This window comes from Balaenoptera borealis, assembly GCF_965194805.1.
Source record: "Balaenoptera borealis genome assembly, chromosome: 17".
NCBI lineage: Eukaryota > Metazoa > Chordata > Mammalia > Artiodactyla > Balaenopteridae > Balaenoptera > Balaenoptera borealis.
In genome coordinates, this window is record NC_138876.1 from 6168119 (window position 1) to 6411911 (window position 243793).

General features: G+C 44.1%; 1 protein-coding gene across 5 annotated transcripts; it reads right to left on the minus strand.

Annotated features, from left to right (window-relative positions):
* Nucleotides 1-77989: 77989 nt before the first annotated feature.
* KHDRBS3 (KH RNA binding domain containing, signal transduction associated 3) lies at nucleotides 77990-243183 on the minus strand. 5 transcript variants are annotated; one of them, XR_014236663.1, is made up of 11 exons: nucleotides 243051-243183; nucleotides 190127-190245; nucleotides 169964-170080; nucleotides 163394-163540; nucleotides 154969-155108; nucleotides 142559-142754; nucleotides 117000-117082; nucleotides 90541-90599; nucleotides 87113-87169; nucleotides 84905-84923; nucleotides 77990-78582 (listed from the first exon to the last, which is right to left on the minus strand). XR_014236663.1 is itself a non-coding variant. In XM_082364647.1 (10 exons), the coding sequence occupies exons 1-9, from the start codon at nucleotides 243136-243138 to the stop codon at nucleotides 87144-87146; spliced, it is 975 nt and encodes a 324-aa protein (XP_082220773.1). In that variant the 5' UTR covers nucleotides 243139-243183; the 3' UTR covers nucleotides 77990-78582; nucleotides 87113-87143. The 5 variants fall into 5 exon arrangements, 3 of the variants coding, with proteins under 3 accessions (XP_082220773.1, XP_082220772.1, XP_082220774.1); XR_014236664.1 differs by lacking the exon at nucleotides 84905-84923 and adding an exon at nucleotides 88574-88723; XM_082364647.1 differs by lacking the exon at nucleotides 84905-84923.
* Between the last annotated feature and the right edge of the window lie 610 nt (nucleotides 243184-243793).

Here is a 243793-nt window from a genome sequence, read left to right on the forward strand (position 1 = left end):
TTTATCTGGTGAGCTCTATTTCTAAATTTCATAAACTGTGAAAACTCTGACTTCCAACAGACACGTTAAAATAATCAGAGTCCACAAAAATGCCAAGAGATGCACAAATTCAGTTTCCACAGGCCTGCCCCAGCTCCAGCGGGATCCTGAGTCCTTGAAAGCACTTGGTATGCATTGAGTTGATCAAAAACCATCAGGGAAAACATATTTCATCTATGGCCATCATTTTTCTTTGGTACAGAGTGACTTTTTCACTCCTGACCAAAAAAAAAAAAAAAAAAGCAAAGCAAAGTCTTCATATCAAAGCCTTATTTTTTTTTCATTTACAAAAACTCAACCATGCCTGTCTATTAAAAATAGAATGTCTAAGGGCCTGAACTTACATCGTGCCAAGATCCCAAACTTTCTGCTGACTTCAAGGAGGGTTTCTGGGTTGGAATGAAAGCAGCAGAGGCCAAAAGAGGGCTAGGAAATCAAATCCCAAACCCAGGTCTTCAAAACCTTATTTTCTTATTCTCTCCCTACACTCCACAAAGTTTTGAGTTGAAATATCACACAGGAGGTATCAAAGGGCTTTATATGAGGTGCCATGTTGTCAGTGAAAGCGAGATAGTCAGCAGACATTTGAGGACCTATATTGTGCTGCACCAGCAGAGTCACAAAATATGACTTTCAAACTACCTTTCTAGACTCATGGCCCATCACTCCCCACATCTGCCCTCTACTCTGACCATCCAAAGTGCAATTTGCAGTCCAAATGCAAACATGGCATTGACCATAACATCTCCAAACCTTTGCCTATATTTTACCATCTCGTCCTTTGACGCCCAGCCTAAACATATGAGATCAGTCTGCGCACACTGAAATTATGTTTAAAAGTCTGCTTCTTCCATAATAATGGGAACTAACTCCACAAAGGCATCAGGCCTTATTGACTTTGTACTTCCTGTACCTATCAATTTCCTTGAAAAAGTAGATGGATAATAGGTGCTTCTTAAAGAACACACGGGCAAATGAAGAAAGGAGGAGTTAAACGCAGATTCTGCCATCAATGAAGAGTCTAGAAGGGGAAGTAGTAGCAGAATACTATTAACAGAAATCTTAAGCAAAGTGAAAAACATGATGAGAGATGCTCAAGAAAGCCTTTAGAAGCAGGAACTAGAGAGTAGCTACTGCTGGGGAAAAGGGGAGGTGTGGTCAGGGTAGGCTTCATGGAGGAAGTGGCATGTGAACCAAAACTTGGAGGATGTCTGGAGACTGAACCAATTAAGCCAAGCAGGGCACTTGTAAGAATTACAGGCAGCATAAGCAAAACACCAGGTCCACAGTGAGAGCTAAATAAATGGCAGCTAGTAATAATAATAATGATGATATTCTAGCTAGTCTCAAATGGGTATGTCAGTTGTTAGTGTTTCCATTTTATTTCTTTTATACTTTATCCTGACTGGAGTCTCAGGATGTATGAGTTTGCAATTGGTATGTCTTACCTATGAGGAAGTCATCATGTTAACGGCTTGTGCGCAGTCACGGAGGATATCGAGCTCCTGGTTCGTTCAGCCTTGAGCTCAGCGTTAGCTCCTAGAATTTGGCTGAACTGGCAAGGCCACTGCTTGTGCTCACAGTCTACTCTTTATAGTCAAGAGTCAGCTCAGAGTTTTGTTCTCCCACCTAGACGGCCCCAAGTGGGGGCAGGCATCGCTCCTTTCAACAAAATGCTCTCGCCCCTAAAGGAGGACACCAAGACTCACCTTGAGCTTTCATCTTGATGACCCTGATAATCAACAAACAGTGATGGAGGGCTCTTGCTCTTCAAATGAGATACATAACAGGGGTTCCACCTACTGCTAAAATGGTTATGGATTTTTTTCAACCCACGTATATTTCCATGTATTTACAAGGGACCCGTACCGTTCTCAGTTCTGAATGCAGTTGCAGTAACATGTACACAATTCCCCTAAATGCTTCCCGGCTCCTTCCTGCATTCCAGCCTCACGTGACACCCATGTGGTCCTGCTGACACACAGACCTCCTCAGGTCACTCCTCTGTTCCAAAGCCCTCAATGGCATCCTGTCCTCTGCTGCAATGGTTTTCAAAATGGGCTCCACCAAGTCTTAGAAATTCCTCAGTCAGCCTATGAATGACTTTTTTGAGGGAGTAAAACAGAGGGTACAGCAGAGATATGGACTCTGAAAATGGCAGGTTTGCAGTTTAAAACCAGTAGCCTACAGTTAAAAAAAAAAAAAAAGTCAACAAAACTCACTGAAGATCACTCAAGACCTTCCCAACCTCACTGCTCTTTCCTCACTGACCCGACCCGTGGCCATGCCCTATGTATGCACTTAACGCTTCCACAAACAACTCTGTATCTTAAATGCACTCGCCCAGACGCATGTTGGTAACATCTGGTAACATACATCCACCCTGCACCCTAACCCCATCCTCCCCAGGACACTCACATTCACCCTTTAACACCCAACTCAAATGCCTCGTCCTCTGTTCATCGTTCCTTAGCTCTCCCAGCAGAGATCAGATGCTCCCTCCTCTCGACCCTCCTGGTGACCTTTATACTCATACAATAAAGAGCCTCCTCTGAGTACTGATAGCTACTCTCCACGGTTGAATAGAGAAGCACAACAATCTTAACACAAAAATAATCATGATCAACTGTTGAAAAGAAAGCAGTTCTTGTTACAACACTCGAGTCTACTCCTACCATCACCTCTGTGTTCTTGTTGATTATGTCATGCCTGGCAAACGTTTCAGATGTTGTACAAACACTGTGGAAACGGTCTGCAAAATTAAATTGTAATTCTTACAAAGATATAGAAATCCATGAACTTAACAAAAGTGATACTGGAGAACTACTCAAAGCATAGGATACCCATTGACAAGTGACAATCTGAGAGACAGTTGTCAAGTAAAAAGATAAAATCTGCAGATAAGCAACAAGGATTTACTGTATAGCACAGGGAACTATAGTCAATATTTTGTAATAACCTATAATGGGAAAGAATCTGAAAAAGAATATATATATGTATAACTGAATCACTTTGCTGTATACCCCAAACTAACACAATACTGTAAATCAACTATACTTCAATTAAAAAAAAAAAGATAAAATATGCAACCTGAACAGGCAGTTCACAAGAGATTTATATGAGTATCGTAGGACTAAAAGTAGCCGTTGGTAAAACTGGTGAATCCCTTAGAAAATTGGACACTTTAAATTCATAAAGGTAAGCTAACTATTGTAACAAACAACCTCAAAATTCTCAGAGGGTTAACATGAATGCAAGTATGTTTCTCACTCAAGATGTGGTCTGATGTGGGTGGATTGGGGTGGGGTGGGGTGGGGTGGGATGGGATGGAATGGGAGGGAGGTTCTCCTCCAATCAGACTCCTTCCATCCATGTATATCTGCCATCTTCTTGACCAGAGGTTGTTAATCTTTTCCTGTAAAAACTAGACAGTAAATCTTTTCAGCTTGCAGGTCACCTGGTCTCTGTCACAACTACTTAACTCTGCCATTGTAGCACAAAAACAGCCATAGACAATGCATAAATGAATGGGTTTGGCTGTACTCCAACAAAAGGACATTTACAAAAATAAGCGGTGAGCCAGTTATGGCCTACCGGCTGTGGTTTGCCAAATTCTGTTCTAGACCTTCATCCTTCTCTTTATTCAAAACGTAGAGAGGAAAGAGAGAAGAAGGACAAGACACACCTCATGAGGTTATTAGTGCTTATACAGTCCATGCTAGAATATTAGCTCTACTAGAGATTTTTCCCGTTTTCACCACTGATCTAAATACACATTTGTAGGTGACTGACAAGTATCTATTAAGTGAAATTATTGAATGTATTTATTATAATACAATTTTGAAAAGCAAAATAAATATTTAACCATTCTGTGCATTCTAAAAATTAAAAATAGTAGCTAATGTTTACTGATTGTTTAATATATGCCATGCACTATTCTAAATCCATTATGTGTAATATGCCATTAAGTTTCTCACAACGACCCTAATAAGTTCCATTATTGCAAACTTTTTTTTTCCCCAGATGTGAGAACTAAGGCACAGGACGGTTATCATAGTTTTAATTATAACCTAACTATGATTCATTATAAGTAAAATGCACTCACTTTCAAAATTTTGAATTTTATGTTTCTAAATTAAAATATCACCATTTACTACGACATTTTCTTCTTTTAAAAGGAAAGTGTCCTAGGGTGTCTTTTTCTTGGTATTAATTATTCTCCCTTACTGAGTGCCTCCTGTGATGGTTTATAAGTGTGTCCATTATCAATTTATTGCCTCTCGACTGAAAGTTAATCCTTCAAAGTCAGTTCTGCAAAAAAATGGAGCTGGGCCCTTTAAACATTTTTTTCCATTGTGAACTTTGCCAACAGAGGGCGCTGAAGAGACCTAGCAGAGACCTAGTAATTCCTCAGCGGGCTCCTGCAGCAAGGTGGCTTCTGGCATCGCAGGGTTGTTCAGAGATGAGTTAAAAGAAAAAAAGGAATATAAACTACCTGGCACACAGTTCATGTATAAGTAATCTCGTGTCCCTTTCTTAATGAGTAATTATATCCGATTTCAATACTGTGGAGGATTAGCAACAGAATGTGGGGATGAAAGGGGCACAGAAATTTTTTTCTCTCCCTTCTGTTATTTTAGGAGGAAAAATACCACTGTCCCACAAAGCAAATATTTATTTTTTAAGATCATAAATTTACAGGTCAATGAACAAACATTCCCTATTTAGTCCTTTTGTTGGGAGAGCAAAAATAGAAACAGTATCATGTATCAGAGGCATGTATCCAGGTTTGTCCTGGAACCTTAGTTTACTAGACCTCCATTCATACCTGGGAAAGAAGATTCTGAGGTTGACTGTTTCTGTTTTTGTTTCATTTGTTTCTTTGTTTGTTTTTATTAGAGAACTGCTTTTATGGAATAAGAAAAACTAATGAGGTATTCAAAATATGTAACAATTATTTATCAAGCTTGCAAAGCAAATCATTTTTGATCATCAAAGTAACTACAAAAGTTAAGAGGTATTAATTTACACATTACATTGCAAAAACAGAGTTCAAAGAATTTATGAAATTTGCCCAGCAGCACAAAGATTAAAAGTGACGTATCCAGGATTTTAACCCTAGATGTGATTGGCCCAAAACATACCTTTTGCTCTGACATTGTCATACTTCTCTCAGAAACTATCAGTGACAATAACATTTGATAAAACGAGATTATAAACCCAGGTCTGCCTGAGTCCATAGCAAACACATTCTCCACTAGGAAAGGGCAAGGGGATAGGAGAGCGGGGTGGGCAGGAAGTCAGAACCAAGCACAGATATTTACCATGCACCAAGTCAAGAATTTTGGTAACGAGTGACAGAATTCTAATTCCAACTAGTTCAGCAAGTTGCAATAAAGAGAATTTATAGACTCATGCAACTGGCAAGTCCTGAAGGCAGCAAAGCTGCCTTCAGTCACAGCTCTGGATAAGGGCTCAGCAATGACAGTAGCTCTCCATCTTTCTGTCCACTCACGTCCATCTCTGGTTCCCTTTGTTAACTGAATTTTCTTCCTGTAGTCAAGCTTCCTCCACATAGCAGTCGAAACAGCCATCACCAGCCCCACGCCTACATGTTTACCACCCTTGATTCAAAAGAAAAAGACAACTTCTCATCTACTGCCAGTAATGGAAAATTCCAGGAAGGTCCCCAACTGGCTGAAAATCACTAGACTCTTCTAATAACTTGGAAGTGGGAGGTATCCCCAAAGTCACTTGGAGGGGGGAGGGGTACCCCAAACCATGAGATGTTGACAAGAAGTTGTCACCACCTCCCTAATACACACATGCATACAAGCCAGCATTACGACATAATTCTAATAGCCCCAAAATTGAATATTCTAAGTGAGAAAACATGGCACATTTTAATATACCACAACAGATAAAATCAGCTAAATCACAATCACATTGTTTTGTTGTAGAATAGACATCATAAATTTTTCATCAAATGAGAAATCAAATAAAATGAGAAATCAAATAAAATATAAAGTATTAACTCTATCTCATGGAGAGATCTATCATCTCTACATCAGATTGAGCCTCGCGAATCGCGATGCCTTGGCTTGTTGTGTGAGCTTGGATATTATAAAGCGTATGAAATATTGAGGCATCTTGATGTGATGATATTTTTGCCCAACCCCCAGAGGACTTTGCTCCTATCCTGGGAAGACTATATGCCTTTAATGCTGGAGGATTCTTACCTCACGTTAACTGGCACCTAAAAGGATATCCTAAGCTCGGGTAGGTATTGGTATACATTAAACCAACACTTCTGAAAGCATGTTCATATTCCGTGGGGCACATGCCCTCAGCTGATAAATTTTAAAAGGTTCCATGGCTAAAAGCATACCATAACCTTCTCTTAGATAATGATAATCTGAAATAGTAGATAAAACTCTCTGAGAACTGTAACAAAGAGGAACTATTTAGCTTTTCCTGAAACCATATCTCTTCATTTCGATTTCCCTACAGGCAAAGTCTGAGACATAGATTTGCACAAAGAGTTAGAAAGGTGATCACAGGAATCAGGATAGAAGGAACAGCGAGACGGGGAAGGAGGAAAAGGGAATAAATGCTACATTATGGAGGTGGTCACCACTATGGTTACCTGGGGGTTGGTCTCTGGAGGGTCCCTACATGGAATAGAGGGAAATGCCCTCAGAGTTTTCTCTCCAACTTCAGGAAGCTTGCAGTTAACCACCACTTCTGATCCTCTACTGGTTGAGGGCTGACCCCCAAAGCATTAACTCTCTTACACCCCTGGACACCTTCACACAGGCCAAGAAATCTGCTGCAGCTTAGGGGAAACCATGAGACAAAACCACAGAGGAATAGCAAGAGATGCTACTGCAGGGGCAGAAGGTAGGACCCCAGTGGGTATGGAACTGGGTACCAAGGCCGTGTTGGAATCAAAGGTGGAGAAGAGCACGTAACACAGGAGATGTTTTTTAATCTGCTTATGTATTATTTCTCAATATTTTTTGAGCATAGAATCCTTGCTGTATGAAACAACATTTTTTTTAAAAATGGGTTGTTTTTTTTTAATTAATTTATCCATTTTTTTAAATTTTTTTTATTTTTGGCTGTGTTGGGTCTTCGTCTCTGTGCGAGGGCCCTCCCCAGCCGTGGCGAGCGGGGGCCACTCTTCATCGCGGCGCGCGGGCCTCTCACCGCCGCGGCCTCTCCCGCTGCAGAGCACAGGCTCCAGACGCGCAGGCTCAGTAGCTGTGGCTCACGGGCCTAGTTGCTCCGCGGCATGTGGGATCTTCCCAGACCAGGGCTCGAACCCGTATCCCCCGCACTGGCAGGCAGACTCTCAACCACTGCGCCACCAGGGAAGCCCTGAAACAACTTTTAACATCACACACGATTTGGAAAATACTCAGTCCGTTATGCAGAAAAGAACCAATGAGGACAGACTTCCAGAAGAGCAGAGAAAGAACCTCTGAAGATCTACTCCTCCACAAAGACAACAAGAGCACTGGCAAAAGAAAAAAAAAAAAAAAAAAGAAAGGTCTAATCACATTTTTCAAAATTCTGGAAATTAATAAATATCTTGCAATAATCCAAGGAGCATTTATTCAAGAAGAAATAGCTGAATCTTGGTAAGAATCCGGAGTGTTGTGATGTTTTAACTTGCCCTATTTCCATCCCTTCCTTCCCAGCTCCATAGGGACCTTGAAAACTGGTTGCCTTGCAATCTTGATTGCTGGGCAAACAAGCAGCCTCACAGACACTGAAGGGTCTGGGGCTCTTCAGAAGTCCCATCCCCATCACACTGCACTATTTCTCTTGTCTGGCAACTCCCTGGAAAAGTCCCATTATTTGACCTGATTCAGAGCTCACACGATGAGAAAAGTTCTATCCCCAGGGTGTTTGTCAAAAACAATCAGTGGTCAAGAGGATGAGAAAACAAGCCACAGACTAGGGGAAAATATTTGTCAAAGACATATCTGATAAAAGACTGTTATCCAAAATATACAAAGAATACTTAAAACTCAACAGTAAAAAAAAATGAATAACCCAATTAAAAAATGGGCAAAAGATTTGAGCAGACACCTCATCAAAGAAGATATACAGATGGAAAATAAGCATATGAAAAGATGTTCAACATCATATGTCATTAGGGAACTGCAAATTAAAGCAACAGTGAGATGCCATTGCACACCCATTAGAATGGGCAAAATCCAGAGCACTGACAACATCAAATGTTGGTGAGGTTGTAGAGCAACAGGAACTCTCATTCACTGCTGCTAGGAAAGCACAATGCTAGTGCCACCTTGGAAGACAGTTTAGCAGTTTCTTACAAAACTAAACCTACTCTTACCATATCATCCAGCAATTGTGCTCCTCCTTCCTAGGGTTCCTGTTGCTCTACATCCTCAACTGCATTTGATGTTGTCAGTGCTCTGGATTTTGCCCATCCTAATGGGTGTGCAATGGCATCTCACTGTTGCTTTAATTTGCAGTTCCCTAATGACATACGATGTTGAGCATCCTTTCATATGCTTATTTTCCATCTGTATATCTTCTTTGATGAGGTGTCTGCTCAAATCTTTTGCCCATTTTTTAATCGGGTTATTCATTTTTTTTTTACTGTTGAGTTTTAAGTATTCTTTGTATATTTCGGATAACAGTCCTTTATCAGATATGTCTTTGGCAAATATTTTCCCCTAGTCTGTGGCTTGTTTTCTCATCCTCTTGACCACTGATTGTTTTTGACAAACACCCTGGGGATAGAACTTTTCTCATCGTGTGAGCTCTGAATCAGGTCAAATAATTGGGCTTTTCCAGGGAGTTGCCAGACAAGAGAAATAGTGCAGTGTGATGGGGATGGGACTTCTGAAGAGCCCCAGACCCTTCAGTGTCTGCGAGGCTGCTTGTTTGCCCAGCAATCAAGATTGCAAGGCAGCCGGTTTTCAAGGTCCCTATGGAGCTGGGAAGGAAGGGATGTTGAAAGGAGTTGAAAACTTATGGTCACACAAAAACCTGCACACATACGTTTAGAACAGCTTAATTCATAACTGCCAAAACCTAGAAGCAACTAAGATGTCCTTCAGCAGGTCAACAGATACATAAATTGTGGTCCATCAAGACAATGGAATACCATTCAGCACTAAAAAGAAATGAGCTATCAAGCCATGGAAAAACATGGAGTAACCTTAAATGCAATTACTAAGTGAAAGAAGCCAATCTGAAAAGGATATGGACTGTTATGATTCCAACTACATGACATTCTGGAATCAGCAAAATATAGAAACAATAAAAAAGATCGATGGTTGCCAGGGGTCAGGGAGGAGGGAAGGAGGAATAGACAGAGCCCTGAGGATTTTTAGGGCACTGAAACTATTCTGTATGCAACTACAGCGGTAGATGCATGTCGTTACATATTCGTGAAACTCCACAGAATGTCCACCACCCAGAGTGAGCCCCAATGTAAACTACGGACCTCGGGTGATTATGTTGCACCGGTGTAGACTTGTGGATTGGGACAGCATACCACTCGGGTGGGATGCTGATGATGAGGAAGGCTGTGTGTTTGTGGGGACTGGGGATATGCAGGGACTCTCTGTGCTTTTTGCTCAATTTTACTGTGTGCACCTCACACTGCTCTGAAAAAAAGTACACTTAAAAAATGAGTGGCAATTGTTTCATACTGTGATGCAACAGCTTGAGGTGGTGATACTATCTGGGGCAAAAAAGAGGCGAGCCAAAACCTGTGAAAGATCTGAGGAATGCGATGTTCACAGGGGACTCTGAAAAGCTGCAACACATCCCTGGGATCTCACGGGCCACACACACGTGCACGGGTGTGCACATTCCCAGGAAGGACCACTTCTGGCTCCCCTTGAGACTCTGTGCAAACAGGAAGTAATGATTGAGGCAGAGTTACAAACTGCCAGAGGAGCGAAAAGGTGTGCCAACACACTCACACAAACACAGCTCCTTGGCAAAGCAGGAGAGACTTATTGGTGCAAGGATTTGAGGAAATCTCTGTCCAATCTTCAACTGACCATGCAGCTAAGTGGGCACAGACCTCAGTGGCGGCACAGGACAGGAAACACAGGTGTTAGAAGATTAGTCCAGAAAAGTCACGAAATAAACAAGTAGCATCAATAACAGCAACAAAGAGTAACAACAATCAACCCTAGCAAGAGGGGAGTCACATTTCCAGAGTAGCCACATTATATTGTTGAAAATGTACAGCTTTCAACAAAAGTGATTTCACCTGCAAACAAAAATGTCCCATATACCCAGGAAAGAAAAGAGTCAAGAGGAACTGTCCATGAGGAAGCATGGACACGCTTGCTGGGTCTTTCCATCAGCTCTGTAGACCAGTTATCAGACTATGTTCCGTGTGCAGCGATGTAAAGCAGACCTGTGGCTGCTGGTGGATGGCGGGGTGGCGAGGAAGGATTACAAGGGAACGGGAAGACCCTCTGGAGGTGATGGGTGCATTCACTATGCCAATCGTGGTGATGGTTTCATGGGTGTGTACGTGTAACAGAGAGCTTACAAACTGTTCATGTGTACGGCTTACTGTCACTCTTACTTACTCCTACCCGGGGCTGGGTTGGGTGGATGCTACTGAGTTTTAAGTCAAGATTCTGAGGCCCCAAACGGATGAACCCAGGTGAAGCAGTCCCCTTCGCAGCCCTGAACGACCGTCCGCGCTCCCTCTCCCTTTGCTGCCCCGCACACAGTCCACGGCGGAACTGCGCAGGGAGCCACGCCCACTCTGGACCCCTCAGCCCCGAGCAGGTGAGTCTGAGGTTCTGATGCTCGGCTCCCTCCCCGCCGCGCGGAGACCCAGGTGCTTTGAGGGCTTTTCAGCTCCGCGGAGCTCCCGGCAGGCGGGGGCCGCACCCCGCCCCCTCCTTCCCTGCAGCCGCAACTCCAATCTGCCGCCTCAGAAGCCTGGAACTAAAAATATACCTCGGCCTGGCTCTGGACTCTGAAACTCTGCCCCCAGCAGCTTCTATTACTTTCCTTGCTTCCTCTTGAAAAGACAGGATTTGCCATTTTACAGTTCTGTAGAGGCCGGCAATGAGAAGACACTGGCAAAGCTGTCACCTGGAGGACCTGAATAAGATGTAAGGAAGGCTTCCTTTCCCGAGAGTGACTCCGGTCAGCAATGATGTTCTCTGCACCTGCGGTGAGCCAGGCCCTCGGTCAGGCTCTGGAAGGGAAGGAAGGGGGAGCAGGGAGCCTTCCTGCCTCCGGGGAATGTGTAAAGTCGTCTCTGAAAAAATATGTTGTTGAAAATGGAGGGCAAAAGTAGTGCTTTGATGGCCCAGAGCAGGAGTAGAATGCGTTCTGGCTTTGCAGTTAAAAGCAGCCACTTCCCGAAACCCTGAAGAATGACAGTAAGGGAATTCCGTAAATCAAAACCTATAAAGACAAGAGAGGTGAGAGAAGAGAGGACAGCCAGTGAGAGGGGCACACTAAATTTTAGACAATGGAAAGCAAGCATCTTAACCCTAAAGCTGCCCAGAAGGGCGCCAGCAGGAAACAAGCTGTGCTAGTTGGTCATCCAAATTCTAGCCCCCTCCTTGCTTGATAGAGAAGACAGTTTGGCTTGGAGCAGCAAAACACCCAACCCAAGGAATAGATCGTGACTGACCCCAGCCATCAGGATATCCGTGGTCTCTCGTTTCCCAGCCTCTCTCCTAGAGAAGTATGGCCATGTTCTGGTCTCTGAGGCTGAAGCAGATGTCTTCTGGGGCTGGTCCTGAGAATTGTTTGGCTTTCTTAGTAAAAAAAGATGTACACATCTCTCCCCTTCTTTCTGCCTGGAATGCGGCTGTGATGACTAGAGTTGCAACAGCTATTCTACAGCCCTGAGGGTAAGATCAAAAGGATTGCAGAGACACTGACCTGGCAACAACCGCCGACTTCAGATTTCTTGCCACATGATCCAGCATATATCCCACTCCTGGGCATATATCCAGAGAAAACTCTAATTCGAAAAGATACATGCACCCCGATGTTCATAGCAGTACTATTTACAATAGCCAAGACACGTACAACCTAAATGTACATCAGCAGATGTACATCAATGGATAAAGAAGATGTGGTGTATATATACAATGGAATATTACTCAGCCATAAAAAAGAATGAAATAATGCCATTTGCAGCAACAGGGATGGACCTAGAGATTGTCCTGCTGAGTGAAGTAAGTCAGACAGAGAAAGACAAATATATGATATCACTCATACATGGAATCTAAAACAATGATACAAATGAACTTACTTACAAAACAGAAACAGACTCACAGACATAGAAAACAAACTTATGGTTACCAAAGGTGATAGCAGTGGGAGGGGGAGAGATAAATTAGGAGTCTGGGATTAACATATACACACCACTACATATAAAATAGATAAGCAACAAGGACCTACTGTATAGCACAGGGAACTATATTCAATATCTTGTAATAACCTATAATGGAAAAGAATCTGAAAAAGAATGTATATATAACTGAATCACTTTGCTGTACACCTGAAACTAACACATTGTAAATTAACTCTACTTCAATTTTTTTTAATGGTTTAAAAAAAGAATTGGCAAGGTTAACATAAATGGCCAATAAATGATCAACCTAGTCAGTAAGTGAAGAGATAAAAACTAAAATAAGAAAATACCTTCAGCTATTATATCTGAAGGAATGGAAAAGAACGATAAAACTGAGGGTGAAACGGAAAAGAAATCAGCACTCTTATGGATTGTTGGTGGGTGTGTAAAAAGCACAACATTTCTGGAGACAAATTTGGCTACAGCCATAAAAACACTTTATTTTAAAAGTTAGCCCAGGGGGCTTCCCTGGTGGTGCAGTGGTTAAGAGTCTGCCTGCCAATGCAGGGGACAAGGGTTCGAGCCCAGGTCTGGGAAGATCCCACATGCTGCGGAGCAACTAAGACCGTGAGCCACAGCTACTGAGCCTGCGTGTCTGGAGCCTGTGCTCCGCAACGGGAGAGGCCACGACAGTGAGAGGCCCGCGCACCGCGATGAAGAGTGGCCCCCGCTCGCCGCAACTGGAGAAAGCCCTCGCACAGAAACGAAGACCCAACACAGCCGAAAATAAATATAAATAAATAAATAAATTTAAAAGTTAGCCCAGGAATTCTAGTTCTAGGAATGGATCATAAGGGAATCACTGGCTCGGCACAAAAGGATGTATGTGCAAAACCATCTGTTTCTGAATTGCTTGTGGTATAAAAATTGGAAACAAACATATAACCAGTTAAGAATTATAGAACACAAAAGGAGATTCATAATATACTACTGACAGAAAAAGCATGCTGTAAGTTCGTGATATGTGATTCCATTTTTGTTTTCAAAATTTTGCATTTTCTAACATATATACACGTACAAAAATTAATACAAAGTTATGTATATAATTAGAGAAAGTCTCAGAAAGTTCTGGAAAGTTACACACCCAAATGTTAACAATGGATATGTTTTGGCAGTGGTTCTTGCGAGAAAAATTTTAAGCCTTTTGTCTTCAAATATATCCCAAATTTCACTTTTATCCTTCTATAATCATGATGAATCTTGTTATATAATCAAAAATAATATTTTAAAAATGAAAAGAAGCATTACATTTAAAACACTTAGTACAGTGTTTAGGCTGTTAACGGGTGCTTATTAAATGGCTGTTACTCTTAACAGACATTTGAAGCAAGAACACAAAACAAAATTAAGTGATTCATCTTCAGCTCAAATGTATGAACTTGATCCTATTCCCTCCATTCTCTGATCAACTTAACTAGAACCTACTGAAGAAAATATGCATTTTAATGATCTTTGAATCTCATGTAGCCCAGTACCTGGCCCATAGTCAGTACTATGTAAACACAGCTGGGAAAATGAATAAGTGAATGAATATCCTCATAGAGAAAGAGGTCTTCACAGGAATCTAGAAAGCGAGGGGGAGAGAGATGGAGACTGTCCCGAGTACTACTCCAGGTGCTTTGTTTATGTGTCTCGTTTGATCTCACAGACCTTGATGTCATCACCTCCCTCTTAGAGATGAGGAAATGGGGCTCAAAGAGGTTAAGCCTCTTGCAGAAGTTCATACAGACAGCCAGTGGTGGTGAAGGACTGCCAGAAGCTCCGTCTGACTTTCAACATCTATTCTTCCCTCCACCCCCCAAGCTTGGTCTGCAAACGCATGCACTAGTGGGGGTTAAAAATCAGACTGGTCATCCAGACGCTACTGTCTTCACGGTATCAAGCAGTACAGGTGTGGGTCCTGATGGGTCAGAGGCTCGGTGATCAGGAAACGAGCCTGCAGAGACACAAACCCCTGGGTAATGGGATGCAGCGGCAGCCCTCCTCCACTGAAGAAACTGAGTGAATTTCCATCCAATCCCCTACTAAATTAGCCTTTTCCCCTCTCAGGAGACATAGCAATTGAAGAGACGAGGCAAAGAGAAGCAGTGGGCTTGGAAAGGTCAATGGTACTAAAATGCCCAGAATCTTCCCCCATTAATGCCCTAATTGTTTTTATCACCTAGTTTTCACTCAAACATCAAACTTAATCTCTGCCTTTCTCCTCCCCCAGGTCACAGATGTTTAATACTCCTAACCAAGACATAATGGACCTTTTTATGTCACTGTAATATTTAGTCTCTTTAAAACATGATTAGCTTCATCCGTTGTGCAACGCAGGGATGACTGGAAATTTTGGAGATGGGATTCCATTAGGCGGATATTATTACCAAGTCAAGCTGAAAGGGAAATTAAGCCAGGTGGCAAAGTTCAGTAGTGATAAACTGCACTGCCAGCCTGGTTGATTGTCTGTGAAACTCAGGTCGAAAAAAGTTGAGGATTGGGGTATTAAGGACTTTGAAAAGTTATGATTTTCTAATTTTGTGAAAGTCTGCTTCCCAAATGAATATATATTTTTTAATGTTCCAGTGTAGCAAGACCTTTTAAAGGATAACTTCAGTCTATGTTCTTCTAAATTGCAGTGCCCATCTTGAATGGCTCATTGGGCAAAAATAAGTTCACAAGTCAATGGGTAGGCAATTGCTCATAGAATATCATTGAAAAATGTAAAGTGCATTCTTATGTTTCTGTGCAAAAAAGCATGAGGATGCACCTACCATTTCTTTTTCTTTTTCTCATTTCTCAAAATAACATGTAGCCCCATGCTCACGAAAAAACACACTATCTTTAAAGCACCCCAACAGATCACGCAAGAAAAAACTAATAAAACTGAGCTGAACAAACTCCAGGGCTCTTTGTGGCAATTACTCCAATTCTAAACATTTCATCCCACACTTGTCACTTCAATTTTTACCTAGGAATTGACTCTTTATTTTTGCCTCCCAGTTTTCTATTCCATCAATGACTTGAAACTTCAAACACCCCCGGGAAGAAGAATTAGGATGGTATCTGACATTTCTTGTGAATTGTAAGTAATAGTAAAAGCTACAGAAACAGGGGGCACAGTTACAGAGAGGGGATCTGTGAAGCATTTTTATAATTATCAAGATACAAACACTGGCTTCTGATTTCTGTCAATTTACTAAAATAATAATAATTAAAATTCTAAAAACCATATTAGAAGGATGAATTCTAAAGACATAGCACCAATTAGATTCTGCCCTCCGACACAGGCCAAACCAACTATCTAAACCTGGCCAACTTCACTTCTTAAATATTTTTTATCCATCTGTTCTCTATCTCTGTCATGGCTACAAGAGATGAGCCCCTCATCAGCTCTCAGCTGGACCATTTCTACAGCAGCCCCTGAACTGGTCTCTCTGCCTCCACATTTGCCCCCAGCTCATTCGATGGCTTTATTGCCTTCAGCCCAGGGTCTTCACCATGACGTTCAAAACCCTCCTTGAGCTGGCCTTTTGCAGCCCTTTCCTCTATGTCTCCACTTCCAAGTGGGAAGCTTTCTTCTCGGCTCCAGAATTTCTACTGCTGCACAGGCACAGACCTGCAGCCTGGAAGGATGCAGGCGTACAGTTTCATCTGCAGGGAATCTGGCCTCCTGCAGATACAGAACCTTTGGTTCCCTGCTGACATGGTTTCTGAGAAAGCGGCAGAAGGGATGCGCTCGGAAACACGGAATGGACTAAACAAGGCAATTCATCGTCCACTGATAATCTTCTTCCTTCATGTATCACAATGTAATAAATAGCTTATGATACACAGCAGTGTATGTGTGTGTATATATATGCAATTATTGATTTCTAGATATTAATTTTGAATCACGCTATTTTATTAAATTACTTTTACTATTTTTATTCATTTTTGTTAATTGCCTTGAATTTTTCAGGTACATAATCATATATTTAACTATTGACTGTTTCACCTCCTCCTTCTAAGTTTGTACATATAATTTCTTTATCTTACTAACACGTCTGGTACGATGAGAAATTATGGGAGTGATGGCATCCTTGTCTTTTTCCTGAATTTAGTGGGAATGTTTCACATTCATCCTGAAAATGCCTTTGGGACAAAAGAAATACCATTTACCAAGTTAGGAAAATACCATGAATTCCTCTTTTATTAAGTTTTTTAAAGTTAGAAATGGATTTTCAGTGTTACCTAATGTCTACTCAGCAACTATGAAGATTATCATAAGTTGTTTTCCTTAGATATACCAATATGATGAATTAAACGTATTGCCTTATAACACACCACACTTGGTTACTAGAATAAATGCCATATTGTCATGCTGTGCTTCTTTTTTTTAATGTGCTGCTGAATTGTTTGTTAAAATTGTATTTAGGATTTTCTATTATCATGTATGTCACAATTCATTGCTGAAGGATTTAAGCACATCCCGTGTGACTCCATTAGGAAAGGATACTAGGAAGCTTGTTCCTGGTTTCCTCTGAATTTTCCCCGTGTACCCTTTTCTTTGACTGATTGGGCCTTATATCATTTTGCTGTGATAAATTACCCCGAGTGTTTTGGAGGTCCGGCTAAAGGGAGGTTGAGTTGGGGATATATTTAGTGGGGACTTGTTGATATTATTTATGTGATTTGCTGTCACTGCCATTTATAGTTGAGTTATTGCTAGCCATCCTGGTAGAGGAAGAACTTCTAGAAGTCTCCACCTCCCTCTGTGCCAAATTACCCTGCACGGTGACTTGAAGATTCAGGGTTTGACCCTGACAGGAATCTGTGCTCTATTCCCTGGCACTGGGTCTGTGTAGCTAGTGGGAGAGAAACAAGGTTTGAAATGTACACAGCCAGAAGCCAGAATTTTCCAAGGGCTGAAAATATCTCCAGTCATCAACTGTGAACAATTATAAGCTTGCTTCTCCTTGTCTCATCGAAACAGAGGTCCTCTCCTGTCAGCAATATGCTCAAATATGCTCAAAATCTCAGAAGTTACGATTATGAATGTACCGTATGCGTTTTTCTTTGAAACAAAATAGAATTTATCAGAATCCCTGTGTTTGTAGAGTGGAAACCAGTATCAGAACAATAAACAGAAGAACAATCACAGCAAGTGTGTCTGTGTGAGAAGCTCTGTGTTTCATGTATCCTAACATGTTGGATTGCTTCTAGCACAGCCAACACATTTTGTCCTGAGGAAGTCTGCTGGCTCCAGATTAAAGATAACGCAACATTGTCAGCGACACAGAAAAACAGCCTGAAGAAACAAGTGACAGTCTCCTACACATTCATCAGTATGTCAATGGATGAGGAGGAAGAAAAATTGGATTACGCTATTAAGTAGCTCAATACAAAGTTAAAAGGCAGTTTTTAAAAGCATTTGAATTGCTCTTGTGTATGCTTTAATTTCAGAATAATTGTATACATTTTAAGAAGTACTGATCAAAGCAAAATGAAAATTTGATGGGAAATATCTTAGTAGAAGTAAAAAAAAAAAAAAAAAAAAAATTAAACAAGCCAAGACTGGCAGAATCTTTATGTCAAAAACTCTATTGTTGTATCACAACAGGAATTAAAATTCTGATGGACAAAATGAGAAAGATGCAGAAAAGAATCCTGGTAACCAAAAGGATAAAATTAAAATGACAATTGAAAAGATAACAAAAACTGGAAAATCAGGACATTCCCAAAGAGAAAACAAAGTCAGGAGGGAGATGAAAATAAAAGCAAAGTAAGACACAAGTTGTACAAGTGACAAAACTGGCGTGAAGGTCAACAGTAGCTCCCCTTTGCTGAATTCATCAACTTCATTAACTTCTGTGATATTTCGTGACAGACTGTTACAGTGAGCGGTATTTTTATTCATATAGGTTTAACTAAAAATAACTTTTTTCTAATATCATGATCACAGTAATATGAAGCATCATATTACAAAGAAATACAAAGAATCCAACAGAACAAAAATGGACATAAAAATGTTTCTGAAACAAGTACTTAAAAAATTAACGACCAAACTTCTGAGATCTTGGCTATCCTACAGGATGTCCTATAGGTGTGTCCTGTATGGCTTGGTGCTGTTTTGGTTATAAATCATGTTCCATTAAGAGGGGTATTAAACATTTTGCTTTTTTCTTTGTTTATTCATTTTTTATATTCCACATTTGAGTGGGAAAAAAATAAGTGAACAAACCAAACCAAGCATAAACAAACACACAGATACAGAGAACAGAGTAGTGGTTACCAGAGGGGGAGGGGCTGGGGGAGGACCATATGGGTAGGGGGGTCAACTGTATGGTGAGAGATGGAAACTAAATTTTTGGTGGTGAACACATTCTAGGGTTTACAGGAGTAAAAAATATAATGCTGTACACATGAAATTTATATAATGTAATAAGTCAATGTAACTATTGAGACAATCAAAATTAATTAATAACATCCAGGCGGGGGAAAAAGAGAGCTATATTAAATAAACCACCCCCTAAATATTATACTACTCCATTATTGTAGGTCCTACTTGGGCTGTAACCAACACTGAGCTGTGGCTAGTACTGTGTCCTAGTCTTTTAACAAAAATCCTATGAGAAAATTTTAACTTTTTTGCGAACTGACAACTATCTATCGATGACTTCATTCAACCAAGGGAAACAAGTTTGGGACTACTGTAGCCCGCCCTTGAATGCTATTCATGGTCAGTCGCATGAAAACACGGCTACTATGGAGAACAAAGGACTCCACATGCGCTTTTAAAACATTTAAAAATGGCACAATGTGTGCAGTGAGCATGTCATTGCCTTAAACCTACTGAAGAGAAAGCTGCCTCCCCGGTGCTGAGGTTGTTGATGGCTTTGGTATTCTGCTACACTAAATGTTTTCTTTTCAGATTTGAATTGTAGATGTGTTATTTTATCCACACATGCCAACTTGGATTTTTCTTTAAAGATTTTAAGGGTGATAAAATGGCCTGGCCATTATAAAGCTATTCAAGTCTTGCACATGGACATAAAGACATTAAAAGGACTCTGACATACACTTTTGAAGACTCAGAAGATAAATCTGAGCACAAAGAAAATGTAAAAAAAAAGAATGTATTCAAAAAGTTGATAAGGCTTCAATACACCATTTCCACTACAATTTGAAAAGGCATTCTGGAATGTTTCAATAAAACAAATAAGAAATACAGGCTCCTGAACTGGATGTTTATGAACATCCAATTTATCATCTTTATTTGTTAAGGAGAGGAGAGGAAATTCAATTAAAAATTAATGGAAACAAAATGAAAAAATGAAGGAAGAAAACCAATAGAAGTTAATCTGACATTTAGGAGTAAATTATAACAAAAACTAAATGTGGTCATTCATTAGAAGACTGACTCTCATAGACATAATGCATAGGCTCTTAAATTGTTTAATATTTTGATCAACCTAAAGGAGTGGATCATCTGAATATACTGGGGAGATATTCAAATGCCTGGTTGATCTGAAACAAAATGCTGACATCAATAAGGTCATACAAAACTCAAAATATACCATTACAAGAGGAAATCACTGAACCTCAGTCATTCAAAGATGTTGCAGTATTTAGCTGTTACACAAGAAAACTTCAAATACCCTTATATGTTATAGCCCATCTAGGGAAGAAGTTAAATAGAGTTTTTCCTAAAATTGTTAACAATCCTAAAAACTTACATGACAGGACCAGCAGTGGATTGGGATACTGAAGAGAAATTTTCTAAATTATGAATAAAAACTATTTTAGTCTACCATGCTAGAAGAAAGACTGAATAAGCTTTCTATTCTCTCATTAAAAATTATTATGCAGTTGTCATCCTGTGAAGAGACAATAAAAGAATATGCACCCAAAATCTTAGGGAAAACTTGTTATAGATGTGTGCCTTCGAAGTTATTAGTATTTTTTCTTAATTTAGGTTAGATTTTGTGAGATTCCATTGAATTTTATAGATTTTCAATCTGCATAACTTATTTCTTTTCCAGCTCTAAATAAATATTTATTTTATGTCTAATTTTCTGTTCACAATCCTGTGGTATTTTTCTTAAAGAGAGCCCCTGTAGTTGTGCAATCTGCAGGCCTCACAAAATATTAAGAGCAGTAATAATATCTTGTATATAAAAACAAGACCTGAGGGCTTTCCTGGTGGCACAGTGGTCAACAATCCGCCTGCCAATGCAGAGGACACAGGTTCGAGCCCTCATCCCGGAAGATCCCACATGCCGCGGAGCAACTAAGCTCATGCGCCACAACTACTGAGCCTGCGCTCCAGAGCCCACGAGCCACAACTACTGAGCCCACGTGCCACAGCTACTGAAGCCTGCACACCTAGAGCCCGTGCTCTGCAACAAGAGAAGCCACCGCAATGAGAGGCCCATGCACCGCAACCAAGAGTAGCCCCCGCTTGCCACAACTAGAGAAAACCCGCACGCAGCAACAAAGACCCAATGCAGCCAAAAAAAAAACAAGACCTGAGGAGAGCATTAGTGAAGATGTAAATTTGGGGTAAAAATGTTGAGCCATTATTAAACTTTAATACCTTACAAAATGCCTCTCCCATTGCTCCACTGTTCAGAATCTCTCTCCTTCCCAAATAATTTGCAATCATTGACCTACACAGGTTCTGACAGATGCTAGGTGTTGGTCAATGGAAAAACAAGAAAAAGACAAACTGAATTCTCAGAGCTGGTTAACAAGAAAACACAATGATAAACTATGCTTTCTAATACAAGGACCACCAGAAAACACTGCATTGCTGGAGCAATGCCAAGATCTTTGTCCCATCATTCAGGACCCTGAAGAGTCTGACAAGAAGAACCACCCAGCTGAGCCCAGCCACAACTGCTGACCTATGGGAGTAAAAGCAAATGAAATATGTGTTGTCTGAAATCATTATATTATGGGGTGGTTTGTTACACAGCGAAGGCTGACACGCTAACAAAGCTGCCCATTTAAAAGACACCCAGCTATAATGTTTATCAAGTTCTGCCTTCTCTCCACCCTGAACATAACCCTGAGTCACCTAGCTGTTTTGAATGTGCTATCCCCTCTGTCTTAGATGCCTTTTTACTCTGCTTTGCTGATGAACTCAAACATTTAAAATCCTTGCTAATATTGCTCAGTCTGCAATTTCCTTTTGTGACCCAGATAGCTAGCCATCCTCTCTATCATGTGCCTCTAGCATATGTTATCATTCAAATATCATGTGGTCTTATTTATTTTGGTGTCTTTAGTAGCTGGCACAGTGGCAGGCATGTAATGTTTTCCAAGGGAACAAATGGCATTGTGATTAATAAAATGAGCTTTCACCTAAGAAAGACCTCACTTCACATCCCAGTTCTACCACTTACTAGCGGTGGGACCTTAGGAAATCATCTTGGCTGTGCAGAACAGAAAACCTAAATGATGTAGTAAATGAAACAGTAATTATTTTCCTCTCATTAAAATAAGCCTGGCGTAGGCAATCCCAGACTGGGCTGGTGGCTCCCTAGTAATCAAGGGCTCAGACTTATTCTATCATTTTTCCCAGTGCTCTTCACTTGTGATTTCCATTCTCAAGTTCCCCTCATGGTGCAAGAAGTCTGTAAGTGCTCCAGCTATCACATCCTTGTCCCAAGCAAGGAGGAAGAACAGGGAAAAGGATGCTGCTCTGAGCCAAATTATCTCCTTTTAAAGAGCTCCCCGCAAAAGCCTCAAGCAACAACTTCCTGCCACATCTCATTGGCCATTCTCATCAGCAAGAGAGAATGTAAAATACACTTTTATAATTTGACACATTGCCACATCCAGATATATATAGATATATAGATATATATGACTTCTGTCATTAAAGAAAGGAGAATGGATATTGAGTAGGAAACATGAAGTCTCTGTGACATTTTAAACCAATCAGTTCAATATTTTTGAGCCTAAATTTCCTCACATGTACAATGGGACTAAGACTCTTTCTAGGTGGCTGTGAGGATTTTGTGAGATACCTCATGTGAAGTATCTAGCAGAGTGTCTCTCCCATAGCAGATGCTCAGTAAGAGGTCCTAGCATAGACACCAGCTGAACCTGACCAAGTTATGATATGCTAAGCCTAAGCTGCCCCTAGGAGGGCACCAGAAAAGTGCAGGAGATGTGTTCCCAGCCTGCAAGGGACTCACCGTCCACTTGCAGAAAGAAGATGCACATCTAACAACAATCGACCAGCCACTGCCCCCACTCTGCCTTGTGTATATTTTAACAACTGTCAGATGAAATAATGGTTACTTATCCGTGTGGCTCAAGCACTAAACTGGGAGCTCCGTGAGGACAGGACCAGGTCTAGTTTCTCCACGGATCCCCAACAGGCTCACGTGCTAACGGAGTGAGTGGTTCAGGTAAGATGGGGTCAGGAAGTTCAGCAGGTGGTTGGCACACACTGAGGGCCTGTAACTTCATTAGATGAATGAATCAATGAATACGTCACGCATTATGGTTATGTATTATCTATCATCTGCATGAACAGCAGTGGGGAGAGTGACAGAGTCTGTGCCATGATCTAATCCCACCCCTCACTGACCATATGCACTGGGGTTCAAGCACCTTATTCTCATTTGCCTCAGTTTCCTCACTATGAGGTGAGACGTTAAGTCGGAGGATTCCCACGAGAATCAGACGCCATCACTGTTCCCTCTATGAAACAAGCCATAGTCAAGCACCACAGGGCACTCACCCCGGTGACACAGGGACAGGAAGGCACTGCCCACAGCAGTAAGTGGCCCCAAGCCCAGGGCAGGTCATCTTCGTGGAGGTGAGACGGGTGACCCTGGGAGCCACACACAGCACACCCTGAGGAAGGGGACACAGCCACAGCCAGTGGACAGGCCACGACTGGCCCAACGCTCAACAGGGCAGACTCAAAGCGCACAGAGAATAAGGAACACTGACCTTGGTCGCCCGCTAAGCCCCAGCCGGGTGCCAGTGTATTTCTCCTATATTGGTTCTCATCTCTTATCTTCCACCTGTCTCCCTGTGTGCTTCTCATCTACCCTGTTCACAGTGCATGGTGTTTTCCCATTATCTTGTTTCGCAGGGCCGCCCCGAATGTTCTAACCCGTGACCCCCGGTGACCCTGACTGGATAAGGTAGCGCGTGCGGGCCTCAGACTCCAGCCGCCTGCAAATGCTGCGGCCAGCAAGTGTGGCACAGCGGACACGCAGGAGGACAGCCACGTGTGTGCTCCCTGAGCTTTTCCATCAGCGCTGAAAGCAGGTCTAACAGTGACTGAATCTCAGCTCTGCCACTCACCTAGCTGTGTGAACGTGGACCACTTAACCTCCCCGATTCAATTTCCTCGTTTGAAAGATAGAGACAGCAACACCTACATCACAGAGTTTAAGAATTAAAACCAAGTTTTATGAGTACTTCTTATAGGCCCAGCATTGTTCTAAACATTTCTAATGTTTTAACTGTTTAATTCTTATAACATCAACTATTAGCACTCCCATTTTATGGATGGAGAAAGCAAGGCAGAAGAGAGGATCATGACCCTATGCATGAGAATGCACAGCCAGCAGTGACAAGCCAGGAGTTAACCCCAGACAGAAGGTGCCAGAGCCCACACTATTAACCCCTCTTCATACACCCCGGCCTTCTGTATCAGGACTCAGAGAGCTAAGGGTATGCAGAGAGCGTAGTATGTGTCTAGCACATAGTAAGTGCCCTAAAAATAGTGGTCATTATTCAATTCCCAGAGCACATGGAGAAAAAAAATTGCCTGGATTCAATTTGGGTAAATCTCCAGTTCATGGATGAGTGACATGAGAAAGAAGACCAAAGACTGTGATGACCCAGGGAGCTACCTTCTAGAGCACTGGTTCTCAACTAGGGGTGTTTTTCCACAGCAGGGGACATCTGGCTATGTCTGGGGACATTCTGGTTGTCACAACTGGGATGAGGACGCTCCTGGCAGCTAATATGTGTGAACCAGGTATTCTGCTAAACATCCTACAATGCACAGGACAGCCTCTCACATTCCCCCACTAAAAAAGAAAAAAAAAAAAAAAAAAGAATTATCCAGCCTCAAATGTCAATCATACCAAGGTTGAGGAACTCTGTCCTCAAGCACTGAGTCTGGACCATGCTCACTGACGGGGGCTAACTGCCCAGTACCCAGCCTCGCACCGAGTGCGTATGGATACGTAATTCCTCAGCGCTAAGATGCTGCCAATTGAACAATGTACAATCAGCTTAACAGACGTGGTTCAGGAGGAAAGGAAACAGCACCACACTGACTGTAAAATACACCACAAGTCAAAAATGTTCAAATGAGTGGGAGGTGGGGGAGATGTGCATCTTAGAAGTGAGTAAACAGAGACTATTTCTTATGTTTAAAAATAAACTAATCAAAGAAGAGACAATCTTTCCAATGTGGAAATGACCACCAAAATATAACCCAAGATACCTTCCGGGCCTTGCTCAGCCCCCAGAAAGACAACACACAGAGTACCAGGATGGCGAGAAAATGTTATCTTGAGCTTCAAGTGTTTTGTAGAGGGCTGGGTTGAGAAGGATTATGAGCCAATGTCTCAATTCAGCAGGATAGACATCCATGACTGATTAGTGATGTCTGTGCAGACATGGGAGGGGAAGCAATATTATGCATGACACCAACCTGCTGTCAAAAGAAATCTACTATAGTCAAACCTACTATAGTCAAAAGAACAGTGGATTTTGAATCACACTATCTGGATGTGAACCTCAGCTCAGCCACGGAAGAGCTACTCCTTGGGGAGATCCGTCTCCTTCTCTGAAACTCCATCTATTCTTGTATAAAATGTGTATAATACATCTTAGTTCTGTTACATGGTTGTTTTGATGAGCTCCATTGGGTATAATGAAAATGCTAGTTATCTGAGATTAAAATGAGGTAATCTATCCTGGTGCTTCTTAACCTGAAATTCGCAGGTACTATCTGGGAGCTATTCTATTTTCTGTATTTCAAAGTGTACACTGGATATCATTTTTGATACAGCCTCACAGGTCATTAGTTACTCAGTGCAGTGTGTTATATAGCAGTTTGTGAGACACGTCTATATTGTTGAGCTTACATGATTTGAAGGAGGAGTTTTAGGCCATCCTTTAGGCTCATTTATGTCCTTTTTTAATCTAGATATCAGGGCTGGGCATGCTTTATGTAATAGAAAATCGACTGCAAAATAAATTACTACTCTAATAAATGCCCTTTCCTGACTCATATTAGAGCCTTCCAGGGACAAAAGATATTCTGTCCACAGCTAAGGAGGATACACAAAGGAGCTATCATAACTAGTCTCCCCACAGGCCCTAGTTAGCCAGGTCTCCCAGTATTGACACTCTTGCATAATGCTTGCCACTTGACTCTAGACTGGTCCTTTTGCTTTAACAAATAGAATGTTTAGGAAGTGACTTTTCAGGCTGGGTCAGAAGAAAACTTGCAACTTCCTCCTTGATCTCTTGGTACATTCATTCTCATGGAGACTGGATTCCATATAAGCACTATGATAACCTTAATACTGCCATGATGTGAGAAAGCCCAAGCTAGCCAAGAGCAGCTACATGAAGAGAGAGACCAGCCAGCCCCCAGGAATTCTATACATCCAACCAAGGCACCAGACACTGGTGAAGACATCGCCTTGGTTGTCTAGCCCAGCTGAGTCTTCAAATGACTCCACCCACAGCTGCCATCTGACTTCAACCATATGGAAGACCAAGCAAGAACCACCCAGTGAAGACCTGTGAACCCACAGAACCTAGAGAGACGGTAATAAATTATCATCTTAAGTCACTAACTTTTGGGATAGTTTGTTACCCGGTGTTAGAGATCCGAACCAGGAGCCATCTTGGACGTGGCTGGTAGGAGAAAGACTGCCGTGGGAAACTACTTATCCTCTGCCCTGGAGTAGATCACATTCTGAGGTTCTGAGGGTCAGAACTTCAATATTTCTTTTTTTAATTTTTTCGGGGGGGGAGGGACACAATTCAACCCATAAAGCAGATATTTAGATTTTTTGTGGCTGGAGTATAATATCCATTAATTATACTTAACAGGCGATGAAGCTAGAAAGATAAGTATCTGTCTGATCCTGAAAGGCACTGCATGCCATGCTAAGGACTTTAGACTTTACAGTCAAAGAAACACAAAACAGCTTTAAGCAGAAAAGTCATGTGATCAGACCTGGCTTTGGAATAGACAACCGTGACTGTAGCAAAAAGTAGGATAATTCAGGGGCTTCCCTGGTGGCTCAGATGGTTGAGAATCTGCCTGCCAATGCAGGGGACACAGGTTCGAGCCCTGGTCTGGGAGGATCCCACATGCCGCGGAGCAACTAGGCCCGTGAGCCACAACTACTGAGCCTGCGCGTCTGGAGCCTGTGCTCCGCAACAAGAGAGGCCGCGATAGTGAGAGGCCCGCGCACCGCGATGAAGAGTGGCCCCCGCTTGCCGCAACTAGAGAAAGCCCTCGCACAGAAACGAAGACCCAACACAGCCAAAAATAAATAAATAAATAAAATAAAATTAAAAAACATTCAAAAAAAAAAAGTAGAATAATTCATAATAGGAAGCTGGGGTGGGTACCAAGCAAGAGGCTATTTCGAAAGTCAAGGTGAACCTCACACTGTACATAAAAATTAATTTGACATGGTTCATAAACCTAAACATGAAAGGTAAAGCAATGAAGCTTCTAGAAGAAAACATAAGAGAACATCTTCACGACCTTTGGGTAGGCAAAGATTTCTTAAACATGCCACAAAAAAAGCACTAGCCGTAAAAAAAAAAGATTGACAAATTGGACTTCATTAAAATGAAGAACTTCTGTTCATCAAAAGACACTGTTAAGAGAGTGATAAAACAAGCCATGGAGTGGAAAAAGATACTTGTCACACATATATATGAAAAAAGACTCATATTCAGAACATATAAATAATTCCTACAATGCAGAGACTTGTAACTCAATTTCTTTAAACGGACCAAACATACACATGCATGTGCGTGTGCACACGCACAAACACACACACACACACACACGAGTCTAAAGGCAAAAACAAAGTGTAGAAGATATGGAATAATTTCTACTCTCCCACATTGCTGGTGGTAGTGTAAACTGGTTCAACCACTTTAGCCAACTATTTGGCAAAATCAACTAAAGCTAAACATAGACATTCTATGACCTGGAAACTTGACTCTGGGCTTCGTCCCTAAGAGAAATGAAAACTTCTTTCCACCAAGACAGGCACAAGAATGTTCATAGCATTATTCATAATAACAAAAAGATGGAAGTTACTAAATGCCCATTAAGAGTAGAAGGGATAAATCATTTGTGATATAGAGATATAGACAGATTTTCTTCCTTAGCAGATGCTACAGACTGTTTGTGTCGCTCTGAAATTCATATGTTGAAATCTAAACCCCAATGTGATGGTATCAGGAGGTGGGGGTCTTCGAAGGGGTGATTAGGAAATGAGGGTGAAGTCCTCATAAATGGTATTAGTACCCTTTATAAAAGAGACCCCTTGCTCCCTCCACCATGTGAGGTTACAGCAAAAAGACAAAAACATGGCTATGAACTAGGAAGCTTCCCTTCACAAGACACTGAATCTGCTGGCACCTTGATCTTAGACTTCAAGTCCCCAAAACTCTGAGAAATACATTTCTCTTGTTTACAAGCCCCCCGGGTCTACCGTATTTTGTTAAAGCAACCCAAAAGAACAAAGACAGTGGAACCCTTCGTCATGACGAAAAAAAATCTACTTCTAAATACAATAAGTTGGATTTATCTCATGGACATAATGGTGAGAAGAAAAAAAAAAAAAGCTAGACACAAAAAAGTGCATTCTGATTCTATTTAGAAGTTCAAGAACAGGTGAAAGTAACCTTGATGTAAGTGATAAAGATAATTGAGCCTTTGGTTACCAACAAGAGGGCCCAAGGGAGCTGCAGGGGTGCTGGAAATCTATCTCGAGCTGGAGGTTCCACAGGTGTAGACATATGTAAAAATTCATTGGAGGTAGAGCCGGGGTTTGTGCACTTTGCTCATGCAGGTAATAGCTGAGTGAAGAAAAAGCAAGCCCAGGTGAGCCAGGATGGAAGTGCGAGGCGGGTGGGCAGCACTGGGGATGGAGAGGAAAGGCACCTGACACCTACTGGGGGCGGTGGTGACGCGTGGACATGAAACCCATTTCCCCTGCCTTCTCTAATCAAAGTCGTCTGCAAAAGACTTGCACGTCTTACAGGCCGCACGTAGCGTAAACCAGAAGATGCTTACCCGAGTGGTTTTGCGGGAACTTGGAGTCAGCTGCGTCTTGCCGGAACTGAGCTGGTTAAGATTGCATGGGACCACGCACCCTCCCACTGGGCATGCGCGAGTGCCTGCTGAGTGACCTTTTGACGTCAGAGGGCAGAAAACTCCACCCTCCGCTCGTGCCAAGCACCTCCATTTTTGAACGTGCAGAGGCCCGTGGCGTAGTTACGCCTGCGCAGAACGACGACTGCCTCACCTTCTTGCAATCCCCTCCCCCCACGCTCCCCACGCCCCCCACGCCCCTCACGCTCCCCACGCTCCCCACGCCCCACACGCTCCCCACGCCCCTCACGCTCCCCACGCCCCTCACGCTCCCCACGCCCCCCACGCCCCCCACGCTCCCCACGCTCCCCACGCTCCCCACGCCGGAACTTCCCTGCTGCGTTTGTCCTCAACCCATAAATACCTCAGCCCCTGGCCTGTGCGACGTGGGTTTCACATCTATCCTACTGTCTTTTTTGTCTCTCTGTCTTGGGAAAAGCTCTATTTTGGTTTGCTGCGCTTGGGGTTCAAGCTACCCTGGGTGGGTAACAGTGGGAGAAGCAAAAGCGGGAGCCAGCTGGGTGGAAAGCAGGGAAGATGAGAAACGATTCGTCTCATTAGTCCTGACTCTGTCTCCGGGAGCGAAGGGAGGGAACAGGGAATAACGCTCGGAGAGGCATGGAAGAAGCCAGAGCCTGACCTGGGCCCTCAGCGAGGGTCTGGGTTTTGTTGGTGGGAATCGGTGGGCAGACGAGGGGGCTGGTCCCCGGAAGGTGAAGACCACGCACAAGGGTCGCTGGAGGGGGTCGATTACAGCCCGACTTGCCCCTTGCGGGGAGCGTGTCCTTCTTGCTGGATAGAATTTTTCTAGGTTTTTGTGGTAAGGGTCGAATTTTTTTTAAGTCAGTGTTTTGGCAAATAAAGTGACAAGAGGCCCTAGAGTAGAGAACCTCTAGTCAACTCTTCCTCCTAGACAGGAAAACGTTGGGGGTGACTGTACGGGAAACGCACAATGCTGCAGCCTTTCAGGAGAAATGCTCTCCGAACCTGAAGCCCCACTTTATCACAGGTGTCAAAACGGACTCGGGCAGTACATAATGTATGATTCTGGGGTGGCAGTTGAGGGGAAGAAGCCTAAAAGATTGGTTTATTTTTCTTATTAATACTTATTGGCTAAGAAGCAGCTGTCCCCACTAGACCAGAATATGGGCTTAATTTGAAGCAGATGTAACTTGATTTGCATTTCTGAGCCCCCGTGGCTTGGTCCTCCGGGCTGCCTGGAGCAGAGGTAGGTGGGCAACGCCACCTTCTTCACTTCGCTGCCCCGTGGCGGTGGGGACTGAGAACACAGAAGCGGGTCCCTCTGATAGAGCTTGTCCACTGCAGGGACAAAGACGGGTGGAGTTGAGACTGATGCGGGCAGGAAATGAAAGCCCCCAGCACAGAGCTTGGAAGAAGCAGGGAGGCCACAGCCAGCCCAGGGGTGCAGAGGAAAGCCGCATGAGCTACAGGTTGGAGGGCGGGTAGGACCTAAGTGAAGTATGGGGGAAGGGTGCTCCAGGCAGAGGGAACAGCATGTGCAAAGGTCCAGCGGCATGAAGGACTGCATCTTTTCTGGGGGAGGTTCTCTCTCCCTTTAGGAACACTAAATGATAAAAACTAAAGATATCATTGATAACTGGTGTTGGGGGAAAAGGAAGCAGACAAGAAAAATTGGCAATAGCTCCTTTCTAGAGAGCAGAGTGCTGAGTCAGGAATGAGGATTTGGAAAACTGCCTGCAGGTGGGGGCCATCTGCAGCCTCCTAGTGATGGGCAAGGTATGTTGATGACACCTGGGCTTGAAATGAGGCAGGCAGACTGTAAGGCTCTGTGCCTCACCTACAGCAGCCTGCACAGAGCAGGGCACAAACCCCCTGCATGATCTCACTGCAGCCCAAGAGGTTGCCAGGGCGGGTGGTCCTATCACAGCTGGTCACAGGGGAGGAAAAGAGGGCCAGACAGGGAGGCACTGCCCAGGTTTCACTCCACGCAGAGTCTGGACTTGGACTCTAGCCTCCTGACTGCAAATCCGGCGCTTTCTCCACAACGTGACTTCTGTCCATCTCTGCTCCAATCCCGAGCATAAGCTCTGATTTTACAGAGATAGGGAAGGGCTAAGGAAAAGGAGGGTAGAGGAAGAAGGGGATGAGGAGAGGGCAGGGGTGAGGCAATCAGGAACTGGGCTCTCTCCCGCCCGGCTGGGCGAGTTTGGACCAGGGATGTAACATTTGTGAGACGTGTTCAAATCTGGAGAAAAGAGAATTACACCCACTTCATCAAGTGCTCATGAAGTTAAAAGGTTGCAATAAATACAACTGAGCACTTCTTATGTGCCAGGCACTGTGCTGGACACTCTTGCAATCTTACTCTCTAGAACATTCTGCAGAGCGAGTGTTATTACTTCCATTTTCTGGAAGAGGAGACTGGGGCCCGAGTGATACCGCAACTTGCCCAAAGCCAGTGGCACAGGGTTAATAATACTCTCCCCCTCTTTAAAGAAATAGAGAAAAACCAGTCCAGACAAAAACAGAAGGGGGAGAAGTCTGCATGCCCCCCACCAGACAAGCCCTGGCCCCTCGAATCCAGCAGTTAGAATCCACTCTCAAGTGTTTCCTTCTCGGTTTATGCTACTTTCCTTTGCCTTTTTAGTTTTTTTTTCTTTGCCAGGAGTCAAGATGGCTAGAGGGAAGCCTTCTGTTTTTAGGTGTGGTTTTTGAGAAGAGCTTTAAGGCTGTTTAAAAAAATCTTTTCTGGGAAAACTCACTCCCAGAGAAAAGTCTTTCCTCGGAACAAGAAAATTACAAGGGAGGTAACGGATTCTGATCTCATCAGCCTCCCCGAGAGGCTCATCAGCCGGCCTCACAGATGGCCTCTCATCCCCTAAGCCTCAATGAAAGCCCAGCCCAGCCCCAGGACACTGTGCTGTGGCTACCAGACTAATGGGATGTCTTTCCCCGCAGAGACCCATGCAGGAAGACCCCAAAAGAAGTACCGAAGGGAGAATTAGAGTCAGGCCTGGGGTGTTGCTGGAGAGAGGGGGACAGCCAGAGGACACCTGGAGGGATTCAAGGGGAGGAGGAGGGAAAGACGAGGGATGGAGGGTGTCTTCATGATGACACACACCCACAGCAGCGGGATAAATTGTGTCCCCAAAAGAAATAGGTCCAAGTCCCAACTCCCTACCTGTGCATTCACCTTATTTGAAAATAGAGTCTTTGCAGAAGTTTTTTTGAGATGAGATCATCCTGGATTTAAGGTGGGCCAGAAATCCAATGACTGATCCTTATAAGACAAAACACAGGGAGATTTGAGGCAGAGAGAGACACAGGGAGAATCCACGTGAAGTTAGTGGCAGTGATTGGAGTGATGTATCTACAAGCCAAGAACACCAAGGCTTGCCAGCGGCAACCGGAAGCCAGAGAGAGGCCTGGCAGGAGCCTCAGAGCATCCAGAAGGAGCCAAGCCTCTCGGCACCTTGATCTCAGACCGCTGGCCTCCAGAGCTGCGAGAGAATGAATTCTCTTGTTTTAAGACACCCAACTTTGTGGTAACTTGTTACATCTGCCCTAGGAAACTAATACACCCACCAAAGGGCCAGAGCCGCGTAGCTCCTAGATTTGTAGCTGGTTTCTGACTGGCGTCCCCAGGCCTCACAGTCAGGGGGGATGATGAGGCAGTTGGATCCTTTAGCAGTAAAGTTCCCTGGCTCATTGGCCCCATGTCTCTGTGTTACATGGGGCTGCAGGAGCCAATACTCTGGGTCATGTTCTACGCTAGCACAGACGTGCAAGGCCAGGCCGGGCCCTCCTGCTGGTGTTGGAGCAGAGCCCAGCTACACAGCCTCCCCTGCCCCTGCATGCAGGCTGCGGGCCTTCCATCCTGTCTCCAGGGCCGTCCCTCCCCGCAGGACTCGGCCCTGGTCCACAGCAGCGAGGAGAGCCCAGGCCTCAGGGCAAAAACCTCCATCCCCGCCCCCTTCCCCTGGCAAATTAGCTCCAGCAAGTCAAACACCTGAAGGGCTAAGAGCTCAAGGACTCAGCAAACAACCAGATGCTGACTCCCAGCTTCTGCTTACCTTCCCCTGGGTCCCAGCTGCACATGCTTTACCTTGTAGGGGCCTCACGAGTCCCTTGAAGTGGGCAGGCGCTGATGGGCCAGTATCAACGCAAGAGGTTCTCTTATTTTTTCTTTTTTTTTTTAACGTTCCATAAAGACAGTCTCCAGCAAAGCTGATGCCACCCAGTCTGTGCCCACGCTGGTCCCTCTGCCTGGAGCCTCCTCCCTCCGTGTTCACATGAGCCCCTCGACGTTAGCTCAGCCACTGCCTCCCCTCCCTCCGTGCCCTGCGCTGGTTTCAGCACCTCTTCTCCGTGCTTTCTGCTGGCAGAGGAGCCCAGCTCAGAGAGGCTGAGGCCCTTGGCTGAAGGCACACAGTCGAGAGTGGAGGGCAAGGACGGGAATCCACGGCCCGCGGGACAGGGTCCTGCCCTCACAGGGCTCGTGCTCTGGTGCCAAAGGAAAGGAGCGTAGACGAGTTCAGGCGACCCTTCAGACGGGCAGCCACGGCCCCAGCTCAGTTCAGAGTCCAGCCCTCCCGCCAGCTGTGCGTGAGCACGTCCTGGGGCGGCAGGTCACACCTGCCCACCCATCAGAGGGGCCGGGGCGGGAGCCCTGAGATGCCTAGAACAGGGGGCGGCAGGGTGAGGCCAGTGGACCCGGTCTGCTCGCTTGCGAATGAAGTTTGATTGGGACAGAGGCACACGCACTCACTGATGGCTTGACATTGCTTTCTTGCTCCAGTGGCTGAGCTGAGTAGATACCAGGAGATCTTCTGGCCCGGCTCACAAAGTTTGAAACACTTACTACCTGGCCCTTTACAGAAAACGGGTTGCAACCCCTGCTTTAAAGAGCAGACGCCCCCGTCCAGGTTGGGCTGCCCCCCGCTGCTCACACAGCCCGGGTGAGGGGACGCACTCAGCTTCCTCGAGGTAGGGCGGTAGGGCGGTCCAGCCCCGGGAGGAGGAAGAGAGCCACCCAGGTGTGTGCGTTTTGCTCTCTCCGGGATCAGGCAGAATGTGCTAGTGCCTGCAGGTGGAGGCTGTGGTTGGTTTTGCTCTGCATTTCGGTTTGTTGTTTGTTCTGCCTGTTTGTGTTACCGAGTCCAAGCTCACTCTGCTCGCCCCAGGACAGGCCAATGAGTCAGAGACGAGGTGTTGAGGCAGGGAAGAAGCCGGCAGGCAGGGAAGAAACCGGCAGACAGAGAAGACGACAGCCTAAACTCTCAAAATAACCGTCGTGTCAGGGTTTGGATGCCAGTTTCTTTTATAGCACAGAGAGGGGGAGGAGACGAGGAAGTAAAGTAAAAAGGCCATAAGTTTTGCAAATATCCCCCTGGAATGGCCAGCCTCGGGCAGGGGATGTGTTAATTTCTTCTTTCCTGCAGCCATCCACAGGTGCACAGGGTCCGGATGTTTCCCTAAACAAAGGCACTTTGGTTTAACATTCTGGCAGAGGGGCGGGGTTCCCTGAGGCAGGCCATTATGTATACACAGTATCCTTTTAGTGAACAAAAGCAACGGGAAGCAAGGGTTAAAGTAAAAGAAACAGATCCAGACTTCCTTGGTGGTTAAGAATCCGCCTGCCAATGCAGGGCACATGGGTTCGATCCCTGGTCCGGGAAGATCCCATATGCCGCGGAGCAACTAAGCCTGGGCGCCACAACTACTGATCCTGTGCTCTAGAGCCCGTGAGCCACAACTACTGAAGCTCGCACGCCTAGAGCCCGTGCTCTGCAACAAGAGAAGCCACTGCAATGAGAAGTCCATGCACTGCAACGAAGAGTAGCCCCTGCTCGCCACAATTAGAGAAAGCCTGCGTGCAGCAATGAAGATGCAATGCATCCAAAAAAAAATTAAATTAAGAAAACAAAACACGCCACTCCAGCCCTCCTTTCTGGCTCCCTGATGTGCGAGGGCTGAGCCCAAGGGGCAGAGCATTGGCAGGAGTTGGGACCACCTAGGCAGGTCACGAACTCTTGGAGTCAAGGAGGCTGTTCCTTGGAGATGATTCAGTCTGAACTCGGCCAAGGTGGTAGATACCAGATGTGAAGACGGTGGGATGCTCTCGGGGAGGGCTGCCTGTGTCCAAGCATAGCCCTCCTGTCTCACTGAGGGGCAGGGGTGGCCATGAGACACAGACTGCCTTGCTCCAAGCTGTGGGTCTGCTCGTGGCCCAGTCCCTGGTAGGGAGTAGCCAGAAAGTTTAGACCAAGCTTCCTCCTGCAGAAAGAACCCAGCCCACTGCGAGGAAATTCATCGCCAAAGTGGAGAGTCTGGAAACAACCAGGAACTGTAGGAGAGGAGGCTGCATAGGGGACGCGTGGGGGGACCAGGGCTGTGGGCCTGTGTCCAGGATGGGGTGCACGGCTCTCAGGCCAGGTCACCTCCTAGGACACTAGTTTCCTTTAGAGTCAGATCCAACCCATACCATCCAGAAGAGCCAGGTCACACTGACACAAAGAACAGGCGTCTGATGCTGTCACCACCTGCAACTGCTTTTCTCAGGAAGTGGGATAATGGCATCGCCTTGAGGCATCATGACCTCACAGTACAGTGAGATCATTCATTCATGTTATGGATTTATTGAGCACCTACTATGTGTCAGGACTATGTTCAGGATATGGTGATGGGCAAAGCAGACCCATGGAGCCCCCGAGGAGCTCATGGACTCATGAAACAAACATGCCTTTGACAAGGCAGCACCTACATGTAAAATCATACCATGAGAATAGCGTTGTCTTTTGATGTCCCCAAAAGTAGAGCTGAGACTAGGCCTTGGGTGCACAGACTTTATTTGGGATGTGATCCCAGGAAGCAGAAGGAGGGAGGGTGGGCAGGGAAAGAAAGGAGGAGAGGACACACACACGGATGCCTCTGGGAGGTCAGTGCAGACGAGCAGGGGCCAGTGCTCTTGGGACCCCTGAGAAGTAGGCAGAAACCCTCCTGGAGGTCAGCCAGAGAGACGTGGTGGGAGGGAGACCGGAGCACCGTCCACGGCTCCAGGGTGCCCCCTGCTATGAACTCGATCCCACTTCTCCAATGTGGCTGCTCTCGGGGGAGCCCTGGAGGAGAGAGACCGAGACCCCAGCCCTGGACTCAGCGCTGTGTGCCAAGACCCACCTGAGTTCTGTGAACTGACGCCCAGGCTGGCGGAGGGAGGTGGGGGAGGGCAAGGAGGATGTGACATGGGCCCCAGACGTGTCGCTGTAGGTGTTCTAAAGGCAAAAGCGGGAGACAGGGAGACCTGTCCAGCTGGGGGCAGACACGACGTGCCTGAGGAAGGGGCCAGCGGGACAGGCCCAGGAGGATCACAGGATGCAATGCAAGGATGGCTGGGGGAGGCGACAGGAGATGGGCTGGTGAGGGAGGGGGGCACGCGTGCACACTCCTGCAGAGAAGATTACAAGGAAGGGAAGAACAGGAATTCGTGATTTTTGTCTCTCAAAGCTCAGATCCTCAGGCTCTGGTCTGTCTTCCTCCCTCCCTGCCACCTTCCCTTCCCTCCTTATTTTCTTACCTTTCTCCTTCCCCCAGTGGCTTCCCCACACAAAATTAGTACTTGTGTGTTTTATAAAAGTTAACTAATGGCATGTTGTGCTGAGTACCATATCCGCTCTTTCCGAGGTGGTGTAGTCAATTCATGGGCAGCCCCCGCGGAGCCAGGAGGAAGGGCAGAGTCCAGACCTGACCCCCCGTGACCAGAGGGCTCTGCATGAGGCCCGGAGACCCACTTGGGGAGTGGGCGTCGCACGGGGGGTGGAGGGAGAATTCTGTCATGCTGGGTGATCTAGAATGAGATGACAGTCGTCTAGGTAAGAAGAGAGATTCTCCTGAAAATCGTGCCTCGTCCGTCAGGATTCCAGGGGTCTTCAGTAGTCTAGTCTCATGTCCATGTGTTTTTTATCTGTAAACATGTGAGTACTACAGATACAGATAGCTTCACATTCTGCTGACCCACAAGTCCAAAGTAAATCATTTTCTTAACATCTGTCACCAGAGAAGAAAACTATAGAGGGTGAAATATAAAAATATAAATATTTTTATACCCTACAGGCAGGCTGAAACTGAGGTTAGAACAAAGGAAAATGCAGCTCCTGTGTATAAAAAGCCAAAATAAATTAAAGCAATAAATCTGGAACAATGACAGAAGGCAATTTAATAAGCCTTTCCAACAAAAGCACATTTTGAACAAGAACACACATCACTACCACCACTGTCCCCATCACCACCATCCCCATGGCTTCAGGAAGCCAGAGGTGGAATGATGAGAAGCTGAGTGAGAACTCTGGGAGTTGATGTGGTACTTTTGGTTTTCCTGATGGCCTTATCCTAAGTCATGAAATAATGCATGGGTTGATTTTCTGACCTGTCAAATGCAGATAATAATGATTGCTTTGTGACTGTACCAAGGCAGTTAGAAAATTTGGAAGGAACCCCATTGGAAAAGCATAAATCCTCTATAAATACCAGTGTCTTCATCAGCATCTTAATCATTTTTATGAGAATTGAAGTCATAACAGCAATAATAATATATCAGTTAATACTTAACCAATTTCTCTCGGGACTATAAAACCCCACTTTATGGGTGAAGATAACAAGGCTCAAAAACATTCCAACTCGTCAGGGTCAGAGCTGCCATATACAGTTGCACAGGTTGCGCACTGCACAGCTCTAGGCTCTAGGGATGCCGTTTTTATTATCACAGTTTGGGACACTCTCAGCAAAGGGCAGTGAGAAGGCTTGAGCAACAGGCAACATTTGTTAATTCTCAAAAAGGTTTAGCAGAAGGGCTGGTCAGGAGTTCAGTTTAATTGTCTGACTCCAAGATGACATCTGAAACGTAAAAGAAAGTGTGATCTTTTTTCCAAACTAAATGGTGTAGAATCTCAACATAAAGCCTTCCTTGCCCCATTCCCTGCTGTCCCCAGCTAGGGCCACCCTTGTACTGCAGCCTGGATTCTGGGACTGGGGAGGAAGTTGTAGGTCCTCCCTGCCCACCATGCCACCGTGGATGGGGGCAACAACAGATGTCAGCAACAGCCATCTGGGGGGGAGGTTGGAAGATAGCCATGCATGAGACACCAAACCAGAGGGTCAGCAGTCGATAACAGCAGAGGGAGGTGGGGCAGTGTTGTGCCCTGAAGGAAAGTTTGAAGAGAACTGAAACCCAGGCCCCAGTCCCCAGTGCCCAAGCCATGCACCATGTGGTGAGAGGTGCACCTGCCCAACAGAAGGGCACCTTTGCTGGTTCACAAAAAGGCCTCCTGTAGGGAGCTGAGTACCCAAGGGGAAGGGAGGGGGAGGGAAGGAGGAAGGGAAGGCGAGGACAGGAGAGGGGAGAGGGGAGAGGTATCCTGTATTCATCTGACAAGCATGGCTTGGTGGTTAAGAGCTTGGGCCCTGTGGTCACACTGCCTGGGGCTAAATCCTGGCCCCAACACCTACCAAGCGCATGACCTTGACAGTTACCTCCACGACTTAGTTTCCTTCTCTGTAAAGTGGGATTGATAGCTCCTTGAGGCTTAAGTGAGTTAAGCCGGGGGCAGGGAGGGTGCTGGTAGATACCCTGCGTGCGCTCGGTGACTGTCCGCTATTGTGATGGGCGTGCGCTGGGCTCTGGGCACCCACGGATGAACCAGACAGATTGTGGGAGGCAGATTCATAAACAAAGATGCATCTCAGCTGGTTCCAGGGGCTGTGATCAAAGACCAGGAAGTCAGGTCAACCTGGGAGCCAGGCCCCTCAGGACAGAGCAGGTCCAAAGAACAGCAAGCTGACAATGAGGGTTGTGTTTAACTCCTGCACATTCAGGGGCAGAGACTTTACCAAGAGGAGACAGAATAAAACCCAGCTGCTCACCAAGATCTCCCCAACCCAGGCCCAAGGGAGCGTCTCCCGGTCAGCGCCCTGCCCCCCTCCACGTCCCCTGCTCCATCCAGCACAGCCCCACGGAGCACTGCACGCTACACCTCCTCTCCCCCTCACTCTGTGCCTGGAGGCTTTTGCCCACCCCCAGCTCCGCAGGGTTTTGAAAACAAAGAAACCAGCTCGAATCCTGGTTCCACCCTGTTCTAGTTGGTGAGCTACAGCATTTACTGGGAAGATTCTGTCCCAGCAGGTGGAGCAGGCCAGTCCTTACTGTACACACGAAAGGAGGGATGCTCAGCTAGGAGCCGGAAGGCACGGGCCTTCCTTCGCCTTAGTGGTCACTCAACACAGGCAAACCCCGTAACTTCACCAAGCCTCAGCTTCCTCGCCTGAAAAGCAAACAAGGGTAATGATGGTTAAATGAGAAAATAGAACACTACGAGGCACACAGCTAGTGCTCAATAAATACTGTTGTCATTGTTACACCTGTTGTATAAACAATGCACCCCTCCCCAAGGTATTTTTCCTCTCCTGGTTTGCTTCTCACGTGGTTATTTCACTTCTACAAACAAATTCTGAGCTCCGTTATATAGCAGACCCTGGGCTGTATTCGGGGTGAGGAAGAGTGTGGTCCTTGCCTTCAATATCTGTCTTAGGAGGGAAGCAAACTCATAAATAACCATAATTACCTCTCAGCTATTGCCCTAACAGTGCTGTGTAACAAGCACTCCCTAAACTCTGTGACTTACAGCAACAGTCACCTTCTCACACTGCTCAGTCCTGCAGCGTGGCCTACGGTGCTGTTTCTTTAGCCGATGTACCCTGTGCTCAGCTCCGCCACATGTCTCTCCTCCTCCCAGACCTGCAGCCACCCAGGGCATGCTCTTCTCTGCAGATCACAACCTCAAGAGGCAAGTCCAACCGCACAAGCACGTTTCAAGCCTCCATCTGAGATGCACTCACTAGCATCCCGTTGGCTAAAGAAATGCACACAGGCAAGCCCAAAGTCAAGGTGTAAGGATATACACTCACTAGCATCCCGTTGGCTAAAGAAATGCACACAGGCAAGCCCAAAGTCAAGGTGTAAGGATATACACTCACTAGCATCCCATTGGCTAAAGAAATGCACACAGGCAAGCCCAAAGTCAAGGTGTAAGGATATACACTCACTAGCATCCCATTGGCTAAAGAAATGCACACAGGCAAGCCCAAAGTCAAGGTGTAAGGATATACACTCACTAGCATCCCGTTGGCTAAAGAAATGCACACAGGCAAGCCCAAAGTCAAGGTGTAAGGATATACACTCACTAGCATCCCGTTGGCTAAAGAAATGCACACAGGCAAGCCCAAAGTCAAGGTGTAAGGATATACACTCACTAGCATCCCATTGGCTAAAGAAATGCACACAGGCAAGCCCAAAGTCAAGGTGTAAGGATATACACTCACTAGCATCCCATTGGCTAAAGAAATGCACACAGGCAAGCCCAAAGTCAAGGTGTAAGGATATACACTCACTAGCATCCCATTGGCTAAAGAAATGCACACAGGCAAGCCCAAAGTCAAGGTGTAAGGATATACACTCACTGCGTCCACACGGTTCTGGGCAGGGGGTGTGGATGTAGAATGCGCGGGTGCAAAGAACTGGGGCCAATCTCCACGGGAGCCTGGACTTCAGTTCATTCTGAACACAACGGAGGTGTGAAAGCAGAGGAATAAAGGCCCCAGGAAGATCAAGCTGGTTACAGAGAGAAGGCTGCCTTAGAGGAGAGAGGGACTCGAAGCGGAAAGACCTCTTACAACGGAGCCCCTGGGAGTTCCACAGCCTGACCCCTGCGAGTGACCGAGGGATGAATCTGAGAAACAGACCACACTCCCCAGTGCTGTGCGCCAGCCCCAGGCGTTTTCCAGTAAATGAAAATCACTCCCCTCCGTCACTTGATAGCTTGGGGAAGATCGGCCAGGAGGACAAAATGATTTTTCTAAGGCTCCATTAGCAAGGATCAGACAACCACCAGGACCAGCTTTTGCTTTCATGTCCACCAGCGTGGGCTGCCCACACTGCATTGCAAATTGTTGTCGCCCTTTGAGAAGTCTTAATTATCTGGATCCACTGGAAACCGTGTCAGTTATTTGAAACCAAGAGGTCGATAGCTGCAATCAATGCCGGGCCATTAAGGCACAGAGAGGTCGATAGAAACAGCCCCAGCTCCACACGCCAAACTCACGGTGCCCGAGGCACCTTCATTTTCTGAAATAATAACAGAAAACTCTTCAAGTCGGACAGTGTGGTCACTGACTCTCCCACGAGGCCGTCACCGCAGCTGTCAGGAGGATATAGAATTAGATTGAGATCTTTTATTTTAGGTGGTTGAAAAGTTTTCGCCTTTTTCCCCTTAGGAAACTGGTTATTTATTTTCAAATTGAGCCAGACCTGCCTAAGGAGGTTTCTTTCTTTCCTTCTCTCTCTTGTCTCCCCTGTGGTCCCACCTGATTCCAAAGGCCTCACTGGGCAGAGAAGAGCTGGGCTCCACTCATGATGCCGTCATGGCTTTGCCGGGTGACCCCCGTGTCCAGAGGCACACTTAGCGTCCCCCTTGGGTGTCCTAACTCGACTCAGACATGGCATGACCAAGCCTGTGTCTCTGCGTCTCCTCTATCTCAGAAAGTGGCATGTTGTGGGTGCCATCCACAATTAAAACAGGGGACTTCCCTGGTGGCGCAGTGGTTGAGTCTGCCTGCCAATGCAGGGGACACGGGTTCGAGCCCTGGTCTGGGAAGATCCCACATGCCGTGGAGCAACTAGGCCCGTGAGCCACAACTACTGAGCCTGCGCGTCTGGAGCCTGTGCTCCGCAACAAGAGAGGCCACGATAGTGAGAGGCCCGCGCACGGCGATGAAGAGTGGCCCCCGCTTGCCGCAACTGGAGGGAGCCCTCGCACAGAAACGAAGACCCAACACAGCCAAAATAAATAAATAAATTAATTAATTTTTTTAAAAATGTAACGTTCTTTTTTTAAAAAAAAAAAAAGAATCCGCCTGCCAATGCAGGGGATGCAGGTTCAAGCCCTGGTCCGGGAAGATCCCACATGCCGGAGCAACTAAGCCCGTGCACCACAACTACTGAGCCACATGCTGCAACTACTGAAGCCCGTGCACCTAGAGCCCGTGCTCTGCAACAAGAGAGGCCACCGCAGTGAGAAGCCCGCGCACCGCAACAAAGAGTAGCCCCTGCTCGCCGCAACTAGAGAAAGCCCGCATGCAGCAACGAAGACCCAAAGCAGCCATAAACAAAAAAAAATTTTTTTTTTAAACTGTTTGGTGCATAGTAGAAGCTCCACAAATAATTACTGAGTGAACAAATGAAGGACGCTGGGGAAGTTATATAATCTCCTGGAGGCCACTTTCCCACCAGTAAAGAAATGCAACTATTTCTTATCCCTAGGAGCAGTTTAATGATTGGCCCAAAATAGGTGAGAACTTTAGCACCATGCCTGGTACACCTGGGCCTGCTCCTTCTGCCAGTGGAGACAGGAGGCAGCCATCTGTGGGCCACGGGAAGAGCTGGGGCTGGGTGTTCCCAGAGCAAAGGGAGAGCAGGGAATTGAGAGGCCCAAAGTTTCTCGTGCAGGTTCAGAACCAGCCAAGGATCCTGTGGAGAGAGAAATGAGGTTCTCTCGTGGAAAAAAAGCCCCAGAAAAACACCAAGTTGCCAAGACTGAATGTAAGAGACCCACATGAGTAGCTAGTGATGTCAGAAAATAAGGGGACAGCACTGCGGCTGGTAGGGGGGTCACGAATCGCTTATTTGCTCCATACAACATGGCTGCGGGGTTCCGGCCACTACATCCTCATTCCAGGTAGCAGGAAGGGAAATGGGGAATGCAAGGAGCACTTCTAGAAGCCTGTCCATTGATTGAACTCAGTCCCATGGACAAACCCATCTGCAGGGGGCAGTGAGCAAGGTAACCTCTCAGCAGGTCAGGGCTCCCTCTAACAAAATGAGAGTTTTATTATTTTGTTGGCAGGGAGGAAGAGCAGAATAGACATGGGTATGGGACCAGTAGACTCTGCCCCAGGTGGCTTCTGCCCAGATAGCTGTCAACAACATGCTGGGGGGAAGGGGGGCTGAGCATCTGGGCCGCCCTGGGCCAGAGAGGACTCCAGGAGGGTCTGAGCTGCAGGCTGATGGAGGAGACAGGACTCACTGTCTGGCCCCCCTGGGTGGCCCATCTCCTTAAAACAGGGTGTAGGGAGTGGGAACCAAGAGACAGCATAGAGGCCAAGAGGAGAGAGGTCTGGGAGGCCTGGGTCCCAAACAAGGGAGCTGGGTTCAGGGTCAGGGCTCCAATCCCACAGCTGGGGTCTTGGATCTTGTGTGAGCCCCCAGGGGGCCGGGGTGTGGAGAGCAGCTGCATGGAATTACACTCCACTATTTTCAACAAAATGGAGTTCTTTCCATTTTATTAATTTTTTTTTAGTTCTTTCCATTTTAAAATAAACTAATCACAAGCACTGAAAAGTGATGTCAATGCTACTAAACACTAATTTTTAAGAATGGTGAAGAAGATGTGTTGTATATATACAGTGGAATATTACTCAGCCATAAAAAAGAATGAAATAATGCCGTCTGCAGCAATGTGGATGGACCTAGAGATTGTCATACTGAGTGAAGTGTCGTACTGAGTGAAGCAAGTCAGACACAGAAATAGCTGTGATATCGCTTACATGCGGAATCTAAAAAGAAATTATACAAATGAACGTATTTACAAAACAGAAACAGACTCACAGACTGAGAACGAACTTATGGTTACCGGGGTAGGGGGAAGGGTGGGGAAAGGGATAGTTGGGGAGTTTGGGATGGACATGTGCACACTGCTGTATTTAAAATGGATACCCAACAAGGTCCTACTGTAGAGCACAGGGAACTCTGCTCAATGTTACGTGGCAGCCTGGATGGGAGGGGAGTCTGGGGGAGAATGGATACTTGTATATGTATGGCTGAGCTGCTTTGCTGTGTACCTGAAACTATCATGGCGTTGTTAATCAGCTCTACTCCAATAAAAATAAATTTTTAAAAATGCAAGAACCGGCAACTCAGACACTGATACAACCAGCAACTCGGACACTGATACTCAGCGTCTGAGTATACAATTCAGACACTGATACACTGAACACCTCCCTTTTCCTCCTGATGGTCACTGAGTCCTGCTGGCCTGCCCTCCAAGCCTCAGTGCTCAGCCCCTCCTTCCATCCCCACAGCTCTGCCTCCATCTGACCCTCATCTCTTTGGTCCTGGACCATCTCCATCACCTCCTAACTGGTGTCCCTGTGTCACTCTTCCTTGCTCTCCAGGCCGTCCTCCACCAGCTGCCAGGAGGAATGATTCTAGAGCTGTGGTCCTGGGTGCTTGCTGCAAACACAGAACCTCAGGCCCCACTGTGGACCTACAGGACACCGTCTGAACTGTCACACTATCCCCCGGGGATTCTCACGTACAATAAGGTGTGAGAAGCCCTGTTGTAACCCACACCCCAACCGTGCCACGTCACCCTGGCGTCAAGGGCACCTTCACAAGATCCTGAAAGACACAGTGTTCCTGGCCCTCCCAGCTGCCTCTCCTGCAGCTCCCCTCCCTCCATGCACCCCTAGAACCTTCCACTCCAAATACAGCGAGCTACTTACCATCCCCCAGACACTATTGTTGTGTGTCCCCATGTCTGGCCCTTTCATTCATTAATTCAGCTATCATTCATTCACTCCTTCCACAAAGATACACCTTCCACAAAGATGCTCAGGGCAAGGGATTGGGGGGCGCTCATCCTTAGGGAGGTTAGTGTCTCCATAAGGAAGACAATAATGGGGAGGGCAGGCATTAAACATTAAGTGACTGATTATGCGACGATTAATTACGCCCATGTGAGGGCCTTGCCTGAGACGTTCTGGGTGATGGGAGCACACAACAGGGGTCTAACCTAGAAGGTGCCTCTAAGAGTATGAAGACAGGCCAGACAGAGGAAGCATGTGTTTGAGGCCACGAGAAGTCCAGAGCTCCCAGAGTGTGGAAGCAAAGAGGAGAGTGGCCCCAGGAGGCTCTCTGGATGGTCCTATGTGTCCTCAGAGGCCACGGTAAGGGATTGGCCAGATGGAGAGATGAAGTGTGCTTAAAGAGGCCCCATCGTCAGTTTTCCCATCTTTGGAGTGACCGGGCCAAGGTTTCTAAAGTGCCTCTCCCCAGGAAAATTTTGCAGTTCTACACTATTCACAGACGAGGCTCCAAATGCCTCGGAAGTTATCCCCGCTTTTCCTACGGTGACTACAAAATAGCAGCCATTGGGCTTCCCTGGTGGCGCAGTGGTTGAGAATCTGCCTGCCAATGCAGGTGACAGGGGTTCGAGCCCTGGTCTGGGAAGATCCCACATGCCGTGGAGCAACTAGGCCCATGAGCCACAACTACTGAGCCTGCGCGTCTGGAGCCTGTGCCCCGCAACAAGAGAGGCCGCGATAGTGAGAGGCCCGCGCACCGCGGTGAAGAGTGGCCCCTGCTTGCCGCAACTAGAGAAAGCCCTCGCACAGAAACGAAGACCCAACACAGCCAAAAATATAAATTAATTAATTAATTAATTAAAAAAAAATAGCAGCCATTGCTGCCTATCACTTGGGCAAAAATATGGCCACATGTATGAAATGGATTTACTACCAGAGAAAGGGGCATTAATCCAGCTGCAAATTTTCTCTGCTGCAACCCAAGGCAGTAAATTTCAGCTAGCCAGCAGCAGCTCTGATACAGCATGAAATACGGTGCTTGTGGGGTGTGTGTGTGTGTGTGTGTGTGTGTGTGTGTGTGTTTAACAAAGGGAACTCTTTTTCAGATTCTTAACTGACAATCACATTTTCCCATCTAAAAACCAGAGCAGATGATGAGATCATAAAAACGTGAGGCAAAAAAAATGCCTTTTCCCTGCCCTTATTGACTCTTCAACGCACAGAGTTCATTGAGTGAGGCTTCTTGTCTGCAGTCGGGACATTTCCTGTGTTTTTGCGTATCAAGAGGAAATTAAACCAGCCAGAATAATTCACTGAACACATAGTAAATGCAAATTGGCTTTTAAGAACAATAATAGCCAGTATTAATATTCCTTGTTATTATTGTCACTAACATTTATTGAAAGATCCCAGTACATGGTAATTATTCCAGAGCTCTCTCCTGTAGGTTCTGAAATAGCCAGGAGAGGCAGGCTGCTATTCTCCCTGTGCTTCTGTCGACGAGCACTATGATCAGGGAGGGTAAGGGTCTCTTCCAGGCTCGCACAGGTGGGTAACGAGCCAAATGTGAACCCAAGCGTGTATGCTTCCCACCACATCACAGAAATTAGACCCAGATCCCCGAGGTTGACACACTTCCTCATGCTCTAAAGTGGGAAGCCCCTCCACTCTCCCCAGCTGCACCTGCACCCCACCAATCCCCTATTTCCACGGGTCCCAGGGAAGATTTGATAAAGTCCCAAATCCCCAGCTACTCCCTTGGTCTGGTTATCTAAACTGGACCTTATGGCAAATTTCTCCCCAGAACAAAGTCCGTTTCAAAAGGCATTTTCCTGGCAATGTTTGATGCTAACAGGGTTTTTCCCAGATAGCTGTCGTTTTCAGCCCCAGTCTTGTTCAATTCATCAACATTTATTGAGCACCTACTGCATGCAATGATCTCAACCCTGGGGAGGCAATTATGTGGCTCGTACTCTAGCGAGAGGGAAGAGAGTGCACCAAGGCAGGGAGGAGCATTCACCCATCCCCAGCCAATGGCCCCATCAAGTGTACTTCCTTGGTGAGGCTTTCCCACGATGGGTGGAAGGGGGGTTGGCCAGCGAGTGCTGGGCACAGGAAGCTACTTGCATCCAATAGCCACCTTTCTCTCCCTCCTTCTTGACCAGCAAAACCTGCCTCTCAATGAGAGAGGTTCCAAAGGCAGGTCCTCAAGTTCTCAGGCTCCCTGGCCACTAAGAGTGGTCACGTGATCGATGCCAGCCAGCGAGAGTGGAGGGCAAACCTGTGGAGGCTTCTGAGAAACATTTCTCTCTGATAAGATACAGATGCACAAATAGAAAGCCTCAGCCCTGTCTTTTCTAATCTTGATTTTTTATTTGGCTATGTGAGGAGGTCAGAAATCCTGTGACATGAGGATGTCAAAATGCACTAAGGAGACAGAGTAGAAAGAAGGAAAGGACCTGGGTTCTTGACAGCATCCTTAAGCTGTCTCTGGTCTGTAAAAGGAAGATGTGTCTATAAGTGAAAGAATGGCAGCCTGAGCAACCTAGACGTCAAGGCAAAAATGGAGAACAGCCAAGTCAATAATAACCGTTTCTCTCCAAAAGAAAGCAAATGGATTTATCAGGGCAGAGACAATGGCCATAGAATGTAGCACCCAGTAACCCTTATGTCCTATCCCTGAATATTCTTTTTAAGATATATATATATTTTTAATGCTTTTCTTTTTTAAAAAAATTTATTTATTTATTTTTGGCTGCATTGGGTCTTCGTTGCTGTGCGTGGGCTTTCTCTAGTTGCAGCAAGCAGGGGCTACTCTTCGTTGCGGCGTGTGGGTTTCTCACTGTGATGACTTCTCTTGTTGTGGAGCACGGGCTCTAGAGCGCAGGCTTCGTAGTTGTGGCTCATGGGCTTAGTTGCTCCACGGCATGTGGGATCTTCCCAGACCAGGGCTCGAACCTGTGTCCCCTGCATTGGCAGGCGGATTCCCAACCACTGCGCCACCAAGGAAGCCCCCTGAGTTTTCTTTTAAAGTGTCCACAGTCAGCCCCAAACCAGGCCGGGGCAGGGTGCTGTGTAGGGTCTGAAAACAGATCCCAGGCTCTGGATCCCACATTCACTGAACCCTACCAAGATTCCCCAGCTGCTTCTAAGATTGAAAAAGAAAAAAAAAGAAAACCCAGCCCTGAAGAACTTTCCTTCAGCAGCAAGTCGGTCAGGATGGAATCAAACAATCCATCAAGGAGGAAATGAGGACACTCGAGTAGGGAATTGGAAATGAAGCTGAGACTGTACAAGAAAGTAGACGAAGTATGAAAAGAGGCTCTCCTTTTAATGCATTTATACATGAGAACATCAAAAATACCACATCTGAGAGGGCCTGCATTTCCATTTGCAGAAGGAACCTTGGGACTAAAAGTCTGGGTGGAAGGTAGCAATGGCATCGCTACTGGGCCACTTGGAGGCCCTTGGGTTTTCCGCTCTGTCCCATCCAGTGCATCCTCGGGGGTCGGGGGCAGGGGGTCAGGGGGGCAGCCAGAGGGCTGCTTCCAGAGCGCAGAGCTGACCTGTCCCTTTCAGACCAAAAGATGCCCATGAACTCTGCTGTCCCGAGGCCTGGGAATGGCTTCTTTCCACAGAGTCCTGAGCTCTCTGTGATCTGACCTTGGCCTCCTTCCCCTGCTGCCTGTTCCTGGCTCTGCTCCCTCAGTACTGACCCACTCACTTCCTCCCTCTGAGCCTTGACCCATGTTGTCCTTCCTTCATGCACCCAACAAGCATTTATTGAGTGCCTCCTGTGTACCTAGCATTAGAAAAAGTAACAGTATATAAGGATGCATTAGATACATTCCAAGCTTTGAAGAGTTGCTGAGCCCAGTGGGGAAGACAAATACATAAAGAGATCATCGAAAAGCAGTGTGCACAGGGCGACCTACCCGTGTGAGAGGGGAGCCTTGTGTGAGGTGTCAGAGCCCGAAAGGGGTGAGGAGGGCACCCTGGCATGGGGACGGCCAGCGTGGGGTAGAACCCAAACTGGGGGAAGAGGACAGCCTCATGGTGGGGCAGCTTGACAGGAGAAGTCAGAGCCTGGGGGAGGTGGTGGGAATGAATAGAGGAGATTTCACGTATAGGAGGGTTGATAAATAAATGAATATGTTAAGGAGGACAGAAGGAAGTCAGGTTTCTCACCACTGGACTTACAAATACAGGAAGAGTGAAAGCTAGAATAAACTCTCTGGGGTTGGATTGGAATTGGATGTCTTGTGGGATCTTAGTTCTTAGTTCCCCTACCAGGGACCGAACCCAGGCCCTCAGCAGTGAAAGCACTGAGTCCTACCCGCTGGACCGCCAGGGAATTCCCAACTCATGGATTTCAATACATACAGATAGAATTAGAAATAAACATCCATATAAATGTCTGATGCCACCAGCAGCCATACTCCATTAACACCAAGCACACCTCTCACCCAGCCCTTGGCTTCTAGATACCCTTGTCTTAAAGGAATCAGGCCTTCTTGAGCAATGGCTATTTACATATTTTGAATGTAATCTCCTCACAAAATTTGCTCGAAATTGGAAGTAAAGAAGCTCTGGACATCCCATCCTACCCAGACTTTCAAAATGATGGGACAAGTTGAAGCCACAAGTACGGCATCACTTCTGTGACATTCCCGTCAAAGGGGCCTGACCCAGCCTTGAGGGAACATCAGCCTGAAGTGAGGGATACTGACAAAATAACTGGCCTGACGTTTTCAAAGGTGTCAAGGCCATCAAAGTCAGGGAGAGATTCAGATCTGGGTCTGCCCCCGCCCCCCATTCCCGGGGGCCCTTGGAACCCCTTGGCCTGCCCTTCCTTCTCAGCAGGGTGCATGGGGAGCTCGGCTGTGGTTCCACACATCTCCCCAGAGCCCCTGAGAGGCAGAATTTCATATTACTGTGGGTCACCTCATCCCCTTCTCTTACAAGTTCACCATGGGAACAGGAGAAATTAAAGAGAGCAGCAAGGAAAATAATTACTGGGCTGAAAGACTTGATAATTGCCAAATGATTGAAGTTCGCAGAGAGCTGGAACTATGGAGACTAGCCAATTGATCTTCTTGACAAGAGTTAAGAAACGACAGCACTACCTGTAGCAATAATTGCAGAGTTTGCTAGTCCCAGGAGGGAGAAGCAAGGCCTACTTCCAAGAAAGTGATCTATATAGTTATGGAGATGTATCTATCGTGTCCCCACTCCCAGTCAGCAGCAGACCGGTGAGGAGATACAAGTCCAAGCTTGGGGTCAGGCTTTTGAGTTGTCACAGCATTCACTGGATGTGGAGCCCTGGACAAGTTCTTATTCTATCTGAGCCCCAGTCTTCTCTTCTATAAAATGGGTTTAACAATACAAATATCATAAGGTCGTGGAAGTGCTAAATCCTACGTAAGTTGATTATCACAGTGAGAGCTCGGTGAGGGCTGGCACCTGCTGCTGTGGCTGCATTTTGCACCTCTATCTCTTTACCTGATAAGCAGCGGTGATGAGGAGCAAAAACGAGGGCCAGTGAGTCCAGAGAGGAAAGAAAAGCCGACTCAACTCACAAAAGAAATCTTGCTTCCTCCAGGAAGACTTCCCAGGCTTCTCAGGGACAGGTCACTGATCCCTTCCCTCCAGGCTTGCTGCAACCAAGAAAGTCTGAGTCAGACCACACAGAACCACGCCTGCAACACAACATGAGGGGCTCCTCCAGCCCAGCACTGGTCAGGGACCCTCCCCTGGTGCCCATGCTCGCTCCAACTTGCTGTCTCTGCCTCCTGAGCCTGACTTTGGGCTTGCTCTCTGGACTACTAACAGTTATGGCTTCTCCAGGTTAGACTTTTGGCGCTCTCTGTCTCTTTTTGTGTCTCTGCTTCTGTCTGTCTGTCTCTCTGAGAGACCTCGCCTCTACTCCCTAGTGCTCACGACCCCCCAGCTTGAGTCCCCCAAGCTCAGTGGCGGAACAGTGGTGGGATTGGTGGGATTCTATACCCAGACCCCAGCCCCAGGCTGGTTCCCCTGGAAACCGCCCCTCCCCACCGCAGCGGCAGCTCCAGGGCTATCCTCAGCCCCCCTCCCTCTTCTCGGGCTGGGAAGCCGACTGGACCCAGGCCCATCAGAGCTGTTACCCAGGAGCTTCCAGCTACAGTGGACACTTCACCTGCCTCTGATGATGGAGGCCACGGGGTATGAAGCTCAGAAGCTGAAAGTGAACAGAATCCCCCATGTGAAGGAAGCTAACTTGCAGCAAATGAACATTAATCCAGCAACTGGGGGAAGCGGGGCTGGCGGGGCGGGGCTGGCGGGGCGGGGCTGGGCACCGCGCCCCTGTCTGAAGCAGGGTCGTTGCTGCCCGCACGGCCCCCCATCACCGCTGGACGGACGGGCAGGAGGCAGAGGCCGTGCTCCCTGGGGACGACAGGCCTGTGCCTGTGCTGTCCGGTGGCCCCGGCTGTCCCCCACTCTTCTGCAGGCCTCGTGTCGCCTCACCTCCTGGACGCTGGCTCTGCTGACCTTCAGGGCCTGAGACCCCACCCCCGGCACTTGGCAGGGAGCCTCAGGGTCAGCGGCCATCACAGCGGGGCTGTTTCCCGGGACCCACGCCCCCTCCCTTCCCTGATCCGAGTTCAGCCGCTGGACGGGCTCGGCGTCCTGCATCTCCCACCGGCCCCAGCTTATCGCCCCCGAGGGTGGCCCTCTGACCCCACTTCCAGACCTCCCTTCCCCAGCCCCTCCCACATCCACGAACACCCAAATTCCCACTTCAAATTCCTACGGGCAACTCTTGCTGAGCCCCCATCCCCGCCCTGGTGGACGACGCAGAGGTGGGAGGGAGCTTGACCCGATTCTGGTGGCTCCTGAGGCCCAGGTGAGGCCTCTTGTCTGTGGTCGTCCGGCCCCTCGATCCCAGCGCCCACTCTCGCCTCCCAAAAGCCTGTGTCTACACAGCAGTCGCCAGTGATCTCCTAAAGCCGAAGACCAACCATGACCCTCTTCGTTGCTTTCTCACCACCGTCGAGGAAGGTGCCTGACTCTTCCCATGGCTTTGAAGGCTGTCCATGCCATGGGCCCTGCTGCCACTCGGACCTGTCCTCCCTGCATTCCCTCATCTTCAGCCACAAGCCATCCTTCCCTTCCTGCTCTCCCCTCAGGCCCTGTGCTGGGGCAAACTTCCCGGCTGTTCAAGGGTCAGCTGCCGTCACACTTTGGTCTCAGCTGCAAAGCCCCTGCCCTGGTGCCCTCTGTGCGGAGGCCCTACCCATCCACTGGCCTGGGTTGGGGAAAAGGCAGCAGAACCTCCCAAGACGGCGCAGGGCTCCCTGCTGCCCCCCATGAGTTTCTGGTCAGTGCCTGCCCGAGGTGTGTTCCAGTCGCAGCTGGGACCAAACTCACAAGGCCAGGGGTAGCACTTTTGATTTCTGTTCTTAGATCCCTGAGGTCCTAGTAAGATGGGAAACACCGAAGGCTGGGTTTGCAAAGGACCTGAGGAACTCGGAGAACCACTGGTCCAAGCCTTTGTGTCTGAATGAAGAAAAGGAGGCAGAGGGGGGACACTGCCGACTTAAGTCCCCAGTGAGTGAGAGACAAAGCTGTCACGCATCCCTAAAACCTGCGGATGTGAAGGCAATAGCCAAGAGAGGAGTTCCCCCACCAGCCTGTCCTTTAATTCTCCGACATGTGTGCCCTGAGCTCAGAGGCGACAGGAGACGGAGGCCAGTTCTCATCGACTAGGTCACCTGTCCAGCAGAGCGCCCTCCCCAGAGCTCAGTGGCTGAAAGCATCAGTTTACTATTTTTCCTCATTCTTCCTCAGCAACCAAACACACACACACTGCAGGCCTCCTCCTCCGAGCCCGGGCCTGGGTTGGCACTTGGAACACAGAGGTCGGGGAGAAAGGGGTTCTGCTTCTGGGTTGATGGAGCAGCTCACGCCACTGCCTTCAGCTGAGAGCTTAGCTGGGGAGCCCTGGCTCTCCTCCACGTGGCCCAACTCTCTGTGTGCTGTCTCAACTCCTGTGGCCTCTGGGTGAACCCTTGCGTCCACCAGCCGATAGCCCGGACTTCGTAGAGCATGGCAACTGGATTCTGGGAGGGAGCCTTCCAAGAGGACAAGCCCCAACACGGAGGCAGATTTAAAGCCTTTGCTGGCATCACAGGGGCTAATGTGACCATTGGCCAAATCAAGTCATGTGGCCAAACTCAGAGTCAATGTCAGAGGGGCAGGGGATGCCAGGAAGTGGGGTTCCCTGGGGACACTCATGCACCTGTCTGCCACACTCATCCTCCCCACAGACAGACATGCGTCTTCCCCAGGAGAAGAAAAATGTAGGGCCGGCCAGTGGTGGAAAGTCTGACAGGAGATTCTAAATGAAGCTGGAATCCCAAAGCGCTAGAATGTGTTTCATATGTGTGAAACGGGGAAAAAGAAAAAGCACACACTGCAGAGAGACAGCAGGAAACTCTGCCCACTGCTACCTGCCTCAGCACGGGGTAGAGAAAAACCTCCCCTGAGGAGCCATAACCACCAACCAGCTCTCACACATATTTGCAGACCAAACTATTACTCTACCTGTAGTTCAAAGACCCTTTGTCTGCAAGGGCGGCCATAACAAAATACCACAGAGCAGCGGCTTATACAGTGGAAATTGTTTTCTCATGGTTCTGGAGGCTAGAAGCCCAACATCAAGGTTCCTGGAGGGTTGGTTTCTGGTGAGAGGTCTCTTCTCTCTGCCTCACATGGCCTTTCCTCTGTGTACACGTGGAGAGAGAGAGAGAGCTCTGGTGTCTCTTCCTGTTCTTATAAGGGCACCAGTCCTATTGGATTCGGGCTCCACACTTACGACCTCATTTAACCTTATCACCCTAAAGACCTTATCTCCAAATATAGTCGCACTGGGGGTTAGGGCCTCAACATATGAATTTGACGGGGACACAGTTTAGTCCATAACCAATCACAAGCTTAGAATTCATTTTAAAGTAAAGCAAATATGAATCATTTCTAGAAGAATGCAACTTCATTCCAGTACTGGAAGAATTTCTACAGATAAATATCCAAGGAACATGAATTCACAATTAAAAAAAAAAAAGATCTCAAAACACTTAAGGAAACAAAACACTGTGAATGTGGAACCAGACCCACAAATAATTAGGTACAGTATCATTTATACATTTACTGTTTAAAGGAATAAAAGAAACTATCCACAGGAATATGAGATGGTAAAATTGACAAGCAGATCTAAAAAGTAGTGCTTCTCTAAATTGAAAAAATAATAATTGAAATTTAAAACTCAGCAGGTCAAATCGCAGATTGACTACAGACGATGAGAGAATTCATGAACAGGAAGATAATTCTGAAGAAATTGCCTCAAAATGTAGCATAAAGAGACCAAGCTGAAAAATATAAAAGCAAGATTAAAAAAACAAGAAGACTCATGTGAAAAGGCTTACAATCTTATGATCAAATTTCCAGAACAGTGAAAATAGGGAAGAAGAAATTTTGAAGAGAAAATCTAAGAATTTTCTAGAAATGATGAAAGACAGGTCAGGACTCAGGAAGCTCAACCTACCACAAGAAAATACCCAGGCTGAAACTGAAGAACACTGAAAACAAAGATTCTAAAAGCTTCCAGAGACGGAAGACAGATTCCCTCTCACGGAACCATCACAGATTGAGAGCTGACTTCTGGATAGCAATAGTGAAATGCAGAGGACAATAAGATAATATCACAAATGTCCTGAGAGAAAACGTTTGTCAACCTAAAACTATATTCAGCGAAAATCTTTTAAAATGGAGCGTGCAATCAAGACATTTTCCAGACAAGTACAAACCAAGAGCATTTATGATCAATGGCCCTTCACTGAAGGAAATTCTGAAGGAAGAGTTTCAGGCAAAAAAAAAAAAAAATCCTCTGAAAGCGGAAAGTCCCTCAGAAGAGATAGTGAGCAAATAAGTAGATAAATATACAAGCAAATCTAAGCAAATTTTGTACAAAACAACAATCCTTCAATAGCATTCACTTTTTCACTCATTCATTTATCCCACATGGATTCCCTGAGCACTTTCTGGTCTTCAGTCCTGCGTGGGATGTATCACAAGGAAGATGGGCTTCCAGAGAAAAACTTATATCAGTGACTTAAGAATCCAAGGAAAAATGTTCATTGAGTTATTGTTTTTGATAGTTAGAAAGTGGAAAATACTAAAAATAGAAAGGTAGCCAAGAAAATGATGTATTCAGTATACTGAGCTCCGCCACTGGCTGGTGAGCAAAGCAAAGGCTTAGAACCCGCTTATGTTCACTCTTCTCTGCCACAGAACAAGGAGCAGGGCAATGGGCGTGCAGAGGCCAGGCAAAGGCGAGGGGTTTTCAGGGAAGTGTTAGACCAGTTCAGCCTGCAAGAGGCAGAGGAAGCAATAAACCAATACTGGGAATTCTCTCTATTTTTCCCAGCATTTTCCCAGTGCTCAAACCAGAAATCCTACCCTGTTTTTTTTTTTTTTCACTCCCTCCATTTGTGCACTTGTAATTAAAAACAAACAAACAAACAAAAAACCCCCACATACATACATTAAAAAGCTGATTGAACATTGACTTTCTCTCCTCTTAGGTCCTTACATCCTGCATGTTGCAACAAACACTGGGATTGAAATTGCAAAGTGAGTTTGGAAATTCAAACCAAAGCTAAGCAAAAGAAAATAAGTTCCTAAATGTGCCCTGGCTATTGCTGCTGATGCACCTCTTTCCTGACATTTACTGACAACCAGCATTTGATGGGTTTCTCCCTCCCCCTTACGCCCCACCCTTCAGCCAGTCAGTCTAATGATGATGTATTGAAACCACTGCTGACAGAAGCAAGGAGGACTCCATGGCAGCCCCAAAGTAAACGTCCAGCAGAGACGAGTGACTGGCGGTCTCGGAGGACGGCTTTTCAGCCACAGCCCTCAGCCTGGGTGGGGAATCAGGGCATTTTTGGAGGGACAGTCAAAATTTGTGCAACAAACAGAACGGAATGGAATAGGGGAGAACAGTATGCGAAAGGGTGGGGCAGGGTGACGATCCCAACTAATTCACTGTGGGACTCTTCAGGGATGGCCTTTCATCTTCTGGTTGGGTGTTGTGCATCCTCTCTGTGAGCTCTCTGTAAGTGCACAGAATTCTAACACCCTCCAGGACAGAGTTCAGAACACAAGATGTTGAGTTCATTTGGGGCATCGCTCATCACATGAATTGCTGATCTGACCTAGACATCAAGTTCCTACAGGGCAGGACTGTGTCTAAGGGGAGACTTTGTAGTACAAATAGGAGAACAGGAAATGCAGGTCATGCTTCTACCACTGGTTTTTCTAGGCCTTCAGAGATTCAAGCTGGCTTTTCTATCCTTTTTTTTAGTGACCACTTTATTTCTACCTGGGCAAATAAAATGTCCCGCATGCCTCTGATGAGATTGATGTCTTCAAGCAAAATTTAGCAAAGGAACTGTCTCCTGAATTCTTGACCAGCCACCGATTCCCAGAGTCGCTCTCCGCAGGTCCCCAAGAAAGCTCTGCCTGAAAGTATAGAAGCCAAGGTTACCTTTATTTTTCTTAATAAACACATTATGATTTATTCATACAGTTGAATATCCAGAAGACAAAGTGATAGTATAATAGCTGAACACATCAATACAGATGAATCTCAAATGAAAATTTGAGTGAAAGAAGCAAGTTACAGAAGAATATATCCAGTATTATTACATTTATGTAAATTTTTATAAACAGTAAAATGAAAATGTATTGTTTGAGGAGATAAAAATAAGTTATAAAAACTGTAAAGCAAGGAGATGATACACACACACACACACACACACACACACACACGCACAATAATGGTGATCTCAGGGCAGGAGGGATGGACATATCAACCTGGACCATTACAGGCAGGAGTCGGTAGCCAGGAGTCTTCTAAGGCAACCACAACTGGACTTGCGCTGCCGCAGGTTGAAACTTGCCTCTTGCAAGTGTGCAATAAATGGGAATTATTCTTAATCCCCCTGTGCCTTCATCCGTAGACTATGAAGATATTAACTACTTTAGAGACTTGCTAACTCATGTGTAGTGCTCATGTAAAGTACTACTTGAAAGGTTTAATACATGACCTCCGTTTTTATTATTATTAGAGCTACCAGGCAGTCTCATCCCTCCACTGGCTTGCCTCTTCCCATAGCTCTGTTGTCACAATGCTCTTCATCCATTCACTCATCCATCCATCATCCATTCACTCATCCATCCATCCATCCATCCATCCATCCATCCACTCATCCATCCATCCATTCATTGCACAGGTATTGCTTGAGACTTCATATATACTGACACCTATGCGGTGGTGTGCTATCATTCCAACTTTTAAAAATGCACTACATTTATAGCATTTTCCAATTTACGTGGTGTAAATATTCCCACCATGGCCAATTTCAAGCTACTGAACCATTTAAAAACTTGCTGGCAAAATTACCCTGTGAGGTCATCATTATTATTATCCCACTTTTAAATGAAGAAATGGAAAGGATAAGACTTTAGTGCTCAACTTGCGGCACTAAAGCAGCCATAGGAAGCAGGTAAACGGGCATGGCTGTGTGCCCATTGCATCTCATTTACAAACCCAGGCTGTCAACTGGATTTGCTGGCAGGCCACTGTTCGTCCACCTCCATTCTCAAAGGTGTTAAGCTGTCTGGGGGCTTTGAAAATTTTGTCTGTGGGCTCAACTTGTAACAGTGAATGAAGACTGTTTACCTGAAGAATTGTTTGCTCTGTAAGGAGGTTCCATGACTTGATGAGTTTTATTTCTTTGCAATGACTCGATCAGAATTCCACTCTGCCCTGCTGGCCTCTTGTGGTTAGAGGGCTGATCAAGCACCGCTGGACAGACGTAACCATAGACTGTTGGGACTAGAAGGGAAGCGTGCGTGGTAGAGCCCTGTGCATGTTACCGATGAGGAAGTTGAGCATCCAGAGAGGTGATGGGACATCCCCAAGGTCACAGGACTAACGTGGCGCTCACACAATTCTGTTAACAAGGTTCTCATTGGTGGGATACACACCTTCTGCCAGGTGCTTCAGACACGTTTCCAACCCTCACCCACTGCCCTGCTTCTCTTGTAGATCGTTCTCAGAGGACCTCAAAGGAAGCCCCCATTCCAAGATTCTATTGATGGATGGAAATGAGAATTCCACGTGAGGGTTTGTGTGGAGAAGAGCAGCCAGCTTGAAGGCCGACCGAAGTGGTTTGCATCCCAGGTCTGCCATTTCCCGGCTGTGTGACACCCCAGTAGGTCACTTAACCTCTCTGAGCCTGACTGTCTTCATCTACTAATTGAGGATGATGGTATCTACCATGCATGGTTGCTCTGGTAGCTAAACAAGGTCATGGACACAGGTCTCTCTTGCTGTGCCTGATGCCCTGGAGCCGCACACCCCGGGCGGGGCCTCCAGCCTGCAGGATGTAAGGCACACTCTCCCATTTTGGGTGGACCAAGAGCTGGGGCTTGATTGAAATGGTTCAGCGTGAGTCTGGGCCTTCAAGAGCTCAAAATCCATCTTAGCCAAGTGACTTAGAGGTCCCTTCCGGGCCCAGGGAACTCTGAGAGTCCAGACACCCACTGAATGTCAGCCAGGCCCCAGACTCAGGCAGGCACCAGGGACGGTGAATTCCCCAGGACTTAACCACGGTCTGGCGAGATCACAGCTGCTGAGGGGCTTGAGCGAACCCCCGGGATCCAATGAAACCGGGACTCTGGGGCCGAGGAGGACATCGTGTTCTGCCTCGGACCAGCTGGGAGCTGCCCCGCAGGGCCTGCAGGGTGCGGAGAGCTCTGCGGAGTAGACTTCTGCGGCCCTGGGAACCAGCCCGCTCCCGCCTGGGGGTCAGACCCCAGCAACTCACTCGTGGCAGCAATAAACATCAGCCGAGGCCTTGTTCGGTGCTAAGGAAACAGGGAGACGGTTATGTCTCCAGAGGGGCTCGAAGAAATGGGAGAAGCAGAAGTAGAAGGGCCCGTGTCATTATAACGGAGTGACCAGGGCTCCACTCCATGTGCAGGTGCAAGAGAGCCTCTGCGAGCAGGCGGCCCCCTCGCTAAACCCCAGGGTGGCTGGGCAGGGCTGGGAGCCAGCGGTTAGAGCTGGATGCCTGGCTCGAAGCCTGTCTGAACCACCTAGCAGCTGGGTAACCTTTGGCACGGGCTCTTTCCCTGTGCTTCAACTGCCTCATCTGTACAATGGGCTAATAACAGAACCTGCCTCCAGAACTGCTGCCGGAAAAGATGAGCAGAGAGTTTCAGAGTCAGTACAGGCTCCCTGTTCCTGGAGGGCAGGTGGATTTGGCCAATCGAGCAGGTCAGGGCCGCGGGCAGAGGGGCAGGTGGCACACCTGGGCACAGGTTGAAGGCGGGTCGGCAGAGCAGAGAGACCCGCTGGTGGGACACACCTGCTGCCGTGTCCTGGGACCCGAGGCCTCTCTCTCACCAGGGGACCATGCGGGGCCACCTCTGGCCTGACCATCGCCCACCGGTGACCAGTCTGGGAGTATCCAGAACCCCCCTCCACCCCCCCCCCAGTCACTTGGAGTCCGGATTCTGCCCCTTCCTCTCCGCGGATGGCTCCCGGGTGCCAGACGCCCCATGGGGAGTTCACAGCCAGTGAGTCACTGAACCCGCGAGAGCATCTGCACCCTGGAAACTGCCCCCAGCTCAGCACACAGGCCACGGTCATCCTTCATCATTACGGTCTGCTCGTCCTGCCCTCGGAGACCCTGCCCTGCAAGCGTCTGAAAAGAGCTGGTCTCCGGACTCCTGGATCGATTCCACAGCCTGACCTGTTCTTTCTAAACAGAAGAATGCTGCATGACGCTCAGTCCTCCCTTCTTAAAGGCGTGGGGCTCTCCGAAAGGTGTGCAGATGGCGATGGGTTGGGACCCAGGCCCAGCCTAGCCGAGCCCGTGCATCTTCATAACCCGGGGTGGGAGCAGCGGCTGTGGGGAGAGCGGGGCCGTGTCTACCCGGCCTGCATCGGGCACGGGGCCGGGCCTAGGTGAGCGGCACCCGGGCAGGGCAGGGCTGGTGGCCCCGGCCTGACCCCCACTCCCACCCGTCGCTGCGTCACAAGCCGGGGAGGGCAGGATCATGGGGCATCAGGGGTCCGGGACCTGCGTGCAGATCTGGGCTCCCCCTCTTGCCAACTCTGGGTCCTCAGCTTCCTCACACGTGAAAGGAGGATGATAAGGATTGTACTTAACTCCTAGAATCCTCAGGATTAACTGAGATAAGTCCAGGGAGCTCCCAGCTCAGTGCCTGGCTTGCAGTCAGGGCTGAACAAGTTTCACGTGAGAAAGAAAACCAAATGTAGCGCCACGGAGGCGAGGAGACCTGCGGGGAGAAACGCCACCTTGCTGCTGCCCATCGTCTCTGCTCAGGAATCAGGGGAGGCACTAAATGCCCTAGTGTGAGCCTTCCCGTTTGTTCTCGGCCACCCCGTGTGACGTGACTGCCCGAGGGTACACAGCGAGGTCACTGCCGCCCCACAGTGGAGATGAACCTGACAGAACAGCTTGAGGGCATCTCGTGGGGGATTTAGGGTTGAAAACCGACAATAATAAGAGAACCAGAGCTACCATAGATGATATTACTGCCAACAAAACAATCATTATTATGGCAATAGTCCCACCGTGTTATTTTACTAAATCCACCCAACAACCGCGGGAACCCTTAGGTGTGCCCCAAAGGCTAATGGAGTAAATCCAGCGGAGGGTCCATCGCATTCCCATTGTGCTCATGGGCAGAGACCCAGGGGACCTGTCCGGGGTCTGTGAGGCAGGATTCACAGGCAGGTGTGTGTGGGACCCATGCCCAGGTTCATGCAAAACGTCCAGCTAAGCCTCTGCAGAGGGGTGCCCGAGCCTGGCCTTGCCCACTTTTGCTTGGGGGATGCTGGGGCCAACCTCTGGGGACACGCCCCAGGACTGCATGTGACCCCAAAGCCTCTGACCTCATTTCCTCCTGAGAACAGGCTGCTGGGATTCCCTCTGCTGTCTCGGGGGAGCGGCAGCTCATCTGTAGGAAAACTTGTCGGGAATTTTCCCTCTTGGGCAAATCCTCACATTTCTTTCCTCTTTTGACGTCCTCAGCTCTTTTCAAAACTTCCAGGAGCCAACTCTGACTCGAAGGTTGGGAAGGGGCATGCATTTGAGTTGCAGTGAATTGTTGAACTAGGTTTTGAGCCCTTTCCTTTTTGCAAATAATCATCAAATTAGAGTTAGAGGAGCCCTGGACAATCCTGTAGTCCAGGCTTATTTTACAGGCGAGGAAACTGAGGCCTGGGGACGTGACTATTATGACACTGCTAGCTGGTAACAGAGCCAGAACTCTTTTTTTTTTTTTTTTAATTAATTAATTAATTAATTTATGGCTGTGTTGGGTCTTCGTTTCTGTGCGAGGGCCTTCTCCAGTTGTGGCAAGTGGGGGCCACTCTTCATCGCGGTGCGCAGGCCTCTCACTGTCACGGCCTCTCTTGTTGCGGAGCACAGGCTCCAGACGTGCAGGCTCAGTAGTTGTGGCTCACGGGCCCAGCTGCTCCGCGGCATGTGGGATCTTCCCAGACCAGGGCTCAAACCCGTGTCCCCTGCATTGGCAGGCAGATTCTCAACCACTGCGCCACCAGGGAAGCCCGAGCCAGAACTCTTGACTCTCAATTCAGAGCTTTTTTCCCCAGGTCATATCTCTCTCTCTCTCTCACACACACACACACACACACACACACACACACACACACACACACACACAGAGGATAGCCCACTTGATAGTGTGATAGAGACTGACGGCTGTCAGCCCAGCATCCACGTTCCCCATCCAGCGGTTCTCTACATATTGACCCTGGCGCAGCATCAGCATCACCTGGGAATCCAATTCTGGAGACATGCAAATCCTCCAGCCGCCCGCTAGGCCAACTGAATCCAAAACCCAGGAGGGGGGCCCAGCAATCTGTTTTAACAAGCCCTCAGGGTGATTCTGATGCAGCTAAAGTTCGAGAGCGAAGGCTGACGATGACTTTCTGTGCCCTGTGCCTATCCCTCGGTAAGGTCCCAGCTGCGGCTGCGGTGGGCGTCTTCCGGCCACATCTCCCAGTTTGTCCAACTCAGGCTGTGTGCAGGAGCGAGGGGGTTCACATCCCTGGAGCCCCCTGTCCTGACTGTGGTGCCCCAGTCACATGGCAGCCTCCCCCCAGCATCCTGGCCCTTTTCCGTCCTCATCTCACCTCTCCTCTGCCCGCCCTTCTCTCCCAGGATCACCTCCAGAATACCAGCACCCAAGTCCGCCTTGGGATCTGCTCTGGGGAGTCGCAAACTAAGACAGACTGGACCACAAGTGGCCCAGGGAGGGGATGCAGGATGGGATTCTAGCATCGCCTCTCACCCATCAGACGGCAATGAGCCCACGTCCCTGACATCACAAGTGATGGGGACGAGGTGCAGGGACAAGGAAAAGCGTGGGCGTTCTCTCTCTACTGCTGCAAAACAAGTCGCCCCAAACTTCGTGGCTGAGCCCAGGGGCCGGCAAATTACAGCCCGTGGGCCAAACCCAGCCCTACAGCTGTTCTTGCCCACAGCGTTTCCTGGGTGCACAGCCACGCCTGGTGGCTACGGCTGCTTTCACTCTACGAGGGCCAAGTCGAGCAGCTGGGACAGAAATCCTATGGCCCGGAAAATCCAGAGTATTCCCTGCCTGGCCCTTTGCCGAAAAGGTTTGCTGGCCTCTGGCTTAAAAGAGCACCCCTTATCTTGCTCTTTAGTCTGCAGTTCGGGGATGGCTCCGTGGGGACAGCCTGTCTGTGGTCCACGCAGAACCAGGTGGAAGACTCAAGGGCAAAGGAGGTCCAATAACAGCGCACGACCACAGGGTCCCCGGGCCCACCGTGCGCCACGGCACCCGGGGGCAGCCGCTCAGCTCGTGTGCCGGCTCGACAACTGCATGTCCCCTCTCTGTCCTCAGACGCCCCAGGCTCTGAACCACGGGCAAACACAGGACTCTGAGCCCAGCCGCTGGAACCAAGGTCGGAAGGAGGGCTGGTTCCTTCTGCTGTCCTCCCCGTGACCTCCTCGGAAACTGGCTTTCTGTCCCTGCAGCTCCAGCGTGTGCTGGACTCAGTGGCCTGGTTCCCAGAGGGAGGTGCTCCCACCAGCGAACACAGTAAAGTTTCCCCTGGATCTAGAACTGCAACCGCTGCCCGGCCACTTTGGTCCCCGTGCAGCTGGCCCAGCAGACAAAGAACGGGGTTACTATACGGATGGCGACAGTCAACTCTGAGCACGAGAAGCTGGGGTTGGCACTTGGTGACGGGGAAGGGATAGAGATGCCTGGAATTCAGGGGACTCATTGGGGCTCCCCTGGTGTTCCCCAACTCGGTGATAGCAGGGACCGAGCAAACACAGCTGGAGAAGGTGTAAGGACTCGGCGCCTTTGGGAGGAAGGTGTGGACCACTCCACTCGCTCTGCCTGCTCACAGCGAGAGAGCAAGCACAGGGCAACCTTCAACCAGGGGGGCGGAGTCGGAGCATAAGTGCCCACCAAACGGCCTCCAGAAAGGACAATTCTGGGATGTGTCCTCCTGGGTATCCCAGAGGGACTGGGCCCTAGCAGCCCGCAGGGCAGTGACACAGCCCCTCTGCTCCCTCACACACAACCCATCTGCAGCCAAGCCTGTGTCTGAAGCTCTCTTCTGGGGAGACCCAAACTAAGACGTTAGTGACAGAGTGTCCTAGGGGCTGCATGCTCTGGCCAATGGACTTTAATTTGCAGTTACAAGTAGGGGGACTCCAGTAATGCTTTTTAAAGGGGGCTGTCTCCCCTGACACACGTCCTTCGCCCTCCCCATCCCCCCTTCTTCCTTCTTCCTGCCTGGACAACAGGCACAATGGCTGGAGCTGCCACGCCCTTCTTGTGACCGAGAAGCCATCTTGAGATTGGAGGCCACCCACAAAAGATTGCAGAACAGGAAAACAGAAGGAGCTGGGGTCCCTGTTAGCACAGTGGAGCTGCCGCACCCCACAGTGTGTATTCTAGAACGGTGGTCACACGTGGGGATGCTAGAACCCAGCCGCCCGGGGTGGGAATCCCAGCTCAGGCACTTAGCGGCTGTGTAAACTTGGACAAGTTCCTTAACCTCTCTGGGCCTCAGTTCCTTCAAGTGCAGAGGGGGGCTGAGGGTATACACTCAGCCGGGCTTGTGGTTAGTGCTCTATTATCCCATTTCCAGGACATTGAGCTTCAGGATCCTCACTATGTGAGGAGAAAAGGCTAATTTGTCTAAATTCTTTGTTCAGGTTGCTGCTACTTATAACTCTCCACAGGGCACCCCATGGCAGATAGGAAGGGGCCTCCGAGGTTGTCTGTTCCTATAGCCTGGGTTTGCCAGGACTCAGCCGAGGGCATCCTGGGTGAGCTCCAGGGCATAGCCTTAACCAGCTCAGCTCCAATTTCATGAGTTGTTCATACAGGTAAGATTTTGTCTGGGGACAAAATTGCTGGCCGTGTGCAACTAGCCATGAATTGCAGGAATCCTTTCCCTGGCCAGGAGAAGCATCCAGCGCCTGCCTGAACTCCTGGGTGGTCAGGGAGCTGATGTAAAACCCCCATCTCGCCCGTCCAAGATCAGAGCCAGTGGAGAACTCAGATGTCAGTTGAGTGGAGATCAAAATGACACCTTCTATTACTTGTAGGCGAGACTGTTGTTGGTGGTGCAATATTCTTTCTCTCCTTCTTCCTCCATATCATTATCTCATGCAGGCTATGTGCTCTCTTAAAAAAAGACTACATTGTCCAGCCTCTCTTGCAGCCAGGAGTGTCCAAAGAAGATGGAAACCAAAATGCTGTGTCAGATTTCCAAGAAGGTCGTGCTAGAGGAGCTGACTTAGCTGGGATGAATATCCTTTTTGTCCTTCCTTCAGCCTCCTGCTGCCAGCATGGAATGTGGAGGCAATGGCTAGAACTCCAGCAGCCATCTTGGCCTGTGAGGTGACTCTTAAGAAGAAAGCCTGTACTGAGGGTAGGAGAGAGGAAGGCTAGGAGGCTGAGGGCCCCATAGAGTCATCATACCAGCCCTATGTTATCAGACTTATTTGTGGACACCTTTGAGAGAGAAACAAACTTCTATGCAGTTTAAATCACAGTTATTTGGGGTGTTCTTTTATATGCAACTGAATTGGCTCTTCATCAATAGCTTAGTTAAAGGACCACGTGACTAAAAGGATTTTTCAACACTTTTGCCAACCTGATGCTCCAAATCTGGAACTCGAGACAGTCCCCTTCTCTCCCACGGGAAGGTTTGGTTTTACAGTGATGGCGTATTCCCCCAGATCACTGCCTCCCTCTGGTCCTGCCTAGAGATGAAAGAAAAGAGAGAAGATCCCAGCGTGCCCAGTCTTCTCACAGATGAACCCCCAGCTGAGAAATCCAGGGGAGCAAATCCCTTCTCGAGGGAATTTAAGGAGGGTGATAACTGTTTCAACGTGAAACAGGCCTCCCTCCCTCCTGGGAAACTGCCTCGTTCTGGCACTGGACTGCTGGCAGGTTCCTCATCATACTGAACTGGAAAATCTCCATCCAAGGATGATGCCGTGGGTGTGAGCTCTGCCTGGATCCACACAGAACAGCCTAATCTCTCTCCGAAGGGTCTGAGGATGCTTCAAAGCAAATGGAGAGCCTAGATTCTAGTGTTGCCAGATGAAATATAGACGATCCAGTTAAATTTACATTTCAGATAAATTTTGGGGGGTAAAATATGTCCAAATATTGCAAAGGACATACTTGTACATGAAGACTTATTTGTTACCTGAAACTGAAATTAAGCTAGGCATCCTGTATTTCTATTTGCTAAATCTGACCACCCTAGCCTAGAGGCACCACATTTCCAGACACTGAGATGGGCACACTCCAATTTCGGGAAAGGATGTGATGTGAAGAAAAATGCGAAAGTGGCTTCCTCGTGATTTCCAACTGTCACAATCTCCTTTCTTCCTGCCCGTGGTCCTCTGAGCCGATTCAAACCCTGTTGGCTCTGTGGGTGCCCCCAGCAACTCCCCTTTCATGGCATCAGTACCCCCAACTTTGTCGCCCTCAGATGAGCCGGACCCAGGGGCTGAGCCAATCAGATTCTGCATTCTACGGCTACAATGATTGGCTGGGGGCTGGTAACACGTGATGCAAGTCTGTCCAATCAGAGTGGATGGCAGAGTTTTTGCTGTGTAAGGATGGCCTGGATCTCACCTGTAAGGTCTCTTGAGTCTCCGGAGAACTGAGCGGCAGCCAGTCCAGGACCAGATCCAAGAGATAAGCTCGCTCTATCTTCTAGACTTTTCTGCTTACTTGAATCAATAATTCATCTTTAACTGAAAGCCAGCTTGTTCTGGATTTTTCTGACACTCGCGAACAAAAGGGTCTTGATACAAATCTCAAAAACTGGAGGAAGTGAGGGAATCCAGAGAGCCTGTCCCATCCCCACCTATGCAAAGTGCTGGGCACCTTGCAGCCCCTCAAAGACTTTGACTGCCTTTAGCCTTTACGGGGTTCCCATGGAGCTCTCACTTAACCTCCCACAGCTCTATGAGACAGTCTTGTTCATCAGCAGACAAATATTAATAATAATCATAGCAGCTCACGTTTGATCCTCACACCAACTCTGAATTGGGTGCTATATTCCTCCTGCTTTACAGATGAGGAGACAGAGGTTCTCAGGGGTAACATAATCCGCCCCCGGTGACGTGGAGGGGCCCGAGGTGAAGCTGGGGTTTGCACCTGGGCAGTCCAGTTGCAGAGCCTGCACTCTTCATCCTGAAGGGCGTCCTTGTTTGGGGTGCCAGGGTGGCTGGAGCAGTAACAGAGGCCGCCAGGTGGGAGTGTGGAAGGAGGACTGCCCCGGAAGCCCTGGGAGGGTCAGATCCTGGCTCCAGCCCACCGCACTCAGGGAAGGCCAGCTGGCCCACCCGTCCCGCCTCCGTGTGCCCGTCTCATCTTTAGGGCCTGACGATCCACCTTCCCCGTACTGGCAGCCGCCGATGCGTGGGGAGGGGCTGAAGGGGCAGCAGGGGTTGGTTGCTCCTTGCTGCCCTGTGCTGGGGGATGGGGAGGGAACCAGTGCGGGAGCACAGGAGCAGGCAGGCCTCTCTTAGAGAAGAGCCGCCAGCCACCCTGTGGAGACCAAGGAGACCAGGGCAGGGGCGGGGGCTGGGAGGGATGCTCGACCACGGTCCTATGGACAGAGCTTCCCAGGCACCAGCTGGTGGCAGGATCTGGGGCTGGTGTCTCCCAGGCTTTCTGAACCGGCCATTGCCGGGCAGAGTGTCCCTCCACATTGCTGGGAACACGCCCTGGGCTTCATCTGCTGCTTCTGCCTGGGGCTCCGGGGATGAGGTTGAGCCAGGAGGGCTGAGGAATGGGGATTGGAGCAAACCTTGCCGCCCCCACCCCCGCCCCCACCAGGCATAGGCGGGTCCTTGATCTGCTCTACTTCCTGTGCACCCTTTAGAAGGTTTACCACACAGCCTGGGGGGTGGGAAAGAGCAAGCTTTGGATTCATACAAATGTGTTTTCTCTCACAGGGACTGTTGTTAGAGGCCCGCGCTGCCTCCAGTGGGTCCCTTCACACTCCTTCCACAAGGCAGCTGGCTCCTTCTAAGATGTGGATCTCAGGATGCCGCTTCCCAAAACTAACCACCCCACACACACAAGCGGCCCTCCACTGCCCACAGGGTCAAGTTCTAGCTCCTTGGCAAGGCAGCAAGCGATCCTGGGCTTCTCAACGGGCCCTTCCCGACCTCCTGGCTTCATATCCCCCTCCTCCAGCTACGCAGATCTGCTCCCCATCGTGCTCTGCTCACGCTGCTTTTTGCCTGGATAGCCCTTCATCTGACCAACACTCCTCACTCAACCTACAAGATGAAGCTCAGGCATCACCTCTTCCAGGAAGTCTTCCTGGTCCCACTGTCCTGCCTTCTGACCCTGACACTCCCCACTGCCCCTGCCCCCAGGCTGATGGGGTGCTCCCGTGTGTCCTCCCTGAAGGGTGCATGTTGTGGACACTTGAGCCTTGCAATTAGCCTCAGTCCCTTTTTGCTTTGGCTGCTGGGATGCTCAGGGACCCCCTTTAGGCCTTACAGAATGCACGATCCTCACCAATCTCACCTTCCTCTGGCTGTACCTCATTTCCTCAGCCCCACCTGCTTTTCCCCACATTTCCTCCTCTGTTCCATTTATCCTTCTGTACGGCATGCCTGCATTGAAGCAAACCATCCCCAAATCCTGCTATGGGGAATGAGACGAAGCACAGATATCAGTCAATGGAAATGATAAAAGTCCACCAACTTCTATGAATCCAATTACTCGAGGAGTAGGAGCAATGCATTTCTCCTGAGCGACAACAAGATGGTGTGTCTGTGCCTCACAGGGTGTAAAGTGTTGTTCATATTTAAGGGAAATGAGAAATGCTCTGCTTCTTCCTACCCCTCACCTTCTGAGTTTTCTCCTAAGGAACCTTAGAAATCCCAGAAAATCAGAAATGGGGAGGTGGCCTAAATCACTGACGCCCCCCTGCTCATTAGCGGAGCCGGGAAGGTCAAGGTTGATCGGCCTCTCTCCAAAACCTGAGCATTTTTGATGCCACTCAAGGCCACCCAAGTTGTCTTAGGGCGGCAATAGGAAACTAATAGACCATCTAACAAATGACCACAAACTTATTGACTTGACATAAATTTATCTGAAACTTCTGTAGTTAGAAGTTCAATTTGGGTCTCACTGGGCTAAAACCAAGGTCTGGGAGCGTTCTCGGTAGCTTCCTCCAGGGGACAATCTTCTTGCCTTTTCCAGCTTCTAGAGGCTGCGTGTTCCTCGGCCCACAGCCCCATCCTCCGCCCTCAAAGCACATCACTCCAACCTCTGGATCCGCCCTCTCGTCCCCTCTCTCTCTGACTTTGGCCCTCTTGCTTGCCTCCTATAAGGACATTTGTGAGTACAGTGCGTCCACATGGAGAATCCAGCCTCATCTCCCCATCTCAAGGTCCTTAAATTAATCGCATCGACAGAGTTTGTTCTGTCATTGATGGTAACGAATTCACATGTTCTGGGGATCAGAGCATGGACACATTGGGGGCATTCTGGCTACTACAGTTGAGGCTCCCCCGAAAGGCAACCCTAAGATAAGGACTTGGGTGCAAATAGTTTATATGGGGAGGTGGGGCAGAGAGAGAGAGGGCAAGGGGGGAAAGGTCAGGGGAGGTGCGTCAGTGAGCGGTCACTGCTGGGGGCATCTGGGGCTCAGTCCCACCCAGGTCCCTCTGAGCAACTGGGTAAAACACGCCTTGCAGTTTCACACCTAGATGCAAGGAACACGGTGACACCCACCCAGCGCATCCCTCCCCGGCTGAGGATTTCTCCCCGGGGGGCGTCAGTGCGTGGGCCCCTCCTGAGGTGAGGAAGCCTCGTGCTCGAGGCAGGAGGCCATCCACGGGTAAGGGACTCATCACACAGGCCTCGGTGACCCCCAGAGGCCGAGGAAACGGCAGTTGGAGCGCCGACAGCGTCTGTTTCTGTGGGATTTGCCATGGGGGCCCTGAGCCTGGAGAGGTGACGTGACCAGCTGCTGAAATGTGAGGAAGGGGAGCCCGACAGAGAACAGGGTGCAGGAGGAGGGGCACTGGAGCCACGGGTCCACACAGAGAGGGGGTGGAGCCGGCCCCCCACCTCCCCTGTGCCCTCCACATCCGTCCCATGACCCGGGCTGGACGCAGAATGGTCCCGAGAAGCCCAGCCGCGCACAGCATGCGGTGCTGTTGGATTTGGACAGGTTTGCAGCATCTACCTTGCATCTACCTCCATCTCCTGCCAGAGAGAGCCGGAGCCCGGAGAACGGAGCCCGCTCCCCAGAACTTTCCAGGAACCCATCACAGCAGAGCGCGGTGGAGAAAAGCACAGGCCTCTCAGCCTGCACGAACGCGGATGGACTCAGAGAAACCCACCCAAACACGGAAGGCCTGCCCTCTCGCGCTCACCCCGGAGAAGTTCGCTTTTGCCCACGTTGGGGTCCGGGGTGGCTCGGCCCCTCCCAGGTGTGCGTTTGCCCTCCTGGGCCTCAGCCCACCGATGCCGAGAGGGGGAGCTTGGGCAGAGAAGGCAGGTCCGTCCTTGAGCGCCTCGGCCCACAGGTGGCCCTGCCACTGCCCCTCACTTGTCATCAGCGAGAGCCAGATGCCAGGAGCGGGGCTGTGCGGCCCGCCAGGAGCGGGAGGGGACCTGCTGTCCCAGAGGTGCCCCGGCCTGACCGGATCTCGGGCCAGTCAGCATCTGGGGCGGGGGGGAGGGCAGATCCCCCAGGAGTGGAGAGGGGACACTGTGGGGTTATGGGTGACCGAACATGCCACTGTCCCAGGCGCCCAGCGCCGCCCCCGGCCCCGGGAAGTGGCCCCGAGATGAAGTCCCTTCCTTCCTCCTGGATCTTGGTCTGACCCTCTTTTTGTCAGGCTGCGCGGGCCGTGACCAGTGGACCCCTCTTCTCTACCTTTTTGGCTGCGTTTACTACAATGCTAATAAAACCGAGCAAACAACTTTTACGCAGTCAGTGCGCTCAAAGTGGCCCCAGAAGAGGGGGTGAGGCCCAGGAGACCCCTTGGTCCTCTCCCCACTCACTGATTTTCTTGCAGCTTTTCACTCAAGGTAGAGTTTCTATCTTGGAGGCGGAGGGAGGCTGGGCCCCGGTGCCCCCTCCCATCAGCCCCTCCCCCGGCCCCAGCGCGGCCCATCTCTTCCGTGAAGCGTCTATTTACAAAGCAGGTCACGATCTGAGGAGCACGCTGCCGTCTAAAAATAGAAAGTCATTACGGAGCAGACAAGAGCCAGCTCCGGCCTGCGAGAGCTGCGAGCTGGGACAGCTCTGTTCCCTCCTCTTCTCCCCTTTTGCTCCTCCAGCCCCTCCTGGCCCAGCACCGCAGGCAGCTGCAGGTCACGGGCCACCGGGCCGCCCACGGGCCGCGCCACCTCCACCTGGGTCCTGGCTCAGCCCCAGAGCCCAGCCCGGGCAGGACCTGGTTTCCCTTTGATTCTTTCGACAATCCCCCCGAGGCTAGTGTTCTCGTTCATTCGTCCACTGAGGGACCGCAGGCTCTTAGCGGCAGGGAACTGTCCCCAGATCAGGAGGCCAGCGGGTGGCAGAGCTGGGAGGAGTGGCAGGTCCGTCTCAGGGGATTTGTCCATCACGCCAGGGGCACCACCTCACGTCCACAAGGACCATCCTCTCTGGGACGAGCGCCGTGCGCCCTGGTATCATGAAGAGACCCTGGGAAGGGCGGGGCCCCTATCTGCCCGCCCCCTCCTGGGGGGCCTGCCTGGGAGGCGGGGTAGGGGACCCTGATGCCCCTCTTTGCTTGGGATCCACCCCGCAGGGTACCGAGGGTGCCTGCCCTGTGCCTGGGAGAGCCTTGCGGCCGCGGATCGAGAGAACAGGTCTCCAGATGGGGGATGGCCTCTGGCGCCTTCTGAGAAGGAAAGGAGACGGGAGCCTTGCGCATGAGCAAGGGCGAAGAGGGGCCCGAGACCCCGGAGCTCCTGCCTACACGGAGCCTCTGGGCGGCGCAGCCTCAAAGCAAAGTAGGAGAAGGAGAACTTGCGCGGTTGAGAGAAGCCCCGCCCCCCCGGGTGTGGGAGCGTCTGGACGAGCGGAGGCCAGTGCTGCGCGTGGCCCTGCTCGGTGTGGGGCAGGGTCAGCTTTCTGCATTAGGCCCCTGCTCAGGTGGGGGCATTGCTCCTGGCATCTCTGGCCAGTGTGGCAGGGCCCCTCCCTTCTCACCTGCAGGGGTTGCTGCAGCCGAGGGCGGGTGGGGGATGCCCCTGACAGTCTCCCGCGCTGGGTGCCGTCTGCTCGGGGGATCCTCTCGCCTTGACCCACCGGGAACCTGGACAAGGCACTGCTTGCTCCTTTCTTGAGTCCTGCCCCTGCTGAGTGCACAGTGAGTCAGGAGGTGTAAGGAGTATGTTGTGCTCAAGGGTGCAAGTCACCATCCTAGTGTGACACAGAGGGAGGACTGGGTTGTGACTTTTCCAGCTAACTTGATCCCTTCATACCACGCAGTGGAAAGAATGGAACAAAACCTTATTGCTTGGGCCATGGACTTCAAATGCAAATGGCAAATGAGGCCAAATAGTTACCAGCAAATGCCTGCAGCGGGCTGGGTGGGAGGCGATAGAGAACCGTGGGGACTGGGGCAAACCCCAGGCCCTGTGCCTTGGTTCCATGGCTCCACGCCCCAGCAGACCCAGGGCACGCAGAGCGCGGGCTGAGGTTGCAGGTCCCTGCTTATCGTGCAATCAGAAATGTAGATAATTGTGTAGCGTTATTTGGTAGCAGATGAAAATAATCTAAAACACTGGGAAAATAATCTAACAACACTTGTTGGCAAGTCAGAAGCAGAGAAAATAGGCACACTGTTTGATATTTAATGCAAAAGTTTTTCTAAGGTATCTACAGCTTGACCTAAATTATTCAGTATAATAGACGTGTAGGAAAAAGTATCTAGGGAGGTGAATATTCTGTGATACAGTTGCACCATTTGGTTTAAGATGGAGAAGTTAAGCAAGGGAAGGAACAGCTCGCCTGGATCAAGCCTGCACAGCCTTAGGAAAGATTGATAGGGCATGTGTGGTCATTATGAAAATAGTCTGTGGTTTCCCATTATGAACTCGGAATCCCTTTCAATCCAGAGAATCCAGGCGGAGAGGCCTACACAGGGCCCACGCTCCTGGGATCTTCTTGGGCTTGGAGCTTCCCCTACAGCTGCTCTGCAGACAGCACCACGGCGACCACGGGGGCCCGAGGTGGCTCTGGACTCAGCTGCCCGGTGGACTTGCCCTTCGCGTCCCTCTTTGGAAGATTTTGGATCTTGCCCCCTGCATCATCATCTTTGGAAATCATGAATTTCCTGCCCACAAAGGGAAGCAGATCCAATCCCCTCTGCCTGCACCGTTGCGTTATGATTCGCTTTGGGTGTTGACGTTGATGACATCCCTCGACAGCCGGCGGCGGCTTCCCCAGGGGCCCGGCCTTGGGCGAGGGAATGAGCACAGCATAGCATTTTGTTTGGGGAGATCGTCTGCATTTTGCTGAGCAGAAATACCACGTGAGGCTAGACCGGAGAACTAAAGGGGCTCTGGTTTTTAGAAACCCTGTGTGATCTTCCCGCCCACGTGAGGGTGGGCGCGTCCTCCCCGCACCCCGCACGTGCTCAGCCCGCCCCGGCCCCACCCTATCACCCCAACTGCTGGCTTCTGAGAGTCCCTCCACCGCACCCCGAGGTGGCGGCGACAGAGAATCTCCGTCTTAGCGATGGAAGAACCGAGGCTCAGAGAGCTTCCACGTGGCTCAGCTGATGGGGAAGGAGAGGAACGGGGAAGCCTGGGCCTGGCTCTGGAGAAGCAGCCAGGGGTTAAGGGTGATAGGACATCGGGGGTTAACACGACACCCACGGGGCCGGGCGCCTCTGTCTGGAACCGCGGTGCTCTGCTACTGGGAGAAGTGGGTGAGGAGTCCCTCGGTGGGCAGCCTCTTGCTCCCGGCTGGTTAGACCGGTCGAGGCAGGGCCCAGCCGGCGGCCAGGGGGCCGCCGTCCTGGGGCGGAGGCGGCCAGGGCCTCCGGGAGTGATGGCTCTGGAACCAGCGGGGAAGCTGGGCCGAAGCCCCCTCGGGGGCCGCGAGGGTCAAGGGAAGGCTGTGACCCACACCTGAGGACTGCAGAGGCTGCACCCAGCGCGCCGAGTGCGTGCCCGGCAGCTGGTGGACCACTCGCTGGTGGGCGGAAGGGGCCCTTGCACCTGGCGGGCACTTCACAGGCGCCTGCTGTCGTGGTGAGTGTCGTGGGGAGGGGCGAGTCCTTGTCCTGCCCTCAGGAGGTCACTGTCATGGAAATGAAGGCTGAGGCTCTTCACCTGGGGAGGGGGGCCGAGAGTGGCGTCCACGGTCCCCCTGGGAAGTGCCTCTGCGCATGCGCGCGCCTCAGGGTTCTTCCCGTCCTGGTGCACAGCTGACACCTGCCAAGAGCTTACCACGTGCCAGGCCTCCTCCTGACGATCCCCGGGAGGGGGGCACGACTCTCCCCATTTTGTGGGGGAGGACACAGAGGTGTCAAGTAACCCCCCCGGGGCTGGGGGGAGCCCGGAGCAGTCCCCCCGCCACACTATCCCGCGGGGGGGTGGGGTGGGGAGGGGGGGATGGACCACAAGCCTGTGGAGGAAGCGACGTGATGTGACTTCTGAAATCAGGGCCGAACCTGTGGCCCCCTCGCTTGGGGACTCTGTCTCTCGGACCGCTTGCTCTGCGGGAGGCTATCCGCCGTGTCGTGAGGACCCTTGGGCGGCCTGTGGAGGGGCCCGTGGGACAAGGGCCAGAGCCTCCCACCAGCAGCCCCATGAGTCAGTCGGTGAGTGGATTCTCCAGCCTCGAGGGACAGCAGCCCCTGCTGACGGTTCGCACCCTCGTGACAGACTCTGAGCCAGAAACAGCCCCTGACCCCTGATTCTCGACCCTCAGGGAATGCGTGACATTGTAAATGTTTGTTCTCTTAAGCTGCTAAGTCCTGGGGTGGTCGGTTATGCGGCAGTCGATAACAAGTGCACCCAGGTATGGGCTGCAGGGAGCCCGCTGTGCCTCCAGAGGATGCCCTGTGCTGGGCCACCTCCATGAGCCCAAGTGAGGGACAATCTGGAGGACGAGCGTTTGGGGTGAGGGCAGAGCAAGGACAGCGAGCCATCTGGGACAGGCTGCCCGGGAAGGTGCTGTCTAAAGGCAGGTAGGTGGGCGCGGACGTGGGCACCGGGAGAGAGGCCAGAGCCAGGCGGCCCGGGGAGGGACTCTGGACATCACCGTGGGGCCGGAACATGGACGAGAAGCTCTTAGCTTCTGCGCAGAAGCATCCATTTGTCGGAGCTTCCCATCATGCAATGCAAAAGCACCAGGCCTGGGCCACTTTGCAGAAGATTTAAGTCGCACCGAAGGCAGGGCCGTCAGACTAGCCGAAAGCAGAACTCCTTCGGCGGCGTGGTCGTGATTTTCACAACTCCACCAAGGCATCCCTTTAAAAAGCTAGCTCTAAGGGTTGAAGACAGTTAAACACACATTGAAAAAGCCATCAGCTGTTATTTTTAAAACCACGGGAAGTCGCTCAGATCCTTTAAAAATCAAACACTAGAATGGCTATCTCAGCCTGCCATGCTTGAAAGCTGCTGCTGACAGACGCGTCAAGGAGGAACGCCCGCTGAGACGGACCAAAACCAGCTTAACTGGAGAAAAGTAAAGTGGAATTTCAAATCGAAAGACTTTTGTCCAGTTGTTCAGAGCTAAACGCACCCTCTCACACCTCCTCCCCAGCCCCCGTTAGGGGCCTGGCCCGGGGCTGAGCTGGGGACACTGTCCCCTGGGATGAAGCGGGGCCTGCAGGGCCGTGAAGCCAGCGCAGGTCCCGCGAGGAGGCCAGTGACTAACGCGGTGTGACAACCAGGCAGGGGTCTCTGGGGCAGAGCTTCTGGCACCAAGTCTTAAAGGAGGCACACGAGTTGGCAGAATCTCAGTGCTTCCAGATCCCTGTGATGCAAACAGGTCCCAGATCTCCCTCCCCGGGGGCCACGCACTGAGGCCTGGGGGCTCTGAGCTGTGTGTATGCCATCATTTCCTTTCCCTGCCACGTCCTGAAACGGCAGCGAGCACGGAGCAAGCAGAGAGGTGACCAGGCCGACAGGACGCGTGTGCCGAGGTGAAACGCAGTGAACGGGTACCGACGGTCCGGGCGAAGGGCCTCGAGCAGACCCCCGTGAGGGGGACGCACGGGGCACACGGTGCACAGCGTCAGGGCGGCCGAGTGGGGGAGCCAGGCCCTGCCGCCGCCGCCTGGCGTACAGAATTAGAGCCACCTGAGGATGGTCGTCGCAGGGGGAATTTCAGGCTGGAGGGGTCGGTAGGAGCCAAACCGCGGAGGGCCTGGGCGACAATCGGAGAAGCCGCGGGCGCCCCAAGGGTGCTGGCCGCACCTCTGAAGGGCGACGTCACACAGCCCCGGCAGCAGGCGCCCCGGTGCCCGTGCATGTCCCCAGCCGCCGAGCGGTCCCCACCTCCCCGCCTGGCCCCATCCCGCCATGTGCGCTGCTGTTGGCCAGGCCCGCTCCTGGGCTCCTGTCGGGGCGTCTTCCCAGCACCCTCACTCTCTCCCACGCTCTCAAATTTCTCATCTCGAGGCCACAGCCCTCTCCAGCGATACTTAAAAGCAAACTCCTTGGAAGAGTTGACTACACAGGCGGACTTTGCTTTACTACGCTTCGCAGATACTGCGCTTCTTACAGATTGAAGGTTTGTGGTAACCCTGCGTTGTCAGGTGATGGTTAGCATTTTTCAGCAATAAAGTCTTTTTTAATTAAAGTATGTATCTTGTTTTTTAGACATGACGCTGTTGCCCACTTAACATGTTTCCACTGCACCACAGTCTAACCTTTATACGCACTGGGAAACCAAAACCTTTGTGACTCACTTCACTGCTGCAGTGTTGCCTTCACTGCGTGGTCTGGAAGCGAACCCCCAGTACCTCTGAGGTCTGCCTGCTCCACTCTCTCCTGCATCTACCCAGGCCTCACTCTGAAGCAAGGCATGGCCAGCATGGCCTCTACGCGGCTACTGTGTCCAGTCTGCCTCATGTCGCCTGCCCCCTGCAGCAGAGGGTCCCAGCCCTCCTCCGGGAAACCCTCTCTGCACACGCCGTCGAGGGCAGGACTCTCGGTTCTCTTCTTACCTCCCGGCAGCTCCTTCCTGGGCTTTGGTTCTTGGCCATCTCACTGACTTGTACGTGTTGTATGTTCCCTGGGCCTGTTCTCTGATGTCCACACTCAGGCTATACCTTTGCAAGACATCTATATTCTAACGGCTCTCAAATTCCCATCTCCAGCTGAGATCTCCCCTCAAACTTCAGATCTGTATCTTAAACAGTCCCTTCTACAATCTTCCCATCTCAGAAAGAAGTTTCTATTTTCCCAATGGCTCTAGATCAAAATCTTTGCATCATTCAACCTCTTCTTTTCTGTACCTCACATCCAACCTGTAGACTAAGTGTTATCGGCTCTACTTTCTAAGTGCGTCTCAAGTCTGGCCAGTCCTCAGGACTTGCAGGGCTGCCACCCCGGGCCATGCCAGCATTCCCTCTGACCTTCACCGCAGGGGTTTCTAACAGGTCCCCCTACCTTGCCCCACTACCGCCTCTTCTCCACGTGGTTGCCAAAGTGATTCTGCTGAGATACATATCGGATGGATAGCGTTCCTCTTTGGCTCAGTGTGCCCGAGAGCTCCCGCTGAAGTAAAGCTCAGAGATGGCCCTCCACACCCGGGCCCCGCCCCCGCCCTGACTTCCTTCCTGCATCCTTGGGGCTCCTCCAGCCCTCGTGTTCCCACCTCAGGATCCTGGCACCTGTTAGTGTCTTGACGTAGCTCATTTCTTTCCTTTTCTAGGTCCTGGCTGAAACATCACCTTATTATTCCCCTACGGCCCAAAGTCAAGTCTAACCCCTCTTCCCGTGACTGTGCTCTGTCGCCCCCAGCTCTGTCACTGCCTGGCGTCCTCCGGTTTGCGGGTGATGGTCTGGCTCCCCCCACTGGGATGTAAGCTCCTCGAGGCAGGAGCCCCTCTGCTCTGTCCTGTGCTCTCACACGCAGGGCGGTGCCCAGCATGTAGGAGGCTCTCAGTAAATGTGTGCTCAGTGAATTTAAGTGATACAGGCAGCACAGTGTGAGGCTAAGACTAAGGCAGCAAGAGTGAGGCTGGGAGAAGGGGGACAGACAGGAGGTGAGCTGGACAGTTCGAATCCCTGGGATCTCACTTGCAGCTTTATGACTGTGTCCCCAACTCAGGAGGGGAAAAGGCTGCAGGCAGAAAGGGAGCTCAAATTCTTCCCCACTCATGACAGTCTGGCGCCCGTCCTAAAGTTCCTGCTTGTTTAGGATTAATTCCACACAGGGGCGCTGCTGACCATGCTCTGGTGGGCGCCCACACCCACTCACTGCAGCACTGCCGCGGCCCTCTGCTCGCGGGCCTTTATTCCTTGCACTTCTGAGATGGAGAAACACGTATCTGACAAACGCAAAAGTGCCAACTGCAGGAGTAGAAGATCATGTCTTTAGGGTGCATCACGAGAGGATAAGGAAAAGCAAACCTATCAGAAGTTGTTCTGTGCTTTTAACACAATGCTCCCAACACGGTACCCTGTAAAAAGTGGTGAACGCCTTGAGGGAATGTGTCTTTGAGGTAAGAAAGTGACAATTTAACAATGCACAAGACTGTTCCCGAAATTCCAAGACTAGGAAGCGTGTTGTGTGAGCTTCTAGCGGAAGGAATAAAACGCATCCTCCCGGGGCGTACTGAATTAAAATCACAAAGCACCAGTAAGTGATGAAAAGAGAAGGAACTGAATCATACTGTCCATGGGGATGATGACCTTTATGTTCCACAACAAATTACAGAGGCATGAAAATCGGGTTTCTATTCTGACAGTGCCACCGCTTCCCGCAGAAGCCTTTATAATTAACCTTCTATGTGGCGGCGTACTTTTGGCATAACATGTTCATCTTTATTGGTCCATAACTGAGTTGGATAAATCATTTTCAAAGCTGGAATTTGCGCTGACGCTTGACTTCTTGTGAGCTGTGAGTTGCAGCCATATATGGTTCTCAAGTGTGCAGAATTTAGAGCTGGGCTGAAATAAGCCTTTGTTTTTCTAGGTTTATATTAAAGTAGAAGAGATTGAAATGGGCAGCCTTTGTTAAGCAATACACAAATCATTTGTTTTCTGTTATGAGGAGACAAAGAAATTGATTTTCTTTCCCTTTTTCAAACAGACTTTCCATATTAAAAAGCATACTACTTTATAAAACATTTCATGAAACACAAAGTTGTACAAAAAAAAAAAAAAAAAGATGATTTTCAAGTTCTCAAGTGAATTCATTTACTGACTAGGCACGTTGGTGAGTTGATTATTCTTAAGCAGTCCATAATTGGAAGGAAAGTTCCTGAAAGAGAGGAAAATGATATGTATTTGTATACTTCAAGTAACAAATTATTTACACTCTGGTGGGAATGGCAGGATTTAGGCAGAGGAAGCAGGCAAACTGAAATTTGACAGAAATGAGAATACTTATGGAAAACAATGCAAAACAGAATTGTAGAGATTCAGGACGTAAAGTATTTGTGTTCAGGGAGGCAGATGAATGATTAAACAGCACGCGACGACGACACTCCTCCCCGCCACGACGTGCACGGGAAGGAGGCTTTCGCAATGGCCACGCCTCTTTTCACGCGGAACTTCCCGAACTAAAACGTGCAGTGACTTCCTGTGGATGCACACTGGCACTGCCCTTGCCTTCCTGCCACCTGAGAAGAGACTCAGCTTTCAGGTATATTTAGACAAAACTTTATTTACTAACTAACACCAAACAATGTATTTTGACGTGCTAATTACAACAAAACTGTTGTTTCAAAGCCCAAGCGGCAACCAGAAGGAAACAAAACACGAAACAGAATCTAATCACAAGGGAAGACGCGCCTTCGCCGCGCTTGCTCCTCACTGCTCTGGTCACAGGTGCGCAGGGGGAGGGGGACCGTCCTCGAGGCTCCCTGTGACGTGACCCAGCCCTGCCCACCCCTCCCGCCTCCCCCCCACCGCCCACCGGCACCTGCCCCTTAGTTCCCAGCAACTGCTTACTCGTCCCCAAACACACGAGGACCCTCCCTTCCTCCCCCGACCTGCACCAGCCTGGCAACTCTGACATCTCCTCCTCCCGTGTCTGCTTCAAGATTTCAACTTAACTGTAAACCCCGCTTCAGGTTTCTCCTTCTCTGTGAAGCCTTTCCCTCCTCGCCCTTCCTCGGCCAGAGCTCGTGACCTGTACCGCTGCACCCTCTGCCTTCACCTCGCCTCGCCTGTCATGACCGCTCGCGGCGCCAGGGACAGTGCGCCTTGGCCCCCACATGCGGCACCGGTGTGCCAGGACGAACCAGACACAGACAGTTATTTTAAAGGCTAATACTTAAAAAAAGGAAACAGCTAATACAGTGCATCTATTCATTAGGGTACTGTTTAATTCATCAGTGCCTATTTCTTGAATGGCTTGATGACTGCGTGCTCTTAAATTACACATGACGGACTTGCTCCTGACCCTCGAGGACTCCCCGGGACTGCAGGACAACCCACACGTCAATCAGCAGATCAGAATTAGGGGTTCGCCACTTGGGTGCTACTGGCCAGTACTCTCAGCGTGAAGAGAGACAAGGGTTCTTTGGGCAGAAGGAGAGAGAGAAGATCTTGAGGAACCGGCAGGCTCTGGATACCCAGAGAAGAGGAGAAGGTGGGCAAAGATATGGCGGACGGAAGGGCCAGTGGGGGCCGGCTTCCTCAGAGAGACCGTGGGCCCCTTAAGAGCGGAGGCCTCCCCTTCCCCGGGTGTGTCCACAGTGCTGAGCACAGGGCCTGCCGCTGCAGGTCGGCCTTAGAATCCATCGGCTCGTGAAAGGAGGCTCCAGAAGTGAGAGGAGACCAGCGGGAGACCGAAGAAGGGTGGTCTTTCACCATCCCTGTAGGACACAGCCGCGCCCAGAGCTGTCCTCACTCACTCACTCACACGGGGATCCAGCCCACCACGTGCCCACCTCCGTGGGAAGGAAAGGCCACTGTGAACCCACTCTGCGCGGGTGAGTTTTCCGTGTGGCCGCAGGTGCCAACAGTTGTACACGGTGATGGAGAGTATAGCACTGAGGGTTCAAGCTTCCTTCAGAAGAGCATATTAAGATACACCATTACCTCTACGGGGAGCAATATAGTAAGAACTCTAAGAAAATATAATGACTCAATAAATCTACCTTAGAAACTTATTCTACAGATGTATGCGAACGTGCACAAGAACAGAGATGAAGGGCTATGCTTTCTAGCACTGTCTTTAATGAATGCAAAATACTGGAAGCAAAACTACATGTCAACAGTTGTTTAAATTATGGTGCGTTCATATAAATATTATTCAGCCAATAAAAAGAAAAACATACCTTTATAATTTAAAATGATAGAAAATGAACTCAAAGATATACTCTAAATTGAAACAAGGCAGGTATAAAACAGTGTACTGTTCTCTATGTTAAAAACAGTAATCATTAGTCTGTGCAGAAGCAAAGCACATGTTTTTCTATCTCTGGAAAAAAAACAAAAAACAAAAAAAACCCACCAAGACCAACAGCTGCCTCTGGGTGTTTGAGGGCAGGGGTGGGAATTAAGACCAACTTTTCATTGTTCCCTTTTTCCGAAGTTTTGGATTTTGTACCGAGCACATGTTATCACCTACTAAACAAAGGGCATGTTTTTGTTTTCCAACTTCTCCTTTTCCACTGAAAAAGCCAATGGTTACCGAAGCCAATTATCTCATTTCCACTGATAAACCAAACTAACAGTGAGAAGGGCTCAGTGTCAGTATTTTAAGAATTACAGCGTCGTTTGCTCATTAATCCATTCAGTCATTCGCCCCTCAATGAGCACTGTCAGTCCCCGCTTTGCGCCAGGCACCTCGCCGGGATCTGGACGGAAAGTCAAATGAGACGTGGTTCTGTCTTTAAAGAACCTGAAGTGACGCCACTAGAGAGAAAGACAAACACGTCAACAAGTGAGCAGAGATCCGGCTTCAGGAGGGCACCTCCGGCCCCACGACTCACGGCGGCGTCTGCTCATCTGTCCCACCTCCTTGTTCTGAGAGCCTGTTGGGCGCTAGGAAGTGTGGCGGGGAGCAGACGTGGGGAGGTGAGGAAAGGCGTGGATCTTGCCGTGGTGCTCGGGTGAGCTCTTACATACGTGCATATGCGAATGGCAATGTTTAACAACCTGGTAAATTCTCTTCCAGTGGAAGAATGACTCTAACTTGACCCGATGAGGCCGGTGAAGTCCTAATCGACCGTCCCGTACCAGGAGACACCAGGTCACCTTGTTCATTTCACTCATCACATACACGACGGCTGTGCTAAGCCATGGTACCTGCACTGAAGATGTTCACATTCGGGGTGGGGGGGAGGGATGGAGAGGAGAGTAAACAGTCAATCGTAGGACCCCATTTTGCAGATGAGGGCCCTCCAGTAGGAATTCTGCACCCAGGGAGATGTGGAGACACTGGGCCAAGGAAGACTTCCTGAGCGAGGTGATGCTTCAAGTCTCACTCCAAAGTTGGACAGACCAGTACTGACCAGCTATATCGAGAGCTTGGGAGAAGAGTAAGGAAATGTGATTTCAGGCAGAGAATGGCACAGATATCAAAGCACCGTGAAGGGTATTCGAGAGCAAGGCTGGAGCAGAGCAAGGCTGAGAGCGGTATGGCGGGTTGGGGGAGCAGCTGGAGGGGCGGGCCGGGCCAGGATGGTGCGCTGGGAGCCACGGAAGGACTCACGCTAAGACAAGAAAAACAAGTACAGCAGTCGGTGCTGATCCCTGAAAGATAACCAGATTCCTGGAATAAGAATCCCATTCAGAATCAACTCAATTGGAAAGGATTTTCCATTAGATAAGGGGAAGATGGAATTCAGATTTTAAAATGTTCCACAACCTTCCTCAAAGATGGAAACAGAATCAAGCATAAAGTAGATTTTGTTATTTTAAACATAATGATGGATTTTTTCTTTTCTATTCCTACAATATAAATCAATATAAATAGTACATCACTATAAATAATAGATATGATTTGCATATAAAATAACTAACTTTATTATGTATACTTATCACATATAACCTGTAAAGCGGCTTAACTTGGTTAATTAGATTTTTGACTACATTTTAATTTTTTTCTTCAAATCATCTGTTTTAAATTCTGGGACCTGGGGCTTCCCTGGTGGCGCAGTGGTTGAGAATCTGCCTGCCAATGCAGGGGACATGGGTTCGAACCCTGGTCTGGGAAGATCCCACATGCCGCGGAGCAACTAGGCCCGTGAGCCACAATTACTGAGCCTGCGTGTCTGGAGCCTGTGCTCCGCAACAAGAGCGGCCGTGATTGCGAGAGGCCCGTGCACCGCGATGAAGAGTGGCCCCCGCTTGCCGCAACTAGAGAAAGCCCTCGCACAGAAACAAAGACCCAACACAGCCAAAAATAAATAAATAAATAAATAAATAAAATTAAAAAAAAAAAAAATTCTGGGACCTGTCTCTCTGTACACAGTGACTAGAGTCACTGTCTAATTTTGAGTTAGACTATTACTATTTACATGAGTGATTTTTTTTCTTCCTTTTTTTGGGTCTCTGTGAACTATTCCTAACCATTCCTAACACTGCCTATTACGAATCATACTGATCACACCGACAGTGTCATTCTTCCATATTCACTGTCTTGCTCAACGCTTTCGGCTGCCAAATCCTGCGCTGAGAGATGGAACAAAAGGATGGAAAGGTTAGGCCCCCGTTTTTTAAGGCTCTCACCATCTGGCTATCAGATCAATAACCAGTGCAAACAGAGGTTTGTACAAAGTTCCTGCTGGAACACAGGCTGAAAAAGGCACCAGCTCTGCCTAGGGGGATGCAGCAGGGCCAGCTCAAGGGTGAAGAGGCTATTTATTACATTTCAGCGTGGGCTCACCGTATTTAAGCTTCTTAGCAGGACTTGCAAGATCCTTCATTATGTGCCCCTTGCCCACACAGACAGCATCATCTACAGCTTTCTCTAATTACCTAAATAATCGAAATTTCCTAGATACCTGTGTTTTCTTACGATCCAAATATCTGCATAAGGCAACAAGCAGGAGCACGTACCTAGGCTTGTGCCAGGCACGCTTCCCGTCCTCACAGCTATACTGACGTAGATTTCACTATTGTGTCCATTGTACGGATGGGGAAACTGCAGTTTAGACTGAAGTTCAGTAAGGTTAAGTAACAAAGCTGGCAAATGACAGAGCTGGGTACGACTGCTTCCAAGAAGACCTTCCCTACGTGGCTGCCTTCTACTGGTCCTTACAGCCCTGCTGGCACCCGTCCCACCTCCGCCACCCCGCCTGGCGTCCATGTCTCTCCCACGCTACATCTGTCGTCGTCCAGTCACTGGCGCCTGCCTGGCCCACTTCCCCAGCAGACTGTTGTCACCACTGCGTCTCCACTGCCTGCAGCATAGCAGGTGCTCAGCCAGCGTGTCTGCATGAACGCTGATACTTATTCAACTTGCAATATCTTGAACAAAGCAAGATTCAGAACCTAACTACAGCCAAAGAATCTCTCCAGGGAGGAATCTGGGGCAGGGTGGGACAGAGACAGAGGGGCTGGTTATCAGTCACAACGTCTGCCAACACTCAGTGGTGTGAGGCTTACTTCTAGGAATACAAGGCGACATAAAAATTAGCCCCTGCCCTCAAGGAGCCTTTAATCTCATGGGAGAGCGAGTGCTAGCCCAGAGAGCGGACAGTGCAACAGCACGGTTAGGACAAAGACTCTGGATCAGAGTGGATGGTCCAAAACTGGCTCTACCAGTCATAGGGCCTGGGATCCGACACAGTGATCTCACCTCTTGAAGCCTAGGCATCTTCCTCTGTAAAATGGAGATGACACTCACCTCCTTATCACTGTGAGGATTCAATGAAATCATTTATAGAAAGTGATTAAGCACAGGCTTCGTCATAATGGCAACTTATAACCAACCTAAGTCATATGGTATCAATACTACAATGAAGGAGTATAAGCTAAGCACACTATTTCAGAGAGCACGGAGGGATCGTGGTTTCACTGCTGAAGACACGGAAGGGAGGGCGTGGGGCCGAGTCCTGAAGGATGGGCATGGTTTCTAGGGGCAAAGGCCCAGGGGCAGCAAGTGCTGGTGTGTCATCTACCAACTCCATCCATGCCGAACTACTTGAGCGTAAGGTCCACGCCCTATAGATCTCTGTGTTCCTGGTGCCTCCTCTGTGTCTGGGGAAGAACTCGCGCTCAGTAAACGCTGTCAAATGAGAAGATAAACGAATCCCAAGGGGGTAGACAAAGGCCAGGGGAAAGATCTGGGAAGGATGCAGTGGGCGCTTAGGGACAGGAGAAGGCTGCTTGTCTGCAAGTCCTCCTATTGAAACAGGGAGAAACGAGGCTCAGCAGAGTATTTGCCGAATAAGGGAAGCCCTAGAAAGCCAAGCAGAAGAACTCCTGCCCCCGAGCGTTTCCGGTGGTTCCTGACCTTTCTGGCCCACGAGCCCTTTCTGCAGTCCAATGGAGCTGTGGGTTCTTTAATAAAATGAAAATAAACATAAACTTGAACAAGTCCTATGAATTAGCTCTTAAGACTATCTGGGGATTAACCCTCCAGGGACCTGTCCATAACTTCTGATTAAAGAAACCTACACTTACTATTCAATATGCCAATTCCTAACAAAAAAAAAAAAAAAAAAAATTACTTATTAAAGAAAATAGTGAAAAAATTTCAATATAACATCACGAATTGAAAAAATATGTTATATATCACATTCCCTTTCTGTACAAGAAGAGAAGCACCAAAAAAAAAAAACCAACCCCCCAAAAACAAACAAACAAAAAAGAAACAAAAAAAACCAGAACACTTATTTTGATTTATGAGAGTGAAGAGAACTATTTTCTTCCTAAGAGTAATTTAATTATTTTAGGTTAATTTTGGTGATTAAGGAAAACCAAAAAGCTCATATATTTCCCCTTCATACGAAACATGCATGTTCAACTTCAACAATTAAACTGCATTATTGTTATCACCTTCCAGGTTACAAAACACTCTCACAACACCGCCTCACTTAATGCTCAGAACAACTGCGAGAGATGAGCAAGGTCCTCAAAGGGGGTCTTGGCCAGCGTCACCCAGTGAGGGGCAGGGCTCAGATACACACACTCTTAAGTAAGATTCTCTGGAATGTCGGGCCCTAGGCAGTGTTTCTGATGGTGTAGGAAAAAACAAGAATATCTAAAAAGTGAGACCTAATTAAGGACACCTTTCCTTCACAGATCCCTATTTTAAAAATTTTATGAAACAATTTTATAAAATACACCTTATCATATTTATCTTATTAAAAGCAATAATTTGTTTTGCAAAACTCAAAGTAGAAAAGGACACACACAAAAATCATACTTTCACAAGCTTAAGATGATTACTGTCAAAAATTTCCAGCATACAAGCAGCTCATGCAGCTCAATAACAAAAAAACAAACAACCCAATCCAAAAATGGGCAGAAGACCTAAATAGACATTTCTCCAAAGAAGATATACAGATGGCCAACAGACACATGAAAGAATGCTCAACATCATTAATCATTAGAGAAATGCAAATCAAAACTACAATGAGGTATCATCTCACACTGGTCAGAATGGCCATCATCAAAAAATCTAGAAACAATAAATGCTGCAGAGGGTGTGGAGAAAAGGGAACACTCTTGCACTGTTGGTGGGAATGTAAATTGATTCAGCCACTATGGAGAACAGTATGGAGGTTCCTTAAAAAACTAAAAATAGAACTACCATACGACCCAGCAATCCCACTACTGGGCATATACCCTGAGAAAACCATAATTCAAAAAGAGTCATGTACCAAAATGTTCATTGCAGCTCTATTTACAATAGCCAGGACATGGAAGCAACCTAAATGTCCATCATCGGATGAATGGATAAAGAAGATGTGGCACATATATACAATGGAATATTACTCAGCCATAAAAAGAAACGAAATAGAGGTATTTGTAGTGAGGTGGATGGAGTTAGAGTCTGTCATACAGAGTGAAGTAAGTCAGAAAGAGAAAAACAAATACAGTATGCTAACACATATATATGGAGTCTAAGGGAAAAAAAAAAAAAAGGTCATGAAGAACCTAGTGGCAAGATGGGAATAAAGACACAGACCTACTAGAGAATGGACTTGAGGATATGGGGAGGGGGAGGGGTGAGATGTGACAGGGTGAGAGAGTGTCATGGACATATATACACTACCAAATGTAAAATAGATAGCTAGTGGGAAGCAGCCGCATAGCACAGGGAGATCAGCTCGGTGATTTGTGACCACCTAGAGGGGTGGGATAGGGAGGGTGGGAGGGAGGGAGATGCAAGAGGGAAGAGATATGGGAACATACGTATATGTGTAACTGATTCACTTTGTTATAAAGCAGAAACTAACACACCATTGTAAAGCAATTATACTTCAATAAAGATGTTTAAAAAAAAAAATTTCCAGCATATCCATGTAATATTTTGCCTATGAATATATATAGAGAGAATATATACAATCTATTTTTAAAAAATAAAATTGGGACGATAGTATCGCTAGCAGTAAACTGCTTTTTCACTTGATACTTTTGAAAAATTTATCATGCTACCGACTAGCCTGCTACGTTTTTATGGAGGAAAGTAATGGAGTTACTTACACAGTGTGATGGCCGAGCCTCCCACCTCTGCAGCTTATGCAGAGCTCCCTGGGTCTGACTTGCTTATGTTCAGGAAGTTAGTTAGCCACAGTCACTAGTGCTGGTGGTGGGAGCAGTGTGGGAAATGTTCCATGCGACTTCAGAGAAGCACATCAAATGACTGGAACAAAGGCACTCACCTGTGTCTGCTGGACGGACACAACCTTCCTTTCACTTTCCAAGATGGCCAACATTTCCTAACAAAAGAAAAGACCTTTTTACTCAAAGAGAAGGAAACCTCTCAGAAAATAAAAATTAAACATTTTACATAATCTACAATTTAAAAAAACTTAGCCAAATGATTAAAGAAAAACTTTATTAAATATTTGTCAGTTTTAAGAAGTGCCCTCAATTACTAACCAAAGAATGTATTACAAACAACTAGTTATGAGGTTTTACATTTGTTTAATAGGGAATAATTGGCCCCAATTAAACTGACTAAACTAAGGCTTTTTAGATTACTAAAACAAATTAAACTTTTTAAAATGAGAATTTAGGTGATCTTAAAACCTTTCTAAAATGGATAATGAAACTTGCTAAGTTGTAACCTCCCTGGTTTTATTAGTTATATTAAGATAAATTAAGTGAGATTAAAATCTTATTTGATTTATTTACCTTTGAAAATGAAGACCGTTTAAGGGTTACACATCCTCAGCCTTGGCGAGTGCGACCTCAATTAGTCAAGTCAGAATGTCTTTAAAAGCTTTGTGCTTATTGCTTCCAGCATGGAGCGAGGTGTTCATTAAGGTACCAAAATTCTCATAAAAAATCCAAAGTTGCACTAGTGAAAAAACGCTCAACAAGATGAAAACTGATCACATCTTTTTCAGAAAATCAGTAGTTATTTTAAAACCAGTTTTTAAACAAGATTTGGTTTTGCGTAGTTTTTAACGTGCCACTCAAGCAGCTTGATACCACTTGGACTCTTTAAACAGCATTTAAATCTACGGTGAGTATATAATGGTACATTTAATTTTATACCATGTTTTAAATAAGTTGTACAATGTTTAGTGTGACCCTTTTTTGACAAGCGTTGTTAAATGAATCCTTTCCCTGTTTACGACTATTTATGAAGGTCTTTTTAAATAAGAGAGACATGAAATTGTTAGCTCACACACACAAAATTTCTTTCAAAAGTTTATTTAGTATCAAGCAAGAGGAGACTTTGCTTAACACTACAGAACATTTCAAGACTTGAGTTACAAAAGAATACCACATTATTTGCACTTGTAATTGGCTTCCCTTTTTACGCATGTTGGCAAGAGAAAAAAAAAAACAACTAGCATATGGCTGAAAGATAAAATAACTAAATTTCTATGGAAACCTTTAAAATGAAAGGTGAGGCTTATGTTAAAAGGATGGATTAACATATTTAGTAAACCTATCTTTTTTGTTTAACACTAGTTAATCAAAGTTATTTTTTTTCCTTTTGATGACCTATTTTTTCATATACAGACTGGAAATAACAAAATTTTACATGTCTTTTTTTTTTTTTTTTCTGCCCAGGTTGATGTTTCAACAAAGTAATTTTAAATTCCATCCATTCAGATGTTAAGCATTTTGATCTATTTAAAAAGGGATTGTTCATAGAAAACAATTACTTTGAACAGTATACAGGACTGGCGGAGCCTGGCTATGTCACAACATCAGACAGTACAGTCAGTATCTGCCGTATGGCTGGTCTCTGTAGACGCCCTTTGCTGTCCTCGCCGAGGGTGCCTTGTGTCTTGAGTTAGTCCACTCCTCTTGCCCTAAAGTCAGTCAGATGAATCACAGTTAGACCACTGCCAGGGATCCCACTGGCTTCATTTTTCAGAATCTAACTTAGCCCTGAACCAGTGGTAGATGCCATACTGAAGGTATGTATCCCCCGAGGTCCTAAAACAACCCAAGGGAATTTGCTTTAAAAAAAAATTACGAACACAATGGAAAATGGTCCTCTCACTAGCAAAACCTACCAGCCTGGGAAGACAAATAATTTTTGTATCTTAAATGGCTACCAACTTTGCAGGAACTTCCTTTTGGCCACTCATTTAACAAATGCTCACAAACTCAAGCAGCAAATTGAACTGCCTCTTGCTAAACGTGAAGACATCTATGGATGGGAAAGAGAATGGGAAAAGGGTCACTTGGATTTCTTCTTCAAAAACAAAGAAAACACAGATAAAAATTTGTGAAGGCAAAAGGAGAGAAAACTGGAGCGCAAAATGGAAACGGGCAGCTTGGGAGGGGGAAATGCGGCCTCATTCTTCACAGGTCCTTCAAAGAAAGAGTAAATGAAAGTTGTATTGGGTGGAGAGTTATGCCTCAAAAATACTTCCTGGATATGAAATAATCTCAATGACATAATGTCAAATTGCTTTCATCCTAATACTAAATCCATACCGAATGATGTTATTTGCAACAGAGGGACATTCAATCACCCCCATCTCTGGGCCGTCAGTGAGTGATCTGTGGGTCTTTGACAACAAACAGTTAACATCCGTGCTGCAACACACAGCGATTTAAAAGCCATGCGTCCACAGAGACCAATTTTAAAAAGCTGTGAAGGAAAAAACGCTGAAAATGACCTCTTCTTTGATACAAACATGCAATCAACATCATTCCCTCAAGCTAACTTGCATCAATTTAAGTAGACAGCATTCAGCAAGCCAAGGTATTTCTCTTAAGCGGCTGTTACGAATAACAACAACAAAAAAACCAAGGTGCGGTCATCAAGGCTTGGGGCAGGTGATACAACAAAATGCACTTCAAAAGGAACACTGGAAAATGGTTTTTCAGTTATGTTCAGAGAAATGTCATAACATCCATTTAACGAGAATCCTGATTCACTTGCACTGGGCACGAGGCATTCATCAGAGCTTTGCAACTGAGTGAAGCTTCTCATTCTCTGATCTCTGCCCCGTGGCAAAGGAGCTTCTTAGTATCATTAAGTTGCTGCCGCCAATTCTTTTAATTAAACCTGTCGTCCTTCTGCATAGTGAGACTCTGGACATGGGTTCCCCAGCATCTTGGCCAGCTCCCACTGAAATAAGTGGGGTTTCGACGTCTCCCTGTAAGCCTGAGAGAGCCGTGCATCTCCTTCCTGGCTCAGTGCTTCCGTAACCTTTACGGAATGATTCCCACCGTAATGTTTTTAGAGGATTTGAGATTGCGAATAAATTAAAATATAAAGATGGGGGTGGTGGAATCACTGTTGGGCTGTAGTCTCAACTGCTTCATTTTCTTTACTGTCAAGAAGCAAAGACACTTCAAAGAGACCCATTCTATCAAGGGTCTGCAGTTTGGCAAACTATTCAATAGTGAGAAAATCAGCACGTGGCAATCATCCCAAACAGAAAATCTAAGTTTAGAATCTGAATTCCTGTAATCTTCTGCAAGTCTTTAGTCCTCTTTAAATATTAAATTTAAACCTTAAGGAGCTTCTGAAAATAGCTAGATAAGCACAGATGAACCGAGAGGGAGCTGCTGTCTCAATTTCGGTCTGTATGAATTTCCCCTGAGTTAAGATCTTTAAGCTGTTTCTATGACCTTTCTATTTATGGTTCCACTCTGGCCATTTACTCACCGTAGGAATCGTAAGTCTCTTCACTGAGTCCGTGTCCATAATCATAGTAATCAGCACCACTGTATAGAACAAAACAAAACAAGCAGAGAAAGACGAAAACATAGTTAGGACAAACTGACTTGCCTGTGAGTTTAAATCATACTCGAGGAAGAATTCTAAAACTTAAAGATAACTAATAAAGGGCAGGGATAAACACTGAAAGGAATTCCCACAGAGAAGAAAGAGGCCTTAGAATGATCACAGGCCCCTCTGTGGCCCCCGACTTTCATTCACAGTAAATGTGTCTGCCACCGTAACCGCAGCCATTGGCCGGTCCACAGGGAGTGCGCGATGGCGCCTGAGGGATGCAGAGCCCCTGTCCTGGAAGGACGCGTGGCCTGAGGAGACGCGTGTGCGGCGGACAATCACAGCCTGTGCACCCGGAACCTGGGCTGGGCTCGTGTGAGGGACAGGGGACAGAAGGAAGGACAGCCACGGCTTCTTTCCAACCGATGCAAAGTTCACGGAAGGCACAAACCTACGGACCGGACAACTCGATGCTGTGTGACCCGTGGGCAGTTCACTTTACAGTAAAGTAACACCGTTACGGGCTGAAACGCTTTACTTCCCCAGCACCGTCCCGCTCCCATCGGGAGTGGCTGCCCAGGAGGACGTGTGTGACCGGGGCGGGAAAGGCCCTGCGGTCCAGTCACCAGCCCTGGCCAAGTCTGTGAGGACAGAGGCCAGGCATCTTTCCAAAGCACAGGCACAGCTGTATTCCAAGGCACAACATCCCTGAGACACCGGGAGGGAGGGGGTCTGTCACCACGGCCATTCTGTAGACGATGCAAAACAGGCTACACACACACGAAGTCTGTGAATTAGGCATAACCTTTTACAGGAACGGATTTGTGGAAAATCTGGATGACTCGACCACGGCGGGTATAATCCAGTTTCTAATGCTATTCTGAGTATCTGAGGAGGGCTTTCACGCACTCTCTCCTGCTTTCCCCTTTCCCACTCTTCTTAATTTTGTAGGGAAACAATCATCCTGAATCTGTTATCTTGGATTGTCCTGGAAATAAACATTCTCATTATTCTAACTTGATGCAATCAAGTAAGAAATTCTAATCAAATGGAAAATGATCCAGCTCAGCTGTTTAACACCCTAGGAAGCCACGGAGTGAATAATAAAATCCATGCTGTGGGTGTTGCCTTGCGCCAGCTCCGAGACCCCACGAGCAGTCGTCACCTCAGCTCCTGAGGTAAGAAAGCAGGGCTGCCGTGCCCATCTTACAGACAAGGATACCGCAGATCACAACAGCTGGGACGCCAGCCTAAAATCTCACAGGGAACATACAGGGGACACAACCGGCGAAACCCACACCTGGTCCTCTCCTCCCACCTTTGGTTTCTCGGGTAAATATCACCAGAGGCTAATCATCAACTCCACTGACTACAGCCCAGGAGGCAAGTCCTATGAGAGAAAGGGTCCGAGACGGGGAGCTACGTGCCCTTTTGCCTCCAGCCTGTGGGGATGGCTCCTCCTTCTGCCAGAAATGTTCCTCTTCCCTCTCCTTCCAAGCGCCTCCCACCCACTCATTAGCCCAACTGCCGCCTCCTCAGAGAGCACTGCCCACCTCCCAGGGTTGGGCGTGTCCCCATCAAGGCCCTTCCTCTGTGTCTCACCCCTCTCCTGGCCCCCACGGGCCCTCGCTCTCCAGGAACTGAGTGCTTGGGTACAGAGGAAGGGGCACCTCCGCCCTCTGCTGTGTCACGACAAGACGGCGATGCCTGAGCATGTTCTGAGAGCCCGAGCGAAGCTGAAGACGGGTGAGTGGTGGGCGTGGCGTGCCGGGCACAGAGGCGGAAGCAGGCTGCAAGCTGAGCGTCTGTAAGGAGTCGTGTTAAGCAGGGTGAATAAGCACTGATACAAGGCCTGTGCCGGGATGTTCCTCAGTATAGAACGCTTCCTCCACGTGCAAGCACAGGCCAGATCCTTGTTATCCTGGTTTCATCACGCCCTCACAAGCTCATCAGTACGCCGCACCACACCGGTGCCGGTGAGAGCTTTCTGGCCTGGAGTGCGCTGGGGGCTCCACTGGCTGCTTTAACCGGAGCCCAGGAACAGAGCAGCCCCTCCCACGGCTGACCTATTAGACCAGGCGGCGATCTGCAGTCTTCCCGAGGACAGCTGAGAGCTGGCCCTCACTGCTAGAGAACCCCGGGGAAAGAAAGGGAGCCTGAGAGGAGTGGGCTGTCCTGAGCCGGACCCCTGCCGTCCTGACAGCTTCTCCACAGGCACGACCTCACGGGTCTACGTGGCGTCTCTGTGCTTCTACAGACGAGGCTCAGTGAGGGTGCCCCCCTGCCAGAGTCACACGGCTCCTCGGGGCGGCAGCCGTGCTCAAGGCTCAGGACGCGCCTCTGCCCTGTGCTGGGCACCCACCCATGCTCGAGGCGGACGGCCCTCGCTGTGCCCGGCCCCCTTAATCTGGTGGTTCCTGCTTGACTCCCACCTGCTCTGCCACTCTTCCAGAATGTCCCATTCGCTCCCCTGGGGCTTACGTGATCCCTCTTCATGCTCGGAGACAGAAGTCAGGGTCCACGCGAAACCCAATGCCATACGATCATGGCAAATTGCAACTGCCTAGTTCTCTGGTTTCAAATTCCTCCTCTCCCTTTCTGTAGTCCTAATTTTCCATCCAGGTATTATACACATTTATGGCGAGAAGAAAAGAGGGACTAGCTGAAAAAGGAACAGAGAGACTTTCATATTCAAGAAGGAAAAAAATCCAGCAAAAACAAGCAACAGCAAAAAAATGTGGCATCCCTACCTCTTAAGACTTAATAGCTTTAAATATGAGAACTGCTAATAAAGTAGAAGGTTTTTCTCATCTTGCGGACAGAAATTTAGAAGCGAAACTTTTGATAAAATGTCATTGCCAAATACGGGTCAAGACATCTGAGTCTAAAACCTGGGCCTCCCAGGGCTGGGCAGACTTGGGGCAGCTGCCCGCCCTCCTGCTGAGTCCGAGTGCCCCTCCCCCTGCCGAATCCCACTGCGCTGGACTGCCCAGACTCTGGGCGGCCCTAACGTTCTCCATGGCTCATGTACAGCATCTGGACACAAAGCAGTCAACATAAATTCTCATTCTGTTGAAAATAAATTGGCTATGGCTTCTGAAAAACTCAGCACTAAATTAAGTGAACCTCAGTCTTCTTTCCAAAGGTCAGAAGTTACATCATCATGGCTCCTTAGACAAATAAAGCTGCGATGCTCTTTAAAATTTTATCTTCGTTGCACAGAAACAATGAGAGTGACCTCTTCATAAAACTGGAAAGAATTCTCTTTACTGAGACAGGTTCCCACTGTTTAACTTGGAACTGTCAGTGACAGGTACTGAGACCTATAAACAGGAATCAAACAGTTGCTTTCTGACCAAACTAAGTCCTCTTTATTAAATGAAGTGAGCAGTAATGAACATCAGTGTCGACTGGAAATCCATCTTGAAGGGCTCTATCTAACATGGCTCAGCATAAAAAAATCAGGGGTGAAGAATGTTTCCCAATGAACAGGAGAATAAAAGGTAGCATAATTTGGTCCTGCAATGGTTTGGTGATAAGACAATCTTAGTTTTGACAAGTGAAAACTTTAAACTGACATTTGCTATCATTTCACCCAGTTTCTGATTATTTATTTCAAGACTGTCATCAAACCAAGAAGCTGGGAGCAGCTGAGCCCCATTCTCGTACCTGTCAGTTCCATCTGAATTGCTTTTGCAGCATTTCATTTCGTGCACCTCAAATGTCTATTAACCAAAGACGTGTCCTATTTCCCAAGGATAAACTAAAAACCCAACATACGGCAAAGGGGAAAAATTCTTCATTTATGTGTACAACACTTACAATATTAATAATATGCAAGAAAACATGTTAGGCTGACCATGCCTCAACTCCATCACAAGGGGTCAAGGGAAGCCCCCTCCCTCAATAAATCAAGAATGGGCTCCCCCCACTGGCACCAGGGCCACGTCTCCCCAGGCCTTCTGTCTGTCCTCTGCGTTCTACCCCATATCAGGGGTTGAAGGAAGTCCAAACGTTCAGCATGATTCCTGGCTTTCCTGGAGGTCCTCGATCCCATCAACCAGAGTCAAGAAATAGGCCCGGCACTGGACGGAAACACGGGGGGTCAAGGAGCAAACGGCAGCACTGGGACCAAGTCCACATCTCCCCAGGCCATCGACAGGCATTCAAGGAGGACAAAAACTCCGAGTTCCCAGATCACCCTGTCTCCACGAACGGGATTAAGAAGGAACTCCTGACACGAATCTGTCCCACATCCCTTCAACCTCTTCAAGCCTCTCCACGAATTTCTAGTTTAAAGTCACTGGAACTAATCTCATTAGGCCCTTTGCTTGTATTTGTGCAGCTCAGGGAACTCTAGACCACTAGTTACTCTTTATCTACAGTACTTGTAAAGTTCTGCCCACCCCCATCTGGCCTCATCTCCATCCCGACCGTGCCCTCTGGAATTCCTTCATGGCTCATCGTGGGCAAAACACCTTACATATTCTCAGCCTCCTCTTTGGACATCCTCTTACCTTCTTCCTCAATGGAAACCTGCTTCTCCTCTAATGACAGCTCTTATCTGGCAGCCCTGCCCTCTTCTTTATGCCCCACAGCCCACGTACCACTGGGAGCACAGGAAGGGTGAGTATTCTCTTCGCTACCACCGCCCCCCCACAGACACACCACTGCCACTTCTAGACCAGGATGTTCCATGCCTCCGTACAAACACCCAGCTCTGAACCTCCCGATGGTATCGCTGTCCTAAGTCCTGGTGCTTTCCATATGCAGGCAGACAATCCTTCAAACAAGCTGGTCTCTCGAGTCCCTGGACCTCTCTTGTCCACTGATCCTGTCTCTAGTCTCCTTTAGCCACCAACTCCCAGGTCACATCCTAGATCTCGTCATATTGATAACTTCAATCTTCCCCCACCTCGCTCCAATTTCGTATGTTCCACCCTGACTACAATTTCCTCTCTCTAGTCTCACTCCCTCCCTCAAAAGGATTACGCTGACCATCCTTTCCAATACACTGCAATCATCCCCACTACTGTTCTTAAAATTTGCATCCCTTGTCAAGGTAACCAATGAACTCCAAGTTGCTAAATTCAGTGGTCAATTCTCAGGCCTGTCATGTGACTGGTCAGTAGATGTGATATAGCTGATCACACATAGCAGACGCCACCTGAGGGACTGCATCCTGGGCTGGGGACTACCAAGTGCCAGGGTCCTACGGAGGCACATTCTTGGTCCATCCGGGACCAGGAAGGCAGCGCAGCTGGAGCAGAGGGGATGAGGGGGAGGCAGGGGTGAGTCATGCAGGGTCACGCAGGGCCACTGAAAGGCTTTGGTTTCTTGTAAGGCTTTTGGTTTCTTTATCCTGAGTAAGATGGGAAGTTACTAGACGTTTCCATGGCTCCAGGGAGAAACGATGTTGCCATTTCCTGAGATGGGGAAGACTGAGGCAGAAAGCGCTCCGGGTGGGAAGCCATCAGGAGTTTGGCCTGGGAGAGGCCAGGTTTGACGGGCCTCCCAGACCTCCCAGAGGAGTCCACTGGGAGGCAGCTGGGAAGAGAAACTGAGAGGTCAGGGGAGAGGTCTGAACTGGAAACATGAATCTGCAGTCATCACCATATAAAAGGTACTCCAAACCATGAGGCAGGATGCGATCCCTTAGGGAATACATGCAAAGGGACAGAGAGCTCGGATCCCGGACTAAAGGTTCACTTAGTTTTGAATCTGTTCTTCCATTTGGAAGTAGTGTGATCTTGGACAGGCAGCTGTCTTTTTGAGTTGCAGCTTCTGCAAGTGTCTGAAACGTAAAAGGTGCTCAATAAAAATGGTGACAGCAATGAGTGAATGAAGTGTGTGCTGCCCAGGAGGTGAGGACCGCAGCGGCGCCTCCGTGACGGGGCGACAGTGAGTGAGCAACGACTCAGTGGGCTCACTCACACAGCGCCTCTCGCTGGCCGGCCACTTCCTCCGCACAGAATAAATGGCGGCGATTATTCTTAACCCTGGTGTTGTAATTAAGTTTGCAAAGCCTCATTTCAGATGTAACAATTACTTTGTCAAATAAAGAGATTTTAAATGTTAATGTAGGTCTGGCCAGAGAATCAGAGACACGCGGTTTGCCATTTACGGTGGATCTTCCACCTCTACTGTGAAAAACTTCTCAATCTGACCTCACTATAAAGTGCAGGAACTTACTGGTACTTGCCTGATCAAAGGGGAGAAATCGGCCTTGAGAAGTCATGTGATCCATCCTCCGGGCTTCAGGCCAAACTGTCTCAACCATCTGAGAGAATGATTCCCTCGCGCTTTCAAAGACTTCAGAAATAGAGTCTGAATAACCTGTCACAGTAACACACGTGGACAGGCCTACCAGAAAGTTCCATGTTTAACCTTAATCTCTCATGAGACACTCAGAATCCTTTTTCTCTTATTCTGTTCTCCTCAGAGCTCGAGAGTACCACCTCCTGTGAGAGACCACTCAGGAAGACCGATCACACACAGCAGTTCGAAGCACGTGCCTCGGCAGCGACTGGCAAACCTAACTTAAAGGACCTGCGTCAACTACTAGGATCTGGTGGTGGGCAGAGGCATGCAAACGAGAGCTAACATGACACTAATAATAGATACTATCACATAGTATCTATTAGATGTTATCAAATGCCTAGTAGGAGCCTTGTATTGGGCCAGGTACTCCACACAAATCCTCTCATATTTAAAACAAACTCGCAATCTGGTATCATCTCTATTTTATAAATTTAGGTTAAAAACAACACTTCCCCACCATTTAAGAGAGAAACTCTCACTTCTTACACTCTTTTGAGAAGGATGCTCTTGGTAGGAATTTATGAAGTTCAGATATCACCTTGTTTCAACATCTGTTCAGCAGATATTTCTGGAACACCTACCATGTGCTGGGCACTGGGGCTGCAGCAGTGAACAGGATCCGGTCTTTGTGATAAAACACGTTTGGTCTAGTGTGCAAGTCAGACAACCGTAAATAGGCCAGTGGAGTACTGTGATCCCGAGAAGCCCAGAGTTCTGGAGGAACTCGGGGGTGGGGTGCCTGAACCAGTTTTGGGGTCTAAACTGCCACCTAAGAGAAGAGCCAGACAATAAGGAAGAGAAAAGCATCCCAAGCAGAGCACCACCACTCGGTTTGCCTCGGTGACGGAAAAGCAGTGACTGGCCGCAGTGCCGGGGGGTCAGGATGCAAGGCTAGCTTCTCCCACTCCCAGGTGACTTTCACCACCGTCTAACTTAACTACCAATCACTACACTCGCCGAATAGTAAGGAATATGTTCGGGTGCTTTTTCGAAAAGCCATGCAATTCAGGGAGACAAAAAGAGATGATGAAGTGAGATATCCCACAGTCAAAAGAAAAAGCCAGAGAACTGTCTGGGTGCTGGACTCGCTCTCTTGGTTACGTGGGTGTACACTCTGGAAACATTCACTCAGCTATGTACATGCTTCAGATAAGTGTGAATTTATGCTCTTTGCTGTATGTACATTATATTTCAGAAAACGGAAAACAAATCTAAAAGAAGAATGCTAACATACATGTTAAAAGGGAAGGATCAATGTGCAGTTGTTGCCTATTTAGTGTGCACTTTCCCTTTCTTTCTTACCAAAAGACTCCTTGTAAGACTGAGGGTGAAGTGCTAGTGATAACATATCAATCCAAGAAACTCCGTTTCTCATCCATTTCTGCAGATGAGGCCACCAACGAGATAGGAGTGAGCTTCAGGAAGTGAAGCTTCCAGGCAACTTCCTAACAGAAGGCTGACCCGCCCAGGCGGTATGGCTTTCCTCGTCCTCTTTCTTCCTGCCTGAACCCCAGCTTGGTGGCTGCAGCCATGACAGCCACCCTGGGACCGAGGTGAGCCTAAGGACACAGGCAAGGGTGAGGATAGAAGGGAGAGGCCTGGGTCCTTAGTAACTATAAAGAGTTCTCCCATTAGTCTGTAGCCGCTAACATTCTTGCACGAGAGACTAAACCTCTAATTCGTTTGAATTTATGGTTAATTCAGAGTTTATCCCAGTCCTAAAAGGTGGTACAAGAATTCTGAAATGAGGGATGTTGAGTATCTGTATTTTTTTGCTGCAGCGATATCCAGTTATGCTTATTTTAACAGCACTCTGTAAGCTACTCTCCTCTAGCTGTAGCAGTCTGTTGTGCTATTTCTTTCTATCAAAAGTTGCTTAAAAGATTGCAGATGGTTCTATACAATTTTAAAAAACTATGAATTTTGATTATATTCCAAGAAAAATGAAAGAGTAAAAGGAAAAGAGTTTTGTCTACAAGAGTCTCTTCAGTTCACTCTGTGCCTTTTTCTTCTTCCCGCACACCTGAGGCAGGCACGCAAAGAGGCTTCAGTGATACTCAGGGTGTGTGTTTCACAGCAACACGTACCGAGGCTGTGATGTGATGTGTATGCAATGCTAAATTTACTCTATACACTCATATTCACTTTTCAGCAGGTTTCTCGACTTATTACAATCATTTTGGAAGACAATATAGAACTAATAGTTAAGAATCAGGCTCTGGAGTCAAGCAAACACATATCGTCAGAATCTAGGCTCCAGCATGTACTCTGTGTGTAAGCTTGGGCAACGTTAACTCAATTTTCTCATCTGTAAAACAGGTTTAAAAATAAATCTTTCATAAGAGTGTTGTGAGGTTTAAATAAGATAAAGTGTTACACACATATACTAAGCTCTTATTCACGGACAGCTGTTACCAATATTATTGAAGTAGAGGTTCTTTCTAAATGAGTAATATTTTTCCCAGAGTCTTACTTGGATGTTATACAATCTATTTCTGCTTATTTGCTAGAGTGAGGAATGTACTTTTAGTGATACAAGTCTAACAAAAATACCAACAATAACTAATAATTTCCTTCTATTTGCACAGTTCTCTGCAATTTCATAATTGTAACTTTCAGGAAAGTAAGTGCTATTTCGTCCATTCACTTTGTTAATTAAACACAAGGGTCCACTGGGTTCACTGGTGGCTGGCTCCAGGTCACACACTGAATGACCGAGCTGCGATTCGAGGTTAGAACCGTCTTTGACTCAAGCTTCAGTATTTCTACTATAGCTGTTACTTTCAACAATGATTTAGTTTCTCTGAAACACCAACATTTACAACTAAAATTTCTTATGAAAAAACCAGAAAGGAACAGACTTATTTTTTATAACACTTTTCTGGCAAAAGATAATTTAAAAATTTACCAGTAACATATATCACCCCTAGACATCCCAAGAAATTTTATTGAGAATTCTTTGCATTAAGTATCAAAACTGCAAATTGGAACATGACAGAACATGACTGTCACCACAGACTGCAGGGCAAGTCCTGAGAGTGGGAAGGGGGTCAGGGATGAGTCATCATTCAGAAGGAGGCTGGGAAGGCTGCTGAGAATTAAGCTCTAAACAATGAAATATGTACCTACAAGTTTAAAAAAGATAAAAAGATTTTTGGACAGAGATCAAAATGGACGTTGGGTTCACTGGCCTATTTATTAGTACTTCTCTCTGTCAGTACCCAAGTCCAACTACAGTGAGTGCCAAGGCATGTCAGCTTTCAATACTGGATTCTTTGGCTCTTTGAATAGCATTCGAAAACAGCCCATCAACACTTTATAAGCAGTTTACAGTATTTCATGGGATCATCTGTTAATGAGATTCATTCGTGGCATCTTGAATTTGTTTTTGCAGTCAACTCCTCCATCTGCTATATTGAGGTATCCTTTCTGGGAGATTTCTGATCGATCGGTTAGTTAGATTTCGAATAGTTAGATTTCAAAGCCATTGTCTATTACTCTTTAAGGATATTTGACTGTGATCTACACTATTTATGTATGTGAAATACATGTATGAGTATGGAAGGAACCCATTTGACTTTGTAGGGGACGGTCAGCACCCTTGTTTCAGTGTTTCTGGAGACCCTGGTAGCACACGAACTTGCATCAATTTGCATATCAAATTATTCAGTTTCACTCTTCAAATAAGTAGAGTTAAAACAATTTAAACTATATTACCTATAGCAACTGTATTTAAATTCAAATTCAACACTAGGAAATTCAGATAGGAATACCTACTTTGTTTTAAAATTACTGATGTGAAGTAAAATTCTACCTCCCCATATTTATTCAACAAATATTTATTAAGCTTTTTCTATGTTTCAAGCACTGGGCTAGGAACCGAGGGTTATGACAGTAAAGAAATTTAAAGCAGACATGGATCAGAGAATTAATTCAATATAAAATTGCAGTTATGAAGGGAAGTTGGCTGGTATTATGACAGCACATAATCATAACACATTTGGGGGAAAAATCATTCTGGCTACAGTATGAAGAAATGATAGGAAACGGCTTGCAAGTGGAGACGGGGCAGGCTGCAAGCAGGCTACTGGTGCTCCAGGAGTTAAGGGGGCGTTGGGTGGGGCCCCATGGTGGTGGTGGAGGGTACGGAGAGCACCCTGGTCTGTAAGGACAAACTGGCTTAGGAAACTCCTGAGCCTGGTATCAGGCTCACCCTCCTTAGGCAACCCAGACTAAGGCTACGGCCTGCGTGAGGGACTAGCTAGTACCAGCACACACCAAGTCAGTTCCCTTCATAGGACCGTTCCACGTTGTTTGTTCCCTTCTCCTCTTCCTGTTTCGCCTCCTAAAACGTTCATGTACTATTAGCGACAGTTACGTGGATAACTACGAAACGATAACTCACTCACACTGAAAGCCTTGTAGGAAGTTATGTTTTAAAAGTTTTCTTATGGTTTCATCTATGTTATTGCAGCTACCACGACTTCATTCATTTTTATTGCTGAGTAGCATTCCCTTATATGAATACGTCACAGCTTATTCGTCTGTGGAAGGGCATCTGGGCTGTTTCCAGCTTTTGGCGGTTACAAATAAAGCTATGCTGAACGCTGTTACATAAAGCTTTTCCTGGATTCATAGTCTCATTTCTCCAGGATAAAATTATTAGGAGTGGAATTACTGGTTTACAGGGTAGATATATGTTTAACTTTTTTAGAGAAACTGCCAAATTTTCCACAGTTGTGGCATTTCATGCATGTATGAGAGTTCTAGTTGCCCTATAACTATGCCAACGTTTGGTGCTGTCGTCGACAATTCTGTTTCAGCCATTCTAGTGGGAGGGCAGCGTGTCCTGATAAGGTTCAACTTGCATTTGCGCTTCCTTGGTGACCAGTAATTTTGAGCACTTCTGCATATTCTTCTTGGCCATTTGAATATATATACTTTTATGTGTTTCTTATTGAGCTGTACAGTTTCTTTATATAGTTTATATAAAAATCATTTGTCAGATATATATGTGTGTGTGTGTGTGTGTGTGTGTGTGTGTGTGTTGCAAATATGTTTTCCCTGGCTGTGGCTTATCTATGCATTTTTTCATGATGTCCTCTGATTATACGATGTTTTAACTTTTTTTTTTTTTGAGATGTTTTAACTTTTAATGAAGTTAAATTTGTAAATTTTTTTCTTCTATGATTTGTGTCTTTTTCAATATGTTCTTCTTGGAGCTTTATAAATTTAACTTTTAACCTGAAGTCATGAACCATCTAAATCGTGTGAGGGTGATGCGTGTGTTTGGCGGGGGGCAATCAAAGCTAACCTCACCTACACATATATCTAATTGTTACAGCATTACTTATTGAAGAGACAATTCTTCACCCACTGAATTGCTCTGAAGCCCTTGAAAGCAATTAAGTGTGAGTCCATTTGTGGATATTCATTGACCTGTGATCTATCCTTTCATAGTACCGCAGTGTGTTGATTACTGTGGTTTTATAAATCTGGAAGTCAGTATAGTATTCCAAATTTGTTCTTCATTATCAAGGTTGTTTTGGCTATTCCAGGCCCTCTGAAGTTCCACATATTTTAGAACCATCTTGTCATTTTGCACCAAAAAAAAAATAAAAAAGCGAGAGAGAGAGAGAGAGAAGCCTGCATGGGTCTTGATTAGAATTGTACTGAATTTACAGATAATTTCAGGGAGCATTGATATCTTTATGAATATTAAGTCTTCCAATTAAAAAACATGGGGTATTCTCCATTTAGTTTGGTCTTCACTACTTTCTATAAGCAACTTTTTTAAAAAATTTATTTATTTATTTTTGGCTGCATTGGGTCTTCGTTGCTGCGTGCGGGCTTTCTCTAGTTGCGGCGAGCGGGGGCTACTCTTCGTTGCAGTGCGCGCGCTTCTCCTTGCGGTGGCTTCTCTTGTTGTGGAGCATGGGCTCTAGGCATGTGGGCTTCAGTAGTTGTGGCTTGCAGGCTGTAGAGTGCAGGCTCAGTAGTTGTGGCTTGCGGGCTGTAGAGTGCAGGCTCAGTAGTTGTGGCGCATGGGCTTAGGTGCTCCGTGGCATGTGGGATCTTCCCGGACCAGGGCTCGAACCCGTGTCCCCTACATTGGCAGGCAGATTCTTAACCACTGTGCCACCAGGGAAGCCCGCAACGTTTTATTAATAGTTGTCAGTATAGAGGTCTTGAACATTTTGGTTAAAATTATCCTTGGGCTTCCCTGGTGGCACAGTGGTTGAGAATCTGCCTGCCAATGCAGGGCACACGGGTTCGAGCCCTGGTCTGGGAAGATCCCACATGCCACGGAGCAACTAGGCCCGTGAGCCACAATTACTGAGCCTGCGCGTCTGGAGCCTGTGCTCCGCAACAAGAGAGGCCGCAATAGTGAGAGTCCCACGCACCGCGATGAAGAGTGGCCCCCACTTACCACAACTGGAGAAAGCCCTCGCACAGAAACGAAGACCCAACACAGCCATTAAAAAAAAAAAAAAAAAAAAAAAAAGTTAAAATTATCCTTAAGAATCCTCATGCACCACTGGTGGGAATTTAAAATGGTAGAACTACTTCGAAAACAGTTTTGGCAGTTTCTTAAAAAGTTAAACATACAATTAATATTTGACTGAGCCATTCCACTCCTAAATATCTATCTAAGGGAAGCTAAAACACAAGTCCACATGAAGATCTGCACATAAATGTTCAAAGCAGCACTATTCACAATAGCCAAGCAGTGAAAAAAACCCCAGTATCCATCACCTAGTTAACGTATAAACAGAACGTGGTAGACCCATAAATGGAAAACCATTCAGTAATAAAAAGGAATGAAATACTGATAAAAGCTATAATGTGGATGAACCTCAAAAACATAATGCTAAGTGAAAATACCTGATGTAAAAGATCATATATTTTGATTACATTTATATTTCTTTTTCCTTTGGTTGCTCTCAATCTTTTCTCTTTGTTTTATAGCAACTGGTATATGTTATACCTTGGTGTGTTTTTATTCGTATTTATCCTGCTTAGGGTTCTCTGCACTTCATGGATCTGTGTAGTGGTGTTTTTTGTTAATTTTAGAAATGTTCGTCGTTATTTCTTCAAGTACTTCTTCTATCCTACACTTTCTCTCTTCTCATTCTGCAATTCCAATAACATGTTAAACTGTTTTACCTCATCTTGCAGGTCTCACATGCAATGGTTCCTTTTACTCTTCATCTTTATTTTTCTCTTTGCATGTTTGGATACTTTTTATTAATTTGTCTTCGAGTTCTCTTACTATCTCCTCTATGGTGTACAATCTGTTAATAAGCCCACTGAAATAATTATTCATCTCTGACATTGTAATTTTTCAATTCTAGCATTTCCACTTGGCTCTTTTTTAAGAGTTCTCTTGGCTAGATTCTTATTTGTTCACTCATGCTGTCCACCTTTCGCACAATATCCTTTAGCATACTGAACGTACCAATTTTAAGACCCTGTCTGACAATTCTAATAGCTGGGCTGTTTCTCTTGACTAACTATTTTTTCTCTTGACTCTGGGTTATATTTTCTTATTGCATAATTTTTATTCATAATTGAATGCTGGATGTTTATGAAAAAGAAGAGAGAGAGAGAGTTAGATAAATAAGATTTACATCTGTAAAGGACATCTCTTTTCTTCTGTCTGGCTGTTGGTTGCCTATTAATTTTCTATTTCTGCTGTCACAGATGACCACAAACGTAGCAACTTAAGCAGCACACACTTTATAATGCTATAGTTCTATAGGTCAGAAGTTGCACACAGGTCTTCCTGGGTTAAATCAAGGTATTGGCGGGCCCACATTCCCTTCTGGAGGTTCTAGGGGAGAATCTGTTTTCTTACCCATCTTGGCTTCTGAAAGTGGCCCACATTCTTCGGCTTATGGCCCTCATCCTTCATCTTCAAAGTCAGCAACATTGCATCTTTCTGTACCTTTCTTCCATAGCCACCTCTTCCTCTGACACTTCTGCCTTCCTCCCACCTTCATTTTTAAAGACCCTTGTGATTACAATGGGCCCGCTCAAAAAAGAACCTGAAGGTTCTTAACTTAATCATACCTGCAAGTCCCTTCTGCCATGTAAGAGAACACATCCACAGGTTTGGAAGATTAGGCTATGGATATTTTTGAGAGCCATTACTCTGCCTACCAAAGTTGCTACAGGCCAAGATATCAGCATGTACAGGCCACAGTCTTCTCCTGTAACTTCACAGTTTTAAGTTTGCAAGCTCCTTTAATCATACTGGGATTAATTTTAGATAGGAAAAAGTTATGACAACACATTCCTGAAATGCTAAAACATTTTCTTCCAAATTGTTCAAAAATACCTTACTCCAAAGGGAAATCTCAAGTTTTCTGTTAGGAGAGGTTGAAATTACAAATTCAAATGGAAGAAAATTATAACTTCAAGCATTTCAGAATACACGAGACACACTCCCATCTGAGGGCTTTTGCACAGACCACTGCTCCCACAGATATACCCTTAGGCAAACTCTTTTACCTCCTTCAAGTCTTAAATCATCTTCTCAGAAGGCTGAAAACGACTGCCATATTTAAACATGACCACCACTAGAACTTAAGCTCCACAGGGGCACATTCTTTATCCCTTTTTGTTCACTGGTACTTATCAAGCACCTCGGATGGTTGCTGGCACACAGTAGGTACTCAATAGTTTGCTGAATGAATGAATGGAAGACATGCCAATGATTTATTTATTGGGGAAACAAATATTTACTTAGCAATTATCTGCTAGGCACTCTGAAAAGTGCTTTATATATAATATCTCATTTACATAGTACTTACTAGTCAAGAAGAGTAGTTCTCAACCTTGGTTGCTCATAAAAATTAACTGTAGAGTTTAAAAATTTTCAGATAGCTGTGCTATCCAAAGACTCAGATTAAAAACAATAAATAGGAGATTGGCTTGGGCACCTACTTTTTTTTTTTTTTTTTTTTTTTTAAACGCTGTATAAGTGACTCTTCCATACAGCCCAAGTTGAAGGAGGGCTACCTGCATTTTCACATTAGACATTCAATGGTATCAGACTTCTTTTTAGAACAGATGTGGGATTCTTGAATGTTATCAGTTTAAGTGAAAAACACAGACAGGTCACTTCTCTGATTGGCACTACACTAGGTACTGGGGATAAAAGGATAAATACAAGAGGGTTTCTGCCAGTGAGGGCCTCTCTGTATAAAAAGGAGAGAGATTCTCAAGTCCAGCAGGTACTAGTGGCCAACAGAGGCAAGCATACAGTATTGTGGAAACACAGAAGACTGGCTGAGTACTTAGTAAACATGGGAGGGGATGCGAGGGGCAGAGAGAACATCACGGAAGCTTGTGGGATGAGGTAACTACCGAGTCAAGGAACCTTTGTTCTGCTGCAAGCAATCTGGCAGGCACTAAAATGTAAAGAAAAGCAAATTATCCTGTTTGCACCATTGTGGAAAAGTCTAAAAAACACTGCGTGTAATTTTTATAGACATGTGCCGAGTAACTGCAATGTCTTTAAAAGGTGTAAACGAAGAAAATGATTGAAGGAACCAGGAAGAATCTAACGAGATTAAATTTACTCTCATATTTATGCCTTGAGATCTACTTTGTGTGTAACTGAGCAAATTATAAATGAGTCATGACTGAACAATTCAATATAAGGTTAGACTGTATGAGTGGGTGACTTGACATGAGGTTAGAGAAAGATCAGGGCCAGATCAACACAGGCCCTGCTACTGTAATGGCTTCTAATAGAAGGGAGAGTCCTGTTATTAATCCTTAGATCTGCACTATTTAAAAGTGAACTGCTAGCACTCACCATCTGTTATACTCAGTAGGATTACAAACTGCAAAGGCTGAGCACCAACCACCCTCCCCTTCAGCAATTCCCTTGTTTTTCAATTTGCCATATACGCTTTCCATCCCTCTGTAATCACATTTTCCTTGATCATAAATGTCAAATAATCCAAGGGGCAATCACTGTCCTGGAGAACCACAAAAAGACACCCACCCCCCGCCCGGAGTTGTGTAACACGTGGAATGTAACACACTATCTTTCCAAAATTCAAAAATTCTACATCTAAGACACTTACAGCCCCAAGGCTTTTAGATAAAATATTATAGAATTTTAATGATAGCTAATGATAGCATATACAAAGTGCCAGGTGCTTTCCACATATTGAATATTAACTCATTTAGCATGACAACAACCTAAGAGGTGGTTACTATTTATCATCATCCCCACTTTACAGATGAGCAACCTGAAGCACAGGCAGAGTAACTTGACCGCAGCTGCACTGTCAGCAAGTGGCAGAGCTGTGATGTGAACCCAGGCCTTCCCACCCTTCACTCTCCTTTAACCAAGTCTGGATTCAGCTTTAAGTGAGGTGCTGTTTTATCTACATTACTTTGGCCAAGCTGATATGCATAGGTTGTTTTTTTTCCCCCATATCTAAAGTGCCATATTAATTTCCCTGAACTTTGCCAGAAACTGCTTATTCTTTTTAAAGAGGTCTTAAATATATTTACACTGTCAAACACTCGTTATATACCAAGTTCAGGCACTTATTGTGCAAATATTGGGTCAAAGGTTACAAACACTTTCAAGGGTCTTGATGGACACTTGTAAATTACTTTCCAAAAGAGCACATCCCTGGCTTCCCTGGTGGCACAGTGGTTGAGAGTCTGCCTGCTAATGCAGGGGACACAGGTTTGAGCCCTGGTCTGGGAAGATCCCACATGCCGCAGAGCAACTGGGCCCGTGAGCCACAACTGCTGAGCCTGCGCGTCTGGAGCCTGTGCTCCGCAACGAGAGAGGCCGCGATAGTGAGAGGCCCGCGCACCTCGATGAAGAGTGGCCCCCGCTTGCCGCAACTAGAGAAAGCCCTCGCACAGAAACGAAGACCCAACACAGCCAAAAATAAAATAAATAAATAATAATTAAAAAAAAAAAAAAAAAAAGAGCACATCCCTTCATGATGTCAAATAAAAGGGAAAAACACCATCCACATCATGTGCAAATTATTTCTGCTTCTAGAGTTGTGAGTCCAGTAAATGAGGTTTGACTAGATTCTGAGAAATTCAAGCACACTGACGTTTTCTACTATAAATCATTCTTCACAAGTAACTTCAAGCTTTGACCTCAAGTCTGTGCTTCCAAACATCTTAGAATTCTAAACAATCTAAATTAAATGAAGCCTTCAATAAGTTTTTACTTCACAAATGGGGAATCAAAATGGCACGTATAATTTTATGCAGGTTGTTTCTTTGTTGAGATTTTATTGACTGGAGTCTTTCTCAGGAAAAGACTGTACAGGTTGCTAGATGGGATAACTAAACCGATAAGAACAGGTTACATAGAGAGGCAGTACAGCAGAGGGCTTAGACTGCCCGCGTTCAATGCCAGCCCCAGCATTTACTCTCCAGTAACCTTAGGGAAATGCCATAATCTTTGTGCCTCAATTTCCTCATCTATAAAATGGGATGATAATAATAGTAACCTACTTATAAGGCTGTAAAATGCTTAGAACAGCGTGCGGCACCCAGTACGTTATCTTTGCAAGTGTACTGAACTTCTACTATGTACATTACATCTGCTATCTCATTTAATCACAATCTCACAAGTCAAATATTCTTGCCGTCATTTGAAGACTCGAAGAAGTAACCTGGCCAAAATAATACAGGTAAGGAAGCGACGCAGCTGGGATTCAAATCCAGGTTTGTGTGGTTTCACAGCCCACAAGTCTTTTTAACTAAATCATGTGACTATCTGTAAGAGTCAAGAATCATACAAAAGTTCTATCATTTTCTTTCACTAAAAAGAGGGCAGAATTCGTCAGGAAAATTATTCTAAAACTAATAAAAATGCGTTTCAAGAATGTATGAAACATGGGGAAAGAAAACACGGGAGATTCACCAAGTAGATCCTTATCTAACAGAACTTAAAATTCTATAGTGAAGATTTTAAACTGGTGGTGTGATAACCAACAAACCCACTTTTTAGAAAGCCTGTCACACAATCTACAGCTTGGTGAGGAGCCTCGTCTCCGGGAACGCTCACTCTACTCCCCGCAGCATCTGTCACCGCCATGAGCGGGTGATCGTTAAGCACCACTGTCGTCGTCTTGATGCTATGAAGCAGATGGCAGTGCTAAACCCAAACGATGTAGTACATCTCCCCGGTGGACGCCGCTTTCACAGACTCCCATTACTCCACACTCCTCAGTGATCAATGTCACGTGTTCTCAAGAACATGAACGAGTGAACTGACAGTGGCAATTGATTTACTGCCTTTAGCACGCCTTTGCCCTGCTGCTGTTTCATCCACTTGTGGAGATCATGTCTGAAGATTCCACGTGGCCACTTCAGGCGTTCTGGTATTCTCTGTATTTGTAGGGACTTCCCCCCCACCCCCATCTTAGTTGCTTTCAGGTTAAGCAAAAGAACTTGGTCTTAAAGAGAACTGGATATGAGACCTGACTGCTACTTATTAGCTATGTGACTTTGGTCAAGCTCAAACTCTCTGAGTATTAGTTTCCTTATTTGTAAAACTAAAAACTGATAATCTTACAGATGTTTTTGGGAATTAAATAAAATGATAGGCATGAGAGCATTTAATATAGTAACTAACACTTGATAAGCACTCAATAGATATCTCACTCCTTCAAAATTTGTTAATGAATCTTGAAAAAAAAAAAAAGTGCTGAAGGCAGTGTTTGCCCAACTTCAGCCCTTCATGGACCACTTCCGGGACTTTTCCCATCCATGTCCACCACTCATCCTGTTAGTGACTTCATATTACTCTCTATATTGATTTTATTTTAACTTAAACTTACTGTAATTTATTTATAGCAATACTATTCATAAAATCATGTGCTTGATATGGTAATTACACTTTTCCAGTAACTTTAAAATCTAATTGTTAAAACTGTAAAAAAAAGTCTGCCGTGTACCACCTGAAATCATGTTGTGAAACATCAGTGATAGGTGTACGACTCTTTGAGAAGCACGATAACAGTAGAAAGAAAATGGACGGAGATGAGTAAGGTCACTAAGTGTGTAACTCAGACCACTTACTAAACCTCTCTCTGTGTCTCAGTTTTCTCAAGAAAAAAATGGGGATGAGAATATCCACCTTTTAAAGTTAAAATTAAGACCAGAGGGGGATAATACATGCTCGTGTGCACGCGCGCTCAAACATACACACAGAGACACGTGCACACACACACACTTATCTTGATACAACCGATGCTGCAGTAGATGTGGTCAATGCATAGTAATTATTATTAACAGCAATACTTATACATGTTAAAACTTTGGCCCTTGGGCTTTTCCCTCCCTTTTCCCTTTTAGGTTGTAGCTTCATTTTCACTATAGCCATCTCTCCTTGTTTTTCTTACCATATGGCCCTTGACTGAGAATTTAGATATTTACAGTTTTACAGTATAATCTGGGTTGGTGTCTGTGTTATTTGGTCAATGTCTATATAATACTGTGTTAGAAGTATCTGTCTGCCAATAGCTATACGGCTTAGTTTGTGCTAAGAGGCTCCTTCAGTACTTGTGCTGCAAGTAGCCAAAAACCCAGGCTAGGTAAAAGTATATTTCACAAAAATTTTGCAAGGCATGGTTAATCCAGGCCAAACCATTACTGCTTTTAAAAATCCAAAACAGCCAACCCTGATACAACACAGAAATATCTTCCAAAAGACAGTTTTACTGATGTTTAAATGTTACATCCTAAACTAAACAACAGGTCATCATTTCCAAAGTGAAAATTCCAAACTATATTCAGACCTCTACAAGTCAGCTTTTGAGAAGACATTACTGCACATACAATGCTAAAGCTGCCAATAGAAGCAACAGCAAACTAGACAGCTGGGCACACGGCAACACTAATTTTTGTCTCATTGCCTTCCTTGGAATTGGCATCTGAAAACACACCAAGAGTATTCGTAGCTTCTGACAGCTTCCATTACTCTGCCTATTTGCATAAAGGGGCTGAGGTGTTGTTTTGTCACAAAAACAAGTCAATGATTTTATATTTAAACTTTTTTCTTAGCTGGATAATGGTTTTTAGAGTCAGACAAAAACCTAAGCTTCAGTACTCTTCAGCAGCGTACTCTTGGGAAAGTTGCTAAACATCGTATCTTCAACTTCTGTACATGGAAAAGCTTAGCATGTAGGGCCACTGTGAAAACTGGAGATAATGTATAGAAAGGACGCAGATGGCTGAGTGCTAGACTTAACAGGCTCTCCAAAACTAGCAGCTATTATTTCTAATTCCCTTTTCCAGTATTTCTAAGTGTTTTCAGGAAAATCATAGAGATTCTGGAGGATGAAAGGAAATAGGTACTCGAAAGTACCGTCAAGCCACGAAGTGCTATGGGAAATTAGCAGGTCAACATTAAACCCGCCAGAAAATAAACTTTTTATTACAGAGTCATCCACTTATGCTCAGGGGGTTATTAGTACTTTTTGGAAACCCTTTTTGTTCTACCTTCTTTATGATTGATCATCAGGGGAATCAAATATCTCCTTGGAGAATTTACAATTATTCAGAAACACAGATTAAAATATTGTGAAATTTGAATAAAAGTTGTACATAAGGTACAAAAACATAGTGAAATGATTATTACAGTCAAGATAATTAACAGACTTTCTCACAGTTACCATTTTCTTGTGTGATGAGAGCACCTGAAATTTACTCTTAGCAAATTTCCAGAACTCAATACTGTATTATTAAGTATAGTCATCATGCTATACAATTGCGACTGTTCTTAGGATTATAAATAAGATATCAAATGAGAACTAATTCCACTTAGTTTAGAATGAAACAGATACATTTACAAAGGGTTTCCAGGAGTCAGACTATGATTTCTGTGAAGGCTCTCGTCATGTCAGGGCAGGTGCAGGTCCCTGAGGGCTGAGGCCATTCATCACCTGCTCTTTTTTAATTCACCACAGCTACTCCAGAGCGGTGTGTCCATAGGAATTAATCAATAACTATTTCTGAGCCAATGTATATTAGAATAACTCCAGTATTGTAAAGAATAGTTCACATTTCTCTTCACAGTAATAGATGACAGCTTGTTACTCATTAAATGTGTGAAGTTAGATAAACAATGCTTTGTTTTACATTTTGTTTTACGCTATGGGGGCCATCACAAACATCGATGGGGAAACGTAGCTGAACTATGCTGAATTTTCTATTTTCTATGTAGGGACTCTCACTTGTACTCTAATTTTCCTTTTGGGTATTTGAAAATTAGGAGAAAAAATTCCTAATTTGTAAAACCTCCGGAGAGAAACTTTTTTCTGCAACAAAACAGTGTTGTAAAATGATCACGGAGCGTGAAGTGTAGAAGTCATAGCTGAGAGAGGCCTTTCACACACAGGTGACGACGCTGGTGGCAGCCGTGGCCCCCGTCTCGGTCTACCCTGTTTCCAAGTGCCCGCCCTTGGAAAGGCTATGGCCGCTCAGCCGCTCAGGCCGCTGTACGGCTGACATCCATACGGAGCATCCGCAGGTGCCCTCTCGCCCTTCTCATTCTCCCTGGTCCTTGCAGATTTACCAGCACCTGCTTCTCGCGGCCATCCCGGTGCAAAATGGGATGCAGAAGAAATTCAGAGCTGCGGGCGAGGGCGGGCACCGGGGCACCCTCAGTGCTACGCTAACCACCTGGTGGAACGCGGAAGTACGCCGGGGAAGGCCTCACTTAGTCCCTCACAGAGAAGACGCCGGGCAAGCTGCCTACCTCCACGCGGTTCACTCGGGCTGTGGGCTTTCCTGTCTCGTTCACCCCTCAGGTCAATCCTCCAAAGAAAAAACCAGGTGACACATTTTACAAATGGAGGCTTAGAGAGGTGAAATAACTTGCCCACAGTCACATAACCAGAAAGCGTTGAAGTGGGACCTAAACCCAGCTCCGTCAGACTCTTACACCGTGGGCTGGGTCTGCAGACGTTTCTGATAACACATCTGCATCAGAAAGAAATGGTTTTTGAGCTTGTAACTGAAACTATTTATGGGTAACATGTGTGCTATAGTAGTAGTAACGTGCGGTGCCCTGACCCTGAGACACAGCTCCTCTGTGCTGGTGCCAGAGACACCGCCGTCTTTTAACTCTGCGCTGTCCAAGGGAAATTTGTAACTTCGAGTTTTCTAGTAGTCACGTTTAAACAAAAAGTAAAAAGAAACAGGTGATGTTGATGTTGATCGTGTCTTTATTTTGCATGCTTTATTTACTCCACACCGCCTTTGGAATTGGGTATGTGCCTGACACCCCCAACACATCCCCCTTTGGACTAGACACCTTTCAAGCGTTCAACAGGCACGTGTGCTGGAGGCTGCCAGGGCGGACAGTGCGGTCCTAATAACTTCTGCTCTGTGCTCTTTCCACTACGTCTTGACGTGTCAAAGAACATTTTCAGAACAGCTTGTAATCTAAAAGGAGACCAAGTAAAGAATTCTGCAGTAACGCTGAACTATATAACTACAGCACAGACTGTACTTTCAAATTCTGAATTGAGAGAATTATTGAAGTTTGAAATAAATTTTATAGAACCTGGAGTGTAAAAACCAAGAAATTTTAGACCCCAGAATATCAAGTGTTACATGGTATTATCTGTTAGTGGGTACTAGGTTGTTTGCTCCTTGAAAGTAGTGGCCGTGAATGTTCTTGGCTGAAAGGATCTCATGTAAAATTGGAAAAACTAAGTTCTTAATTTCATTCGTCTTAGCCCACAACATTAATATGCAGGATAAATGAAATTCTTAGGTTTGATTAAGGCATTCCACAGTCTGATAAGGCAACAGTTCCAGTTCAGATGAAAGCATGATTCCTAAGGGATTTAAACGCATCACAAAATATCAGATTTTTGAATACTGTATATGGAAAATATTAATTGGAACCAGTTTCAGTAACTGAAATCAAAACCATGACAAAAGGAGAGCTGAAAGGCAATGGAAGTACAAACGAGGATGCTTGGGGCCAGTGTGGATCTACCACTGCTCAGCCTCGTGAGTTTGGATAAGCAATTTAACCTCTCTGAATCTGTATGCAAGGGAGTGACATGTTTAGACTTGAATTTTGCAATAGTTCAGGGCATGCTGAGAGGGGAAAGAGAATCTATGTGAAGCCCATGGTATAGTACACCAAGCACACAGCCAACATTCACTACTGAAGATGATAGTGATGGTGATTTCCTGGTCAACACCCACTACTCAATCCTGGGGATGATTTCAAAATCTGCTCTCCTAACTGGTTTATACTAGATTTCTAATTATGAGATACATGGTGTTGTACTTAAACCAATGTTATAATATGTGCATGTTATGGGCTGAACTGTGTTTCCCCCCAAATCATATGTTGAAGCCCTGACCCCCAGCACCTTATAATGTGTATTTGGAGACAATCGATCATCTTTAAAGAGGTGATTAAGTTAAAATGGGGCCTTTTGTGGGCCCTAGTCCAATCTGACTGCTGGCATAACAAGGAAGGAAATTTGGACACAAAGAGAAAGCAGGGATGCACGCGCACAGAGGACACAGTGAGAAGGCGGCCAGCTGCAAGTCAAGGAGAGGGGCCTCAGAAGAAACCAGATCTGCCAACGCCTTGATCTTGGACCTCCAGCCTCTGTAACCTTGAGGAAACAAATTTCTGTTGCTTTAAATACAGTCTGTGGTATTTTGTTACGGTAACTCTAGCAAACTAATACAGCACCTGGAACCATTCTTCACGCTGCTCCATAATATAGCTGCTTCATTGTGATTTACAGTAGACGGTGAAGAGGAAAAGACAGACAGACCAAGGTGCTCAGTCGGGCCCCTTCGCTTGTAAGTTGCATGATCTTAGGCAAGTTACCTAATTTTTGTAAACCAGTTTTTCTTCTTTAAAAGGACTGATGCTTATTTCACAGGTTATGAGGATTAAATGAATATTAAGAATAACCGACCAACAGTGACTTCTGCACTTGCCAACGTGTGGAATTCTCATACAATTCTCTGTAACTCCTTCAGGTAGCACTGAAAAGATCACTTCCGGGCAGGTGGGCTGGCTGTCATGAAAGGTGTTTCTTTTACATGAGTCTTCCTGACATTTAAAGGGCTTATAATTCGGAACGTGCCAGCCTCCTAATGGGTCTCTGCCTCCAGGCTCGCCATCTGCCCATCTGGCCTCTCTACTGCCTTCTAATTCATTTCTCCGAATCCAGGTGTGAACACACCACTCCCCTGCCTGCACCTCGTCGCTGGCTCCCCGCTGCTGCCCACGGTCCGGAGCCTGCACCCTGAGACTGCGGAGGATGCAGTCACTCCCTCTCCTGCCTCATCTGTCCCGTGCACCACGCCCTCCAGCTCAGGCAGCACTTCTTGTGTCAGGCTCTGTGCCTTGCTCTGGCTTTGGGAAATGTCCTTCCCTGTTTGTACCCTGGTGACCACTACTTCTCCTTCACTTTCTCAGTGAAATGTCCCCAGTGTTCCCAACCAGACTTGAGCACTGTCTTTTTATGGAAATACTGTGTTTTTCCTCAGACTCTCATGTGATTACCATATTACATTGCTTTTAAATATTTGTATTTCATTCTAGCCTGTGAACTTCCCAAGAAGAGGGTCTCTGTCCCAACAATCTTTGTAATCCAACATCGAGCACAGTGCCTACGTTTAATACACGTAGTGGACATTTAATAAATGTTGGCTGAATGAATAAATGACCAAAGGAACGAATGCTTGTGATCAATCATACTAATATGTTATCACTGCTTAAAGTGGGAAGACTACAAGCTTTCAAAGCCTGGTTCACATTCTGGGTTAGTTATTTACTTCTCTGAGCCTCAGTTTCATCATCTGTAAAACAGGCACATTAACTCCTGCTGTTGCCGTTCAGATTAAATGAGACGTGTGAGTCTTTAAAGGATTGCACTCCATGTGTGATTTCCGGCTAATTACTTAATCTTATGCTCTGTGCTCCTTCCCTTCATCTGTATAACGGGAACAGCCCCACATACTTCGTGACATTGCCGGGACACCTATACAAGGTGAGACATGTAAAGTCCTGTCTAGTGTCTACTGTGTGCCAGTCACCCCCGGGCGTGCCACAACCCGCAAGGACGCAAACACCATGCACAAGGCTTCCCGTAAAGAAGACCAGTTGGGGGTCAAAGTTTAAAGGCTACTTAACTGTTAGAAATTATGTAAGTAAAAAATCTGGCATGAACAAAAAGAGAAAAAATTATATCCCTGTCAACCTCAGTACCAGGGTGCCTGTCTGTTCAAAGCTTGCCTGGCCCCGTATGAGTTCAAAAGTGAATTTATGCTTCATCGAGATAACCATGTAGTCCATATTTATTTATGCTCATAAAGCCAGTATTTTGGTTTGCGTATGTCTGTCTTTGTCTACCACGTAGAATTTTAAACATAAAGCAAGAGGTTTCTAGGCATTTAGGAAAACATTCTGAACAGAACACGGATTTCATATATCAATGGACATCAAGGTCTACTATCAGAAGACGTAACTATGAAGCTGTGTTTCCCTCTAATAACACTCATTTCTAAGTCAACACTTCTTTAGAAAATGAATTAGAACTCACTCATTTTTCACTAATAGGAATTTGAAGTTGTTAGAAAACAGGAGCACTGCTGCTAAGAAACAGAAATGATCTATGAACACTGAAAAAAACTTTTGTCACTTCCATCCCCAGGCACTGACAATGTAGGATATTTACACATTTCTGATATGACTTTGGGCCTTAGGACTTGAAGAGCCACAGACTTGGTAGACACTGTTCTTCCTTAGAATATACTGAATGCTTAAGTTAAATTTTTAGAGCAAATAAAATTTCAAATTTTATTTTCCAAGACTCATTGCTTTAGCACTACAATAAGTTGAGAGCAGTACATGCTATTCAGTAGGACAGATAGTGCTTCTCCAGTTAAAACAAACAAAACCAAGCAGGCCGAGTCAAATCACCGTCACTGGCCAATCATCATCCTGCTCCCAGAGTACAGCAAATGCGGAAGGGCACAAGTGTCTGCTATGGGGTCTGGTCATGAAGATTGACTCTTACCTTTGGGCTGGGGCGCTATAGCTGTTATCATAGGAATCATAACTCTGTTCATCATAAGCAGTGCCATATCCATCATCATAGTCCTAAAATATAACAGGAGAAGTACAAAAAAGTTCAGAGAAATTTCTGGAAAGGAAGACGCATTCTGCTTTTAGTGAATTAATTCAGCTACCATTTAACTATATATCTAATTATAATGTAAGGAAAAATATAAAAGTGACATCAGTGAAAATGATAGAGTAAGAACCTCCAAAAATTCTCCTGAAAAAGCAAAGAGAAACTGGCAAAAATTGTTAGAATCAACATTTTTAGATCCCTGGAAATTAACCAAAGGCTTGCAGAGATCTAGGGAGCATTTATTTTTAAAAAATTGGCTGCACCTTGGAATGAAGGGTGAGCTCGGTCCTATTCCCACCCCTCACCCCCACCTCTGCAGAAGCCGCAATCCAGCAAGGAGGAAACCAGCAGGCTGGAGGTCACTGGAGGGGGCAGGGCAGGGTGGAGGCTTTCAAAACCCCATTCCCAGAGGATTGCCTTTATTTGACCTGACTGGGTGCACAAAGCCTTTTCCCTCAGGGTATTTGAAGAAAATAATCAGAGGCAATTGTTTATGAGTTTAGCTGCTTGAAGTGGTGGAGAAGAACTGGCGCAAATAACAGGCTGACCAAAAAGCTTACAAGGAAAAGTGGGGGAATGAGATGTCCATAGGAGCTCTGCAAAGTTCTGACATAATTCTGGAATCTCAAAGACTACAGTGTCATGTACTTGCCCAGGACAGACCTGATAAGGCCCTGGGCTCTCTCCTCTGGCTGACCTTGAGGTTCAGTATAAGAAGGAAAGTCAAGGCTAAGCCAGAGTTAGCTGTAAACTGATTGGCTCAGTGTTGAAGACAAGCTCCAACAGGTACCCACAGCCTCTTGGTAAAGACTACAGACTTAATTTCCAAGCATTTGACAAAAATCTCTGTCCAATCATTAGCTGACCACTAAGGTAAGAGAGAAAAGACACTTCTGTGGCAACACATGATAAATATCGACTTTACAATATTAGTTTGGAAAAGTAACTAAACCAAGAAAAAAAAAAAATCCTAGGGAGGAAGGAGAATTTGATTTTCACACGGACACACTATATTAAATGTCCAGTTTTAAACAAACAAAAACCATTATGCAACATGCAGAGAAAAAACAAAAGTATAGTCTATACACGAGAAAAAAAAAGTAGTCAATAGAAACTATCCCCGATGAAGCTGAGACACCGAACTTACTGGACAAAGACTTTATTTATTTTTATTTTTTATTGGGGTATAGTTGTTTTACAATGTTGTGTTAGTTTCTACTGTACAGTGAAGTGGAGTTCCCTGTGCTAATACGGCAGGTTCTTATTAGTTATCTATTTTATACATATTAGTGTATATAGGTCGATCCCAATCTCCCAATTCATCCCACTAGACAAAGACTTTAAATCAGTTACTTGAAATATATTCAAGGAACTAAATGATAGCCTGTATCTAAAAAGCTAAAGAAGGGTATTAGAACAATGCCTCACCAAAATACAGAATATTAATATAGATACAAAAAATACAGAAAAGAATCCAAAGAAATTCTTGAGGTGCAAAATATAACAACTCAAATGAAAAATTCACTAGCCAGGTTGAACAGCAGAAACACAGGTGTAACTCTTTGTGACCTTAGTTATTAGTTTCTTAGATACGCTAACAAAAGCACAAACAACCAAAAAAATATATAAATAAAACGGACTCCAGCAAAATTAAAAACTTCTGTGTCAAAGGACATTAGCAAGAAAGTGAAAAGACAATCTACAGTATGGGAGAAAATATTTGCAAATCACATATCTGATAATGGTCTAGTGTCCAGAATATATGAAGAACTCTCATAACTCAACAATAAAAAGACAACCCAAAAAGAGCTAAAGCCATTCTCCTAGTTCTATGAGGACATTTTGCAGATGTGATAACAAGTACACTATGGTTATTTTAAAGGTATTTTGAAACTGAAAAAGGTCCAGAGAAATGATCATTCTGTAAGATCAAATTAGATATGTTGCTCAATGACATTTATATCTATGAAAGTGTGAAGCCTACCCTACAACTGATTTCTAAGTTTCTGGGGATAATCAATTACCTAGTGACTTTGGACTTACTGGTATTTACTTAATATTTAAAAGAGCCAGGAAATAATCTAAGTATTTTGGAACATCAGTATTATCAGTGGTAATCAATTTAATGATCATCACCAGAGCTTTTGAAGTGGAGAAATGTGGTCAAGGGGTAAGAGAAAAGATGTGGAGTCAGATGGGCTTCTGTGTTTTACTGTCACTGATCTCAGTCAAGTTCATCCACTTCCTCAGAATCTGTTTCTTTACCTGTAAAATGTGAATCCTTAATAAGTATCCTGAAAGGATGAGAAATTACATATACATATGTATGTATGCCAGCAAAATGCCAGATATGTATTAAGAACTTTATAAAGAATAGCTTATATTATTAACTATCATAGTAAAGCATTACCCTTGCAGACCTCTCTCCTGGATTTCTAAAATGATAAGACTCACAGGTGATGAACATCAGGAGCCACTTCACACAACGGTAGGAGCCAAATGCCTGATTTTAAAGTGATGATCTTAGTTACTCTCTTTTAAGAAGCATCTACTAAATAGTATACCTCAATTTATTTGATTTAGAAAAGCAAAAGTATCTGAATAGCAAGGTATATTGTAATGTGCTCCATTTTGTAAGACAACTATTAAGCTGAAGGGATGATACTATCTTTGCAGGGGTAAGGCTTATACAATTTGTACGTGACCACCTTAAATTTTTAAAAATGTTTTCTCATAAAGGAGGAACTGAGTATTTGCTGCAAAGCTATGTGTTCAGAACTTTGAACATGGATAGAATCTAAAGGGAATACTCATTAAATAGGGGCAGAGGAAGAATAAAAGTCAAGAATATCCTTAGAACATATTGGTGAGCCATGGTGTCCCTTGCAGTAGCTGAAGGCAGGTTGCTAATATAGCTGTGATCTTCCAATGACCAACGCAAGGAGGAGAAAGCTCTCAGATAAGATTCAAACAAACAAAAATATTTGAGATGATTTTAGTTATAAGTAGCAAACTGCAGATATTACAATTCTGGTGAATTAACAAATTAAAAGCAGCTAGCATCTCAACAAAAAGAAAGTAATCTTACCGCATTAAAAAAAAACCCAAAAAACCAAAAACCAAAAAAAATCCTTTACTTAGCCCCTACCCTGTTCGCTGGCACTCCTGCTAGACACCATGGCGGGAAAGGGGTGTCCTGTCTAGTGAGTACGCTGGCGGGATGGAGATGACAGGCGACTGAAGAGAACTATCAGGCAACGTGTCACATGCTGTGGCGAAGGTAAGCACCCAGGGTGGCACTGGGAAAGGGAAAGGGGAAGAAAATTTCCCAGAAGTGTTGAAAGCAGAGAAAAGCAAAAGGAGCTGGGAAAATTTGGTGGAATGAACAGCAGGTGCAAAACAATGGAGGTACAGACACAAGAACCCTTCTCACCCAGGGTTCAGGTGAGCACACTGTGGAATGCAAACGAAAGGGGAGAGCAATGAGCCGGAGACACCCATATAGCAGACCACGCGTGGCCAAGTTACGGAGCGTGGATTTAGATTCCGCATTGCAGGACTCTCTCTGGAAACTGTGTGGGCATGGAGCCGGGAAGGTCAGTCTGGAGGGCGGGACTTGCAACTCGGTCATTGCCTTGAGCATGTGGTCTGGCAAAATGCAGAGCCCACGGCTGCTTCAGTAATTTGTTAGTAGCTTAAAAAGAATATGGCTTCACCCATGCAGAATTCTCTTTCTATGCTTATTTAAAAGAATCAAGATTCTTTAAACTCCAGTAAATAACTGGAATTTTCTTAAGTATCTGAAATGTAAAGTAGTAGACTATTTAAAACCTACACTTATGTCATTCATTGCTTGTTCAATTATTCTGTCAGATATTACAATGTTAGTTTATTTGAATTTTCAAATTGTTTAGGTCACTGAATTATTGACTTTCATATTTTACAGTGAAGATTTTAAAAGATTAAAAATGCAATTTTCACAATATTTCTTTCATGACGATGATTTCACAGTTGGATTTGGCCTTGGGGGTGCAGCCTCTTCCATCACAAGTATTGTTTGTTCAATGGACAGGACGTGAAAAATATAGGACAGCATAAAGCAGATTGTGACAGACAAAAGAAGAAAAAGGAGGAGTGTGACTGCAGATGGATGTGTAAGTTTCTGGGAGGGAGTGGAGGGGATTCTTGTTGATTACCTGCATTTTATTGCAAGAAGGAGATGAGGTCATTGGCTAAGAACAGTTGGGGAGGTCAGCCAGCAAAGGATCAACAAAGGGTTACAAGGAGGAGGAAGGATGAGGGTGACGGGCTGCCTGAGGGCTTTTGTCTGAGGGCTGGGGGACCTGAGGTACAGCAGCCCTCTCCCTCTGTCTCTCTTCTCCTAATGCTCTTATCTTCCAGTGTTCCCAACAACTGGCTGCTTTTCTTTAAATAATCTGACATTATGAAATTCCTCTTCAGATTTTTCTGAGGCTAGTTAGAAATTTTAAAGACGAGTGAATGCGATCTTTGTCACAAGCTAACATATGATGGAGCGGAATCATCCATCTAGCGTAGCGGGGATGCTGCTGAGCTATCAACAGCTCCATCACAGAGGGGCTTAGCGTCCACGCTTAAACAGCGCCAGGACCTGGGATGGGGACTCAGGACTCCACTGTCGGCAGAGCTCAGATGTGCTGAACGATTTCTTTTCACACTTGACATCTTTGCGTAGCTTCTCGTATTTCCATTTTCTCCTAGAGAACACTCCCCTTCACGACACGTCACAAAGTCTCTGTGTCGGCCCCCTGTTCTGCAGTCAGTCCGCTGCTTCACGTGCAAGTCCCTTCCAGTTCACACGCTGTTCCCTGCGAGTCTCTGCACCTGCCTTCTCTGCCTAGTCAATTTTTCACGATGAAGCTCCAATGAACCTCCTGCTCTGTTTCTCCCACAAACGCAGAGTCCACCACACCTGTTATGCCAATAATGGACCAACACATGCCGCTGTTACTGTACAGAAATGACTGACTGGCTCTGGCCTCACCTACTGTTTGTTATGAACACGGACTGTGTGGTACTGATTCTTTTGCACAGAGTAATGACAGGGCTGGAACGTAACGAGGACCGCTCAGTAAATGCTCGTTAGACTGCTGGACTGAACGCTCCTGAGGAAAGCACGCCAAATCCCTCCCGCACCGAGTCCTCTCAGCTGCCCCGAGTTTGCCTCAGCCTGTCTACACATCTCTGGAGCCATTCCTCAGACGACCCAGAGTGAGGACACTGGGCAGGATAAACTCCTTTATTCTAAGCAACTTAACTGAATTTCCTCTGCAAGAAGCTTAACAGAGCTCCTTTATGTTGTTAAAATGCACTGCAAAGATGCCCCTTCCTTGCACTTTAAAAACAGGGTCCTGTACCTGTGAGTGAGGCAGTACTGCAGGCACGCCTCTCTAACCAAGTGCTGGGAAACCATCCGTCTGTACGAACCTCTGAAGGACTCCTGTCCTAGACAGAATCCATGCCTCCACTTTCCCATCTCACCACCACGCCACCTGCCAGTCAATCTTTCTTTATCTCCTATTTCTCTCTCATATCTTTCCTCTACATTCCCGACATGACTGCATTAGAATCACTCAGAAGCTGCCTGGTACTTCCTTATCTAATCCTTTCTCCAGAATCATCTGCTAAAATGCAAACCTAAGCTTGTTGCTTCCTTGCTTACAAATCTCCACTCCTCTCGCCTGGTTCCTACGAGAGAGACAGTGCACTGTTAAGCTTCATCAGCATGTTAAGGGCCCTGAGGAAGCCTGTCCGTTTCATGCTGTAATTTCTCCGCACATGCTGTTCCCTCTTTAGGTCTTTCGCTGGGAGACTCCAGGCTGAATCATCACTCCCTTCTCTGTGCTTCCCTGATAACTGGTAACTTGCACGTACACAGTGCCCACAATTATTTCTCTGCCTCCTTTCTCTCCCCCTGGTCTACAAGGTCCTTAAAAGGAAGGAACAGACCTTGTTCTCTTGTATTCTCAATGTCGGGAACACAGTAATGAATAAAGAAAGGAACTAATTAAAGACCAAGTGGCAGGAAACATAGCAATAGCTTCTCTAAGATGAATGCGAGCTGAGGAGATGTGCTAGAGTAAGATGCAACATTTACTCAAATAGTGTAAATTTTGATAAGGAGACCTCACCTGAATTCTTTTTTCAAACATTACCTATCAATCTTACAGTCCCTGCCCTCAGGAAAAAAATTTCCCGTTAAAACTCTGTATTCAGGACTTCCCTGGTGGTGCAGTGGGTAAGACCCACGCTCCCAATGCAGGGAACCAGGGTTCGATCCCTGGTCCAGGAACTAGAGCCCACATGCGTGTCTCAAGTAAGACCTGGCACACCCAAATAAATAAATATTAAAAAAAAAACCCCTCTGTATTCTATTCCTGAAAGTCAGAACATTATTAAAAAGAGTGAACAAAGATGGACAAGAAATAAATGTATATTAATAAACATTCTTGAATCATTAAAGAGACTTATTCATCAAGATCCACTTCTGAGTTTTTGTCTTCGATAAGGAAGATGTCTAAATGGAACTGACGGGGTGACGTGGACACTTGACAGGTGTCAGGGGGTCACATAATGGCGAGACACGCCCTAACACAGGGAGAGATCCTTCATGTGCCATTCGCGACCTGAAAACTCCACCGACATATGGCCCAATACCAAAGAAATCTTGCTCTGAAGAGAAAAGATTTTCTAGGATAAAGGAAACAGCGTGACCTATTTAATTCTATTTCTGTCACAAGTAAAATCAAGCATAAAATTTAAGCTGGGAAAAACCATTTTAAACAGAGAATTTACAAAAGTGATTTGAAAATAATGTTTAGGTTTTGAGTCCTTTTAAAAGGAGACAGTTATGCTGACCACACACCACCTCACCAGGGTGAAACCTGGTCATTTCAAAATGTAAGAAGTTTTCACATAAAATACAGTGTTAAAAGATTATTTAAGTCTATTCTTACCATGATTCTTTTGAGTTTATAAAACATACACATTAGCTAAAAATAGTCTTTTGAGAAATTCATTCTTGCTGGGGTTCTGAATAATAGTAATATCCTCGTTGAGTATCAGCAATGACCGTGAACATATCACATAACCAAGTTATTTTATAATTAAGGACAAAATCACAACATTAGTAACAATGCTAAATAAGAATCTGTCCCCCATAATCACTTAAATAAGATATCATTAATTCAACAATCAAATTGCATCCCCACGTGTTGATCTATAGCTGTGAGGAGTATATTATGCGGCTTCTAGACTCATACAACTTCTTCATCTCAGTCTTTGGAGTCTGATGCCCACGTTCAAATTCCAGCTCTGCCTCTTAACTGGCTATGTGGCTTCCGGGAAATCACCTACCCTCCTTCCACCTCAATTTTATAATCATAATACACATCCTGGCTGTTTCCAATGGTTGTGGGAGGATTAACCAAAAAAAATACCTATGAAAGCTATTTGGCACAGTTCTTGCCCAATAAAGTTAGTTCCATTTTATTGAAGAACTGTTCCCTTTAACACTCTCAAGCTATTAGGCCAGAGAAACATCAGAGCTATCCAGGTATTTTTCTTTTGTTGAATGTGATAAATTCTTAAAATGTTGTCTAAACTGTGATGTCTACATTTTCATTCTGCAAATACTAGTATTAACGACTACTGTGGTTTTTTAGATAAAGGAATGGCTGACCAACAGTAGTTGTAATTCTATCCACATCTGAACACAGCTTTTAAAAACACATCTACATCAATTATTCATAGAGAGTCTTCTCTTCTCTCAGTTTGTATCTGAGATAGAACTAGATTTATTTAGATTTGACAAGAAATACAATATAATACAATACAATACAGAAGATAAAATAACAAAGAGGTTAACCCAGAAATCCCACAAAGGGAAGGGAAAACTTGTAAATAGAAAATTAAAGAAAGTAAGATTAAACCAGAAATTCCACAAAGATGAGAAAAAGGGGGATAACTAAATTTTATTAAGCCCACATTACGTAACTCATGCTAAGGATTTTTGTATCGGTTTTGCCATTTTCCCCAGGAAGCAGGCATTTGTTGAATGCCTACTGTTCCAAGCCCTTGGGGATATCGTGTTGAACAAACAAAACAAAACAAATACCTTTGTCCTCATGGGGCTTACATTCCAGTGGGGAAGCAGACAAACATCAACCCTCACATACACAGTGCATAGCACAGTGAGGGTGTGGAGGAGCTGGAGATCTCGGACAGGTGCCAGAGGAGTCCTCACAGAAAGGACCGCATACAAATGTGAGCAAACGGAGAAGCTAGCTATGCTGGTGTCTCAGGCAGAAGGACAGCAGACACAGAGGCCTGAGGGGGGAGGTCACAGCGGGTGAGCCGGGGGAGAAGTGCAGGTGCCACATCACGCCTTTGGGGCTTGAAGGGAATGAGGTGCCGCTGGAGGCTTTTGTGCCTCATGCGACCTTCTGTGTCGTCCAGGTTTCTGTCTTTCTGTTTCATTGGTTTAACCTCCAGTACACTATTTCTTCCCTTATCTGTGTCTAATCTGCGACTAAAACCATTCCGTTATTTTTTTTTATTTTTCAGTTCTAAAATGGCTGTTTTCTATATTTGCCAGTTGCCTGCTTAAATCATCAACTTTATCTTTTAATTCCATGATTATAAAGAGCATAGTTATTTTAAAGTTTGTGTCTGCTACATGAATCTATCGCGGTCTGCTTTTTACTGTTTCCTCATCTTGTATGCCTATAATTTTTGATTAATTGCAATTACATATGAAAAATTAAGAGAAATAATTTAAGGCCTACACTGTTCTATTCCTCTAGAGAGATTGTATCTGCTCTTGGTGGAGGACAGAAGAATTAGCAACCTGCACCCCACACAGGACTGAGATGATAAGCCTTCCTCTGGGAGTAGAGCTTTTCTGGGTTCTGATTCAAAGCCTAGGGGATTAATCAGCCCCCTAAACCCAAACTTGGGGAGCCTTAAACTCCAACTATTTTGTTTTACCCTTCCCAAATTCTGGATTTCTTTTAAGGCTCAATTCAGCTTCTCAGCTACCTCTTCAGGAATTGGTAGAAGCGTTCACAGCCTTTCTCAACCAGCGTTCCACCAGAGAGTGGAAGCCCGGTGCCCTAAGGTGTCCACTGCGTATAAAGTGAGTTCACTTCTCTCCCGTGCATCCAGAACAGCAGTCGTTTGTACCACCCCTGGGAAACTAAGGAAATAATTATGCACATCATTTTCTATGTTCTGTGGGTTCTGGAACCCCAGTTGAGAAAGGCTGCCCCAAGGGAAAATCAGCCAGAAATGCTAAAAGGGTCTGGCAGCTGATTCCTATCAATACCCAACATATCTGATTATGGCCTATATCCTCCACAGGAAATGTCATCTCCCTGAGAACAGGGGCTTCGCCTACTATGGGCTCACTCAGCCTTCCATGTGCTCCTGGAGGAGCGGCCAGGGGAGAGGCAGCAAGTGCTTCCAGTCGCGGGACGAAGGGGAAGGGGCTCCTGGCCCAGCCGGATGCACACCTGGTTCACGGTGCAGAGGCTTCTCCACAATGAAAGCATCAACTACCAGAGCTTCATAATGTTAGTATTAAGATTTCTCCTTGCTCAGCTTTTAGACTCACCCAGAAACCTTCAGATTCTCATCTGCTTTAACAGCAGAGGGACCAGATGTGCTGAAGGTTTGTTCAGCTTGAACAAATCTGCTTGAAGGAAGACGTGCTGTTCTGTTATAAACAAGAGTATCTGGTCTGTCTAACACAACGTTTTTAATACACAGATTGATGACATTTTTAAACTTTTTATTCAAGCATAAAATAACTCATAGAAAGGTACAAATCCTAAGTGCACAGCTTCGTGAATTTTCACCAAGTGAGCACAGCTATGAAACCAGCACCCGGATCAAGAAAGGCAACATCAACAGCCCCCAGGAGCTCCCCTTGTGCGCATCCTCAGTTATTATCTCCCCCACAAAGGAACGCCATCCTGACTCTCAACACCACCAGCGAGGTTAACTTGCTTTCGAGCTTCACAGAGATGGAAGCAGAGTGGCTACCCCTTCGTGCCGGGTTTCTTTCAGTCAACTGCGTGCCCGTGAGATCTGTCCACGGTGCTGCAGGCAGCAAGCCCTGGTTCCTTCTCGCTGCTTGAAAACTTGGTCTGTATGATTGTACTACCACTTCTTTATCCACCCCAGTTATGAATACTTTGCTTCTTTCTAGTTTTGCCTACATGCCTCTTAGGCACGTCTTGTGGTGCATCCAAGTATGAGTCTCTGTTGAGTGGTTCCCAGAGCAGAATCACTGGCTCCTGGGGAGGCATGTTTTCGGCTTTAACACGTGGTACCAAACATTTTTCCAAAGCAGTTGTATTGACTTACATTCCCACAACAGTGGATGAGAATTCCTATAGCACCCCATTCCAGCTAACACTTCAAACTATCTTTTTAACTTTAATCTTCCTGGTGGGTGTGAATAGTACTGGATATTTTGTTTTTCATATATTAATGTTTGGGGCACAGTTAGCAAGAGTTGGCCCTGAAAGATGGAGCAATATTGGTAAACTGAAGAACTAAATATTCCTTTTAATGTGCCAGGCACTATTCTAAATACTTTCCATATGTTAATTTACCTAATCTTCCTAACAACCCCATGTGATAAGCACGAATATTTCCATTTACAGATTAGGAATTGAGGCACAGAGCAGTTAAGCAACTTGCCTAAGGTCACACAGCAATTACAGGCACAGCAAGGATTTCAAACTAGTGAGTTTGGCTCCTGACTTTGCTTTTAACCACTGATATTGCTGAACTGAATGAATAAGCATTTTCAGAACTCTAATGAAAAACTGATGAACTCATAAAAGTGCTAACAAAAGATCAAGATGAAAAAAAAATTAATTACATGGGACTGAGTGAACTGATGAGGATGAGTATAATTTTTGTGACTTTCTGTCTGAATTAAAAAAAAAAAAAATCCCACAAGGACTCAGAGGCAAAGAATATACAAATCAATTTTCACTGCAAAGTAAAGGAGCTGTTACAGTGGAGGATTACTGGACTGAATGTCAATATTATGACATCGTATGAGTGCGTTTCATGTTTGGTAATTGCAATCATTGTTGCTTTTGTTGTGGTCATCCATGTACAATGCTTGGTGTCAGTCTATTTATCTCTTGTAAAAATAAAATACAGTGTGTGTGTGTGGAAAAAAAAAACCACTGATATTCTGCCTGACCCTATAAAACTGAGGGTCAGACCCTGTACCTTAATGAACTCCCCAAGATAATGCCACACTATGAGGACATATCGAGATGGCCAGCTGGTCTTCCACTTGTATCACCCAACCTGATGATGTGGCTGTACTTTAAACTGCTTTAGCCCTAAAGTATCTTTCAAGATTCCATGTACTGTTATGTACCTCAGCTCTAGTCTACCTATAAACAAACTGAATAGAATAAAAATAAAGGTATAAATAAAAAGACGCTAGTAAACCTCATCAGCACTGTACCAGCAGAGCGCTCTGCTGTCCCTGCACACGCTTGCACCTGCATGTGCCTATGCCTTAGACTGTCACGTGAGTCTTCATGGAAAGTGCCCCCCCCCACCCCTTTTCCTGTTTGGTTTACACAGTTTCCTCTGGAAAGTCTTCCCACGTTCCATCAAGCAGTTAGCCTTCCTTCCTCCGTCCTCCCTAAACACTCTGTATGTAAGTCAATTGCAGGTGTTCCTCTCCTGAATAATCACTGGGCTTTGTTTCTGAATCAAGAAATCAAACATTGATTACTTACTCAATTCTGGGCTCTGTGGATAAAAAGCCATGGCCCCTATCATCAGCTTAAAATATAATGGGAAACAGTAAGACAAATTAAAGAGTGATCACATCACTCTAAGGTAAGTACCCTAAATAGGATGTACACACGTGGATCCAAATAATGACCACCTGACGTTTCCAGGGGATTGTGAAAGCCTTCAAAGTGAGGGTGATAACTGTTCCTTCGTAGACTCTGGTCTACTTGCAGGCGAGGACTGAGTTCTACGCACGCTGGTGAAAAGCTCAAGGAAAACAATAAAACGAAGATGGCAGGTTCTTGTGGGAAATCCACTGTAACAGAGGACTAGTCTAGTGGTTCTCAAGTTCCCCTCCCAGCCTCTGCCCTGATTCACCCAAGGGATGTGACACGCCCCTCACATTAGCTCAACTACAATCGCTCGCTCACCTTACTTGGATGGGCAAGCCTAGTTAGGGAGACAGAATCTGCTTTCCATGCCTTAGAGACATTGCCATTTCAGAGTCCTCTACTCCCTTAATAAAGCACATTTTGGGGGGTTGTTTTTGCTTAAAAGAGGAAAAACAAAAACAAAATCCCTTCATATTCACAACTTTAAAATCTGAAATTATTTCCTAAAGTTTTACATTTCTAAAAGAGGTCAAGTTTTCAAGCAATTTAGGAAAGAGATAGATTTGTGAAGCTCCTGATAGACATTTCAAGTAAATTGCACACTGCTCTTATTCTTGCTTCTGGTAAAATGGATATAAAAAATTACAGAACCTTCATCTTTTTATCTAAAATAAAAAGGTGTCCCTAGGCTTTTCAATCCACATTTAAAATGCATTTTCATAAATAACCTTTTCACAATCTGTAACTCTGTTTTAATTAAATTTCTCACTGTGGAAAACAAGATAATTGAAGCAGTTTAGAAATTACTTAATTGTCAAAAAAATTACGCCAGTAGTCACTGCAATGGGAAAATTTGCCGTTAGTACAACTCTCATCTGGACCGAAACTCCCAGACTAGTCATACAATTAAAACTTCAGGTGAGCTCTCAGAAGAATGACAAGGAACGTGACTTCCCTGAGTCTTTAAGCAAAGTCTACATCACAGAATTATGTGTACATTTTAAAGATATATTTGGTTTTTCCCTACAGGCTTTCACTGATGTTCCTAGTTGACAAAATTTCAGAAGAGTTTATTCCTAGGGCAAACGGAGAAATGGTGGTCCCCGCGGAGACATTTTATAGACAAGGACACTGTTGATGGTGGTAGCAGCGTCTTTCTTGAGACAAGTTTCTTTTCCTACAGCTTTAATGAGTCTGATGCTAGAGAACAGGCAGGAAAGGCATGTCTTTGTGTACAAACACAAGGTATAGATTTCTGCTCCCATTTAAACTGTCTCTTTGACCCTTCACACTTGGGTTAGGTTAACCAATGGCAGAAGTCCTATGAGGACACACCCTCCAGTAGTTGCAGAAGGACTAGTAAAACCAACTACTACTCAATCACGGGCCTCTTGCTCTAAGTTTCACATAGGAACCCTCATGTCTGAAGTGATTAAGCAATTTTTCCCATTCATTTGTCAGTTTCTCTGTCCACAAACAGAGTTTTAAATTAGATGAAACGGACTTGTCCAGGAAGCACCGGATCTTTGGTTAAGAGCATGGGCTCTGGAGCCAGACGCTGGGCTTCAAATTCTAGCTCTGCCCCAATCAGCTGTATGACTTCTAGAAAGTATTGATATCTATCTCATGTGGTGTTTTAAGGATATGACAGATCGACGTAAAGTGCTGAGAAAAGTGCTTGTGAAGAAAAATAAGGGCATGTGGGTTTCATTACTTACTAGAAGTGTGATTTGGGAAAAATTAGTCATCCTCTCTAAACGGCCTGGTGATCACGTTTACCTCACAGGGCTGAAGTGAGGAGTGAATAAGACGATACAGGAGAAGTGCCCGGCACACTAATACGTTCTATAAAGTAAATACCCAACAAATGGCAGCTGCCTTTTCTTCCATCAACTTCTAAAAGTTGAAGAGTACACTGTTTTCCTGTGGTTACGGAATCAGAAAAACATTAGAAGACTAAACCAGTTAGGAGAAATTGTCCTGCACTTCTGTGATCGTTTCCAAATGAAGCCATCTCCTTCAGATACTGTCCTTCCAAACATATAATAAATTAAAGCAGCAACTTCTGACCTTAAGACTGAAGTTGATGATTTTACAAAGAGGCACCTAGAAAGCTCAGGATCCTCTTCAGTCACTCAGACAGACCAGATAAGGGCATCAATCTGGAAGAAAGGTCCATGGCTAGGGATGCCTTTGCTATACAATTACGATTGTGTCTCCAGCTCTGGTTCTTATACTCTTTCCTCACTTATTTTCTCACTTCTTCTAGGTCATAAACACTATACAAGTGAGAATATTGTGAATAAAAGCTTCAGACCCCGGGTTAGGGAACCCGGGATCCAATCTCAGTTCACCCACTTCTCAGCCCGCAGGCCACTGGACGGGATGTCCACCCTTGCACAGTGCAGGCTGGGTTATCCCCTGTGTCTGTGGCTTAGTGACCTTCCTTCCTTCCTCCTGCCTGGGAGAAGACACCACCGGCAGCACTGCGAGGGCTGGGGCAGCAACGTACGGGGAAGCACGGGGGGGCCACGTGCTCCACTGCACACCACATCCCCCGGGGGGAGGCCCTGACGGGAGGATCTAAAGAGAAAAGCGCCTGGTGCTCTAGTCAGATGTACGTGGCTCTGCTACTTCCTATGGCCCAGCAGCCTCAAGGAGCCTGCACATCCTTCTCTAAAACGTGTAAAAGTCCTTCGTGTGCCCAGCCATCCCCTGCCTCGCTCAAGTAGGCACTGCCACACCAGATGGGGTGGTTTGAGGACAATTCCACATTCTGTTCAGTAAACACCATACAGCTGGATAATCAGAGCATTTCAAGTACCTGAGAGAGCTTTCATATTCTGATGAACTCGTACGACTTCATCTAGAACGCCCCACTGTACGTATGTTTAAAGGTGATTAACCCATCAGCTCAGGCTCAAAAGCTTAAATGATTACACAATATTAAGATATCAAGGGATATTAGTGAATGGTAAATACCTCCCATGAATAGAAGGCTGATGCAACCATAATTAAATGAGTTAAAAAATAATATGATTAAAATTTCTAAGACAATTCTAGATTATAAATCTTGAAAGGTGAGTTTGCATTTAAAAAGAGATCTCACTTTTAAAATTATTTTTCAAAACTTGTTTTAGAATTCAAAAGATTCAGAGCCACTCACCTTTAGCTTGTTTCTCTCATTAGAATGTTTGCTTTGTTTATTTTGTGACTTTCCTTTCAATATCAAGATTTCTATTTGATGAAAATACAATTTCTTATTAAAAGAACATGTTTAGGGTGAGTGGAAACCAAGTAAATTTCAGAAAACAACCAATTATAGAATTTTAAAGTTGGAAAAGAGGTTAGAACAGCATCTGGTCTAACCTGCTAATTTATAGGTCAAGTACCATCACCTGCATTTTGCAGATGAAGAAACTAAAAAGGTTAGTATACACAAGAAAAAAAAACAGACGTGATACAGACAATAAGGAGGATTAGAAACCAAGTATTTTACATCTCAGAATAATATCCTCTTTATTAAATTGCACTGTCTTTCCTATTTATTAGGTCACTAAATGTTTGCTAAAATTGGCTTTAGTTTTATTTCACTAAGTATGTTTAACAAGGCACATGACACATGGAATGACAGAATTAGTTGGCATTAATAAAAGCCATCCTCCATATGTTTATTTAGTATCTCCAAAATGTCAGGCCCTGTGATAGGCTCTGGGCAAACTAAGATTTAAAAAAAAAATGACATAGTTCCTGCCCTGAAGAATTCCACCCTACAGGGAACAAAGGCAAGTAAGCAGACACTGAGGCAGGCATCACGTGCACCCAGGGGTGCCTGAGTAGGACCAGGAAGGCTTCACAGCTGAAGAATAAATAGTAAAAAGAATTGGTAGGGACAGAACAAAAAAAGGCATTAGAAGAGAAGCAATAGTACATACACAGATAGCCACACAGTCCTGGTATGTTTAAGGAACTGCAGTACAGGTATTGATTGAAATAAAATGATGATGTGGGGACAGAAGGGGGTTAAGAGGCTGAAGAGGGCAGTGAAGAAAGCCTTCAGACATCATTTAGAAGAATTTCAACTTTATCCTCCTAAATTTCTCAACTAGTTCTTACGTTCTGGGGCTGGCAGGGCAGTAGCATCATCAGACTTTAGATACCAGAAAGCACACCAGAAGTAATATGAGTAATACATCATTCAAGGGAAGGACCCAGGGTTAGGGCAGGACAACAAGCAAAGGTGGGACTAAGGAGGCTAAGGTAATCATCTGTCTGTGTGTCTGTCCATCCATCCATCCATCCATGTCTGTCCATCCATCTAAACAACCAGCGTTAGAGGGCAGACAGCAGAAGCAAGAAGAACTACAATCCTGCAGCCTGTGGGAAAAAACCCACATTCACAGAAAGACAGACAAGATGAAAAGGCAGAGGGCTATGTACCAGATGAAGGAACAAGATAAAACCCCAGAAAAACAACTAAATGAAGTGGAGATAGGCAACCTTCCAGAAAAAGAATTCAGAATAACGATAGTGAAGATGATCCAGGACCTCGGAAAAAGAATGGAGGCAAACAGCGAGAAGATGCAAGAAATGTTTAACAAAGACCTGGAAGAATTACAGAACAAACAAACAGAGATGAACAATACAATAACTGAAATGAAAACTACACTGGAAGGAATCAATTGCAGAATAACTGAGGCAGAAGAACGGATAAGTGACCTGGAAGACAGAATGGTGGAATTCACTGCTGCGGAACAGAATAAAGAAAAAAGAATGAAAAGAAATGAAGACAGCCTAAGAGACCTCTGGGACAACATTAAATGCCACAACATTCGCATTATAGGGGTGCCAGAAGGAGAAGAGAGAGAGAAAGGACCTGAGAAAATATTTGAAGAGATTATAGTCGAAAACGTCCCTAACATGGGAAAGGAAATGGCCACCCAAGTCCAGGAAGTACAGAGAGTCCCATACAGGATAAACCCAAGGAGAAACACGCTGAGACACATAGTAATCAAACAGGCAAAAATTAAAGACAAAGAAAAATTATTGAAAGCAGCAAGAGAAAAACGACAAATAACATACAAGGGAACTCCCATAAGGTTAACAGCTGATTTCTCAGCAGAAACTCTACAAGCCAGAAGGGAGTGGCATGATATACTTAAAGTGATGAAAGGGAAGAACCCACAACCAAGACTACTCTACCCGGCAAGGATCTCATTCAGATTCGATGGAGAAATCAAAAGCTTTACAGACAAGCAAAAGCTAAGAGAATTCCGCACCACCAAACCAGCTCTACAACAAATGCTAAAGGAGCTTCTCTAAGTGGGAAACACAAGAGAAGAAAAGGACCTACAAAAACGAACCAAAAACAATTAAGAAAATGGTCATAGGAACATACATACCGATAATTACCTTAAACGTGAATGGATTAAATGCTCCAAGCAAAAGACACAGGCTCGCTGAATGGATACAGAAACAAGACCCATATATATGCTGTCTACAAGAGACCCACTTCAGACCTAGGGACACATTCAGACTGAAAGTGAGGGGATGGAAAAAGATATTCCATGCAAATGGAAATCAAAAGAAAGCTGGAGTAGCAATACTCATATCAGATAAAATAGACTTTAAAATAAAGAATGTTACAAGAGACAAGGAAGGACACTACATAATGATCAAGGGATCAATCCAAGAAGATATAACAATTATAAATATATATGCACCCAACACAGGAGCACCTCAATACATAAAGCAACTGCTAACAGCTATAAAAGAGGAAATTGACAGTAACACAATAATAGTGGGGAACTTTAACACCTCACTTACACCAATGGACAGATCATCCAAAATGAAAATAAATAAGGAAACAGAAGCTTTAAATGACACAATAGAGCAGATAGATTTAATTGATATTTACAGGACATTCCATCCAGAAACAGCAGATTATACTTTCTTCTCAAGTGTGCACGGAACATTCTCCAGGATAGATCACATCTTGGGTCACAAATCAAGCCTCAGTAAATTCAAGAAAACTGAAAGAAATTAAAGATGATACCAACAGATGGAGAGATATACCATGTTCTTGGATTGGAAGAATCAATATTGTGAAAATGACTATGCTACCCAAAGCAATCTACAGATTCAATGCAATCCCTATCAAATTACCAATGGCATTTTTTACGGAACTAGAACAAAAAATCTTAAAATTTGTATGGAGACACAAAAGACCCCGAATAGCCAAAGCAGTCTTGAGGGAAAAAAATGGAGCTGGAGCAATCAGACTCCCTGATTTCAGACTATACTACAAAGCTACAGTAATCAAGACAATATGGTACTGGCACAAAAGCAGAAATATAGATCAATGGAACAGGATAGAAAGCCCAGAGATAAACCCATGCACCTATGGTCAACTAATCTATGACAAAGGAGGCAAGGATGTACAATGGAGAAAAGACAGTCTCTTCAATAAGTGGTGCTGGGAAAATTGGACAGCTACATGTAAAAGAATGAAATTAGAACACTCCCTAACACCATACACAAAAATAAACTCAAAATGGATTAGAGACCTAAATGTAAGACCGGACACTATAAAACTCTTAGAGGAAAACATAGGAAGAACACTCTTTGACATAAATCAAAGCAAGATCTTTTCTGATCCACCTCCTAGAGTAATGGAAATAAAAACAAAAATAAACAAATGGGACCTAATGAAACTTCAACGCTTTTGCCCAGCAAAGGAAACCATAAACAAGACAAAAAGACAACCCTCAGAATGGGAGAAAATATTTGCAAACGAATCAACAGACAAAGGATTAATCTCCAAAATATATAAACAGCTCATGCAGCTCAATATTAAAAAAACAAACAACCCAATCCAAAAATGGGCAGAAGACCTAAATAGACATTTCTCCAAAGAAGACATACAGATGGCCAAGAAGCACGTGAAAAGCTGCTCAACATCACTAATCATTAGAGAAATGCAAATCAAAACTACAATGAGGTATCACCTCACACCAGTCAGAATGGGCATCATCAGAAAATCTACAAACAATAAATGCTGGAGAGGGTGTGGAGAAAAGGGAACCCTCTTGCACTGTTGGTGGGAATGTAAATTGATACGGCCACTATGTAGAACAGTATGGAGGTTCCTTAAAAAACTAAAAAGAGAATTACCATATGACCCAGCAATCCCACTACTGGGCGTATACCCAGAGAAAACCATAATTCAAAAAGACACATGCACCCCAATGTTTATTGCAGCTCTATTTACAATAGCCAGGTCACGGAAGCAACCTAGATGCCCATCAACAGACAAATGGATAAAGAAGATGTGGTACATATATACAATGGAATATTACTCAGCCATAAAAAGGAACGAAATTGGGTCATTTGTAGAGACACAGATGGATCTAGAGACTGTCATACAGACTGAAGTAAGTCAGAAAGAGAAAAACAAGTATCATATATTAATGCATATATGTGGAACCTAGAAAAATTGTACAGATGAACCGGTTTGCAGGGCAGAAATTGAGACACAGATGCAGAGGACAAACGTATGGACACCAAGGGGGGAAAGCGGCGGGGGGTGGTGGTGGTGGTGTGCTGAACTGGGAGATTGGGATTGACATGTAGACACTGATGTGTATAAAACGGATGACTAATAAGAACGTGCTGTATAAAAAAAAAATAAAATTAAATTAAAAAAATAAAATAAAATAAAATAAACAACCAGCATTTACTGAGGGACTACTATATGTTAGGTGGTAGGAATAAAAGAGTAAACAAAGACTTAAAGTTAGCGAGAAGTCAAACGTGAAAACGATATACAAACAAGTAACTACGAATTGTGGAAAGTGCAGGCACTGTGAGAGGCCATCATCAGAACACAGGAGTTGGACGCGGGGAGGTTGGCAAGAATGTTTCCTAAGTGCGCAGGAGGACAAGCGTCTTCCCTAAAGCAGCTGTGACGTAGATTAACTGGAGATCAAACAGTTATTCATGAAGAAGTGAGCCGTGTTTACCGTGTGAATGCAGGGAATGACAATGAACGAACGAGATCCTGGGCGCCTGGGTTCATGGAGGTGCTGTTCCCTCAACGAGGGCCCTGGGAGGAACAAGGCCCCTGCAGGCCACACCACAGCCTGCACGGAGCTGCGGGCCTGTAGGGAGGGACTCAGGAAGGGGCCCTAGAGAGAGCTCGGAGGAGAGGCAGATCTAGTAGTCACTAACACACAAATGTCACGTGAAATCACGGCAATGGACAAGATTTTTCAGAGACAGTAAATAAAACGACCAGACTGAGTGTGTGGGGAATACGCAGTTACAGTCGTCCCTCGGTATCCACGAGGGATTGGTTCCAGGACCCCGTCAGAACCAAAATCCACAGACGCTCAAGTTCCTATATAAAACGGATATGTAGTTATATCTGCATATAACCTACGCATCCTCCCTTGTACTTTAAATCATCTCCAGATTATAGTAATACAATGTAAATACTATTTAAATAGTTGTAAATACAATGTAAATACTATGTAAATAGTTGCCTGCATGTGGCAAATTCAAGTTTTGCTTCCATTTTGGAACTCTATGGAACTTTTTAAAAAATACTTTGTTTGTGGTTGGTTGAATCCGAAGATGTCGAACTTGCAGATAATGGAGGGCCGCTGTACTTTGTGTGTTTTCTTTGTATGTGGAGCCTAAAGCAATGTGTAAAAAATGACTTCACTTTAGAAATTCACATGTAAGTTGGGCTCGATCAGCAAGCATCAAACATGTCCTTTTGTGTAATTACAACGACATTTTGAATTGTTAAAGTGCTCTCATTGAATATATTCTGGGTTACACTAATTATTTGTCAGCTATTTAATTATCTGGACATAAGTAATTAATCAATGTCATTTTGGGGAAGAGGTGCTTCTTATTCTCGAAAAGAGATGAGAAGTTACTGTAATTATCTCTAACTTTACTAAGTGAAAAGTGGAGCAGCAGGTCCCAGTTTGTACTCAAATGGTTGAAAACACATCCATTATCTGTTTTCTTCCTTTTTGGAAAAAAGCTAATCGTGTTGAATTGCCTTGTATTCTTAGAGTTATTCTCAGAAGACTGGTGTTCACGGAGAGGTGGTGAGCCTATACTATTCAAATGGCTACTGTGTGTTACATGTACTTTTTGTGATAATAACTTTCTTACAGTGGAACAGATTTATTTGCCAACAGATGTTCTTCTCAATGACACATACTCAGGGAATATTCTGTGACAGTGACTCCGATGAAGAACAGTGGGCTCAGATGACATTGTAAATGACCAAGTTATCTTCACCAACTCACCTTGAGAAAAATCAGTCCAATTTCAATAGGCACATTTCGACAAGAAAATACCTTTAAGTTATCAGGCTTTCTTGCTTGGGTTAATAGGCAACATTTTTATTATGGGCATATTATAACTATTTACTAAAAAAAATTTACATATACCATACATTGAGTTTTTTCTTGGGCCTAAAACTGTATTGAAATACCTTCATTTTAGTATACATAATCTGAAGAATACTGAGTATTTTAAGGACTGAAAGGTATACTTTCTCAAAAAAGCACCAGTTGTGGCAGGATCTTGAAAGAATAGGTTTCATCCCCTTTTTTGTTTAAATAAGCAACTGATATGATTTCTTTGCATCTTTTATTCTGGAAATAATGGCCTCAGATACTAAATGTTAAATGAGAATTAAAATAAGTAAACTGAATTGGTTAGATATAACCAACAAGTTCTATAGAAACAGAACATTTATTACCACAAATGTATTTCAAGGAAATCATTAAAAATTACATTTTTGAGTTCCAAAGGAATGACAGGCCTTTTTTAGAGATACAGATGCTCGGAAATTCTTAAACAGTGAAAGTGCTATTTCATTTTTTTTTTTTTTGCCAATCAATGTAATAATGCTTTGTTTACTATTATTTTTTAAATCCTAACCCATCCCATTCTTCCTAATGGTTCTCAGTTCTCATTTCCCTACTTAAGGTAGCTTTTAACCAGAGAATTATTAAACTGCAAGGGACCACAGAGGTTACGTAATCTCCTGCCATCCTTTGCTGCACTCCTGATGACAGCAGGGTACAGGATCTGCTGCACCTTCCCCAAAGGTGAGGAGACCTTATCACCTCAGCTCGCAGAGCGCTGGTTTCAATCAAGCACGGGCTGTTCAAGATAGAATACAGGCCTTGCATCGTGAACCCGGCATCTGCTCCTTCTGTATCACCCTTGTGACGTGGGGAAAGACACTAACTTCCCACATCTGAATTTCTCACCTGTACAACAGGATCACAATACCTCTCTGAGTGGCTGTGAGAACAACACGACATGACATATAAGAAAGTGCCTCATGGAGAGCAGTTTCTCATTAAATGTTACGTCCTTCTTGAAAGCATTCTCATACTGAGATCAGACTTATCATACGTGACTCTGTTATTTTCAGGAGCTACACAGAATCAGTCTTACGTCTTTGTAACCTGCAACTGCCCTCTGAGCACAAGAATAATGAAGGGAAGATCTTTTTCCAAATGCCAACTATCATATTCTTCCCACGGGACGGTTACAGTAATTGACTTAGAAAAGATCAATGGCAACCTTCGTTAGGAAAACTTACCTGGTCTCTGTGCAGGGTTGTCTAGTCCAGTAAACATTTACTAAGTGCTTACAATGTGCCAGAAACTATGCTAGTGGCTAGAGACTAATTACAAGACACAGTGCCTTTCCTGACAAGTCTACAATCTAGAAACAGACGTATACTAAGTGAAGATTGCACTACACAGTGACATGCTAATAAGTTAGATATAAACCGCTAAGTGACTAAAAACGACAAAGCACACAGGAGGCATTTGGGGTGGGTTCTCCACAGGTGGCAATTTTTAAAAACTCGGTCTTGAGAATATTCATCCATTCAGCAAACATGTACTAAGGACCGACTATGTGCTAGACGTTATACTAGGTGCTGAGAATACAAAGGTGGGTGCAGGGGTGGGGTCGGGGGTCCCTACTCCCACGGAGTTTAGAGTCTAATTTATGATTATTCCAGTTCAATGGAATAGTTATTTTAGTATACTCTAAGAAGACCAGCTTCAACTTTCCCACTTGCCACGTGAATGAATAACCATTCTGGGGGGTTCCAGGACCCAGGCTAAGTCGGATATTTTGTAGTATACCCACATGATCTAAAATCCTAGAAATAAGCAAATAAACAAAATAATTTTTTAAAGGTTTTTTTTCCCCTTCCCATGCTGCAAAGCTAAGCGTACAGTGCGAGTAATCTTTAGAATCTCAAACGGTTAAGACCAATGGCAAATTATAAGCAAGACAGCCAACGTGGCCGTCTGTTATTTGAAGGCAACGCTGTGGTGTGGCAGAATGAGTACGAGCTGTGTTGGAAATGCAGCCTCAGGGACAATGCGTGCCTGGAGAGCGCCAGGCGTGAGTGTGGGTTCACGCGACGTGGGCTGCCTTTCTGCTCAGAGCCCTCCAGCCCTCGTCTGCTCCTGACAGGACACATATTCTTCTGCACGGGCCACCATCCCATTAGCCGTGGTAGTGGATGGGAAGGGGTGTTATTAACTCAACAGAGTACTTTGCAAATCGACTGTTTTCATGCCTTTCCCATCACTTATCAATAAAACTCAGAGCTAAACACAGAAAAACCAAGTGCCTTGAATTTCTCTTCCTTTTGCTCCCCTCGACTTTAACCTTTCAAGAAATTTTTATTTGTATTCATCTAATTTCATTTGAGACTCACCAGGGTATACACACTGAGACAGAGGATGTGTGTGTCTGGTTCACACAGTAGGAATTCAATCGATCTTTGCTGAGTGGAAAGGTGAATTAATGTATGGAAAGAAGGCACTGGCTCTTTCTGAGACAGGTGGATTGGTGGATTTAGCCAAAAAAAGCTAAGTACCTTGCCTGACTCGTACCATGTTTATAGCACAGGGGGGCCTAGGATCCAGGTTTCCCATACCCCCTGCCTTGGCGATTACGGCGACACCATCCAGCCACATCTACAGCACCCAAACCTGAGGGAACTCAAGGCACGCCAAGGTGGAAAAAAGCAGACACCGGGCCACCTCAAAGGAATTTCACGTTTCCTTTCCTTCAGTCTCTGCTACTCTCATGAGACTCAGCCTTTGTGGATGAATTTGAGGCACAACTGCCAGCTTGGTAAGAATACTAGTAAACAGGACCACGTCCAACTGTAAAGAACACAGAGCCAAGACACAGACACAGCCTTCCCCAAGTGAACAGCCAAATGGTGAAGCTGTCCCCATGGCACTTATTTTCAGAATATAACTCGCTGAGCTCCCAGCATGCGCTCTGCCAGTGCAAAGGGGTGCAGCTCTCCGTCCCTGCCCTGCCAGCGGCCACGGTCAGGTGGGAGACTGCGGTGATGCTCAACAGGCCAGCTCTTGCCTCCCATGAGTTCCCCTAGTAACAGCTGACCTAAGTCTGCAAGGACAAACAGGAAACAGTCAGACGAGGGGGAGGAGCACTCGAGGCCGAGGCTGCTACACGAGGAAAGTTCTGGAAGCCTAAGAGGACGCAGCACATTTAGGGAATTATAAGAAGTTCAGTATGACCAGGACAAAGACTCAGCTCCTTTGGTGGCTGCAGATGACACTGAAGAAGTTGTCTGTGGCCCAGGGATTACTGAAAGTTCCAGAAACTGTGCAAAGAGGTGCTGAGCTCCTAGCAAGAGACCTCCATTAAAGGGAGACATGAAAACCTACTGGTTCTGGCATTTTAGGCCTGTCAGTACTTCCCCTTCTTTGACAACAGTTCATATACTCTTTCTTTAATACTTTCAATTACTAATATGAAACATCTATCCAGTACTTATCTTCCTCATTTATGTTCACCACAAAGTTACAGTAAGAATCCCAGGGGTTCTGTATTCTTGTTAAAGATTCCACCCTCCCCACCCCCTGCCGCCCATTTTCCATGGATGTATTTTCTTTCTCTTATGTTAAATAAGTCTATGAACCATATCAAAGAATTATGGAATGATAAATGGGAAAACTGATAATGCATTAATTTAAAAAACTGGGAACTTTTATTTTCTTCACTGAAAAGAATTTCCACTAAGAATCGGTATTCAGCAGCACAGCTTAAGTGGAAACACTGAAGGGTAAAAACAGCTTGGTATACGTAGGCGACTTCTTTTTAAATGACTGAATCGCTCAGAGGCAACCTGGAGAGGACCGTGGACGAGTGCCACGCTACACTCCTGGGGGCTGCCCGCACGCCCCCTTGACCTGGTCTTGAACCTCGCCGCCACCCAAACTCATCTTCCATATCTGAGGTTTAAGTTATTTGACCAAAGAGGTTATTTCGTTCACATTTTCTGTGCCTCTGGTACCAAGTACTTATTTAGCACTCAATAAACATTTGCTAAAGAGCTAAAGCAAGGTGAGGGATACTGGTCACAACACCCAACGCTATGTCTGGGTCGCAGATCATCAGAACACCTCCACTTACATAATCTCCGTAGGTCTCTTGTGTTGGGGGCGGCGGTGGAGGTCTGTACCCAGCTGGGGGGACGCCTCTTGCTCTGGGAGTGAGAAGTCCTCTTCCTCGACTCACTGGCCCTCGCGTGGAAAGGACTCCCCTGGAAGTCGGCGTCCCTCGCGGTACCCCGACTCCTACCGGCCGGGCCGCGACTCCTCCCCTTCCCCTGCAAGCAAAAGGGTCAAATTAGCAATCCTCATGGTATTCTCTAGCATTCCACTGTTCGCATGCGTTTATACCTCACAAAAATCAGTGTTCCATAATTCTGTAAAAAGAAATAAGGAAACCATACGCAAAGTGAAAACTAAAAGCAAATGCGAAACAGGTACCTACCTAAAGGAAGGAAATTAAGTCATTTAGGCAGCTAGTCCAGCAACAATAAATATGGTAACATCAGAGAAACCCCAGGAGCCAGTGTCTGTCTGGGACACAGAACAGGAAGCCGACGTCTGGGGAGGCTGCATCCACCGAGCACCCCTCCATCACGTCCTGCCAGGGCCTCAGGCAACCCTCACTCCAACACTGCGGCTTGGGCCTTGCCTGGCTTGTCCACAGGCAAGGAAACGGAGGCCTAAACAGATCTTAAGACTGTCTGAGAACACACAGCTGGCAAACCCGGGACGAAAACAGACATCAGATTCCACGAGAGAGGGAATAAAATGAACTTTCCCAAACAGTGTATCTACTACCTAGGGACTGAAAACATCATTCTTAGGTTAAATAAACACATATATTTTCTGAAGTAGAATTCAACATGTTCATGTATTTCTAACACAAAAGTCTCATTATACAATGAGACTTCCAAGTCAGAGAGGAAGGCAGGAAGCAGAAGAGCCCAACGTAAGCTAAAACTTGAGGAAGTGTGCAAGTCTTATGAAGAAATGAGGACAGAAATTTGGCTCCACCAGAAAATAAAGGCATAGCCTGACCCACCTCCTATGGACAATGTCCTCCAAACAAGGAGAACCAAGCAGATAACGTGGCTGCCTACAGACCAGTTCTCTCTTCTTCTCTTGTTTGATTGGGATAGCAAACACACAGCTGAGAGCTCAAATTCCACAGACAGCAGAGAAAATTAACAAAACCAAAAGCTGGTTCTTTGGAAGGATCAATAAAATTAATAAACCTCTAGACAGGCTAAACAAGAAAACAACAACAATATCATAAATGAAAGAGGGGTCATCATTAATGACCTCAAGGACATTAAAAGATAAAAAAGGAAGATGATGAACAACTCTAGGCCCACAGATTTGTTAACTCTGATGAACTGGACTAATTCCTTGAAATATACAAATGACCAAATCTCATACAAAGAGAATTAAATAATCTGAATAAAACTATGTTTATTAAAGAAATTTAATCAATAATTAATAATCTTCCAAAAAAGAAAGCATCAGACCCAGAGGTTTCACTGGTGAATTCTATCAAATATTAAAGGAAGAAATGATATCAGTTCTCCACTCTCTTCCATAAAATAAAATCAGAGGAAACATTTCCTAACTCATTCTCTGAGGGTGGTCACCGGACGTGCCTCCTGAAAATTATTTCTACATTACTAGTCAGAGGCTGGGACTGGCCTGGGCCACCGGGGAAGACAGAAGTGACCGGCCTCCACTTGGTCTTGAGCCCTTATGGGGACCTGTCACAGGAGGTGCCTCCCAAGATTTTTTTTCTAAGTCCACCTGTGGAAGCCACAACTGGTCAAGGGGTTGGGAGACAGAGAGGCCGAGGAAGGGTGACAGGGGGCTGAGCTAGGTGGTCTCTGACATCCCGAGGAAGAGACATGTGGTCCAAGGGGAAACAAAAGACATTAAAGACATTATACAATGAAACAAACAAGCAAGCAAACCATAAATCAGTATCTCCCATGAACAAAGACGCAAAAATCCTCAAAAACAGTAGTAGCAAAGTGAATTTAATAATGTATTAAACACGTCACGACCAAATGGGATTTGTTCCAGGTATGAAAGGCTGCTTCAGCATTAGTGAAAATCCATGTGACCACCTCGCCAAGAAGGCTCACGAAGAAGAATCGTAAGATCACATAAAGCAGAAAAGGTATTTAATGAAATGCAACATCATTCATGATAAAAACTTGGCAAACTAGGAACGGAGGTAAATTTACTCAAGTTAAAAAAGAACATCTAATGCAAGAGGGAAGAGATATGGGAACATATGTATATGTATAACTGATTCACTTTGTTATAAAGCAGAAACTAACACACCATTGTAAAGCAATTATACTTCAATAAAGATGTTTAAAAAAAAAAAAAAGAATATCTACAAAAACCTACAACTAATATCATATTGAATGGTGAGAGACTGAATGCTTTCCCCTTAAGATTGGGAACAAGGCAAGGATGTCCAGCCTTACCACTCCAATTAAAACTGTACTAGAAGTCCTACCTAATTCAATAGGACAAGAAAAGGAAATAAAACTTTTAAGACTGTGGAGGAAGAAACAAAACTTTGTCTGCAGGTGACATTTCCATGTAAGAATTCCCAAGGAATCAACCAGATCAAAACAAAACAAAGCAACCATACGAACAAACAATAAACTAGAACTAATAAGCACATGAAACAGGTCTTGGAATACAAAGTTAATAAGTCAACTGCTTTCCTACATAGCTGCAATGAATACCTGAAATTTGAAATTTTGAAATTAGTCACTAAAACAACCAAGATGCCCTTTGTTCAACAGGTGAATAGATAAGCAAGCTGGGGTGCATTCGTATAATGGAAGATGATTCAGCAACAAAAAGCAATGAGCTAATAGTGGTAAGTCATGTGAATAGTATGTTCCCATGATATGATGTAATAAAAACAGCATTTTACCTCTGTGGTTTTTGTTCCCCAAACCTATAACCCTGGGCTAATCATGAGAAAAATATTAGACAAATCCCAAAGGAGGGACATCTTACAAAAAACCTGACTGGTACTTCTCAAAACTGTCAAAATCCATGACTTTCACCTTTAGGCAACTTGTGTTATCCCTTTTTTGAGCACTGTAAGTTAGATCTTTTTTTTTGTTTGTTTTCATACTAGGTCATAAAAATCGGTGCAATAAAATTGGTGGTCTAGAGCAAGGACACTGGATTCAGATCGATTTCCTGACTGTACTTATTTACCTCTGCCTTCCAATTAACATTCAAACTAATCAAGAGTCTGAACTTTCCAAGACAGTTTCCTCAATTGTGAAATGGGATACAGAACCCATTTCTTAGTGTTATGGTGAAGGAAAAAATGGTAGGACATACACAGTATTTAGCCCATTTCCTACTCAATGAATATCAGCAACTTAGATAAATTTCAATCTCTCTGAACTGTACTGATAGACACTGTAATATCTCTAGTCTTACTCACCTTTTTTATCTCTGGTATACATCTAGAAAAATCTTCAATGTGATTAGAGAAAAGAGTAGTTTCTACTTATGGTACATCTCACTCATTTGTGATATTTCAGTCAATCTGTGTGTATTCAAACTAAATAAGGCTCCTGCTTCTTTATCTAATACCCCATCCCTGCCGTCCAAGGTACTATATCGATCACAAAATATTCAGTATTTCAATAAATTCATGTCCTTTACCACACTGAAAGACATTACTTTATATTTAAGAAGTTCACCATTCTTTCTTATCATCATCGACATTGTTAGGTTATGTGCCCACTGGGTATATGGAATCATACTAAAGAATCCGTTATAGAATTTTAGACAAGTCATTTGATATATGTAGCTCGGGATACTTGTCTACAAAAGACAGTCTGAAGATTCGTTTTTAAGAGTTTGAAATCCCACGGGAATGGTGTCAAGCAGCACAGTCTCAGTACTGCTGTAAGTGGTCTCTGGTGAGAGGAAGGCACGTGGAGCGACAGGCCAACGTGAAGGTCCCGCTGCACTGCCCAGTGCTCACTCAACGCCACGAATGAAGTTCAGGGTAGAGATAAACAGCAGGGCTGATAACGTGGGATGAGAACAGAAAAAGTGCCTGGTAGATGACATTTATAACGACAATCAACGGGAACTTACTTATTTTTTACTTGAAAAGTTGATTCAAATTGATAGCATTGGGTGCCACACTGCTCAGAACGGGGATAAGGGAAAAGCAGAAACATAACACATCTGAGTAGAAAGTTTCATAAGCAAAGGGGTGTGACTGTAATGGTTCTGTTTGCATTTTTCAGCAGGGTGACCTTGGTTTCTGGTTTTGAAACTCAGATGTGAAAATAATTGAGAAAAGTTTTTTCCATGGGAAGAGTGCTTTGGATGATCAATAACTTCTTGTATTCAGTCAATTGGGAACTAATTATTCGGTTTATATATTAATAGGAGGTTTTAGGCTATGATGAAAAAGCACGTGATGGGGGTTCCAGCACACCCACACTCAATACTCAAATCTAGTCCTGTCATCACTGGGCTGCTGAGCCTTGGTTTTCCCATCGACAAGTCCAGTTAATAACATCTAGCTCTTGCAGAACAGTTGTGAGGTTTTCCCATCTACAAGTCCAGTTAATAACATCTAGCTCTTGCAGAACAGTTGTGAGGTTTACAACTGCATCAAGTGCCTAAGCTAAAACAGGCACTCAGTAAGTGGTAATTATCATGTGGACTTCTACTTGGACTCTGTCTTGAATACTGTCCTTTTGGCTGCTAACTGAAGGGTGAGGAGAGAGAGAAGACAGAAGGCACAACTCGCATTTGTGCTCATTTCATCCATTCAGCAGCAGCACATTTATGTACATTTCATACATTTAGCAACAGTGATGCAGTGTGGTGTAGAGTAAGAGTATATATACCACATTGTTTGGCTTTTGTCTATATATTTCATGAGAAGCAAAAGTGTATGATAAAACAATGAATTTCGTGGAATTAGCTCAAGCTAGCTCCAGCATTATCAGCTGGGTGACCTTGGGAAACACAGGGGACGCCTGAGCCTCAGGAAGAGAAAGGCCTACAACTGATCACAGAGGGGGTGCCTGCCGGATCCAGTGTCAAGGTCTAGCCGGTCTCACAGTAAGAATAAGCTTTCTCAGAGATCCATCCGAGGATCCATGCTTGACGCAGTAATGACCTGAGGGGTAATTTATTTTCCTATAGAATCCCTAACACATGTGACAACTTTCCTTCACCTCTCTGAAAGCTTAATCACTGAGATATTTTTTTTTCTTGCCAGAGGTTGACAAGGGAACGAGAAGCTGGACAGAAGGGAAAGGTAAATGCAGCCTATGGTCATAATCCCTCAGAACAAACATAAGAAGCCATCAGGGCTGATGGAGACTGGAAGTTCTGAATAGAGGACTCTGGCAGCTCTCTGACCACCTTTACAGATCATCTGAAATGCGGTGCTAGGGCCGTGCTTCTCCTCTCACACTTGATTGTGCACACACATCACCTGGGGCCTGGTTTCAGGGCAGAGTCTGCATCAGTACATCTAGGCTGGGGACTGAGACTCTGCATTTCAAGTGCTGCTGTGGGTAGCTTCGATCCAGAGGTTATAGACCTGTTATGAAACCTGTCGTTATCTCTTTTCTTTATTCTGCAAACCATCCAACCTTCAATGCAATTAAAAAAAAAAAAAAAGACTCAGTAAGTGTTACGTTATTCTACATTGTACACAGTCTGTAAGAAATCCAATGCAATCTGTTTCTTCTCCAACAAGTTACAAACTGGTTACTAGTAAAACTGTTGACAACATAAGACAGTGTGAGAGAGTCCACCCTCTTAAAAGTACAAGAAACTTATCGTTTCATCCAGGGACGTATCCCCTTGGAGACAGAGAGCTCGCTCCATACTCTGAAGCCTGTCACTGTCTTCCAATTCTGATTGTTAGCATGTTTTTACTTTTTTTCCTTATAAACAAAAATAGCAAATATCTTTATCATTTCTAAGTATCAACCTTACTTCTGCCTTCTGGAACTATGCAGCACAAGTCTTCTTCCTCTGTGATGACGGTGAAATTGATAATAAAGGAGTTAAGAGAGATGTGCAATTTGCCCAAGGACTGATCAAATATCTGTGCTACAGGAATTCAATTTTTAGTGAGGGATCATTTTGAGTAATCAGAAAAGGAATCATGCCACAGTCTGGGCTTCAATGAGACATTTAAAAAATTAAGTAGGATATGGGTTAATGTGTGCTCAACATCCTATCTCCATTTTACAGACGAAGAAACTAGGCTTAGCGAGGGAAGTTCCCTGAGACCACGCAGCTAGGAGGGGCTGGCGGTGACTCTGATTTTCCCATAGCCACACCCTAACTCCAGGCAGATGGCCCCATTTTTCCTGCTTTCAAGCCTTTGCCCCTCTGCATGGGATGACTTCCCTCTGGCACTACCTTGCCTGATTACTTTCGCTTCATCCTAAGTGTGTTCGTACCCACGCCCCCCATTCAGGATGATCTGTGCTAGCGTTTCTGCTTCCGCTTCACTTTTCCTCATATCCCTCGTGCTCTATTTCAGCCATTCTGCCATAACTACTTGTTTCTCTGACTTTCCCCTTAAAAATCCCAGAATGGCAGGACAATGACTTGGTCATCATCTCTGCAACTTCAATTTGTCAGAGAAAGAGCTCAGGAAAATGTGTGACATTAAATGACCTAACACCAGCAACTGACTGATGGCCAAAGAGGAAAAAAATTGATTAAAACTTCTGAAGAGCCAGGGTGGGGAGGGGAGGGGAGGGGACGCCCACTGCGCAGGAAACACCCACTGGGCTCCTTCCACCCTACAGGGCTGCAGACTGTCAGCGGCGCTTGCTTGACATTATTCTAGGAAAAGTCAGTTGGCCTGATGGGTATCCAAGCCTTCCTTCAGCTGGCACTGGAGTCGACAGGAGGACCGGGAACCCACACCTGGCTTCAGGCTGCGCTGACGCACCGTAGGCAGGAGACCCGTGCTCAGCGGCTTTTCTCACGTGTCTGCTCCAGGCTGCGCTTAAGTTACAAGTTCTTTATCAGAAGTTTTCTCGCTGTTTGCCACATTATTTGCCTCAGTTATTGCCTTCCCAAAGCCTATTAAGGTGATTTTAAAAGAAAGCACACGTTTTTCTCCTTTTGCCTCCCCTGCATCAACTCCAGCGTGGCTGCACTAACACACACTCCGAGAGCACGTGGACCAAAGGGAGTGGATGCTGACGACCGAGGGGCAGTCCAGGTCTTATGGCAAGAGGAGCAGAGAAGCTCGTGTGCGAGGAGAGTCCTCTAGTGTCTGCCCGGGGCGCGGGGCACGTGTGTGGTCAGGCACTGTCTGGGTTTTAAGAAAGGCACGGACAGCAGACACAGAGTTGGAAGGAAGGAGAGGAGAGTGACTGTTCTGGCAGGTCAGGTGGTACAAGGTCCTCAGAAGGTAAATCCAGGAGGCAATCATATAGTTTACATAACATCTCAAATTAATGGGTTTTTTAAATTGGAAATTCCTATCATTTTGGCTAGTAGAAAAAGAAATATATTATCATTTTCCTATATCCAGCCTTTCCTTAATGATAAAGAAGGACTTTTTAATAGAGATTGGTGGAATAATATAAATCATATCATACGCTGGTGAAATATTTATGGCCCATATATTAACTACTCAGTTTTCCCGATAACATTTCTCAGATACTGTGGAGAAGAATGTATCATTTTCTGTCATTAAAACAATCTTTAGCATCTATGATATTATTCATAATCCATTTTAAAAAGAGAATGGGTAGCATGTGAAAATCAGTGTGGATGAGAAAATGAGAGTGACCGAGCCCCATCTGATCCCCTGGTTTGGGAAGTTACGTGGTGCCCAACAGGCAGAGCAGCTGTGGCTACCTAACATCTATCACAGCAGCTGCTCAGGTGCCGGTTTTACAAAGATATGATGTCACTGAAACCAGTGGGGCACGACCTAGTGTTAAAACCATAAATGATTAACGTAAGCTGACAGTTCATGCAGTGTGTGAAAGCCACCGATTACTGCAGTGGTCCCAGGAAACTGTAAACTCTCCACGGCAGCCCTGAGTGTGATGCAGCACCCCAGCACCCTGGCATACAGTCTGGGAAGTGCCATCGTAAGATCTAACGTGGGGTTGCAGTCCAGGAAAAGAAGAGATAAGGGGAAGGCAAACTCTCCAAAGAAACTGTAGCTGAAAATTTTCCCCATTTGATGAAAGCGGATAAAAGCTGCATGAATGGGTCAGCCTCGTGTCCTAAGTTGAAACAAAACCACCACATTCAGCACCCAATGCCGGTGAATGCGTATTTACTACTTAGAAAGACAGGCTTCATCTGCTTTGTTCACTTTTTCTTCCTGCTCTTTCTGGTAACAAATGCAGGGAGAGAACACTGCCTGCTACTTGGGGAAAGGGCCAGATGGGACAGACAAGGCCAGTGGAGAAGCAACACAGAACTAGCCAGCTGTTCTGAAGAGGGGAAAGGAAGGGAGCATCCTTGAGGGCTCAAAACTGTCCAGCCCAGACCACCAGGGCAGCAGGCAATATATGGGGTGGAGACCCTACGGAGAAAACCACAGAGCTAAACAGAGAGGTTGCCTGGAGTGGCATCAGTCCTAATCTTCCCTGATGTGTTCTCTGCTGGGGTCCGTGCGGGGAGTTAGGGAGGTGACGTACCACAGGGCTGCACAGGGCAGAACGGAAGTAAAGAAACTTCCTTATCTCCTAAGTAAAAAAGGAGTAAGTTTAGTCCTCTCATTTGAAACTGAATGAAAAGGTTTTATTAAAATACTTATTACTCCCTTCTGCAGGATTTAATTTTAGATCATTTACATCTTTCAGCAGAAAGCTACCCTGAAGTGATAACAGTGGAGAACATTCATGAAGATTCCAGTAATGACTTGTTCTGCCGTGAAATTCCAAAGTGGTGCTGTCCATGTGACCACTCCCAAAAAGCTAATACCCTGGTAATCTAGTCACGTGACAGACAAGAACTACACTAACAAAAAATGTTGTAAATGGTCAACACTTGATCAGAAGAGTCTAAAGAATTTGCGATTGTACTGTATTCACTCAACATGTATTTACTGAGTGACTCCTATATGCCAAACATTAGGGACACAAGTGCCTTTAAGGTTTTACATAATACTGAGGAGTAACCAATGAAAAAGTGAACAAGTCAGAAAGGTAAATTCAGTTTGATAAACGCTACCATGTAACCAAGAAGGGTGCTGTGGGCCGGCTTCTGGGTTATGGGGCGGCCAATTCAAACAAGGCGACCAGCAGAGGCTTCTCTGACATGGTGCCTGTGTGTGCTGAGAACAGGATGCTGAGGGGCAGGCAGGCAACTGCAGACAGGCCTTCCGAGGAGAAGGAGTGAAGGAGTGACGGCAAAGGAGAGGGAAAGGAACGAGCTTGGCCTGTTCAAGGAACAGAAGGGAGACCAGTCTGGCTGGAGTGCAGGGTGGAAAAGGTGATCAAAGAAAAATAGATTTAAGGCTTATTCTAGAGCTAAAATCAAAATGACTTCCTGAGGACTGGGTGTAGCGAGGATCTACCTGTGACCGTCCAGTGGTCCCAGGACTAGAAAGTGCTAGGCTGCAATAAGTACAATTATCTTTTGTTTTATGACTGTTTTTAGCCATTTAGATGCTGTGAATTCTATAACCATATTTTCCTCCGCTTTGGCCACTAGAAAGCTCAAAGCATAATGTGAAGACCAATTTTGCCAACCCTACAAAATATCATGTACCTTTTTGTGTATTAATCTCACCCTTAGGATTTTTGTAATTTTCTATCCTAATTCTTTTCCATATTAATCTATTTTTATTCTGGTAGATGGACATTAACTTAGCAAGTTACTATATGTGATCTGATGAGAAAAAGTGGTAAAAATATAAGTCTTTTCATCGTAGTTTGTATTAATTGTGCTGTAATTAAAATATAAGAAAAGTGACAGAATGAAAGTTCTATGGAAAAACTGCAAGGGGAGAATGGGTGGAAGAAAAAAAAAAAAAAAAAGATTCTGGATAAAAACAGAAGGGAAGGATCAAAGAGAGGGAGAGGCATGGTTTCTGGAACCAGACTGCCTGCATTCCAGCCAGGCTCTAAGAATCACCAGCTGAGTGACTGGGGCAAGTAACTGACTCCTCTGGCCTTGGTTTCCTCATTTGTGAAATGGTGACTTTAGCAAAACAGTGCCCGCCTCACAGGGCTGTTATGAGGCTTAACCTAGTTAATATCTGTGATGTGCTCGGAAAGCACTCAGTCAGTAGTAGGCACAATGTGAGTGTCCTGTTAAAGTAAGTTTCAGTTCGGGATGTAAAGACAAGTAGGATTTAAACAGGTGAGAGGGTTTGAGAGCGGAACCACAGACTTGCAGACACAGGAGCAGTGTGAACAAAGGTCTGCAAGGGCAGAGCACGCCCTTTAACCCAGTGGCGGTGTCCGGGGGAGGCAGGCGCTAAACACAGGAAACATGGCAAAGTAATGAACAAAGACCAACTGGGAGAGAGGTCTTAAGAAAAAATACAGAAGGGCAACTGAATGCCTCTTAGAAGAACATGTATTTCACACTGTAGAAAACAGAGTATCTGAACGATCTGGTGCCACGCAAGCCCACAGTCACGCGGAGGGAAGAAGGCGGTGCCGGGCTAGCACGGACCAGCCATTGCTCCACAAGCGAACCACTGGGTCTGAAGTGTGACCTGAACGGTAATTCCATCCCCAAATACCCACTACCAAGGCAATGGAAAAGCTTAAAATGGCAAGCAGGGTATAGGCTGTCATCAAGAGGAATAATTTTTCATCTGGGCAGATGGAGGTGTCTCTCCAGATACTACACTCTCCCAAAACAGAAAGTTTCTGCCTTCTTTGTCTATTCATAACATAACATTTTCAACTTAATTGAAAACGAGACAACTAGATGAGCAATGATCTTCAGTAAAAATGGAAGACCTGGTCTGAGGAACAGGGCATCCCCTAAATGAATGGCACTGCATGTGCTCTATTATCTGTATTCTCTATCCGAGGGATATTCATTCTGTGAATGTTGCCTGATTTAGAGAAAAGGGCCTTTGCAGATGAGACATTAGGTCAAGAATCCTGAGATGGAAGCACTACCCTGCACCATCCAGGCGGACTGTAAACACCATCACTCGTACCCCTCTGCGAGCGAGGCGACTGGAGATTCGAGAAGGCAGCGCTAGGAAGGAGAGAGAGCAGAGCGCGAGGGCCTCAAGTCAAGGACCGCCTACAGGCACCAGAAGCTGGGAGGGTCAACAAGAGGATCCCCCCCTACAGCCTCCAGGGGGAGAGCAGTCAATACCTTGATTTTAGCCTAGTAAAGCTGATTTCAGACACCTAGCCTCCAGAACTATGACCAATTTCTATTGCTTAAAGCCACCAAGTTTGTGGTAATTCATTGTAACAGCCACTGGAAACGAATATAGCAAATATGTAATTTCCTATGATTGAACAGGAGAAATGGAAATGATAGACATTTACCATTTACTGAACAGCGACATAAATTATTTCATTAAATCATCAGCAATAAATCCTATTATTATTAGCCTGTTTTTACAGAGAAACCCGCCCTGGTTCCATGCCCAGATCTGTGTTTATTTTATATCGCAATAACACCTGTCTGTAACTGCTCTGACAGTGTGTCGATCAGCAGCACTCGGCAGGGGGACTCACTTTTTATTCCTCCCAATGAACTTGGATATATGGAAGAAACCTACTTTAAATTATTTCATGCAAAAAACTCTACCTGAAAAAATATATACAGTCACCAGTGAAAAAAAGTCTGTGTTACTAATTTCCACTGAGTTCTTCTGGGGGCAAAAATGCAAAAATTAAAAATAATTTTCAAATAAGTTTGAGAGTCACGTCTCAATTTATAGTTTGCTTCAACTGACTTACAAATTCATTAACATATTTTTCATGATAAAAGCAGTCATGATTCCGAGACAGAAATAAAAATTCAGTGTGCCTCGACAAGCTTAGGAGTTTCAGATACCACAGAGCATTTACACGGCATAAGAAGACAACAAGCATCGGGACACTCACCTGGTACCTGACACTGCTCAACACTGGAGATGCGGCAATGAACTAGCCTGGTACTGTCTGCGCTCACTGGGGAAACACAAGCTTCCACTATCTCCATTTGTGTATCAAAGCTATGACTTACGTTCAAAGAATTAAGGGATTAATAACGTGAGGGTGATTAAATAAACTTATCTACAGTCATTAGCTAGTAAGTGGTACAGGTTATATTTAAGCCCAGGAATACCTCAGTCCACAGTGAATCCTCTTAATACGACACCATATTGCCTGAATGCATTCCTACAGGCTTTGTACCAATACACTGGTAAAGCCGCTTGCCTGTTAATAAAGGAAACATTAAAACTGTTGCCATGGTACCCTATTCTAACAACAAAAAGGTAAGTCAATTAATCACACCTACCTGGTTATTGCTGGGGTTGGTACACCTCTTGTACGCAAGGTAGGTTTCCCTCGAACAACTGGTACATCTGCATTTTCTGAACCACCATTCAAATATGTTAATTCCTGGAGCTGTGCTTGCCTGATTTCATCATTATAGTCCTACACAAAAGACAGAAGATAACAAAGAATTTAGGACAAGAAGCAAATAATTTTAATAGGAAAAAAAAAAAGGTAAGGAAAATAGTTAAATTCATAAAACAAGACTTGAGTTTGCTGAAATGAAAATTTATCAATAAATTGTTGTAAAAAGAAAAAAAACAAAGAGTATTTTTCCCCTAAACTAGAATTTTCTACAGTCAGCCATATCTCCTTCTGCTGTGCATACTTTCCAAGTGAAATATTTATAATAAAATTAAAATGGCACGTAACTGATATATGGGCATTACTATTTACAACTCAATCAACTTAGTAGTTACAGAGAGCCTAGTTTAGCCAGAAGTATCTAAAGAAAGAAGAACAAAGCTGGAGGACTGGTATGTTCTCATTTCAAAACTTACTATAAAGCTATAGTAATGGAGAACGTATGGTGCTGCCTTAAAAGATAGACGTAAAGATCAATGAAATAGAATTGAGAGCCCAGTTATCAATTAGAGTCAATTGATTTTCAAATAGTCTCTAACAAATGGTGCTGTAACAACTGAATATCCACATCAAAAAAATAAGACGGGCCCTTTACTTTCTGCCATACACAAAAATTATATCAAAATGGATCAGAGACCTAAATGTAAGAGCTAAAACTGTAAAACTCTTAAAAGAAAACATGAAAGTAAATCTTCACGATCCTATATTACATAATGATTTCTTAGCTAAGATATCAAAAGCACAAATGAAAAAACAGTCAAATTGGACCAAGTCAAAGTTTAAAACTATTGTGCTACAAAAATACCATCAAAAAAGTGAAAATACAGCCCACAAAATAGAAGAAAATATTTTGAAATCCTATTACCTGATACGCAACTTGTATTCGTAATACGTGAAGAACTCTTACAACTCAATAATAAAAGGACACATAACCTAATTTGGAAAGGATAAAGGATTTGAATAGGCATTTCTCTTTAAGAAAAATATAAAGTAAGCCCAAGAAAAGAAGCTCGACATTATTAGTTATTATGGAAATGCAAACAAAAACCACAATGAAATACCACGAACATACCCACTAGGATAGCAGTAATCAAAGAGATTAAGCAATATCAAGTGTTGGTAAGATTGCAGAGATACTGAAACCCTTACAACTTTCTGGTGGCAATGTAAAATGGTCCAGCCACTTTGGAAAACCACATAGTAGCTCCTCAAAAATGCTGAACAAAGAGTTACCATATGACCTGGCAAATCCATTCCTAGGTAACACCCAAGAAAATGAAAACATATATTCATGCAAAAATGTGTGCATGAATGTTCACAGCAGCATTATTCATAATAGCCCAAAAGTAGAAACAACCCCAAAGTCCTCAACTGATGAGTGGACATATAAAATGTGGTATATCATAAAATGGAATATTATTCAGCAATAAAACGCAACTTGAATGAACCTTGGTAACAGTATGTTAGGTGAAAGAAGTCAGGGCAAAAGGCTACACATACTGTATGTGTTTTATATGAAATGTCAAAAAAAAACAGGGAAACCTAGAGAGATAAATTAGTGGCTATGTAAGACAGAGGAGTGTGAGAGGGGAGGGGAGCCGAATGGGGAGGGACCGCTAATGCGTATGGAGTTCCTTTTGGGGGATGATAAAAATCTAAACCAGTTTGTAGTCACAGTTACAAAACTGTGAATATACAATAATCCAATGAACTGTATACGTTATGGGTAAACTGTATGGTATTTGAATTACATCTCCATAAAAGCTGTGTAAAAAGAACAAAAACTAATTAGTGGTTGCCGAAGGCGGGAGAAGAATGGGGAGTGACAGCTGTTGGTTACAAGGTTCATTTTGGGAGGTAAAACAAATGGCCCAACTTAGATGAGGGGGACAGTTGCAGAACTCTGCGAATATACTAAAAAGCGCTGAACTGTATACTTTATATGAGTGAATTTTATGCCGTGTGATTTATATCTCAATAAAGATATTAAAAGGAAAAAACAACACACTGGAGGCAGAAACACCAGATGGAAGCACTTAAGTAATCCCAGTATGTGGTAAAGATGGCCTGGAGTAGGGAAGTGGCGGGAAGGATGGCGAAAGGTAGATATGGAGTTATTTATAATGTCTAATTTTATTAGAAATGGTAAAATATTGGATATGGGGGTATATGAGCAAAGTCAAGAAGTTTGGTTTCTGGAAGATAAGGAGAGTAACAAAGTGACATCATGATTTAATCAATTTTGTACAGGTCGACTCTTCAATGGTCTATAGCACACAAAAATTGAGCTGTTCTATAGCAATCAGACATAGGAACTGGAAATTCAGAAGTTAAAGATATGGATACAGAAGTGGGAAGGAAGGCCCCGCACATTACAGAGAAGGGTGTGTCATCACGCTGGCCCTTGGCAGGCTCCTGGCAGATAACCTCTGAATCCGTGGTGGGTTCTGCTTACTAAGAGTATGCTCCTTACCATTTTACTAAAAATGTGTGATTAATAAATTATTTGTAAAGCACATCCTAAATAAAATGTGCTACCTAAATGCTAAATATTGGCCCTGTTGAAAAGTGTTAGGAGGCAGGACACAAAATTGTATGTGGTTAAAAATTGATTCATGGGAAAAGAAGATAACTGAGGCCCTATTCAAAAATACAATTAAAAATTTAAAAAGAAAAATTAAAAAAAGCAAAGCATTGCTCTAAGTAAAGCTAGGTGATTTACAATGGTGCCACAAAAACTAGAATTAAAGCCTATTTTAAACATCATCTGTGTCAAAGTATATTATAGCAGATAGTGTAGTTAGGAGGGAAAAAAAGCCCAAAAAGCAAAAAAACGGAATCGGAGTCAATCACATCTGAGGTTAAGCCTGAATTTACCCAATCGGGCTGACCAGCTATGTGATTTTAGGCAACTTCTTTAAATGTGAGGTAACTGTTTCTTCTGATGTCAGATAGACACTGACATACACACTGTAGTTACAATTTTATTGGTCTTCAAAATAATGTTTTTAAATCAGTAGGGAAACCAAATCACGTATGGTAGCTTATAGACTAAATTATTTCTACAGTTTTATATTTTAAACTAGTCATTAGTAAATTATTACTTCAACTCCCCATCTGAAAAGTGAAACTATTATAACATTAACACCAACACTGCCACCAATTGTGAAGAGGAGAAAATTGATTAGAATTCTAATTAAATATGTGTAAATGGGATTTCTCTAGCCAGTAAGTTTAGGATCTATCTAAATGTGTTAGCCTGGAGAATAGGAAAAAAGTCTTAAAATAAAATCATTAAAAGTAATTTATTAAAAATTCAGTGGGTTCTCTGCCAGAGATGTACTCTTCAGACATATTTGCCCAAATATGCTAATATTTATGTCCAAGGTTAATCCTGGGATCACTGTTTGAATTATAATCTATAAGAAGTAAGTGTCCATTATTTGAAGACTAATTAAATAAATTCTGGAACACGCATATAATGAAATATTATGCAGACATTAAAAAGAATGAAGTGAAACTTTACATATGCTCATATGGACAGAGATCCAAAACAACCTAAGTTAAAAAAAAAAAAAGAAAGGTTATGAGAGAGCACAGGACTTTCAGGATAACTAAGCAAGGAGCTCAGCAAAGCCTTTCCATAACAGGCAACAATAAAGGCTGACCAAACAGTTAAAAACAACCACTTCAGGACTCTGGAAAGAAGAGTGGGAGTCTGTGGCAATCTTGCCTGCGAGTGTTCCCACCCCTCCTCCCCAGCCCAGATGATGCATAAGTTCCACTAGGATGGGGAAAGCCGTGAAAACCAGTGAAGGATGTTCACGTAATTTTGAAGAAAGTGTGAAATGACTCCATGCCCAGCAGCACGGTCAATATCAGTAGCAATTCTGATAGCAAATGAGTAGAGAAGACCAGTCAATCAGCAAGCCTAAAAATCACGTTTTGGGTGGGGCAAGCAATAAACAGACTGGCCAATTAGCCAGAAATTTAACAGCCATGGACTAGCAAAGAAAAAAAGAGATTAAAAAAAATCCACAATAACTACAATGTAAAGTTAATCAGAGGAGCTCAATAGCAGATTTAAGATGGCAGAAGAATGAATCAGTGAACTTGAAGTTAATTAAAAGTATTCAGGCTGAAAAACACAGAGAAAAATGGATGAAGAAAAATGAGTCTCAGAGATCTGTGGGGCACCATCAAATGTACCAACATACATATAATGGGAATCCAGGGGTTGGGGGTTGTGGAGGAGGAAGAGAAAGGCAGAGAAATTTTAAAGAAACAATGGTTGAAAACTACCCACATTTGAAGAAAAACATAAACCCACATATTCACATATTCCCTTGAGATAAACATGTACACCACAGTCAAATAGTTGAAAATCAAAGATAAAAAGAAAGTCTGAGCAACAGCAAGAGAAAAACAACAGATTACAAACAAAACAACAAAATAATTAATGACTCTTCGCATCAAAAATAGTAGAGGCCAGGGCTTCCCTGGTGGCGCAGTGGTTGAGAATCTGCCTGCCAATGCAGGGGACACGGGTTCGAGCCCTGGTCTGGGAAGATCCCACATGCCGCAGAGCAACTAGGCCCGTGAGCCACAATTACTGAGCCTGCGCGTCTGGAGCCTGTGCTCCGCAACGAGAGAGGCCGCGATAGTGAGAGGCCCGCGCATCACGATGAAGAGTGGCCCCCGCTTGCCGCAACTGGAGAAAGCCCTCGCACAGAAACGAAGACCCAACACAGCCATAAATAAATAAATGAATAAATTTAAAATAAATGTGATTTGAATAAAATATAAAATCTGGTTTAAAAAAAAAAAAAATAGTAGAGGCCAGAAAATAGAAGAATGGCCTCCTACCACCTAAAAGAAAAAACCGTCAGCCAAGAATTACATACAGGTATACTTCGGAGGTATTGCAGATTTGGTTCCAGACCACCACAATAAGGCAAATATTGAAATAAAGCCAGTCATACGAATTTTTTAGTTTCCCAGTGCATATAAAAGTTATGGCTAACACTATACTGTAGTCTATTAGTGTGCAATACCACTATATCTAAAAAAAACAAAAAAGTACTTACCTTAATTAAAAAATACTGCTAAAGAATGCTAACCATTATTTGAGCCTTCAGTGAGTCACAGTAGTAACATCAAAGATCACTGATCACAGATCACCATAACATATAAAATTAGTAAAAACATTTGAGATATTGTGAGAATTACCAAAATGTGACACAGAGACATGACGTGAACAAATGCTATTGGAAAAATGACGCCAACGGACTTGCCTGACACAGGGTTGCCACAAACCTTCAATTTGTTAAAACAAAACAAAACAAACACAGTATCTCTGAAGCACAATAAAGTGAAGCTCAATAAAAAGAAGTACGTTTGTAAGCTAAACTTTAGGATATAGGTGAAATAAAGACATGCCGAGAAAAAATCTTTTTTTGCTAGCAGACCTATGTTACAAAAAAGACTAAAGGAAGTCCTTCAGGCTGAAAACAAGTAACACCATATGTCAACTCTATCCGCATAAAGAAACAATGAGCACCAGAAATGCTAGATGTGTGCTTTAATATAAACGTCTATAAAAATACTGTACTACAAGCCAATATCCCTCATGATTATAGGTGTAATAATCCTTAAACTATTAGGGTTTTTTATATGTTTCCAGCAACATATAAAAGGGATTACATATTACGACCAAGTAGAGTTTCACCTGGGACTGCAAAGCTGGCTTGACATCTGAAATCACAAATGCAATATGCCGTTATTAACAGAATGAAGGAGAAAAGCCACGTGAAGGGCTCAATGGACAGAAGAGCACAGCCCAACACCCATCTGTGACTAAAACAAACCAACAAACCCAAACCTCTTACCACCAGGCATAGAAGAGAACTTCTTCAACATGATAAAGGGCAGCAAAAGAAACCCTACAGCTAACATCACACTTCATGGTAAAAGACTGAAACTAGCAAAGGGTGTCTATCCTCACTTCTCCTCAACAATGCACTGACAGTTCTAGTCAGTGTAATAAGGAAGAAAATAAAATTAAATAAAAAATTAAAGGCATCAGATATGAAAGGAAGAAGTAAAGCTTTCTTTATTCACAGATCACATGATTCTGTATGTAGAAAATCCTGATAATTCCATTAGAAACACACACACACACTGGAACTAATAAACACATTCAGCAAAGTCACAAGGTACAAACAAGATCAACTGCATTTCTATACACCAGTAACCACCTGAAAATGAAATTAAAAAAAAAAAAACAATTCCGTTCACAATAACATCAAAAAGTATGTAATACTTAGAAATAAATTTAACAAAAGAAATGCAAGCCTGGTATCCTGAAAACTATAAAACACCGCTGAGAAAGAATTTTTAGTATCTCTTAAAAAAATGGAGAGACATTTCCTGTTCATGGACAAGAAGGTGCAATATTGTTAGGATGGAAATTACCCCCAAATTGACTTGTAAGTTCAACCCACTATCAAAGCCCTAGCAAGCTTTCTTTTTTTTTTTTGGTAGAAATTGACAAGCTGAATGTAAAATACACATAAAAATGCAAAGGAGCCAGAATAGCCAAAACAATTTTGAAAAAGAAGAACAAAGCTGCAGAACTTACACAACCTGGATTTCAAAATTTGCTATAAGGCTGAAGTAATTAAGAGTATGGTCCTGGCGTAAGGACAGGTATATAAATCAATGGAACAGAACTGAGAACCCTGAAATAAATTCATACATTTATATTCAGTCAATCTTCAACAATAGTGCCAAGGCAATTCAATAGGGACAGAATTGTCTTTTTAACATATGGTGCTGGGACAACTGGATATCTACATAGAAAAAGATATATTTAGATCCTAATCTAACACCTTACACAAAAAGTAACTTCAAGTGGATCACAGAGTTCAATGCAAGAGCTAATACCATAAAACATTAAGAAGAAAACACAGCAGAAATTCTTTGCGACCTTGGGTTAGGCAAAGAGTTTTCTGGCCAGCTCAGATTCAAGGTGAAAGAAGTTGGAGCCTACTTCTTGGTGGAAGAGTGTGAAGTGATGGGGTGGGAAGACTGTTGCTGCTACCTTTGGAGAACAGAGTCTGTCCTACTTGGCTAAGCTGGCACTCCCTCGTCCACACTGAATGACCACAAGGACATTAAACCTCTCCTTGGTCTTGTCAGAGTTACAATTTTAAAGTCATTTATATAAATATCTGATTCTTACCTGTCTCTCCCATTATATAAACTCCCCAAGGGCAGGGGCCATGTTTTTTATTAGTTCACATGTGTCTATCAAATAGAGAGCACTCGAAAACTCTGTTTTTAAACTAAATGAATAATAGGATCATCACACTGGCTTGAGGGAACTAATGAAAACCCTGTTAAGCTCCCAAATTAAAATACTTAATACAGTCTTATGCCCTGGCTTTTCCAAGACAATCATGATTCAAAACGTCCTTTCCCTATAAATATGACAGTCTTCCTCACAGATAACATAATCATGACACATGCTCCAGTAGGTAAGTCAATCTACTACACCACTGGGAATCGCTGAACACAGTCTTATCCCAGACAGCTGTTTGGCAGATGTGACAGTTTCTCTAAAATAAACTGTCTGAAGAGCCAACCTGTTCAAGTTTTGGTTTTTTAAATCTAGAACATGCAAATTATACAAAAGACTGAAATTAACTTTTGTAATGGAAATAGGGACATATTCTCTTTAAATGATCACATTCTCAGCAATGTCAGGGTGTCTGAAAAGGATTAAAAAAGACCATCAACTGTTAGCAAAAACATAAATACCCGCACAGTGCCTTCCTCTCTGTGTCCGCCGCTCCGTCTCCATCACGCATTCCTCACGCTGCACAGAAACCACGTGCTTCTGCGCCCCTAAACCACACAAGCCTCCGGCGGGGCTGCGCTTACCCACGCGGCACACCAGCACCAAGCACAGCGCTCGGCACGTGGACCGCACCAACGAGCTCGCGCTCGAGAGCAACGAATCTGTGAGGTGACTCAGTGTCACAGCAAGGCTTCGGGCGTGAGACCACAAAGGCACACCAGTGACTGTGCTCTTCAACTTTCTTGCAGTATTACCTAATCTCTTTAAAAATCCCTGGCCTCACAGGTAAAGAAGGAATGGTGCCAAGTAATTCATAGGGACACTGTAACGGACAAAGCGCTATGCAAATAACAATTACTGATAAGAACTGTCAAGGATTAAAACAAAGGGAGGACTTTAAAGTACAAATTACAAATTAACTATCAAGAAAAACTGTACTAACAGGAATGAGGAATTTTTTGATTTCCTCCAGAGCATGTCCCATCCGGGCATAGGCTTCTGCTGGCGGGGCAAACACTTCAATCAGAACATGGAGATCATCATTCAGGTGGAAGTACTTTGCTTCTCCACTTTTCCTCAACTCTTCTTCCTGAAAAAAGAAAAATCATGTTTAAAAGGGTGTCACTGTAAAAAAAGAAAAAGAAAATAAAAACTACCCAAGCTTATCTGGCACGTGATTATCACAAAAGGTTCACCCGACAGCAAACAACACCTAAGGAAGAAAGTTTAAAACACAAATCTGATCTTGCTGTCCCCAGGCCTTTATGGAAACCCCAAAGGCTTCCTGCTGCGGTGGGAGGGGTCTCAAGTCCTGCCGCTGGCCCAGGAGCCCTCCGGCCATCTCCCCAAGGCCACGCGCTCCGAGCTCCGGCTGCTCCAGCTCCTCCAGCCTCCCCGGCCCAACCCCTCCAGGCGCCACAGAGAACTGCTTTGTGTTCCTCAGACTGGCCAAGCAACCAACCAAGCTCACTTCTGCACTGGCTACCCTGTGTGCCCCTGAGCTGTCACAAAGCATTTACCACTGTCTAAAATGCCTTACTTTTTGCTTGTCCATTTTCTAATTTTTCTCACTTAAGGTGATCACCATGGAGCAGAATCCATGACTGTCTGGTTTGGTGCTGCATGCTCCTTGTCTAGAAAAGTGCTTGGTAGATAGTAGATGCTCAACGAATATTTTTGAATGAATAGGTAAATATTATTTATTCATTTCTATGTTCATTTGCTCATTCATACAAAAAACATTTCTACATGCCAGGTACCATACTCTATCTGAGAATAAAAGAGTGAATAAAATAAATGAAAAATTTTGTTATAGGATTTTATATGATTATGAGAAACATTTAAAAAATTTTTGGTGGGTATAGTGAAATTCAGGGGGGAAAAAACCCCAGATCATTAAGGGACCACTAACTTTGCTCCATTATCTTTTTCTAACAAGCCTTTGTTAGAGTAGCAATTACAGAATCTGGTTCTTTTAAAAGTCTTTGTTCTCAACATTAAAATCAGACAGACAGATTAAGATTAGTAGGAACCTACACCTAGAGTGATTTCTAAAAGGCAGGAAACCTTCCTAGCCTCTCCAAAAAACCCACCCCGTAAGAGAGAGAACCCAGGAATTCCTGGCAACAGCACCTGTTGATTCCAAAATTAGCCAAGAGGACAAGGAGGCACACACATCCTTGACTTCACCCCTTAAGGTTTCAACTTCTGTTACTTAACTAATCTGAATTTTTACAAAGAAAAGACAGATCAAAATATAGAGCATGAAAAGGGCAGGGGATTTAGAGTTAGATATACCTGAATTTTAGCCATGGTGGTCACCAGGTGTGTGTGTGAGTTTGAACAGATTATATGTAATCCAACACTTCGTTGGCAAAATCAATTTGGTGTTAACATATGTATATTAATGTAGGTCCACTGGGAAGACTAAAAAGGCAGCTTGTGTAAAGGCCTGGCCAAGGAGACAGTATATACAGTGCCCAGGACACTGCCTTGTACATGGCAGGCACTCAGTAAATGCTAGTTTCCTTCACATTTATGGAAAGTGGGCCAGAAACTGAAAGAAAAGAAGAAAAATATATTTGAAGGGAGAGCAAACATAAGCTACCGTAATATCCTATGCATTTCCTTCAAAATTTGTCAAGTATGAAAAGGACTATTGGGACTTCCCTGGTGGCGCAGTGGTTAAGAATCCGCCTGCCAATGCAGGCAGGGGACACAGGTTCGAGCCCTGGTCCGGGAAGATCCCACATGCCGCAGAGCAACTAAGCCCATGCGCCACAACTACAGAGCTGGCACTCTAGAGCCCGCGAGCCACAACTACTGAGCCCGTGCGCCACAACTACTGAAGCCCGCACGCCTAGAGCCCGTGCTCCACAGTAAGAGAAGCCACCGCAATGAGAAGCCCGTGCACCACAACAAAGAGTAGCCCCCCCTCGCCGCAACTAGAGAAAGCCCACGCGCAGCAACGAAGACCCAATGCAGCCAAAAATAAATAAATTAAAAAAAAAAAAATAAGGAAAAGGACTATTCTTTCATGCCAACGGTGGACTAGTTCTTGTTCTAATCAGAACATTTCCAATCATTTGATCTGACTCTGCCTTTCACAGCTGAAGTCTTAGAAACTGGATTCTATGCACAGTAGTTCATCTTTGAAAGCATGAACTACTGCAATGAACATTTCTTATCTTTTTCTAATATGGCACCAAACTAATGCTTTTAATGAGAGATTATAACTGTTGATTCACAGGCAAACATTTCCATTGCTATTACAAACTTACGCTGGAACAGGAAGGCCCTCTTACCATAACCACAGCTGTCACGCAGCTCCACAGAGTGAGCAGTTATGACTGGTTACTTCTTGGGTTAATGATGGGAGGCAATGCAGTGTTTGGGGAAGAACACAGAGTGTGTCTGAAGTTCTGCTTTCAAACCCCAAATCCAGCAACTGGTCATGTTACTTTATCCCCATCTTGAAGAGGTGATTTTAAAATGGGTGATAATAGTGTAGCGTCTACTGCTCAAAGGGTTGTTGTAGGTAACAGAGGAGTGGTTGTAACAGTCATTAGGAGTTATTAGTAATAAAGGAATTGTAGTAATTCGGAAGACACAAGAAGTCTTTAGAATTATGCCTACCACATAAGAAGCACTCAAATGATAAATACAGTAATGGTAACTATTATTACGTAACAATAGTGTTAATTATTCTATTATTCTATAATACAGATGAGGTGGGCAAAACGTCTAGCATGTTTGGCACAAACCGAAGGCTCCACAGACCGTAGCATTATAGTGATTATTATGCCACATAACCACCTGATACATGTCAATAATGACTCCTATAATATCATCAATGTAGCAAATACAAGAAGAAAATGAATTATGTTCACATTAGAATTTAAATGATGAACACTTTGAAAATCCAAAAGGATGAGATTTTAATACTAAGGAATGGAAATCTCTTTAGAAATAAACACTGTTAACTGAGAATTTTCTGTAGACTAAAAATTAGTAAAAAGGATCAACTGAAATCAGTATTCAGGAGTTCAGGCAGTGAGGATCTGATTACGATACAGCAGATGGTACACCTGTCTACTTAAATTATCACCTGTGGTTACTGTCAGTGAAATGCTTTTGAAGGTGTAACTGATGGACCACCTGGCCCAGTATGACGGGCGAGAAGGAGACATGGTGGGCCGGGTGGGGTGAAAGGGGCTGCTTCTACTGTATTGAAGAACTTAAAGAAGGAAATGACAGACTCAGCACTTGACATTATCAGTTCAAGGCCCAAAGAGCCAGAAGTATCCCGGAAGGTTTTACTGCTTATGGCCACAGGCTGATGGAGTCAACAGACCAGGCAGAGTTCAGGCGTGTGCTAACGACCAGCAGGTTGCCTGGTCATCGCTGTGGGAGACTTAGGACGGTGTCTGGAGGACAGTGAAAATCTGAGAGCTGGACTGGCAACTTTTGGAAAGATTCAAGTAACTCTGAGTATACGAACGCTAAAGTCCCACTGAGCCTTCCACACTGGCAGAAGCCTGTCTCGAACAGCCAAGGTAGTTCCTTGAAAGGAGATGACAATTCTCATGCTTTACTACTGCTACCCTCTATCACCTCCTGGCCTAAGATCAGATCCCTGCTTGCCCCAGGGATGCAGCGAACAAAAGAGCTAAGCTCAATCTAGAGGAGAAGGCTGCGTGAGTGCAGTAACTGTAACGTCTCCTGGTGTGTGTGCACTGGACACTTCCTCCCAGTCTTCCCAATAAGGATCGGGGACCTTTTTCTAGAATGACTGTGCACTGAGATGAAGAAATACTCACACAGTTTGAGGATTAACAGACTTGCCTCTGAGCAAGTGCTGCTCCACTGAAGGCCACCGACGAAAGTGGGGCTTAAGGGGTCAAGAGGTAAAGGGCTTCTGCTCCTACTCTCTTGACAGTGGGCCCAATGGGCTATGCCACTTCCTCAGTCTCTAGGTGTCTTGATGGAATGTAAACGCTCAGCCACTTGCAGAATCCCCCTATTGACTTGCTGACCCATGTGGTCAAGGACACAGAAATGAGAGGATTAGTGAAGGGGTGATAAGTGGTCTGGGAAGAGGCCCAAGTGTGTAAGAACAGGGAGCCCCACGTGAGCCAGAGCATGCACTCAGTGACCAGGCAGCCAAGGGGACCCACTGTAGCAGATGTCAAAGCACCTCATTCCCCAGCCACCTCAATGCTACTCAAAGGACTCATGAACAAAGTACCTATGGTGACAGGGAAAGAGGTATTGTTTTTGTTTGTTTGTTTGTTTTCTTAATTTTTATTGGAGTACAGTTGCTTCCCAATGTTGTGTTAGTTTCTGCTGTACAGCAAAGTGAATCAGTTATACGTATACATATATCCCCTCTTTTTTAGGTTTCCTTCCCATTTAGGTCACCACAGAGCACTGAGTAGAGTTCCCTGTGCTATACAGTAGGTTCTCGTTAGTTATCTATTTTATATGTAGTAGCGTGTATAAGTCAATCCCAATCTCCCAGTTCATCCCCCCCGCTACAGGGAGAGCGGTTATGCATTACTCCACAACACGGATTCCCCTCAAAAAGGACTCCAGGCCACTGCCGCTGCTGACTGTCTAATACGCCAGCAGCAGAGAACCACCACCAGCCCTTAAAATGGCAGCACGATCTGGGAGGACCACCCAGCCCTGCTAGCGAGCTGATGCTATTTAGGATCCCTTTCATTAAACGCACAGCCAGGCACTTGCTATTTTTGGACGTATAATCTGGCCAACGACTTGCCTTCCCTGCTTCCCTTCTACCTGTAAAAGGATCTTTGGGGGCCCTGATCACTGCCGCCATAGCACAAAATGTTGCTTCTCACCAAGGAACTCCCTTAATAACAAACAAGAGCAGCACAAAGTCTATGGGCTTCACTGGTCATATCATGGACCTCATTACCAGATGGCCTTCCTGAAAACTTAACTAAGATATCAGCAAGGATGGGATACTTTCCAACGAGATACACATAATTTCTGACCAACTGACCAATATACAGTTCCACTTGCTCCTACTGCCAGAATAGATGAGTCAGGGAATCAGAGTAACATCATTTGAGACAGTGATGTTTAGTGAGCAGTCAACCTAACCTGGCCATGCATTAGAATCCTTTAAACACCTACTGGAGATTCATTTTGATGTTTCACCCTAAACAGGTTGGTGCATGGGACTCACTCACTCACTCACTCTCCATATATATATATACACATACACACACACAACACACACACACACACACACACACATATTTTGGCCACACCGCGCAGCATGCGGGATCTTAGTTTCCCGACCAGGGATCAAACCCATGCCCCCTGCAGTGGAAGCGCAGAATCTTAACCACTGGACCACCAGGGAAGTCCGGGACTATATTTTTAAACAGCATCCCATATGAGTCTGACATATAGCCATGTTCTAATCAAATACTATAATGAACTTCCCTGATTAACCCAATAATGTATTTAGTTTCTCTGAATCTCACTTTTCTTACATAAAATAAGGAAAATATTATGTATCTGTCATCATTTTTCCAAGGATAACATGGAGTAACGCATGTAAAATGTCTCACAGAGTGCCTGACTCACAGTGGCTGTTCAATAAACAAATGGTGGCTTTTTTTTTTTTTTTTAAATTATAAAAGCTACTCTTAAATGGACTTTTTTGTGAGGAGGCTGGATTTTGTCTAAATAACTTTTTTGTCTGACACAATCATTTCATGGAAAGTGATCACTCAATGTGGATTTTGTTCTCTGTAATATAAATCTTTTAATAATGAGAGAACAACAAAGTAATAATGGAACAACATAAGCGACAGCACATTATGAAATGTGAAAATTTCTTTCAGAATTGGTATATTTAAGAAAGTGATCAATAAAAATAACTCAGTAATTTTAGCTTATTAAGAAGAGGAGGCAGTTATGTGAATACATGCACATAGAACTATGTGTTAAAATAGGAAGTAATTATTAAAACATTTACAATCAATTTTAACTTGGTAAAATGCATAGGATATCAAAAGAAAGTCAAAAACAGCAAATAAAAGCATATACTTTATAAAATCAACAATATGAAACACAGGCATAGAAAAAAAGACCTGAAAGAACTATTCTAAAATGCAAATAGTGATGGTGAGACTATAGATTACTTTTTATTTCTCTTCATGATAATTTCAATACCACTGTACTTTCTAGAAGGTATTGCTTCTAGAATCAAAAGCACAGGTGCTACAATTTCACTCTATAAATACAAATAATAGTTACAGATTTTGGTTTAAGATACTACATATTCTGAAACTGGCCAGAGTGACCAAATTTTCTAAATAGTATCACAAATATATCACTATATATAGCATTTTCACATAATTTCATTTGAGGTCCTAGTTAGCTTTTATATCATATGTACTAATACCATGGATGATCTAAAAGTACATTATATAACTTGACTAAAAAAGTAGCTATTGTTTATAATAAGTATTACCTTTGCCTTGTCTCTCATGGAGCCTTTTCCAAGGATGGACATTTTTGTCAAGGTTTCTTCTTGTAAGCGCTTCAGAGAATTGCCACGTGGCCCCAAAAGTTTTCCCACAAAGTTGAACTAGGAGAAACAAAAGAACAAATTTGTAACATTCATATCTGAGGAAAGTAATTTATTTTTTGAATTTTAGTAAACACTGCAGTCAGTATGCTACACATCATTGACTAACGACAAGTATTTAAGTTCCTGCTACATTCATCACCCTATAATGTTTCCCACAAACCACATAAAACAGGGCTAAAACAAACAAACAAACAAACCAAAAAACAATGTATTTCCTTCTACCAGATCACTTCAGTGATGGCTGTATTTTACAAATTTTATCAATAAATGAAGTTAATTCCCAGAATTCCTTAGTTGCCATCCTGACAATTTCAGCACACGTTCAATATCAACCACGAACAGTGCTGGAATTAGACTGTTGGTGAGGAAAAATGACACCAAATGTCCTGTAATGTGCACTAAACTGGTCACCATGGAGTGTCTGGGTTCTTCTACCTGGTCAGTACTTAAGCCTCGGTTAATCAACCACTGAGTGCACCGGCCTAGATGAGTGCTACGCCTTCAGTGGCTGACCAAAGCTTTATGACAAAATCCACCTATCTATTTAGCCTAGACGCAGAGGGTTCTTTATTCAGCATGCAGAGTAGCAGTGAATTAATTAAGGGTACTACGGACTCTGAGGATAGGCTGCCATGGTGTAAAACCTGGCTTTTCCACTTTCCTGCTGAGTGACCCTGGGCTCGGGGTCACTAGACCTTGGTTTCCTCATCTGTAAAATGGGAATGATGAACGGCAACAGGACCTCCCCTTGCAGGGTATTTTGAGGATTAAATGGGTCAACATAAACAAATCACTTAGAACAATGCTTGGCACATAATAGAGAATAAATACATACAACTGAATGAAATAATTATTGATAGGAATTTCACACAACTTCTAAAAGCCTTACAATAATTATGAATTCTTCTTGCTTCCAAATAGAAAGTCAGCCCTATTTACCGCGAGAGAAACTGTTCTCTTTGGCAGGATTCTTGATCACAAACTCATGTAGCTGCTGCTGTGATATCAGCCACCTTCAATGACCCATGCCACTGCCGTGCTGTTGCTGTTTTTAAGAGAAAACTGTTCCTCATGTCTCTAACTATGGTAATGAAAGTAATTTTCCTGAAATATGTACTTTTAAAAGACCAAAATGGTATTTTTTCCTTGCCCACTTTCAATTTTATTGGTCTTCAACAAAAACTAAATTATCTATTTTTAACCTTCACATGTCATCTTTTTTTTGCTTTTTTAAATTTAAGTAAATTACTTAAAAAATATAGAAGTGAGGTGCACAGAGTTTAAAATATCAAATACTACTACAAGGTGAGGGGTAAAAAAATCAATGTCTCAACCCACCCTCCCTCATTCTTGTTTCCTGTTTTCTCTGCTTTATCTTTCTGGAAATCCTACTATCGGATATTGGGCCTCCTGAGTTGGATCTCTAAGTTTCTCTCTGATTTTTCCTCCCTCCTTCACCTCTCTCTGTCTTACTTTCTGGGAGATTTAATTACGTTTCCTACATATCTACTGATTCTCTCATTTCTGCTATCACATGTTTCACTACTAACAGCATTTTCTTATATCTGTCCCTTCCTTATGGCACTTGAGACATTTCATGGAAGTGATACAAGTTCTTATCCTCCTGAGGCGTCAATGGCGGTAGCTGTCCCCTCCCCGACGCCATGGACCTCACAGAGCCTGCTTCTTCCCACAGATTCCCCTTACCCTCCACATTCTGAGAATCTGTTTCTTGCTACACTATGGCCTTTCCTCACATGACTGGTAATCCTCTGCTATTTGTTTCTAAAAATTTTAAATTGAGGCTCAAACAGGCTAACTGGATGTTCTGCTTCCATACATGCAATCTGACAACTGGACATAACAATTCACTGCAACACAGCAGCCCAGTTTTTTCACCCAAAGCTACTCAAATATCAAGATCTGTATTTCTTTTTCCTTGTGCTAGGCATTTCCCTGAATAGGAATTCCCCAACTTCCTAGGAGGAGGTATGTAAGCCTGGCTGCCAGAATACGAAGAATCCCATTATGAAGCCCACACACCTCTATTTAAAGGAAATAATTCCCACATTTTCAGTGTGGCATCTCACTGCAGCCCTCAGCTGTATCCATCTGGGTCTTAGAACCTCAAGTTCCTCTTATTCAAACTCTTCAGGAAATCTCTCGGCTGTTGCTAGGTTAAGAAGGGCAGATGCCTGGTTTTCTCAGCTGGGAGAGGATCCAGGGGTCTAACTACTTCCAGGCACACTTTCCACCAAGCTCCCTCTTGTCAGTTCCACCCCCTAAATTCACATGCAGCTAACTGGTATCCACAATTCCCGAGTCTTCTGGAGGTTTTCCCACACTAATAGGCATGTTTCTGGTTGGCTTTCTCTTGCCCTGCAAGCTCAGGATGCTGCTTTCTCTGGTCTTTACCAGAGAAAGTCATTACCATTTACCCATGTATTTTGCAGCCACCAACATTTTTTTTCTTTTTTTTTTTAACATCTTTATTGCAGTATAATTGCTTTACAATGTGTTATCCATTCATCTGTCGATGGGCACTTAGGTTGCTTCCATGTCCTGGCTATTGTAAATACAGCGCAGCACCAAATTTTACTAACATCGTTTGCCCATTGTTGTCTCACACTCCCATTCTTACCTTCATAGATCAGTGCCTTTTTAATTCATTTATATTCATTTTAGCAGGTTTCAAGGATAGCATAAAAATTAATTTGTATTCAAACAACCACATTTATATCACGTCTGTAATAGTTAAATATCTCCCAATTAATAAAAATTAAGAGACCTTAGAAAACATCCAGTCCAAACATCTAATTTCATACCGAGGAAACTAAAGTCCACAGAATGATATGATTTACTCAAAGTCACCTGATAAAACATAAAACCACGAGATTCCATATAAGAAGGAAGAGCATTTTATATGCAGTTTTCTTTCTCCATTTAACTTCTGTTAGTCTTTTGCTCACAGAAAGTATATAAACGCGCATTTTGACCATCGGAAGCACTTCCGCTCTCTTCTTTGTCACCGCACACTGCGTATTAGTCGCGTCGCCCTGGTCAAGTTACCCTCGTGAGTCGCAGGCGCCTCATCCACAACACAGGGGTCAACGCCTACTGCGGGCGCCTAATGCATGAATTAATACGAAAATGCACAAAAATCACCTAGCAGAGCAGCCGGCAGACTGTGCACTCTCTGTGCCAAATCAGTAAGTAATGAATGGATGAATTTAACTATCGTGAACATACGTAAGTTGGGGTGAACAATGCCCACCTCGTACGTGTACAAGGTTGCCGAGAAGCCACCGCCTGGAACGACACGGCCGCACCCAGGCCACCCAGGTGGGTCGAGGGGCTGAGCTCTGTCTGGGAGTCGGGGTGCGAGGTAGAACCAGGCGTGTGGATGCCGACCGCCTGCACAGCTGAGCCACACACGGCGATGGGCCCGGTTGCCTGCCTGGGGCCTCCCCGGCAGGCGTTTGGAGACAGCCAGAGTACCTGGTGACAGTGACTGTGGGCCACCAGCGCACTAGTGGTCAAAGGCCCACAGTCACGCATCAGCATGGGTGGGGCGCCCCTCACGGCGAGGAAGGGGCTTGTGTAAAACGTCAGTTGTGCCTGTTCAGCAGCCCTGCCGGCTGAAAGGAGGAGCCACAGGCCTGTTTACTCTGCTTCCTCAGCTCGAAGCCCTTGCTGCTGCCTCCCTCAGATCACAAGTCCAATTCCTCCTGGGTTCTAGAAGATACCCCCCCACGCGCACCCCTGAAGCCCACCACGGCCTGCACCTGCGGCGGAGCCTAAGCCACCTACGGGCTGAGAACGTTTCCGACTTCACACGAGCAGCTGAGCAGCACAGCCCTCCGACCTGCCGAGTTCTACGACCCACCGAGGGTCCGGCCCACCTGCTCCCGACCTCTGAGGCGTGTCGAGGGCTCCCTCTCGCCCGCGGAGTGACCCCAGCAGTGTCCTCAGCCCACCGAGCCTCCCACGGCTGCGGTGCACAGGGGTCGTCACGCTGAAGGGGCATCACGAAGATGAAGAGGTAGCGCGCGCAGCGCTGGGGGCTGGGACCTGCTGGATGTCCCCGGAGCCCACGCACCCTCTGCACTCCTGGGAACGGCTCACTGCGGAGAACTACTCTTGCCCAGACGCGGGCGACCCCCTTGCTTCTCTAGGCCGGGCACAGACCCTCCATTCTTTGCGCCATAAAAGATTAGCTGTTCTTTTTGTCTCCACTGATCAGTCAGAGAATGCCCCTTAACCTGACGTGATCAAACTTCAGTTAAGCTTCTGTCCTTTCCTCACACAGGCAACCTGGGCCGGCACAGGCCTCTGCGACAGGCCCTCTGCTCCCAGGGACCAGCCTTGGGCGAGACACTCTCTGACGCCTGTCCCTTCCTGCCCCCCGTCCTCCACCCACGTCCCTGCACCTTCCCGGCCTTGTCCACTCTCTCTCTCTGTGGTCTGACCTCTGAGACACTGACAGGCCTCAGGCTCACAGTTCTCCCTATCACAACAGCAGCCCCTTTCCCTGATCTTCCAGAAATCCTTCCAAATATAAAGTCTGTCCTTCCTTAAGTCAGGATTTGTTTTCTATTTGATGAGTGTATTGGCAAGACACACAGTAAGAACCTAATACATTTTAGCCTTCATTTTTCCTAATGATTTCATTTGTGCCCAGATTTGAATAGAAGGTAAAAGTGTTATTTCCAAGACCAATGATTTTTCTCCAGATGCCAATTATTATATGACAAATATACTACTGTATTACAAATGTTACAACTGTAAATAGGAAACTTTTCAAATGATTATGAAGATGGTAAACCAACATACAGTATATTTGAGTTTTACCACACAACGGATAAGATCCAATAATTATGTTCTTCCCCAGTAAAGATCAAGGAAGAACTAGCTTTAATTGATCTAAACTACATTTGTGACATGACACTGTTCCACGGGGACAATTACAGTTAAGCGGTCATTTCATAAACAACTAAGCCTCAATCAAGGACATGTCACTGTCTCCATTAAAACGTTTCCCTTAATTGGGTGCTCACCAAAAAGTTGATTAGTCTAACAAAGGGATGCTTTATCGACCTCTAACTCAACACTAAAACTGAACCTGTAACCTCTGCCAACGTAGCAGCAGCAAATACGTTATTCTTCCCAGCAAATGGCACTATCGTCCATGCAGCAACTCAAGCCAGAAACCTGACATTCATTCCATGAGGGCAGTGACGAGGCCTTTTGCAGTCACTGATCCAACACCTCTGTGCGGCGAGGGCATTCAGTCAATGTCCAGTGAATCAATGAATTATATCCTAACAATGTTATCTCCTAAGTCTCTCTTAAACCTGCCTATTTTCCTGCAGCCTCACCACAACCACTAGCCCAGCCATCACCATCCCTCACCTCGCCCACTGCAGAATTCCATCTCTGTATCCACTTCTAACTCCTTGGATCAGCAGAGAGGTCTTAATCCAAAGGTGACCTTGTTATGTCTGTGTTTCAAACAGGACTGTCCAACTCCCCTCCGAGTAAGTCCTCATGCCCTGGAACTGCTGTGCAAGGCCCTCCCCAGCACAGCTCCTGCTCACCTCCCCAGCCTCACTCTCCTGCTTTTGACTTTAGCCATTCTGGACTCATTTCAGCTTCCCAAAATTACCGTGTTCCGAGAACTACCCATTTCAGCTCAGATGTAGAGCTTGTAAAGAACGTCACTCTCACCCTTAAAACAGGAAGAAAACGAAACAGAATACAAACTAATGCTTAAGTGCCAAGGTAAGCACTAACCACACAACTGGAGAGAGTACAGACACCTGCGGGGAGAGATAAGACTCAAGCATCTGCTTCTCTGGACGGGGGACGAGCATGAGAGCAGAGAAGACCAAAAGCCCCAGAATTAAGAGAGTTGATACCTTCTCAAAGGTTTTTCCTGCAGGAACTCACCACCACCACGCCCCCAAACCCCAAGTGCTCACAGGGAAGGTCAGGGAAGAATCCTGAGACCACTTGCCCTGGCTAGTGGAGGAGAGGAAAACAGCCTCTACTGAAATCTACTCAGAGCCATATCCCCTATCTCCCCTCCTAAACAAAGGCCTTAATCTGCAGGAGGAAGGGCAACAAAACCCACTTTGCTTTGTTTCTTAAAATATTGACAAAATCAACAAAACATGTACTGAGATCAGTGTCCAGCCCTCAGGAAGTGTTACTCTCGCTACAACAATGGTGAAGTGCAAACATGTTCTAGGCGCTGGGTGGAAAACAGAAATAAGCAATGGCCGCATCCTTCCTGAGCCCCATCTGCTCACAGAAGAGGCGGATGACAAACAAGAGAAACAGAAGCGTAGACACAATGTCTGTTAATTACTGCTAAGCGTCTATTGAGGCGGGCAGAAGGCAACTACAGAGAGCGTGGGTAACCTTGGAGGGCTGAGCAACGTCACACCAGGCTGGCCTGTGATGCTCAGCTCGGCTGCGTCCTATGCAAGGATCTGGAAACAGAGACTTTCCGACACTGTGAATAGCAAGTGCAAAAGCCCTCAGGCACTGAGGACCTTCTCTGAAATACGAAGCTGGCCAGCCTGTCGGGGCAGAGCAACTAGGGTGGGGAAGGAAGAGGCAGAGTCATCCCTCCAGGCTAAGCGCTTGGACCTAATTGGGAGTCTAAGATGGTCTCAGTTTTTCTTTGTAAAGAACAAACGCAACACAGCCAGCCCTTTCCTGAGCTCAGCAGAGTCTGACAGGCCTGGGGCTGCTCCTCCAGGCACCTCCTCGACACTCTCAGCCCCCTCACTCCCTCTCCTCCTGCCTTCTCTTCTCCCACTTACCAAACTATGGTTTAAGACATTTCCTTTCAGGTTGTACTCCTTGGAAGAGGAAATGTGTTTCGCTCAACTCTGAAATCTTCTCCATATCTTCACCCCCGTCTTCAGTCTTAATACACATAGTAATACTCAAAAAAAAGAAAACTTGTACTGGATCAACAAAAGCAAAAGAACAGGTTAATAAATTCTGGGTCCAGGAACCTAGTCTTCTGCCTATCGTTGCGTTATTTTAAAAAGGCCACGGCTGTATCAGCAGTAACATAAAATCAAAACACTCTGTGGCACAAAAGGAAAGGAATTTCAAAACATAAAGTCCTCTCAATGGTAGAGTCCCTCCTGCTCACTATGGCAAAAATGCTCAAAAGCGCTACGGTATCTTTCCTGACTATAACATGAACTACTTAACGCTCCTTTTACATTAGTTATTTTTCTTAAATGCACTTCACTATTTCATCGACAGAATAGTCTGGGATAAATCTCATACGTGCTAAAAGCAGCTTCCTTTGGTCCATTACAGTCCTTTCTCCCCCTCATCATCCTCCCACCTGACCCTAAAACCCCAGTCTGCGGCCGACATACACACAGCCGCACCTGCCTTGGTAAGTAGGAAATGAGGGACTAGGTTATGCTTTAATGACATCTTGGGCATCTACTGTTGCGTAACAAACCAACCCAAAATGTAATGGCCTTGAACAACCACCGTTTTATTTATTTGCTCACAATTCACCAATCTGAGCCCTGGGGGGAGTTCTATGTGGCAACAGCCAGACCAACTGCGGCTGGAGGACCCACTTCCAAGACGGCTTATTCCCATGTCTCTTAAGTTGGTGGCAGCTGTCAGATGGGGACCTCAGTTCTTATTGGTTTGATTCTCCTCCACCTGGGTATCCCAAGCTTCCACCTCCCACAGTGGCCTCGGGGTGATAGGACCTTTGCAAGGTATATGTCTTCCAAGGTCAGAAAAGCAGAAGCTGTCAGGCTTCCTTAAAGCTCCAGCCTGGAAGTTCACATCTTGTCAGTTAAAGGGAGCTGCAGGGTCAGGACAGACTCAAGGGAAGGGCACGATCACAGGGAGTGGCCACTGGGGGGCGCACTGCCACAGACAAAAAACAACAAAGCAGTCATTTATCAAAAAGTTTTAAGAGCCTCAAACATCATGGTCTTTTCTAGGCCTAGCAATCACCTGCCTGCCTTCCCTTCCTTAAGAGGGGATGGAGGTGGCACTCTCTGAGGGCAGAGACCCTGACTGACCCCCCTGAGCACCTCAGCTACAGACGAGAGCAGCACTAGCTCCCAACAGGCAAAAGCAGCATTTCATGCGCTGGAAGCGAATGATGAGTGCCAACCAAAGTTAACGTCCGAAATGTACCAATCACTACCCAAGATTTAATTAAAACGAACCCTAAAATATACCACACAGGCACAGATGGAAGGAGGCATATTTTGGGTATATGGTCCTAACTGTCCAACATCTTGTAATTGAGCGTCGTATAAAATCTACATGTTTATTAAAAATGATTAAAAAGGCATCTGACAAAGACTAAAATAAGGAGATACTGTAATAGATAAACAATGTAATTCATTTCTATAGAGGAAGGTCTGAAGTAGGATGTGAGAAATGAGAGGATATAAAGAAATAAAAAAAACTTTGTTTGGATACAGTATGTGTCTCAAGTTTAATGAAGAGCTAATAAATTGTGAGAAAGGAAGGAGGTGAGAGGAAGCAGGTCCGGGGCAGTCCATGGCGACTAAGTGTTCCCCACAGACTATCACGTCCAGTGTTCCAGATCTTAAGTTAGGCAGCCAAGAAGGATCCCTGGCCCCTGCACTATCGTTTATATGCACATAAAATGGATGTGAGTGTGTGTGCATATATATATGTGTATACATTTATTTATTTAAAAATTCTACACCTGATCTACCATTGGGTAATAATATTTCGATCCTTACTTAGGTCAAGAGATTCATCATTAACGATACTGGATGTCGAAAAACAGTTCCAATTTGAAAAGACTGTTCTTCTTACGCCCATCTGGACGGGAGCTGCTCTTCCCCTGTCCTGGTGCTGAGCCTGCACTGGGCACGGGGACGGAGCGGCTCTGCCGTCTTCCTGCTCATTTCGACTGCATCTACAGTGGCCCTGAAGTCGCAGTCTCTTTTGCAACAATCTTTGTCCACTGAAAAAGGTAAGTTAACTAAAACTAGTAGATACAATCCAAGAATCCATACCGAGGCACATATACAGCTATCTGCCCCAATTACTGAAAGCAAGTGAGTGATTAAAACTTGGTGGGAGGGCTTCCCTGGTGGTGCAGTGGTTGAGAATCTGCCTGCCAATGCAGGGGACATGGGTTCAAGCCCTGGTCCGGGAAGATCCCACATGCCGCGGAGCAACTAGGCCCGTGAGCCACAACTACTGAGCCTGCGCGTCTGGAGCCTGTGCTCCGCGACAACAGAGGTCGCGATAGTGAGAGGCCCGCGCACCGCGATGAAGAGTGGCCCCGGCTTGCCGCAACTAGAGAAAGCCCTAGCATAGAAACGAAGACCCAACATAGCAATCAATCAATCAATAAATAAATAAATCTTAAAAAAATAAAAAAAAATAAAAACTTGGTGGGAGCTTCTGCCTCGGAGAATCCCCTCTTCTACTCCAGCATCCTATCTCACTGTGCACACAACTGTCCCGCACTCACATGTGCCAGGTAATAGTACTAGTGTTAACCTGTGTAATAAATATTAATAAAGCTTAATCTCTTGAACAGGACAATGGGCCCTGGAGCCAGATTTCTGGGGTTCAAATGCCTGTTACTGTGTAATAACATTTAGCAAGTTACTTAACGTCTCTGTTTTTTAGTTTTTCATAAGTGAACAGGAAATAATCATTCCTTCCTCCTAAAACTGTAAAGATTAACACGTGAAAAGTTAACACATGTAAGGCCATTAGAACAGTGCCTGAGATGCAGAAACCATACGCTACATACATACATTACAATAGAAGTTCTAGCATGTTCTTCTAGCACCCAAATGTAAGGTTGGACATAACATCCCTCTTTGGAAAACGTCACCCCATATTCTCTTTCTAGACCTTACTGGAGAGAAAGAATTAAACTGTCAGGAAACACATTTGGTTCATCATCTCCACATTCACCTAATTCCTGCCCAACGGCAAGAATGAAAAGAAAATAAACGAGGTTTGTTTTACCTATCTTCTTCTCTTGAAAGGAAAAGACCAGATCACTACTTTCACTAGCTTTACGAGCCATTTTAGGTTTCAATAATTTAACCACTAACAAAATGATTAATTAAATAAATCCACCTTTTAGTTGGTATTCAGAATACTGATCTCATTTGAATTAAGCCAATGTCATAAATGCAAAACTCCAAACAGTAGTAAACCTAACAACAGACTTGGGACCATGGCATTCATATGAAGTGGAGCAGCCTCTTCGGTAACAGAACACTTGTTTCTTAGGATAGTTACTAATTGAGTCAAGCTTTGGATTACTGACAAGAATTTCCACGATTCTGATAATCACCTCTAACGAGAACAATCACTTTTACACTTTTACATGGGAACTTCAATTTCTAAGGAATAAAAGTCATTCCAACTTGTGTTTAAATCAATCATTCCTAAATGTTGAGGACTCAAAAAAAAAAAAAAAAAGGTAAGATCTTTTATAATGCAGAATATTTCCTACTATATATTCTACTTGTTTATTTGTATCTGTCACAAATCTTTCAGGGCTCCCTAGGCCATATAAAAAATCTAATGCGCAAGTACAGCACTGAAGGCTTTCCACACTAGTCATCACCATTCCAACGACTGCTACAAACTACCATTCCCCATAATTAAATCATTCTGGCCCAAGAGTTACTCTGTCTTTCCCCCTGATCTCTGCTTGTTAACATCCTGAATTTATACTTAAGGACTACATTTAATTCCACCTGTAATTCTTTCTCCAGAAATAACTCTCCCTCACTCTTTTAAAATCTTGCAGTGTCCATCTACCTCTCCTATGTTAGTTCAGTCTTTACCCTATATTATTTAGTAAAATGTACTGTTTCTCCTGTTAGACTGTAAATCCCTGGAGAGAAATTAGGATCCATATTTTATTCATCATCCTTCCTGCATAATGATTTCTCAATACACACCTGTGAAACTAAAGTTTATTTTGCCCCAAACCAAATGGCATTAGTCAACATAGTTTTTATTGATTTTCTTTGTTGCAGAAATTATTACAACATATTAGAGCTATATAAATACTATTATTTAAATTTATTAATTTGTCAACCACAAATCACTAAGCATTATTGGTAGTGGTTGAGATTATTTGGTATTGTTCCACTGACTGTAATTTTAACACAGTATCTACTTCTAAATGGTAAACAACCCTACTTATTTAGACATCAGCAACCCTGAAAAATCAATCAAGTAAAGTACACAAGTAACTTCTTCAGGAGATGACATGGGCAAGATCACACACACAGTGACACACCATCTGAAATCATCTACTTTATGTACTTTTTAATCTCTGTATGCTCAAAGCTGGATTATATTCTTTGGGCGGGGGTGGGGGACTGGTGGACAGCAAAACAAATAAAACAAGCAATGTAGCCCATATATACTTAAGTTTAATCCAGAAAATCCCAGACTGCAAGAGTCTGGCTTCAAGTGTGGAGAATGGGATGGAGGATTTGAAACTGGATGAGAGGCTATTACAAAAGACCGGGTGATGGATGATAGTGGTCTAAAGTAAGGAGTGGCAGTGGAATGCAGAGATAGAATGTGAATTACTTTAGAAGTAGAAGTAATAAAATGTATATGTCATTGTACTTCAAGAATGGAGGGGGAGAGGTAAATGAAGGAGAAATTAGTAGACAAAAATGATATGCTAGTTTTAGGCATGGGCTCTTAGATACAGGGGCTGTCTGTCATTCACTAAAATAGGAGCACAGGGAAAGGTCCAGGTTTGCCAAGAAGAGGTATGAAGTTCACTTATGGACACATCAAATATAAGAAGTCTGCAGGATATCCAAGTGGAGGTGGTCCAGTAGGTGTTCAGCCTGATGAGATGGAGGGGGAGAGGGCAAGAGGGGGAGAGGGAGAGAGGGGGAGGGGGAGAGAGAGAGAGAGGGGAGAGAAGGAGAGAAAAGAGAAAAAGAGAGAAAAGAGAAAGGGAGGGAGGGAGGGAAGGGGGGAGAGAGAGAGAGAGGAAGAAAGAAAGAGAAAGAAAGAAAGAAAGGAAAGAAAGAAAAAGAAAAGGAGAGAGAGCGAGAGGAAGGAAGGAAGGGAGGGAGGGAGGGAAAGGAAGATGTGACACATCTGGTGTCAGAAAGCTAGTAAATGGCAGAGCTAGTAGGCATAACAAAGAGGGGCTGACTTCTAAACCTGACTTCTTTCCCCTCTGTAACTGTCTCAGTATCAATGTATATACTAAGTGCCCTCTGTTTCATGTAACTGTGTGTCAATTACTTGTTTTGATAAAAGTTCATAGTTTGGGCCATTTAATGAATTTCTGCCATTTTACTCCACTGCGGAGGGGTGGGTGGAGGTGAGGTGGGTGGAATCCTAGAAGAGAGGGGTTAAGCTTTGTTCATATTTCCTGTGTCCAACAGTACAGCTGTGCAATTTTCAGGTGATCCAACTGAGAGGTCTTCATGGGGCCCAGAGCCAAAATAAGTAGTCCAATAATATTTAACACATCTAAGCCAGTAATATATTGCTAAGCACTAAAGTTGTTTTACCTTTTGGCTCAGCAATACACTTAAGAGAGCGATCCTCCATCACCTCTCAAAAATAAGCAGTGATGTAATAAAAGATTTACACAGAACAATATTCATCACAGACTTCAATTTCTTAATGTACTGCACTGTGACCAAAGTACATATAACGGTAGCATTTCTACTCTTTAAAATGTAATGAGATTTTGGGGGACCTATATATAACCAAATTTTGTAATTACTCATTTGACTCAATAAAATAGTGATAGTAATAACAATAACTCCCCCCCAAAAAACGTGAGTAAATTCTTTCACAAGCCCCTTAATATACGCATTGCTGTTTCTGAAGTCCACTTAACAACTTTAAGTTCAAGGGCTGCTTTCTGGGTCAATAATCAAGCATTTTAAAAGAGAAGAAGGGAGAAGTCACAGCATAAGATTTGAAATTCCTTCACAATGTTTTTTGAACGCTATCATATTCACAAATACCAACTTAACTTTCTATTTCTCATGACATAGGGGCGCGTATCACAAGATCTCAAGGGCCCAGAGAAGACCTCTAAGAAAAGAACAAAAGTAGCCTCAAAGAGGCTCATCTCTACTTACAGCTGCACTTTCCTCCCGCTCCCACAGTAAGACACGGGTTGTCAAGGTCGGAGAGGGCTGGCCTGGAAGGGGACTTGTGCTCAGTGAAGCAATGGACTGCGGGCCAAGACATTTTCCTAAGGCTCTGTGTTCCAGAGTGGCCTTTCTGCTTCCCCAGAGGGTCCAAGATGTAATGAATACTAGGAGGGACACTGATCATGACTTGTCATAAATACATGTGTCTTTAAGTGATGATTTTTATTATCAGGCTTCCTCAACACCAACAAGTTTCAAAATCCCCCCTAGACAGCACTGTGGATTTCGGTAATGGCACGTAAGGACTAACAAACAAGTGCATTATCACTTTACTTCTACAGGTAAACTATCAACTGGACGCCAAAAATAAAAAGGATTTTCACATGAATCCTCTTGAAAAAACATTATTTGCCTCCAAAAATTAATTAGGAGGCGCAGAAAAGGCAACTTTTAACATACCGATATGACTGTCAAATATTTACCATTCTAGGAAAATTTTGATAGCCATGATGATTTCTATGGAATAGGCTTCCTTCCACCCAGTAGTAAATTCGTGGGTTTTTAATTGTCTGCAATTCACTACAGGGGAAAAATGCAAGCCAACTTTAAAAAGAAAGCTTCTCGAGCTTTAATTCAAACTCCAGAGGAAACATGTTTTATAAATACTTCGTTCTTCTCTCTCAAAGACTCTTAACCAAAGAACTTCTGTGAGACAGCAAATATATCAAATTTAAAATATGCACATAATAGGAAAATATTTAATGTAAGAACCCATATTGCCTAATATAAAGTTACTGAAAATAATATGTAAGCATTAGAATACTTAGAGATTAGACAACAATTACCCAACTATGAAAATTAATAAATCTAATTTAAACCTGTAGAATCTAACTCAGTACACTAAATCTTAAAAACCATAATCATAGTACACAGGTATGTCCTAAGTTAACAATCTCGGGCACTTTTTTTCCCCCAAAATGGGAATCTTTTTTTTTTTTATCCTAATTCTAGAAGTGACACCAAGTTATTATTAAAACATTAAAGTACAGAAACATGTAAAGTAGAAAAGAGCACATGATCCTACCCTCCAGAAAATAAGTGCTAGTAAGATTCAAGTCAGTTTTTCTTAAAATAAATGTTCAACTAGGGTTTTATCTGTCCTACATGTTGCTTTTCCTTCTTTTATTTAACAGTATAATAAAGACAATCTTACCATAGCAGTAGAGCATGTATGCATAATGATATATAGAGATATAATTCAATTTCATATGACAGCTGACTTTTTAAAATGGTGCATAAGCCTTCTTTTACCCTAGCATGACTTTACATGTGGCATTCCATTTCCTGAAATAGTTTCTGATAATTAAACACCTGGAGAAACCCACCTCATACTCCAAAGCAGCTCAAAGGTCACTTCCTGTTCTAACCTCACAGCCCCCCTTGGCCAACCCTACCTTATATAAGTTAAAGTGATAAGGGATCAGCCCCCATTCACTGCTCCCTTATCACTTTATTTATAAATCCTCAATAAAAACCTGCACATCTTATTGAAATTAACCTGCTTAGCCAAGTACAATGGCTGGTAGTTTCTCAAATGCCCTCTACCCTGTATCCCCCTGTCATGGCCACCCTTCCATCTCACCCTGTCTTACTTCTGACCCCTACCCAGCCAGCTCCTTCAGAGCCTTAGGGAAGATTTCTCTGACACTGTCAGCGTGATCCTCTGTCTTTCTAGAGCACCCCAACATTGAACTTCTCACACTGTATTATACAAAATTAAGTTATTCATCTGTATTCCCCACAAAACGGAGAGCTTCTTGTGACAAAAGAACATGCCTTAATCAGTTTTGTTTTCCAGGCACAATTCCTGGCTCAGAGAAGACCCTCAATAAATGTTAGTATATGAATGGATAGATGGGATCAATAATGAACGAAACAGTGAATTAAAAAAAAAAAAATCAATGTAAAATCTAAACCACAAGGCATTTAAGGTCCTCACAGACAGGGTGCCTTGTTGCAATGTTGATTTGACACTTAGGTTAACTCTGTTACATCGAGTCACTGCCCAGAACCAAGGGTTAGGGTTTACCCACAGGGAAACTTTGAAGGACAATTTCTATAGCTTAAAGTCTTTTTAAAAAACAATCATGAAACACTGTTTATTTGCGTTTCACACTTTACAAGCTCGCGCGTATGCTCAAGAGAGCAAATATATTTTGGGTTTGAATACTTAGAGACTCATGTTCAGTGTTTTACCATTGAAAGAGTGCTAAAATGGTTCATTAAGAGAAATTACTCAATTAATGGAAATCATTTTATTAGTTGGAGTTTCACAAACAGTGCTTCTCTCTTGCCCCAGAAGCTGAAAGCGTACAACAGCCTCAATTCCACACCAAGCTGCCTCTGCCCATTGCTATTCCAGAGGGGCGAGTACTGCCAGCTTCCTCCATCTCAGCCTATTAACAGACACCAGCATGAAAGCTTTTTCTTAGAACTGATGCGAGTCCTATGTTAGCCTTGACACAAGGCTGGCTTGAAACTCAAATGCTCAATTTGCTAAGCAGAAATATCCTTTTCAGCATTCTGAAAGCAGATTTCTAAGCAGCCTACTTCAGACGTTATAAGGACTTGACATGGACTCCACTCTCTGTGAGACACAGAAATTATAATTCGTCTTCCCCTACTCTCATCAAAGCTGACACTGAAAAACAACATTTGAGGTTTTATTTCATATACTTAACTCATACACAACAGAGTATTAACTTCAGATTAATCATCTACCAGACTATGAACTCTTTAAAGTTGGGGATGGTGTCTGTGCATCTTTCTACCTACTGCATATTGAGCATATAGAGCATATCAAGCCTGGTGAATCAATTTATGAAAGTCTCCATAATCCATGCTGTGTTTAGTAATTAGTATGTCTATAACATGTTCATAACAGTTTTCTGTTTACTAAAATGTATTATATATCTTCAGTTTTGAAAGTATGGCTGAGTAAGTTCCTAACAGGATGACTGTCTCTAGGTAAACAACTACAAACTCTCAAAACGCTGAACAAAATACAAAAAGCAACCATCTAAAGCCTCCGCAGAATGCTCAAAAACAAGGAGGTTTTACAAGGGAGTCAAGACTTGGAAGAAGGGAATGGCTGGGTGAATTCACTGATTGTAGAGCTTTTATTAGCTGCATAGCAGAGTTTGAGGCAACCATAGTGCTGAAATGTGTGGGAGGAATACTAGAAATGAGAGTTAGACCTCAGGAGCCCCAAATTTTGTGTATAAAATCTGTCAATCATGTATGCCAAAAATAAATGCAAAAGTCAAACTGAGAAGTAAACTGAGATCTGCACTCCTATCCGACAGAGTCTGTGTCTGAATCCAAAAATAACAACACCCCTCAAAGAAACATAACAGAATCCAATTTCCACAATATAACACTCATAATGTCCAGTATACAATCCAAAATTACTCAACATATAAAAAATAGGAAAAATATGACATTATCAAGATAAAAGAGTATCAATTCACATCAAATCTAAGATGACTAAGATTTTAGAATTAGAGACTTTAAAGCACCTATTTTAACTGTGCTCAATTACACAATATAACACCTGCAATAAATGGAAAATCCCGGCAAAGAAAAAAACATGTTTCCAAATACTTATATTTATATATGAATCACATATAAATTCTGAAACAGATAAGTACAATACCTGATATAAAAATTTTATCTGATAGGCTTACCAAAAAAATAAAGATAACATAGGAAAGAGTCAATGAGTTTAAGATACAGCAGCAGAAATGATCCAAACTGAAGAAGAGGGGGAAAAAACTAATAACAAAAGTGAACAGAGTCACAGGAATCTTTTCGAGAATATCAACAGGTTGAAAGTACCTGTAATTAGAGTCTCAAAGGGCGGGGAGTGAAAGGATCAGAAAAAGTATTTAAAGAAGCAATACTTGAAATATTATGATGAAATGGACAAATCCTTTGAAAAACACAAAACAATTTTCACAAAAGATGAAACAGAAAATCTGATTAGTGCCTTGTCAATTAAAGACACTGAAGAACTTACAATTGATTCATATATAAATATATGTATTTGAAAAGAGTTTTTCACCACCAAACTCCAGGCCCCAGATAGCTTCACTAGTGAATTCTATCCAATAATAAAGAAAACAACAGCACCAAACTGACATACATTCTTTGGGGGGTGGGGGGGAGGGGAGGGAAAGAACACTTCTATATGTGTGTGTGTGTGTGTGTGTGTGTGTGTGTATAAATTATAGGCCACTATCACTCATGAATACAGATGCATTTGAATCCAACAATGTATAAAAAGGATAATACATCATTAAGTAGGGTTTAACCCAAGAATGCAAAACTGGTTTAATTTAGCCAAATCAATCAATAAAATTCACTATATTAACAGTATAAAGGAGAAACATCCTGTGTTCATTTCAATAGATGCAGAAAAGGTATTCAACAAAATTCATCACCCAGTCAGGATCAAATCTCTCAGCAGAACTAAAATAGAAGAAAACTTCCTCTACCAGATACAGGTCATCTACAAAAAAACCTCACAGCTGTTACTATGCTTAATGGTAAAATACTGAATGTTTTCCACATTGCCTGAGAACAAGAGAAAACTGCCTAACATCACCACTTGTATTCAAGCATTATACTAGAGATCCTAACCAATACAATAATAAGATAATAAAAAGCATAAAAATTGGGAAGAAAGAAGTAAACTGTTTATGCAGATGAAATTATTATGTACATAGCATTTCTAAGGAATCTATAAAACAACTTACTAGAACAAGTGAATTTATTAGCAAGGTAGCAGAATACAAGGTTTATACTAGAGGCAAAAAAATTGGAAAATAAGATTTCAAAATATTTTACAAGAGTGTTCAAAAAATATGAAACACTTAGGAATAAGTTCAACAAAAGACAAGACCTTTACCCTAAAAAGTACAAAACACTACTGATAGAAATTAAAAATCTAAATGGAAAGATGTATCATGTTCAAGGAAGGGAAGACTTAATATTGTTAAGATGTCAGAACTCCCTAAATTGATCAACAGATTCAATGCAACTGCAATCATAATCCTAGCAGAATGTTTTGTGAAAATAAAACAATAAATTTATATAGAATTGCAAAGGATCTATATGCAAGCAATCCTGAAAAAGGGCAAAGTTGAAGGGGCTACATTACCTAACTTCATGTCTTACTATAAAAAGCAACAGCAATGAAGATGGTATGGTACTGGCATAATGATCCATAAATAGATCAATGAAGCAAAATAGAAAGTACAGAAATAGACCCTCACTTAACATAGTCATCCAATTTCCAACAAAGATGCCAACACAGTCCGTGGGAGGAAAATATCTTTCAACAAATGGTACTGAAAAAACTGGATATCCATATGAAGAAAAAATGAATTTTGACTGTCTTTCTCACACCATAACAAAAACTAATTTGAGATGTATCATAGACGTAAAATTAAAAGCTATAATGATAAAGCTTTTAGAGGAAACACAGGAGACTGTCTTTATAACTTATAAAGGACTCTAACATTTCCTTGAGGTTGGCAAAGATTTCTTAGTTGACAGAAGGTAAAATCATAAAGGAAAAACTTGATACATTAGACGTCATCAAAATTTAAAACTTCTGCTTATCACAAAACTCTGTTAAGAAAATAATAGGCAAGCCACAGACTGAGTCAAATATTCACAAAACGTATATCCAACAAAAGATCTGTAGCCAGGATATATAAAAAAATCTCCTACAACTCAATGATAAGAAGACATACAGCCCACCCAGGGAGCGGCAAAAGATCTAAAAAGAGACTTCAAAATTGAAGATATATAAATGGTCAATAAGTGCATGAAAAAGTACACAAAATCACTAATCAACAGGGAAATGCAAATTAACACCACAAGAAAATACCAATACCCTATTAGAATGGCTGCAATTAAAGAGACTGACAACATCAAATATGGATTTAGATACGGAGCAACCAGAACTTTGCATGCACTGTTCTAGAAATGTCACAAATACAACCACTTTGGGAAAAAAATTATGGCAATTTATTATAAAACTAAATACACAGCAATTTAAACCCTAAGTATTTACTAAAAATAAATGAAAACGTATGGTCACTAAATGTACGAAAAGGTTCCCAGCAATTTAATTATAATAACCCCAAACTGAAAACTGCCCAGGCAAATGGATAAATACATTGTGGTATTTTCAGGTACTGGATTATTGTTCTGCAATCAAAAGAAATTAGCTACTAATATATACAACAGTATGCATAAATGATGTACGTGGACACTCAGAAGAAAGAAAAAAGAAAAGCAGAGTAAAAAGAAGATCAATTTAGGCCAAATCTGAGATGATCAAGATTTTAGAATTAGACTTTAAAGCACCTATTGTAACTGTGCCAAATGTCATAAAATAACACTTGCAGTGAATAAAAAACTTTTTTCTAGAATAATTAGGGAATATTTTAAGCATTTATGTGCCAAACCCTATGCCAAGCATTTAACATGGATAATCTTATTTCTTATCAATCCAACCTTATCTTACAAATGAAGAAACTACAGCAGGAAGAAGTTGAACAGGCTGTCCAAAGTCCAAAATATAACTCAGAAGAATAAATTTTAGGGCTCCGCAACTCACACCAAAGTCAAACAGAAAGGACAGAATCACCAAATAAGGTTTCACCTGATTGTAAAAGTATGTGTGTCGGGGCGTCGTGCTAAGGGAGAACACCGCAAGAACACACCAAACAGAATGTAAACTGAGCACGCGCTCCCTTGTGATAAGGTCTGACACACCTGCAGTGCAGGCTCACGGTCTTACCTTAGGGAACTGTTTTACAGGAATCAACACTTTCTGTCCCAGCTTCATGTTCTTATTAATCACCACATCAATGTACTTTTCTTCGTCCTTGCCTTCTCCTTTGTGAAACTTTTCTATTTCTGTGGAAGAAAAACAGATAACTGTGAAGTGTCTGACTTAGAATTCCAGAGGCTGGGGGTTCTCCTTAGCTCTATGGTGGCAAGAAACCAAATACAGAATATGGACTTCAGATGGCTACAGTTTTTTCCAAGTAATGACATATGTCCCATTGTATCGATGATTCTCCACCAGTACAGCGGGAAAACGCACATACCAGGGCGCTACAATGTGAAATCTCAATCGCCCAAGCTAATGGAAGGGAACAAACACAAACATAAAAACAGATTCTTTGGGGCCTTTTGGAATCCTAGGAAAAGGCTGATCAAATGGCAAAGAAAAGCCAGAAACTATTCTCAGTTCACCGTTACCAAGCACTGACATCCCTATTTATCAAACCCCGCCTGGCTCTCCAAGGCGTTTCCCATCAAGAATGGGTTCTCTAAGATGGCATTAAAAGCCCTAGACAACCTTCTGTCAGTTGACCTCCCCAACAAATCCTCCCTCCTCACAAGTGACAAGCCCAATTATAAGCTCATGGCTTTGTTAATGCTCTTTTCTCTTCTTGTGATGTCATTCTGATGATTTCAATTTCACACATCTCCTTCGAGATTCAACCACATTAAATACTACTTTTTATGTGTTACCGTCCCTTTCCTCGACTGGGCAGCAGCAGCAGTGGGAAAATCAGTCCCTCCCACCACGATACTCACAAAGCACTTCATGCACAATTCTACTATCATTTCTAGCTTAGCTCTGCAGCTTCCGACCAAAGCTTCTAAAAACAAAGATAATTACTAAGTCTCCAAATGAGCTGATCATTTTGTTTGCTTTCTTGTATTATCCTAAGTTTTGATCCTGTAAAACTGATCATTCTATATAGAATCTGCATGGGAACAATATACACTGAAACAGAAGTATGTGAAATGTAAACATTTACATAGATAATTCTTATTATTGTTGCGGGAAAAAATTCTTCAAGGGTACTTTTAATTTTGACATTTTTCTATAAAAATAAAATATACATATGGTGAAAAGTTAAAACAGTATCATAGAATATAAAAGTAAAAGAAAGTTTCTCCTATACCCATACTCCAGAGGTAATAATACAGAATGTTATATACTCTTTCAGAAGTTTTCCATGAATAAATTAGTACACGGGCATGCACATATACAATGTGTTTGAAAATTGTAGAACTAATGGTGGATATGAGCTAAATTAGCTTTGTTTTCCTCAGTAAAAAGCAATAAGTCACATGTCACCTGCTCCACTGACTTCAGCTTTAATGAGTAGAAGAAAATAAATTCTACATTTTATTTTTCTTTATCCATTTATGCTATAATTGGGAATACCTTTAGCGAGTTAGAAGACAACAAAATTAGGTACACTGAAACTTCCTAGAATAAAGAATTTTTAATGTTACGTATACATTTGTCAAAACAGATTTAACTACCTATTTTCTTTTAAAATAACAAAGCATTTTTATAATTTTGAGAACTTAGATGCATAATTTAATATTTAATTCCCTAATCGGCATTCAAAATGTTATTCCTTGCATCAGTGACGTTTAACATTTGAAGTAACATGTTAAGTCATAAAGGTAAGATTAAAAAATTAGAAAAAATTATATATTTTACCATATATTAAAGTTTGAGATATGCCTATGATTTTAAAGAGGAAAGTAAAATTTAAAAGAAAAAATATATAAAATACCTAATTTCCTCTCCAGTCAACTTTGCAAATCTTATATTGCTAAAATACCTAGTTGTTACATTAAGTAAGCTTTGAAATATGTTGAAATATAATATTTCACTGTTTAAGATTTATTTAAGAAAAAAGTTTAAAGCCTGATGTCATGTTAAAGCATGTAGGTTTGCATGTACTGGACCTAACACACCACATAGCAATGGAAAGAGCCCCATCCCTGTCACTGGCATCAAACAGATCTGGTTTTCAGCACAGCTCAGGCCCCTGTGACCTCCTGTGATAACATTCAAAACTGCTCAAAACTTCTGTTTTTTTAGGCGTTGTTCAATCAACAATTGTGCATTTTCTTCTTGATTGAAGACAATAAGTAGGTTGATGTTTTTATGAAGTCCAGTAAAGTAAAATGCAAAATAACAGGAAGTGCACAAGATGATTTAATGAAATCTTGAAACTGTCCCTGACTGGGAGTTTCATATTCTAAAACTCAGGCTACTACCTCTCCGGTCTTCCTTAGGGAAGGGAGGGCACTGGACACCTACCAAGGTGGATTTAACCTTTTAGTAAATTGGAGCATATGAAGGCCAACCATAGAAAATCCAGCCAGATGTTCAAGGTGGAACACATAGGGGATTTGACTTTCACTAATCCCTAGATTACATTTGTTACATACAGTTTAATGTACCAATGCCATCTCCCAGCACAGAAATAATAAGCAAATGTGTGATTAGGTTTTAGATGATGGAGGGGATTAAAATGCTGTTTTCAAACCATGGACACCAAATTTCTGTCAACCTGGAAATCTGGTGTCAGTTATGTCTTTTTTGGCTTTTGTTTTTCCATTTCTTTTTGTTTCTGTCTTGGTCCCGTACAGAGCCTCCCTAAGCAATGGCCACTTACATTATAGCCTACCAAATATACTAAAATCCACTAATCCTCTAAAACACAGCAAAATAATCTTTGAATTTAAATAAGTTAAATTTCCAATATAAAAAAATTTAGTAAATTTTCATTAAAACTGCTTAAATTCTCTCACAGAATCAAGCACATCTAAACTGACATTTTCCTTTGTCCCAGCAACTCCATTTCTACAAATTTACCCTACAAATATACTTGGATAGATTATAAAATATTATATACAAAGTTATCCATTTAAAGCACTGTCTTTAATAGCAAAACACTGGAAATCATCTAAATGTCTATAATTAAGAACCTGGTTACTAAGCTAGGGCACAGCCATACAACGAAATCACATACAGCTACTTTACAACATCAGGAAACTCTTTATGTTCTGATAGGAAAAGGCCTCCACCAAATAACTGTTTAGTACACGTACGCACATACACAGTGTAAAACAGTATAAGAATATATGTTCATATTCACTTGTATATGCACAGAAAATAGCTCACTTCTTCTATATAAGAAATGAGTAACAGTGATTAATTGTCAAGGGGGAAATGCAGTGGATAAGAAACAGGAATAGGAGACTTTCGCGGTATCTCTCTTTTACATTGTTCTAAAATTTTGAATTATGTGAATATTTTACTCTTCAAATTTTAAATCTTTAAACGCTTTGGCAGAATTTTTTTTTTAATATTGAAACAGAATAAAATAAGAATGTATACAGAGATTGCCATGTTTATATTTTGCGTCTTGGCTGAAAATCCAGAGCTTGACTCTCTCGTGATCATTCATTTAAATTCTTCATTAAAATATTCTTTCACTGAAACTGTGATGAGGAATTTACCTGGACTGCCTATCCCACTTGAAGCAACAGGTGTGTTTCTGGAAACTACATGCACAATATTTTATTTTGACAATCCAATAATACTTCCAATGCAATGGGGTTCACATAGTGAGGGAGAGAGGAACAGGTATCTATCCAAAAAACAATGACTGCGGTCTGATACATTGGAGAAACTGTACTGGGTGCTGGGAAGAAAATACACAGAATCTGTGGCATGTAAACAGACGAATTTAATATAATGTACACAGTGTTGCAGAAAAGGGACTAACAGCTTTGGAACTTGGAAAATTATTCAAAAAGCTAGCAAATGCGTGCTAAGTTCTTAAAGGATGAGGAACAGAGTTTGCCGGGCAAAGAGCCGATGAGTTCTTCAATGAAGTAAAGTAGCCCTGGGTAACACCAGTTCACATTCCCTCATCTGACCAGTTAGACTGTACAGTTGATACATGGAGTTTTACTCCCCCCCCCCCCTTTTCTCCTTTAACAGTACAAAATAGAATAAATCACACAAGTAATCATGACGAGCTCCTGCCACTGCAGAGCCAGTCAGTGAACAAGCTGAGACATGGACTCCATTTCCTCACCCCACATCCTGGGTTCCTGCAGAAAGAACCAGGGTGAGAAGAGGGGGTAGTTCTCTGCGGCCAACACAGAGGAGAAATGAGGACAAAAGCGTGAAAAGGCAGGCCAGGTTCTTAATGTCAACACTGATATACTAAGGGTTCAGTAACAACAGGGAGATACTGAAAGCTGTCAGCTAAGGAGTGACGTGATGAGCGCCTTCCTCAAGGAAAGGGGGGCCTGAGCAGAAATGGGAAGCACGGAAGGTGGAGAGAGAGCACAGAGGACATCACAGCTGGATGATGCGACAATCTGTCCCATGAACAACCCATGAGGGATGGAACTAGAGGGCTTATTTCTATTTGGACAGAAAGCCATCAGAGAGGCAAACCCTTCGTACTCAGAGGAGGCATCAAGCCCACAGGACACCCGGCTAGAGCAAACACACAGGCGTGCCCTACACGCCTCTCCCCTCCCTTGCCCTCTACCCCTAGTGCCCAGCTTTTCACGGCTTCTAAAGCACCAGCTCACCGAGGTTCAGGCTTCTGCGCTTGCTCCCCAAGACTGGAACACTTCTGGGGACTTTCCCCCGAATAACAGCCTCCTCTTTGGTGCCTCTGCCTAAATTCCACTTCCTAGAAAGACTGTCTTTGAATTCCCAGACTAGTTACCCAAAACAACGCAGCATTCTAGCATGATACTCACCACAGGTGTTAACTTCCTACTAAATGTCCATCTTCTCCAACAGACTGTCAGTCCCCTCCCCACCCTTAACTCCTTTCGTGGTCTTAACAAAGCTGGGAAGCAGGAAGGGGCAAGGAAAGGGAAAGAGAGACTGTATGGAGAGGGCAGCCTGGCAGGGGTTGCAACTGCCCCAGAGGAAGCAGCCAGCCTGTGCTAACCTAACCGGGAGGAAGCCAAAGAGAACACACACTGGGATCTCACTTCCTCCTGCAGACCTGCTGCTGGTGGCTCCACGGGGGAGGGGCACCCCAAGCAGAAGCCAGAGGGTGACAGTGTCCGCGGATGCAGTCCTCAGGCACCCACATCAGCCCCGGGCACAGAGCGGAGGAGGGGGAAAGAGGACCTGGTGAGGCAGAAAGCAGCAATCCAGCCCCACAGCTTTGGTAACTAAGGAAGCTTCAGTGTCTGATGCCTCCTATACACACAAAACTTTCCTTTTGCGCTTACACCACATATAATATTACGCAGCAAAATACTGAAAAGTAACGAAAATCATTTTAGAGATCACTTATTACGACATTACGAAGTAAATAATAATTATTATGACTTTGTTGACAATGATTCACCAGGTTAAGGGCTGCATGTTTGACTTAAGGTCCCTCTTTATTCTAATGAACTTATGATCTATCACCTTCATTTTACAGAATAAGACCCCGCGGATTCAAATGGGTTCGAAGCTTGCCAAAGGTTAGACAGTTCCTAAGTACCAAGGCAGGATTCACACTAAGATTCAGCTAACATTAAAGCCTGTTTCATTAGCTGTTTAAAAGCTATGTAATAAAAATTCACGAAAGGTTCAGAGAAGTATAAATAATACAAATCAGCCTGCACAATTAAGTACTAGGGCAGACAGTAATATGGTCAAAAGCCGCCCCCCGCCCTTTCCCAAGGACCTTATGTGTGAACTTATGTGTGAACTTATGTGTGAACTTACGAAAGGACAGGGGTTAGCCTGGATCTATAATGAAACAAGAAGTCCACATAAGCAGAATGATAATACCTACATGCTCAACATTCAGAGAGCTATTTCAAAATAATACAAGAGCCTAGTTGGAGGATTTAAAATGATCTTAAAATATATATAGTGGTCACAGCCATTGTAAATTCTGTTTGACAGATTACTAAAATGTTACTGTGCCTTCTGGTCAGAAAAGATATTCCTTAACCTGCAACATGACAAATGTTTTCATAAAGGAGTTATTTTATTTAAGCAATCCAAACCTAACAGAACACCTATTAGATTCAAACCAGAGTTGAGTGCACTAAAATCTGCCCAGACTAGACTGATTCACACAGCTCATGATCTTGCAAATAATCTTCCGTAAACAGAAATAAACGGCACAGCAGAATAGAGATGTATATCACTATCTAATAAGAATAAGCTTATCATAAAATACACAAAAATATACCATCCAGGGAGCAAAAAACAGTCAATACTTTAAATATTAAAATGCTTGGAAGTAAACCTCTTTTTATGAAGACAGTGCTAATAGTTGTATGCAAAGTATCCTTAAATATATACACAACGCATAAGATTAAAACATACACACAAGGAAATGACAGTCAAATTCCTCCAGGGAGGAAGAAAGATCGATAAGGAGGGAGGGAGGAAGGAATTACAGCTGACCCTCGAACAAGGAGGGGGTCGAGGGCGCTGATCCTCCCCACAGTCCAAACTCAGTATATAACTTATACTTGGCCCTCCGTATCCACAGTTCCTCTGTATCCACGGTCCCGCACCTGCGGAGAAAACCATTATTTTCTATTTTCAAAAAATCTGCGTAAAAGTGGACCTGTACAGTCCAAACCCATGTTGTTCAACAGTCAACTGTAATTCTACCCATCATGGCTAATTAACAAAAATATAACAATAATACTGGCAGCTGGAATTTATTTACTAACTATTGTCCAGGTATTTAATCCTTGTAACCATGCAGCAGAGTAGATGTAATCTTCATTTTACAGAAAGGAAACAGCTGCTTACAGAATCCAGTGATTCAGCTAAGATCCCAGAGCAGACCCGGATCTAGGATTCCAACCCCAGTGTATCTGATTCCTAAAGCCATGCTCCCCTCCAGCTTCTTAGTATCACTGTAGTAAAGGGATCTTGATGTTGAGTGAGAAAAAATTCTTTGGATTATTACTTAGTTTTGGGGGAAACTAACCAAGTTATTACAAGTATCAAAAGAAATGATGTTTATCAAAGTGCTTTGAAAACTATAACACATAATGCAAATACAGTTATTCTTATTTACTTAATACAAAGCCTAAATTGTGATGACTGATTTACATGTATCTCACTGTAGAACGGATTTCAAGAAGAATTTGTGAAAGCAATATGATTCTACAAATTCAAATCCAGGTAACCAAAAAATTCTGAGCACTACTCAGAATTATTATAACAAATTTTATCAAATTATTTTTAAGAGAAAAAAAACGCTTCCAGTGTACTGGCCCCTTTTCATCCCCTTAAATATATGCAGTCATTCACCAAACAAAAGGCATCATGGCAGAAAAAAGAAAAATACAAAGATAAGACATGTTGATCATTCAATGCCCCAGTGAAATGTAAATTTATCATCTAAACAAGGGGAAAGACTCAAAGACCTTCAGAAATGAGGAGGTTACTGGATTTTGGTACTAAAGTCTAACAATTTTCAAAGTAAACTTCTGATTGCAAAGGGTTTTTATAATTTTAAAACCGAAAACACCAAGGAATGTAAATCAGAGGTGAGATGTTCCTTAAAATTGGTAGAAGGAATCTAACAAGTTGAACAATTACAATATTCTAGACACTACCCTGGAGGCTTTGCATACACGAAGTCCACACAACTTCTCAGAGTGCTGGGACAGCAATTATCATCCCCTTTTCTCCTATATACCTAATAAGTGGCAGAGCTAAAGTTTGACTGCAGGATTGTCTGACTCTCAAAAGGTTTGCGTCTCCTTCAAAATACTCACAACTGGCTTCTGTGAAATAAAATTCATATTTTATGGCAAGAAAAGAAAACTTTAAACATAAAAATTTTTCTCTGCCCTTTGGCCTCCTCTCTCCCCTCTACTGTGCATTGTGTAACTGCATTATGCATCAACCAAACCTCCCCACTGGCAGAAATACTTGCTCAACCATAAGGAGCAACATTCTAGAATCAACAAGACAACTCCTTAAAAGATAACCTTCCTTCTTAATCTTGTAAGGGGTCACGTTGACCCATGGCTCACTACCTGCTTTGTAAGCTTAGATCTAGATTGTGTAAACTGTCAATAATACATCATTTAAAATACAGCTCTCTGTCTCAAAAACGTATATAACTGTGCTTTGGTTTATATACGTGACCTCTGGAGCCTGAATCGGCAGAACAGTTCCCAGAACTTTCTGAGAGTTTGTTCCTGGGTTATAACCCTCAATTTGGCTCAAATAAAATTTCAGATTGACTGATTAATTTTTGTCGACACTTCAAAACAAAACAAAACCTTCTGAGCCAACAGGTAACATAACAGATTAAATTCCACCTCCAATATATGAACAGAATTTTATAGGAATAGTCCTCAACTGCATTCATTGAATGCCCGCTGTTTACTGAGAAACATAACAGGAGCAACAGAGGAAGACAAAAACATAATAAAAGTACAACAGTGCAAACTAATTTCCAGGATGCTTCTAGGCACAACAAACGATCAGGGCTCAGGGTCCCCCAGCTTTACCAGTCCTAATGGTTCACACTGGCAAATTTCTCTCTTGACTCACTTTCATCTGGTAATAAGGAAAGTTCTGAAATAAGTATTTATTGAAACTGGTTGCAAAGAAATGTCTCAGCTTCTACTTAAATCACCCAAAAAAGGCAGAAAGATGAACCTAAACAACGGAGAAAGAAGAGGCTAGGAGTTCTTGCCAACACAAACTGACCAATCCCTTGGCTATTCCAAAGGATTCAGGATTATTCTTTTTTTTTTTTTTAATTTATTTATTTTATTTATTTATTTTTGGCTGCACTGGGTCTTCGTTGCTGCACGCGGGTTTTCTCTAGTTGCGGAGAGCGGGGGCTACTCTTCGTTGCGGTGCGCGGGCCTCTCACTGCGGTGGCTTCTCTTGTTGCGGAGCACGGGCTCTAGGCGCGCGGGCTTCAGTAGTTGTGGCTCGTGGGCTCTAGAGCGCAGGCTCAGTAGTTGTGGCGCACAGGCTTAGTTGCTCCGCGGCATGTGGGATCTTCCCGGGCCAGGGCTCGAACCCGTGTCCCCTGCCTTGGCAGGCAGATTCTTAACTACTGCGCCACCAGGGAAGCCCAGGATTATTCTTAATGTATCCCAATGCATTTGTTAAATGAAGATTCGATAAACCCACAGACTAAATGAAGACAATACATCAGGTTAATTTAAGTCAATAATGACTTAAGTCAGTAACTACTGGGAGGAGGAAAGGGATTAACTACTAAAGACAAAAAAAGGAAAATCTACTGTTTAGTTTTACCTGCCTAAGGGTTAAACCACATTTCTCACTTTTAATTGCAAACATCATTAAGTATACTGCAAAAGACCAGCTATCTTAAACAATTATCAGGCTCCAGAGGTCACCAATTAGAACCCTGCAAGGATTTGAATTAAAAAAAGGTTTTATGATTAGGTGAAGTAATGATCCAAGAAAGAGATTAGTTCTGTTCAGACTGCACTCATCATAAAACCCATTTCCTTTGTGTGAAGATTCAATGTCTTTCTCATTTATCCCGCTGGCATTATCACACTCTGAGGGAGAAATATGACTGTACTAATGATATTCTATAACAACCATATAATACAAGCATTTTGCTCTCTGTTACTTTAATATCTAATAAGATTACCAATGAATATTTTCTATTGGTTAGATATACAATAATACAAACTCTATGGGTGTGACAGACTGTTCAAAATAAATTCAAAGTAGGATACGATCATGCTTTGGCTCTACATTTTTAGGTCAGTTTCAGAATCATAGCCAGTCCCTATTTATGCAGCAAAGAGTTAGAATAATTGGGGGAAAATAATCCTTAAGACATTAAATCATATTTTTTCATATGATGATTACTTACAGGTTCACCTTTATAAAAATAATTCTAAAAATAAATAGCATGATCAAGGATTGCAACCAGATCCCCAAGAACACTGACTCTGATGCTGTTTAAAAGGCATATTGACGAAATCATGAGAGATATGCTAGAATAATAAACATCACTAAAAAAAATGCAGCTTAATATGAGTGCAAAACATACAAGATGCCTAGAATATTATATTTCCCTCACAACTCAATGCTCTTCTAAGCTACCTAAAAACTGCCAAACAAGCATAAAACACTTTTTAAAAACAAAATACAATTACAGCAGAAACATATTTTGTCACTTAGGTTTAATCATCATAGAAAGTTAAAACACTGATAAACAATCCAGCTGTACACCCTATTTAATAGTCACAGCCTCTGAGGACAGGATATATCTCTACACAGATACATACAAGTATTGAAAATGAGGACACCTTCCCACATCAATTTAAAGCCAGGATGTGTTATCCGTACTAGGTCATTCTCCAGTCACATTTCATATTTTCCTTCTCCTTATGAGTCAGATGCTATCTCTCCACAGTGGACATTCCCACTGGGGGTTTTCTTAAAGGGATTTGTCAAGTTACGTATAGATCTTCACATTCTAGACCAAGCTGTACATTAAAATCATCTAGGGTCTTACAGAAAAATAACTACACTGAGGCCAGTAAACAGCATTCTTCTGTTTTCGTTTTGTCCTTCAACCATGAAGTATCTGGTTAAGCAATCATGCACTCTAGTGGGTTCCACTTGTCAAATCTACTGACAACTGGGCCATCTATTTTAAGGCTGAAAGTACAGATAACTTTTAACTTCACAGAACTGCACCGCATGGCCTATCTAGGTAAATGCGACACAATCAAAGGATAAATACAGAGCATTACTTTGACTAAAACTAACAACTAGCATGTTAGGTTAATGTCTGACTGTCCTCTATTCTCTTTTCTTAAACATAGAGGTGGGATAATTTATTGATCTATTCTATGAATGAGTAACAAACTAAGATGAGAACACAGAGACTAATAACATGGACAGGAATCCAGAGATGTGTTCCCCTAGACGTTCAAGCATCTACCAATTTTCACAGCAACAATGGTTACTGGCTCACCAAATGGTCCCCATACATAATCAGATATACAGTACATGTAAAGTATCACTATTTCATTGGGGAAGGGGGATGAGAGGAGGAGAATGATTAGAGAAAAAAAAGAAGTCTAAAAGGCTCTATAAGGGAGGAAATAATGGAAAAAAATTGAAAAGTACTATCTAAAAAAACCAACTGAAATAACTGAAATGCTTATCCTAAAGGATAAATGATTCAAGAGAGAATCATTAACTTACATACAATTATTTCTGCATGTCATACAAAAGAGAGATTAGATTTGGTCGGTTAAGAAGACCAGTGGCATAGAATTAAAACTAAAAGGCAGAGATAGAGAAAGGAGCTACCACTCATTTTAGAGATGAAGATTCTAAAAACAGCATTTTCTGAAGAGCGAACTTGCTATCCTGAAGAGATTTTAAGTTCATCTACAGAGGCCTGACCAGCACAGGCTGGACCCACTTGGCAGGAATGTTCTAGAGAGGATTCAAACGCCTGATGGCAAGCTGAACTTGAAGGTTCCTCTCGACCCTGAGATTTACACACGTCCCTGTCATCTGTCTCACTGACTAGCTCTTATACACATAACACTGTGTTATTAATCACCACATGCCCAGTACCTGGTTCTGCATCATTAATGTAACATGCATTCAAAAAATATTTGTTGAGTGAGTGAGAATGAATGATGATATTCTTCATGGAAAGGCCCAGTAAGACTTGATGAACTTTTAAGAACACCCAAGGTTCGAATTAAGCAAAATGGGAGTCATCTATCTATCTTTCATTTCCATAAGCAAACCATCTATGCCAGTTACTAACCTATCATCTCTCAGCTCCATACACACCATCGGGAAGGCTGGGCAGGGAATCTGCAAGTCCCTTTCTCCGCTGCCAGGGCTTCCCTATAGCTTCTGCATCTGGGGTGCCGGAGGAGGCGGGCAGGGGTACCATTCCTTCCGTTCTGCTCCAGTTCCTGGCAGCACACAGAACAGGGCTTCCAAATCCTGGCAGTGACTGATTTTCACATTTCCCCCACATTCTCTGCACCTCGTCAGTAAGCCAGGACCCTCTCCTCAGAGGCCCGAGTCCCAGCCCTCTCAGCTCCCTTTACACGCTCCTGAGTAACCAGACTCAACGGGCCTTGGTCCCAGCTCCACAGAACACTTCCTCCTATGTGTCTTCTCTTTGCGTCTCCAGCCCTGATGGTGCTGGCTCGTGGCAGAGCCTGTGTTACTATTTCTGTTACTTCAGTATTCCTCATTTGCTTTTTCAGTCATCTAGCACCTCCCTAACCAATCCTTTATATTAAGTCTCCTTTGTTAAAATGCCTGCTGTGATTCCTGTTTACCTGACTAGACGCTGAGGGACACACCACCTTGGTAAGTTCCTGGAAGCACAGTGGGAAATCCCTGGAACCCACAGGCTGCACATCTCAGTACTATGTGCCAGGCGCCACGCTGGGCCCCCATCAGCCACAAACCAGGCAGGCAGTGAAGTGGTGAGGAGGACACAGGGGTCGGGGGGCACAGCCCCAGCTCGACCACAGGAGAGTCTCTGGCAAGTCACTAGCTTCGTTGAGCCCTCCTTTCTTCGTGTGTAAAAATGGGGGGATACCCAGGTTTATGTGACCTATCCCCAACTCTGGGGGCTGGAAGTCACTAATCTAATGGCATCAGCACCTTCTAATTTGATGCTTCTCGTTCAGTATTACTTGGAAACCCAAATAAACATTTCAGACCAGTGATTCATGAATGGTAAGAAGGCCTTCCTGGGCAGCACCTCTTTCACCTGCTGAGAGCGCTTTCTCGCTTGCTTCCTGGGTCTCAACCACAACTTGGACAGCTGAGAACAGGGGGTAACTCAACTACTGCGGGAGTGCTGTGCTTGTTATTCCCCACTCCACCTCCAGCATATACTATGATGATCACCATCAGAGTTTGGGGAAATGGCACCTACATAATGACATTAGCATAGACAGTCTCTATTCAGTGTAACCGTAATGAATATCCTGGAGGCTGAATTAGCTGAGCTACATCTCTGATTTCCCTTGTGAAAAGCACAGGAAGACAATGTAATCGGGGACTACGCAACTGCAGGTGATGTTTACCTTGAGAAGCAGACCTATCAGCATCTTAATTTGAGACGCATAGAGTAAACTGCCATGAATATATAACCATTCAACACATTATTCAGAGGGAAAGTGTTTATCATCTTCAAAACATTTGCTATTCCAAGAACTAATTAAGTTTACAAACTAATTAAGTCTGGTATTGTGAATACCAGAAGGCAGGAGATGTACATATCATATTGTTAATTATGCCTCTGACAAAGAAACTGTATTACAGGTACTACATACAAATGCTACAACCAGCCAAGTCCTTTAAATTCCATGATCTCAAGCTTGGGAACAAATGAAGCCAAAACATGAGCATAAAATGAATGTAAAATTAAGCTGCTTAGAGGAAAGTTCAAAAATAGCCCTAAGTGAATGCTTAATCGAGTTATTCTGTCACCTGTTTTTGCTCACGGCACTCCCAGAGCAGCCCATTAACCCACAGCCTGCAGACAAGCACGACTGTCTAGCTTTTGACACCTGCATTGAGAGTGTATAAATTAATAGTAATATGGAAAGAAGAGCTTAATTTAGTGAGACTTGAAGTAATAAAAACATGGGTTCAAATCACAGACCAGCACTTACTTACACTATGACACTGGGAAAAAATAAGCGAGTCAGCGGGCTCTCAGTCCCCTGGACTATCAATTAGGGATACTGAGACCTACATCTGGAGTTGCGGGGATTAATGATACACCTCAAGGGCCCTGCCTCGACGCCACACACAACAAATTCTCGCCTCCTGCACACTCCAGATTTCTGTATATTAATTCAAGCACAGGCATATATGAAGTGAAGGCTAATACAAATTTAATGAAAATTTAACTATTAATATAATTAAAGCAAAGATCGTCAGAAGAAATCACAGTCACAGTCATCCAGATCCTCTTGTAGTGAGAAATCTGGTCAGTCGTGGTCGTGCCACCCCTGGGCAGGGTCTGGGCACCAACGGTCAAATCAGGAGCTCTCTGAACATGAGATCGGAGGGCCTTAACTCCTCTGTCCTAACTCACTCCTTGCTTAGGATTCACTTGGGTGAGTTGCTTATCCTCTCTCTGAAACTCAGTTTCACTGCCTGTCAAATGAGGACTCCCTATTACCTCACATAGTTGAGGTGGAAATTGAGACCACGGGGGAAAAACCATTCACAACCGGAAAGAGCTACGCAAATATCAGTGGGACCACAGCAAGGGCCCCGAGGTGAGTTCTGTGTGGGAGGGAGGGTCCCTCTAAGTGGGATAAGAAAGCAAGCTGCAGGGCCATTGGTCCTTACAGGGAAGCCTTCCAACTGCAGTTAACAGAGGGCTGGCAGGTTAGACCTTCCCTTTGCCCTTCAGGGCTCAGCCGGCTCAGGGCTCTGTAGGAAAAGAAGATCTGCTCCCTCCGCAGAGCAGTGAGGGCGGTGTGCTGGGTAAAGGACACTTTCTCTGCAACAGCTCACAGAACCGTGCAATTGCACAAGGTGTGCAGAAAACTGTGCTTCTGGGATGACTCTGACACAGGACGCCGGTCTGCCATGTGACTCCCGGGCTAGGAGCACGGCACACAGTCATTCCACGTGTGCACAGGGGCCACTCAGATGGGAGTCAGAGCCCCCTGCACCAGCGCCATCCTGGGGAACCTCTGTGAGGGTGGAAACGGCACCCGAGCAGCCCGACAGCGGTCTCTGCCACACGTGGCTGCCGAGCACCCGAGGTGCAGCCTGTGTGGCTGGAGAACTGAACGTTTACTTTTGTTTCATTTTAATGAGTGAATGAATTAAAATGTAAATGTAAATAGCCCCAAGTGGCTAGAAGCCACCACAGCACAGATCTAGAATCCAGCTAAGCACTAGAAAGGACGTGAAAAGGCCTGTGACAGCAGAAAGAGGTGCCACGAAGTTCGGACACTTCTTGGTCATTCAACAACCAGCCCCTGAGTGCGGACAACGTGCCAACCACGCTCCCTAGCGAACACCTGCCGGCCGTGAGCAGCAGCTGGTGGAGCACGCACGGACTCGAGCCAGGCCACCGGGGCTCCGGAAACGCTGGGTACGCTACTGTGTACTACAGTGACACTGGCCCTACTCTCAAGAAACACATACTCTAGGAAAGACTACACGTGGCTACTCACAACGTGAAGTTTACATTTTAAGTACAAATGAAGTATTACAAAATTTAAAGGACACAGTAAACACTTCCAGGTCAGCAGATCAAGGGGAACTTCCGGACAGGCGGTACCCCAGCGGGGCCTGAATGAACGGGCCTGGCTCCGTGCAGGGGAGTCCTACGCAGGGGAGCACACGGGCCACCCCGTGCACACAGGCCGTGGTGACGTCTGCAAAGCCACCGAGCAGCAGAGTGCGACAACCCCACACGGTGCAAAGGCGGGAGCATCTGGTGACGCGGCTGAGAAGGTGGGGCAGACAGACTCTCAGTGCTCTGCTGAGTGAGCAGCTCTTTCTGTCAGGGCTGGAGCCTCAGGAGGCACTGACACGGGGCAGGAGCAGGAAGACAGTCACGGTTCAGAAGAAGAGAAGCGGCATTGTACGGCAGCGCCCCACGGCTACTGTGTTGGAACTGGTGCTTTAGCGTCCGCAGCTGTTTGCGCTAAGGTTAAGCTACTTTCACAAACAAAGACGTCACATAAAAGCTGCACAGGAATGAAAAAATGTGATAAAGAAAAGGTGGGTCTTGAGATCCTCTACAGGCCCTTGTAACTACCTACATCAGAAGAGTGAAGCAAATGTTCAAACTCCAATAATTCACACAAAAAGTGCAAGATGTGCTGGTATGAATTTCAGTGAAAAAAATCACACATTATACATTAAATCTGAGGCCATGGGCTGAACACCGAAAAAAGTGAGAATTATTACACAATAGCACCCGCAATGCCTTCTTGTAAATACAAGGTCATTTTACTCTGAGACTAAAAAATAAGATATTAAAGAAAATTCTGTTATATAACATCTCTGAAAGAACAACCAAAAAATCCCTACACTACAACTTTTCTACAAGACAGGAAGAAAAGGAGTGATAAGCTACATGTTTGGTAAACATGATAAACTATAACTAACTGGTAAAACAGATATAAATCTTACTGAAGGATGGGTAAAAATGTGTGACTTCATTTTTCTTTTCCTCTAATCTACTTCTAGCTTAAATCTGTTGAATTCATGCCTATTTCCTTCAAACGCATTCAGATCTCCTAAACATTCTTTGATACCTTTTAAGTTTCTTGCTCAATTGCTACACCTGATTCTTCCAGAAATGATTTTTACAAGTCGTAGAAATAATATGTTAAAAGAAAAAAACTTTGCCTAAAACAAGAACCAACAATGACAAGAATCATGACTGATATTTTACCTGGACTTTCAAAAGTCTGAATGCCAAGGCATCACACCTTTATGTATGCTCATAAGTCACCAACCGAATATGTTCAAAGACCCTAAATTCTAAGAAAGAAAATATTACAAAAAAAGAAAAAAAGGGCTCAGAATTAAGCCAGTGCTGTTTTTGTTTTTGTTTGTTTTATAAATTAAATGCCTGCACTTATTGACAGCCTCCTGAAAAGCAGACAAACATATTTTTGGTACTTTTAAATATACTGTCTTAATCTTTGAGGGAGGTAGAAAAACAAAGGAGGGTACTTTCTTGTCTATGGAGCTAGTAAGTGAAAGTAATAGGTATTGCACCCACATGTGATAAAAGTGTGATACACTTAATATAAGCTTCCACTAACTCCTGGATAATCATTTTACTCATCCTTCCAAAGCATTCACCCCATGCTACCTTGCAACATTTACCATCATTGTTTACATCTGTCTTAATCATGGCCAAATTTCAGTACTCGGGATAGTGTCTTGCACATGGCAAGTATTAAATGAATAAATGAATATACAAGAGTCTTAACTGTAAGATATGAGTTCCCTGTTGGTTTTTGCCATGAACTATTAAGTGACCCTGACCAAATGACAAGTTCTCTGAATTTTACTCCATTTCTTCTAGTAAATATTTTCCGAGCTCTCTCTCTCTTCCCACGCCAGCCCAGCCCAGGTCTACAATGGGTAACTAACTGCCTTCTGAGAAGAGGATGGGGTGGACTTCTGCTTCCTTTACAGACAACTCCTCTTCTGAGTGGCCTTTCTCCCTGCCCATTTCAAAACCTACCTCTAATCTTCCATCAACCCTATGAACTCCTCAAATCCTCTGACAAATTCAAGTTTTTGTTGGTCAGCCAGGGTCAGTTTCCATTCTTTGAAAACAAAGGACCCTGAGTGACACAGCGGGGAAATACAGTCTCCGCCACACTGTAAAGGGCTCCAATATTACTCCTTTTCAACTAACCTATTAAAAAAAAAAAAAATAGACTATAGCCAAACTACTACCAGATCCTGCCTTATAATTCCTCACAATCAACTACATTTCTTCCCGACTGCCATTGTTCTACTTCTGACTTAACTTTCATCTCTTCTTGAAATCCCTTTGTTCATGTTTCTGAGGCTAAGTCTCGCCTTCCTTAGCTGCAGTGATTTTTTTAGGATCAATGATATAGTAATAAAAGAGATATAGTATCATTAAGTATGAGAATACGATTTTCTATTAAAAAATCCTGAAAGTCATTGTAGCCATTAAATAACAGTCTTAATTCTAACATAGAACTAACAAAGGTAAACTTTAAGTGTAACAATTCTTTTTCATTTTAACTTTGTGGCACCATAAAGGGGATAAGAACTCTAGCATGAGCTCTATTTACAATAGCCAGAACATGGAAGCAACCTAAGTGTCCATAGACAGATGAATGGATAAAGAAGTTGTGGCACATATATACAATGGAATATTACTCAGACATAAAAAGAAACAAAATTGAGTTATTTGTAGTGAGATGGATGGACCTAGAGTCTGTCATACACAGTGAAGTAAGTCAGAAAGAGAAAAACAAATATCGTATGCTAACACATATATATGGAATCTACAAAAAAAAAAAAATGGTTCTGAAGAACCTAGGGGCAGGACACGAATAAAGAAGCAGACGTAGAGAATGGACTTGCGGACACAGGGAGGGGGAAGGGTAAGCTGGGACGAAGTGAGAGAGTGGCATGGACTTATATATACTACCAAATGTAAAACAGATAGCTAGCGGGAAGCAGCCGCATAGCACAGGGAGATCAGCTTGGTGCTTTGTGACCACCTAGAGGGGTGGGATAGGGTTAGGGTGGGAGGGAGATGCAAGAGGGAGGAGATATGGGGATATACGTATACATACAGCTATTCACTTTGTTATACAGCAGAAACTAACACACCATTGTAAAGCAATTATACTCCAATAAAGATGTTAAAAAAAAAAAGAAAAAGAACTCTAGCATGGGAGGAGAACAAGATAAAAGGAAACTATTTAAAAAATATTTTTTCCTTGCCACCTAATATAAAAAGTCTCTTTGATCAAATAAAATCCAGAGTAAATCTCCCTCTCCAGGCAAGGTTAAAAACTCAGGAAGAGAAAGTAAGTAAGATAAATGAGTTTAAGGCACTCTGATGTGTCTCTGGAATAAAAATTAATACTTTTTAAAAACTAAGATGTATAGACACTATGCCATAACAAAAATATGACCTGCTGGCCATATCCTGTATCCAAAATTTTGTACCTTCAAAAACAGGAAATTATAATGAAAGACAAAGTTAGAGATAAGAACTGCAATTTCCTTTTTGTATAGATAAACACATATACAAATAGCCAAGAATTCAGGAATTTTAATAGCAAGAAAGTGGATCAGTAGAAAAATTGACTTAACAATAAGCGTTAAGTGGACTTGAATTATATCTCCAACACAGAAAACTGCATGACTGTGGTCAAATTACTTAATCTCTCACACTCTGTCTTTTAATTGGCAAAATGTAGATAATGATGTCTAATATGCACACTGTGGTACACAACTAAAACAGAAAACAAATATAAACAGTGCCCGACAAGCAGTAGATACTTATGTTACCTAGTTATATTGCTATTATATTTCATTTACGCACATCTAAGGTGATACCCCTCCCCCTCCAAAAAAAGACACTGTAAATATCTACCCTTCCCAAACACAAAGCTCTTTGCCATCTTCCAACTCTTTCTTCCAGCACAGTCAGGTGCCCACCTGCTAGAATAGGCACCAAAACTGACCTGTGGGTTGTAGGGTAAGAGAAATAGGAAAAGCAAGTCAATTCTAAGAGTAAAGCACAATGAACAGAACCACTCTGAAACAGAACTACCCCAAGTTTATGATAATGAGGATTCTTTCAAATACCCAGGCCCGTCCAGCACAGAGGGAAACAGGGGCGCCGGAGCCCCCGCTGTGACGGCACTCCCAGTAAGGTGTCTTCTCCCAGCTCCAGACCCTGCACCTGGGGACAGGTTAATAATGTCTTTCTTACCTCTTCCATACCCTCTACACCTCAGAGTAAATGCTCATTATAGTTTAGATGACTAAATGAAGAAATGATTAACACATGTGTACTTATAGTCAAAACAAACAACAGAGGAAGAAAACAAGTATAATCTTTACCTACTCCCTCAAAATCATTTCCATTCACCTATGTATGGAATGCCTGTTGCATGCCAGGGGCTCTGCTGGCTGCAGAGTTCTTCCAGAAACAAGACAGAGATTCGGTGATCCCGAAACTTAAGGCAGAGCAGGGAAGGCAGGCATCAGGGAGACAATTACAGCAAAGGCGATGAGTGTTCTGGCTGGGGGTCCACAGGCTGTGAAAGACAAGCCCAAAAGCTCAATCGAGACCACTGCAGGGTCAGCGATGGACAGGCAAGTTAAGACTTGCTGAGAGGTTTTCAGCACAAGAATCATATGCTCAGGTCTGGCTGTTAGGAGATCACTCTGGCCGCCCTAGAGAGGAGGGTCTGCTGGGGAGGAACAACTCAGTAGGGCGGATGAACCACTTAGGAGAAGGCTGCTGAGACATTTCTTAATGACCAAAAGCTCTCTTTATCATCCCCCCAAAACTCCCAAAGAAAGTGTGTTTTACGTCCTACGGCTTCAGTGCCGCAGAGCAATACAATATGGCTAGAACACAACCAGGTTTTTTTCATCTTTGAGTTTGTGAACATCTTGAAGCCCATTCATTCCCTTCATAGAGACATGAAATATCCTTAAATGAACACATTAGCCTAAGAATCAAACCACAAACCACAGCGCAGCATAAAGAAAAGGTACACAGTTTCACCGTGCCATGGTGATTCAGTGGATTTACCATCACATGTAAATCATCTGACAATGACCTGATTACTAACAAATAATATATTTTTGAGAAGTTGGATAGGATAGTACAAAATGAATGGCCAATTTCTACACTCATGACCTCAGGTAAGTTAGTTATTCACTTGGTTACAACTTTACTCACTTTTAAAAATAGAGAAAATACTACCTACTTTTCATGATTATTGAAAAAAATAAGTTCAGTGTATAAAGGAATACCTACTATTTAGGGGAAAAGACAACTACTAAGCACAGTATCTGACACACAGCAGATGTTAATAAATAACTGTTGCTTTCATATGCATTTCCATTAAAACATCATCAGTTTCTTCCGACGGGTCACTTCATCTGTATAGACTTGGCCTAATAAACTTACAGGACGCGTGCCTTTCATTCCCTCTCCCAGCCCAAGAAAGGAGCTTTCACATATGCTGCTTCCTATTAGTAACAGACCACAAGATGCTTATACTGAAGGTAATAAGGTTGAATTCATGCAGAAAGCAAATATTTACATACCTTGAAAGCCTTCAAAACAGCCATTAAAACATAGCAATAAAGACGAGGAAAAGGCATGCAGAAGGGTTGCTGCTAAGGTCTTGAGAAATACTGTCCTCTCTGAAATACCCTTATAAATCTACCATTAGGACATAGAGAACACTTCTGCCATATCCACTGGTGACAGCACAACTGATTTTCGGAAGCCCCCAAAGGGCACTCAGAGCCAAGTATGGGAGTGAAGTAGGAAAATCCTAACTGGACCACGCTGCTGTGCTCTAGAGAGCAGCATGCCCTGTAAAATACTGAAACCTTGTTTGTGCTCATCCCAGTTCAAATAACGCAGATGACGGCGATATCTCTGCTACTCCCCCCATGGAGAGATGGGGGTCCAATTCATTCCTCTTCAATCTGGGCTCACCTCAGTGACTTAGTCAACCAACAGAATGCAGCAGAAGTGGCAGCCCCGGACCTCCAAGTCTAGTCATAAGAAGCACTGCAGGTCCTGCCCAGCCTCTTGCAGCGCTCACACTCCCTCTGGCAACCCCGTCCAGAGCTCTAAGAAGCCCAAGCCATGCATGGCGAGGCTATAAGTAGGCTAGATGGCCGACAACTCGGGCTAAGCTCTCAGCTGAGGTCCCAGCCACCAACAGCTGGCGTCGCCTGCCAGCTGCGGGAGGGAAGCACCTGGACGTCCGGCCTTCAGATGACTGCAGCCTGGCCACTCTACCTGCCACGACCTGAGACGCTCCACGGGAGAGCTGTTCAGCCGAATCCCGTCACTCACACAACTGTGCGAGGCACAACACACTGTTCTAAACCACTTTAAGTTTGGGGTGGCTCATGACATGGCCCTAGATAACACATACATTTATCAGGGTGTGCGGATATAAAGCTGAGGAATATTACCCCGGCAGTCCCTGGCTGCAATATGAACTAGCCTCCTCCAAGTTCAACATGGCAGACATTTACTTTTTTTTAAACCCTGGTACTAGTTTTAAAAAATGCTTCTGGGCTTCCCTGGTGGCACAGTGGTTGAGAATCTGCCTGCTAATGCAGGGGACACGGGTTCGAGCCCTGGTCTGGGAGGATCCCATATGCCACGGAACAGCTGGGCCCGTGAGCCACACCTACTGAGCCTGCGCGTCTGGAGCCTGTGCTCCGCAACAAGAGAGGCCGCGATAGTGAGAGGCCCGCGCACTGCGATGAAGAGTGGCCCCCACTTGCCGCAACTGGAGGAAGCCCTCGCACAGAAACGAAGACCCAACACAACCATAAATAAATAAATAAATAAATAAATAAATAAATAAATAAATAAATAAATAAATAAATAAATAATTAAAGGTGCTAATAATTTAAAAAAAAATGCTTCTGAAGAGTCTCCTTCAATTCCTTGATCTATCTTCTTGATGAGTTTTTTTTCTTTTTCAGCTTGACCTTTCCATTTCCCTGCAGTTTTCCTCCAATTCCTGCTAATAGAGATCAGTGGTTAAACGCGCCCCTCAGCTGGAGGTCGCCAGCTCTGTCCCCAACCCGGCCCTTAGCTTATCTGCAGAGTCTACTTTTATTTCCCTAGGAAGGAACACAATTCTCCATAGCATATATTCACATTTCAAAAGGAATATTTACTTGCTTAAACTATACATTCTAAAATATTAAAAATACCACACATCTGCACTTAAAACACAAGTAACTACTTCTACACCACAGTGACTCATTCCCCAAATTCTCTAATCACCTCCCTAGAGGCAAAAATAGGCTTTTCGCACATGGCCCTTCTCCCCGTCACTCACACGCTCAGTTGCCCATGCACCCTGCTACAGTGACTGCCCAGGTGCCAGGACTGTGCTCCAGCCGGGGAAACAGAGCTGAATGAAACAGCCCCTCACCTTAAGGAGTTCAACCCTGGTAAAACAAACAGACTTGTAAAGGCAAAGTCATGTTATAACATAAGGGAAAATACGGAATCACAAAGGACCCACCAACACCATAAAGAAAAGGGAGTATAACTGCTGTTTATCGGCACAAATTCAGCAAGGAGACAATACCGCCTTTCTGACTGGTATCATGTACTAATCCTAAAGAGCTGGTATCAGTGAAATTACAAACATAAAACTATAGAGAAAAAAAAAAAATCAATAAAACCAAAAGCTAGTTCTTTGAAAAGCTCAATAAAATTGATAAGCCCCTAGCCAAACTGACCAAGAAAAAGAGTGAAGACATAACTACTAACATCAGGAATAAGAGTGACATCACCACAGATCCTACAATTATTACCCAACAGTTTTATATTAATAAATTTGATATTTCAGATGAAATGGACAATTTCCTTAAAAGACACAAACTACCAAAGATCACTCAAGAAGAAAAAGACAACACGAATAAGCCTCTATCTATTAAAGAAACTGAATTCACAGCTTACAAACTTTTCTCAAAGAAAACCCCAGGCCCAAATGGCTTCACTGGTGAATTTGATCAAACACATAAGGCATAAATAACACCACCAATTCTAAAAAAAACTCTTCTAGAATAGAGAGAAGAGGTGAACACTTCCAAAATCATTTCATTAGCCTAATATAAAAATGAGACAGGGCTTCCCTGGTGGCGCAGTGGTTGAGAATCTGCCTGCCAATGCAGGGGACACGGGTTCGAGCCCTGGTCTGGGAAGATCCCACATGCCGCGGAGCAACTAGGCCCGTGAGCCACAACTACTGAGCCTGCGCGTCTGGAGCCTACACTCCACAACGGGAGAGGCCGCGACAGTGAGAGGCCCGCGCACCGCGATGAAGAGTGGCCCCCGCTTGCCACAACTAGAGAAAGCCCTCGCACAGAAACGAAGACCCAACACAGCCAAAAACAAATAATAAAAAAATAAATAATAAATAAGTTAAAAAAAAAAATTTGAAAAAAAAGAAAAAAAAAATGAGACAAAGATTTTAGAAGAAAACTATATCTCAATATCCCTCCTGAACAAGGATGAAATAGCCCTTAACAGAATATTAACAAGTTGAATTTAGCAATAGCTAAACAAGAGTAGACAAGATCACCACGGATGGATCGTCCCAAGAAGGTAAGCTGGCTTAACGTTTGAAAGTAATTCAACGTTATTCACTACATTAACAGACTACAAAAGAAAAACCTTATGATCAATCATCTGAATAAACGTAGAAAAGGCATTTAAAAATATTAAACCTTCATTATGATAAAAACTCTCAGCAAATAAGAATAAAATGAAACTTTATCAATCTGATAAAGAACATCTATGAAAAATCTACAGATAACATTACAAGTAATGGTGAAAGACTGTACCATTTCCCCCCCATAACCAGGAACATCTACTCACTGACATGGAGGGACAGAGCCAGCACAATAAGAGAAGAAAAAGAAATTAAAATAATTCAGATTGGAAAAGGAAAAGTACCTTTATTTAAAGAAAGAATAATCTAGAAAATCCCAAGGAATCTACAACAAAGCCACCAGAAGTAACAAGTGAATTTAGCAAAACTGCTGGATATAAGTACTACACAACAATCAACTGTATTTCTAAGAGCACACGCGTTATAAAAAAAAAAAAGAAACTTCAAAAATAACATTTCAATAGCATCAAAAAATATGAAATACTGAGGGATAAAGTGAACAAAATATGAGTAAAACCTATACATTAAAAACTACAAAACATTGCTGGTAGAAATTTTTAAAGATCTGAATAAATTAAGACAGAATCATGTCCATGGATCAGAAGACTCAATATTGTTAAGATGTCAATTCTCCCAATACTGATTTTTAAATTTTATGTAATTTCCTGTCAAAGACCAGTAAACTTTCTTGTAGAAACTGATAAAAGCTCATTTTAAAATGTATATGCATGTTCAAAGGACCTTGCATATAAGGTCCTTATAAGTATAGGGAAGAAAATTCTGAAAAAGAACAAGTTGAAGGACTCATTTGATTTCAGCAACTTAGTATGAAGCTCCAGTAATTAATACAGTGTGGTGTTGGCTCAAGGAAAGACATACAGAACAAAAGAACAGCGTCCTACGTACACGCTAGGTAAGCCACACATATGGTTAATTGATTTTTGAAAAAGATTCAAAGACAATTCAGTAGAGAAAGGATAGTCATTTCGACAAGTTGTGCTAGAACAATTACATATACATATGCAAACAAATTAATCTCAAGCTCTACCATATACAAGAAATAACTTGAAATGGAACACAGACCTGAATATTCCCTTTTTGCTTCCTGTTTTCTTTGATGCTTAACTCTTTCTCCATATATAGAGCTTTCTCTAACTGGATTAGTTCAACAGATACACAAGTATTTTAATTGCTGTCAGAAAGTAAATGAAAAATGCATTTTGCTTTAAGATACAGAAAGTTCAGGTGAAAAAATATAAAATGGAGCAAAGTACTACAACCCACAAGTGTAGTGCTAATAATCCCATATATTTGTTCAGCCTAATCTACTACTCAAAGTGTTCCTGTATCCATTACATCGTATGACTGCATCATAGAAATCCCTGACTTTTGGCAAATGGTTATCAGCATTTCATTTGCTACTTCCAGTCTTGAGGCTTATTTATCTGGTTACCAATCTATATGCTTGTCAAATAATCATAAATTGGTGATTGTGGGTAGGGAAAGTATACAGTAGGTACTAAAACGTATCCTTAAAAAATTAGTGATTTTTCCTGTTATCAAAATTCTCAAATGTGCAAAAGAATTTTAAGAACAGTCTACTTTATTACATTAGAATAGCAGTTTACAGAATAAACAGTTACTAAATAGACAACCATAACAACATCAAACAACGTGTTAATTAATAGCTACTAGTCAAGAAACAATTTATTCATGGAACAAAGTTTTCTACATTTCCCTGCAAAAGTACAAAGCATTATTGCAGATGTGAACCATGATCTCACAAACCCAAGAGTTTTCCAGCGTTTCAGTCTCAGGAGCCCTTTCGACTTAAGACTCATACAAAATTTTAAGAACCCCAGAGAACTTTTTGTTTATGTGTTATAATCTATCGGTATTTACCATATTCTAAATTAAAACTGAGAAATTTAAAAACATTAATTTAAAAATAATTATTTAGTTCTAAAATGTCGTTCAAAATAAGTGTGTGTACCAAGTGGCATATAACATATGCTAAATAAATATCAGATACATAGAGTCAAATGCTAATCTCCATCTGTTTTCAATGCTATTATTGTCATTGCCTGTTTTAACGATCTGTATTTAAACCTAAAGGTGTTCAGCAAAGAAGTGGTTTTTTTAAAAATCCAATTTGGGCTTCCCTGGTGGCGCAGTGGTTGAGAATCTGCCTGCCAATGCAGGGGACACGGGTTCGAGCCCTGGTCTGGGAAGATCCCACATGCCACGGAGCAACTGGGCCCGTGAGCCACAATTACTGAGCCTGCGCGTCTGGAGCCTGTGCTCCGCAACAAGAGAGGCCGCGACAGTGAGAGGCCTGTGAACCGCGATGAGAAGAGTGGCCCCTGCTCGTCGCAACTAGAGAAAGCCCTCGCACAGAAACGAAGACCCAACACAGCCAAAAATAAATAAATTAATTAAAAAAAAATCCAATTAAAAAAAATAAAGAACAATTCTCCATCATTCACTAGTACTAACGTTGGCAGACAGTGAAGTCCAGAATTTCAAGCTCCGGTGACACTGCCTTCTCTAAACAACATACCCTCGGTCTGCTCCTTGGCTGTCCTCTTAACACCTGACTACACAAGGCATTGTATTAGTCACTCACTTTCACATTATTAATCTTTTCAAACCTAATTATATAAAAGATGTTGACTCCCACACCTGTGTTTTAATAACCCTAATTATAACAATGATGGCAGTAACGATAATACTCTGGCTTTGTGTTGCAGCTTACAAACTGAAAAGCCTTCCAGATTTTTCCAGTTTATCTTAACCTACAGCTCTATGGGGTGAGAAAGCTAGACACCACTATCTCCACTTTAAAGATGAGGAAGCAGAGCAGGGCAGGGAAGTCATTTGTCTGCGGTCACAGGGCTCCAAGAAGGGCACTACACCATCAGACATCCATGTAGGTGTGGAGCGAGGAAGGGCAGGCCTTTTCCTCCAGGTAACACCGCTTGAACCAGAACACTGCACTTAACAAAGAGTAGTCAATTTTGTATGGTAAAAAGACAAACCCAAATTGTAGACAACATATGTCAAAAGTAAGTGACGCTGGGTAGACGTGTCCTTTTTCAGAGATGGAGGGGTCATCAAAACAGTCACTGGCCTTGGATTATAAGGCACTTTCCCTCCACGTATAGATACAGATCCATGGCTTCTCTTTTCCAAGTAAGAACCCCAATCTTCCCCAGACACAGGGGCCCTTCTGATGCATCTGGAGGGATCAGGACTACAGTAAGTGCTCTGTAACTAGGAAATGCTGAAGTGTTTCTATATCTGTAACACAAACGTCATTTATTCCACAAACATTTGAAGCCCACTCTGTGCTAGGAAATCAACAGTGAGCAGAAAGAGACACATCACTGCCCTGCTGGACCTTAAATGTTATTGTTAAATATATTAACCACCACTGACAAGTGATGTCAAGTGATAAATACACTCAGACATTATATAAAAATATTTAAATAATTTAAAATATTGAGAAAAATTAAAGAGAAACAAAGAATATTGAAAGGAAATTTGTTTTACATAGGTCTGAAGGTTCAAGGTCAAAATACCAGAGAGAAGAGAAAAATCATTTTGTCCAAACAGATGAGCTCGAATTACCCTCTTCTAGAAAAAGAGAGAACACAAAAGAGAAGAATCAAACTGCTGTCTTTCATCAGAGATGCTTCTGAAAGTGAGTATTTCTGTGCAGTATTATTCATGTTTGATCAGATCTGATAACAGTATTTCCACGAATCAATTTCTGTCACAATTAAGCATGACAACTTATAAATGAATATACACTGTATAAGAATGCGTTTTGCTACACAGGTAAACATGATTGTCATTATGAGTATATGCTCATACACTGGGAACATCTGGGAGACAAAACATAAGACATACATATCTAAATATGCACATATTATATAATAAACTATTACTATTCCTTTCTAATGGAGCTGAGAAAGCCATTCAATTGCTTTGGAAGGACCAGTGTTTGAGTAGTTTCTGCCACCTGCCTACCATATAACCCAAGGCAAGTTATTTAACCTCTCTAGGCCTCCGTTTTTCACTCAGAAAATGGAGATAACATCCGCCCTGACTACTAACAAACCTCTAATTTCTGGGAGGAGTCTAGACTTCCCCAATCTCCCCTTGACCCACGAACAGGAGCTCAGACAAGGGCCAGGAACTAAAGGGACTTCTGGTAGACAATAGGAGGCCACCGCCCATTTACTATTCATCCATCCAAAATGTTTACTGAGCATTTTCTATGTACCGAGCACTGTTTTGACTGTTTGGCATCAGGAGCGAATAACAAAGACCCTGCCCTCGTAAAGCTTACATTCTGTGGAAGGGATGATGCCTTTGGAGAGAAAAATTAAGGATTATAAATGGCACTGGAGAGGGACTTGGACTCATCAACCACAGTCTCACTGGCCTCTTCTTTTGCCTTGCTTCTCACACTCAAGGTCCACATGCTGGCAATGAGCCCTGGAGTCCCTCGGGACCGTGAGCATCCCCACCCTTGGAAAGCTAAGGGGGAACCCCAAATGGAGCACATGGACCAGGCTTCTTGGACACGTTGCTCTTCACCCCCCGGGGACCCGGGTCCAGGACTGCAAAGGTGAAGCAAAGACAACACGTGGCACTCAGGAGCTAAGGCCTCTGGTAATGATAAAAGGATGTATTTCAAAGGCCTAGGCAAATGAAACAAATACACAGGTCAAAGATGCTACTCAGTCTTGCACACCTCATCGCGCTACCAAGAGGCTTAGTGAAGTAACACGTAAAGATCTTTGGTAAAGGCACTGTAAAGTGACCTGCAAATGCCATCATCATCATCATCTCCATTACCTTTGCCAGCATTACTTAGTCCTATTTGTGCTCGATTATATCACTAAGGAATAGCGAATATTCTAGAAATTAACTTCACCCAAAAAGATGAAGCTACCATATGAAATCTTACAAAAAACAATTTCCTACAATAAGCAAAGGAAGAGTTTAGTACTGAAAACTAAGTAACCAAACAGAAAATGAATTCCTATAATCTCCATGCAAAGTACCCATCAGAGCATCTGATGTGACAACAGGTGTGAGTCATTCCTCTCATTAACACACCAGAGACTTTCCTATCTTTAAACCTCTGCTCTTCTGGCTGCAATGCCCTTCTCTGCAATACCTGTAGACAGCTGGCACACTCTTGCTTGCCCTTCAACGCCCAACGTAAAAAGTATCATCTCTGTAGTTTTCCTTGTCCCATCCATGCTAATGCACTGCTTTCTCATCAGGGCTCCCAGGGCACTTTTGGCATTCATTCATCCCATATCTTTTACTGAATACCTACTATGTGTCAGTCACCATTACAGGTGCTGAGGATACAGCCACAAGTAGGCAACATGCTGTTCACAAGTTTACACTCTAGGAGGGAGAGACAGATCGTAAATGTATCAGTTGCCAGAAGGTAAAGGAGGGCTCTGAAGAGAAGTGAACTAAGTGAGGAAGATAACTGGGACGGGGAGAGGGTATTTCTGTGCACAGATTTTATCACACTGCGCACATTCTAGCAGACTGTAGCTCCTTCTTTCTTATTCATCGTCACCTCCCCAGCAGTTAGCTCAGCTCTTGACAAATACAAATTGTAAAAATAATAATAATAAAAATAATAGCAGCTGACATTAATTGAATGTTACCACCTACCATGTAATGAATGCTTTACGTATGTTAGCCTATCTTCACAACAGTCCTTTAAGGTAGTATTTTTACAGTATTTCACATTTCACCTCATTGAGGAAACTGAGGTACTGAAGGGTTAAATTACTTTCCCCAGGCATACAGCCAGCAAGTAGGAGTGACAAGACAGATTTAAACCTAAGCCATCTGATTCTAGAAGCCTCAATCTTAGTCACAATCCAAGACTGCCTTCCAAAATACTGGACGTTCAAAGTCATCTCACATCCAAACAGACTGGAATTGCACATTGGTGCTCTGTAATATATCTAAAATGTCCTGTACTGGCCCAGAAACAGAGTCCCCACAACCCTGGACAGGGACGGGAATGAGCAGGTCCCGACTGGACCCCAACACTCCGAGGTCTGGATGTGAAGGGTGAGCTCAGCCCCGCCGAAGCCAGTGGGTGAGCAGCGGGGGTCTGGGCCAGGCAGCGCCAGGCACCTGGACACGACGGCCTCGTGGCACGGTGCCCTGATAACGGCGAGGGACAGAATCATGTAAATTCAGAGTATGAATCTGATTCACATACTTTATACCTTTTCGTTCCAAAGACTAATTAGCTTCAAAGATTCTCAAGTACAGAAAATGCCCCCCACTTCCCCTCACCACTGCCATGACAACGTTGCACTAACCACAATCTGACAGCACTTAGGAGCCAGTGTGGGCAGCTGCAAACCACAGCACACGCGCTAATGGCAGCCGGATGTGTTTCCTAGCCACAATCCATCATCTTCGGGCTGGGTGCTGTGCAACAATGCAACTACAATATAATAATTACTGGATTGAGAAGACGACGTTTTCAGACAGGTCTGACCATTGTGCCACATGTTTAATGTGGAAAAAAAAAAAAAGAGTCCATAAAATATAATCAGCAACTTTCAAACATGAGCCAGGTGCAAAGAGGATTTGATTAGTAAATACAATGTTTCAATAGGGAAAACCCAACAGTCTTGACCTTTTTTTTTAATGGACTGATTTATAGAGAGAGGGAGACAGAGAAAGAAAGGGACGAAAGAGACTTGATGTCTAGGAATGCTACGGGAGAAGGAAAAATGCTGTCATCCCCAGGAATAAGCACAAGAACAGTAACAAAGCAACACCTATTGTTTAATGCACTGAGTTCTCTTCTAGAAGTTCTGATGGGAAAAGCCTCATGAAAAAGAAAGTAATAAACTAAACGTTGGCTGGGCACCTGCTATGTGCCAGGCACTAGTTAGACCCTTCACAAATAGTTCCTTTACCTCCCTGATCTTCACACACACCTTGTGACAACTCAGCTGGCTGGGTGGTGTTTACCCCTTTCACAGAGGAGGGAAGTGCTGCAGGGAATATACGTCCCCACATCCTCGTGGCTAATAGCTGGCCCAGAGCCCATCTGCTGTGTGTCAGACTACTTATTCAAACAGTGAAATCGGAATCTCACATAGCAAGCTTTTCCCAGGCCCTAAAGCCACTTCCCACCCATCCCAACACACAAACACCCGACCAAAAACTTAGAGAAAGAAATAGTGAAGGAGAAAAAAGACGGCACCAGTTACATTTGGGACTATGGAGGTATAAGGACAATGGACATATAACTGATAGAAAATATTCTTCCACAAACTGGTCTGGTAACCAAGAGCTCAGTTCCACCACCCCTTTTCTCTAGTATTAACCCTTATAGACCTAACCATTTCCTGTTTCCCAAAGCAGCACTGTGAAATGCTTTGTAATTCTATTGTGGATTTTATCAGATGCAAATCCAAATGCTATATACATCATTGCTAATTATTTTTCTCTCTGCCCTATGGACAGCTTTTAGCCACTGTAAGTTCTTCAGCCCAACCAGCAGTTCTGAACCTACCTCTTAATATAATACTCAGTGATACCATAACACTTCTTTTTAACTTTGAAAAACCATAGGGAGATCAGACAAAAGTGCTTCTCCAAGAGTTTCTCCAAATTCTGAAAAAGCATTAATCCTGGCAGTGTGCCTATTACTGTTTTGATCATTACACTGAGTGTCAAAGAAAGCTCTCTGCCTGTCTACAATATCAAGGAACAACAAATTACATCTGAAAGGCAACCATACAGCAGAATGGGAAATGGAAAACCCAATACCCAGCTTTCCAGTTTAGTACATTATGCTCCCATTACCAATTACTCATAAAAGGTGACAGGCTGAGAGCCTGCCAAATAACGCTTTCTACTTAGTATCTCCCTAAATAACCATGCCTAAGCAGAAACAACACAAACTATCCAACATATCTTACCTCAAAATATGATTTAGAAGGTCCCATTTAAGTATATTCACAAGCACTACTGGCAGAAAGTTTAACTGGTACATCCCACCTATAAATCAACTTGACAATGAGGGTTGTCAATGTTGATGAACTCTGACCTAGTTATTAAACTTCTGGGAGGCTATCCTAAAGAAATTATCTGAATGGCCAGTGCAGACTGATGTGCAAAGAGGTTCCCTGCAGCATTCACTGAGTCCCTGTTGTGTTCCAGGCACAGTGGATACAGCCCCTGCCTTCAAGGAGCTTACCTTATTAAGGGGAGACATTAGGAGATGACAATCCAGGGTGATAAAGGCTATGACAGAGTTATGCAGAGCGCTCTAAGAGATCAGAGAAGAACAGAAGCGGGTACTCAATCCAAAATTGAGAGTGGGTGGCAAATTGGTTTCTTCTGGGTGGTGACACCTGAGTTGAATCCCTAAGAACATAAATGGATTAAACACATAAGGGGGAGGAGGGCACTTGTGTTACACAAAACATAACGGAAGAGCAAACAAAAGGCCTTACAGAAAAGAACAACTGGCTTTCATGAGTCAGACAAGAAATCCAGCATCACTGTAACCTCAGGATCAAAGAGGGGACTGACAGATATGAGACTGGATAGGTAAGTAGGGCAGTGAACACCATCCTGAGAAAGGTCTTGAGGATACAAGTTACCTTGAGGATATGATATACAAGTGAAAATTTTAAACAAAGGAATGACTTTATTGGATTTGCATGTTTAAAAAGATTTGCATTTTGTACTGCTTCTTTTTAAAATGCAAATCTTGAAAGAGAGAAGAACACTAGTGGTAAGGAAACAAATTCAGGCTCTTGCAGTGATCTAGGTAAGGGCAGCAATGTACAGAATGTAAGGACACAGAACAGACAAATCAGAATTACCAATAATTCAAAGAGTTGGAAATGCTCATTAGTGAGGAATCAGCTAAGTACAGGATGACATACATACCATGGAGTACTACTCAGCCATGAAAAACAGTATTGCCAACATTCTGATGATCTAAGAAAATGATGATAACAAAACATTAAGCTAAAAAAATGAAATTATGAAATTTTCTATGGAGAAGTCAACTGTCTAAAATATTAACAATGACTATCTCCAAATGGTTGGTTTATGGTGAGTACAACTGTTTTTTATTTTTTATACTTTCTATTTTTTCCAAAATAAGCATTCATTTATCAAGTATGTAAAGAACACTTTCTATGGACAAGGCATGTGTGCAGGTGTTAGGTACACAATGGTCTACAAAACAGATATGAATCCTGGCCTCGTGAAACTTATAGTCCAGTAAAGTATGTACTATACGTATTATCAGAAGAAATACTCAATTTTAAATTTCAATACAAAAGGGAAGGGAGAGAGGAACTCATTTGTTAGTTTTAATAGATTTTTAGTGGATTCCTTATGATTTTCTATATATGAGATCATGTCATCTATGAATAGTTAACTGTAATTCTTCCTTCCCAATCTGGATGTTTTACTCCATTTTCTTGCCCAAAACCTCCAGAACAATGATGAGTAGAAGGGGCGAAAGCTGACATCTTTGCTTATTCCTGATTTAGGGCAAAAGTCTTTCACAATTAAGTATGATGTCTCCTGTGGGTTTTTCACAGATCGCACTTTATCGGGTTTTGGGAAGTTCTCTTCTATTCCTGGTTTGTTGAGCATTTTTATCATGAAAGGGTGTTAGAATCCATGAAATGTTTTTACTGTGACTGCTGAGATGATTTTGTGGTTTCTGTCCTTTATTCTATTGGCACAGATATGAAATTAATTGATTTTCAGATGCTAAACCAACCTTGCATTCCTGGGATAAATCCTACGTGATCAAGGTGTATCTTTTTTATATGCTGCCTGGATTTGGTTTGCTAGTATTTCACTGAGGATTTCTGTGTCTATATTCGTAAGAGATACTGGTCTGTAGTTTTCTTGCGATGTCTTTGTCTGATTTTTGGAATCAGGGTAATACTGGTCTCATACAATGAATTGGTAAATATTCCTTCCTCTTCTAATTTTTGGAAGAGTTTGTCAAGAATTAGTACTGATTAGTTTTTTAAATGTTTGATAGGGTTCACAAGTGAAGCCATCTGGACCTGAGCTTTTCTTACTGAGTAGTTTGATTATTTATTTATTTATTTATTTATTTATTTTACCAATTCAATCTCTTTACCATTCTATTCAGATTTTCTATTTTTTGAGTCGGTTTCAGTAGTTTGTATCTTTTTAGGAATATGCCCATTTCATCTAAGTCATCTAATTTATGGGTATACAATTGTTCACAGTATTCCCTTACATTTTCATTTCTGTAAAGTCAGCAGTTATGTACCTTTTTCATCCCTGATTTTTGTCATGAGTCTTCTCTCTTTTAGTCGATGTAGCTACAATCTTGGCAAATCTGTTGATCTTTTCAAAGAACCAATTTTTTTTTTTTAACATCTTTACTGGAGTATAATTGCTTTACAATGTTGTGTTAGTTTCTGCTGTATAACAAAGTGAATCAGCCATACGTATACACATATCCCCATATTCCCTCCCTCTTGCGTCTCCCTCCCACCCTCCCTATCCCACCCCTCTAGGTGGTCACAAAGCACCGAGCTGATCTCCCGGTGCTATGTGGCTGCTTCCCACTAGCTATCTATTTTACATTTGGTAGTGTATATATGTCCATGCCACTCTCTCACTTTGTCCCAGCCTACCCTTCCCCCTCCCTGTGTCCTCAAGTCCATTCCAAAGAACGAATTTTCAGTTTGTTGATTTTCACTACTGTTTTTCTATTCTCTTTTTCATTAATTTCCATTCTAATCTGTATTACTTCCTTCATTCTGCCTCTTTTAGATTTAATTTGCTCTTCTTTTCCCAGTGTCTTAAGATCGAAGGTTAGGTAACTGATTTGAGATTTATCTTCATTTTTAATATAAGCGTTTATATCTATATGTTTGTCTCCAAGTACTGCTTTAGCTGCATTCCATAAGTTTTGAAATGTTGTGTCTTTATTTTCCTTCATCTCAAAGTATTTTCTAATGTCCCTTGTGATTTCTTATTTGGCTCATTGGTTATTTAGGAGTCTGTTAATTTCCACATATTTGTGAATTCCCCAAGTTTCTCTCTGTTATTGATTTCCAATCTCATTTCATTGTGGTCAGAGAACATCCTTTACATGATTTAAATCCTTTAAAATGTATTGAGGTTTGTTTTATGGACTAGCATACAGTTCGTCCTGGAGAATGTTCCATGTGCACCTGAGAAAAATGTAGTTTCTGCATGTTCTATAAATGTTCCCTAAGTCTAGTCAACTTATAGTGTTGTTCACGTCTTCTATTTCCTTACCAATTTTCTACCTAGTTGTTGCCTCCATTATTTAAAAAAGGGTATTGAAGTCCCCAACTATTACTTTGTTAAGCAGTTCATAATTATTGAAGGACGCTACATTAGTTTCCTATTGCCACTGTAACAAATTACTACAAGCTTAGTGGCCTAAAACAACATAAATGTATTATTACCTTACAGCAGCGGTCCCCAACCTTTTTGGCACCAGGGACCAGTTTCGTGGAAGACAATTTTTCTACGGACCAGTGTGGGGGAAGGGGGGGATGGTTCAGGCGGTAATGAGAGCGATGGGGGGCGGCAGGTGAAGCTTCGCTTGCTTGCCTGCTGCTCACCTCCTGCTGTGCGGCCCAGCTCCTAACAGGCCGGGGACCCCTGCCCTATAGGCCTGAAAGTCAGAAGTCTAAAATGGGCATATAAAGGCAGCATTTCTTCTAGAGACTCCAAGGGAGAATCCTTTTCCTTGTCCTTCCCATCTTCTAGAGGCTGCTAGCATTCTCTGGCTTGTGGCCACATCACTCCAATCTCTGTTTCCACTGTCACACTGTCTTCTGTCTGACTCTGACTCTTCCTCCACATTCCTCTTATAAGGACCAGTGTGATTATACTGGGCCCACCCAGATGATCAGGGATACTTTCTCCATCTCAAGATCTTTAACGTAATCATATCTATAAAGTCTCTTTTGCCATATAAGGTAGCATTCACAAGTTCTAAAGATGAGGATATAGACATATTTGGGGGCCACTCTTCAGCCTACCATAAACATTAATTGAAACACACTGCTGAATCAAGTCCTAGTTTATTCCATGTCACTGAGCTCATCAGGGTCAATATAAACCAAGCACTCTTTAGCCCTACTTTTGATATATGAACTTGTGCTCTTCGGGCATTCTTTACCTATTTAATTACTACTGCATCAGTCATTTTTAGTTTTTTCTGTCTATATTTTCCTCATATTTTATGAAATTATTTCAAGTGATCATGTTGAATATGTAGGACTGAAGCAAAAAACTGTAAATAAGATACACCTTTTTATAGCACAGGCTTTTGAGTCAAAACAGAGCTTGGTTTTAATCTTTGTCAGGCTGTTTTATTATCTATAAAATAGGAGTATTAATAGTTATCTGTAGAAGGCTGCTGCAAAGATTAAATAAAATAATGTATGAAACACTACGGAAAATAGACAGGAGGAATGGTAACTGAGGAGGAGCTCAATAAATACTTACAGAAGGCTGTTATGGTCTACAAAGGGATAAAAAGTTGGAGCATAGAGGAAAGGAAAGAGAAGTTGTCAAGTCAGCCAATTAACTACCTCGTCATTGTGATATGTGACACCAAATAATCTTTGACAAATACCCTAAGAGGTACTCTGAATGTTATCCAGACAAAAACTTCAATACGAGGTGGGATGCAAGAGAAATCAGCTCCATAAGACCCTTTTATCTTAACCCATGGTAACTTAACGGAAAGAGTATGGACTTGGAAGTCAGACTGATGAAGTCCAAAGCATTCAGTTACAAGCTTGCCATGTGACACTGAGCCAATCACAGTTCCACGAAAGCCTGTTTTCTCGCCTATGAAGTAGAATTTATGTCATTCACCTCAGAAGGTTGTACTGAGAATTGAGAAAAATATGCTCTGTAAATCTCCTGACACAGTGTATGACACTTAGCAAGAACTCAACAAAATACCTCATTATTATTAATAATTACATGACACGAACAAGTTATTTTAACATCTCTAAAACCCCTGCTGTATAATTTGAGATAATGTCCTAATATATGAAAACCCCTGAAACCAGGCTGAAGGTACACTCGGTACTTGATGGACATCAGTTTCTGCTGCCTCCCCAATCCCTCTGTGCTTGACAGAACAGTGGCTCCCCAAAGATGCCCACATCCTGACTTCCAGAACCGGAGAATGTTAAGTTGCAGGCAAAGGAGAATTAGTGGTGGCAGAGAAAACTAAGTTTCCTGATCAGCCGACCTTAAAATGGGGAGATCATCCTGGATTATCCAGGCGAGCCCAATATAATCACAAAGGACCTTACAGATGGATGAGAAAAGCAGGAGAGAGAGAGAACCGCAGAGAAGGCAGTGTGAACAGATTCAGCCAGTCTGATGTTGCTGGCTCAGAAGCCTTGAGTCTGGTTACACACAGTCTCAGTGTTTGTCACTGAAACCTCACAGGAAGTCTGGGTCGTAGGTAGTTTCATGCCTGTTTTAACAAACTGAAGCACTGGTGTTTAGAGAGGTGAAGGCATGTGCCCAGATCCAGAAACTCTTAAGCAGCCCAGGGAGACTCGCCACAGGTCTGACTGAGTCCCACACCGCCAGGATGTACACGCCTGGCACACCTGCCTGAGAAATGGAGGATCTCCCCTCAAAATCAGCAGCCAGAAACTCAAGTAAAAGGAGAACAGCCTTTTTCAGTTTTCCTTCACCGAAGCGTCCTGAGATAATGAATTCATTGCCCTAATGCACAGAAGAAGAAACTGAGACCAGCTGACCACTCGTTCTACAGACGTCTCCTGGCACCAACCATCTCCCAGGCACTGCGCTCAGCGCTAGAGAAGGAATTGAAGCTAAGAAGGCAGATCTCCTGTCTGTAAGGAACTGGGATTCTCGTGGGAGAAATAACTGCCAACAAATCATTATAATCTGGAGTGTGATGAACACAACCACGGCTGGAAAGAGGAGGGGCTGTACTGGGCACTGGGAATGAACACGGAGCGGGAGGGGGAGGCGGAGGAGGACGGCGGGGACAGGGACCACACGCCAGGAAGCCCGGCCTGTGCTCCGCGGCGTGGCCTCGGTCTCACGCGGCGGAAGGGGCTCGAGCAGGCACACTCTACAGACCGGTCTCCTCCTCCTCCACCACCACGTCAGGAACCCCCCCCCCCCGCCCCGGGGACGACGCGGGGCTCCTGGGCTTCCACAGAGCCCTGCGTGACCGTCTCTGTACAGCCCTCACCACCTCACATCATGAATGTCTTCAAATTTGGCTGCTTCCCCACTGGGCTGAAAAGTCTTTAAGCAGGAATGAAGGGTTACCGGCCCTGTGTCCCAGCACCGAGCCCAGCCTAAGAACTCGATCCCTGATGAATACACCCTCCGGGGTCCAGCGGGGACAACTGCGGAGAAATACACACCCTGCCAGCCTCCTCGTAAGGGTCTTCCTGGAAGCTGGGCAGTGGATTCCCGAGAGCCTGAGAGCCTGCAGCGTGATGGGCAGACTGCGCGGACCCCCAAAGCCGACAGCACTACTTTCTGTCCTGCACCCTCTGTGGGAAGGAACGTGGGGCCCGGAACCGCAAAGACCGGCAGCCAGGAATCCACGCACCGTCCGGGGGTCGGCTCCGCGCCGCGTCCCCGCCTCCCGTGCCGGGCTCCTCTGCCGGCCAAGGGCCCCGGGGCGGAGGGGGCTGACAGTGAGGACCTGCGACCTGCCAGGCGCGGGACACAGACCCTCTCGCGCTCACTTTATACATGAAGAGACCTAAGCCCAGAGAGCTCATTACTACCAAGAGTAACGCACCCATGTAGCATATCCGGAGCACAACCCTAACGGGGGTGAAAAGGAAACTAGAAGAAAGTACAACACAGAAAATAACCAATTACTGTGTTCAGTTACCTGACCTCGATGTTTCTGCCCCCTCGTCCCCCACGCCACTGCAGACCACGTAAACAGCGCGGGCAGCCCTGGCTCCTCAGGTGCTCCGCGCTGACGGCAACAATACACTAAGCGAGGGGCCGTGAGCCACAGAGCGGACAGACCCCTGTCTCTGACCAAGAGTCCGTCACTGAGGTACAATTTCCTCGACAGTATTTTTCACACTTAAAAAAACAACAAAAAGTAAAATTCATGAAGCAAATCAAAATCGTATGAGGCACCTCAGGACCTGGAAGACAAAAGCCCAGGGGGAAGGAGACGTGCTCGCCTTCCCCGTTCTCACCAGACCGGGACTCCCTGCGGAACCGTGAACTGCTCTGAGACACAGAACTTTAAAACCACTCTTATGGATTCTAGAGAAAGGATAGAGCAAAACTTTGTGCTGCTTCCGATAAACAATGAGATGGTTTGGTGACAAACAGAAAAACTGCTCACCAGCAAGCTTACAACTGACGTAACTAAAGTCTGATAGACTTAGTCCTCAGAGACACTTAACCTGATTTAATCTGCACCTTTATGCCAGCGCCACTGCTCTCTGCTGTGATGCGTGTGGTTGCCTTCTCAGTGTCCACACCACCTTGACCACAGTCAGGTGGTCTTTCCTAACGACACAGTCTTCTTGAGAAAGGGCTCACTCTCTCATAAAACCCATTTGTCACTGCTGTAATGAAGTCTCTTTTGGAATAAATTAAAGCAATAAATTACCTAAAGAAAACTGCAAAGAAATAAATCAGCTCTGAGACAATCCAAGGAGTATAATTTCAAGATTTTTCGCCCACCTGATTGGTGCTGGAGTTCTGCCTTCCAGCTGAGACTACAGGGATAAACGTGATGTCAGACCAGAGCAGGGCCTGTGCTAACGCCTGCACGTGAAGGCTCCGCCTTGAGATGCTTTCATCAAGAAAAAGGTAACTTTTTTACCATGACAAGAAAAACACCCTCAGGAGTGCTACAAAATTATTTTTTCTCAGTACTACTTTGTATATTGTGCATATTATGTTTTAAAGAATCTCATCTTGCAAATAAGGACCTCAACAAATTGGCAAGTCACAAGAGATCGACATCCAAAAGATCTGTAAGAGAAATAAATAGTCTGTGATACAAAGAGCTAACAGTTATGAATGCGTTCATCAAAGAGCTTTGTGCCCGTATGTGGGCAGCACTGGTAAGCGGAGATAAGGCCCGGTCCCTACTCTCTAGGAGCTGAGAGCAGGGAAGGGCAGCAGGTTACAGCCCAGGGCCAGAGCCAGCATACTGCCTGTTTCTATAAACAGTGTTGTCAGAACACTACCACACTCGCTCGCTTACATATTGCGTATGGCTGCTTTTCTGCTACAACAGCAGGGTTGAGTAGAACATACAGCCCACAAAATATTTACTATTGAGCATTTTACAGAAAAAGTTTGCTAGCCCTAGGCTTAGAGTTTAACACGAAGACAATGGTGATACACCTACAGAAACATATCCGTTTTCTGGCTCTGTCTGGTGAAAGGCCTAGAAGCCATGACATGCCAGCAGCCCAGACTGTGGTTTTTAAACACCATTCCACACTAAAAGAAACCAGGGAACCTTGGAAGAAATGGCCAGTTCCAGAGCTGGGGCAGAGCAAGTACAAGATGAGCCTGGAACAAAATGCTGTTAGAAAGTTTAAAAAAAAAAAAAAAAAACTCAAAAAATGTATGGTATGATCCTGTCAATAGGACCCAGGAGTCAGGGTAAAGGGCTCCCAATGGCCAAATCTGGAACAAATTAAGCATCAACTTATATAGTGACAGTAAAGGACTACAACCAATTGAATTACAGAAGAATCCGTGAACGTACACTGATAGCCAATGGAGGGAAGGAGAGAGGAAAAGAAAGAAGGAAAGAAAAAAATGAAAATGTTCCCTTTCAGCAGAATGTCAACCAATAAATGTAGATGGAATATCTCAGTTAGAAAATTACAATTTTACAACCATCATAGTAATAATTAATTCAGGTAAGAACCATTAATGGATACTAAAATTTGTGAGGGAGAGTTTAATAAGGAGTATTTACATAGTCTCAAAGCATCTCCCCACAAAAGTACTAATTAATTACAAAAGGAAAATGGTAACTTTACAGCGGAGAAAACTGGCACCACCTACACCAGTGACCAAGCTCAGCGTCATCAATAACGGGATAAAGTGACACCGACCCTGTGTGCCTCCTGATATGATGTACTGAGGAGGACACACCACCACCTCAGTGGAACTCCTGCCTAAAGAGTGCACAACATGAATCTAAATTTAAGGAAACATCAGACAACCCAAACCGAGAGATATTCTACAAAATTCTGGCCTATGCAATATTCAAACATGCATACCACGAAAGGCAACGGAAGGTGGAGGAGCTGATAGCGCAGGGAGATCATCTTGGTGCTTTGTGACCACCTAGAGGGGTGGGATAGGGAGGGTGGGAGGGAGGGAGATGCAAGAGGGAAGAGATATGGGAACATATGTATATATATAACTGATTCACTTTGTTATAAAGCAGAAACTAACACACCATTGTAAAGCAATTATACTCCAATAAAGATGTTAAAAAAAAAAAAAAGAAAAGAAAAGCCTTGACAACTAAAAGCAATGTGTGGTCTTGAACTGGGTCCTATAAAACAGGGGTCCCCCGCCCCCGGGCCACGGACCAGTAGTGGTCCGTGGCCTCTTAGGAACCGGGCTGCACAGCAGGAGGTGAGCGGCGGGCGGGCAGGCGAACGAGTGAAGCTTCATCTGTATTTACAGCCGCTCCCCATCACTTACATTATCGCCTGAGCTCCACCTCCTGTCAGATCAGCAGCAGCATTAGACTCTCATAGGAGAGCGACCCTACTGTGAACTGCACACGTGAGGGATCTAGGTTGCTCGCTCCTTATGAGAATCTATCTAACGCCTGATGATCTGCGGTGGAGCTGAGTGGCTGCAAATACAGATTATCATTAGCAGAGCGGTTTGACTGCAGAGACCATAATAAATCAAGTGCTTGCAGGCTCCTATCAGTGAGTGGCCAGTGACAGCTAAGCTGCATCTTGCAGAGTAGACTGGACATAAGCAACACACTTCGGTGTCACTGTCTCCCATCACCCCCAAATGGGACCATCTAGTTGCAGGAAAACAAGCTCAGGGCTCCCACTGATTCTGCATTATGGTGAGCTGTAAAATTATTTCATTATATATTACAACGTAATAATAATAGAGGTAAAGTGCACAGTAAATGTAACGTGGCTGAATCATCCCAAAACCATCCCCCGCACCCCAGGTCCATGGAAAACTTGTCTTCACGAAACCAGTCCCTGGTACCAAAAAAGTTGGGGACTGCTGCTATAAAAGACAAAACGGGAACAGCCAGCAAGAGTAGCACATGGACTGCAGGTTAGATAATAAAAGTATCGAAACGATGACTAACTTCTGTCATCACTGTTATCTGCAACTGCAGTTATGTAAGAGACAGCCCTTAGTCTCAGGAAATACACACCAAGGTACTCAAGTATTTAGGGGTAAAGGGGAGATAACACACACACCTTACTCTCAAATGAGTCATGAAAATACACAGACACAGAGAGAATGGCAAAGCCAATGTGGGAAAATGTAAACAATTGGTAAATCCAGACAAGTGGGTATAAAGGGTTTCTTAGCACTGTTCTTTTATCTCTTCCGTAAGTTTAAAGTTGTTTCGAAATAAAAATTCTAAGGCCAGGAAAAAGAAAAACGGGAGGGGGAGAGGAAAGGAGAAGACAGATCAATACCTACAACATGCCATGGCACGTAGGAATATGAAGAAGTTATGGAAACATGGGAGACGGAAATGAATAACCCGGAGGAGTCAGACAGTTTATCCATCCCTGCCCAAGTCCTTCGCCCGGCCTTCGCAGCGATGGCTGCATCCGGCTAGTCCTCTCTGAAAAAGCCTCCTCCAGAAAGCCTATCTTGGTCCTGAGATGAGAGAGGTCGCTCTCTGAGCCCCTAAAACCGGCCTTCTTTTATCACAGCGCTTAACACACTCTTAAAATTGTTCCCCAACATGTTTATCTCCCCCGTTGGATTACAAATTCCTTGATAAAAAATGAGGACAAGGAGGAGGCGGAGGAGGAGGAGGAGGATGGCAGGAAGAGCAGCTACTTGCCCTGCACTTACTAAACGTCAGGCATGACACTAAACAACAGCTCTGCACACACATCTCATTTAAACCTCAAAAAACTTCAAAGGGGATTTATTAATTTTTTATCACCATTTCTCCATCACAGAAACCGAGGCTGAGAGGGGTCCATGTATCCAAAGTCACAACACAGAGAAGGAGAAGTGGCAGAGCTCAGATGTGAACTCAGGTCTTTTTGATTTAAAATTATGTTCTTAACCACTCTCGCCTGAGTCTTTAGTTAGCTGTGGCTTGCACATAGGAAGCAAACAAAAGGTGAGAGGGATTTTTCTAAGCATTTCACTTCCATTTGTGTTCGCTGAGCACATCCAACCAGAGAGCAAGGGACAAAGGTGGCAAAAGGTGGCAGGAGAAAGCCAGCCCTAAAAAAATTACCGGCAGATAGTCCACTGCACTGGTAGGTGACCAAGAGTTGATGTATGAAATTCAGATAGAAAAAATAACATATATTGGATGTAAAAATATATTCTAATTTTAAAAATTTTAGTAAAATTAAACAAATACACAATCACTGTCATTTCACCCTAATGACATGTGCAGAGAGGGGAACACAGGCTCAGAGAAGTAATTGGCCCAGAACAAACAGTTCAATTTAGCAGTGCAGATACTCAACAAATATTAAATAAATGAATGGAGTGAAAGAAACCTCAGTATAAATTTTTGAATTCCTATGGACTCAATCCCGTATTCAGCTCTGCTAAAATTACTAAAAGTAGAATCATGGCTTTGTCCAAAGTTCCCCATGGTTTTGTACCTGGTACTGATCAAGTCCCTTGGCCCACTCAAGTCAGTAGACAAGGGAAGGCAAGAGGAAGCACCAATTTCCACACCAGCTGACAAAGCTTTTCTTACTATTGCTTGCTTCCTTACACAAATCAAAGAATTTGACTTTTATACTCCAATGCAAGTAACTGTCAGGACTATAATTTTCCCCAACAAAATAAACAGATTACAATGGCCAGTAGCCATAAATCAGACTACCCTAATACTTTCCTTAAAAAAAATTTCAATTCAACGCTTCTGGAATATTTTTTCTTTAGGGCACAGTAAACCCTATAATGTAAGTAAACCCTATAACATAAGTTAGCTGCATGACCTTGAACAAGCTATGCATCTCCCTCACCTCCATTTCTTTAGCTGTAGAATGAGAACCACCGAACGACTTCCCAAGGCCCCAGGATTAAAGGAGGTATCGTGTGGAAAAGAACCTGCAGCAGTGCCAGGCACAACTTAGGCACAAAACAGAAACGGGCCATAATGGTTTGCAAGCGCTGGCTACAGAGTATGCCTCTTAAAATGTCAGAAATATGAAAGGTTAATATCAGTACGTGAATTTCAAAAGCAATGCAAGCTTGTTGATGGATCAAGACTAACACTGATTCAGGAGAAGCTACCTGTGTGGAGGAAGAGGGTGGCCTGGCTATGTGGAGCGCCATCTAGTGGAAGAAGAATAGAGCACAAGTGGCACAAGAAACTGAAGTAGAGGGGGGGAGAATAAGGAAAAATGACGAGGATGAAAACTGTCCCTTCTCCCTCCTCCTCTCCATTACAATTTCTCCATGGGAGCTTGAACCAACAGTGACCCCAAGTGTAAGATTCATATCAAACACAGAGATCAAAAAGGGTGCTCTCACACACTCACGCTCTTTATCATACCGAGAAAGAACGTCAATAATATGCCAGAACACCTTTTAAAGTCCTTAAAATAGCAGCAGGGGCTGATTGGTGAAAAATTATGGAAATGTAAAAAATTATGGAAATTTAAAGCTTACCAATTCAGAGTAAGATACCTTGTGCTTGTGGAGAGAGGCTGCTGAGTGCCCAGACATGTTTTAAGATGTGCAGTCATAAATCTGTTTATGGAAGCCTCATTTGTTAATGGAAGCTTCAGGTGCTGCATCTTGAATAGCATAATAAAAATCAGTCAGAGTTGCTGCTAATTTTGTACATGATATTAATGAAAGAGGCTTCCAAAAGAATGAGTTTCCCCTTCAGTATCTCCAGGATTGGAAAACTAAAATCATTCTAAAACATAAAATTAACCTGAGGAATGAAACTGGATGACTTATGTATTAAGTTCTTATTATATACTTTACTCTGCAAAGTGCTGCCAGTACGCACACACCTCTCTCAGGCAATTCTGTGAAATGAGCAGGTAATGTCTGTCTAGCACTTATTGCGTGTCAGACACTGTACTTACCTCACACCTAACACAACCACCCCACAAAGCAGGTATAAGGTCTCCAACTTTAAAAATGAGAAGCTGAGGCTCCGAGAAGTTAAGTAACTGGCACAGGGTTACAAACTAGAAAGTTGTTGCCTCCCATAATCCCGCGGCCCTTTTAGAAGCTCTTCCCTGTGAAGTAACGCCGCTCCCCATGGAAACGCATCCACCAGACTTTCCGCGCTGCCCGTGGTCACACGGCTCGTACCCCACGTGGTCACACCACCGTCTGCCCCTCTGTGCAATCGGCTCTGCTCACGGATAACCAGTCCGATGCCGGGCAGTGCATTTTAAGAGCTGCATGACAGAGATCTTCCCAGGGGAGTCAACACGAAAACCCAGCCACAACGAAAGCTCCCACCTCTGCCTGGAGCTTGCAAGTAAGCTATGCGGTACAGCGTCCTGGAGATGGGCAGATACAGATCTGAATCCCGGCTTACCACTGGTTAGCTGTCTGAATCTTAGGCAAATTATTTAAGCTTCCTGCCCTCAGTTTTCTCACCTATAAAATAAGGCAAAATGATTTACTCTTTTAAGACAACTGTTAGAAAAATTAAATGAAATAATGTACATAAAGCATCTAACCCAGAAAAGGTTCTTGATTAACAGTAACTACGATTATTAACAATTGCAATCAAGTATATTCAAACACCACCCCCCTTCAGAAGGCCAAAACCATTATCTGCGGGAATATGTTCTAGGCACTTTTTTTTTTTTATGAGCCTATTTTTAGAAGACGGAGAATTTTTAAACATACCATAAACTGACTATAAATCCCTGATATCATACCAATTGTGTCTGTGATAGAGTATTAAAATACCAATACAAAGAGCCCTGTGCCTCTGAGAGATTCCTTCAAGAGAGACAGAGCTTTATCAAGAGATGACTAATTTTCAATACAGAAAGTTTTCTATTTTCTCCTTGACTACTGAAATATACATAATTAAAAATCCTTACCTTGAATGCTTACTGAACACTGAAAAGTACTGCCGGAGAACGCAGGAAAAAAAGGAGCTTGCCTTTTTTGGTAAAACACATTTTCAGGAACCTCTTTTAAAAATTCATCATCACAAATGGAAATTCCTAACTGGCTTCTACTACAATGAAACTCTTATTTGAAAACAAACAACAATGTTGGGTTCCACCCCTTTGCCTCTTAAAGTATCCTATCAAAACACTGCAGACTTGATTTAAAAGTTCAGCCTGGGGCTTCCCTGGTGGCGCAGTGGTTGAGAAGCTGCCTGCCAATGCAGGGGACACGGGTTCGAGCCCTGGTCTGGGAAGATCCCACATGCCGCGGACCAACTAGGCCCGTGAGCCACAATTACTGAGCCTGCGCGTCTGGAGCCTGTGCTCCGCAACAAGAGAGGCCGCGATAGTGAGAGGCCCGCGCACCGCGATGAAGAGTGGCCCCCGCTTGCCGCAACTAGAGAAAGCCCTCGCACAGAAACGAAGACCCAACACAGCCAAAACTAAATAAATAAATTAATTAATAAATAATAAAAATAAAAGGAATTCCTTAAAAAAAAAAGTTCAGCCTGACTGCTTAAAGCTGCATACCTAGACTGGGCAAGTTACTTTACCCTTTTGAGCCTCAGATGCCTCACTGGAAAAAATAAAGGAGGCGGGCAGGGGATAAAACCACCTACCTGGCAAGATCTCGTGGGGATGAGAGGCAATGCATAGGAAGCACGTGGCACAGAGGCCCTCGATTTGGCAGCTTTTATCATAATCATTATTCCAATGCTAAGGAACACTCTGCTTCTATTTTTTGATGAAACGTTAAAACCATTCTATCTCCACTCACGGGGAACGATGACAACAAGCAACGGGTCCTGTGATACCAAAGTTGCTGCTGGCATTCCATCTGTGACCCCAATTGCTCCTTGGGCTTTGGGTGTCTATCTGGCATCTGAGATTGAAGATTAACTCCTTCAGGTAAGAAGGCTTATTCGGCAAGTGACGAGGGCCTCCAAATTTCTGGTTTAATCCTTTCATAAGAAATCTCATTAGGAGTTTAGGGAAGGAGAGCTAATTGTATTACAGTGCACTGGCTAATAATTTCCTCAAGAAAGAATAAAAGTAAATAAGCATCTGATTCAAAGCAGATCTGATAACATCTTCTCATTACCTCCTGAGAAGGACCCCTACTGTTCCACCTCGTGTACAGAGCCCTGGGATGTTCTTCTGCTTGTTTAACACTGCATTTCACTTAGAAGTTCCTTTCATTTCTGTCTGCAGAGCTGTTGGTGACTTCCTCCTACCCCCAACTCAGGGGCTCTAAAGTGGTAAAGAGTCAAGCCTTTAATGACTGCCAAACTCCAAATATACTTTCTAACTCTTCTACCGTTATGAGAATTAAAACACAACACTGAAACGAAGACTGGAGTTTGCCAGGGATACGTACCAAGAATTACATGAGGTGCTGAAGACGCAAAGACATGTAAGACCAAGCCCTGCCTCCCAAGCATCCCACACTCTCCCAGGGAAGACAGAGATCCAATCAGTACAGTGTGATGACTATCACCCCATCAGAGACTTAGGCAGCGGCTGCTTCGGGACCTGAAAATAGGCACTCTAACCCATTTGCGGGGGAGGTAAGTGGTCAGAGGAGATACCTACAGCAGAAATTGGAAGGATAAAGTATAACAACGGATGCTACATAACCCATCTTTCAATTCCGGCACTGGCTAGGGAGAAAAGAACAAACTGCGCATAAGAGGCCAGAGTCTGAATCCCCCTTCTGTCATTACTAACTGTACCATCAGAGCTTGACCTTTTATACGTCCAAGGGTCAGTGTGATATGGTAAAGAACAATGGGCTTGGAGAAGAACAAAGCTTGAACCTCCACTTGGACATTTTATAAGTATGTCACTCTGGGTGACTCAACTTTATTGTTGGAGTCTTGATTTCTACAAGTGAAATATTAGGCTAATAGCCTCTACATTTCTGGGCTGTTCCCAGTATTGAGATTATAGACCTAACCAGGCAGAGAAGCACCTTGAAAATGTTCCTAGACTGAGAGTTAAATCTAAACTGCCTGTCACTAAATATTTCAAAAGAATAGCTGAAGTCTAATAAGACATTCCTTAGGAAAGGAGAGGGCATCTATAAACTTAAAGCTCACTCTCAATCTAATGCAGAGAGAGCAGACATTCCTCAAGAGCAGAGACTGTTCTTCCCTCTCTACCTTCAGGACCAACACAAATGCCCCGCGTGGCAGGTTCTCAAATAAACCTGCTACTAACGTCCAGATACCAAAACATGGTAACTGACAATCACTGGATCCCTTTGAATCATAACACACTATAAAAAATTCAGAAATGGTTTATCTAAAAATGTGAGTCATGCATCCATTTTCTTACAAAAAACAAAACCTGATAACCCTAAGAAAAACTATTAAAAACTTAAATAACCACATCTTTCTCTGGATGAAGCAGAGAATCACACACTATGACATGAAGGCACCACAGCTAAATATAACTCTGCAATTTTCATTCTCATTCTTCTCTCTTACTTTAAACGCCTGACAACACGCAAGCAATCAAAAAAATTTACAAAAAGGATCTCCCAAAATGAAACTCTTAAGCCATTGAGTTTTGTTGAACAAAGAGATGCACTTAAGGCAAAATAATGATCCTTCCTTTATACATGTTTACCCCTCACACATATCCTGAGTAATGCTAAGAGTCCTATTATTAGAGAAATTTATGTAATATGAAAAACACTTATTTATCTCGACCTGAATAGACCACCATAATCTGGAATCCTTTGCTCCACTTCCTCTTGTAACCAACCACTAAATATAACTTGGCAGTGAACCAGCCACCAATCCATATATTACATCAGATAATTAAAAATACAGGGTTATGTAATCTTATTTAATGGTTACTTGGCTTGGATTGAAAAACATCCAAAGCAATACCAGAGAACTGGATTAAATGATAATGCGTAAGACATTTCTGAAGATGTTTTTTAGTAAGAGTCAGCACATCCCCTACTAGCAAATATAATATAAAACATGCAATGCTACTTTCATCTCCAATTAACCTCCTTGGCAAGAAACTGCAATGTCAACTCACTCTACAGGCAGTGGTGTTTGCGGGCGGGGCGGGGGGGGGGCGATTTAAAAAAGTCTATTTTATTTGATTCGGTTTAACATCAAGTAAACATTACCCATTACTATTGGCAAAGAAACAAAAGCATTTGATATTTGAGGGGTGGGGGGAAGGAAAATCAGTTATCCTGAGAAAACAGAAATAAAAGTCAGGAACTAATGTCCACTACAAAACACAAGCCTGGAAAGTGTAAAAGCCAACCTATGTTAGCAGAGAAGCATACATCTTGATGTGATCCCAGCTCAAGTTCTTACTTAAGGATTATTAGGAAAAAAAGTAATTCAGCTAGGAAGTTGAACATGTTTACAAATGCTGAATTTTTAAAAAAATGACCACACCTCATTTATCAACTGTTTCATTATCATAGTGTGTTGATTACTTAAGTCATATATTGGTCTCCAGAGAGCTTTAATTCAAAAATGCCTCTTGACCTGAGCACTAAAATCTTGCAGGATAAATCTACCGTGAATGTTTGTTTCGTCAAAGAAGACCACTAGACAAGCACAGAAACAAACTTTTAAACAAAATCAACAGGAAGTTGACACAAAACAAGCATATTAGTTATATCGATTTCTGCAGGTAAATTAGCATGTGTGAAATGTTTCAGAGCCATCTTTTGGGGAAGACATAAGTAGGGAGAACAAGCGCCTTAAGAGACCAAACACCTGAGTTCAGATTAACCTATCTCAGTTACCTACGAGCTCCCATAGCTGAGATCCTCAGCTCCCTCCCCCGAAAAATGGAGACATCAAAGGCTGCCTCACCAGCGTGCAAGTGTGAGAACACAAGTAGACAGCATGTGCCTGAAAGAGTCTCAGAAACTTTAGAACACTACGCAAACAAAGGTACTGTTAGCATGTGGAGATGTTAACCATCACGTCTATCTATTGCATGCCACTCCATAATAAAACAGAGGTGTGCACTGCTGACTCATCAACACTGTACAAGTTAGTGACCGAATTCGGATTCCAGTATCAAGATTCAGAATAACATCTGAAAAACCAGGTGCCTCCTTTAGATGCAAACAGTCAAAAATACAGGTAAAAAAGAATAAAAATGCTCTCAGTAGCCACTCACAAGATGATTATCAGATTTAAAATCAAAGTTTCCTAATAGCCAATTCAGATTTAAGACACTATGTTTTAGAAATGCACTTGTAATTCTGAAGTTACATAACAGAGCATAATTAATATTTTAAATGATAGGGTTCTGCATTCCAGATACCAGCCTGTGATTTAAGGGGAAAACATTTTAGTCTGAAATAATTAAATTAACAGTAATAAGAGCACCTGAGCAGTATCTCTTTCTTCCTTCACATAACTGTTCAATGTGAGAAGCGTGCTTCTTCTAAGAACTACATTTTTGATGGAAAAGTAAGGTAATCCGGTTTAAGGTCTTAAAAAAAACACTAAATGGCAACACTGTGCAAGATCTGTTTCAAATAACTGGAAACAATTACCACAGGTAAAAACACAGAAACCAAAAGAATTTTGAATGTATTAGAATGAATGTACTGCAGCAACCTGGCACAGAAAAATAATTCTGACTTTTAAAATAAAATAACTTACTACACTTTTGTTAAACTGCTTCCTTAATTCAGTACAACGTAACTTTGATTCAGCTTCTTTATTAAGAAAAGTGCACTCGTTCTACAATCCAGAATATTTCTAACGCCAGTGATCTCACACAATGTACAAAGAAATATCTTTCAAAGAGATGACAGCCCAGCAGGCAACAAAAGATATATGTAAATCACAAAGAGCAAGGAGTACAAACCTAACTGTTGGGCTGTTCGGAAGAGCATGGCAATAAAACTTAAAATTCTCTTACTTTAATGCATGCCCGTTACTTCTTCACAACCCCTTGTTATTAAAGAAATAAAAATAAGCCTACAATTAAAATTAAATGGGGAAGCTCTGTGAACCAATCTCCGTTCAACAAATTAAGTATCAAGCTTAAATTCTTGGAGACAGTGAGTCTCTCCACCACCACCCTCAGTCAACAACACGCACACCCTACTCGGAAGAACTGGTTGCAACGCGCAAATACCGGAGGTCGCTGTTTTAAAATATAGATTATCTATACACAAGCAGAATATGTCTGCCTCATCTTTCACTTCCAACAATAAAAGAGCCAGGGCCAGCATTAAGACCCGCAGACCCGCCTGAGTCAGGAAGCACAGACTGTCAAGGCACAGTGAGTAATTCAAGCAAAAGGTAACAGATCCGACCAGATAACGTGTCTGTCATCACCCAAAGAAACAGTAGACCAGTGGCTCCCAAACCCAGCTTTCTCTGAGACACGTATTCCCAGATCCAGGAGGAATAAAGGGCTGCTCCCGGGAAGGCAGGCTTAATTTACCGTCCATCCCAGAAGATTACTCAGGAAGCCTGAGGAGGAACAAGCCTGGGAACACTGTCCTGGGCCCGCCCGCCTCCATACGCCCCTGTACCCCCTGCACCCCGTGGCCTGCATTCCCCAGGGCTGCTCACACCCTGAGCTGGCCGGAGTAGTGCTAAGATGGCACAGGCAGCAGAGACTCCGCGGCCGGCGTTCCGAGTCCCCAGCCAGCCCCCAAGGAGGGCGGCCCAGCCAGAGCCTCCCAAAGAGACGACAGGCAAGCCAAGAAGCGGGCTCCGGGGTGGGCCTCTTCTCCCCTAATGGCCCTCGAGGGCCAGCCGGCAAGGCTTGGCATGAGCTGCCCACCCCCAGGGAGGGCGGCTAGAGCCTGGACCCGGGACAAAGAGGGGATGCGACAGGAAACGGGTCTCTGCCACTGGGACCGCTGGCCCTGCTCCTCCAAAGTGCTTGGGGTCTGACCCCAAATCTCCTCCAAAGGTCCTCAAACTTCACCAACAATCCAAGCACCTGCTCCCTTCACCTCTTCTGCATTCGATCCCCTCAAATCCTTCCATTTCCCTCCAGCTTGCTCCAGTTCCTTCTCTCCAGACAAGCCAAACGCACTAGTTCCCCGAGTCCCCCGCCCCACTCTCCCCCTCCAATGAGATCATTCAACCCCGCCCCGACGAAGCCCCCAGATGTTCGCCGTCCCCCACCCAGAAGTTTCCCTTGGGTACCCTCGAGGCCCCAAAGGTTTCCTTCAAGTCCTAGCCAAACGCCTCAGCCTCCTTCCTTCCCGTGTCTCCCCAACGCGCACACACACCTCGGCGCTCCCCAGGTGTCCCGTACGCTCCCAGGTCCCTCCCCGAACGCCCCCAGGTTGCGACCTGGGTCCCCTCCAGTCGCCCCGAGGGCGACGGCCAGCCAGCCCCACGCTCCCGCCTTGCCCCCCGGTCCCGACCCTCCCGGTCCCCGGCCCCCTGGCCCGCCGCTCCCGGGTCCCCAACGGCCGCGGGCGCCAGTTAACGGCCGGCCGGCGCGCGCCCCTACCTTGGTTCACCAGCCGCAGGGCGTGCGTGAAGGAGGGGTCCAGGGAGTCCTTCTCCGCCATCAGCTCCGGCAGGTACTTCTCCTCCATGCTCGCCGGCCGCCCGGGCCCGGGACGCGGACTCGAGGCCGGCGGGCAGCGCCGGCCACGCAACCCCCGACCCCGCCCGCGCCCTAGCGGCGCGGAACCCGGGCCGGACGCCGCGGCCGGGGCGCGGCGGAGCCAAGCCGGGCGGTCGGCCTGGCGGCGGCGGCGGCGGCGACGGCGGCGACGGCGGCGCCGCGAGGCGGGAAGCGGCCGCGCAGCCCCGGTCCCCAGGGGATGGCCGCCGACTGCCCCGCGCTGGCGGCCGCTGCCTCCCGGACGCGGCCCCCGCGCTCCCGCCACGGGCCGGCGCGGTCAGGCGGGCCCTCCGGCCGGGCCGGCGGCACACTTTGCGAGCCTGAGGCAGTCCCGGGCGAGCCCAGCCAGCCGGCGCCAGCGCCGACCTCAGCCACCACCCGCACGCCGCGCGCCGCCCCGCGCTCTCCGAGCGGCCCCGCCGAGCGCCCGGCCCCGCCCTCCGCGCCCCGCCCTCCGCGCCTGCGCGCTGAGCCCGCGCCCCGCCGCCCGCCATCCGCCGCGGCGCGCCGCCAGAGGGGGCCGTTCCCGGATGCGCGGACGGGCCGGGGAGGGGCGTCGCGGCGCTTCCCGCTCGCCCCGCGCTCGCCCACGGCCCGGGGGGGCGCGCGGGGAGCCCCACGGC

Bases quoted from the DNA above. Each gene is read 5' to 3' on its own strand.
- KHDRBS3 (XM_082364646.1), bottom strand. From the start codon at position 243,138: ATGGAGGAGAAGTACCTGCCGGAGCTGATGGCGGAGAAGGACTCCCTG. The intron at 155,109-163,393 runs GTTAGTACAGTT...TCTTTTGTGTAG, and splicing joins TCAAAAAATTCCTCATTCCT to GACTATAATGATGAAATCAG. The intron at 117,083-142,558 runs GTAAGTGGAGGT...GTTATATTTTAG, and splicing joins AAGAGACCTACGGAGATTAT to GACTATGATGATGGATATGG.